Here is a 243,793-nt window from a genome sequence, read left to right on the forward strand (position 1 = left end):
ATTAGCAACTTAAAGTCCAGGAAAGCTCCCGGCTACGATAGCATCACCAATACGGTTCTCAAAGCTCTCCCAAGAACTTACATAGTCCTCATTACAAACATAGTCAATGCTTGTATGAGGCTCAATTACTTTCCGCAACAGTGGAAGCACGCGCAGATAATTACGTTTGTCAAGCCGGTGAAAAACCCAAAGGACTTAAACTCCTACCGTCCGATCAGCCTTCTCCCCAGTTTGGGAAAGATATTTGAGCGCGTGCTCCAAAAGAGATTAACTCAACATCTAGAGGATAAGAAAATTATATGTAAAGAGCAGTTTGGTTTTAGAGCCGGTCATAGTACCGTGCACCAACTACTGAACGTTACAGAATTTATTGCAGACTCCTTCGCAAAAAAGAACACAATCGCCAGCTGCTTTCTAGATCTAGAAAAAGCATTTGACAAGGTGTGGCATGAGGGTCTCCTCTACAAGCTGCACCTTGTTCATCTGCCCATCAGTTTTATTAAGCTCATGAAAAGCTATCTTAAAAACAGGACCTTTCAGGTAAAAATTAATGACTCTCTCTCTTCAAGAAAAAGAATTAAAAGCGGAGTGGCTCAAGGAAGCGTTCTGGGACCGCTTTTGTTTAATATCTACACGAATGATATGCCGGTTCCTTTGAATGCAAAAGTAGTGAAATATGCCGACGACACAGCAATTTTAACCAAGTCGCTAATACCTCAGCTCGCTGTAGATAAACTTGAAAGCGCAGTAAATATCATAGCACACTATTATGATTCATGGAAATTAAAAGTAAATCCGTCAAAGAGCCAAATTATCCTTTTCAGACGTCATCGGAAGTTCACTCCTGTGAATGTAAATATAAAAATTAATGATCAAGCCCTAGCAATTGTTTCAAGTACCAAGTATCTAGGAGTGGTCTTCGACTCACAGCTGTTATTCAAAGAACACACGGAATATGCCTTGCGCAAAGCCACCGCTGCTAAAATGTCTCTTTACCCTTTAATAAGAAGAAATGCTAAATTAAATATCAGTCTCAAGAAGAAGATCTATACCAGCTTAATAAGACCCACCCTACTTTATGCAGTGCCTATCTGGGCCACTGTGTACAAGACTTATAGACACAAACTACAGGTCTTTCAGAACAAAATACTCAGACAAATTGTTGACTCCCCATGGTTCGTACGTAACCTGCAGATACATAAAGAACTAAAAATAAGACCCATAGCTGATCAAATTCTCATCACGAGCCACAATTTCTATGCTAAAATAGAACTTTCTCAATATGAACATATCCGTAACCTGATAAATTATGATCCTACTATAGAAATTGCAGCAAAGCGCCCAAGAGGCATCTTCCATAACAGCAAATGGTGAAATGTGTATATATTGTACATAGTACTATTATCTTTATTTTATCTTCATTGTGTCATTTTACCAGTGTCTTTGAAACTTTATAGACTTATGGACATGATCCGTGTACCTGGATCTTCAAAGCACTGATCTTATATTTGTCATTTTCGTAATCTTCTTATTGTTATATCAGAGACTTTGTAATATTGTGGACTTATGGACATGATCCGTGTACCTGGGTCTTCAAAGCTCTGATTATTTATTGCTAGTGTAAAATGTTTTTCACCATTTGCTACTTCGCTCAAATACCGCCGTCCCTATATGTACATAGTGTATAGTTTCAGTAACTCATGTGCCTCAGTGTTGTACAAGAACTTTAGTGTTTAATTTCTCAGACCAAGACTTCACTGAATTGTGATATCTACTATTTCAAGATGCATTGGCTGTGGACAATTCACGGGAGGGTGACCCCCACGTGACTACCACTGTCCAATCTGTATTTTACAGCAAGGATGAATTTGAATATTTTGTTTAGCTAATCTGTTGCACTTAGTTGTGCCATTTGTCTTCATTTAGATCGCGATATTACCTTAATTATTCCAATCTGGATAACCTGTTTCAAAACTTGATAATTATTAATATATCCAATATTTCTCATTGCACGCGTAAGCTGCTTTGCTCGGAGTCTGAACTTGGGTGGGTGACCACCCACGTGATAGGCTCCTGCCAATCATCTCCCTCCACTACATTTCACAAATTCATTTCACTACATTCACTACATTTCACTACATCTCCCTCCACTACATTTCACAAAAATTTGACAAGTTTCGCCTAGTTAGCGCGGCGTAAATCGCCTTAATTAAAAACTTAAGTACCAACGCCTTAGGGCAATTTACCAACAGAGACGGTTAAAATAGCGGTTGGCTACTAATTGCCGCCTAGCCATTGACTCGATTTCGATTTCGATTTCAATTCAGTTAGTTACTTAGTTTGTTGTTGTTTTAAGAGTTTGTTTAGAAAACTGCTTTTGTTGATTGTAGCGAATTCGCGGATAAGCTTTCTTTAACTGTTTTGAATTAAGTTCTACTGAACGTTTGATTAGTTAAAAGATATCTACTGTGAGATATTGTAATACTGCACGATAATTTGAGGAAATTTAAGCATATTTGTTGTGATAATAATAAATTCTGTTCACTTTTCATCGGACTCGTGCATTTATTTTGTAACGAAGCCGTACGCACGCAACAATATGTAGAGATTAGTTGCGATCATCGAGGAGCCAGGAAATTTCATAAACTCTCGAAACACTACTAACCGAAAATCAAATCGCACATTAAATTAATCACGACGATGTCAAAATGATCGCAGAGGAAAATTTTAATTTTCGTTATTAATTCCTTAATATTTTAGTAATAGCGTTAGAGGAGAGGTCAGATTCAGAAACAGCTCATATTTTGTACTTCAGTTGCCTCACCAGTGGCCGAATAGTTAAGAACGCTGAATACTGGTAGTTCGCCCTAGCTTGGGTTCAAACCCAAGCAATACGCCTGGTTGCATAATTGTTTCCTGGGCTTTTTCACATGTGTAATGTGAATGCTAACCATAGAAAGTCTACCACGAAGGCATCATTCCTTAGCTCTCGTGGCTTTACAATATTGAAATAATATAACCTATAGGGATTGGTGAGAAGCTTAGGGGGAATCTCATTCGATGAAAAAACGAATCGTAGAGGGTTAGAGGCACTCCTGCCTGAATCGGACGGTAAGTTCATCGTAGAGGTGAATCTCCTAAGAGAGGACTCGCGGCTTTTTATTTGCGTAAATTTTTGCATGTATCTTTTCTTTATAACAAACAAAGGCACATTAAGGATTTCTTAAAACAGAATGGATTTTACGCTTTATCTCAAACTCTGCTCTATTTCCGTGTTTATTAAACAAAATTAAAATTTGTTAGAGAAACTGAAGGAGGATAGGCGATTGCGGCAGTTTTAAGCTTTTACCCCACCTCAGAAAAGTCCAAGATCCGGTGCTTTCTTTCTTTTCACCAACAGCGAGGCAGCCGATCCACTACGAGTGCTGGGGACGGTGCATCCACAACGTGAACAATAAATGAATACAGTGCAATATATGAGCAATTAACATAGTGACTGATAAAACAGCAAAAATAATATCTAAAATAAGGCAAAATACTAAATAACAATACTAAAAATAGTAAAAAGTAAAATACTAAAAAGTAAAATAATACATAAATAAAATAAAGCAAAACAATGAAAAATACATAAAACAGGACAAAAACATAATTCAAGATTCACAATTCAGGGTTTACAGTTCAAGGAGATAAGTATAAACAAAAAAAAAAAAAAAAAAAGATAAAATAAATTCACTACAAGTACAGAGCATACGGAGGCTGTGCTGGTGACTAGGATGGCAGCTCAGAATTACTCCAGCCTGTCTGAGATTTTGCGTGCAATATTTACGCAATCACATAAGCGTTTCAATGCATAGCGATTTTTAGAAGTAGCTTCGGCCCATGCATGGATGTTGTCTGCTACTGGCTGCCTAAGATGATGTTCGGCAGTCTCTCTGCAAACGAACACATCGGTCCGGATCTCCTGCCATCCCGCATGAGCAATGGTCGTTTTCGCGTCATCTGAAGCGATGCAGGTAAGCCATGAAGGGATCATGTTCTGTTAGAAACTGAGTGAAGTGAGGCGAGCCACTTTTTAGAAGCCGACAGACTTTTGGAAAAAATTTGTAAACTCTCCTGTCGGTGGTCTCTTTCTCCCACAGATGTTGCCAACACTTCAATAATTTTCTCTTGAGCTCAGCTTTTAAGAACGACCTCGGAAGAGGCATGTCAAGTGTGCGAACGTGGGGGGCAGTTGCTGCTCTTTTGGCTATTGCATCTGCAATTTCATTACCCAGTTTTCCGGTGCGGGCAGGTACCCACTGGAGTTCAAGCCTATAGTATTTTGGTGTTTTTATTAAGAGTTTTTGTATGGCCCTGACGAGTGGATTTTTTACTGCATGGGCCTTGGATTGCCTGAAGGCTAGGGGCTGAGTCTGAATAAATACTGAAATAGTTATTTTCCAGTGCATAGACAAGTGCAGCTTTTAATGCAATCAGTTCAGCCTGAAAAACTGAATTGTGCTGCTTAAGCTTAAGATTCTGTGCTGCTGAACACCTCACTAAGCTCATGGCATCCTACCTATGGAACAGAACATTTTCCATTAAAACTCAATATACACATTCCACAACACGTCTGATTGTTTCAGGAGTTCCACAGGGTCCAATTCTTTCCCCTTTACTTTACAGCATTTACACACAGGACATCCTTACAGATTCGACATTCACCCTCAGTCTTTTTGCAGATGATATTGCAATACCAACCCGCCTATTAGAAATCAGTTCTCCATCTGCAAAATTATTCCATCCCCTTTGAACATTGGTTTACGCTCCTGAAAGTTTCCACTAATCCATGAAATATTAATTCCATTAACCCACGATTCCATTAAATATCACCATTTTTCACCGAAGAATTCAAAAACTTTACTCCCCATCCCCCTTACTTTTGGTTGAAGGTTTATAATGCGTCACTCAGGTTATATATCTCCAAGTCACACTCGATAATCATCACTGCAACAATGAGACCCCATTTTGAAACAAGCTTATCCTGTATGAAATGATCCACCGCCCGGCATTATTTTATGAGTGTTCAGTTAGAGATATGCAATAAAACCTCACCTAAAAAGTCTTCAAATTTTTCAGAACAACATTCTTAGTTAACTATTAATTGTTCCTGATTTATTCCATGCATCACAGTTCATTCAGACCCTAACATTGACAGAAGCTGACCAGCGGCTGAGCCGTAAAATCACTGAACACTGGTAGCTGTTTGAAAATTTAAATCTCAGCGAACAGGCTGGTTGCAATGTGTAACGTGTATACGAACCAGTTTCCTTAGAAAGTCCTTCACAAAGGCATCGATTCCGTAAGGCACACAGCATTCGTGCGTTTTGCCATAATCAAACAAACCAAACTAAATATACCTTAACACAGGGCCGCCGCTAGGATGATGGCCGCCTATGTGTCCAGACAGTTTTCGCCGCCCTGTCCCTCCCCCTTTTCTAGAGTATAAAATGAAGATCGTTGGAATGGAATACAGTTCATGTAAATTTCTACCTTTTTCCAAAGAATAATTTTTCAGCAAATTTGTCTTAAAAATCAATTTTTTTTCAATTATAAAACGTAAAAAGTCAATGTCTTAACATAAAATAGACCTAATTTTTAACGAAATCGTTTTAAAAATAAAAAAAAAAAGTTAGTAAAATTGTGGTAACTAAATCAAACTGATTTAAAAAAAAACTTACATATAATGATGGAAAAAATAACCTGGAAGCTTTAAAACACTTCCCAAATTGTTTTTAGGATAAAAGTTAAAATTGCACTCTCCGAGATTTTGTTTCCAAAAATTTTTTGAACGCACTATTAAGGTCTATGGTACCGCACAATTCGTGTTCAATAGAAAGAGTTGCAAAGCCGATATTCTTTCCTGACTCATGGATGATCTAAGATAGTTTTTTATCAACTTGAGCTTGGAGAATGAACATTCTCCAGTTGCAACAGTGACCGGTAAGATCAAAAAAATTCTAATTAGTACGGTTAAATTGGGAAAAGATGACAAAAAATTATTTTCTAGTGTATATTCAAGAATTCCAATTGTATTCATATTAGTTTTAAGATGGGGTTGCATAGCTTTAATTTCTTCGAATAATTCCTCCCCGTTAATGTCGCTATGATCAGTGGCGTAGCTAGGGTGGGGTAAGGGGGGCATCTGTCCCCGGGCGCAGCATCCAAGGGGCGCCAAATTGATGCTACGAAATGTTCATAACGCCCATCTCAAGTAGTTATGCTAGCCCGGTGGTTTTATGTAAGAAAAATAATGATTATCCTTTGGAGCATCCAAAAAGGTGGAGATTCGCTATTGATTACCGTAAATTAAATTCCATAACGAAATATCCGGTATATCCGTTGCCGATCATAGAAGAAATTTTAAGAAACATAAAATCAACCAAATTTATGACGACTTTAGACTTAACGACTGGTTATTTTCAAATAGGGGTGAGGCCTGAGGACGTGCCTAAGACTGCTTTTATAACCAAGTCTGGCACTTATGCATTTTTGCGTATGCCGTTTGGCCTTTCAGGGGGCCCAGCAACATTTCAGCGATGCATGGACATTGTGTTAAGACCTGTTCTTGGAAAGTTCACATTTATCTATTTAGACGATATCATTATTACTAGTGATAATCTAGACCAACATGTACAGGATTTAAGACAGGTGTTTTCTTTATTAAATGAGGCCGGTCTAAAAGTTAATGTCGAAAAGTGCAAATTTCCAGCCCCTGAATTAAAATATTTAGGTTACAAAATATCGCAAAAAGGGATCGAGACAGATGAATCAAAAATAATCGCTGTACAAAAGTATCCGACTCCAAACACGGCAAAGAAGCTCTCTTCTTTTCTAGGACTTTGTTCATATTATAGGTCCTTTATAAAAGATTTTGCGGCTATCGCTGAGCCATTGTTAAAATTAAAAAGGAAAAAGGCAAGATTCTCGTGGACGGCCGAAGCCAATAGTGCTTTCGAAAATTTAAAACAAGCATTAACGCAAGCCCCTGTGTTAAAATTTCCTGAAAAGGATGAAAATTTAGAAATTTCAGCGGATGCTTCGGATTATGCGGTAGGAGCGGTACTTTCGCAAAATCAGCAGCCCGTGGCATTTTTTAGCCGAACTTTAAATCAAACACAAAGAAACTATTCCGCGACCGAGAGAGAGGCACTTGCAGTTCTGTTAGCAGTGCAAAAGTTCCGAGTCTATTTTGGAAAGGCGCCGATAACAGTATACTCTGATCATGCGGCGGTAACTAGATTGTACTCAGGGAAAAATTTATCCCCAAGGTTAATAAGATGAGCACTCAAGCTGCAAGAATATAATCTGGTAATCAAGCATACCCCCGGAAAGGAAAATATCGTAGCAGATGCCCTATCACGAATTAAATTAGACGGACAGGGTAATACCGTAAAAGTTGCAACGCTTACAGCGTGTACAATAAATTCCCGAGAAACTGTAATAACAGAACTGGGTAAGGATCCTGAGTTTGGAAGTATTTATGAGTATTTGAAGGATCCTGAAAATTTTAGCCACCAAGATATTGTGGCGATAAGAAATAGGGCGGCCCATTACGAACTAATAGATGGTCTATTATTCTACACAAAAACTACGAATTCCAACAACGAATTTCGACCTGTTATCCCAGCTAGTCTTAGATTAAATATCCTGCAGGAGCTCCATGACAGCCCTTTAGCTTCTCATGCTGGTATTCGAAAAACTATCCAACGCGTACGCGAGGCAGTCTACTTTCCTGAACTGCAAAAGTTAACAAGGGCGTATGTCCAGTCCTGCCCAACACGTCAAGCAGTTAATTATATTAATTTCCGCCCGGCCGGGTTTCTAAATAGTATTAAATTCGAATTTCCAAATGAAATAATTGGCATCGATTTATTGGGCCCTTTCCCAAAAAGTCAGTTAAATAAATGTCGCTATCTCCTTGTTATGGTTGATCATTTTAGTAAATGGACCGAAATTGTTCCCTTAAAACGAGCCTCCGCGAAATTAGTTACTGACTCTATTTTAAATAAATATATTTTAAAATACGGGGCGCCCCTAAAAGTTATATCGGATAATGGTCCTCAATTTGTAAGTAATATATTTGAAGACATGTGCCAAAAACTGGGCATACGTCATTTAAAAATGGTCCCGTATCGGCCGCAATCAAATATAGCGGAACGGGTCAACAGAAATATAGTGAAAATTATCCGTAGTTATGTTAAAAATTTTCATAAAAGCTGGGATAACTATGTCAATGAATTTGCTTTCGCCCTTAGGACCGCAAAACATGATACAACGGGCAAAACTCCTGCTGAGTTATTTCTAGGCAGAAAGATTATAACACCGTTAGATCAACTATTTTATGTGCAACAAAGAGCCCCAGAATTTAAAATGGGTGATATAGAAAAACTAATAAAAGAAGCAAAAAAGAATACGGAAGTAGCACAAAGAAAACAGAAATTATATTATGATTTGAAACGACGGGGAGTAACTTATAAAGTAGGGGATGAAGTTTTAAAAATTAAGCATTCACTTTCTTCAGCACCAGAAGATAAAACTGCCAAATGTTTTCCACGATTTGAAGGACCATATGTTATAGAAAAAATAACTCACGCTGTTGTAGTGTTAAAAGCCAGAAATGGTGAAACCTGTTCCGCAAACATTGATCAAATCAAGCCCTACTTCGATCGTAATAAAATGCAAATCTTTTCAGATCTTTTGCAGGATCCGGCACGGCAGACACCGCAGGTACAAGTTCCAGAGGTGAAACAACGACAAGTACAAGGGCAAGCCAATGAGAGACAGAAGCAAGTGAAAAGAAAATTGCCCCGCGGAAAAATGGAAGGTAACAAGAAAAAGAAGCAGTTCCACCGTCCAGAAAACAGAGTTCACGAACACCCCCAGAATGAAGAAGGGAGAAGGACGACGTATGTGAAGAGGACCAGGAGAAATGACGGCAACTATAACCCGGCTTTAAAACGGAAGATCTACTCATCCGACAGAACTCTCCGCAGCAAAAGTCGCCGAACTGCGGAAGGGCCATCAGCGGCGAAGGAAAAAGTACAAGAAAAATTGGAACGGCCAACAACGAGGTCCAAGCAGGATCACGACAGAAGTTTCCCGGTTCCGCCAAGACCAGCTGCCATCAAACGGCAAAGACCACAAGCAGAGGAGAAAAGGAAAGTATTCAAGGGTGGCCGTATTGGTGAAAAAAGGAAGCTTCCAGAGGAAAGCACTGAAGGGCGAGCCCGTACAAGAAGGAGGATAAACCAAGCTACTATCTGCAGTACCTTTAAAGACTGGGCCCAGAAAAGGATGTCCGAATATTACAAAGATAAGTAAAATTTTATGTTACTTTGCAAACTTAAGTTAATCTTTCATTCTTACTGCAAGTGGCAGATTTCAAGAAGTTTTACCTCATGCGAGGTCTACCTTTATCGCCAAAAGGGCGAGAAATGAGTTGTGACCGATTTTCGTATTATGTTTTTAAATTACTCGTGCGTAAAACTAAAGTTGATGTATAATAGCGTTGTGTAAAGACTTAAATATTGTAAAACGTTATTGTATAAATTTTATTTAAAACATTCTAGCAAGAAAGAAGTTTTAGTCTGAAAGACTTTTTGAAATGTAGTATTATTTCAATGTAGAAAGAATTGGCACTTGCTTTGAAAAGAATAGAAGTTAACAATGTACTACTAATGTATGTTTTCAAATGTGTAAAATTAACGGCATGTTGATATGTTCTTATATACATGTGAACTGTTATTTTAAATGTTAAGAAATACCGTGATATGGTAAAAGTGAAAGTAATGTTAAAAATTTGTTATTCGTGTGACTGTAAAGATTAAATCATGGCGAATATGTGGTAAAGGTTGAATGATGTAGTTAGGCTCTCTGACGCTACACTTTAGAGTTAGCCACTTTTAAAATAGTACCTCAGGGTTTAGAGTTGAAAGTAGGGTGTGTTAAGAGGTCTCGTTATGTTGAATTTTAACACGTTAGTGTTTTGATTGTAGGAGGAAGTGTGGCACACGTAGACAGAAACACATTCGTGTTTGGTGTTCTTTTACAACACATGTCAGAGAGCACGGAGAGAGATAATTAAAATAGTCATGAATGAAATAAGAATGTTAAGAGAAGTATATTCTATATGTTATTTGCAATGTCATTGTGTAACATTTCATTAAACTAGTTTTCCTTCCAGATCTCTGGAAGGAACCAGAATTGAATAAAAGCTCCTGGTTAGATGCAGTACAGATGAAAAAAGATTGTTGTATATCCTGGGAGCTGCTATTGTAACAAATTTCTTTCTTTTAAATTTTCTAGTTTCTAACGAAGTTATGTTTGTAAAAGGTTGGCCTCGCGTTAGATTCTAGAGCTAAAAGTTTTCAACAAGGTCGTTTTAGACCTCAGTTTCAAACTAATTAACTCTGGCGGGAAGTATGTAAGGATCTTAAGTTTTACTAACGTTTATTTTATTTTAAATCTTTACTATCACTTCTTATTTTCTACTTCCGGCCAGAATTATAAGCGTGAAGGATTTTATGCAAAGTTTGTCTGGCGAACGCCAAGTACTTAAGTTGTGGCTTTTTGCCAAGCGAAAGAGAGGGGAAGCAGTGAGTTCGAAGCAGGCCGCTTACCTTAGAAGTTACGCAGTTGCTATTTGCCTTCCAGGCCAGATGTTTTAATCCTCTTGATAAATTAAACGCATTGTAGTGTTCACAGTCTCTGTGCTACATACGCTTCCTGTTATTATAAGGCCAATCTTCCACGTGTATTATTCTAAAGTTAAATTAGAGTTTAGTTTTATTTTTTATACTTTTCCGTTAGACCCCGAGTGGCGGGTCATTGTATTCCGAAGTACGGAAGTTATTGTATATAGAGAAAAATAAAGGGTTTTGCATACCCTTCGTCTGTATCCTGTCTACTTACTACAATTAGTGAACATAGCTTTAGTAAGCTCTCTGTTCCTAGTCAGGTCCTTGTATGTTCCCGAAGAAGGTTAGAAGGAACATGGAACCTAATAGTGGCGCCCAACGAAGAAGAATAACCATGGCCGAGTTTCAAGAAGAACCTGTGCTGCCTGCAGAAACGGCTCAGAATCCAGAAATGCCAGCTGCCGCCCTGGAAGGATTCGGTTACATCGTCCAGACCATGCGCGCTTCGATGAAACCAGAAGCAACGTTTAACGGAAACTCACCGGTAACCAGTTTTTTGGAAAAATTGGATGACCACTTCATGCTCTACCCCGTGCACGAGTTTCAAAAAGTTACCTTAGCTACCAGCGCTTTGAGGGGCCAAGCGCTTAACTGGTTCAAATGTATAGGCAGAAGTCTCTTGGGTCAAGCAGGAAGTCCCACCTATACTTACGAAAATTTCAAGACTGCCCTACTAAAAGCCTTCCCTGTTGTAAGGGATCGTGCGAAATTAGAAACGGAACTTTTCAGTATATATCAACAAAGAATCGAAAACCTCTCGAGCTTTATTTTAAGAAAAATTCACGTTTTCATGCTCTGGTATGGAAACCGTCGGGATCCTGAAATAATTCAAGTGATTTTGCCGAGGTTACTGCCCCAAGTGCAAGACTTTATTGAATTAAGAAATCCGACTACACTGGAAAAGTTATTTGAGCTAGCAATCCAGTTTGAAAGTAGAAGAACGGCGGACGTCGAAAGAAGACGCCAATATCAACAGCGAAACCAATTTGGTACGCCAAGACTACAGCAAACTCAAGCATACGGCTACGGAGAAAAAGCGAATCAGTGGGCAAGGAAACCAGAGCATTCAAAAACAGCCGGCGAACGTCGACAGTTCAATAGCAACCCAGGAAAAAAGTCTCAAGGCCAGGGGAAAAAGAAGGAAAGCACGGAAAGGAAAAATAATTTAAACTAAAACGGATTTCTGCGGACGAGAGGGTGCGGAAATCCGAAGGCCACGAAAACCCCTCTTCCTACAAGTTAAATACAGTAATGGTGAAAAATTTGACTCTTCCGAAGATTGAAGTCTTGGTGAATAATATCCCGGCCACCGCTCTCCTGGATACCGGCGCGCAGTGTTCCTGTGAGGCAGAAGTCTTTTTTAGAAAGTATTTTCACAAATACCGCATATATAATGCGGATAATACGACAGTATTAGCGGCGCAAGGAGAACAATGTAAGTGCGTAGGTAAAGTACCTTTGTATATCCATATCAAGGACGAACAAGTAAAGGTGATGTTTTTTATAGTAAAGAATCTGCAAGCACATTTAATCTTAGGAATAGACTTTCTTTCAGACGCACAAGCTACACTGGATTTTAATGAAGCGTCCCTTAAGCTGACAATGAAACCAGTGCGTGTAAAAAAGGCTGAACCGCCAAGGTTAAATCTTGACCACCTGCCTAATGACGAGCAAGATAGAATCCGACAAGTGGTAAGTGAATTTGCTTCGTTATTTAGTCATATTCCAGGATTTACTCAGGTTACTAACCATAGTATTGACACCGGAGATGCATTCCCAGTTCGTCAAAAACCATACCGGTATGATAAGAATAAGGAAAAAATTATAGAATGGCATGTTACCGATATGCTACGTAAAAAGATCATAACGCCCTTCTCAAGTAGTTATGATAGCCCGGTGGTTTTATGTAAGAAAAATAATGATTATCCTTTGGAGCATCCAAAAAGGTGGAGATTCGCTATTGATTACCGTAAATTAAATTCCATAACGAAATATCCGGTATATCCGTTGCCGATCATAGAAGAAATTTTAAGAAACATAAAATCAACCAAATTTATGACGACTTTAGACTTAACGACTGGTTATTTTCAAATAGGGGTGAGGCCTGAGGACGTGCCTAAGACTGCTTTTATAACCAAGTCTGGCACTTATGCATTTTTGCGTATGCCGTTTGGCCTTTCAGGGGGCCCAGCAACATTTCAGCGATGCATGGACATTGTGTTAAGACCTGTTCTTGGAAAGTTCACATTTATCTATTTAGACGATATCATTATTACTAGTGATAATCTAGACCAACATGTACAGGATTTAAGACAGGTGTTTTCTTTATTAAATGAGGCCGGTCGAAAAGTTAATGTCGAAAAGTGCAAATTTCCAGCCCCTGAATTAAAATATTTAGGTTACAAAATATCGCAAAAAGGGATCGAGACAGATGAATCAAAAATAATCGCTGTAGAAAAGTATCCGACTCCAAACACGGCAAAGAAGCTCTCTTCTTTTCTAGGACTTTGTTCATATTATAGGTCCTTTATAAAAGATTTTGCGGCTATCGCTGAGCCATTGTTAAAATTAAAAAGGAAAAAGGCAAGATTCTCGTGGACGGCCGAAGCCAATAGTGCTTTCGAAAAATTAAAACAAGCATTAACGCAAGCCCCTGTGTTAAAATTTCCTGAAAAGGATGAAAATTTAGAAATTTCAGCGGATGCTTCGGATTATGCGGTAGGAGCGGTACTTTCGCAAAATCAGCAGCCCGTGGCATTTTTTAGCCGAACTTTAAATCAAACACAAAGAAACTATTCCGCGACCGAGAGAGAGGCACTTGCAGTTCTGTTAGCAGTGCAAAAGTTCCGAGTCTATTTTGGAAAGGCGCCGACAACAGTATACTCTGATCATGCGGCGGTAACTAGATTGTACTCAGGGAAAAATTTATCCCCAAGGTTAATAAGATGAGCACTCAAGCTGCAAGAATATAATCTGGTAATCAAGCATACCCCCGGAAAGGAAAATATCGTAGCAGATGCCCTATCACGAATTAAATTAGACGGACAGGGTAATACCGTAAAAGTTGCAACGCTTACAGCGTGTACAATAAATTCCCGAGAAACTGTAATAACAGAACTGGGTAAGGATCCTGAGTTTGGAAGTATTTATGAGTATTTGAAGGATCCTGAAAATTTTAGCCACCAAGATATTGTGGCGATAAGAAATAGGGCGGCCCATTACGAACTAATAGATGGTCTATTATTCTACACAAAAACTACGAATTCCAACAACGAATTTCGACCTGTTATCCCAGCTAGTCTTAGATTAAATATCCTGCAGGAGCTCCATGACAGCCCTTTAGCTTCTCATGCTGGTATTCGAAAAACTATCCAACGCGTACGCGAGGCAGTCTACTTTCCTGAACTGCAAAAGTTAACAAGGGCGTATGTCCAGTCCTGCCCAACACGTCAAGCAGTTAATTATATTAATTTCCGCCCGGCCGGGTTTCTAAATAGTATTAAATTCGAATTTCCAAATGAAATAATTGGCATCGATTTATTGGGCCCTTTCCCAAAAAGTCAGTTAAATAAATGTCGCTATCTCCTTGTTATGGTTGATCATTTTAGTAAATGGACCGAAATTGTTCCCTTAAAACGAGCCTCCGCGAAATTAGTTACTGACTCTATTTTAAATAAATATATTTTAAAATACGGGGCGCCCCTAAAAGTTATATCGGATAATGGTCCTCAATTTGTAAGTAATATATTTGAAGACATGTGCCAAAAACTGGGCATACGTCATTTAAAAATGGTCCCGTATCGGCCGCAATCAAATATAGCGGAACGGGTCAACAGAAATATAGTGAAAATTATCCGTAGTTATGTTAAAAATTTTCATAAAAGCTGGGATAACTATGTCAATGAATTTGCTTTCGCCCTTAGGACCGCAAAACATGATACAACGGGCAAAACTCCTGCTGAGTTATTTCTAGGCAGAAAGATTATAACACCGTTAGATCAACTATTTTATGTGCAACAAAGAGCCCCAGAATTTAAAATGGGTGATATAGAAAAACTAATAAAAGAAGCAAAAAAGAATACGGAAGTAGCACAAAGAAAACAGAAATTATATTATGATTTGAAACGACGGGGAGTAACTTATAAAGTAGGGGATGAAGTTTTAAAAATTAAGCATTCACTTTCTTCAGCACCAGAAGATAAAACTGCCAAATGTTTTCCACGATTTGAAGGACCATATGTTATAGAAAAAATAACTCACGCTGTTGTAGTGTTAAAAGCCAGAAATGGTGAAACCTGTTCCGCAAACATTGATCAAATCAAGCCCTACTTCGATCGTAATAAAATGCAAATCTTTTCAGATCTTTTGCAGGATCCGGCACGGCAGACACCGCAGGTACAAGTTCCAGAGGTGAAACAACGACAAGTACAAGGGCAAGCCAATGAGAGACAGAAGCAAGTGAAAAGAAAATTGCCCCGCGGAAAAATGGAAGGTAACAAGAAAAAGAAGCCGTTCCACCGTCCAGAAAACAGAGTTCACGAACACCCCCAGAATGAAGAAGGGAGAAGGACGACGTATGTGAAGAGGACCAGGAGAAATGACGGCAACTATAACCCGGCTTTAAAACGGAAGATCTACTCATCCGACAGAACTCTCCGCAGCAAAAGTCGCCGAACTGCGGAAGGGCCATCAGCGGCGAAGGAAAAAGTACAAGAAAAATTGGAACGGCCAACAACGAGGTCCAAGCAGGATCACGACAGAAGTTTCCCGGTTCCGCCAAGACCAGCTGCCATCAAACGGCAAAGACCACAAGCAGAGGAGAAAAGGAAAGTATTCAAGGGTGGCCGTATTGGTGAAAAAAGGAAGCTTCCAGAGGAAAGCACTGAAGGGCGAGCCCGTACAAGAAGGAGGATAAACCAAGCTACTATCTGCAGTACCTTTAAAGACTGGGCCCAGAAAAGGATGTCCGAATATTACAAAGATAAGTAAAATTTTATGTTACTTTGCAAACTTAAGTTAATCTTTCATTCTTACTGCAAGTGGCAGATTTCAAGAAGTTTTACCTCATGCGAGGTCTACCTTTATCGCCAAAAGGGCGAGAAATGAGTTGTGACCGATTTTCGTATTATGTTTTTAAATTACTCGTGCGTAAAACTAAAGTTGATGTATAATAGCGTTGTGTAAAGACTTAAATATTGTAAAACGTTATTGTATAAATTTTATTTAAAACATTCTAGCAAGAAAGAAGTTTTAGTCTGAAAGACTTTTTGAAATGTAGTATTATTTCAATGTAGAAAGAATTGGCACTTGCTTTGAAAAGAATAGAAGTTAATAATGTACTACTAATGTATGTTTTCAAATGTGTAAAATTAACGGCATGTTGATATGTTCTTATATACATGTGAACTGTTATTTTAAATGTTAAGAAATACCGTGATATGGTAAAAGTGAAAGTAATGTTAAAAATTTGTTATTCGTGTGACTGTAAAGATTAAATCATGGCGAATATGTGGTAAAGGTTGAATGATGTAGTTAGGCTCTCTGACGCTACACTTTAGAGTTAGCCACTTTTAGAATAGTACCTCAGGGTTTAGAGTTGAAAGTAGGGTGTGTTAAGAGGTCTCGTTATGTTGAATTTTAACACGTTAGTGTTTTGATTGTAGGAGGAAGTGTGGCACACGTAGACAGAAACACATTCGTGTTTGGTGTTCTTTTACAACACATGTCAGAGAGCACGGGGAGAGATAATTAAAATAGTCATGAATGAAATAAGAATATTAAGAGAAGTATATTCTATATGTTATTTGCAATGTCATTGTGTAACATTTCATTAAACTAGTTTTCCTTCCAGATCTCTGGAAGGAACCAGAATTGAATAAAAGCTCCTGGTTAGATGCAGTACAGATGAAAAAAAGATTGTTGTATATCCTGGGAGCTGCTATTGTAACAAATTTCTTTCTTTTAAATTTTCTAGTTTCTAACGAAGTTATGTTTGTAAAAGGTTGGCCTCGCGTTAGATTCTAGAGCTAAAAGTTTTCAACAAGGTCGTTTTAGACCTCAGTTTCAAACTAATTAACTCTGGCGGGAAGTATGTAAGGATCTTAAGTTTTACTAACGTTTATTTTATTTTAAATCTTTACTATCACTTCTTATTTTCTACTTCCGGCCAGAATTATAAGCGTGAAGGATTTTATGCAAAGTTTGTCTGGCGAACGCCAAGTACTTAAGTTGTGGCTTTTTGCCAAGCGAAAGAGAGGGGAAGCAGTGAGTTCGAAGCAGGCCGCTTACCTTAGAAGTTACGCAGTTGCTATTTGCCTTCCAGGCCAGAGGTTTTAATCCTCTTGATAAATTAAACGTATTGTAGTGTTCACAGTCTCTGTGCTACATACGCTTCCTGTTATTATAAGGCCAATCTTCCACGTGTATTATTCTAAAGTTAAATTAGAGTTTAGTTTTATTTTTTATACTTTTCCGTTAGACCTCGAGTGGCGGGTCACTGTATTCCGAAGTACGGAAGTTATTGTATATAGAGAAAAATAAAGGGTTTTGCATACCCTTCGTCTGTATCCTGTCTACTTACTACAATTAGTGAACATAGCTTTAGTAAGCTCTCTGTTCCTAGTCAGGTCCTTGTATGTTCCCGAAGAAGGTTAGAAGGAACATTGAACCTGATAGTGGCGCCCAACGAAGAAGAATAACCATGGCCGAGTTTCAAGAAGAACCTGTGCTGCCTACAGAAACGGCTCAGAATCCAGAAATGCCAGCTGCCGCCCTGGAAGGATTCGGTTACATCGTCCAGACCATGCGCGCTTCGATGAAACCAGAAGCAACGTTTAACGGAAACTCACCGGTAACCAGTTTTTGGAAAAATTGGATGACCACTTCATGCTCTACCCCGTGCACGAGTTTCAAAAAGTTACCTTAGCTACCAGCGCTTTGAGGGGCCAAGCGCTTAACTGGTTCAAATGTATAGGCAGAAGTCTCTTGGGTCAAGCAGGAAGTCCCACCTATACTTACGAAAATTTCAAGACTGCCCTACTAAAAGCCTTCCCTGTTGTAAGGGATCGTGCGAAATTAGAAACGGAACTTTTCAGTATATATCAACAAAGAATCTAAAACCTCTCGAGCTTTATTTTAAGAAAAATTCACGTTTTCAAGCTCTTGTATGGAAACCGTCCGGATCCTGAAATAATTCAAGTGATTTTGCCGAGGTTACTGCCCCAAGTGCAAGACTTTATTGAATTAAGAAATCCGACTACACTGGAAAAGTTATTTGAGCTAGCAATCCAGTTTGAAAGTAGAAGAACGGCGGACGTCGAAAGAAGACGCCAATATCAACAGCGAAACCAATTTGGTACGCCAAGACTACAGCAAACTCAAGCATACGGCTACGGAGAAAAAGCGAATCAGTGGGCAATGAAACCAGAGCATTCAAAAACAGCCGGCGAACGTCGACAGTTCAATAGCAACCCAGGAAAAAAGTCTCAAGGCCAGGGGAAAAAGAAGGAAAGCACGGAAAGGAAAAATAATTTAAACTAAAACGGATTTCTGCGGACGAGAGGGTGCGGAAATCCGAAGGCCACGAAAACCCCTCTTCCTACAAGTTAAATACAGTAATGGTGAAAAATTTGACTCTTCCGAAGATTGAAGTCTTGGTGAATAATATCCCGGCCACCGCACTCCTGGATACCGGCGCGCAGTGTTCCTGTGTGGCAGAAGTCTTTTTTAGAAAGTAGTTTCGCAAATACCGCATATATAATGCGGATAATATGACAGTATTAGCGGCGCAAGGAGAACAATGTAAGTGCGTAGGTAAAGTACCTTTGTATATCCGTATCAAGGACGAACAAGTAAAGGTGATGTTTTTTATAGTAAAGAATCTGCAAGCACATTTAATCTTAGGAATAGACTTTCTTTCAGACGCACAAGCTACACTGGATTTTAATGAAGCGTCCCTTAAGCTGACAATGAAACCAGTGCGTGTAAAAAAGGTTGAACCGCCAAGGTTAAATCTTGACCACCTGCCTAATGACGAGCAAGATAGAATCCGACAAGTGGTAAGTGAATTTGCTTCGTTATTTAGTCATATTCCAGGATTTACTCAGGTTACTAACCATAGTATTGACACCGGAGATGCATTGCCAGTTCGTCAAAAACCATACCGGTATGATAAGAATAAGGAAAAAATTATAGAATGGCATATTACCGATATGCTACGTAAAAAGATCATAACGCCCATCTCAAGTAGTTATGCTAGCCCGGTGGTTTTATGTAAGAAAAATAATGATTATCCTTTGGAGCATCCAAAAAGGTGGAGATTCGCTATTGATTACCGTAAATTAAATTCCATAACGAAATATCCGGTATATCCGTTGCCGATCATAGAAGAAATTTTAAGGAACATAAAATCAACCAAATTTATGACGACTTTAGACTTAACGACTGGTTATTTTCAAATAGGGGTGAGGCCTGAGGACGTGCCTAAGACTGCTTTTATAACCAAGTCTGGCACTTATGCATTTTTGCGTATGCCGTTTGGCCTTTCAGGGGCCCCAGCAACATTTCAGCGATGCATGGACATTGTGTTAAGACCTGTTCTTGGAAAGTCTACATTTATCTATTTAGACGATATCATTATTACTAGTGATAATCTAGACCAACATGTACAGGATTTAAGACAGGTGTTTTCTTTATTAAATGAGGCCGGTCTAAAAGTTAATGTCGAAAAGTGCAAATTTCCAGCCCCTGAATTAAAATGTTTAGGTTACAAAATATCGCAAAAAGGGATCGAGACAGATGAATCAAAAATAATCGCTGTAGAAAAGTATCCGACTCCAAACACGGCAAAGAAGCTCTCTTCTTTTCTAGGACTTTGTTCATATTATTGGTCCTTTATAAAAGATTTTGCGGCTATCGCTGAGCCATTGTTAAAATTAAAAAGGAAAAAGGCAAGATTCTCGTGGACGGCCGAAGCCAATAGTGCTTTCGAAAAATTAAAACAAGCATTAACGCAAGCCCCTGTGTTAAAATTTCCTGAAAAGGATGAAAATTTAGAAATTTCAGCGGATGCTTCGGATTATGCGGTAGGAGCGGTACTTTCGCAAAATCAGCAGCCCGTGGCATTTTTTAGCCGAACTTTAAATCAAACACAAAGAAACTATTCCGCGACCGAGAGAGAGGCACTTGCAGTTCTGTTAGCAGTGCAAAAGTTCCGAGTCTATTTTGGAAAGGCGCCGACAACAGTATACTCTGATCATGCGGCGGTAACTAGATTGTACTCAGGGAAAAATTTATCCCCAAGGTTAATAAGATGGGCACTCAAGCTGCAAGAATATAATCTGGTAATCAAGCATAACCCCGGAAAGGAAAATATCGTAGCAGATGCCCTATCACGAATTAAATTAGACGAACAGGGTAATACCGTAAAAGTTGCAATGCTTACAGCGTGTACAATAAATTCCCGAGAAACTGTAATAACAGAACTGGGTAAGGATCCTGAGTTTGGAAGTATTTATGAGTATTTGAAGGATCCTGAAAATTTTAGCCACCAAGATATTGTAGCGATAAGAAATAGGGCGGCCCATTACGAACTAATAGATGGTCTATTATTCTACACAAAAACTACGAATTCCAACAACGAATTTCGACCTGTTATCCCAGCTAGTCTTAGATTAAATATCCTGCAGGAGCTCCATGACAGCCCTTTAGCTTCTCATGCTGGTATTCGAAAAACTATCCAACGCGTACGTGAGGCAGTCTACTTTCCTGAACTGCAAAAGTTAACAAGGGCGTGTGTCCAGTCCTGCCCAACATGTCAAGCAGTTAATTATATTAATTTCCGCCCGGCCGGGTTTCTAAATAGTATTAAATCCGAATTTCCAAATGAAATAATTGGCATCGATTTATTGGGCCCTTTCCCAAAAAGTCAGTTAAATAAAAGTCGCTATCTCCTTGTTATGGTTGATCATTTTAGTAAATGGACCGAAATTGTTCCCTTAAAACGAGCCTCCGCGAAATTAGTTACTGACTCTATTTTAAATAAATATATTTTAAAATACGGGGCGCCCCTAAAAGTTATATCGGATAATGGTCCTCAATTTGTAAGTAATATATTTGAAGACATGTGCCAAAAACTGGGCATACGTCATTTAAAAATGGTCCCGTATCGGCCGCAATCAAATATAGCGGAACGGGTCAACAGAAATATAGTGAAAATTATCCGTAGTTATGTTAAAAATTTTCATAAAAGCTGGGATAACTATGTCAATGAATTTGCTTTCGCCCTTAGGACCGCAAAACATGATACAATGGGCAAAACTCCTGCTGAGTTATTTCTAGGCAGAAAGATTATAACACCGTTAGATCAACTATTTTATGTGCAACAAAGAGCCCCAGAATTTAAAATGGGTGATATAGAAAAACTAATAAAAGAAGCAAAAAAGAATACGGAAGTAGCACAAAGAAAACAGAAATTATATTATGATTTGAAACGACGGGGAGTAACTTATAAAGTAGGGGATGAAGTTTTAAAAATTAAGCATTCACTTTCTTCAGCACCAGAAGATAAAACTGCCAAATGTTTTCCACGATTTGAAGGACCATATGTTATAGAAAAAATAACTCACGCTGTTGTAGTGTTAAAAGCCAGAAATGGTGAAACCTGTTCCGCAAACATTGATCAAATCAAGCCCTACTTCGATCGTAATAAAATGCAAATCTTTTCAGATCTTTTGCAGGATCCGGCACGGCAGACACCGCAGGTACAAGTTCCAGGGGTGAAACAACGACAAGTACAAGGGCAAGCCAATGAGAGACAGAAGCAAGTGAAAAGAAAATTGCCCCGCGGAAAAATGGAAGGTAACAAGAAAAAGAAGCCGTTCCACCGTCCAGAAAACAGAGTTCACGAACACCCCCAGAATGAAGAAGGGAGAAGGACGACGTATGTGAAGAGGACCAGGAGAAATGACGGCAACTATAACCCGGCTTTAAAACGGAAGATCTACTCATCCGACAGAACTCTCCGCAGCAAAAGTCGCCGAACTGCGGAAGGGCCATCAGCGGCGAAGGAAAAAGTACAAGAAAAATTGGAACGGCCAACAACGAGGTCCAAGCAGGATCACGACAGAAGTTTCCCGGTTCCGCCAAGACCAGCTGCCATCAAACGGCAAAGACCACAAGCAGAGGAGAAAAGGAAAGTATTCAAGGGTGGCCATACTGGTGAAAAAAGGAAGCTTCCAGAGGAAAGCACTGAAGGGCGAGCCCGTACAAGAAGGAGGATAAACCAAGCTACTATCTGCAGGACCTTTAAAGACTGGGCCCAGAAAAGGATGTCCGAATATTACAAAGATAAGTAAAATTTTATGTTACTTTGCAAACTTAAGTTAATCTTTCATTCTTACTGCAAGTGGCAGATTTCAAGAAGTTTTACCTCATGCGAGGTCTACCTTTATCGCCAAAAGGGCGAGAAATGAGTTGTGACCGATTTTCGTATTATGTTTTTAAATTACTCGTGCGTAAAACTAAAGTTGATGTATAATAGCGTTGTGTAAAGACTTAAATATTGTAAAAAGTTATTGTATAAATTTTATTTAAAACATTCTAGCAAGAAAGAAGTTTTAGTCTGAAAGACTTTTTGAAATGTAGTATTATTTCAATGTAGAAAGAATTGGCACTTGCTTTGAAAAGAATAGAAGTTAACAATGTACTACTAATGTATGTTTTCAAATGTGTAAAATTAACGGCATGTTGATATGTTCTTATATACATGTGAACTGTTATTTTAAATGTTAAGAAATACCGTGATATGGTAAAAGTGAAAGTAATGTTAAAAATTTGTTATTCGTGTGACTGTAAAGATTAAATCATGGCGAATATGTGGTAAAGGTTGAATGATGTAGTTAGGCTCTCTGACGCTACACTTTAGAGTTAGCCACTTTTAGAATAGTACCTCAGGGTTTAGAGTTGAAAGTAGGGTGTGTTAAGAGGTCTCGTTATGTTGAATTTTAACACGTTAGTGTTTTGATTGTAGGAGGAAGTGTGGCACACGTAGACAGAAACACATTCGTGTTTGGTGTTCTTTTACAACACATGTCAGAGAGCACGGGGAGAGATAATTAAAATAGTCATGAATGAAATAAGAATATTAAGAGAAGTATATTCTATATGTTATTTGCAATGTCATTGTGTAACATTTCATTAAACTAGTTTTCCTTCCAGATCTCTGGAAGGAACCAGAATTGAATAAAAGCTCCTGGTTAGATGCAGTACAGATGAAAAAAAGATTGTTGTATATCCTGGGAGCTGCTATTGTAACAAATTTCTTTCTTTTAAATTTTCTAGTTTCTAACGAAGTTATGTTTGTAAAAGGTTGGCCTCGCGTTAGATTCTAGAGCTAAAAGTTTTCAACAAGGTCGTTTTAGACCTCAGTTTCAAACTAATTAACTCTGGCGGGAAGTATGTAAGGATCTTAAGTTTTACTAACGTTTATTTTATTTTAAATCTTTACTATCACTTCTTATTTTCTACTTCCGGCCAGAATTATAAGCGTGAAGGATTTTATGCAAAGTTTGTCTGGCGAACGCCAAGTACTTAAGTTGTGGCTTTTTGCCAAGCGAAAGAGAGGGGAAGCAGTGAGTTCGAAGCAGGCCGCTTACCTTAGAAGTTACGCAGTTGCTATTTGCCTTCCAGGCCAGAGGTTTTAATCCTCTTGATAAATTAAACGTATTGTAGTGTTCACAGTCTCTGTGCTACATACGCTTCCTGTTATTATAAGGCCAATCTTCCACGTGTATTATTCTAAAGTTAAATTAGAGTTTAGTTTTATTTTTTATACTTTTCCGTTAGACCTCGAGTGGCGGGTCACTGTATTCCGAAGTACGGAAGTTATTGTATATAGAGAAAAATAAAGGGTTTTGCATACCCTTCGTCTGTATCCTGTCTACTTACTACAATTAGTGAACATAGCTTTAGTAAGCTCTCTGTTCCTAGTCAGGTCCTTGTATGTTCCCGAAGAAGGTTAGAAGGAACATTGAACCTGATAGTGGCGCCCAACGAAGAAGAATAACCATGGCCGAGTTTCAAGAAGAACCTGTGCTGCCTACAGAAACGGCTCAGAATCCAGAAATGCCAGCTGCCGCCCTGGAAGGATTCGGTTACATCGTCCAGACCATGCGCGCTTCGATGAAACCAGAAGCAACGTTTAACGGAAACTCACCGGTAACCAGTTTTTGGAAAAATTGGATGACCACTTCATGCTCTACCCCGTGCACGAGTTTCAAAAAGTTACCTTAGCTACCAGCGCTTTGAGGGGCCAAGCGCTTAACTGGTTCAAATGTATAGGCAGAAGTCTCTTGGGTCAAGCAGGAAGTCCCACCTATACTTACGAAAATTTCAAGACTGCCCTACTAAAAGCCTTCCCTGTTGTAAGGGATCGTGCGAAATTAGAAACGGAACTTTTCAGTATATATCAACAAAGAATCTAAAACCTCTCGAGCTTTATTTTAAGAAAAATTCACGTTTTCAAGCTCTTGTATGGAAACCGTCCGGATCCTGAAATAATTCAAGTGATTTTGCCGAGGTTACTGCCCCAAGTGCAAGACTTTATTGAATTAAGAAATCCGACTACACTGGAAAAGTTATTTGAGCTAGCAATCCAGTTTGAAAGTAGAAGAACGGCGGACGTCGAAAGAAGACGCCAATATCAACAGCGAAACCAATTTGGTACGCCAAGACTACAGCAAACTCAAGCATACGGCTACGGAGAAAAAGCGAATCAGTGGGCAATGAAACCAGAGCATTCAAAAACAGCCGGCGAACGTCGACAGTTCAATAGCAACCCAGGAAAAAAGTCTCAAGGCCAGGGGAAAAAGAAGGAAAGCACGGAAAGGAAAAATAATTTAAACTAAAACGGATTTCTGCGGACGAGAGGGTGCGGAAATCCGAAGGCCACGAAAACCCCTCTTCCTACAAGTTAAATACAGTAATGGTGAAAAATTTGACTCTTCCGAAGATTGAAGTCTTGGTGAATAATATCCCGGCCACCGCACTCCTGGATACCGGCGCGCAGTGTTCCTGTGTGGCAGAAGTCTTTTTTAGAAAGTATTTTCGCAAATACCGCATATATAATGCGGATAATATGACAGTATTAGCGGCGCAAGGAGAACAATGTAAGTGCGTAGGTAAAGTACCTTTGTATATCCGTATCAAGGACGAACAAGTAAAGGTGATGTTTTTTATAGTAAAGAATCTGCAAGCACATTTAATCTTAGGAATAGACTTTCTTTCAGACGCACAAGCTACACTGGATTTTAATGAAGCGTCCCTTAAGCTGACAATGAAACCAGTGCGTGTAAAAAAGGTTGAACCGCCAAGGTTAAATCTTGACCACCTGCCTAATGACGAGCAAGATAGAATCCGACAAGTGGTAAGTGAATTTGCTTCGTTATTTAGTCATATTCCAGGATTTACTCAGGTTACTAACCATAGTATTGACACCGGAGATGCATTGCCAGTTCGTCAAAAACCATACCGGTATGATAAGAATAAGGAAAAAATTATAGAATGGCATATTACCGATATGCTACGTAAAAAGATCATAACGCCCATCTCAAGTAGTTATGCTAGCCCGGTGGTTTTATGTAAGAAAAATAATGATTATCCTTTGGAGCATCCAAAAAGGTGGAGATTCGCTATTGATTACCGTAAATTAAATTCCATAACGAAATATCCGGTATATCCGTTGCCGATCATAGAAGAAATTTTAAGGAACATAAAATCAACCAAATTTATGACGACTTTAGACTTAACGACTGGTTATTTTCAAATAGGGGTGAGGCCTGAGGACGTGCCTAAGACTGCTTTTATAACCAAGTCTGGCACTTATGCATTTTTGCGTATGCCGTTTGGCCTTTCAGGGGCCCCAGCAACATTTCAGCGATGCATGGACATTGTGTTAAGACCTGTTCTTGGAAAGTCTACATTTATCTATTTAGACGATATCATTATTACTAGTGATAATCTAGACCAACATGTACAGGATTTAAGACAGGTGTTTTCTTTATTAAATGAGGCCGGTCTAAAAGTTAATGTCGAAAAGTGCAAATTTCCAGCCCCTGAATTAAAATGTTTAGGTTACAAAATATCGCAAAAAGGGATCGAGACAGATGAATCAAAAATAATCGCTGTAGAAAAGTATCCGACTCCAAACACGGCAAAGAAGCTCTCTTCTTTTCTAGGACTTTGTTCATATTATTGGTCCTTTATAAAAGATTTTGCGGCTATCGCTGAGCCATTGTTAAAATTAAAAAGGAAAAAGGCAAGATTCTCGTGGACGGCCGAAGCCAATAGTGCTTTCGAAAAATTAAAACAAGCATTAACGCAAGCCCCTGTGTTAAAATTTCCTGAAAAGGATGAAAATTTAGAAATTTCAGCGGATGCTTCGGATTATGCGGTAGGAGCGGTACTTTCGCAAAATCAGCAGCCCGTGGCATTTTTTAGCCGAACTTTAAATCAAACACAAAGAAACTATTCCGCGACCGAGAGAGAGGCACTTGCAGTTCTGTTAGCAGTGCAAAAGTTCCGAGTCTATTTTGGAAAGGCGCCGACAACAGTATACTCTGATCATGCGGCGGTAACTAGATTGTACTCAGGGAAAAATTTATCCCCAAGGTTAATAAGATGGGCACTCAAGCTGCAAGAATATAATCTGGTAATCAAGCATAACCCCGGAAAGGAAAATATCGTAGCAGATGCCCTATCACGAATTAAATTAGACGAACAGGGTAATACCGTAAAAGTTGCAATGCTTACAGCGTGTACAATAAATTCCCGAGAAACTGTAATAACAGAACTGGGTAAGGATCCTGAGTTTGGAAGTATTTATGAGTATTTGAAGGATCCTGAAAATTTTAGCCACCAAGATATTGTGGCGATAAGAAATAGGGCGGCCCATTACGAACTAGTAGATGGTCTATTATTCTACACAAAAACTACGAATTCCAACAACGAATTTCGACCTGTTATCCCAGCTAGTCTTAGATTAAATATCCTGCAGGAGCTCCATGACAGCCCTTTAGCTTCTCATGCTGGTATTCGAAAAACTATCCAACGCGTACGTGAGGCAGTCTTCTTTCCTGAACTGCAAAAGTTAACAAGGGCGTATGTCCAGTCCTGCCCAACATGTCAAGCAGTTAATTATATTAATTTCCGCCCGGCCGGGTTTCTAAATGGTATTAAATCCGAATTTCCAAATGAAATAATTGGCATCGATTTATTGGGCCCTTTCCCAAAAAGTCAGTTAAATAAAAGTCGCTATCTCCTTGTTATGGTTGATCATTTTAGTAAATGGACCGAAATTGTTCCCTTAAAACGAGCCTCCGCGAAATTAGTTACTGACTCTATTTTAAATAAATATATTTTAAAATACGGGGCGCCCCTAAAAGTTATATCGGATAATGGTCCTCAATTTGTAAGTAATATATTTGAAGACATGTGCCAAAAACTGGGCATACGTCATTTAAAAATGGTCCCGTATCGGCCGCAATCAAATATAGCGGAACGGGTCAACAGAAATATAGTGAAAATTATCCGTAGTTATGTTAAAAATTTTCATAAAAGCTGGGATAACTATGTCAATGAATTTGCTTTCGCCCTTAGGACCGCAAAACATGATACAACGGGCAAAACTCCTGCTGAGTTATTTCTAGGCAGAAAGATTATAACACCGTTAGATCAACTATTTTATGTGCAACAAAGAGCCCCAGAATTTAAAATGGGTGATATAGAAAAACTAATAAAAGAAGCAAAAAAGAATACGGAAGTAGCACAAAGAAAACAGAAATTATATTATGATTTGAAACGACGGGGAGTAACTTATAAAGTAGGGGATGAAGTTTTAAAAATTAAGCATTCACTTTCTTCAGCACCAGAAGATAAAACTGCCAAATGTTTTCCACGATTTGAAGGACCATATGTTATAGAAAAAATAACTCACGCTGTTGTAGTGTTAAAAGCCAGAAATGGTGAAACCTGTTCCGCAAACATTGATCAAATCAAGCCCTACTTCGATCGTAATAAAATGCACATCTTTTCAGATCTTTTGCAGGATCCGGCACGGCAGACACCGCAGGTACAAGTTCCAGAGGTGAAACAACGACAAGTACAAGGGCAAGCCAATGAGAGACAGAAGCAAGTGAAAAGAAAATTGCCCCGCGGAAAAATGGAAGGTAACAAGAAAAAGAAGCCGTTCCACCGTCCAGAAAACAGAGTTCACGAACACCCCCAGAATGAAGAAGGGAGAAGGACGACGTATGTGAAGAGGACCAGGAGAAATGACGGCAACTATAACCCGGCTTTAAAACGGAAGATCTACTCATCCGACAGAACTCTCCGCAGCAAAAGTCGCCGAACTGCGGAAGGGCCATCAGCGGCGAAGGAAAAAGTACAAGAAAAATTGGAACGGCCAACAACGAGGTCCAAGCAGGATCACGACAGAAGTTTCCCGGTTCCGCCAAGACCAGCTGCCATCAAACGGCAAAGACCACAAGCAGAGGAGAAAAGGAAAGTATTCAACGGTGGCCGTACTGGTGAAAAAAGGAAGCTTCCAGAGGAAAGCACTGAAGGGCAAGCCCGTACAAGAAGGAGGATAAACCAAGCTACTATCTGCAGTACCTTTAAAGACTGGGCCCAGAAAAGGATGTCCGAATATTACAAAGATAAGTAAAATTTTATGTTACTTTGCAAACTTAAGTTAATCTTTCATTCTTACTGCAAGTGGCAGATTTCAAGAAGTTTTACCTCATGCGAGGTCTATCTTTATCGCCAAAAGGGCGAGAAATGAGTTGTGACCGATTTTCGTATTATGTTTTTAAATTACTCGTGCGTAAAACTAAAGTTGATGTATAATAGCGTTGTGTAAAGACTTAAATATTGTAAAAAGTTATTGTATAAATTTTATTTAAAACATTCTAGCAAGAAAGAAGTTTTAGTCTGAAAGACTTTTTGAAATGTAGTATTATTTCAATGTAGAAAGAATTGGCACTTGCTTTGAAAAGAATAGAAGTTAACAATGTACTACTAATGTATGTTTTCAAATGTGTAAATTTAACGGCATGTTGATATGTTCTTATATACATGTGAACTGTTATTTTAAATGTTAAGAAATACCGTGATATGGTAAAAGTGAAAGTAATGTTAAAAATTTGTTATTCGTGTGACTGTAAAGATTAAATCATGGCGAATATGTGGTAAAGGTTGAATGATGTAGTTAGGCTCTCTGACGCTACACTTTAGAGTTAGCCACTTTTAGAATAGTACCTCAGGGTTTAGAGTTGAAAGTAGGGTGTGTTAAGAGATCTCGTTATGTTGAATTTTAACACGTTAGTGTTTTGATTGTAGGAGGAAGTGTGGCACACGTAGACAGAAACACATTCGTGTTTGGTGTTCTTTTACAACACATGTCAGAGAGCACGGAGAGAGATAATTAAAATAGTCATGAATGAAATAAGAATGTTAAGAGAAGTATATTCTATATGTTATTTGCAATGTCATTGTGTAACATTTCATTAAACTAGTTTTCCTTCCAGATCTCTGGAAGGAACCAGAATTGAATAAAAGCTCCTGGTTAGATGCAGTACAGATGAAAAAAAGATTGTTGTATATCCTGGGAGCTGCTATTGTAACAAATTTCTTTCTTTTAAATTTTCTAGTTTCTAACGAAGTTATGTTTGTAAAAGGTTGGCCTCGCGTTAGATTCTAGAGCTAAAAGTTTTCAACAAGGTCGTTTTAGACCTCAGTTTCAAACTAATTAACTCTGGCGGGAAGTATGTAAGGATCTTAAGTTTTACTAACGTTTATTTTATTTTAAATCTTTACTATCACTTCTTATTTTCTACTTCCGGCCAGAATTATAAGCGTGAAGGATGTTATGCAAAGTTTGTCTGGCGAACGCCAAGTACTTCAGTTGTGGCTTTCTGCCAAGCGAAAGAGAGGGGAAGCAGTGAGTTCGAAGCAGATCGCTTACCTTAGAAGTTACGCAGTTGCTATTTGCCTTCCAGGCCAGAGGTTTTAATCCTCTTGATAAATTAAACGTATTGTAGTGTTCACAGTCTCTGTGCTACATACGCTTCCTATTATTATAAGGCCAATCTTCCACGTGTATTATTCTAAAGTTAAATTAGAGTTTAGTTTTATTTTTTATACTTTTCCGTTAGACCCCGAGTGGCGGGTCATTGTATTCCGAAGTACGGAAGTTATTGTATATAGAGAAAAATAAAGGGTTTTGCATACCCTTCGTCTGCATCCTGTCTACTTACTACAATTAGTGAACATAGCTTTAGTAAGCTCTCTGTTCCTAGTCAGGTCCTTGTATGTTCCCGAAGAAGGTTAGAAGGAACATTGAACCTGATAAACTTACCTCTCTTGATTGGCTTAATTCCCTAAATAATTTATCGTTAAAATTAAAACTTGAATTACTTACCATTAGGATATTAATTTTTTATTTTTTAATTTAATTTTTTCTAGATTTATTTTTTATATATTTTAATATTAATGTTTGTAAAAAATTTTTAATATAACAAAGATAGCAGCTTGGCACTCAACTTTACCTACATAAGCGCCACCTATATAATTAATTTGAAGAACACACTTACTTCTCTTTAAAAACACTTTTGCAGACCCCAACGCTCATTTAGTAAGTAAGTTAGAATTAAAACTTACTATTTACTTGCTTTAAGTATTTTTTAAAATTTTTTATGTAGTATTTAAGTATTTTCTAGATATGAAATTATATTTTTAAGTATATATTTGTTTTTTAAAAATTGTGAATTAGTTCTTTATGTTTCTTATTGGTTTATATGGATTATGCTTAGTTCTTTTTTAGTTTCTTTTTATTGATATGCATATTCGTGTCGGGGAGGTTTCTGTAGACAAGGGTTTCTAAAATACATTAGTATCTAGATTTTTTTATAAAATTTTTTTTTTAATTTAATTTTTAAAAAAAAGTTTAATTTAATACTTGACTTTACTTGCTTGTTTCTCAAAAGACTTCATTAGTATTTTCCTTTTAAAACTTTAATTCTTAAATGCTAATTTCTAAGGGTACCACTTTATTGGTATTTCTTTTTGAACATTCTTCACTTTTTACTTTTGGTTTTTGACTTTTACCCTTGCCTACATGAATGACGAAACAAGAATTGAATGATTGGAGAGTTAGGTTTGGAGGCAACTACGCCTTGATAAGTCTGTCTCCTGCCTGCTCAACAGTCATTCACTTACGCATTTTTAAAAAAATTGTTTGGATTATTTTAATTTGCTAAATTAGTGAATTTATTTTCATATATTGGTTTTACACTTGATTTGCTTATGCTTCTGAATTTAAATGATATTGTAGATTAGTTCGAGAATTAAATCTTTTAAATCTTTTATATGTTTACATATTTTTTTAAATATTTAAAAAAATTTTTTTTGGCTTTAAATTTGCTTTTTTTTAATTTTGGCTTTAAATTTACTTTTTTTACTTTTGTACGTGTTTGTTAAAATGTAAATTTAATTTGTTTAATGTATATATTTACATGTGTAGTTATTATGCAAGATCTACAGAAAATATCAAAAATTACCATGACATTAACCACACTGTGAGAACAGGCAAGACATTATAAAATAGAATAAAAAGTAAAGTTAAATTAAATTTAAATAATTCTCTTGCACCATTGCTGCAATGAATGAAATTTGAATTTAACAAATATTCTCTATTCATATAAAGCTAATTTAAAGTTAATTTAAATTTTAAATTATGAAATTTTATTTGCATACATATCAAAGATTAATTATTGCTGCGAACTAATTTACTATATCATTTAAATTCTGCATATGTAAATTAAGTGGCATATATATATATATCAAAGGCAGGCATATGCATAATTTCTGTTAGAGAAATAGTTTCTCCGAGATTACGTTTTAGAATAATTAAAACGCGAAATGATAAATTAATTGTGATATTATTACTAGATACCAAAATTCGCGGTAATTAACAATGCTGTTAAATCGTTAACGAAAAACGAAAAACCAAAAAGCACAAGCAATAAATACACAATGAAAGATAAGAAATCAGGCTTAAACTAACAATGGCGAGTGGGAGGAAGTGGACGTGTCAGTAAGACGAGACAGGGCGGTGGAGCGAGCACTGCAAAGGTGAGTAAGAAATCACTTATTCATCAGAGGGGAAGGTTCCGAGAAGGCCTGGGATATTTTTGCAATAAATAAGCACGATGTTTAGCAAATTGAACGTTTCGCTCAGTTTTGTGAACATTTTTATTTTCTTTGCTTTACGCTTGTAAAAAAGAAAAAAGAAAAAAAAAAAGAAAAAAAACTTTTTTGTGCGGCAGGCGCGGATAATCGGGAGTCTACTGTACAGCGGTGGCCAAAATTGTGGACACTTTTGGAAATTTTTATGTTTTTGAACTTTGTATGCTTATAGAAAAAACATTTTCTATTTCATCATTTAACGTTTCGCAAAATGCAAACTTGTATATATCATTTTAAAGAGAATTGATTACTGAATTCAATACAAAACACAAAATTCAATTATTTGCAATAAAAAAAAGTGATATATACTTTAATATAAATCAAAAACACAGTTATGAAGTGGTTTGTAATGTCTAGGTTTCCTGGCCAATCACTGTTCTTGTTCTGAGAACCAATCAAATGTTAGTAACTGCCCGTAGAAGCTGACATCATGTTTACACTTGAAAAAATTCATTATTTTGCTTTGTTCTGTAGAAGGAGGACCTGTTTCTTATACACTGCAATTACAAGTAGGAATTTTTGCAAAAATTTTTAATATTTAGTCAAGAAGCAATGACATCAAATAAAAGAGTAGATTGGACACCTAGAAAAAGATGTAATATTATTGTGTTACGAGAAAGTGGTCTTTCCTATGCTGAAATTGCAAGACAGGTGGGTGGTTCAGTGACTATATCTGGGGTCCGAAAGTTTTGTTTACGATATCAGGAGACAAATTCAATAAAAAACAAAGAAGGAAAATGCCGAAAAAGGTGCACCACATCTATTGATGACAGAAGAATAAAAAGACTATGTCTCCAAGATAGAAAAATGTCATCAGCGGCCATCAGAATTGATCTGAATGATGCTGGTGTTTCTGTCAGTTCAAGAACAATCAGGAGAAGATTAACAGATGTTGGATTGAGAGGTAGAATTCCATGAAAAAAGCCTTATCTTAATTTTCAGCAATTGAAAAAAAGACTACAGTGGGCAAAGGAACACATTAATTGGACAGATGATCAGTGGTCACAAGTTATATGGAGTGATGAAACTAAGATATCATTATTCAGTAGTGATGGGCGAAAATATGTAAGACGTAGAATATGAGAAGAGCTACATCCTGACTGCATTCAAGCAACTGTGAAGAACCCAGTTAGTGTTATGATTTGGTCATGCATGTCAGCAGATGGTATTAATCGCCTTCATGTCATCGATGGGACACTGAATGCCAGAAAATACATTGACACTATTCTAGAACCAAAACTTCTACCTTCCATCAGAGATCTCTTTCCCAACAATGCTTCCTTTATTTTTTCAGCAGGATTCTGCGCCTTGCCACACGGCCAAAATATCGAAAGAGTGGTTTCGTAGAAAGAACATTAAATTGTTGTCATGGCCAGGAAACAGTCCTGACCTCAATCCTATCGAAAATTTGTGGCATCGTTTGAAAACTCCTGTCCGAATGAGGCGCCCATCAAATAAAAGGGAACTAATTGAGGCTATAATTGTTTCCTGGCATCATGTAATAACGAAAGAAGAGCTTAAAACTCTTGTCAGCTCAATGAAACGTCAACATGAAGCTGTAATCAAAAATAAAGGGTACCTTACTAAGTACTGATAACTCACTGCAATCACCACTATCTAATGTATATCAATAACTATTATCGTTTAACTTTTTTGTATTGCAAATAATTGAATTTTGTGTTTTGTATTGAATTCAGTAATAAATTCTCTTTAAAATGATATACAGTCAAAAGTCGTTAATTCGGACACCCATAATCCGGAATTATCTATAATCCGGACCTCAAAGCTAAAAACTTTCTGCGCATGCGCCGCGTTGACGCATGCGCATAGGCGTTTAAGCGTGCGCGTAAGACCTTTACGCTGCGCATTTGCGTGTGCACAAGCGCAGAATACGTTTTCGCTGCGCGTTTAATGTATAACGGACGGTATAAGCTAAAATTATCTAATTGTCTATTTCAGTTAATGTTGATGATTGCGTTGTTCCTTAATCTTCGAATTGGATCCGGCTTATTATTTTTTGCTGACTGTAAGAGCAATTTTATAAAAGTAAGCTTGAACTTTCGATTATGTCAAATAGAATTTCCGATGCTGGAGCTCCCAAAGGATCTACGGAAACGAAAGTATGTTTCGATGTCCATCAAACAAAAAGTGGAATTGCTCAAGGCATATCCTTTGTTTATCTAACCGTTCCGAAATCCGAATCAATTTCACTCTGCTCTGCGCGGGGGGGGGAGGAGGAACTTGGCGGCGCGCAATGAACTGGAAGTTGATCTGTCAACACTATCGTTATCTTCAGGGCAGATGTTTTTATTTTATTCGGCTTATAATTCCTTATTAAATGTAGTATTTCATCTCGATGTACTTCGTCTTTGATATGATTTAAATCAAATTCCTCGTCATTATAAATATCACGAATACAAATCAAATAGTTTTCTTGTTGCAATTTTCTAATTTCGGCTATGCATAATGTATACTTTACGCATGCGCGCGTTGAAAGAAATGTTTAATAAAGTAAACAAATAAATATTAAGCTTTTTTTTTGTAAATTTTGCTACCCTTTAGATCATAATTGCTCATTATTTTATAAATTATAATTTCATATTTTTAATTTTATAATTTCTGCATGCCATCTTACCAGATTTAAACTGATGATCTATAATCCGGAAAAATCGATAATTCGGAATCACCGAAGTCCCGACGAGTCCGGATTAAAGACTTTTGACTGTATACAAGTTTGCATTTTGTGAAACGTAACGTTTTCTATAAGCATACCAAGTTGAAAAACATAAAAATTTCCAAAAGTGTCCACAATTTTGGCCACCATTGTATACCTTTCCCAGTATATATAATTTGTGACCATATATACCCTGAACTTGATCCACACAACAAATACGATTTTATTCCAAAATGGAATATCTTTTTTGGCATATGTGTTGCCCTCCTAAACAATCTTTGAAGAGCATGAGGCTTTCATCAATTACAATATCAAGTCCAAGAATTACAGCTCTTTGAAACAACTTATTCAGGTGCTCTAACACTAGCAAGATTTTATATAGCTTGGAATTTGGATGTGTGTTACAATCAAAAGTTTCATTATCTACAAAATGCTGAAACTTGTGTATTTCATAAAATCTATTACGCATAATGCTTCTGAAAAAAGGTCTTGAAACTGAAATGTTTTTTGCTCCAATACATTTTTGTTGTCTGGTTTTCTTACAATATCTCTTAAAATAACTATACTGAGGAATTTAAGAATTTCTTCCTTTGTGACAGGTATCCAAGGTTTTCTATTTTTGGATAGGTGGAATCCTGGAAAATTTTGGCTTTGTTCGATATATCTATTTATTTCCGAAACGATGAGATCCACTAAATTACCATTTACAAAATACTCAAAATATTGCAAGACACCAGAACTTGGATCAAAATTTATATTTACCTTTGGTGTTCATGAAAATTTAAAACGTGGGGGTGTATGATCTACTAAAGTAGATACAATTTTTGTCCATGCTTGTCCAGGCAACAGCACAGACCCAACATCACTGCTCTCAGATTCACTAACTGAACTTTCATAAAAATCAGTTACTTCAGAATCACTCTCAGATCCATTTATACTAAAATCAGAATCCAATTCACTGTCTGACTCTAACTTCATAATGTACAGAATATTAAAAAATAAATATATTTTATCACAAAACAGAAATCACATGTATTCACAAAGAGACTAACTAAGTAATTAGGCTAACTCCAAGATTACCAAATACACATAGTAAATATATGCTTGATTAGTGCTGAACTCTAGTTTAAAATAAACTATCTATCTCTAACTGCACAAAAAATATTATACTGGTACTGCCATCTGGTGTGTAAAATGAGAAATAAAACTGTTTCCGGGCAAAAGAAGTGAATAGGTTTTAATCTTTTTGGCATGTTGCTTTTGATCACAGGCACGAGCAATAGACGGGAAAACCTCACCCCGTCATTTTGATGGGAGCGAGAAGGAAGGGGTTAAACAGTTTCATTTTCTGTACAATATAACTAACCTTATTTAGCTGCATATAACAAACATTTTTTTGGTAAGCTTATATAGTAATATGTTATACAGACCTGTGGGATGAATTACTCTGGATCATCTTCAAAATATATCCTTACAAAATCCAATGTAAGCAGGAACTGAAACCAACCTCTGTTTTAAAAAATAACTGGCACATGCAGTTAAAATAAAGAGCCTTTAGGCTGATATGCTGGAACCACATTTTAACACAAATAATATTGAAAGTGTAGGAGCTTTCATAGATTACCTGCTTGCTTCAGCTGGAATGGATAGATTCATCATGTTCATTGTCTTTTATTGGTTTACAGATAAAAGACTGCTGTACTCAGATCTGAAATTCACATGTACAGAAAACTGAAAAGATTTCTGTTCCAACGCATCATAAAAAAAATCTCAAAATTAGAGATGTGTCTGAAATCATCACCAAACTGCATTGCAAAAGAGTCCTTCCTTTCAAATTTCCATATACATGGACTGCAATTCTGAGTACAGCAATCTTGTGAAAAATGATAAAAATTAAGAAAATAGTGAATCCATCCCTTCTAGCTCGAGCTGGCGAAGCAGATAGGTCATCAGTGAAAGCTTCGGTACTTTCCTTTTGTATTTAAATGTTGTTCCTGTCAGTTGACCTAAAATTTTACCTCATTTTTAATAACAACCTGTTTTGAGAAACATTATAAAATTGCAAATTTCACTTTTCAACAGATGGAAAACAATGGTGACTGAATGCCAAAAGTCCTGTGAACTGATGAGGCATATGTTTTGTTTAATGAAAGTGTAAATGCACACACCCGCCACATTTGGGCAGAAGAGAATCCACATGTGATAGTGAAAATTCCTTTACATCAACCAGACATAACATGTGGGTTCACTCTGTCATTCCTTATAGATTTCTGTTTCTTTGAGGAAATTCATTTTTTTTTTTAACCACAGTCCAGTATTATTTCCTTTTTGAGAGAGAGGCAAGAGTGCTTCATGTAGATGCAGCATCTCTGCACAGGTCCTGCTGTGACCGACATCTGATGCTGAATATGTTCTCAATCACTCTTTCTTGCATGAATGGTCATCAAGATCTTCACAGGATCACTACTTACAGGTGCATGGCAGTTCAAGCCATGTTGTTGGCCATATTGAAAAATGTTATTCATTATCATGTAACAGGAATTACAATTGAACATTCTTCGACACTGTGCAGAGCCTCATGTCATGTCTAACAGTAATTACACTGACCACTTCTAACAGCAGTAAACAGTGCTGAACAATAGTATAAAATTCTGACACAAATGAAGGACCACCTGTCAGTGAAAACTACAACTGGCTTGGCAATAAACGTTTTCATCACTTTTTAAGGGGGGAATCCTAATTTTCTTAACATTTTTGTGAAAACTGCTTTGCTGAACTGTTTATACTTTTCTTCAAATTACTAAACTTTTTCTTTTCTGTTACTTTTGAATGTGATGCTGTCTTTTTACACCTGTGAAGTTAGATCCTGAAACTGAATTTTAATTCATATTAACAAGAATACTCAAACATACTTATTTAGAAATAATAGAAAACAAAACCGATTTTAAAATGAAATTACAGAATTGAATCTACATAATTGTAATAACTGTGTTAATTTTTTTTTATTTATTTATTTTTCCTACAAAAAGCAATAACCTAGTTCGTAAGAAAATTTGTAGTAATCCAACTGAACTTTAAGCTCATATGTGTTGTACAGCTCAAGCAAAATTTCAGAAATGGCACATTCTTTCTTACCACATAAGATTTAATGTACAGAAAATGGCATCAGTGTAAAGTATGATTTTGAAAGTGGTGTATTCTCAGCAGGGCTGGCAAATCTTTTGCATAATGTGGAAAAGATGGCCAGAAATCAAACATCATTACAAAGGCTGTTCACACATTTTTTAGACGATGTATATTGCATTCACAAAACTAAATTACATAAAATTCTTGTGTTTTAAATGTTCTATTTGACATCCCTTATTCTGAAGTATCTTTTGACACCACAATTTCCAGGATAATAATGCCTTTTGAAGTGGCAGAAGAGATATTCTATCCCATTCCTCCTGAACAGCTTTCCAGAGTCCTGTAGGGTTTTGGGACAACATTTGGATAATGCAGTTTTTAAAAGTCCGAGAGCACACAAATCCATAGGTGACACATCGGGAGATTTAGTAGGGATATCAGTGAAGGGTATGGCCCTGATACCAGTTTTTTGTTTCATTTCTTTTAGGAAATTTACAGTGGATTTTGATGTGTGACTGCTAGCTTTGTCTTGATGGAGTCTCACAGATTGATGGCACTGTGGGTAAAGCGATGGTATTTCATTCAGAAAAATTGGTGATAAAATATGTTCCTGATAGTATTTGGAGTTAATCTTGACATTTTTTTGCACTCTCTTTATTTTTAACTTGCCATTATAAGAAAAACCAGCAACAATCATGAATCCCTTAGAAAAACTTTCTTTCGATTCTTTGAACCATGTACTTAAAATTTTTTTCTCCCCTTTTATAATAATAAATGGCTCTTTTTTTGTTACAATTATTTAAATACACGCATGCATCATCTATTGTGACAATTGTTTTCCATTTTTCTTTGGATAAGTGTTTCTCATATAGAATCCTGCAATGTGTCCTGCATTGAGCCATATGCTTTGGAAGAAGACGATGCACATTGCGTTTTTTCGCTTTCTTAAAATTTAAATCAACGTTTATCATTTTGTTTACAGTGAACACCAAGCATTTTAATGATTTTGCAACTGTCCTTTGACTAGGGGGATTTTCTTTTAACATTAAACAACGTACCTTTGCAATAGTCGAAGATGTTTGTTTTTCCCTTGGATACTTGTTTGGAATTTTTGTCCCACTTGAGGCTCCAATTTGACGTTTTTTTCCTTTCTTGTTGATGATATTACCTATCGACACTTTAGATATCACAAAACCATGACTCTCACATCGTTTTTGGATAATGGAGTATGCATATTTCTCTCCGGAAAGAGCGTAAATGTAGCCTTCGAACCACTGCTTTGTTAAATTCGCCAGTTTGAATAGAAACAAAACTTTCAAGCCACAGACGATAATTTTGACTTTTAAAAACATAGTACAATTGCAATTACTTCTTTTGCAGCAAACGATTTTTTATTACTGCTTAACAAAATCTTCTAAAAATGTGCGAACAGCCTCTGTATTACTATATTTATATTTTATGTATGTATATATACAGTACAAAGAACGAGATACACACATCTAATATCCGAAGTGATCTAAAATCTGAGCCTCAATGCCACCAATTTTTTGTTTTTTCATTTTTTGTATGCTTTACATATACACATTTGATTCCCCTTCCCTGCGCATAATAAAACACGTGGAGAGTCCCGACTTGTAATTTCACTTCAGCACTAAATAAAATGCATCGTTACTGAAGAAACAATAATTTTAGCATAAATTTGTATGATTGAGAATTTGGCTCCAATCCATATCTGCTTGGTATACATCTCAAACTGACACAGTCTACATAGATACATCATTGATTTTACACCTACTAATATTTATATTCCTAACACCCAACCTGGCAAATCATTATTTATTATATTTTGCTTTCATCACCACATGTTTATCAACACATGACAACTTAAGTAATGACTCATGGAGCGATGCCTAAGCAATTTTTTTATGTCAGTAATTGAATAATAAAGAGTATGGTAACCGTTTACATTGACATTATGCTTAGCGATGATTACAGTCAAAAGTCGTTAATCCGGACTCGTCGGGACTTCGGCGATTCCGGATTATAGATCATCAGTTTAAATTTCGTAAGATGGCATGCAGAAATTCTAAAATTAAAAATATGAAACCGTAATTTATGAAATAAAGAACAATTATGATTTAAAAGTTATCAAAATTTACAAAAAAAAAAAAAAAAAAAAAAAAGCTTCATATTTATTTGTTTACTTTATTAAACATTTTTTTCAATGTAAGTTGTTTAAGTTGCTTCATTTTATGTGATAATACTTTCTCTTTAATTCTATAAACAGACATAATTTCTTGTTCAGTTACAAAGTTCCGCTGTTCAAGTCCCGTTAATTGCTGTGCCGAGAATACAGACTAACTTGTCAATTGAAATTTTTTCGTTTTCACTAACCTCTCTGTCACATTCTTCATGTCTTTATCCATTTTTTGCAGCAATTCCACTTTTTGTTTGTTGGACATCGAAACATACTTTCGTTTTGTAGATCCTTTGGAAATTCCAGCATCGGAAATTCTATTTGACATAATCGAAAGTTCAAGTTTACTTTTATAAAATTGCTCTTACAGTCTGCAAAAAATAATAAGCGTGATCCAATTCGAAGATTAAGGAACAACGCAATCATTAACATTAACTGAAATAGATAATTAGATAATTTTAGCTTACACCGTCCGTTATACATTAAACGCGCAGGCGAAAACGTATTCTGCACTTGCGCACACGCATATGCGCAGTAGTCAAGGTCTTACGCGAACGCGTAAAACGCCTGTGCGCATGTGCCAACGCGGCGCATGCGCAGAAAGTTTTTAGCTTTGAGGTCCGGATTATAGATCATTCCGGATTATGGGTGTCCGAATTAACGACTTTTGACTATATATATTTAAGTTAAATGCACAATAAATGTTGATGAAGAAAAATATAACAAAAATTTATTTTCATATGCTATAAATAGAGTTTCTTAATGATACTCATAGGCCAAAAGATTACATTTAGTGCTATTTTAATTAAGAATAACTGATTTGCTATTCACAAAAACCCAGAACCAGCCCCAGGGCTTGTATGGCCGCACCGGGCGGCAACATTTAGGGAAGACAAAGGGAGGCACTAGGTAGCAGAATTTAGAGACTGCATCAGGTGATAAGCCATCTAGCACCAGCCCTCAATAAGCCTTAATATATGTGGGAATTTATTTATTCAGAACTCAGATTAGCCTTAAGCCCCATGGGCATGTGCAAGAAATAGACATAAGTATAATAAATAACCAATACAATTCAAGCTTAATTGTCTCAGAGAACGATAGAAGCAAGATAAAATTTAGCGGAGCAACTTGAATTTAGTTGCCAATCTCATGATACATAGCCAAATACGTATAGTGAATGATAGCTAAATTTTATGATCATAGCCGAGAATTTGAAAGGTTTTTGGATACCTCAAACCAAAGGTGAAATTTTCGAATTAAAGAATTTTGTAAAGAAATATGGAGAAGCGGTAATAAATGAAGATGATATAAAAGAAATTTTTCATTGTGATGACAATGCTCCTCAATCATCAATCAATGGATTGCAAATTCTGTAGTATGGTTCTAAATCTGGAAAATACAACTACCAACAGTGAAGAAAGTGACAGTTTACTGAAAATGAAAAAATTTCGATTGACAAGTTAGTCAGAATTCTCGACACAGCATTTATAGGGCTTCAGTAATGTAACTGAACAAGAAATTAAATCTGCAGAATTAAAGAGAAAGTATTTGCACAAAAAACTAAGCAACTTAAACAACTTACATTGAAAGAAATGTTTAATAAAGTAAACAAATATTAAGCTTTTTTTTGGTAAATTTTGATAATTTCTACATGGCATCTTACTAGATTTAAACTGATGATATGATATCTGGAAAAATCCCAAATCCAGAATCGCGGAAGTCCCGACGAGTCCGGATCATCGCCTTTTTACTGTATATGTATTTATCCTTGACTGTATGCCTGCAGTAACTTTCTTTGATAATAGGTATACATTTTGGGCATCTATGAGTTTGAATAAATTTTGAAACTGTATTTCAGTTCACAATGATTAAAAAAAAATTGGAATATTAATATATTTATTTAAAAAGAACAGAAAAAAAGAAAAACAATTGAGTTAATTATCAGAAAATTAAATCCACACCATCAGTAATGCAAGGTAACATACAGTAACAAAACGTTTCTCTGTTGTGCGCAGTGATATGTTCTGTAATTCCGAATGAATAAATTTCTGAAGAAGAAAAGATTTAATGTAATTATGACAGCTTAAAAATATCTCAACTGGTTCATGTGAAATTTTAGAAATTATATGCATTCCTTTTCATCACACAACACAAGTGGCAAATGGCATCATTAATGTAATGTTTTGGAAATGGTGCACTTTCTTTCATTGTATCACTATTTTTGGTTATTATCTTGTTACTTGCTACTTCTTGTTCAAAATTTCCTTTTTACACATCAGTATATAGATAAAAATTCTACCACACCTTTTCTGATTTTTTTTGGGGGGGGAGAATTACTTACTTATATTTTAGTGCAGAAATTTAAAAGCATTTGTTTGATCTGTGAAACTTTTTAATGGGTAAATTTACTAATAAGTTAAATGCTTATTAGTAAATTTACCCATTAAAAAGTTTCACAGATCCTTACTTGTTCATTTTTTCCAGTTTCTTCCTGAAGAAACCCTAATTAAGATTTAATTGACCAATGAGGTTGCACAGGTATATTGTGCAATCTAGTATGTTACTAATCAGCATGAAGCATACATTGGATTAACCAATTTTTGGAAAAAATGTGACCTCAAGTTCCAATACTAAATACACAAAATATTAAAATGAAAGTGAATAGATGTCTTTGCCTAATTAAGAGTATGGTTCTGATGTCAGCTATGAACATAAAAATAAAGCAAAGAAAAAGTATTTAAATATTTTAATATTAAATTTCTATGTATTAAAATTATGTAAAAATAATAAACATATTGTAATACGCATACATATGCTTCAGAACAATAATAATATTGTACATACATATACTATAGGGAACAAAAGTCTTTTGTTGCTTCTGTAAACCAAGATATATCTTCAGCAAATATTCTTAACATATCAAGTTCAAGTGGATGTAATTCACCACAAATTATAAGGGAATGAAGTGGGGCACCTAAATCTAATAAAGCCATTCTTCGAAGTGGAGCAGAAATTATTTTTTGATCCTCTGCTCCTATTCTTGAGAGCCCAACACATATTGTATCTTCTGAATAAGCTGAAATGAAAAGAATGAAAATTTTAGCTAACAAAAAATCTCATTACCCAAGAGAGATCTATAACGCATCACATTAATTACACCTCATAAAATAATTTATAAATATAAAAAAAAAAATATCATATTTCAGTATTATATATTGTAGAGTTCCCCACTTGTAAATGCTACATTACAGTTGAGCGTGAAGAATCTTAAGAACTGATAAACGAATAATCGCTTGAGTTCATGTGAGAAGAAACAACAAGATGGAAGGGTAAATAGCCCTTTATTATTCAAATAAGATTTAACAGAAAAGCCGACACTTGGGCTTTAACTTAAGAGGCTAAGAAGTAAACTAATCTAAACCAAAGAGATATAGATGAAGCTATCAAAGTTTTAATGGAGTTGGCCCCTTAAACATGAGATGACTGCGAAGCTATCAAGGGCCTGATACGGCCAAGTGTAATAACAGCTTTGAGAGAGAGTATCCAAAAAGGTGGATATGCGCTAATCAGAAAGTCTGATTCTCTCTCACTCAGTAAGTAGAACTTTGCAGTTAAATACCGCTCCTCCTCATTATGTATTCAGACGTGATTCTAAAACTACGCTCTGGCCGGAAGTAGCAAGTTAAGAATTTGATAGGAAAGAAATTTAACTCAAAATTTAACTGTTAATAAAATGAACATAATCCTTACAACATAATTTTAATATAACAGGATATATTAAAAAATGGTCACTTATAATTCATGGGATTCCTTTGGATTAAACTTAAGACAGGGTTTCTTCTAAAGTTAAATTTTCCTGATCTCCCATGACCAAACTAAGCAATTTTCTTTGATAAAATAATATGAATTAGTTACCAAATTTAAGTATCAGTCAGAATAATGCTATGCATTTATTACAAAATATAGTGAAGTAACTAAAAACATTACATACTTTTATATTGCAGAATTTACTTTCGAAAGGCAACTATATTTATAAAGTGAAAGGTGACTCAACAATTATATTTATTAAGATAATAATGATAGAGTTATTGCACTTCTAAAGAAAAAAACTCACAATTAAGTAGAGAAGACAACTGTAAATTGATAAAATTGTACTTTCTGCTAAAAAAACTCAAAATATTGCAAGAATTTTTTATTCACTTTTTTTTTTTTTTTTTTGTTTTGTTGCTGTTTATCAATTAATATTTAAAACATAAACCTTTAACCCTCTCAGAAGTACAGCTTTTTGAGCTGTACTCATGAGTACTGTTTTAAACAGCATTAATGTATTAAGAGTTATATAATTATTTATTTCACTCTTCCTTTTGATAATCTTCCATTCTTCAGAATGATAGATCATTAAAGTAAAGAAGAAAATAAAGTATTTTAAATAACAACATAACAAACATCCAGTGACGCCCCCATATCTAATAGTCACATAAAGGCAGTCATGCCACTTGGATAGTTATTGAATATACTCGCGCATAAGTCGACAATTTTAAGAAAAACATCAAACTTTGAAGTAGGGGGTTAACTTAGATGCGGAATCTTTAAAAAAAAAAAAAAAAAAAAAAGGGGGGGGGGAGAAGAAGATCAGCCTCTGCTGATCGCCGAACATGAATATTAAATATATCATTCATACAGAAAAAACACAAATTTTTTATTATTAGTTTTTTATTAAATTTATTTTCTGTTTATTAGAAAAGTCCTCTCTCCATTTCATTTTATTATCTGGCGTCACAGAGCAATTCAGTCAGTACAATATCTGTGAGGTGCTCTTTGATTAATATAGCCGTATTGAATCAGTAACTGTAATCATATCGAATGTCTGTCTATTTATCTTGATCATACAGGTGCTTTTTTACTTGTCCTGCTTTTCATAATGTTTGATTTAGCGGAAACTACAAAAAATGATTCTTTCACTTCTTTGCAATGAGTTGTGTAAAACAAAAGAGAATGTCTTGCACTGTGAAATTCAAGCTGAAAGTAGCTTCATTTGCAGAAAGTACAAACAAGTAAAGTGTAATTTTATCAAGTAAATCGGCATGCTGTTTCCTTGGCGGTGGTGGTGCCGCTCATGCAACAAATTTGTTTTTCCGAAAATTTTTCTCAGAAGTCAGGGGATCGACTTATACACAGGTATATATCGTAATCATTTGAGAGGACTAATCCATGCATTCTCCCCTGCCCTTGGCCTACTACAAAAAGTTCTAATTATGCCTGACTCTGTAAGTCACTGAAGGTTTTTGAAGCTCACATAATTATTGTCTTTAACCCCTTTGCGCCGACTGTCACGTCTACGTGCCAGCAACGAACACACTCACCTCCTGGCCGACACGCAGGCGTGACAGAGCATTTTCCCGTTTACTACCGACTGTCACGTATTTGTGCCAGTGTCCTAGATCGTTCTTCAAACTATAATTTCTGCCACAAGATGGCACTGTATGTCCATATGGTTTCAGGTACATGTACATTAGACCTTCTACTCGAAATGAGAGAAGCATGACTCACATACACGTGTTTTTGATTATATAAACAAACGGGGAACTAAATGTTTCCGAATGGCGCGATTTATTACGTCTCTTTAAATCGCACGAAGTAGTTGTTTATTGTAAGTACAAGTTTTATATGCGCTAAAGCGTTGAGTATTTCGGTTTGCAGTTCAGTTTTTAGAAAATAATTAGATCTTGTTAGACGTGAATTCTTTCTGTTTTTACTGTTGCAATGTCGAAGCGTCGAAAATGTTTAACAGAGCATGAAATAGCAGAAATGATGCAAAATATTTCAGATATTGATTCTGAAAGATTAACTGAAAGACATTTTCCAAAACTTTGTTCAGAAGAGACTAATGAGATGACGATGCTTCGTTTGTTCACATTCCCGGAAAAATCCTCCAAAACGGCAAATGAGTTATTACGAGTGCAAGGAATGTAACGTAGAACTGTGTGTAGATCCCTGTTTTCAAATTTTTCATACGAAAAGAGAATTTTAAGTACTGTATTTAGTTTTCAGATGTATAATGTTAAAAGTCATAAAATGGTGAGTAATTAAAATAAAATGTGTAAAATATGCATTTAAACAAGAAATAAGGTAATTAAAGTATATATATATAAATATCTATAAAGCATAAGTCGTTTAAATACTCTATAGAGCATTATTAAACAATGTGTTGATACTTCGGAAATTTTATGGATTTAGGCTTAGTAGCAAAAAAGCTCCCGGCCCTGGAGAGACGCTCGCGTAAGACACTGCCGGCCTCCGCGATAAGCGCACGTTTTTGCTACCCGGCTCGAAGGGGTCTTCATCTTTCAATATAAAAAAGCAGATTTTTAATAACCAGATCATAACATATTTATTAATGTTTATAGAATAAACAAGTAGCTTGCAGTAGTATGTAAAAGGTAACCCATATTCTTACATGCATATAACTTCATTAAAATGATATTAAGTAATACTGAAATAAAATTAATTTTTAAATTCAATCGATTAATCACAAAAGCTCAAAATCTATTTATACAATGATATAGTAAAACACAAATGGGATACAATGATATACATACAAGTTTACTAGGATACAACGATATATATACAAGTTTATTTTAATCACATTTTGTCAATTAAAGTCACAATTTAAGAATATCTTACAACTAATTAAAACATATGTCATACTTGATGCACTTTAAAATTTTTCAAAGATTAGATTCCAATGATTTTATGAGCATCACCTTCAATAGCAAGGTCAAAGCACTTCCAAATCACATTACAACATCTGAGATATAGGTATTTTCTCATGCATGGATATTCTCAAATTTCCCTGCAGCTCTGCAGACTATGGTTAACCAAGACAGGCTTGTTTTTTTGTCAAAGAACAAGCCAAGAATGAAAACTGCTCCTTGGCCAGTTATCTGATTGCCAAAGCAATCTATTCTATTCTACAGTAAATCCTTTCTTCTAATTGGGACATCCTATACAACAAAGGTTGTAGATACATTTGCTGAAACAACCCATGGTTTTTTGAGTGAAAATTTCATACACAGTGATGGTACATATCCACTGAGCATGGTTATGAATACCAGTCTTTTTAACAGGCACAGCTGCAGAAATTTTACAACCATGATATTTCTAACACATTGCTCACGCATTTTATACACTCTAAGGTTACAGCAGTTTCCTATCTTTGGCAAGAAACAGGTTTTTTAGATTTTCAAGCTTGTTTTCCGTCTTTTATGTTGATTTCTTGACATATGCTCTTTTTATCAAGCATATTTAGTAAATCCCTTTTTCCTTGCTTTTGTATTTTTTCAATAGTTAATATGTAGACTAATTATTTATTATTATTCTTTTATAAAATTTTTGGCAATTTATAGCCACTATAATTTCCACAAATTCTGTAAAGATTATTTGGCAAAATAAAAGACAGGAATAAAAAAAAATTCTGAAAATTGAAAGTGATTTTAGAGATAAAAATATTAAAAATAAATTATTTTAGCAGTAAGTCTGAGATATATAGTGTTGAAGACAAAATAGAAGAATGAGCAATAGGTAAGATGTTGTATACTGGAAAAGGTAAGACTAACAGAGGACTAAGAAAATTAATGTAAATAGTTAAAATAAATTAAAATTTAAATTAAAAAAAAAAAAGCTGAGCACAGTGATAAATCTTCTGTTCAAATAGCACCAAATACAAAAAAATATTAAATTCGTAAATTTTTAAAAGTAGGGCTGGTTCCAAGCATAGGAGGTTTACACATCCTATAAAAATCAGCCTAGGAGACTGATTTTTAGAAAATGCCTGCTAAGTTGCTCTTAAAAGTAACAAAATTTATGTTTTGCTTTGAATTATTAATACATTTAACTTATATGAGGTATTAAATGTACTGATTACCTAATACACTCAAATGCTGGAGCCAAAGCACAGATCTAAATATGCATATGCTTCATTAAAATTTGAAATGCCAAAACAAACATGAGTCAGCTAAGAGTGTGGAGTCATATGTTTATTTTAGTGCAGGAAACATGAAAAATAAATCATGCCTTTACTGGATCCGAACTCCAGATCTCATGATTAGCAGCTGTCCATTTTTCCAATTACATTAAGAAGGTACACAGGGAGGAAGAAGAAAATTTCCTCAGTCCCCATTTAAAAGATGACTAGGCAGAAAGGGGGCCAGTATCTTGATGGTGATGAATTATCATCCAACCCTTTTTAGTTTGAGTGTCATTTCTAGAGTATAGATTTTTTTTTTTTTTCCACGATTTGAAAACTAGACTTCTCATTTACACCATGAAGGCATACAATAAAGGAGAAAGTTTCTTACAATAGAAACATTAAAGTAAGCATGTTAGTTTGAATTTATATCATATGATTACACAAATGCTCTCTTCAAACCTCAAACAACATAAAAAAAAAAAAAAAAAGTTTACATACAATGACTATAAAATCTGGTACATCAAACACAATAAGCAAGAAATAGTATTTGCTCAAAATCACTGAATTCAAATTTAAAAAAAAAAAAAAAAAAAAAACAAGCCAGATATCTTAAATTGAATACATTTTAATACTCAACTAAAAATATTGAGAACATAATCTATAAATAAATGATGCTAAACAAATATATATCTTTGATGGGCTACAGAAGATTAAAAAAAAAAAGCATTATGTTTTCTTTCAGGTTTCTGAAGAATCAACTTTACCAAACATTCCATTAAAAATTCATAAATGCTCTAAGATTACTGGCTTCAAATCTACTGGATCTGAACTTTCAATATTTATCCAGTCCTCTTGAAAAAGTCCACCAGCAGCCAAATCGGTGAAATGTGATAGTTTGCTACAGGGTTCGAATCCTGGCAAATATGCTGGCTGCATGTGCATTTTCATTTTTTTCCCCATGTGTAATACGTATACAAAACAATGTCCCTTAGAAAATCCTCCACAAAAACATCCATCCTCTTAGACTGATAACCCTAGCATCCTTTGTCATAACCTAATACACCAAACTTCTTGAAAAGCTCTTTTCAAATGCTGGCTACTAATCCTCCCCATATAATCTCTGACAAAATTTTTTTGAATAATCTCTGATAAAAAATTTAATAATTTTGAAATAAAACTGAAATTAATAAAGTAATTCAATAAAAACTCCACGACTGTAGCTGTTCCAATGTGGTTAATTAACCCCTACACGCCGACTGTCATGTCTACGTGCCAGCAACGAACACATTCACTTCCCGGCCGACACGCCGGCGTGCCAAAGTGTTTTCCCGTTCAGTCCCGTATTTGTGCCAGTGTCCTGGAACGTTTTAAAAACTATAATTTCTGCCACAAGATGGCACAAGCGTCTAGCCCCTCAGATGCTATTTTCCTTCCGGTTCCTCCCTGAACATCTGCGCAGATTACTGCGCATGTCGTCATTTCCCTGAAGGCGCGTCGTATTTACTGTTATTTACTCTTACTCTTTGCACTGCTGTGTTAAAGTGTGATTGATGATACAGTTCTCTCTTTTTATTTTGCTTCGATTATTATATCTTCTGCATAAAATCAAGAAAAACTGCCCATTTCATGGCCAAGTACTTCTGTTTCCCCAGAAGGTATTTTTGATTCTGAATCGAATCAAAATCAGGAAGGTGTAATCCTGTGTAATAATTCTGATTGTGTTGTGAGTGATATGGTTCATTGTGCAAATGATTTTAGTATAGCTAAGAGTAATTTTGTTTTCTGTGATTGTTTAAATCTTTCAACTATAGATACAATTTGAAACACCATGCATATAAATTTCTGTACAAAAATACTACATTAATTGAGTCTCTGAAAACTAAGTTCTAATTGTATGGTTGATTGTGCAAATAATTTTAGTGTGGCTGAGAGTAATTTTGTATGTTCTGATTGCTTAAAAACGTACCATAATAAATGCAGTTTGAAATGCCATACCAACACATTACACTCTAATAATACTACATTAATGATTCTTTAAAAAGTGGTCAATCACCAAGCTACAAATTTGAGGACTGCCATCTGAAATTTAGTGACCTAAAAAATTGGAAATATCATCAAAATAAAATTCATACTTCTAACAGGTAATTATGTGTGTCCTGTATGTTATGCTAATTTTTAAAAGCGAGAAATAATATTTCATTTCAATAATGTTCATAATGTTGATTTGAATCATACTGAACTAGAATTTAATGATTTTTTGGCATGGAAGGCAGAAATTGAAAATAATACGAAGTCAAAATTTCTTATGGAGTAAGCATATTTAATATACATGGTGTAATGCCACTGTTCAGGAAATTTTATATCAGAAAGTAAAGGTTTGTGTCACTTAAAAATCCTTGGTAGCAATAAAATAAATACATATTGTGCAGCTGCATTAAAAGTAACAGAACATACAGATGGCAAATATGTAGTGTCATATCAGAAAATACATACTGGGCATCAGAATGATTTAGGTCACTTATTTTTAACAACAAATGAAATAAAAAATATTGCATCAAAGATAGCAGCAAAAATTTCTCTGGATAATATTTTAGATTAAATTAGAAATTCTCTATGAGATGCCCAGCTTAAGAGGTTTCCTTTACTTACAAAACAAGATTTACATAACATCAAAAAATCTTTCAATTTGTCTTTTAATTCTGTTAAACATGAAAATGATTAGGTTTGTGTAGATACATGGGTACCTGAAATGCAAAATTCTGAACATCAATGCATTTCATTTTATTAAACCCAGGGATCAACATATATTAATGAATATTGTACGCAATATTAATTTCTAAAAGGAAATGATTTTGTTTTGATAATGATGACAGAAGCACAAAGAGAGATAATGAAAAAAATTTAGTTCTGACTTGTATATGTATTGATGGTACACATGGGGTTAATGCATACAGATTTGAACTCATAACTTTACTTACAATAAATGATTTGCACCAAGGATTCCTGTGTGCATTTTTAATTTCTAATCGATGTGACCAACCTGTGCTATCAATTTTTTTTTTTCATGCATTAACCTTTTGAAGCCGGGCTTTGGTAGCAGTAAAAGCTACCAAAGGACAGGGAATCTTGAACCGAATGCTTTCCTTCTTTTAAGAAATCACCTCCTATTTGCAACAAAGAGTCTTGTATGCAGTTTAATGGATTCTCAGAGGGGTGCATAAAGGAAGACCTTTGAAAAAGGAAAAAAGAAGGAAGACCTTTGAAAAGAAGGAAAAGGAAGACCTTTGAAAGAGATAAGTGGTTAAAACCCCAGGGACGTCAAATTTGACATTTCACATCACATTTTAGCCTGGAAAATGGGGGAAAAAGACATAACCACTAAAGTTAACAACCCCGTCTTTTCAAAGAGAGGAAGCTATGGCCACTATAATGGACATCCCGTCTTCAAAAGGTTAAAGAAAAAGTTGGGCAAATACAACCACAAATATTTATGTCTGATATGGCTGAATCTTTTTTTAATGCTTGGAAGTCTGAAATGGGTTTACTACAGAAACATCTTTTTTGTGCATGGCATATTGATAGAACCTGGAGAAACAATTAAAAAAAAAATCAATGGTGCTGAAAAACAGGCAAAAACATATAAAATTATTACTGTATTTGATGGCATATAAGACGTATTATTATTTACACGGCCACACACAAGGAAAAAAAGTTTCAATAGCGTGGTTTCTTTTAGTTCTCACGTTTCATAAAAGCCAAATAAACAATTATTGAATGCAATTACCTTCACGTATAAGACGCAGGTAACTTTTTAGAGACCAAATTTAGGAAAAATAGTGTGTTTTATATGCCGTCAAATACGGTAGGTCTCACTTAGAAGAACAAGACATTCATACTTTTCATACACTGAAAGAAGCAGCAATAAAATTACTTAAAGAAGATCCGGACATTATTGAATTTGCAAATTACTTTGAAACATATTATTTACAAAATAGATCTAGCTGGGCATACTGTTATAGACTTCACAGTGGTGTTAACACAAACATGCACATCAAACGAATGCACAGAACATAAAAATATATTTACCTTCATGGAAAAAATGTTAAGAGATTGGATAACGCTATACATGGTATTATGAGATTTGTAAGAGATAAAATGATTAATCGCTTAATTACAGCAAATAAAGGTAAATTAACAAGTAAGATTTGGAATTTAAGAATTAAACATAAAACAAATGAAACACTGTTTATATGTAGTTGAGAATGGGTGGTCTGTTTCATCAACACATAATACAGAAATATACACTATACATGAAAGTAACAAAACTTGTACATGTCACATACAGTGCACTGATATGCATTCATTGATTAAGACACAACAACACGCCGAATAAATACTAATTCAGAACTCAAACAACAAAAATCAGCGTTATATTTACAAAATTTTCACAGGACTAGTTTCGATGGTTTTACCGAACCACCATTTTCAGCTGCAAAACCGCAAATGAACCAGATAGGAAATAATGATTAGATAAGATAACAAAACCTGGAAAAGAATAACCAAGTGGCGCCATCTGTTGGTGAAACCAGAACTAAAACATAATTTCTTTAAAGGCCGAAGGCAAATTTGGATTGGAATTAGGATCGTTAACTAGAACAGAAAGATTTTTATGAATGTGAAATGCCTCTAGAAAATCCAGTTCTCCAATGGAAGATGTTTTCTGAATAATTTTAGCAGCAGAAAAACTGAAAATGTGGTTTTCGGACCAAAAATGTTGAGCAACAGAAGACTTCTGTGTTTCCTTTTTTCTAACATATGCCTCATGTTCCTTGACGCGAAATTTTAAGGCTCTCTTAGTTTGGCCAATGTAAATTAAACCACACTGGCAAGGAATTCTATAAATACCCCAGGAATTCATATCCGGAATGGGGTCCTTGAGTATGGAACTCAGAATTTTATTGATGGGAGAATAAACAACCTGAAAGTTAAATTTCTGCAAAATATGTGCAACTTTATAGCTAATTGATGGAAAGAAGAGAATGAGAACAGAATTTTTATAATCTCCTAAAACAAGAGTGTGCCTTTTAGTGTGTTGAGATGAGAATTTTTTAACTGCTTGATTAATAATGTTGGGTGGAAAGCCCCTGTCAATAGCTATTGCTTTTAAATAATTTAGTTCTTCATCAAGGGCTAGTTTGGAGGAGCAAACTTGAAGAGCACGGAAAACATAGGAATAAAATGAAGCTAACTTTTGTTTAGTCGGATGACATGATTTAAAGTGTGATGGAAGGCAAATCGATGAAGGTTTACGGTAAACCGTAGTACTGAAGTTGGAAACATGTGACCAGAATGTCGAGAAACGGAAGAGAATTGCAAGTCTCAAGTTCAAAAGTGAACTGAATAGCAGGATCAATAGAATTCATTGTTAAAAGAACTTTATTTAAATCATCTTTATTACCTTCAAACAGAGTAAAAGTATCGTCTACGTAGCGGAACCATGCCGGGAAGTTTAAAGTTTCAAACAATTTTGATTCATAATAATGCATGTAGATATCAGCCAGGATGGGACTGAGGGGGCTTCCCATGGCTAATCCCTCAGTTTGCTTGTAATATTTATTTTGGAAAACAAAATGTGTTTGTTTCAAACAGAGTTGAGTGAGAGAAATTAGCTCATCAATTTCGATGCAAGAGAAATGAAATTCGCGAAGTCTGGTTTCTAGACATCTTAATGCACCCTCCACTGGGACATTGGTGAATAATGATTTTACATCAAAAGAAACCATGATTAAATTACTAGGAGAAATGTTTTTAACTTTTTTTACAAACTTTATTGAATTTTTTATGGATGGAATTTAACAGAATTCTTGAAACGCGACCTTCGAGTCGCGTTTCAAGAATTCTGTTAAATTGCAAGCTCGCCTTACTTCGGTCCGTCATAAGGGATACATGTCAACAATTGTCCGAAATTGAACATGAACTCTATAAGCTTCAACTGGAACTCGCTAAATCATATCCAAAATTCACTGCCCTTGAACAAAAGTCTTGGTCTAGAACGGAGAATGCAGTTAACCGTCATAAAAACACCCTTGCAGTTAAATTCGAAAAACTTCTTTTACAATATTCCAGTTCAAGTAGTTCAAAAAATCTTCCCATTGTAAACATCAAGCCAATAGTTAATATTTCTAATGTTAGTCTTTCAGAACAACAAGAGAGAATTCTAAAATATAATTTTAACTTCTCACAAACCTGTAAACCCTCGATTCCAAAGATTTTGGCTCCTATCGAAAAAGCTTTCAAGTTCAGTAAAGTTTCAGAGTCACAGAAAGAAATGATTAGGCATCTTATCGCTCATAATGTGAAATTCAATAATAAACCTTTGAAACCAAATCTAACTGCGAGAGAAAGAGCTACATTGCGTGAAATTCGTTCTAACCCGGATATTATTATTTCAAAGGCCGACAAAGGTGGCCAGATAGTCGTCATGGATAGGAACACTTACATCAATGGTGTCACTAAACTCTTAAACGAAGGACCATATAATCCGATCATTAAAGATCCTTCACCTTCGGATTTGTCAAAAATAAAAACTGCGATCAAATCTTCGCAAATCATTTCAGGCAACTTATTCACTTATCCCATCTGTTGCGAATTGTGCCAGATTATATGTTCTTCCCAAAATTCATAAAAGTGGTATTCCTTTCCGCCCTATTGTATCAAATTTAGGTACTGCCTCGTATCCATTAGCTAAATATTTAGTTTCTAGATTTTCAACTCTATTAGACAATAACATTTACACCATAAAAAAATTCAATAGAGTTTGTAAAAAAAGTTAAAAACATTTCTCCTAGTAATTTACTCATGGTTTCTTTTGATGTAAAATCATTATTCACCAATGTCCCAGTGGAGGGTGCATTAAGATGTCTAGAAACCAGACTTCGCGAATTTCATTTCTCTTGCATCGAAATTGATGAGCTAAGTTCTCTCACTCAACTCTGTTTGAAACAAACACATTTTGTTTTCCAAAATAAATATTACAAGCAAACTGAGGGATTAGCCATGGGAAGCCCCCTCAGTCCCATCCTGGCTGATATCTACATGCATTATTATGAATCAAAATTGTTTGAAATTTTAAACTTCCCGGCATGGTTCCGCTACGTAGACGATACTTTCACTCTGTTTGAAGGTAATAAAGATGATTTAAATAAAGTTCTTTCAACAATGAATTCTATTGATCCTGCTATTCAGTTCACTTTTGAACTTGAGACTTGCAATTCTCTTCCGTTTCTCGACATTCTGGTCACACGTAACACATCCAACTTCAGTACTACGATTTACCGTAAACCTTCATCGGTTTGCCTTCCACCACACTTTAAATCATGTCATCCGACTAAACAAAAGTTAGCTTCATTTTATTCCTATGTTTTCCGTGCTCTTCAAGTTTGCTCCTCCAAACTAGCCCTTGATGAAGAACTAAATTATTTAAAAGCAATAGCTATTGACAGGGGCTTTCCACCCAACATTATTAATCAAGCAGTTAAAAAATTCTCATCTCAACACACTAAATGGCACACTCTTGTTTTAGGAGATTATAAAAATTCTGTTCTCATTCTCTTCTTTCCATCAATTAGCTATAAAGTTGCACATATTTTGCAGAAATTTAACTTTCGGGTTGTTTATTCTCCCATCAATAAAATTCTGAGTTCCATACTCAAGGACCCCATTCCGGATATGAATTCCTGGGGTATTTATAGAATTCCTTGCCAGTGTGGTTTAATTTACATTGGCCAAACTAAGAGAGCCTTAAAATTTCGCGTCAAGGAACATGAGGCATATGTTAGAAAAAAGGAAACACAGAAGTCTTCTGTTGCTCAACATTTTTGGTCCGAAAACCACATTTTCAGTTTTTCTGCTGCTAAAATTATTCAGAAAACATCTTCCATTGGAGAACTGGATTTTCTAGAGGCATTTCACATTCATAAAAATCTTTCTGTTCTAGGTAACGATCCTAATTCCAATCCAAATTTGCCTTCGGCCTTTAAAGAAATTATGTTTTAGTTCTGGTTTCACCAACAGATGGCGCCACTTGGTTATTCTTTTCCAGGTTTTTTTATCTTATCTAATCATTATTTCCTATCTGGTTCATTTGCGGTTTTGCAGCTGAAGATGGTGGTTCGGTAAAACCATCGAAACTAGTCCTGTGAAAATTTTGTAAATATAACGCTGATTTTTGATGCATTCATTGATATATATGTAGCTGTATTGATTCATCAGTTTGTAGAGACATTAGGTATTTTTTTGGAAGCAGGCAAGGTGAAAAATAAGCAATGCCTTTGCCAGGAATCAAACCACGGACCTCTGGATACACATCACACCATGAAGCCATGCCGAGAAGGTGGGAGAAATACTTTATATACTCCTCCTTTTAAAGGGCGACTGAGGTTCTTAGGGGACCTAATCGCCAAATCCTGGGTGTGGAGAACAATCATCTAACACCCTTTTAGTTCGGGCGCCACTGTATACAGACATTCGAATTTTACATTGGAAGCAAGAGAGAATGAAAAATTAGCAATGCCTTCGCCGGGAATCGAAATGCGGACCTCTGGAATATGCGCCCAGTGTGCAGATCACCACTCCAAGATGGCAGGAGAAATACCTTATAAGTTATGTAGAGTATGTGCAAGCACACTAGAAATACTACTACTTGTTAAATACATTACCGACATCAGCTCACTAGAAATACTGCTACTTATACTACAACTACAATACATAATGAATTATCCACTTATTATAAATGATAAAAATGAATTTTGAATTAAGTACCCCCCCCCAAAAAAAAATCACAGACCCCCTCACTGGAACACAAAGAATGAACTAAATCAAACATGTTTAGAATAAGTAGATTCATTAAAATCTGACAAACAATGTGATGTGTTAGACAGGATTCTAAAATCAACACCACTACAACTAGATAATATATAATATGTTAAATGCACAAGAAATACAGGTAAAAGTATATTTTAGGGTGCCCCTCGGCGATTTTTGCTGGTACATGGATACCGATTTTGTGCAATTCTTTGACTCGTTAATTTTGACTTGCGAAGCGGCGATTTTTGCCGAAAATAACAAGACAAACAATTGTACAAACTCGGTATCCATGTACACATTGACTTATTTTCACTTAAAAAAAAATCCCTGAATTGCATAAAAATGGCATTGCGCACTCCACTCCTTTGACTTTATCCATATACATGTCGACCTATTTTCACTTAAAAAAAATTCCCCAAATTGCTCAAAAATGGCATTTCGCACTCTTTTAACTTTATCCATGTACACATCAACCTATTTTCACTTAATAAAAAATCCCAGAATTGCACAAACTTGCATTGCGCTCTCCCTTTACTTTGTCCATGTACACATCGATATATTTTCACTTAAAAAGTCAAAGGAGTACCAAATTCTACAATATAGGCAAACAAAAAAGACATAATCTCAATAAAATACATTTTAAACCAAACAATAAAATAACATAAAAAAGGAAAAACATGTTATACATTTAAGAACTACCAAAAGCAAATATTCACTTACCATGATTTCCGAATTCGCTTCGTACATCCAGAGCCACGTAAAAATCAAAATATCAATCATACTCAAATGACTTTTTTCAAACCAAGTACTCTTTCTGATCGAATGCTTCACATAGTGACCATCTGAACCTTTCTTCCTACAAACTCATTCACATCCATCTAAGCGGTGTTTACGTTCGACTAGACGCATATCCTTCCTACAGGGTGATCAGCAAATAAGCCCTGATTTCAAAATTAAATATCTCTACAACAAAGATCGATAGAATTATGCGGTAAACTGTACGTTTATTAGAAAAACTGTAAAAATGGTGTACAAAAGTTTATAAAATTTAGTTATGAAAATTGCTAACAGATGGTGCTGTAATCGCAATGACCTAACAATAGCCTTTAAAATGTGCTTCGAAGTCGAAAGTAATCAACAACGAAGTCGAAAGTACAACTGTTGGCTAGTGAAAAGAGGCTAGCGTAGAAAGTGAAATAATGTATTTCATTGAACAATGTGTATTTTGGTTCTGGAATTTCGCCGATTAGAACACAGTCCTATGGCAACACGTCGCAGATTTCAAAACCGATTCAATATTCCAGTTGGACCCGATGCGAACACCTTTCTCATCTCTTCACGAAATTCGAATGGACTGGCAGCATGGCTGATGATCGAAAGGGAAATGTTGGGCCTAAGCAAACTATAGTCACTTCTGAAAATGCAACCAAAACTTCTGGATTTGTTCAGCAAAATGCTAGGAAAAGCATCAGAGACAGGTTTGAATGGGCACACAAAAAAATATTTAAAAATAGCCTACGGCTGTTTCCATACAAAATCCAAAGTCATCAGGCCATACCCATGAAAGCTGTGCAACAAAGGGTTGACTTTGCGAATCAGATTCTAACAATGATCGACAACGACAGATTTGATGGGAGCTGCATCTGGTTCACAGATGAAGCACATTTTCATTTGAATGGAATCGTTAATAAACAAAACTGGAGCTTTTGGTGTACTGAAAATCCTCATTTGTGTGAAGAAAAAGCACTGCATTCGCCTAAAGTTATAACATGGGCTGCGGTATGCGCCAGAAGCATTATCGGACTCTTTTTCGTATGAGAAACGATAACTACTGAACATTAACTTACAATTTTAGAACAATTTGTCAGCACTCAACTAGTGTTGGAGGGTCGACCAGGTATCGACTGGTTCCTGCAAGATGGGGCTCGACCACATCGAACAAATAAAGTTTTTCACTTTCTTCATGAATACTTTGAGAATAGAGTAATTGCATTAGATTATCCTCAATTTACTGACACAGGAATAGCTTGGTTTCCATATTTTCCCGCGCTGTCTATCGAAACAATCCTGCTACTCTAGATGAGCTTGAATCGTTCATTAGTGTTGCATGTTATTCCATTTCCGTCGAGACATTGCAAGACGTGATGTCAAATTTCATTGTTCATTTATGCCACTTCATTGTTTCGAATGGTGAACATTTTGAAAAAATTGTATTTTGATTGCAAGGGCTGCTTTATTTTTTAATTATTTTTTTTGACTCCTTTCAGAAAGAATTTTGAGTGCAGAGCGCCATCTGTTAACAATTTTCATAACTAAATTTTCTAAACTTTCGAACACTATTTTTACAGTTTTTGTTTCATCTTTTTGGTAGATAGGTGGCGCTCTTGATGCGCGCCGATGAAAAATATAGCACTTGACGCTTTAACATGAAGAATGACGCATGTCATATTTATTTGATGCTTGATTATGTTTCATGGCCACTATAGGCGGAAGTAATATAAGTTTATCATTAATGAATGTTATTTCTATGTTCTGTGAACTCTTGAAATTTTGATTTGAAATTCTAATGCTCTCCCAACCTTGACTCCTGAAACGAAACGATCTTTGAATTTATGACTCATGAAGAGAGACACCACAACACTATACAGTTTTCTGGGGTCTGAAACCCGCGAAAAGGGGAATTACCTTTTGAAAGGTAAGAATTTAGATTTATTTGTTCTTGGTATCGATCTTTGAAAACGAAACATAATGGATGATTTAGCAAAAGAGAAAAAGAAACGTGCTATTGTACGTAGTAAAGTTACTACACTTCTAAATAAACTTGAGAAATTATTATCGGAAGAATTAAGTAAACATCTAGAAGATTTAAATTCATCATATGAATTGTTAATTGAATACCATGAGAAACTTAAAACTCTTGACTCAAAGATCGATGCTCTCATAATTGATGAAAAAGAATATGATAACGAACTACTTGTATGTGAAGAGTATGATGAAAAAATTATAACGTTTAAAGCTAAGATTGTTAGTAAAGTAAAGAAAATTAACAGTAATGAAGTTGTTGAAAGAAGTATAATTACAACTAGTAATGCTAGTAGTAGTACGCTGAATGGTAATAATGTTGTTACAAGTAGTGCTTCAGTAAAGTTACCTAAATTAAATATTGAAAAATTTGCTGGTGATCCCAGTAAATGGCTCGAATTCTTTAATTCGTATGATAATGCTATTCATTCTAATCCAAGTTCATCTAAAATAGATAAGTTTACATATTTGAAAAGTTTATTATCTGGTTCAGCATATAATTGTGTTTCTGGTTATGCTTTATCTGAAGAAAATTATGATCTATGCATTAAAAGTTTAGAAGAGAGGTTTGGTTGTAAAGATGTTATTATATCAAAATTCATGCAGATGTTGTTACAGTTAGAACCAGTTAAAAGTTCTTCAAATGTTTTTGAGTTAAGAAAGCTCTATGATCAGTTACAAATCTGTGTTAGAAATTTAAGTAGTTTAGATGTTACTAGCGGTTTCATACGGACAGTTATTGAACCCAATAATTCTTAAATTGTTACCTGAAGATTTAGCTCTTAAATTCCATAGAAAAAGAACATCTAACCAAAATATAGAAGTAAGTGAATTAATAGAGTTCATTAAAATAGAAACTGAATGCCGAGAAGCAAGTATTTTGATTAATAGCTCAAAAGGTAATAAATACACAGGGGTTAATCCTAAACAAGGGTTCAAAAATTATAAAGTCAAATCACAAGCTTCTGCTTTTAACACATCGGTAAAAATGTTTTGCATATTCTGCAAATCAAACGAACATACATCTGCCGGATGTTTGAAATTTTCCGACGAACAAAAACGAAACAAATTAAAACGGGAAGGTCGCTGTTACAGATGCTTTCTAAAACATTTGTCATCGAGCTGTCGGTCAAAAATACAACCATGCGAAAATTGTAACGAGAAAAATCATAATAAATTTTCTGCCGTTTGAAATCGAAAGAAAAGGAAGATGTTAAATCCGCAGACACGCAAAATAAAACTTTAGTATCTACTTCCCACTGTAACACTCTAAAACCTGAAAATAGTGTGCTTTTACAGACATGTTCTGTTATTGCTCAAAGCAAAAATAAATCGAGAATCGTAAGATTATTAATTGATTCCGGTAGTGAACGAAACTTCATCACCCACAAGTTAGCGCGCGATTTAGAATTGCAAGTCATTAGAAAAGAATTTCTAACAATTTATTCGTTTGGAAATCAGCGTGGTAAATCGCAAGAATTTGATGTATATAGTCTAAAAATAAAAAATAAAAACGATGATCGCTGCTTTGTTGTAGAAGCTATAGGGATAGAATTAATATCATCAATAGAATTCCAGGCCCCATCAACATGTCAAAACATTAAAGAATTTATGACTAAAAAGGGTTGGAACTTTCGGATACAAGTCCCGTTAATGAGAACATAAATATTCTGCTTGGCGCGGAGCATTTCTGGTATATACAAACAGGAAGTAATTCAATGATAAATGATGGTTTGTTTATAGTACCGACGATATTTGGATACACAGTGATGGGTAAAGTAAAAAATAATAATACTCGAATTAATGCGTTGTTTTTATCTACTGTTGAAGGAAACACATTTGATTTACAGCCATTTTGGAAATTGGATTCGATAGGAATTGAAAATGAAAACAAAACATTTTCGGAAACTGATTTGGATATTATTAAGCATTTTAACGACAGTTTAAAATTTAATAACGGCAGGTACGAAACAAAACTCTTTTGGAAGGACAATAAATCACAACTCGCTGATAATTTTTTCGTTGCTAAACAACAATTTCTAGGACTAAAGCATAAATTAAAGGGAAATGATTTCCTATATAATGAATATGATAATATAATTAGAGAACAAGTTGAAAGGGGGATTGTTGAACAATGTAAGTTTGTTGAAAATGAACCTAACTGTTATTATATGCCTCATACGCCCGTTATACGTGAAGGAAAAGTAACAACAAGAATAAGAATAGTTTATGATGCCTCTTCTAAGTCTGAAGGAGCTAAATCGTTAAATGAATGTTTGATATCAGGCCCTAATTTAAATCCTAACTTGTTGGATATAATTTTAAAATTTCGCATACATAAAGTTGCATTTTATGCAGACATAGAGAAGGCTTTTCACCAAATTCAAATTGATAGTGAAGATAGAAATACTTTAAGGTTCTAGTGGTTTGATCATTCTTACGACAATAGTGACAATAGTTTAGGCTTTAAGGTTTTCCGAATGTGCCGAGTGCCGTTTGGAATGACAACAAGTCCGTTTATTTTGTCCGCCACTATCAAACATCATATTAAGGGCTAAGAAAAGAAATATAGCAAAGCTGTTGACATGTTAAATAAGTCCCTATATGTTGATGACCTTATCCATGGAGCAGACTCCGTTGAAGAAGTTTTCTCATTATCAACTGATGCAGTTAAAATTCTTCAAGACGCTGGTATGAACTTAAGAAAATTTGAATCAAATTCCGTATCTTTAAAAAATCATTGGCAAGATATTGGTTTAATTAATAAGGAAGATAATTTGGATAAGAAAACGTTAAAGGTGCTGGGAATAATTTGGGATTTGGATGAGGACACATTGAAATTAGATGTACAAGAACTTTTACAACCAGTTGACTGGAAACACGTTACAAAGCGAAAGGTATTACAGATTGTGGCAAAAATTTATGACCCAGTTGGATTCGTTGCAGCCTTTGTTATCAGAATAAAATTCTTATTACAAGAGTTATGGGAATTGGGTATTGATTGGGACACAATTTTGCCCAGCTATTTGAGTGAAAAATTTAAAACTTGGTACTTTGAAATTGAAGTTATTCTCAACTTGTGTATTCCTAGAAAATACATATTAAATGATGAATGTGTAAATTTCGATAAAATAGAGCTTTTTGTCTTTTGTGACGCCAGCCTCAAGGGATATGGAGCTGTTGCATATTTTCGTGATCCTGATTCTTGCTGTGCGTCTTTTGTTCTTTCAAAGAGCCGTGTATCCCCACTTAAAAAATTAACCTTGCCTCGTTTAGAACTTATGGGAGCCATTAATGCCGCAAGAATAGTTAAATATTTAAGGAAATTATTTAATATCCAAGAAGATAATGTATTTTGTTTTAGTGACTCTAAAATTGTTCTTCACTGGATCAGGGGTACTGCTGATAAATGGAAACCCTTTGTTGCTAATCGTGTACGTGAAATACAAGATGTTGTATCACCTTCGCAATGGAAATACTGTAAGGGAAATGACAATCCGGCTGACATAGTTTCACGTGAATTAAGAGCTTCTGATCTAGTGGAAAATAAACTTTGGTTCAATGGACCAGTGTGGTTAAAAGAGAAAAATTTACCTTCATCATCTTTTGATCCTTTGATCGAGCCTAGGGTGGAAGAGGTACAGGTAGAACAGCGTCAAACTACTGTATGTTCTGTTATTAGCCAAGAGGCTGAATTTGAATTGACATCCAGGTTTTCATCGTGGAAAAAATTGAAACGCGTAACTGCATGGTGTTTAAGATTCTGCCACAATATTAAACCTACATCTTTAAAACTCAAGGGTTTTTTAACAGTTCAAGAATTGGATAAAGCAAGCAATTTGATTTTTAAAATCATGCAAAATTCCGAATTTAGAGAAGAAATTAGACTTTTGAAAGCAGGGAAGAAATTGAATCTCAGCAGTAAAATCCTGAAATTAAATCCTTTTCTTGATAGAGAAGAAATCCTTAGAGTCGGTGGTAGACTCTGTAACTCGAATCTTTCAGAAAATACAAAGTATCCAATCATTCTTCCCAAAAGTCACCAAGTTACTGAATTGATAGTCAAACACTTTCACGAAGTGAACCTTCACGGAGGAGCCACATTAACATTATCTGCTCTGCGACAGAAATATTGGATCGTTAATGGCCGAGAAATTGTAAGAAAAATAATTTGGAAATGTATAAAATGTTTTAAAAATCAAACAAGCACATCCAGTCAGATAATGGGCGACCTACCTGCTTCTCGCGTATTGCCGGATAGAACATTCTCGAATACAGGACTAGATTTTGCAGACCCCTTTTTAATTAAAGCTAGAAAAGGAAGAGGGGGAACAAGATATAAATGTTATGTTTGCCTTTACATATGCTTCACCACAAAGGCCATTCACCTAGAAGTGGTCAGTGATCTAACAACTGAAGCATTCCTAGCATCTCTGAAAAGATTTGTGTCACGCAGAGGAATACCCAAGAAAATCTTTTCAGATAGAGGAACCAACTTTGTTGGGGCTGATCGAGAATTAAGAAGATACATAGATACACTTTCCTCTGAGGAAGCATTTCAAAACTACCTGAGCGGTGAAAATATTCAATGGATCTTCAATCCTCCTGCTGCCACTCACTTTGGAGGCCTTTGGGAGGCTGGAGTGAAACAAATGAAGATTCACTTAAAGCGAACTATTGGGACCCAGGTTCTGACATACGAAGAATTTCACACTTTAATTACACAAATCGAGGCGTGTTTGAATTCAAGGCCAATAGTTTCCATCTCATTTGACCCTGAAGATTTTAATCCTTTAACACCTGGACATTTCCTGATTGGGACTACATTAACAGCAATTCCTGAACCTGATCTTAGAAATAATAAGCTAACCCCTGCTGAAAGATGGAAATTGACACAGCAAATTTTCCAGAGCTTTTGGAAACGTTGGTCTAGAGATTATCTTTCACAATTACAAGGGCGTTCCAAATGGTTGAGGGATAAACCAAATTTAGCCCTCAATGACTTAGTCTTGATAAAGGACGAAAATTTGCCTCCATTAAAGTGGCGACTTGGACGAGTAATTGAACTATATCCTGGTGCTGATGGAAAAGTTCGTGTTGTGAAACTAAAAACTTTATTGGGCGAAATGAAGCCTCCTATACATAAACTTTCCCGCTTACCATTGAGTGAATAAGACTCTAAAAAAAAAAAAAAAAAAAAATTAATTGTATATTTATAATTTGTGTCTTTATTATTATTATTAATTCAATTATGTTTCAGATTTAGAGAATGGACCACAATTGTGGATTATGGTAATTTAGCAGTTTCATTATTTTGTTTTCCTTCTAGAGATTGTAAGTATGTTTTATTTGTAAAATTTTGTGCTAAATTTAATGTTGTTATACAATTTAAATTTGTCATTATGCATTTTTATTTTATATGATATACTGTTGAACTTTTGGAAAACTTGTTTAAATCTAAAATTGAAGATCTTTATAATAATGTTGTAATGAACCAATGTTCATCGGGGCGGAGTATGTTCCGTCTTTTTGGTAGATAGGTGGCGCTCTTGATGCGCGCCGATGAAAAATATAGCACTTGACGCTTGAACATGAAGAATGACGCATGTCATATTTATTTGATGCTTGATTATGTTTCATGGCCGCTATAGGCGGAAATAGTATAAGTAATATAAGTTTATCGTTAATAAATGTTATTTCTATGTTCTGTGAACTCTTGAAATTTTGATTTGATATTCTAATGCTCTCCCAACCTTGACTCGAACGAAACCTTGACTTGAAACGAAACGATCTTTGAATTTATGACTCATGAAGAGAGACACCACATACAGTTTTGCTAATAAATGTATAGTTTACCACATAATTCTATCGATTTTTGTTGTAGAGATGTTTAATTTTGAAATCAGGGCTTATTCGCTGATCACCCTGTACATACAGGACACTTATAATGGCTACTAAGTAAACCTTCATTTACACACCAGTCAATTAAAGCTCTTTTCCCCTTTCGCTCCAAATCGTACAGAAACTTCAAATTAATCTTACTACATTTGGCCATTCTACCGTCTAAACACACACCACAAAAACGCTTACAAAACATCCCATGATTAAAAATTTCCCAGAATCATGCATGCACCCGATTACGTCACAATAGGGTTTCCATAACATTCAACTATTCAGGCTACCATAAATGAAACAACAACTTGGCGATAAATCAAACAACAACTTCGCCATAATACAAGGGGTACCTTAAAGTCTACTCTACCCGAAATACATTTCCCAACTGCTAATAAAGATATTCCACCTAATAAAAATATAATACCCAAAATATTCTCAAATACAAAACGAAAAGGAAACTGACAAAAACTTCTACAATAACTTCACAGAATGAAGACAATAATACAATTCTAAAAATTATTTTGGATCACAAAAATTTTACACATAATTCCACTGAAGAAACTTAACACATCTAGTGAAAAATATATATTTTAACAATAGTCATTAGTACCTATTCACAATTCCTTTTGTTCATTTTTATCATCTAAAACATCTTTCAACTGCATGTAAGTGTTTTATATGTGTCAGATGATATTTTTTTCTTAATACTATCTCTTTCTCATTCTTTAGAACTTCTCTTTAATAATAAGATAATTCCAACTCTAATCCTTAAAATGATCAGGAACAGATGTAGAAGGTCAGAACAGGGTTTTGAACCTTTATCTCAGGTCCTCGTGATAAGCTGATATATTCTGTGAACGAGTAAGTCTATTTTTGTTCATCCTCCTTGCATTACTGTCTTCCTTCCTCCCCCCAAGTCCAACAATACCAAATATTGTCCATACAATCAATCATTCATTGACTTTTATACTGTTCAGTCAATAGATTATTACTAAACATTTTAATGTAGATAAATATAGTTTGATGAAACTGAGTCGATCCCAAATTTGAACAGTAGGCAATATTTTCTACTATTCAATACTTGCTATTTAATATTTGTCAAGTTTTTTATTTTCTAATTATTTAACCCCATGTTCATTCACATGTTGTGCACTGGTCATTTTATTATGTGTAGAATTGTTTAAAACTAATTGAACATGGTAACAAACTCATAACAGTTTTGTGAATTGCCACATGCTGTTACATTTTTATTTTGGAGTTTTAATTATTAATAACATTAAATAATAGAAACCTTAAGTTTTTTTTAATACTAACTAGCTTTACATATCTGATGTGCACCTTTAATTAGGCTTACTTGTACATTATGTAAACTTGTATTTTATGCCAATCAGTCCCCCTCCTCACACATGTTGATGTCAGCATTTATTTGTATTCCTTACATTTTACAGCAATAATTCATAAGTGTGTCTTATGGATATCTGAGGTATGAATGAATATGTGAAGAACACGTCCCCCCCTTCGGGGCCAAATTTTGAAAACATTTGAAATTGGTATTTATGTATTCATATTCCATACATTTTAAAGCAAGAATCTTATGTACATCTGTTTCTTCCTTATATGAAAAAACATAAAAACATGTTTTGCACGCCGAATCTTAAAAAATCGCTTCTTAAATGACATCTTCGATACAAAAGTAATAAGCTCTTAAGTTTTGATATCTGTATCTCTAATAGCTTCGGGCGATGATCTGTATGTGAATAAATGAATAAATCAGGAATTCTTCCTTTATGTATAGATTTATAATAAAACATCTGAACAAATAAATATATATACCAATTAAAAAGAAAACTATTTCAGAAAAAATAACAAAATTAATTAATTTAAGTAATGCGCACCAAGTTTGTAACATTTTAAACGCGTGGCGTTTTAAAAAAATCGGCTTTGACCACGCCCAGCTCCTTGGAGTAAACACGCTGCGCGTGAATCTGCGCAAACGATCAGGGAGGAATCAGGAGGAAACTAGCATCTGAGGGGCTAGACGCTTGTCAAGATGGCACTGTATGTCCATATGGCTTCAGATACATGTACATTAGACCTTCTACTTGAAATAAGAGAAGCATGACTCACATACATGTGTTTTTGATTATATAAACAAAAGGGGAAATAAATGTTTCCGAATGGCGTGATTTATGATGTCTCTTTAAATTCGCACATGGTAGTTGTTTATTGTAAGTAGAGAAGTTTTGTTTTCGCTAAAGCGTTGGGTATTTTGATTTGCAGTTTTAGAAAATAATTAGATCTTGTTAGACGTGAATTCTTTCTGTTTTTACCGTTGCAATGTCGAAGCGTCGAAAATGTTTAACAGAGCATGAAATAGCAGAAATGATGCAAAATATTTCAGATATTGATTTTGAAACAGATTCTGATAGTAGTGATAGTGATACTATGATATATTCTGATCATAAAGAATCTGGCGAATCTAATGATGATGAGGACATTTTGGACATCTGTATGCCGAGTACGTCGAAAGCAAGTACTTCACCAAAGTCATCCACAATAGAAATTTTTTAAAAATCCTACAAAACGGCAAATGAGTTATTACGAGTGCAAGGAATGTAACGTAGGACTGTGCGTAGATCCCTGTTTTCAAATTTTTCATACGAAAAGAGAATTTTAAGTAATATATTTAGTTTTCAGATGTATACTGTTAAAAGTCATAAAATGGTGAGCAATGAAAATAAAATGTGTAAAATATGCATTTAAACAAGAAATAAGGTAATTAAAGTATATATATATATAAATATTTATAAAGCATAAGCCGTTTAAATACTCTATAGAGCATTATTAAACAATGCGTTGATACTTCGGAAATTTCATGGGTTTAGGCTTAATATTAAAAAAGCCCCCTGCCCTGGACAGACATTTGCGTAAGACACTGCCGGCCTCCGCGGTAAGCGCGCGTTTGCGCTACCTGGTGCGAAGGGGTTAATTACCTTAGATTTTATTTCAAAATTTGATTTTAAGAATTTTTATTCAGGCCTGAAATCAGAAATGTGGTTTTTGGTTACTTTTGGTTTTGGCCAGAAAGATATAAAATTGCATGGATTCTCCAGAAGTTCAATTTTCAAGTCATTTTCTCGTTCATCAATAATTCATGGTTGAATTTCTAAAAATTCTATTTCTGACATTAATTCTTGTGGAATTTATAGCATATTGTTTCAGTGTGGTTTGAGATATAATGGCCAAAACAAAACAGAGTTAAAGTTTGTTTCAAGCACTAAAAAAACACTGGCAAAGGTATTTGGATGATATATCTAATCTTCATCATCACTTTTTGAAGTGTGATCATACCTTCAGATTTTCAGTATACAATCTTAAAGGCATAATAAATATTACTGCTATGGCATTTCAAAATAAAATTGAAGAGCTAATATTTACACTAGACTGAAAAAATATTTAATTGATATAGCTATTTATCATAACATATAGTTGTACAAGGTTGTGACTTCTATATTACATTATTATTTTTGCAAAAATATGATGATGAAAAGTAAACACTACAAAAACAAATTTGATTTCACAACAGTTGTATAATGCACAGTGTTCCATTCTTACCACTAGATGGCATTAGATTCAAACTGCTCGGAGGAGCGTGAAGACAAAACTTCGGATTTCAAAACAAACTAAAATGTACTGTCATTAAAGTAATTATCAACTATCCTGTAAATACTGTAAAATAAAGATGAGTGAAAATAAAAAGTCATTAAGACTTAATTTGCAAAGTTGCAAATTGAATCGAATATAAATGCAGACATAGCTCTCCCAAATAGAATTTGGATTAGAAATAGCATTTTTACTGGTGCCTTCACCACGGGACTTTTGGATTAGAATTTCGAAGATTAGCAGATGGATTAAACTGTAAACAGGTAAGCAATTCCATTTTTCTTTGAAAATTTGGGGAAAAAAAAAACTGAGTTTCAAGATTGTGATTAGTCAATTTTAAACATGGAAGCTTTAGACAAACTGAAGCAGAAACGCATGACTGAACGCAGTAGAGTTACGAAATTAATTACAAAAATAGAATCTTTGTTATTAGAAAATATTGAAAACACAAACATCAAGGAATTGCTGGAGATGAATGAAACAATTCTCGAAAGACAAAACACATTGAAAATGTTGAATTCACAAATCGAAACTCGGTTAAAAGATGTTAAAGATATTTCTGCAAGTGACAAATATAACAAACAAATTATGTCTGCAAAGTTTAGAATTAAAATAAGCCTGAATAAATGTAATGAAAATTTGTCTGTGAAAAATGCTTCAGATGCAAATTCTTTGAACACATCTGTTTCTGAAATAAATGTATTGTCATCGGCTATGAAATTGCCAAAGTTAAATATTCCAAAATTTTCAGGACATGCAGGAAAATGGTTAGAATTTTTTAACAATTTTCAAGCTGCGATTGATCAGAATAAAGCATTAACCAAGATTGAAAAGTTCGTATACTTGATATCAGTATTGATATGGCAAGCATATAATGTTGTTGAAGGATTTCAGTTAACCGAACAATATTTCGATTCGTGCTTAGAACTTTTAAAAGAACGCTTTGGAAAACCAGAGAAAATTATAAAATCACATATGAATAATCTTTTGGATATAAAACCAGTTAAAAATTCTTCTAACTAATGCACTAAGAAGACTTTTTGATGCTTGTGAAATAAACATTCGAAGCTTAAGCAATTTAGGTGTAACTTTAGGTTCATACGGACACTTGTTAAATCCGATATTATTGAAATTATTGCCTCATGATTTAATTCTCGAATATCACTGAAAGCGTGATCCAAAAGAGGAATCTGATGTTACAGGTTTAATTGCTTTTTTGAAAAACGAAACTGAATGCCACGAACAAACGTACACAGTTAACAAACCGGTACCGAAATTCATTCCATTGAATGGAAAGAATAAACACTTCAACAAACACAAAAGTAATTTTAAATACACAAAAAATAAGTTTAACTCTAAAGTTAACCTCTCATCAGCGGCAGAATTATTAGCTCCCGTAAAAGAAGAAAATTGTATTTTTTCCAAAAATAATGCACATAATAGTGAAAAGTGTAATATGAGTGTATAAGAAAAATTAAATGTGTTGAGAATACAAGGTAGATGTTATGTTTATCTGACTCAAGGTTATAGATTGTCAGACAGCTCTGAGAAAAACTCTTGTGTATACTGCCACAAAAAACATAATGCAACCATCCGTTACAAAAATGAGAAAAAAATAGAAGCATCGCAATCAAGAGGCTTAGAAGATTCATCTTGCAATCACATTAGCATCGGTAGGAATAAAATATTTTTACAAACGGTGACAGTCGAACTTAAAAGTAGGTCACACAAAAAATTAGTTTGCTGTTTATTTGACAGCGCTAGTCAACGCTCGTATATTCAGAAACATCTGTCTAAACAACTCGGATTAAAAGTCATGGGAAGGAAAGAAATAATGATTCACACTTTCAGATCTCAAGTGCCTACCAAACAGAACTGTGCTCGAGTAGAAGTAAAAATCATAAACATTTTTGATAACCAGGAATTAATTATTCAGGTTTTAGAGACTGATGAGATATCAAATGCTGACCTAGATTATCCACGCGAAAATATTAAAGAGTTGTTAAAAGATAAGGGAATAATTTTAGTAGATGTTGATCATGAATCTTTACATAATAACAACGTATCTTTGCTCATTGGAGTTGATATTATTGGAAATAAGTAAAGGACAAAATTGAACATTTGAACTCAACATTATTTACAATGGAAAACAAAATGGGTTGGATTTTAATGGGAAAACTGTTTGATGATATGGAAGATAGGGAAAATGTGACTCATGCCGTCGCAGTGACTTCTTTATTAATTCACACATTGAATATTGAAAATTTGTGGAAATCAGATTTATTGGGTATTCGAGACCCTGATGAAACAAAATGCAGAAAGGAAATGAAAATTGCTGCATTGAATCATTGTAACGAAACTGTTAACTTTAAAGAGGGAAGATATGAAGTTCAGTTGCCTTGGGTGATAGAAAAGGACTGTTTAAGTCAAAATTTCGATATTGCTAGACAGCGTTTAAACAGTACGACACATCAGTTGATACAAAACGGCAAATTCGAGGATTATGAAAATGTTTTCACAGATTGGTTAAATGATGGAATTACAGAAGAAGTCCCTGAACATGAAATGACTAATCAGTGTCACTATTTACCACATAAAGGGGTATTCAAAGAAACTTCGACCATGAAACTGCGACCGGTATTTGATGCTTACTGTAAAGACAAAAATTCACGCTCACTTAAATGATTGCCTAGAAAAGGGTCCAAATTTGCTTGAACAAATTATTCCTATAATTTTAAGATTTCCCAAGAATAGAATAGGAGTTATTTCAGACATAGGAAAGGCTTTATGGCAAATATCAGTGAATAAGAATGATCGAGATTTCTTAGGATTTTTATGGTGGAAAGACTTTGACAAGGAGGAACTTAAAGTTTTTAGACATAAATGCGTTGTTTATGGATTGAATTGCAATCCTTTTTTATTGGCTGCTATATTAAGCCATCACATTGATCTAAATTCGTCTAAATATCCTGAAACAGCGGGAAATTTAAAAGAATCACTCCACATAGATAATTGCATCACATCTGTTCTGATGAAAAAATATGCGATTCATCGAGGAATCGAAACAAATATTAGATTCTGCATCATTCGATCTGACTAGGGTGGGAGCACACTTCTCTTTTGAAATCTGAAGACAGTATAGAACCTACTCCTGTATTGGGAATTTTGTGGGATAAGGAAGATGATAGCCTTTTCTGTGAGGTGAAGACTGATACTTACAAACCAGTGAATCTTACTAGAAGAAGTACGTGTTGTCAAAGTGAAAACTGCACTGGGTGGGCTCCTAAGACCTGTGAAATGTATTTATCCTTTTGAACTTGATAGACCTAACTTGTCTAGTGACTTGACCATAAACAGAAAGAACTCTGCTGGTGAATGTGACAATGATATGAACTATCAAACTAGATATGGACGTAAAACCTGTTCTTTAAATTGTTATACTAATTTTTGTTTCTATTTGAATGTTTTCATTGTAAAATTTACTAATTTTTGTTTCTTTTCAGTATTTTAGAAGTTTAATTGTCTTCACTGTAGTAAATTGGAATATGTTATCTGGATATGGTAAGAAAATGTTTAGATGTGTAACAGTCCTTTGTAAGTATTAATTTTTAGAAAATTAGTTAATTTTCATATTTGCAAACTTTTGTTTGATTATTGAAAAATTTTGTTTTGATTTTCCCATGTAAAATCAAAAGGTGGGAGGATGTTCCATTCTTGCCACTAGATGGCGGGCATTCTTCCTTTCTTTTTCGCTAATTGAGATCTTGGAACGAGATTAGATTTGAAACGCTCGGAGGAGTGTGAAGACAAAACTTCAGATTTCGAAACCAACTAAAATGTACTGGCATTAAAGTAATTATCAACTATCCTGTAAATACTGTAAAATAAAGATGTGTGAAAATAAAAAGATCATTAAGACTAAATTGAAGTTGTAAATTGAATCAAATATAAATGCAGACATAGCTCTCCCAAACAGAACTATGAAATAGAAATAACACAGGTAATTCTTTAATGTTACAATCTTTATCTAGTCTTGATTCTATTTTTATGGATGCATTTCCAAGAACAATGATAGAACAGTTACATTTTTAAAGAGATTGATGAACAATTTACAACCAGCTGGAAAGGAAAACTATGAATTGATTAAACAAATGTATCAGATTTGAGGCAAATAATATTCTGTGTATATAAAAACAAAAGATTACAATAACTCTTTTCTTTTTTTTTACATTGATTGCTTTATAAAAAATGAACTGTTTATTATTTGAGAATAGCGATGTGTACACATTTTAATATATTTCAATTTTTTAGGGGAAATAATTTGAGGAAAAAAAAAATGACTTTCCAGGTAAGGGGGAACTTTATGAAACAACTTGAACGGAAATCTCACCAACTAGAAACCATAACATAATTTGCATTTGGCAGATATGCAAATAATTTTTACATTCTTGTTTCCTATCTTTACTTAGTTTTCTGTAATTGTTGTACAATTTAAAGCAGATGAAAGTTTTTCTTCCCTAGAAATATACTGTTAACTTCTGTATTGTTATAACTATTTTCGAATCTATTATGATAAAAATTTTGCATCTCATTGAAATGCAGAAGATTTACAAACAATTTTTATGCTCCTTACATACTAATGATTGAAGAACTGCACAACACATATTTCTGGTAACAAATTATTTTTCATCTATACTTACAGAATATAAATTATAAAATTTATTAAGTCTATGAATAACAAAATATAAGATAACTCTAATGCAAAATTTAACTAATTTGGCTGAAATTTACCAGTATTATGATCTCCAAGTGAGTTTTTCTTCTGCACTATTTCTAATAGTTGTTGAGCTGCACAAGCCACAGTCATGAATCTAGGTGGCTCATAAACTTTTCTGCCCCTGAAACATTTTTTGCATGTTATAAAATTTTATAAACATATTATATGTAAAAGAAGAAACTGAATCATTTAGACATGGTAAACAAAATACTGTCGCCCAGATGGCAGCTTAGCTTAGCCCCCCCCCAAAAAAAAATTAAAATATAATATAACAGACTTAAAGAGGGCCCCATATCTCAAATAGCTTAGAGCCTTATCAAGTCTAAATACAGCTCTGCTCCCGGATCTCCTCCCAGGGTGCTCTCCCTCAAAATTGGGGGTGGAAAATAAAAGTCCAACCTCTCCTTCGAGTAGGCTTGGGCAACCATTGTTCCATGTAATATTGACAAGACAACAACAACAATAAAACACTGATTAGAAACATTCACAGCTACAGCATTTTTGGTTATACTTGTACCTTACTAAATAGTGCAGCTACTATAAGCTGTTCTATTACTTTTATTTAAAAAAGAAATATGCAGAAAGAAGGAGAATTATTCAGAAATCAAACTGATATTTAGGCAAATTTTAAACCACTGGGTTAGAAATATCCAGTTTGGATCATAAATATCTGTACATCAAAGAATCTCCAATATTATAGTGGGCTTAATTTCCCCCCCCCCACAATAAGCATTAGGTTAAACAAACTTTCAAAGAGAAAAAAACTTTATTTACATTTTAGGGATTTTTCTTTCATACCATACAAAATTTAGATTTATCATGAATAAGATATAGTCGACAATGACAAATCTATTAAAATATACGAAAACTGATTTCTCACTGCTTTCTGAAATTTCTGATACTTCACTCGATAGCCCAGAGTTTGTGATGAATTCTAACACAGATTGATGATTATGAGGGAGGGGGATTTACTGAAACTTTCTAGTTAAATACTGAGCATATGGTGTCAGAAACACCTTTTATTAATTATAATTATGAATTTCAATGTTGATAAAAATATCATTTAGATATACTATAAATTACACTGCTAGAAATAAATAAAAGATTTAAATTACTAAGAAGTGGAAGTTGTTGCTTTTAAATCATTCAGTTTGCTAAGCAATTAAGACTGAAAATCTGAAATATAAAGATCTAATATTTTGTCAAACGGCTGTTTATTTTAACACTAAGAATTAGCTAATTGTGTTCAAACACTAAGAATTAGCTAATTGTGAGGTCTAATAAAAGAGCTTATTTGGCAATATTTGCCACACTGTATGGATTACAAATGTCTAGAAGTGTAGCACAACAAAAGCAACAGTCCAAAAATTTTGAGACTAAATTACAAAATATTTTTTTTAAAAAGAAACTGATATTTATGCAAATGAAAAATAATGCATACCCCAGTCAACTACACGTTTAAAAAAATGCACTTATTTAGGAAACCACAAACATATTTTCAATACATGTACACTTAAGATACAATAACACGCTGAACAAATATTAATTTAGAAGTCAAACAACAAAAATCAGCATTAGTGCTTTTGCAGCTGAGGATGATGGTTTGGTAAAACCATCGAAACTAGTCCTGTGAAAATTTCAAAATATAACGCTGATTTTTGTTGTTTGACTTTTAAATCAATACATGTACACTTATTAAAGAATTAAATTCTGCAAATGTTACTCATATGCCTTTTATCTGTCATATTTTGCAATACAAAATTTTGACCTTAAAAAAGTGTAATAAAAAGTGCCAATGCTGTTTTCATATGTAAATTGATCAATGTGAACTTTTTTTTACATAAATAAGTATTGTATTTATTGACTGAATAGTATTTACACTCTAAAACAAATGTGTCATATTCTAAATCTAATTATTATAGAATTATTAAGTTATAAAAGGTGATCAAGTAGGGAATATTTTAGAATAGAAGATAATTATATAAACAATAAGCAAGTAATGCACAAATCTGGGAAGAAAAGGCAACAATAACATTCATTTCATGAAATATCTCATTCAACTTTCTCAAACATTAATCAGAATATTATATTTTTGCATCTTTTCAAGAAGATAATTTAAACATTTAGGATTAACATTAAATATAAGAGACAGCTTTGATATTACGCATTTAATACTCTAAATTCCCTTTTTTAAAAAACCCATCTGCTACACATCTGATGAATATACAGAATATTTTGAAGTATTGATCTGAAGTACATGAGGTGATTAACAAAATGCATTTTCATCAATAGTTTAATTATTCTCATTGCCGATTTGAAAAGGCATTCTCTATTATTATTATTATTATTTTTTAAGTATACATTAGGGACTTCACATGAACCATTCTCTTGGTAAGTTTAGCAAAACATATGGTGACAACTTCGGTCCCAATAACAAAACAGTACGAAAATATATAACATAATTCTATACATTTATTTAAATGTTTTTAATTAGATAGATTCTGAATTAAATGAATTTTTATTTAAATCAACCAGATTAAAATGTTAAAAAAATAAAATTTTTAAGAACTGTGTGTATTATTTTTAAATAGCGTAGTTTGTTAATTAGTAACAGACAGACTGAATTTGAAAGATACACACTTCACTGAACAGCAACAGACTTGAATGTATGGTAAAGCAGCCATTTACAGTGGACATCATAAAATCACGTTTTGAGACTAGTTTGGACTTTAAGAAGAGAGAGAGAAAGAAAAAGAGATGGCTCTAACATTAGATTCACTTTTCAAATAAAGAAAAGTGTAAATTTCAAATCTTGGAATTTATCAAATTAGAACTTATTATGCAGTGATACAGCTGCATAGCAGCCAATGAATCAAAGAAACATTTTTGCAGAAAATTGTTAGCAAGAAAGATAATCAATGACAAGAAGGCAGAATAAGTAACATATGCAAGGTGCTGACAGGTATCACACTGCTTTCAAGTACAGTCAAACCTTGTTCATTGAACACATCCCATAACGAGCAATTCACATAATGAGCTAAGCCCATTTTTTTTTTTAAAGACTCCCTTAACAGGTAACTTGCAGACATTGTGATGTCACATGTAGGATTCTGTCTGCACGTCGGCTATCATTTTGTGTTTAGCACTACTTCAGCTAGCAACTTATTGTTGCTTATGAAAGCTGTATTCAGACATGTTACTGTGTATTTTTTTAAAATGTAAAATTTAAGCATTTATCCTTAAAGAAATTGCTGCAAGAAGATAGATAAGAGAAGAAAAATCATGTAGAAGTCAAACACCAAATGACTGAGAAGGGAGAAAAAGGTGTGAGTATAAAATATTATATTAACTGTCAAGAATTTCAAGATATCTTGGTTCAAAAAACACTAATTCAATAACACATAACATCAAGATACATGAACACTACGAATCAGGTTTCTAAACTGCTAAGTTTATTCACGTCTAACACACATTCAACTGGCGGTGCCAGATCCAAGAACAAGAAGTATATATACATCATGAAAGATTTACGCCCTCTTTGGCGATTAAAATATATTTCCACATAAAATTTCTTACACACTGGGCCCGGCTGAACTGTAGTTCAGAACAATAAAGATTATCAGTGTTACATGAACATTTTCAAGAATTATTTTCAAGAATCATTATGCATTTCAATACAAATTCAAGTTTTGTAATCAAGAAATGTCACATAAATATCAAGAACATGTAAAACTTACCATACGTTTCAAGAATATCAAGTAAATTTCATCAAGAATTATTGTCATAACATTCCTGTTCAAGCATCAGGATTTAAATCAAGAATTTATATAACTCAAGATAATATTAAACAAATGATTTCAAAATCGAGATTATCATAATTCAACTAAAATACTAGAATTATTACAAGAAACCTGTCTTTTTTTTTCAGAATTAAATTAAAATTTTAAATACACTTATGCATCTCTACAACCTTAAAATTTTCTAATATATACATTTCTTTAAATATTAAATATACAGTACTTTAAATAGCAATTAAATAAAATAGATACAACATTAATACTCTTAGCATTCTAACTTAACCAATAATTGTAAAGGTCTCTTTATAATGCCTTTTTCAGTCTTTATTTCACAACTGCGAATTAGTCCATCTCTACCAGTAAATATTTTGAGAACCTTTCCTAATCTCCACATGTTACGTGGTAAATGTTCATCCTGTAAAATCATGAAATCGTTCACACTTAAGTCGTGTTTTGCACAGTGATTGTTCACACAATTTTCAGATTTCAGATTCAACAAATAATCTTTATAAAAGATTTTCCAAAAGTTATTTAACAATTTTTCACGATATAGATGCACTTTTAAAAGAATTTCTTTAGTACTGCACACTTCATGAGTGTATTTGACAGAAGGCAAATTAGCAAGTTTCTGCCCTAGCAGAAAATGAGCAGGTGACAGAACTTGGGCTCATTATCTTGGACGTAAGTCAAGGGTCAACGATTTATCACCGCCTCAATTTCAGTCAGTACAGTTTCCAATTCTTCAGGTAGCAGTGATGTTCTACCAAGAATTTTTCTTAATATTGTTTTGAGGGATCGCACAAGTCTCTCGTAAAATCCGCCCCACCAGGCTCCTCTTTCACTGATATACCTCCATTGAATGCCCTTTGCTGCATAATAATTCTTTACATTGGGATGGCTTAATACCTGCCACATCTTTCTGAGCTCTGCATCAGCTGCCTTAAATGTACGCGCGTTATCTGAGTATATTAAAGAGCACAACCCTCTTCTTGATATGAATCGACGAAAAGCAAGTAGGAAAGATTTAGTTGTGAGATCTTTTGTTAGTTCAAGATGAATGCCTCTAGTTACTGCGTAGGTAAATAATAGAATACAATACTTCGTATCTTCATTTTTCACGAAAAGTGGACCTGCATAATCCAGTCCTATAACATCAAAAGGATTTGCTTTTTAAATTCTAGATGGAGGTAATGGTGTTGTTGCATTGGTCGGGAGTTATAACGCTGACACAGTACACAGTTTCTTATAACACGTTTCACATTTTGTCTGGATCTAATTATCCAGTACTTTTCAGGAGAGGAACATGAGAGTACTAGTTACACCTGTATGAAGAACTCGTTCAATGTGCATCATGTACTAGAAGATCTGTAAAATGAGTTTTTGAAGGAATAATTATAGGATGCTTTTCATGAAAACTTAAAGTTGATTTTCGTAGTCTTCCTCCTACTAACAAAACTCTTTCCTCATTTAGAAAAGGATTTAGTTCATAAATGTTTGAGCTTTTTGAAATCAACTGTCCAGACTTTAAACTATTAATTTCATCAGAAAAATGTTCATATTGAACTTCTTTTATCAAATATAATTCTGCGGCTAAAAGTTCTTCTGCTATCAAGGGTCCGGTTTTCTTGTCAGTTTTATTTTTCAGATTGTGAATAAACCTAAATATCCATGCAGTTACTCTAATAGCTCTAATTAATTTACTATAATTTTCAAGATTCAACAGAGAATTAGATTTTTCTGCAACAGACGGTAGTATTATCGTATCATTTATACACTTTTCCCGCTCTAATTCAGCATCAGAAAACTCCGTTGTCATGATAAATTTACTAGGCCAAGCACTCACTGATTCAACTAACCAGTCTGGCCCAGGCTGCCATAATCTTGAAGACAACAAATATTTGGCTGAACATCCTTGAGATAAAATGTCTGCTAGATTGGACTTCCCATTACAATGTCTCCAGTTATTTGGGCAAGTTAAAGATTGTATTTCAGATACTCGATTTTTTACAAACATTTTCCATCATTCAGGAGCACTATCAATCCAGTGAACCATTATCATACTGTCAGTCTACAGATACATATTTTCTTCATGAATTGAAAACAGCTCTTTTAAATGTTTAGCAAGTCTTGCTGATGTTAATGCTCCTAGCAATTCTAACCTTGGAAGTGTGAGTTTTTGTTTTATTGGCGCAATTCTAGATTTTGCCATAATGAATGCTACCTGTCCTTCTTCAACTGACCTAAAATATGCAACTGAATCATAGGCTTTAATAGATGCATCACAAAATAAATGAAGTGTTATAGGACGTAATACAAATGGCGCCAAGAAACCTACTGGATCGAAAATAGTAGCAGTCACCTTTAATATATTTCTTTTTGTGGTTTTTCTACAACTATTTAATGTTTCACACAAGTTGTCCATGTTCAAGGAAATTACATCTTTACTCGTACACCAGTTAAGCCCTTATACTTTTAAAGAACTATTTAGTTCATTTTCTGATTTAATTATTCCACAATCATCCCAAAGTTTCTTTAGTTTCTCGGAATTTGTATTAAACTGACGCAAATTCATTCCGGCATCTTTAAGCACGCAATAGGCTCCAGTACTTAACTTAAAAGCCTGTTCCACAGAAACTGCACCATAGAAAACATCATCTACGTAGATCGAACAGTTCAACATTTCAAAAATATCTGAATTTTCTAACTCTATTTTCTTTATATGCTTTTTTATAGTGCACGCCAGAATGAAAGGGCTACGTTATACACCGAAAGGAACGCGAGTCATTCTATAATGTTTCAAATTGTAATTATTATCAAAGTATAAAAACCGTAATACCTCTCTATCAATTTCAGAGATTCCAATCTGGAGAAAGGCCTTTTCAATGTCTGCTGAGAACGCATGTTTGTATTGTCTGAACCGCAATATCAAGTCCAAAACAGAAGGATTCAAATTTGGGCCAGGCATCAAACAATTTTTCAGAGATACCCCATTATACTTCGAAGATGCGTCAAACACGATACGGACTTTAGTTTTTGATACAATTTTCTTACAACTGGAGCATGTGGCATGTAATACATTTTACTACTATCACAACTTTCAATTTCGCACTCTTCAATTATTTCATTTTTTAATTGTTCGTTTATTATGCTATCATAATTCGCCCTAAGCCAGTCATCACTTTTTAGTTTATTAACCAAAGATACTAGACGTCGCTTGGAATTTTCTAAATTATTACCCAAGTTTGCACGATGTGATTTCCATAACAAACGAGCTACATATCTACCATTAGTAAAATGCAATTCTTTTTCAAATTTCTCAACGATTGATTTTTATTGTCAGGATTCTCATTCTCCTCTAAACCCAAATGGTCCAGAATCCAAAATCTTCGCAAACAGTCATTAACTGAATTATTATCTTCCTTCAAGCAATGAGAAGCACCAGTTGTAAAAATACAGGCACTAGACTGATCACCTTCTAAATATCCAACAAAGGACCAACCAAATATAGAAGACACTGCAAATAATTTATTAGTTACTCTTTTCTTTTCGCCTGTTTGCACTTCCCAACATGAATCAGATCCTAACAATATTTTTATTTCAGCTGCTTCACCATTATCGGCTAATTTTAGATTTTCTGATTTTAATATTTCTAAAATGTTTTTGGAGGGAATTTTTATGATCGCTCCAGAAATTGTATCTGTAACAAGAGCTTCAATAATGATTGAGTCATTAGGGAAATGCATACTTTTCAGGGTAATTTCAACAATATTATATTCTATTAGTCTACCTTGGCTATACCCAAAAGAATAAATATATAATCTTTCTTTCCTTAAAGTCCTTAATTTTAATTCTTTAGCCAAATCAGATCTAATAAATGACCTCTGTGATCCACCATCAATTAAGATTTTTACTATTTGGCTTCTAGTATTATCTGTATCTGAAGCGTAAACAGTGCAAGTTTGTAAATATACACCTTTATCAGCAGTTTCAGAAACAGTCTCAGAGTTAAACGACAGGGATGCAACTACATTCTGCTTAGAATCTGATACTGTAACTATTTTCTGTTTAACATCTGAAACTGCTTCCACTTCAGGAAGAATATTTTTACAAAATAGCTTATTATGATTTAAACCATTACACAACTCACAAGATTGAAGTTTCATTTTACATCTGGAAGATACATGGCCTCTCTTAAAACTTCTGTAACAACGTCCATGGTATTTTAATATTGCTCTTTTTTGCTCATTAGTTTTCTCACATTTTCCTACATCATGTGTATTTTGATTACAATAGAAACAATACGGCTTAGTCACTGTAGCTAACGCCGATGCAGTAGGAACACTTGCCCCTTTTAAGTAATTATTTTTATTCTGCTTAACACCGTAATTTGTCCCCCTTTTCTTTGAGTTTATTATTAAATTAGAAGCTTCCCAACTCTCAACTTCCAATCTAATGAATTCGAGAAGTTCTGTTAGGCTATATTGCAGTTTAGAGTTTCTTTTTCTGTTAAACTCCAGATTCATATCGTCTGGTAAAAGCTTTAAAATAACGGTCCTAAAAGGGTTCCGTAAGCTTCCGACACAATATCTAATGAATTTAAGCTTCTTATATTGATTTCACAGGAATCGTATAGTGTTTTTAGTGCTTTCACATTGGACGAACTTCTAACTGTTTCAAGATTCAAGAGTTTATTCATGTGCGCAGATATTACCAAATCTGTTCATCCAAATCTTTCTTTAATTAGATTTATAGAAGCGTCATAATTTTCATTAGATAGTGCAAACCTGGATACTGCACTTAAAGCAGGTCCTGTGAGTAAGGATTTAAGATAGGTAAACTTCTCGACCTTTGTTAACTCATTATTATTACCAATAGAATTTTCAAAGGAATTATAAAATTCCAAAAATAAACTCGGATCACCATAATATTTAGGAATTGAAATTTTAGGTAATCGAATGTTAGTTTTGTTTTCGACCTTTACGGCAGCAGTATGGTTACCAGGCGATTCACTTTCAATGCTCCCTATCTGAGAATTTAAATTTTCTTTTTAGCCCTAAAAATACATAAACTTATTTTTTATCATACTCTAACACAGTATTACATTCTTTCTCAATTTCAGACTCATCCCCTTTAAAACAATACAATATTTTTTCATTAATTTCTTTTAACGCAGACTGTTTAGAAGTAAGTAAAGACACATTTTCTTCTACCATATTCTTATCCCAAATGTCTTTTTTAATTTCAGGTTCTACAACATTTATTATTTTAGAAATAGCTTGTCTCAGGACTTTTCTAGCAGATTTCAATTTAATAATATCGTCTGCCATAATAACAACAAAAGTAATTTTTATTCTCTTACCTGGTGTTGGCTTCAAATGGTTAATTCCTAATTTAATAGCTCACTTTCCTGGTGAAACACATTCACAAGTATTCTGAACGTTAATCCTGCCACGTTCAGTGCAAAGGAATAATTTTTCAGTAACACGAAAAACATCGCATTTTAAATAAAAAAAAAAAAAAAAAAATTGTTTGTGCGCAACTGTTGGGCGCCAAAAATTATAAAATATTATATTAACTGTCAAGAATTTCAAGATATCTTGGTTCAAAAAACACTAATTCAATCACACATAACATCAAGATACATGAACACTACGAATCAGGTTTCTAAACTGCCAAGTTTATTCACATCTAACAGACATTCAACTGGTGGTGCCAGATCCAAAAACAAGAAGTATAACATCATGAAAGATTTACGCCCTCTTTGGCAATTAAAATATATTTCCACATAAAATTTCTTACAGTGAGCATGGCTGACCTAGCATGCACATACAAGCACTACCTCCTCAGTTTCACTCTCATATAAACATGCTACCTTGATGATTTGCACTATCCTCAAACACAAGAATAAAATTGAGGATATTGATGCTCCAAAGAGTGTCACAAGACTTTCTATGCAACAACTACATTTTTTGATGAGGTTGAAACATAACTTCTCACATAGATCAGTGAGAAGCAAATGCAAGGAGATATAAATAATGAGAACATAATTTAAGAGAAGGTGAAACTAATTTTTGCTGATCTCATTAAAAGAGGTCAGGATCATCAAGGGATGAAAAGGAAGCATTTAAGGCAAACTGTTGGTGGTTTGATTAGTTAAAGAGGAGAAATGGCATCCACAGAGTTGTGAGGCATGGAGCAGGATCATTATGGGATGAAAATGAAGCATTTAAGGCAAACTGTTGGTGATTTGAAAAGGTAGAGAAGAACTGGCATCTACGGAGTTGTGATGCATGGAGATGCAGCAAGCTTAGATATAAAGGCAGCTGGAAACTTCACTGTCATATTCAAGTAGCTTGTGAATTCTGAGAGTTATCTGTCACAGCAGGTTTCTAATTTTGATGAGATGGGTCTTTTGAATGAAGATGGTGAAGCAAACTTACTTTTATAACAGAGGAGAAGGTCACAAGCCAATGAAAGACCTATCTCACACTATTGCTTTGTGCAAATGTAAGTGGTGATTTCAAAATTAATGCACTCACTTACCATCTGCACAATCCGTGAGCCTTCAAGATGTATAATTGAGAACAGCAAGCTAAATATTATGCGGCTATCCTGGCCGCTGGGGATATGTGATATGTGCCTTCAAGATGTATAATTGAGAACAGCAAGCTAAATATTATGCAGCTATCCAAGCCGCTGGGGATATGTGTGGGGATACAAGGCTGGGGGATATGTGATCTTTTTGCAGTATGGATGATTGAAGCGTTTGGCCAACTGGTAAAAAAATATTGAGCTGAGATTAATTTGCCATTCCATGACTTGCTTGCAGGTTAGGTACCAGAACTTGCATAACTGGTGCAGATGCACGGGGTGGCAAAGTGTTTAGATGCCCCCTAAGTGCCAAGGGCATTGAAGCTAGAGATACTATGGATTCAAGTGAATTTTCCTCACAGGAAATGATGCTGAAAATCTCTGATGGAATAGGAATCATCAAGTGAAGTATTGCACAGATGCTAGTTTCTAACAGTCTACATTGATAGCAGATTGTCTAGCACTGATTTGAAGGATGAAAGTTTTGTCATTATGATCAAACACAAGGTAATATTTTCTGTAAGGTGCTGGGGGGATTTCCCAACACCATCGTGATGCATGATAAAGAATTTAACAATTCAAAAGGCTGTATGCCAATTTTTCACCTAATGGCTTGATTTACCAGTACTTGATGATAAGCTTTATAGGGTTCATATACATTTCTGCACATGAAAATTAAGTACTTTTAAGTACCATTAATGAAAAAAATCAAGGACCTGTCAGCAAAAGGGAACTGAATAAATCCAATAAAATATATTATCTATGGCAAACTTAACTTTTGTAATACCAACCTAAGAATAAAAAAGATCCGTAAGTAGGATGAATTATCATTAAACACAGTTTAAGATTAAAATGAGAAGTGAAATCATAGTCAGCATGACTGGTAATAGAAGAGTGACTGTGGTTAATGCTGCTGCTTGCCGAGACAGAGACCTGCTGATCAGAACAGACCTGAAAGTCAGATGTAGGCACGTAGTAGTTAGATAGTCTTAGTCATTAAAAATTCACATGGCCACTATTAATTTTTTAAAAATATTTGTTAAAAAAAAGCACTATAAAAATCACAGTCTAATATTATTAGAGTAAAAAATTAAACTGAACAATGCCCCTCCCATGTATTCTAAGTTAAATATATTAAAATATTTTAGGAGCATTATTAAAAGGAAATATACCAATGTAAAAAAAAAAGTTTAAAAGTGTGATGCAATTCTAGAAAACTTACCTTCTGATGTGAAAGTAAATTTGTATGGAATCTAACTAATTTAAATGTTTATTTCTGACTGCATGAAAACAGGCAATATATCACCCCATCTAAACCATACGAGTGGCATAGCATTTTGAATCTGCTTATGAAGACCTGTGTTTAACCATTTCACAGTTTAAAATATATGTAATTTATGAAATTGATTCTTAAATGATATTAGGATAATTACACATTAAAAGTTACAAATAATTTATATTTTGTAGCAACAACACTCAACAAAATATTTATGTGCCTTTTTATTTGAAGCCTTCCCAGACCTTTTGGCTAATTTACATTAATTTTCTTCTCTATAAGCATCTTTTCTAACAATTGGAAATTTGTATCAATATGCAAATCAGTGTACCCCCTAGTTTCTGCATGCTTTGTCTCCTAAATTTTCAATCCCTCGATAATGTATCTAATGAGGTTTACTTTGATCTAGTAAAAGTTAAATAGTCCAAAACCTCTGACAGACATGAAACAAATTACCGTTATGTCTGAAAGTAACTGCACAGTCAGATAAAGGTTTAATAGTCTTTTATTTAAAAAGAACTTAGAAGATGTAGTGTATTTGGCTAGCATAAGAATCTGCCTTGAAAGAAATGAAACAATTTAAGGCAGATTCTTATGCTAGCCAAATACACTACAGCTCGTGGTGATGTAATTAAACAGGAACAGTCAAATTCAAGCTAAAAATGTCGACTAGTAGTCAAAGATTATACAATTTAATAAGTTGACTCAGTAACTCTATTGTAGTAACAAATTCAAATGTCAGCAGAGACAGAGCAAAGATGAATAATTACAAATTATCACAGTTGGCAGGAACTAATGCAGCATGCAAGTGGAGGCCAGAAGCACTGTCCTACAATCCAAAAACCTCAGTTTAAAAACTAAATAAATGATTTGCATTCTGGTGGGGAAAAGCAAAGAGGAAGTTAAAGTAAAGGCTCATTGTAAACAACTGGTTTATTTACATAATAATAACTATACATACTGTACTTGTAGAATAATTTCCTTTCTCTTTATGTATCAATTTTTTTCTTCAATGTTTCCTCCTCATTTTAGAATTTATGGATTTAATTAAAGATTTCTGTTCTTCTAAAAAGCTCAATGTATTTAGAAGGTACAGAAAAAGCTGCCGATTTTATTTCTTTAGTAATATGAACATTCAGAAAAAATATGAAATTATATATGGTATGGGCTGGTTACACAGCCAGTGTGGCAGAATTTTTCGAGCAACAAAAATCTAGAAATGGCAAAACTTTTAGAATTAAGGACAGGCACTGGGAGCAGAATTAAGGAAGGCACTAAGCAGCAGAGGGTCTAAAGAGACAGCATCAGGTTGGGAAAATGCCTAGTGTGGGCCCTATGTATGATGCATTGAGAATCTTTTAAATTCTTAGTTTTTAATTTCTTTATTACTACAAAAATTCCTTTCTACAAATACCTGTCCATGTGATAAGATTAGTATTTTTGATATTTTTAACACTTGAGCCTAGTGAAAAGGAGAGAAAATTAAGGCAAGATAAACATGTTCAAAAAATGACCTCTAGAATCAGAAGTAAAATATTTAAATATTATGGTTTCATTATTCTTAAAAAAATTCTCCAAAAAGTAAGAAATTCATCACAAATTTTCTGTTAAATATATCCATTACATGTTAATACTATGAAGACATTTTTCATTTGTCACATTTTTCTGGAGTCTTCTAGAATTATGGGTCCATAAATCTTAAAGACAAATTACCCCTACCAATTCTGAAACAGCAAAAAAACAGAAATGTTTTAGGGGAAAAATAAATAAGTAAATAATAATAAATCTGAAAGCTTTCAGGCCAAAGAAGCTTTTTTTTTCTTAACTGTTTTGTGTGCTACCTTTATTCATTAAATATCACATTCTTCGCCCTTAACCATAAAATTCAGTTCAACAGCAATATCACAAAATATTTAAAAACAGCATATCTTTAGAATTTGCGATACACAGTCTCACATGCTGGAGATAATAATGCTTTTTTTTTGTACAGTGTTGCTATTGCTCGTTTTGAAACGTTGAGTTTGTTAATAAAAAATGCATTAAAGTTTTACAAAATATGAAATAGATAATAAAACAAATTCCAAATTTGGGTTTCCAGATGCTCATATTCAAGTGGACGACTATGTTATTCAAAATTTGATATCTCCAGCCACTGTTGTTTTTTAACAATTGGAGATACAAACATACATTCATGCAGATTCTTCATTGTTTAATTTCTTAAATATAACGCACGGCTCTAATATTTGGTGGCAAAATTCTGAAAAGTGAAAACACTGTTTTAGAGTGAATGACGCAAAATGCTAAAGCGAAATTAACAGCCCTTCTGGGCAAATTGCCATTTTAGGCTAAATAAATAAATAAATAAAAATGGAGGGAAAAAGTTCAAAATAAATTTTATAGAGAATACTAATGTGCATTCTGAGATAATAATAAGAAAAATCTCTTACCATGAAAAAATGAAAAAGAAGACATTTTTAATTAATTACATAGCTATTTTGCTAAGAATTGTTTCATTTCTTTCATAAATTATGCTTTATAGCATTTATTGCCTTGTTCATTTTTCAGATTCAAAATACTGTATAATAAGTCATTAAAATCGAAAGCAATGTCACTTTATAATATTACAACAAAAAAATAAAAAAATTTTATTTTAATGCTATTTCTTAAATACAATTTCAATAAACTGCCATTATTTGAATGAAATCTATCAATGTTATATTGTTTAAAAAAATGTTAAAAATTCTGAGATCTTCGAATTAAAAATTTTCTAGAGAAAATGCTCTTAAAATCGCTAAACTTAGAATTGTTTAATGAAAGAATTCACATCCCGAAATGCAAAAAGTTGTTCACAAGCACTTCATTAGAAAAAATTAAATAATTTTGAAAAGCTTATGTTTCACTATATTATCATTAGTTTTATTAAATTATTAATATTATAATGTTCCAAAAAATCGTCAAAATGTTCACAAATCTCATAATTAAAAATTTTCTATAGAAACTGATCTTAAAATCGACAAAATGTTAATAAGTCACCAAATTTAGAACCGTTTAATAAAAGAATTCCCATTTCCAAAAGTGAAAAGCTCTTCAAGAACTGCTTAATATTATAATGTTCTAAAAAAATCGTTGAAAAATTCACAAATCATGTAGATAAAAATTTTCTATAGAAATTGTTCTTAAACTTGCTAAAAATGTTGATAAGTCGCCAAATTTAGAACTGTTTAATAAAAGAATTTACATCTGCAAAAGTGAAAAGTTGTTTAAGAGCTCTTCATTAGAAAAAATGAAATAATTTCAAAATGCTTAGAAACTCAAATATTGCACCGTTAATATTAGAAATAGGAACAAATTATAACCCATGAACCAATTCAAAAGATAACAATATTTGTCAATGAATCACCAAAAATATTCCTCCAAAATGCTTATTCACACTCAAAATGGCAGTTGTAAAAACAGATAGAAATTTCAGATGATTAAAATTAAAGACCTTTCATGATTTGGGGCAAAATTAAGGACTTTTAGGGGCTCTTAAAGACTGTACGAACCCTGCCTTAGTTAAATCAAGGGTGGAAAAAATTTAGGCTAATCTTTGGAATATGATAACAGGCAGTTTGGCGACATTTTGGTTGGCGATAAAGGTTACTACCTAGAACTTTGGCAATAACATGTGAAGTACTCAGTTCCAATTATGGATTATTTTGTCTGAGAGAAATGAGAGATCATGAGATATGTCATGCGACATTTATGGACGAATCACAGTTCTTTAATCGGAAAAGGGGGGAAATTTGCAAAAATATCTGCAGTACTTTATAGCATTTTGTATTTAGCTTCATTCTATGTTATGTGAAACAGTGTTGCTTAATATTTGGATCCCATGGCCCTATGTAAAGTAAATTCGAAATTTTTATTGCGTTTATGTGATAATCCAAAAGAGTTACTTGAATGGTGTATGAGTGTAGGATTAATTGCGGATAAGTATGAATGTCCAACATGCGGGAATGAAATGAGATTGTGTGAAAGGAAGGATATTACAGATAAGTTTGAATGGCAGTGCAAGAAATCTGGTGAAAATGGACATTTTGTGATCCGCCATGCACTCAAGATTATGTAGATTACGTAAGTTAGTATTTTTAATCATTTGAGGATATTATTTTTATGCATTTCTCTAAATATAAGGAATAAATAAATTAATTTGCTATTATTGGAAAATTTTTATTAGCAATAAATTAGTTTAAAGTAATTAAGATTTTAAGCTAATTTTTATTAAATTAATGTATGTGTTTATTTATATTTTAACTAGTATTTTTTAATTTAATTATATTTTAATTAAATGATAGTGATTTTGTAAATTATGTGTTTGTAGCATTTTGGAATACATTTCAGTAGAAGTAAACGTGCATGGAAATAAGTTACATATTTGACACTAAGTATTTGCAATTATTTTTAATGTTTGCCTTATAAATTCACAGGTGACGTTTATAATTTAGAGGGAAAAGTTTTTGGATATTTTATTTATTTTATACGTGCAAATGTTCATCCTTGGAAAGGGTATATACTTTTTTGCGATCAGGTATACATACTTCTTCTCGATCAGGTAATTTCATATATGTCCTTTTTACCGACTTTAAAGATTCACAAAATTTTCCTGTAAATTTTTCTAATTTATGAGAAAAAAGCAGTGTACATGGATCAAGAGTCAAGAGTGTGCGCAATGCCATTTTTGTGCAATTCTGGGATGTTTTTTTAAGTGAAAATAGGTTGACGTGTACATGGTTACCGTGTATGCAAAATTCTTAAAAACGCGGCAAGGAGTTTGCGATTCTGCACTTTCTCCCAATTTTGCACTTAATATTCGTCATGATTAAGCACTTCCATAAAATTTCTAGCATAAGCGTAATTCAGCTAGCAGATTGTTCGAAAAAATGTTGAGTAAATAAAAAAAAAAAAAAGAAACATGATGTCTTTACTTCGTGAAGACAAAATGGCGCTGAAAAAAAAACTGAGGTTGCTGTAGCAGGGTTGGTTGCCAAATTTTCGCAAAAAATCGCCAGGTTACCATAATCCAAAGATTAACCAAAATTTATTCATTATGTTGATTTTAGATGCAATTTCGACAACTATGGGTTACAGGTTAATAGTCCGGTACCACAACCGAGTTGAGACAACGGTAATCACCATAAGAATGAAATTTATTATTTGCTTATTTAACAACATGCAAGAGGCTTTAGATAGATGGATGATACCTTGAGATATAAGTTATGCAAAATCTTTATGGACTGCTTGAAGTCTATCAGATGCAAGCCATCGAGGTTTTGAGAAAACAGGCAGGACATTGGTTTTGATAAGGTGGTAGACATAATGTAGCTGTTAAAACATTAATAGGCCAAAGTCAGTTTACTGGTTTTTGATAATGGCTTAAAATTTTGTCAACCTGGTAATTGCCAGTAATATTTGATGTCAAAGTATCAATGTTAGGAGCATGAGTATTAGATAAACATTTAGTGTTGGCATTAACAACTCTATATTCTTACCATCTATGATTAAATTAAATGAACTGATCTAATTTTAAACTTAACCTGTCACCCTGTCATAAAAAAAAAATCAACATTTACTCTTTTCACACAAAAAAAGGCTTAATGAAAATTAGTCTGGAAGTGTTAAAAGAAGGTATAATACAAATTAATGTATGAATCATAAAATTCTTAGTAAACATAAGAAAGCATTTATTACATGAAGAACATAATTACTACTTTGTGATGAGAAAAATTAATGTAAAGTGTTGCCAATTCTTAAAAGACTCTTAGTGCAAAATTTCAGTATTCTCTTAGTTTGACCAATATATATTGAACTATACTGACAATGATTACTGTATATACCCCAGAGTTTGTATCTGGAACAAGGTCTTTAAATATGGAACTGGGAAAGAGGAAAAATAACATGAAAGCTAAATTTTCATAAGATGATGCAGTTTTAAAAATGCTTTTCATTATGTTGAGATTCCATCAATATTACTAAGTGAAAAATCTGTTAATTGCAACTATTCTTAACAAGGAACGCATGAAGTTGCCAATGAGCTGGGAACTTTTTGTAGGGGTGCTTGAAATCAGATGTACCATTACAATCTTCATGCTTCACTTATAACTATAAATGGGTGTATCAGAAAAATACTTTTTCTAGCATCACCATGAAACCATGGACCACCTCTGTATGAATTTTTTGCTTAATAAAGCATGCTAGAAGTTTTTAAACTTTGAGCATTACCAAATAATCTTAAATAATTTTATTTTACAATTTTGATAACAAAAATAATTTATAGTAATAATAATCATATTTGACCAAAATGTAAAAATACCTATAATGTCTGTTACGAATACTTTAATTACAATTCAGAAATATTTTAGCATTTGAATAATCTGAACAAAGCCACAAAAGGAATTATCCTGACAAACAGAAATAAAATTACTTAGTTTTTATAATTTATATTCTTAAAAATTGACAAGTTATTTCAAAATTTTGTAATAATTTTTTTTTTCCTTAACAGAATAATCATACACTTACTTTATTAAGTTTTCAATAGACTGCTCTTTTATCTTTATATCTGTAACAAAACAAAAAAAACAAAAAAAAAAAAAAAAAAAAAAAAACCAGCCTTTAAGAATATAACACCTATATGCATATTACTTTTAAAAAATTACTAAGTTTCATATAAATATCTAACTGTAAAGTGGATAACTAGCAAAAGCTTGCATAGTCAGAGTTTATATGGGAATTTCTTTTCTGATGTTTATCCAATGCTTTGCAGATATATATTTAAAAAAGCAATACCAAAAATTTATCTTATTTTTAAATTAGCAATTTTCCACGCTTTAAAAAATAATGTTAATAAAAAATACATGACCATGATATAGGTCAGTAACCTCATAAAATTCTTAATTAACCCATTGTGATTCTGATCAGGTAAATATGTCATCTAATGAATCTGAACAATGTTTCTGATTGTAGGCACTAATCTACTAAAAGAGTTCAATTACACAGTATGCTTTTGCTATTAGGATATATAAACTAACAACAATATAAAAATGCAAAGTTGTACCTATATATTTCTGGCAGGTCTCTGATTCTGCACAAAAAACAACATAAACTGGTGATATGATTTGTCATAATATTTCTGAAATGAAAAAACCCACTCTTCTGACAAATGACATTTCATGAATACTTGAAAAAATTTAGAAGTCAAACAACAAAAATCAGCATTATGTTTTGAAATTTTCACAGGACTATTTTCGATGGTTTTACTGAATCATCATCCTCAGTTGCAAAAGCTCAATTCTTTTTGCGCTGATTTTTGTTGTTTGACTTCTAAATTAATACTTGTTCGCTGTGTTACTGTATCTTAACTTGACAAAATGTTTACTATTACCTTCTTCTCTTTATCTGAAGACATAACTAAATAAATTCTGAAATTGTATCGAAATTCACAAATGAAAAAAAAAAAAAAAAATTGCACTCAGCCATCTAAGTTCTAAAGTAACGTTGACAATCACATCTTAAAACTATCTAGATTTTTTAGAGGGGGGGGGAGAAGTTAGGCAAACACAATGACTGTGCTACATATGAGACTTCTATGGCAGTTTTTCCTATACAACATAGCTTGATACGGCTGTTGGCTGCTACAACCGCTGCCTAATGATGTCTTCTAGTCTTAAAGGAAAACAGCAATCGTTAGAAGAGTTCATTACATTTATCGGTCAAAACGATGAAGCCAAGCCATGCTGAAAAAAGGCAGTCATAGTCAATTCACTATATTAAGATATTCAGTACTGTTGCAGCATCTAAGTAAGAATGATAGGCTTCCAGCCCACCAAACATCTTCTTGAGACATTTTTAGTACTATTTGAATATTCAGTAACTACTTTTTTCTAAATAGGAATAAGAAACAAATTTAACATATATTTTTTATTATCTCTTTATCTGCATATTCTGAACTGTAAATAATGCATTTATACATACATTTACATCTCTGTATAATTAAATTTGCATTAAATACACTTTTACTAAATTTCAATTTTTTCACTACACATTAATTCTATTTTCTGAAATACCTTTTATGATGGCAAAGCAATATATAGGAGTTTCTGATAAGAGATTGACACATTTACCTTGAGTCTAAAGGCAACTATGTAAATTATTGGCTGAGCACCAGTACATTTTTGATAGCAGAACTCCTAATTAGCTTTGTGATTACAGACGGTTGGAGCAGATTTAGTTCCTTTTTCTGAATATTATTATAGTTATTTTTAAAACTAATTCAGTTGCCATAAACTGCTTCTTATTGATGATCACATTTATACTATGCTTAAACTGAGCTGATTCTGATTTAGAAAGAATTTTTGATAGAAATACACTATTCATTAATGCAAATCTTTTTTCACTACACTTAAATAAAATGGCAAGCTGAAAACATGAGTAAATGCCTAAAATTACCTAATAAACATAAAGTGTGAAGACCACAATTTCTGTTAGATGCAATCTTATCATAAAAACTTTCTGGTTTCCAATCAGCAGTCCAGAATACTATAGAAACAGTTTCACCAAATCTGTACAGCTGAAATTAGAATCAGCGTTTTGAAATTAATGGCAGATGCATTTTATAAACACAAATGATAAATGATGGATAATTATGACACTAAGGACTGTATTTGCCTATGTTTCAAGCATAAAAAAAGGGAGGGAAAAGCATGGTTTATAATAAACTTGTCTTATTTGAATATGAGCTTTATTAATTGACTTGTTTCATTCAATATACCCAAAATTCATTCAACTACAGATTTTTCATGCAATAAGTTAACTTACCTCTTTCACTATTATCAACAAAAATTTATTAATTTTTTTAATCTCTAATTTTAATTAAAAAAATTAAGATACATTACCTGAAGAATCACAATAAAAGAACAAAAATAATTCAATAACTGATATGAAAATGTATTTTTAAAATGCAAAAATAACTTTCAAAAATTATAAATGGAATGTGCCTTGTCAAATTTTAAGATAAAATAATTACTCACTTGTAAGCCACAACATCCAACAGCGTTCATGATAGAAGCATTATGCACAACTTTATATGGCACATTTTTTTCAACAGCTCTTAAGACTATATCAGCATGTGTCGTAGCCCTAATAATAAAATTAAAAAAAAAATTAAAATAGTAACTTGCAATATTCTCTTAACTCTCCCTTTTAATTCGATTATTTTCTCTTTCTGTCCAAATAATAGTTAACTCCTTAAAATAAATACAATGTTTCATTTCAAAATTAATCTTTCTCACATGATTGTCATACTTCTCACATTATATACTAATGATACAAATACTTACATTACAGGTCAGCCGATAATAATTTCAATTTTGGGAACCAAAACTTCTAGCAAACAACAGCGATAAAAGCAGAACGAAAACTACACCATTCTGAACGAGGTATTCATCTTGGACACACAACATTCTTGCTCTTGCTTGCTTTCATGTCAATAAGTAGCAGATTACCCCTCTTTCATCAACTTAACTGTCATAATAATGAAAAAAAGGCACAAATGTGATCAAGAATGGGTGTACAGATGACTCATGAAATTGTGCTTCCCAAGATAAAAACGTGTTAAATGGCCTCTATGGCTGCTAACAACTTTATGCACCAACTTCTAAATTATTATAGATAAAAAATTCTATCTTTAAGTAACCCTTTCATCTACTTTTTGATTAGGAAACCTTTCCTTTCTGTATTTTAAAGAAAGAGAAGAGTTAACATAATTTTTAATGAGAGGTAATGATTAATTTTATATACAACTGATACTAAACAAATAGCTTTCTCATTTTAATCTATCAAATAATAATGTTATGTGCATATGGGTTCACAATATATTAAATGCACACAGCTCCGATGATAGGTTGGTGAAATTTATTTTATCAAAAGAAACACGAGATCTGGAACTTTCCATAAAAATAGTCGTACCATTCTTCATAACATCACAGCATACAATCAGTACTGAATGCTAAACGCAATGCAAGCAAAGCGCAGCTAAAGAGCAAAGCTACATTGGAGCTAATACTCAAAATACACCCTGAGCTAACAGCAATAACTGAAAGTAGATGCTTTCTCCGGAGTAGATGCTCTTATATAGTTTTCACCTGGCTGCCGAGGTATTACTAGTCCTTTCTGCTTCTCTAAATTAATGGAAGGCAATATGATGGTTGAATTACAGTTACAGCTAATACAGCGATCAATCACATTTATTCAGTTATAATACCTATTACAGAAATACATGGACCGGACCAAAATGTCCCCAAGTTTAGCGACTTGTGGTGATTTCTCACCAAACTTGGCGACAAAAATTAGTTGCCAAAACCGCTGCCAACTTGGCAATATCTCGCCAAATAACTGAGATACCTATTTACTCAATGCTAAATGCTCCTGTATTCTTATTTTTTCGGCATAGCTCGTCTCTAGGTTTTTCATGTTACATTATACAATAGAAATTCAACAATTTTAATCATAATTTCAGTAAAATTATCTAAACAAAATTCATACAAATATTAAAATTTAATTTTTAAAAAAATAAATGATATTACTGCAAAATAATGTCATTGATTGCTAGAGGTTTAATGGCTGCATATTGACTTTCCATCTGATTTCTGAAGCTCAGTAATCAATTACGATATGGCACTATCCAACATCTGATCCAATGACATGGTAGGTAGCTCTCAGGAAAAAAGACAACTTGAGCACAGCACTGATGACACTCCCTCATTCTTACTATTGGGTGTACAAATAAGTTTTGAGGGATTTACATAAGATGGCGTTACTAGTATTAAATCCTATCGGACAATCTTGTAACTATATTCATGTTAAAGCGCCAGCATTTCCATCTAAAATTCAGCCTGTTTCATTTCGCTGAAGTATAAATAAAAAACTTTCTTTGTGATCAACCCTTGTCAACCTTTTTACCAGCAAAACAAAATCTGCAGGAAACACTTTTTTTTTTCTTTTCTAATTTGATGAAAACTGCAGCTGATGAGCATCAATTGCTGTGTGAAGCATATGGGGAACATGACATGCTTTTTACAACTCTCAGGGCTACAATGTGCAGGTTAAAAATTTTAATAATCACAGCACGGATTATTAATATTAAATTTAATTATGGATATCACTCACAAGCGAAAACATTACATTACTCTAACTAGTACATACATATACTGAGTGAAAGAAGGGATTTCCCCGCTTAGTTCGCAGTTAAAGAAAAAACAAGAATATTAAAAAATAGTCAATCAAAAGCGGCTCTTCTGTCAAATCCGCCTAACCGTTACGTAATCATCTGTCTGAAGCAGCTGTCTCCTACATTCTCCCCCTCTTTGAGTCGACTTTAAGTTGGCTCCAAGACATACAGTACCTGGCCGAAGAGATCTAATTTCTGAGGCACCTTCATCACATGTCCAAATCTTGACACTTTAGCACCTTGCAGGATGTTACTAGAGTCATTTGAAGAGTAATTAGAATCTGAATACTCATCACTAGAAATAGAAGAAATAGGATAAGTAAAGGAGTTATCGTGTATGAGATCAGTGGGGGTGACCGTTAACTGCACTTCCAATGGAAAGACTCGCTGAATGAGACGAAGCAGCGTACCAGCTTGAGTCTTCAATTCTCTCACCTCTCCATCTTTCCCAGGAATTAGCCGAATGACCTTCGCTAAAGGCCAGTGCATCCGCTATTTCATATCATCTTCTATTAGGACAATTTCACCCAGCCGTAGCTCTGATTATGGACCCTTCTTTTTTTGGACCAGAAGGCCTAAATATTCTTTCCTAAATCTATGTCTTAAATCATTAAGTAGTTTTTGGCAATGTCTAGCCCTTTTTCAAAGACCTTTTGAATTGCAGAAATCAACATTGGGAACACCTAAGCTACAATTCTTGATATGAAACATGGCTGGGAAAAGTGGGATTAAATCATCCGAATTTTCGGACAGATAGGTAAGAGGTCTAGAGTTAATTATTGACTCGCAGTCGCACAATACTGTGCACAACTCCTCGGTAGTAAGAACAGCGTTACCAAGTGTCCTTCTCAACAGTTCCTTTACTACATAAACTAACCTCTCCCACCAGCTGCCCTACCAAGCTGCTGTAGGAGGATTAAACTTCCATATTATGCATTATATAGCCGTTTGCCTCAAAATGTTTTCCCAGTCGATGTTACTAAGTTCTCTTTGCGCTCCTCTAAAATTAGTTCCATTGTCGGGATAAATTTTTCTCGGCCTCTTCCTTCTGGCTACTAATCGTCTCAATTACAAAAAGAATGCGTCGGTAGACAATGAGGAAGTCAATTACGAATGAATAGCTCTATATATTGCAACATGTGAACAAAACAATCCAAACTTTTCCACCTCCTTTCACGTTACAAGAGTCCTGCCAAATCACCCCCTACCACCTCGAACACCGCAGAGTCATTGACACGATCGCCTGGTAGAAACACCGGCTCACAATCGGGAGACTTGGCCTTGTACCGATTGCATCTCACTACTTTCACGACCGCTGTTCTGCCCCTCACTATCCAAAATCGCTCCCTTAATATTCCGAGTAATATTTGGGTTCCAGCGTAACAATTTCGTAAATGATAATATTTGATCAGACGATGGGTGAAAATGCACTGGTCTGGTAAAATAATTGGACAAATAAATTCAGGGTCATCTGATCGCTCTGTTATGTGCATTTTCACCCTTTTTATACCCTCTCTGTCTGAAACGATACTCATATTGGGAATTGAGTCGGCGGAGGGAAAATACTTATTTTGTACAATTTTTATAAGAGTTTCTTCAGCATACTCCATCTCATGAACGGTTAAATCTCAAATCTCTCGAAATGCACATTTACTTTTTCTGTTTTCCACAAACCGCAATAGCCATGAGACTGATCGAATGATGAATTGAAAATCTGAAAACCTAAAGAGGTTATCACACATGGCTACAGTCCCTGCTAGACGGGACTTTCTGAGAAATGAGATTCTGGTAGCACTGGTTTAAATGGGAGGATTCCTAGGAAAAAGAGCCCCGCCTAGCTATGGACGCAATGTTGAGGCTATGCGGGATTTTTTGAAACCTCACTGAAAATGTCTCGACACCAATCAGAAGAACCAATCAGAAGAAACAACCAATCAGAAGAAAGTTCTGCTTCTGAAGGATCACGTGATCCCGATTTGAGCGATAATCGATTACTGTTTGGCGTTCAAGTCTTTGTAGTAAGTGAGAATTGTAACCTAGCTACGTGTGTTTCCTGGAATTGTGCGGATTCTGAGAATTGTCTTTTCGACATCAAGTCCCATGTAGCCAAAACATAATGTGTTTGGGACCTAATGACATACCAAGGTATTTTCCCTTCAACTGAATTAAGGTTACATAATCTGCCCTTCCTTTTTTCTCTTTCTACCGCAGAGGTCTTGTAAGCCAAACGGTCTAATGGCCAGTTGTTAATAGGTTCCAGGAACCAGAATGGACCCTTCCAACAAAGATAATTCGAAAATGAACAAGGGGAACTGCCTCTTGAAAGCATATTTGCCGGGTTTAAATCACCTAGTACATGGCACCAACACTGAGAAGGAATCAGATTGTTTATTTCTTTTACTCTATTCGCAACGAAAACTGACAAATCACCCAGTTCTTAACCCACCAGAGTGCTACCATAGAGTCACTACATGCAATAATTTTCAAATCAGGCAAATCCAAGGCAGCATATACTGAGTGAACCAGTCTCGCGCCAATGCAACAGGCCATCAATTCTAACTGGGGTATTGTCAGAGGTTTTAGTGGTGGAACCCTGGATTAGGCTATGAAAAAACCGAATTTTGACTCACGGGCGTTACAGTTCTAATGTAAACACATGCACCATAAGAGCTCTTACATGCATCAACGAATAGATACAACTCTGAATTCTCATATCATGGAATACTAATTTTCTCAAAATATTTAATTTCATCCTGCCACTTCTGAAAAGTTTTCTGACTGCTGTCTGGCAAGGGGTCATCCCATTTTAATGTCATAGTCCAAACCTGCTGTAATAATAACTTAGGTAACAAGGTACTTGTTGGACTCAAAAAACTCTGCAAATTAAAAATTTTATGTACTACAGCCAAAATATTGCATTTACTTTTTTCATTATCCATTGAATAATTAAGATTACATTTTAATGTATCATTATCAAAATCCCATTAGATTCCAAGCAGAGAAGTTACACCTGAACTACGGGTTCAGGAAATACAATGACCTGGACATTACTTTCCCAACCACGTAGGTTAAAACATCCCCGATCCATTACTTCTGTCGCCTTAACAATAAAATTTTCTTGCTGTTTGATATTGTGAACCCCAGTGATACAATTGTCAACATAAAACGAATGCTTTAATTTTTTAGTCACATCGTCAAACTCGGCAGGGGAATTATCCAAGATGCTCTATCAAGGCTGAGAGTTGGAACGGAGAAGAAGAAACACTGAACACCATTCTGCAGTGTCTGTAATTCATAGGTTCTTCAACAGTTGGAAGAAAAAACCTCAAATAATCTGTGTATTCCCGGATAACACTCAGCTGAAGAAACGCTTTCTCAATGTCCGATGATAAACCAACAGAATACAATCTAAACCTGTCAATTATATCAGGTATGAGTTCAATTAAGTTCGACCCTCTATTTAAAGAATCATTTAGGGACGGTTGATTTCTCTCTCGGGCTGAAGCATCAAACACAGTCTTACTTACTGTCTGGCTAGTATGCTTTATAACAGGTCTATAGGGGCAAATGATTACTCAAATTGTCAATTTCAGTTTCAGGAACCTTTTCTACTACTTTTAGGTTTCCCATTGCTTAAAAGCTACCTTATAGTCATCTAACTGATTTTTCTCATTAATTCATTGATGTTTTTTAAAGTCATAGACTTATTGCTAGGTAACAGAATTTCAGATTTAAAGGATAGTGGGAATTCATATCAGCCATCACACTTTAAATTGCTTAACAGTGTCAAAGTGAGCAAGTTTACGTTTAACATCTTCAGCTGGGTCTGTTATGCCTATGGCATCTAAACTCCAGAGTTCAGTTACGTTACGTTTAGCACAATGTAACATTATTTTCTAGTCATGCTGGAATAGTAGCTAAAGTAGGTTCTTCAGATAAGCTGTTTATTTTACCAATCACAGTGTATCCGAATTTAGTCTCAACTACAGTTACCTCCGAGTTCAGTTTCAGAGAGCTGCCAGTAATAATGTCCCCAATGGCATCTGCTCCTAAAAGCAATTCAATGCCATATACTTTAGCCTGCAAGTCAGACAAGGTAATATTTCTTTCTTTTAATACTTTTAGGGCATTGGGATCAACTGCTTTTGAAATACATCCACATATTTTGTTTTGAGAAAGTACTTCAAAGTTACAGTCACTCTCTCCCAAACAAACCGTGTATAATGGTTTGTTTTGATTTGGGACGCAGTTGCAAAAATGTGATGACCCTTTCCGAAAGATAAGATTTCTGTGAACCACTGTCAAAAATCGTACGAACTGTAAGTTTACCTTCATATACTATTTTTAAAACAAGTGTTTGCAAATATACATTTCATTAACAGTTGACTGATTAGGCAATACATTACTTGAAACAACAGTACTGTCAGTTTTATTTGGCTTCACATGTTCGCTATTAGAGCACATAACGGTACAGTGAAATTTGTCACAAGTTAAACATTTTACTTTATTTTTGCATGCCCGTGAACTATGTTCAACTCATAGGCAGCGGAAACAGGGGCGCTTTAGCACCAAAAACTTTCGTTTATCTTTTAAAGACATTTTGCGAGCATTCTCACAAAAGATACAACGTAAATTCGCCTACCTGTATTGTCTTGAAAATTTACCAAGGCAGCTGCTGTAGAGCAACCCGGATCATCAGAATGTGGATGCGAATGTGCCGAATGTGAAGCTCCCAACCCAATACGAGCGAGCTGAATCATTTCCTCACTTTGCACTTCATTTCGAAGAAATCACAAAAGTTTATCCAAAGAACGCACACTATCTTGCTGTGACGTAGTATCTTCCATCGAGTGGCTTCTTTCCCACGCACAAAGAATAGTCTCTGGTAAACTGGACTCAAAAAGTGGCTCCAAATTACAGCCAATTTTTCCTTCGAGTGACATAAGCTTATCCAACCAGCAGCATTTTTCATTACTATGGAAAGTAAATCCCGTACATAAATCCAAACCAAAAGTTCATCTCTCCCGAAGCGTTCTTTAAGTTGTGCAATTACCTTTGAATAATTTTCTTTAGTTGGCGGAAAACTTGTTACCAATCTTGCCGCTTTAGAATCTGCTACCACACATTGTAACAGATATTGAAATTTGTCTTCATCCACAATAGCATCATCTTCGTGAATTTTTTCAAACTGGGACAAGAAGTCAAGAAAGTCTTTCAGTTCTCCACTAAATTTCCTCAATTTCAGTTTTGGATGTATGAATTTCCTTTTTTGCTTGGTTGTTGTTCCTTCCATAACCAAATTTTTCTTTGCATTTTCTAACAGCGAACAAATCAAGCCGAACTTGTCTCGGTATTCTTCTGCTTTCAAAAAATCTTCGGAATATTTGTCTTGAAAGGCATTATCACTTAGCAAAAGATTCGAAAGTTCTTCTTGAGTTGTTTCTAAACGTGTAAATTTGTCCTGAATCTGTTAATCTGTTTAAACAACGTACTGACTTCATCACTTTTTAAACTTTTGTTTTCAATCTTCTGAGCTATATCATTGCAGCATACTGTAAATGCTGTTCTCAGCAACTTTTGTTTTGCTTTCAAAACTTTGATATCCATATTTCATGAAAAAAATAAAACAGCGGATGCCAGATTTACTATGTTGCAACTCTCAGGGCTACAACGTGCAGGTTACAAATTTAAATAATCTTAGCAGGGATTATTAATATCAAAATTTTAACATGGATACCTCACACAAATGGAAACATTACATTACTCTAACTAATACATACATATACTGAGTGAAAGAAAGGGATTTCCCCACTTAGTTCGCAGTTAAAAGAAAAAATAAGAATAATAAAAAATAGTCCAATCAAAAGTGGCGCTCCTTTTGTCGACTTCACCCAGCCATTACGCAATCGTCTGTCTGAAGCAGCCGTCTCCTACAATGCTAAAAACATGCGAGTACTGGTTTCAGCACTTTAAAAGTGGCAATTTTGATGCCAGCAACAAAGAACACGAAGGAAGGCCACTAAAGTTTGAAGATGCTGACTTGGAAAGTTACTGGACCAAGATTCATGTTCATCAGTGGGGAGCATTACAAACAACAGTTGACACAATTGAGCTGAGAACTGAAACTCAAACGTCCCCCCCCTCCAATATGCCAGAAGATATGACAAAGTGATTTTTTATCATGACAACACTGGCTCACATGCTACAACAGTCATCAAGGAAACTTTGAAGATGCTTCAATGGGATGTCCTACCCACCCACCGTATTCAGCAGACATTGCTCCTTCTGACTTCCACTTGTTCTGATCGATGACTCATGAGATGGCCGAGCAGCACTTCACTTCATACGAAGAAGCCAAAAATTGGGTCAGTTCTTGGATCGTCTCAAAAGACAAGGAATTTTTTAAACGTGGAATCCATAAACTACCTGAAAGATGGGGAAAAGTCGTACCTAACAATGGACAATACTTTGAATAAAATATATTCTTCTAATTTCTCTGAATAAAGCTTAACAACCCTCCTTCAAAACTTATTTGTACATCCAATATGATCTTAGAACTGTTAATTATTACCCAAATGATTCAGTACAGGCTGTTGTAAGCCTACGATTTAACTATATACATGTGAATTTATATAATGTAACCTAGCAATAATAAGTAAGAAGCCTCAAAGTTCATAAATTACATACATCAGATTTAATTTTCATATTTCACAGTATTTTAATGCAAACATTCATGGTGCAGAAAAAGACATTTCAAATTTTATTCACAACGGTTACAAATTTTTAAACTGATTCACAAAGGTTTACAAATGTTTCAATATCAAATGATTCCATGCTTTAAAATATTTCTCCTGAATTTTTTTTTTAAAGTTTGCACATTGTTTCCTAAATCGACACTCTAAACAGCATTTTCAAATTTTACATGTCATAAAGTATCTAAGATGCTTTTCATGCACTTTACGAACAACATGTAATACTGAAAAAACTTTCTTCCCATACTTTACCACTGATAAGCACAGAAATTTTCTGAAGAAAAACTGATGAAGATACTTGTTATTGCAATAATAACAAGTTAGTAAATTGACAAGTACTGACAGCATTTGCATTACAATAATAATTAGAAACCCAACACTATAGCCAAGTTTCTAAGCTTTTTTTACATACCACAGCATAATTTTTCAAGATTTTGCATCACATTTAAGATGTTTTTGGGGCAAACCAATGTGCATGCAAATTCTTTCTGCTGTATTGTGGGAAAAGCACTTCATTTTTTGTTTTTATTATTTAGTTTTTGATAAAAAGAGCACAACATGAATCCCTACATGTGCTAGATTTTTAAGTAAACATTTGATATTAATACTTCAAACTCTGAACTATTTTTTTCATTAGTTTATTTGTGGTTGCAGTCTTTAGATTATGTGGTTCTCAATCGACATTAATACCCTTCATTCACAACTTTGAAATGTTAATATCAAACAAAAACATATGTGCTCATATAAACCTGAAACATTAATGCAAATGCTTAAAAGAAAGTCTTATCATTTTGAAATAAGACATGTTACTCCTTCTGATTTCATGATAATTTAAATTAAGTATTTTCACTTAATAATGTAACTTAGTACTTTTACCACTTAAGTACTTCACTTAGGTCAGCAGTTCTTAGAAAATATCTTTAATTGGACTTTTACTAAATTTTAATGTAAAAGTTAACAGTAGCTGATTAAATATCTTGTTTCAAATTTTAAATGGCACTGATAATTTTTGGATGGAAGAAAAGTTTGCTTTTTTCTTATAGAATACATTATTATGATCTAAACTAAGTCATAACGTACTGGTATTACCAATTTCATTGGGAATACAAATAAGTCTCTGCCGTTTGACTAAAAATGGTGCCACTGGTTAGTTATAGTTATAGCTGAAACTGTCTGAAGTATCACAAGTTTGGACATCTGCTAACAACATGACCTTAAAATACTAGCGATTTTGCATCAGCATCTATATTTTTTCATGCAAAAATGTCGACTTTTAAGCCAAATGAGCGTCATTTGCGAGAACATTTGATTTACTTCTTTAATTTGAAGAAATCTGCAGCTGAGGCACATCGACTACTTGTAGAAGCATATGATGAGGCTGCCTTAAATGAGAGAAGTTGTCGTGAGTGGTTTCAAAAGTTTAAGAACGATTAATTTGATGTTGAACACAGAGAACATAGTAGAAGGGTGAAAGTGTACAAAGATGTGGAATTGGAAGCATAATTGGATAAAGATTTACACCAAACAGAAATAGATCTTGCACTTATATTAAAAGTGACTCAACAAACTATTTCACATCGTTTAAAGTCATTGGAAGCAAAGAGACTGGGTTCTATATGAACGGATGGTGAGAGATGTTGAAAGCTGATTTTTTACACATGAAACGCTGCTCAACAGGCATAAATGAAAGGTTTTTTTTTTGCATCATATAGTAAGTGGTGATGAAAAATGGATCCACTATGATAACCCAAAGAAGAAGAAATCTTGGGGACCACCTGGCAATGTTCCAATATTAACAGCCAATCCAAATATTCAAGGAAAAAAAATCATGTTGTGTATATGGTGGGATTAACTTGGTGTCACCTATTATGAATCGCTTAAACCAAATGAAACCATTACTGGGCTCTCTACCAAACACAACTGATAAAGCTGAACCAAGCACTCAAAAAAAGAAAACAGAAACTTAAGCTTTCAGATTTTATATTACGCCCAAAGGGGCACTTTTTTAATGTTTTATGTGCTACCTTTTATTTATTAAATATCATGTTCTTTGCACTTAAACCACAAAATTCAATTCAACAGCAATATCACAAAATATTTAAAAGAGCATATCTTTAGAATTTTCGATACACAGTCTTGTGTGCTGAAGATAAATTTTTTTTTTTTTTTTTTCTGTACAGTGTTGCCATTTCTCGTGTTTGAAATTGTTGAGTTTCTTATCAAAAGCTCATACATGCTTTACAAAATATGAAATAGATAATAAAACAAATTCCAAATTTGGGCTTCCAGAATATCAATAAATTGTATGCAACCATTATTCACAAATATAAAAAATATTTAGCAAAACTAAACAATTTAACTAAAAATAAAAGCTGAATTAACCATGCTGCATCATGACTTATTTTTGAAATATTCTTTCTCTATGCTTGTGCAACATATTTTATTTACTTTAATCTTCTGTTACAAGGAATATTTAAAACACACAAAAAAGCATTATCAAGAGAATTACACAAATTAGAAGCAAAATGTATGGAAGTATACCCAAATGGATCTCCAACAACTAATAAAGCAATGTCTTTCTCAACAGCATTTTCAAGAATGGAATCTAAATGATGGGGGGAAAACTCAGATTTATTTCAAATTGCATTTAGTTCAGTAATATTCCTTAATCTTTAAAACAGCATTTCATACCTGCATGTTGCTCTACCATCTCTCGATCAGCTATAATAATCTCTCTCTCATAAAATTCTTCCTAAAATTAAAAAGTTCAATTAGTCATATGAATAGACATTTAAAAATATGTCATGTTAAATAAAAGCATTCTAAATGTCGATTCTTGACAGACACAATTTCAGAATTTATTTAGAAAACACTTCATCTTGTTTTTAACATCTCAACAAAGTAGTAACAGAGAAGTTACCTGAATATACTTCACCGAGAAAAAGAGAGCTTGAAGTCCTATTCTTTAGATTTTAGCATAACTCTGAAAGCTGGCGGATTTAATGCTCTAGAACAAAACCTACTAGTCCATTAAAAAATCCTCTAAAATGAACTCTTCATTTTAATTTATGATTTGATCTCTTCATTTAAATTTCTGATTTGATCTCTTCATTTTTAATTTATAATTTTATGATTTGATGGTTTGACATTCATTACTATGATTATTACTTTTTTCTTTTTAATGCAAAACTGAAAATGTGAAAAGTTAAGAAAATTTTAAAACAGCCTTAAGTACTGCATAAGTATAAGCCCATTAAGCAATACTTTCTGAATATCCCCAAAAAGTATTCGTGAGGTAATGTGCTATGCCGCCAAAATGTATTTATCTAGTAAACCAGGTATGCACATGCAGCAGATGGCACTGCTTTCTACCTCCATATTCTATGGTCATTACAGATTTTCTTACACTGAATGGATTTTTTTTTTTTTCGCATGGAATCATAATGAGACCGTGGAGTTTGCTTGTTGATGACAAATAAAGTGTTGCATTTCAAATATTCGCATATCGTAAAGTTGTACCTTGTAACTAATTAAATTTTATAGATCAAAATTTGTAAGCCAGTGCTCAGTATCTGCAATTCTCTAATATTTTTCTTAAGTGAAAATAGATCATTGTATACACGAGAGAATGACGGTGTGTGCAGTGCCAAGTCATGTGAAATACCGAAATTTCTGCATTTCTCTGATATTTTTTGAAGCTAAAACAGATAGCTGCACACATTGGAAGAAAAGTGCCAAAAAATGTTTTATTACGGATGCTTCTCAATTTTTTAATTAGTTGCTGTTTTATGTAATTCTTAGTACACCACCATTTTTGTAAACAGCTGTTGCTTTTTGCAGTTTAGCTTGGTGCTGGATAATCATGAAGTACCTGTTCAGCATCTTGAATTTATGGCTGAAACGGAGTAAAAACAATTCAATGAGTAGACACTTTACAGTTAATGCAATTTAACACCTTTTTAATCAGCAAAAGATTGAATATTGCCAAATATTGCAGCAATTCATATAATTTGCTTTTTCTTCTTGCATTTACCGCACATAAAACCTTTTATGAGTATGACTGAAAAAAATTACATTTTTTGCTGTAATAATTTAAAACATTCAGGATTTAACTATATTCTATCACAGATAAATTTCAAGACAATTATGAAGATCTGGCATTTCCAAGTTTTTCCTTATATATTTCAAATACCTTAAAATCATACATACTTGTATATATATTTACTGCTTTTTACTTTTCAGAATATTTCTGTGTAATGCACTATGGGAGAAAAGATAGACTTCAATTGTAACTTGAAGTGAGAATATGAAATTGTAATTAACCTCTAACTGCTGTGAGCGGTCTCTCAGACCGTGCAACATTTTCCGTTAAATGCTTCCACCCCTTAGAATAATTAATGGGTATTGCCATTCTTAGTACCTTCCTAAACCAGTTGTCCAAGGTCACATACCAAGTTGCATTTGGCTAGCTTTATTTCTTCTCTTATTTTTTAAAATTTTCCCACCCTCAGCAGTCTGTGGGACCGATCACAGCAGATACGATTCAAATTTCGGCCGATTAAGTTCACTTTTTGTTGTTGTTACATATTCCACTTTTTTATAAATATTCTTGAAATGGCTTCAAATGTGTGCAGGAAACGTTCTATATATCTTACCCAAGACCAAATTGAATAAATAGTTTGAAATTGGTCTAATTTACAGTTCTCTGATGAAAGTTCCCATGATGAAATTATTGAGAGCAACCACGACACAAATTCAGAAATATCTGCCGATGAAAACGAAAATCCATGTTCTTCTTCTACAAGAGATTTTTTTTATTGGAAAAAATGAATTCAAATGGTCTATTCAAGAGCCCAACAAGGGTGTTCGAACTCGTAGTCACAATATTATTCTTCGTTCAATCTATTCAACTGTTCGTTGAACCCGACGTTGGCCTATGGCAATATTCTTCAGAAACTTTGATAAATGATAATGATTGATATCTGTGCAATAAATGCATTCGTATTATTTCAATCTTATCCCATTGGCTCCGAAAATGAAACGAAAAGATTTCATTAGCAATTCAGTTGGTGCAGTCTCATGTAAAACGGAGGATAATTTCATGGTTTTTACCTAAAGAACTCAAACTTACAATAAGAAGAGTTTTCGAAATAAATGATGATGAAGGAAACATTGCGATGGAAGACGATAAATTATATAAAAAAAGAACGTGCTATATTTGTCCACCGAGCAAAAAATGGAAAACAGCTTACAAATAGCATGCAAAGAACCAGTGTGTCTACAATGTAGTAGAAAAGTATGTTAAAAATGCAGCTCGAATTATAATTTTTAAAATAAAAATTAATTTTCTATATTCTTATTAAAGCATTCTTATCGCAAATTTTAATGTAAAATAAAAAAGTTGAATTTTAAAATTTACTTTTTCCATCCGGATACGTAAGCGAAGGAATTATTATCATAGTATATATTTTATTTTATAGACTTAATTTCAGGAAATAAGCCTAGAAATTATCTAATGCAACAGATTTTATTCTTATTTGTTCCTAATACTCTCAATAAAGATAATCATGCTTGCTTTTTTATGAATTCTTCGAAGAAACTTGCGCATAAATCAGTTACCCTGTTTATATATGTATAGGCTGCACTTTGTTGTCCTAAATTTTAATCAAATTAGGATGTAGCCTATAGTCAAAATAATGAATAATTTTAATACAATTTCTTGGCTTCAATCCTCTTTGTATGGTTTAGGACAAGCGTCTGCAAACATTTTTTAGAAAGTATAAGATTAAAAATTTTATGCTTGGCAGGGCAAGTTGCAAATATGAAGATATTAATGGGTAATTCTCATACAGCAAAAAAAAAAAAAAAAAAAAAAAAAAAAAAAAGGAAATTTTTTTTTTAAATTAGAAATTAGGAAGTGATATTTTTACACAATATTTATACATATTTTACAAACACTTACAAAGAAAAAGAATAAAAGATTTACATTACATACTAAAAAATTTTATTAATTAAATTACGATTTCTAATACAAAAATGTAATTGTTTTTTTCCGAGATATTATTTTATGATACTGGAGTTAAAAATAAGTACTTCCTACCATTAAAGTTGTTTGCATAAGATCATCTGTTAATAATGATATGAATTGCGTTTTTTAAATTCTTCATTTTCAAAAATGTCTTTTTGCATCAGAAGTACTTTCAAATATGAATATCCATTCTTATGCATATAATTTGAATTGAGCAAATTTATCTTTTGAAAGATATTCATAAAACCGAGTTAGATCCTTTCCTTTAAACATTATTTTTAACATCACATCATTTTGTAAATCAATCACTTCAGTTGAAGTCCGATGCAAACTGCTCAATTATACAGTCAAATGGATTTTAAAACATGGGAATATCTTTTGCACTTGCATTAAGACCCATAGGCATTGTTGTAACCCTAGTATAAGTTCATAAAATATATCTTGCCCGAATTTTTTTGGGAATAGGAATTTTATTATTTGATATTTTTTGCAAGATGGAAAATGGTCAAATTTATTTAATGTTATTTCTGTTTCATGTTCCACAATTTGAAATATTTTGCTTTGTCTTGTTATTGACTCATGATGCGGCTCTCAAAGTCTTCTGACAGTTGTTCTCACCAAAAGACTAACAGATTGAAACATATGTATTTTTTGGGGCAAATTTCTTCTGCAGCAAGCAAACATAATTTATTTAATTCATCATCGGTAAATGATTTTCTTTTTGTGACTCATACAGTTAGCTGATTGTAGTTACTGCATCATTAGCATATTTTATTTTTATGAATAAATTGCATTGTCATGACACTATGCTTTAACTTTTCAGTTTTAATGATCATTCATTTTCTGCGAGGTCTGAACACAGTGTCACATGTTTAGTTTGACTATGTATATTGCATCCTCTTTGCACAGCTATTATGACACTACATATTAAATATAAAACTTTGTCATTTAATTCTAGGACAAAATAATTGGCACTCCATTCTGCTTTCAAGGCATGACACTCAAAGTCTAATTTTCTCCTCTTATTTGATTCCAAGAGCGCCATGGCAATGGGCTAATGAATAAATAAAATAAAAAGAATAATATATCACAGAGTACCTTGACAGACGATACCATGCACACTGCTATGGCAAAGCTGTCAACATGCTTACACAGCACACAACGGACAAACATTCGCCAGATGGGAGTGCTTTTAAAAACAACAACAAATGAGAGAACTATGAGAGTAACACCACTTGCAGTCATTATTCATAACCTTTCAGCTCAATTATAAGCCCTTGCAAAATAGCTTGTAGCTTGATTTATTTTTCATGTTAAAAACAATATCATCCCACAGGCCGGATTAAAAACAAGCGGTGGAACACACTTGACCCGCAGGCAGTAATTTGTCGAGCCCTGCTATAGGATAGTAAAAACTGTAATCAATGTCTTTATCAATCCTATTTTGTTCATTGTCATTGCCAATCTCAGGTCCATTAAATTAAAAATAAATATAACTTTGAAATTTTTGCACAGCATTTCTTCTGATATTAGTTTTCATTAAGCCAAATTCATACATATAAGACAAAAAGGTGGTATTCTTAGCTGCCCAACTAGTACTGTCTCTGTAGTACCACACCCCCAGTCACAGTAGAAACATCACCAGATTAGCTGATGGACATTCATTATGTCGATGGGTGTGTCAGGGCATGACAACTTCCAGGTGAACAGTGGCTCCCCCACTGTACAGCAGGCCGCACACAGGCAGGTGGTGATGATAATATGCTTTGGGGGATTTTCTCATGAGTGGTTCTGGAACCCTTAGTTGTGGTAGAACAGACCATGAAAGCTACGGACTCTCTGAACATAACTGCAGATCAGTTGCATCCTTATATGGCATCTGTCTTTCCAACTGAAAATGGAATCTTCCAGCAGGACAATGCCCCATGTCACAAGGCTTGAATTGTGTTCAAGTGGTTCAAAGAGCATAAGGATGAACTCCAATTAATGTCCTGGCCACCTAGCTTGGCAGATCTTAACCCAATATAGCATATTTGGGACGTCATGGAGCTGCAGCTATCCCCCTGTCAGAATATCTTGACTTTGCACAGCCACTGCTTAGACATTTGGTACAACCTGTCTGCAGTCATCTACCAAGAACTTGCGACATCCATGCCAAGGTGAGTTGCAGCTGTTTTGCAGGTAAAAGGTAGCACAATGCATTTTTGAATAGATTGTCATAAAGTTTTGGCTCTTCAGTGTAAAGTTCTGCCATGCAGCCTTGTTCTTGACAGACATTCTAGAAAGAAGTTAATCTTTCATAAGATGTATAAATGCTTGGCAGATTTTAGGGTTAATCTTTACATTATGGTAACTTGGCGATTTTTTGGCGAAAATTTGGCGACCAACTCTTCTACAGCAACCCTCTATTTTTTTTTTCCCGCCGCCATTTTGTCTTCACGAAGTAAAGACATGTTTCTTTTCTTTTTATCTACTGAACACTTCTTCCAACAATCTACTAGCCGAATTACACTTATGCTAGAAATTTTATCTAACAAAACTGCTTAATCATGACAAATATTCACTGCAAAATTGGGAAAAAGTGCACAATACCATACTCCTTACGCGTTTTTCAAAATAACATGAACCATGTACACGTCGACTTATTTTTACTTCAAAAAACATCCCAGAATTGCACAAAAATGGCATTGCGCACACTGTTCACTATATCCATGTACACTGCTTTTTTCTCATAAATTAGAAAAATTTCACGAAAATGCATAACAATTTTCTGAATCTTTAAACCCGGTAAAAAGAACATATATGAAATTACCTGATCGCGAAAAAGTATTTACCCTTTACAAATATGAACATTTCCACATACGTGTCCGATAAACTTTTCTTATTTCTGTTTCAGGATCTTTAAAATCATACTTATAGTTCACAGCAAGGTACCAGGTAAAATAAATAACTTAATAAAACATCTTTACTTCTATCTCGCACAACCTTAAAGAAACACTTATTACTACCCCTTTCAATTCCACTAAATACCCATTTCGAATTCACTTTAGTTAGGGCCATGGGATCCAAAAATTAATGAACACTGTTTCACACAACACAGAATAAAGCCAAATACAAAATTTCCAGATTTTTTCCCGATTTCCCCCCTTTTCCGATTAAAGAACTGTAATTCGTCCATTAATATCACATGACATATCCCATGATCTCTCATTTCCCTCACACAAAATAATGCGTAATCAGAACTGAGTACTGCTCACATTATTACCAAAGTCCCAGGTAGTAACCTTTATCGCCTCCAAAATGTCGCCAAACTACCAGTTACCATATTCTAAAGAGCAGCCAATTTTAGTTAAAAAGAAATCAAACAGAATTCATGTTTTGGATTTTAGAAAGAATATGCACTTATTCAGAATAAAGTAAATGTCAGGAAAGGAATACAATCTACGATTAGATCATTTATACATGAAGCATTCAAATATTACTTATTTATGGAAAAGAATATCTTTCATGCTGGGCTTTATAAAGAAAATGCTTTTATTTATATAACGAAGAAGACATGAAAGACCCGTACAGCATTACAACATAATTATTGAACTTTTAAAGTTGCATTTTGGCACTAAATTATCCATTATTGATATCTCTGATTTACATCTGTGTTCAGGATTAGATTAACTATTAAGTGATATAAGCACATGCTTGGGGCATCAAGGGAAGGGGGGGGGCACAGAAAAATTTCCCATTGTGGATTTCACCACAGAAAGCATGACGTAGCTAAACCACAACTAAAGACAGAAAGAGTAGGAACGATGAAAAACTGGCCTAAAGCAGTTTTTGAATAACCTGCCTTTGGCGACTCGTGCTTGAACACCATTAAGCCAGGCTACCGACCCGAACAATGTGCTGCTAACACATGAGGCTGCTGTAGAACCATGAGTGACTCTAGTGTAGAATTGGGTGCCCCTTCGATTAGCGACAAATTTTGGTGATGAAACCTCATTTCTGGTTACCATGACAGTTTTAACTTTGCTTTAGCTTTCTGATTATTTTAAAATGAAAATAGATTGATGTGTACAAAGTTAAGGCAGTGCACTGTGCCTAGTTTGTGCAATTCTGTGATTTTAAGTGAAAATAGATTGATGCGTAAATGAATACAGAGTTTGTGCAATTCTTTGACTTCTTAACTAAAGGTACTTGATAAGAATCTACGGAAAACGGAAGCACTTCCGCAGAGAACCCGGTAAATGTAAACATCGCCAACTTTGGCGATAATAGTTCAAACCCATTGGGTTTAATCTATTCGCTTGTTTTAAGTTTGAAACCATTCCTCTTGCGTTCATTTTGTTGAATTATCACTGTCGTTGTTCGCATTTGCAGATTTATATTATTCTTCTCTTATTTATTATTATTTTTGCTGAATTTTTTTAACAACGAATAGATAGAAATATTTTTGTAGATAGATGCCGGTTCTTGGTTCGGGATGAAAGGAAAAAAACATGGCGGGATTAAAATTATGAGAATAAATCAATTTTATTATCTGTGAATTTTTACTACCATATGCTTAATATATTGTTTTGTCTGCTAACTTGAATTTACATGCACTAAAAATCGCGTTTACGGCTCGGCTCATCGTCGATGAACCGCGAGCTTGGTGAGTAAAAATGCAACGCTGCCAACAGGTTCTCTGCGGATGAAAACCCCAGAAAACTACTTAAGATGCACATGGATGGCTTAAACAATTCATTTTTTATTATAATTTTACAAAGAAGACATTACTTTGAAAAATTGCCTTGCAAAGAAAAAAAGCACTACTATTATATTCTATGTTTCAGACAGCGGCTCTAGTGTAGAATCGGGTGCCCTTTCCATTAGCGACATTTTTTTTTTTTTTTTTAAATTTTGGCGATGAAACCTCACTTCTGGTTACCATGATAGTTTTAACTTTTTTAGCTTCCTGATTTTATTTAAATGAAAATAGATTGATGTGTACATGGTCAAATTTAAGGCAGTGCGCAATGCCTAGTTTGTGCAATTCTAGGATTTTTTTTAAGTGAAAATAGATCGATGTGTACATGGACATAGTTTGTGCAATGCTTTGACTTCTTATTTTGGTTTTGTGTAGCGGCCATCTTGAAATTGTGCCTTCCTGGCTCCGATCTTGGCGTCAAAAAAGAATCACCAACAAACAAGGGGCACCCAATAGTAAACTTTTACCCAGGCAGCATTAAGAAACGCAAGAAGACACCGGAAAAATTCTAAAATATGCAAGTTTATACGCACCAGTTTTTCTTTCCCAACCGTAAGGATGGATGTATAAGCCTCTAAATAAACCCTTTCTGCTTTGCGCACTATTTCCAGTCCCTTCACTGTAATATCTTTCGCGTCCCCTAATCCTAAACCTATTAAATAAAACATTATTCTGAAGATAATATATGGAACTAATATATTAATGGTCGTGTAATACAATAAATATTAAACGCACGCAAAGACATAAATTTTATGACAACATATTCGCGCGTAGCACCACAATTACGTTGCCAATATAGAAACATGCTTTTCTACAACACGTTTATTTTCGCACATTAATTAATTTCAATTTTAATTCTGAGATTAAAATTTTTGTGTGAATGTTTTAATTCTGAGATTAAAATTTGATTTATGCGTGCTGAAATAGCTTAATAACACCATATTCATTAAGCTATTTAATTTGAATTTAAAAAGATTAAGGACTATATGCAGAAGTCACCTAATATATTTTGCTTATTTATAATCAGGGAGTATAATACTCAGTGTTTATAATTGAACTAGAAGAACAAAATAAGGAAAAGTTCATTACAAACCTTGCTTTTTATGGAACTCCAATTTTATACGTATTATCATGTTATTATAATTATGGCAAGTGAGATCTTAAATCTCCTGTGATCTCCTTAATCCTACTTCGCCGCATTTAATATTCGTTCGCCTTATATTATGGATGTGTGTCCTATGTTTACTTAAAGAATTTCTTGTACAAAATTGTTTTGTACAATACATACACGAAAATAGTGCCACTTTATTATTAAAAATGGTATATTCTTTGTGCATACGTTTCTCATGTGCTTTCAAATATCTTTTCGCATAAAAGGACGCACTGCAAAATTTGTATTTAAATATATCCATTTCGATACTAAAAGAAAGCAAGCGATATTAAAGCGAAGTGCAAGTTCTTTGATTTAAACCAAAGAACGTGTATGTGCATACATATTTTTTGATTTAAACCAGGGTTTCTTAAACTTTTTCCATTCACGACCACTTTTTATAACTGATTTTTCGCGATCCTCCAGGACCCCATAGTATTTACAAACATTTTATGGGAAGTATTGCGCAAATCTGACACACGCGTGAGTGACACGGTTAATTTTTTACTGTAATATATTATTGCAGCTTTAGGTCAATAACTTTAATTTCTAATTTTAAAACATAGAACAATGTGAATATTTTAAATAAGCAACAGACGAAATGACAGCGTAACGTGCAAAGCAAGAAAAATGAACATTTACATTATAAAAAGAATGCGTCTAAACGTTTACGTTGTTTTCTTTGTCTGTGTTTTCTTATCTTTATCTATTTTCAGATATATTGTTTAAAAATAGTTGGTAATTATAAAATTATTATAATAAGTTAAAGAAATTTCAAAACTGCTAAAAGTTTTGGCGACCCACGGTTTAAGAAACCGCTAACAATTGGCGAGAAACACAATTGATGAAGTGAAGATAAGCATTGAGTCTCTTGTTTTGGCGAAGAATATGTATTCTTTTTGCATAACCAAAGCTGCTTGAATGTCTTTAAGCTGTCGTTAAACATTCGAGTGGAAAGTCCAGCAGCAGCATACTTTAGAAATCTTTACCTGGAAATATGGTTTGCATTCCATGTATAGTAGCTCCTGTATTGCTTTTTATATGGTATAGATTTATACAGCCTGTAGTTTTGAAAATATGGAATCCTTGGGCTCCTAAAAAGTGTGTAGAGGGTCCGTCAGATGCATCACGTGGAGCTGAAGATGAAGCAAAAAGTTTTTGTCCTTTTACAAAAAAATCTGAGGCAAGTCGCTGATTTAATCAATGTTTTTATTATATATTTATGTAAAGTTTTTGTATGTGATGGTTTGTATGTGAGTTACATAACTAATTAAAATGAAACGATGCGATTGTTTGTTTTGCTTTATAGTTTCAAATGAGAAAATTTTACGTAATACAATATTATTAATTTAAAGTTTACTTTATGACATTTTCCTGGTATTCCATATTTAAAGTAATTTAGCTGCGTTTCTCTGATCGGCGTTCTAATAAGACTAATAATAAGCATTACCCTGTTTTTAAAAGCAGATGTTTAATTTTGAAATTTAATTTCCGAAAATTCATTTATCTTTTTTAAAATTCATATAGCTATCAGTCTAGCTTAATTAGTTAATGGGAAACATATACCATATTTCATTGTGCATATTTTTATTTTTAGCACCAGGTTCTGAGACTTAAGAAAATATTTCCATAATTTTTCCTTTCTTCAGTGCTTTCAGAGAATGAGTTTTTCTAAATTCTAAAATAGATTTCACCATATAGTGATTGTCTTTGTCTTATTAACATACCCTCTGAAATTATCCGTGAAGGTCACTCTGAATCTTTCCCCTTTTAACTATTGAACTTTATGCCAGCCTAATATGAGAACCAGCCACCACAGTTTACTAAACATGAACCGACATTCAGTTTGCGATTTCTTTGAGTCAGCTGCATGTTTACCTTCTCTAATCATTTATGGATGATGTGAGGGTTTATGAGTGTCAGAGACAAGAATAAGAAGGGGTGAGATTCAAGTTACAGGGAAACAGAAATGAAGATGTCTTATAAGGTATTGGAATGCTAATATTAGCATGTATTCTTATTGGAATGTAGGTTTCCTTTGTTATGTTTTTACTTCAATCAAAATTAAATTATTCTTATAATTTTTCCCTTTCAATTTTCAAATGGTGAAATCAGTAAAAAAGAAGGGAAAAATATGCAAGGAAATATGGTACTGAGATTTATCTTAGAGCTTATAATTTTGTTTCCTTTGCAGGTTATGATAATTTAAGAAAGAAATTTCAGGGAAAGTGCAGAATTGCCCACTGCTTGGCACGTTTTTAAGAATTGCATATACTTGGTATCCATGTACACATCGACCTATTTTCACTTAAAAAAAAATCATCCCAGAATTGCACAAAAATGGCAATGCACACTCCCTTGACTTTATCCATGTACACATCGACTTATTTTCACTTAGAAAGTCAAAGAAAATTGACAAAAATCCAATTCTTCTTACTCTTGTAAAAAGCGCCAAACAAATAAGTGGGTGATTCTGCTTTTTAGCTGAAATTTCTTTATATAAAATGATTTGTTAAAATTTCCTTTGTAAAAACTAATTTCACAATAGCATTTGTTTAAATATTCTGAATATTGTAAATAAATATCTGTTGTATATTTCACTGAGCGTAATGCTGATGAAAATCAAGTAAAATAAGATAGGGACAGATAATGGCTACTAAAAGCAATCCTTGTCTTTGCAGCCAGAATATTTATTTTACATTCGCCTTCAAGTTCTTCCCATGAATAAATCACTACTGCATATGCCAGTTCTAAAGCATCATGAAACGTGTGTAATTGCATCTTCTCTGCATGGATATGCCTAGAAATTTCAATAGACTCAACACCTGGAAATTCCATCTCAATCTGTTTTCCTGCAACACCATTAGGAAATAGATCATCTCACTTGGTATCAGAAATCTAAATTTCAGACACATGATCTTCACTCCTCTCATAGCTGGTGATAGTAAATCAAGAGGGCTAAAATGTTTGTTGACTCTGATAACATTTTGCATTTTGTGAACTTTTAAATACAATATCATCCAACACTGAGATCATCAAGCATTAGTTCCAGATCAGCCAAAACCTATTGCATGATTCAACAAATATTGGCTTAAAGACATCTGATTCACAATTTCCTTAACTTGATGATATTGTTAAAGATGGCATTAGAAGTTTACCTATTTGATTACTGAGCTCTGCCCTTCTAGATATGTGAATATGTGGAAATTGAGGATTAATTCAATCTTCTTTATTTTTAAAATTCAAATTGCAGTATATTAGAAATATTCAATGGAACTATCAAGTTCCTGCATTTTAAGCTCTGTAATTGGATCTAGGTTTTTATCCTGCCTTAACTATATACCGTCAAAAGTCTTTAATCCAGACTCATCAGGACTTCAGTGATTCCGGATTATCGGCTTTTCCGGATTATAGATCATCAGTTTAAATCTGGTAAGATGCCATGCAGAAATTATAAAATTTAAAATATGAAACCATAATTTATGAAATAAAGAGCAATTATGATCTAAAGGGTATCAAAATTTACAAAAAAAAAGCTTAATATTTATTTCTTTACTGTATTAAACATTTCTTTCAACACACACATGCCTAAAGCATACATTATGCATAGTCAAAATTAGAAAATTGCAACTAGAAAACTATTTGATGTGTATTCGTGATATTTATAATGACGAGGAATTTGATTTAAATCATATCAGAGATGGAGTACATTGAGATGAAATATGTACTACATTTAGTAAGGAATTGTAAGCCGAATAAAATAAAAACATCTGCCTTGAAGATAAGGATAGTGCTGACAGATCAACTTCCAGTTCATTGTGCGCCGAGATGTCCCCCCCCCCTCCTCGCTGAGCAGCGTGAAATTGATAAACAGGTTTCGGAGTGGTTAGAAAAACAAAGGATATGCATTTATCCATTTTTTGCAGCAATTCCACTTTTTGTTGATGGACATCGAAACATGCTTTCGCTTTGTAGATCCTTTGGCAGCTCTAGAATCGGAAATTCTTTTTGACATAATCGAAAGTTCAAGCTTACTTTTATAAAATGCCTCTAACAGTCTGCAAAAAATAATAAGCCGGATCGAATTAGAAGATTAAGGAACAACACAATCTGCAACATTAACTGAATTAGATAATTTTAGCCTAGCTTATACTGTCCGTTATACATTAAACACGCATGCGTAAACGTATTATGCGAAATAAGTTTGTATCTTTGAGGTCCAGATTATAGATCATTCTGCATTAAAGACTTTTGACTGTATAAGTAAAATAAAAAATATGTAAATCAGCTTTATATCTCTTTTTTTAACTTGGGTAGTTCTTCTTTATTATAAATAATAATCATAATATTTCTGGACTGCATCATTTCCTGATCAATCTATCTTACATGGCTTATGTAATGCTATGATATACACTGAAGTGACAAAAGTCACGGGATACCTCCTAATATTTTGTCGGTTCTCCTTTTGCCCGGTGAAGTACAGCAACTCGATGTGGCATGGACTCAACAAGTCGTTGGAAGTGCCCTGCAGGAATATTGAGCCATGCTGCCTCTATAGACGTCCATAATTGTGAAAGTGTTGACGGTGCAGAGTTTTGGGCACGAACTGACCTCTCGATGATGTCCCATAAATGTTTGATGGGATTCATGTCGGGCTATCTAGGTGGCCAGATCATTTGCTGGAATTGTCCAGAATGTTCTTCTAACCAATCGTGAACAATTGTGGCCCGGTGACATGGCGCATTGTCATCCATAAAAATCCCATCGTTGTTTGAGTACATGAAGTCCATGAATGGCTGTAAGTGATCTCCAAGTAGCTGAAGGTATCTATTTCCAGTCAATGATCGGTTCAGTTGCACCAGAGGACCGAGTCCATGCCATGTAAAAACAGCCCATACCATTATGGAACCACCACCAGCTTGAACAGTGCCTTGTTGACAACTTGGGTCCATGACTTTGTGGGGTCTGCGCCACACTCGAACCCTACCATCAGCTCTTACCAACTGAAATCGTGACTCATCTGACCAAGCCACGGTTTTCCATTCGTTTAGGCACCAACTGATATGCTCACAAGCCCATTGGAGTCGCTGCAGGCGATGTCGTGCTGTCGGTAAAGGCACTCGAGTCGGTCTTCTGCTGGCATAGCCCAAGGAAGACAAATTTCACCGCACTGTCCTATCGGACACGTCCCTTGTACGTCCCACATTGATTTCTGCGGTTATTTGACACAGTGTTGCTTGTTTGTGAACATTGACAATTCTACGCAGACGACGCTGGTCTCGGTCGTTAAGTGCAGGTGGTTGGCCACTGCGCTGTCCATGGTGGGATGTTATGCCTGAAATTAGATACTCTCGGCACACTCTTGACACTGTGGATCTCGGAATGTTGAATTCCCTAACGATATCCGAAATGGAATGACTCATGCGTCTAGCTCCAACTACCATTCCGCGTTCAAAGTCTGTTAATTCTTGTTGTGCGGCCATAATCACTTCAAAGCCTCTTCACATGAATAACTTGAACACAAATAAAAGCCCTGCCAAAGCACTTCATTTATACATTTTCTACGCTATACTACTGCTATCTGTATATTTGCATATTGCTATCCCATGACTTTTGTCACTTCAGTGTATATGATTCAGAACCTGAATTCCAAATTTTGAAAGATAGTCTAGCCCATTGCTGAACTGGCTGTGCTGGGTCAAACGATACATCGTTACTTTGTTGGCAAACAAGATCCCATCTTACCTTTGTGATTTTTTTCTACGGGATTTTGTTAGTCTCCATTTCCCCTGGATAGCAACTGAAGTAACAGATAACTGAAGGGCTTAAATCATCAACAAAGGATATTCTATCATGAGTGTGGCAGGAACTGGAATATTTGCTATGTCACAGAGGGCCACACATAGAACATCTATAGAAACTTGGATAACTGTAGTTTTACTGTAAATTTCACTTATCAAAATAATTATAGCATTTGCAGGTGTGTTTTCTTTTTTGTCCCATTCAATATGAAATATTCTATATGTATAGATGATGTGATTGGAAGTCGATAGACAATCAATGAAGCCTTAAAATCAGTTCAACAAAAGAGCAATATTGCACAGTATAAAGTGAACATGAAAATGAAATATTTTGTGTGTTATAAGTATCGCAAAAATTTACTACTTCTTTTCTTATTGATTACAAGCTAAAAATGGTAACATTTTGGAGAGGGAATGGGGAAGAAATATTGAACTGATGATATCACATGAACAACAATATAATCAAAATGGTCTGAAAACCAAATATGTTGTACGTTAAAAATTGTGCTATTAAATTTGCCAATTTTGATGCCTAATCTTTCAATTTTGTCTGCAGTTGCATAGTGTAAAAAACAAAGCATTTTTTTGCTATTGCATGCAATAATTTATTTTGAATTTTTATTGAATGAATTCAAAAGAGAAAATTTGCTTTTATCTTCCTGAACTTCAGTCTAAATTAAATTACATGTAAACTGCACAATTTCAGAAATGACACTTTATTTCTACCATATAAGATATAGCAAACTGCATCAGGGTATCGTGAGATTTTTAAGCATAGTGTATTCTCAGCTGGCAAGTTTCACCCATAAAGGAGAAAACTCGTGGGAAGAAACTGATTTTTTCATTACTTCATACTATTATATTATTATACTTTATTATATAAAATATAAATATATACAGTACAAAGTCTAAGATTTGGACTCGCAGTGACATCGGCAGTTCCGGATTTGGTATTTTTCCGAATATCAGATTGTCAATTTAAAACTAGTAAGATGGCATATGAAAATTATAAAATTAAAAAATTAAAAATATGAAACAATGAAGCGTATATGATCTATAGGGTAACAAAATTTACAATAAAAAGGGCCTAATATTTATTTTCTGTACTTTGTTAAACATTTCTTTCAATGTTAGTTGTTTAAGTTTCTTTTTTGTGCTAATATTTTCTTTTGAATTCTGTAGACAGACATAATTTCTTATTCCGTTACAAAGTTCCATTGTTCAAGTTTTGTAATTGCTTTTTCATTTTCAATAAGCTCTCTGTCACTTTCTTCACTATCAGCAGGAGTCTTTTTTTGGATCTAGAACCATACTACAGATTTTGCCATCCGTTAACTGATTGATGATTGGGGCATTGTCATCGCAATGAAAATCTTCTGTTATGTCATTTTAATTTATTACCGCTTCTCCACATTTCTTTACAAAATTCATTAAATGGAAAAGTTTACCTTTGGTTTATGATATCCGAAAACCTTCACATTCACGGCTTTCAAATTCATCATCCTCACCGTGGAATATGGTAGCTGGCTAAATTATGCCAAACATTTTTTTAGTATCTGGAGACATAGCTTCTCAGGATCTTGCAATGCTCACAAATTTGACTTTATATTTGCATTTCACTTTGCTCACTATTTCGATAGCCATCAGCTGAATGGAAAAGATAATACAGATACATTATCTTTCACTAAAACTTTAAGTGAAGTATGAGCCAAACAGTTGTTTACAGTGAGGGCAATTTTTTGCATTATCAGGTAAACCAAATGAATTCTGCCGAGCTTCGGGTATGAAATGATTTTCAAACCAATCATTCATTAACACTTGTGTCATCCGTACTCTTTTATTTGCTTGATGTATAATGGGGAAAATCTTTACTACTTTAAATGTTTGAGGTTGTGTTTTTTTTTTTTTTTTTCGATTACAAAAAGTTTACACTTGTGTGTTCCTGCAGCATTTGTACATGCTAAAATTGTTAGTCTCGCTTTTGAATGTTTGACACCAGTTGGAGCCTTTTTTTCATAGAGGTTGCCAAGGTATTTTGTGGCACGTATTGCCAGAAAAGACGGATTTCATCAGTGTTGTAAATTTGTTCTGGAGATGACTTTTTATTATTAATGAGTTTAATGAATTCATTTGCAAATAGTTCAGCAGCTTCAGTATCAGCTAAAGCTTTTTCTTAAATTTCTTGCTTTCCTGAAATTCTTAATTGCCTAATGCCATGGCAATTTTTTAATTTGGTTAACCAACCTGCCGAATATGTACACTCAATTATTAAGTTCATTTCTTCGTGAAATATTTTAGTTTGAGCCATTAGCATTGAACCCATCAATGGCACGCCCTTGCTGTGATGCTGTCTGATCCATTCACTCATCATTTTGTCATGATCACTTTTAGCTTAATAATTTTTTTGTTATTCATTGAGAGTAGGGTGTGGAATCCATAAAAAAATCCAAAAAAGTTCCTTTTTATGCTTTGTCTTATGCAGTTGACTTCACAATGCCATACTTCTTGCATAATTTTGAGTTGGATATACCTTTTTCCATTTTTTTTTTTTTTTTTTTTTTTTTTTTTTTTTTTTGTTTTTGTTTTTGTTTTGTTTGATGGACAGACTTTAATTTTCATAAAATTTCTGTTATAAAAACAGTCTGCAAAAAATAAGCTGGATCAAATCAGAAAGTTAAGGAACAATGCATTCTTCTATGTTAACTGAAATTCCTTGGGAATCAGTATAATTTGGGAATCGGTGTAATTTTAGCCCAGCATAATAGTGACAGCTATACATTATTGGCTATGTATCATGAGATTGGCAATGAAAGACAAATTGTTCTGCTAAATTTTGTCTTGCTTCTATCGTACACTGAGACAATTAAGCCTGAATTGTATTAATTTAGTTATTTATTATACTTATTGTCTATTTCTCACACATCCTTATGGCTTATCTGAGTCCTGATTAATTAAATCCCACATATGCCTAAGTCTTATCGAGGGCTGGTGCTAGGTATGTTACCATCAGATGCAGCCTCTCCGGGTCTTTAATTCTGCTACCAAGTGCCTCCTTATGTTCTAAATTTTGAATCACAGTGCTTTCCCTGAATTCTAAAAAAATTTTTCATTCCTCAATTTTATTGCTCGATACTTTTCTAGATTCCAAAAATTTTGTCTTCCCTAAATTCTGCCGCTCTGTGTGGCCATATGAGCTCTGGTGCTGGTTCTGTGAGAAAAACAAATCAGTTAATCTTAATTCAAATAGCCCTAAATGTAATCTTTCGGCCTATGAGTATCATTAAAAAAATATATTTTTAGTATATGGAAAGAGATTTTTGTAAAATTTTTCCTTGACAAGATTTTATAGCACATTTAACTTAAATCTGGTGTTCCCTAAAGTTATTTCGTTTTTGCTTTATTAGTATGAATGATTTCTGACTTGATGTAAGAGCATATGGTTGCTCGCTCTTAGCTAAGTTACATAGGTAACTAACTATAAGCACATGCATGTGCTAGTATTCAATAATGTTGTTTTTGTTAAAATAAATTTGTTATTGTTAATATTACAGTCCACTTACTGAAGTTAAGTATCATTAAATAAGTTCGAGCTATCTTCGGCAAGAACAGTTTGGTCTCACGTTAGCCGGAGAAAAATATGGCTACTAATATTATTTCATTGAATCGCCGACGCGGCGTAGTGAAAACGAAACTCGGAGCTTTGATAAAATTCATTGATGAGTATAAAATGGAGGAGAATAAACTCAACCATGATGTTATTATGAAGACTAAATTTGATTCTTTGTTGGAATTAAAATCTCAGGTTAAACAACTCATAGTGGAATACACCAATTTGCCAGAGGAAATTGACTTGAAGGATAATCTAAGCATTACACAAGAATTGGAAGAAAGCATCGAAGAGTTCGAAGTAAGATTTAGAATTTTTCTTTCTAATTGTGAAACAAATAATAAAGATAAATTTGAAACCAAAACTGTTTCTAAATCAAATTTTAAACTGCCTGATTTACCTTTTCCTCAATTTTATGGTAAATATGAAGATTTTTAAAATTTTAAAGTGCAATTTATGTCTATGATTGGTAATAATAATAATTTAAATGATACTGAGAAACTGTTTTATTTGAAAGCATCACTTAAAGGTGAAGAAAAATGTTAGAATCATGTCAGGATACATTTGAGTCGCTATTTTCTGCACTTGAAAGCAGATATGAAAACAAAAGAGCAGTAGTTGATGCCTTTATCAATAATTTGTTGAACTTTGAAAAAATAAATGACTCACCTTCTCGGTTGATATCACTGGTAAATAATGTTAAAAGATGTTTGAGATCTTTAAGTGTATTAGAATTTGATAGAAATAATTTATCTGATGTTTTGATATTAAATATTTTATTGCATAAATTAGATAGAGAATCTAGAAAAGCATTTGAACTAAAGGTAAAATCAAATGAAATTCCCAAATTTGATGAATTTTTAGAATTTCTCAAAGAAAGAATTCACATTCTTGAAGAAATAAACAAAGTTAGTTTTCCTAAGCAGAGCTATGCTACTAAAGTATCAAATCAATTAAGTCGCTCTAGAAATTCAAAATCCTTGGTAACTAAAACAAACCCTTTTCGAAAGTGTATTATGTGTAAAAGAACCACACCCAATATATCATTGTTCGAAATTTAAGAGTATTTCTGTTTCTGAGCGGTATGATTTTGTTAAAGAATATAAATTATGCATTAAATGCCTTTCTCCATCACACGTATTATCACAGTGTAAGGCTAAATTTAGCTGTTATGTCTGTAAGAAAGACGCACATCATTGCACATCATTCGCTGTTACATAAAATTGACGAAAAACAAAATGAATCATCGAAAGAAAAAGAATTGACCTTGAACCTTTCGTCAGTGAATGGGAAAGAGGGCTGTCCCTCTCCCCCCCCACAACTTTGATGGCAGCTGCAAATAAATCTAAATTTGTGTTAATAAATACAGCGTTTGTTTATTTTCGTGATGTTTACGATGAACGAATTCCTTTTAGAGCCGTGCTTGATTCAGCTTCGACTTCTAATTTTTGTACTGTAGGTGTTATGAACTCATTAGGAATAAAAAAAGAAGGAGCATTTATTCCAGTTAGTGGAATAGGCAACACTACTTTGAATGTTAAATCGCAAATAAAGACGCGTTTATCGAACTTAGAAAAGGAAAATGAATGGGAAATAGAGTTATTAGTTGTTCCCAAAATAACTGACATGACACCATCGAAATCTATTGATATTTCGAAATTAAATATTCCGAAAGGAATAAAGTTAGCTGATGATGAATTTTTCAAGGCAAAAAAGGTAGATTTATTATTAGGTGCGGAATTATTTTTTGAATTTTTAAAAACAGATAAAATACGTTTAGAAGATAATGAGTTACTTCTTCAAAACAGCTGCTTCGGCTTTTTAGTTTCTGGAAGCGTTAGAATTCCACATGTAAAAAATTATGACTTAAATTATTGTTTTTTGTCAACAGAGATTAATTCGTTAAATAACTTAGTAAAGTCATTCTGGGAAGTTGAAGAAGTAAATGAAACTAAATCTACAGTTAATTCTGAATTAAATTATTGCAACGAACTTTTTAAAAACTCATTTTACCGGCATGCGGATGGAAGATATGTGGTTAAAATGCCGTTCAAGCCAGATATTGGTGAAAACATACAATTAGGGGATTCAAAGGAAATCGCTGAAAAAAAGATTGAATCAATTGTGGAAACGTTTGTCGAGTGATTCTGTAATGAAAGAACTTTATGATTCATTTTTAAGGGAATATGAATCATTAAATCATATGGAGAGGATGGAAGACTATTCTGAAACTAAAGGAGGATATTTTCTTCCTCATCATGACGTGCTGAAACCTGATAGTAAAACAACAAAGTTACGCGTTGTGTTCGACGCGAGTGCCAAAACTACTAACGGTTGTTCATTGAACGACATATTATGTAAAGGTGGAATGATTCAAGAGGAACTTTTCTCCATCATGATACGGTTTAGAAAGCATATTTATGCATTTACTGCCGATATTGAGAAGATGTTTCGACAAATTGAAATATTGCCATCGCAGACCAAATATCAGAAAATACTTTGGAAGGAAGATGAAGATAAGCCTATAGAAATATACAGACTCAAAACGGTAACTTATGGCACAGCATGCGCTCCATATTTGGCACAAAGGACTCTTCAACAGTTAGCGAAGGATGAAGAAAAGGATTTTCCTGTAGCATCGAAAGTGGTCTTGGAAGATTTCTGTGTAGACAACTGTCTTACTGGACCTTTGAATTTGAAGGAATGCATTCAGCTCCAGAAAGATTTGACAGAATTGCTCCAAAGAGGAGGAATGAAGCTACACAAGTGATGTACTAGTTTTGATTCTCAGAACTCTGATTTACAGAATTTTTCATTTGATCGTAATAGTAATACAACTGTGAAGATGTTAGGTATGTTGTGGAATAATAAGAAGGATACATTGCAATATAAAGTTACTGTTAATGAAAAGCCTGATGTTACGAAAAGAGATGTTTTATCTCAAATAGTGAGATTATATGATCCTTTAGGCCTACTCGGTCCTATTATTAGCAAGGCAAAGATATTCATGCAAGCACTTTGGTTGCTTAAGTTAGACTGGGCGGAACAGTTACCACCATCTCTTGCCAATGAATGGAATGTGCTTATTAAAACTCTTCAGAGTATAGAAAATATACAAGTACCTCGTTGCATTTTAAAAGAGACCTTTTCAATGCTCATTTTACAGGGATTTGCTGATGCCTCCGAGAAGGCATTTGGGGCAGTGATATATCTTCAAAGCATTACAAGCCCTGGTGAATATTGTAGTAAACTTCTTTGCAGCAAATCTCGTGTAGCACCAATCAAGACGACGACTATTCCTAGATTAGAACTATCAGCATGTCTACTCCTGTCCAAACTTATGCAAAAGGTTTTAGAAGCTTTAAAACTCAAAATTGATGACGTTAAGCTCTGGTCAGATTCAAGCATTGCTTTAGCCTGGATCAATACATCACCACATCTTTTGAAAACCTTTGTGAGTAATAGAGTCTCACAAATTCAACAACTTACTTCTAAACTATCAGTGGGGACATGTGTCTTCAGAAATGAACCCAGCCGACATCATTTCCAGAGGATCAGATGCTACAACTCTTGGATCTAACAAGCTGTGGTGGAAAGGTCCTGATTTTTTAAACAAGGACAATTTTCAAGATAAAAATGGACTTAGTGATGAGCTTTATTCTTCAGAACTGAAACCAGTTACGACTTCCTTGTTGACTTTAAAAACTGATTCATTCTTTGATGACTTCCTAAAATAACTAATGATTTCTTGAAACTAATGCGAATTCTTAGTTTACTTTTCAGATTTATCTACAACTGTAGGAACACAAGTGAGAAACGAACAGGTAGTATTAGTATAGATGAAATGGAGCTGTCAAAGGATACACTCCTTAAATATATCCAAGGTAGGTATTTTGCAGAAGAAATTTCTTTGTTGCAGAAAGGTCTACAAATAACATCAAGGAATAAGTTAAAATATTTTGATCCCTTCTTAGATGAAAAAGGTCTGTTAAGGGTAGGTGGTAGGATAAAGAATTTTAATTTAAGTTATAGTCAAAGACATCTCATTATTTTGCCTGCCAAGAATAAGTTAACTGAACTTATATTTATTTATTTTCATGAAAAGGATTTTCATCATGGTCCACAATCACTATTAAATTCTATTAGACAAATTTATTGGCCCATTAATGGCAGGAATATAGCTAGTACGAACAGTAGGAAATTCAGTATTAACCTACAAAGAATTTTTGACAGTAACAGTTCAAGTAGAGGGAATCTTAAATTCTCGCCCTCTTACACCGTTAACTTCTAATATTGATGATTTAAATGTTTTGACCCATGGTCATTTCCTTATAGGTCGACTGATCAATTCAATAATTGAACCCAATTTAACAGAAGTAGATAATAACAGACTTAGTTTATGGCAAAAAATTACAAAAATGGTACAAAATATATGGAAGAACTGGACTAATAATTACTTAAGCACTTTGATTCAAAGAAATAAATGGATGATTGCTAAACAAAATATTAAAATAGGGGATGTGGTAGTGATTAAGGAAGAAAATCTTCCTACCTGCAAATGGTTGTTAGGGAGAATTGTAGATGTGTTTTATGGGAAGGACAACTTTGTGCGAGTTGTCTCTGTCAAAACCAAAAATGGTATTTATAAACGAGCAGTTACTAAAATTGCTGTACTGCCAATTGAAAAATAATGTACGAATTTTTATGTTTATTTGAAGGTTTGAATTGTAATCCATCATATTTGTTCTTTTCACAGTGTAATTATTTGTATTATAATTTGTGTATTAATTTACATTGTATCATTTTGTATTGTATGAACATTTATTACTTTTTTGAATTTTACTTATTGTATTGAAATTAATATTTCAATGCCGGGCGGGATGTTCGGTGTCTGAAAGAGTATTGCTTGGCAGCATTGTTTTACACCAAGCAGAGTTTGGCTTTAGTGTAACCCTAAAGTTATTTCGTTTTTGCTTTATTAGTATGAATGATTTCTGACTTGATGTAAGAGCATATGGTTGCTCGCTCTTAGCTAAGTTACATAGGTAACTATAAGCACATGCGTGTGCTAGTATTCAATAATGTTGTTTTTGTTAAAATAAATTTGTTATTGTTAATATTACAGTCCACTTACTGAAGTTAAGTATCATTAAATAAGTTCGAGCTATCTTCCGCAAGAACATCTGGAATCATTGTCAAGCCTAATGTCAACATAAAAAGGTTACCAAACTCTTTTTTATTAAATTTCTAATATAAGAAAATTGTGCATTGCTGCATGAGTCATCACTCAAGTTGTTATGTGTTGATAAACGTAAAATTATGATTTGTCAGGTTGGTGTTAGGGCTATAAAATATTAGTAGGCATAGAATCAGAATGCTTCAGCTTAAGATGTATGCCAAGTAGATACGCAGGTAGGTACGGAGCCAAATTATTGATCAAAAATTTATACTAAATTATTGTTTCTTCAATAATGAGGTATTTATTTAGTGCTGAAGTGAAATTAAGCATCAGAACTCTCCACGTTTTATTATGGGGAGAGGATCAAATGCACATGCGTAAAGCATACAAAGAAAAAAGGTTGGTGGTGGTTTTTAGGTCAGTATTTTAGATCATTCTGGATATTGGACGTCTGGATCTCAGACTTTGTAGTATTATATATATAATCATTTTATACTTTATAGAATATATAATTTATATTATGATCATTATACTTTATTTTATTCATATTTAACACAATATTTTGTCATTTTTGGTTGTATATTATATAGGGTTGGCAATGCATTACAGTCAAAAGTTGGTAATTCGGACACCCATAATCCGGATCTCAAACTACAAACTTTCTGCGCATGCGCGCAAGACCTTTACGGCTGCGAATATGCGTGTACGCATGCTCGTTTAATGTATAACCTAAGCTAAAATTATCTAATTCAGTTAATGTTGCAGATTGCTTAGTTCCTTAATCCTTGATTTGCGGGGGGGGGGACGACGCAGCGCACAATGGATTGGCAGTTGATCTGTCAGCACTATCCTTATCTTCAGCGCAGATGTTTTTATTTTATTTGGCTTATAATTCCTTACTAAATGTAGTATTTCATCTCGATGTACTCCATCTTTGATATGATTTAAATCAAATTCCTCGTCACTATAATTCGCTTCCGACAGTGAAGAAAGTGACACAGAGGTTATTGAAAATGAAAAAATTTCGATTGATAAATTAGTCGGTATTCTCGACGCAGCAATTATAGGACTTGAACAGCGGAACTTTGTAACTGAAGAAGAAAAATTAAAGAGAAAGTATTATCACATAAAACAAAGTAACTGAAGAAGAAAAATTAAAGAGAAAGTATTATCACATAAAACAAAGTAACTGAAGAAGAAAAAGAGAAAGTATTATCACATAAAACAAAGTAACTTAAACAACTTACATTGAAAGAAATGTTTAATAAAGAAAACAAATAAATATTAAGCTTTTTTTTTTTTTGTAAATTTTGATACCCTTTAGATCATAATTGTTTTTTACTTCATAAATTACAGTTTCATATTTTTAATTTTATAATTTCTGCATGCCATCTTACCAGATTTAAATTGATGATCTATAATCCGGAATCGCCGAAGTCCTGATGAGTCCGGATTAACAACTTTTGACTGTATTAGTTTTTGTGTGATTAAAAAAGGAAGCCAGATTTAACAGCTGCCAGCTGTCTTGGTTTTTCATTGCATCTTCTGGTAAATGATCTAATCCCTCAACTTTTAGACTTCATTAAAGAAAATATTTCTCAACAATAAATGAAAATCATTAAATTATTGAAACTTAAATTGTGCAAATTCCATTCTCCCATCCCTAGTGATTTTCCTTATTACATTTGATTTGATTTGATTTGTATTCTCTTAATATATTGCAGTCATTCGTAGAACAATTTATGAAGATTCAGGCAATGTTTAATTGTTTAATTTAACTTTGTGTTACATCAATAAATGGTCCATTGCTAAGTTTGCTCACGCAATTATGCACACACATATATAAATAATTTTTTTTGCACCATGCCTTAATAAACAAAAGCATTTCTTCATTACTCAGAATTTTTCTTAATGTAAGCTTATGAAAATTACAAAATGAAATTAGCCAAGAACATAAAATTTAGAATTTGGACTTTTGAAATGGCATCACCACATGGCATGAAAACTGCCTGGTTTTCCACATTTCAAGAACATGTCTTAATACAGTTTCTGCATTTCTTTTCTTCATCGAATACAGTTATGTTCAGTCTTGCTGAGTCATATATAAAAGTTTTTTTTTATACCTTGTGAAGCATAACTAATAATTTTAAATATTAAAATATTTGATATTTTGAAATAATGATGTATTTTCTTTTCTACATTAGAATATAATTTTAAATAATTTCCAATTTAATGATGTTATATCTGTTATGCTGATTTTTCTGAAGAATCTTATGTTTTAAAAATGTCACTTTCTCTTATCCCTCATAATTCTTATTTTTTTTTGGCTGTTTTTTACAGTGTACATGTATTCAGTAACAGTACATTAGATCTACTTAAGTGTCTGCATTTTAGTGCATTAGATCTATAGTGTTATGAAATTCCTCCCTTTTAATTGCAGAAGTATCTTTTGAATTTAAACAATATATATTAATCATTACCCTACAATGACAGTGTAAGTTCAGTATTTTTCCAGTGCTAGTCTTTTCCTAAAGGTATTTTTTTTTTAATGTGGACATTGTTTATAAATTATCCTGAACAATATTTTCATCAAAAATTTTTGGCAAATTTAGTCACGAAATGCTTTTTATATGCAGCTAGATTTATATTGATGCATACAGAAAGCCAGAACTGATGATTGTTATTTAACCTTTTGGCTGGTGTCCCACCTTTTTTATCTACCAGATGAAAGCTGCAAAGTTCCATTTAAAATACATACAGTTATGCCTTTTAGTTCTCTAAATGTATAAGAGATGGAACCACTAGTATTGATTCATGGAAATAATGTAAAATAAAAATTCTTTGCAGGTCTAATTTTGAAGCAGTTCTTATTTCTAATACAATTTAAATTGTCTGCACAACAATTTTTGGTGTTAGAATGAATATTTTTATATGAAAGTTTTCTTTTCTAATAAAATTATTATTTGAATTCATATATATTAATTAAGAATGGTTGAAATTAAAAGGTGGGACCAAATACGTCCAAATACATCACCGCACATGTAGGAATTGCTGTTACTAGATGGCAGCACCATTCAAATATTTTTAAATTCAAGTATCATTTTTGTTTTATATGTTGATAATGTAAATTTATATTTTTAATAAATTGCAATAATGTTAAAACTTGAAAAAAATATTTAGTATTTTTCCCAAAAGAAATGAAAATAGAACTCTGTAACATGAAATGTCATTGATTGCTGAATGGATATGTGAGTGTGATTCATCATAGAAAAATATCCTAAGCAGAGAAAAGAGAGGTGAAATGTAAATAAACGTCTAAATATCTTTCTTTTCAAACGTGTAGCAAATAAAGTACTGGTGCGAAAATCTTCTCTGTTTCAAATCTACTATGAAATCATTAAAAAATATCTAAAAAGTCGCACAGAAAGCAATTTTTTAAAAATTATGTATTTTTTTATTTTGCGAATATGATCAGTATTTTCTAGATAATTATTCAAAAACATTTTTTATATCTTGCATTTTCATTTGGTTGCTAAAACTAGCACTTTAGATAAGCATGTTAGGAGAACTTACGCTGAGGCAAAGATGCCATTTCACTGCTCTAGATGTGCGATGGGACAACTGGTATCCCACCACATTGTGAATTGCCTTAAAGGTTTATCTTCCTTTTTTTTTTTTTCTTGCATGAAATAACTTTGTTTTAGAGGCTAATTATGTATGTTTAAAGTTATTAAAAAAATTATGCATTGAACCTCAAAGAGTTAAAACAAGTTTTTAACTTTAATTACAAATTAATTGAATTAGTAGAAATTAATTACAGATTTTCTTTCAGATTTCAGATGACCAGTGTAAAAGGGAAGCACTCGAAAAGAAATCAGATTGATGTTTGAAGACAATCATCCCTTATGAAATGGATCAATTTTTTCATATTTATTGTTGAATCTTATTTATATTTTTTGTTGTTTTAGTGCTGTGGAATATAAATTATATTTCATGTAAATCATTCTATTATAATATTTGTTATATTAATTTAGAGGTATTTCAAAATAAAAATCACACTTTGATGCCAAATGTCGTTTATACTAAGTTTACATACATTTTATGCAAAATAATTTAAAAGTCATACATTGCACTTTGTTGAATAATATCCTTATTTTCTCTTCGCTTACGTGTTACAGCACTAGCTTCACCTTTAGCTATCATTTTCTTTTGTTGTTCCTTAAATTTCTGTTTTTTCTTCTCTTTTTGACGTTCTCTCTGTAATCGCTTTTTCATTTCTTCAAGTATTGCAGAACGAATTTCAGTTTTCTTAAGAGTTAATTCTTTTACAGAAGAGGTTTCTTCATCAGAATTCTGCATAGCACCTGTTAATTCAACAGTAAAATTTGTACACTCTGGACATTCATCAGAATGAATTTCTGGGATATTTTGAGAGTCATCTGATTGAAAATTCAGTATTTCTACAGAATTAACCAAGTATCTTTCCAATAGACCATTTGTTCCACTTTCTGATTTTAAGCCTTCCACATCACAGTCTTGTACAGAATTAGTATCTTCATTGTCAGAATTCGTATCTTTTGTAATTAAGTCTACAGCCTGAAAACACACAAGAAAAAACAAATTAAAACATAAAATACTGTTGAATTTTAACTAGATAGAAGCTAGTTAACATATGGTTATAACATATATAATAGAAGATTTTGGTCCCCTATGGTGGTTTTAAATGGGCTCAAGATGATGTTTAATATTGATATCTGTTTGTTTTAATAGAAAGCATTGCACATTTATTTTATGCGCAATTTTTAAAAGATGACTTCTGTAGGAGATGATCATCATGAGAAATATAGTTTGTCAACATTTGAACAATCTACACCTTTCTCATTTTTTATTAGCTTTTATGAAAGTGGTCTACAGCAGCGCCATAACAAGATACTTTTTCCTCTGAGACAAAAAGGAAAATGTATGCCCATATCAAAATAGCTATATTTATATTAAACAAAACTAAATGTATTAAATCAAAATATTATAATTCTTATAGTATTTTCTAATTGTAGCTTTATAAATTCAGAAAAATATAGCCAATTATTTATAACTTTCAAATGAAAATATTAAAATTTTTTTTGATAAATAAGAAATAACATTGAAATGCACATTGCATTAATTTCCAGATTTTCTTGCAGTTCTTCCTATCGTTTTATTAAGTTTGCTGAAGTTTATTTTCCCTAATAACTGACAAATTAAAAAAAAAAATTAAGTTCTTTTCGAATTTGTATGGCCAATTTGGCACCTCTTCTAGTGATTCACTTGAGGCAAGTGCCTCACTCTTGTCCTGGCTCTGGTCCACAGGTTATATTAGACACAGGGTTTGTACAGTCCTTAAGTTTTTTTGAATCTATTTTTGGTCCTTAATTTCAGCCAAAATCGTCAGAAGGTCCTTAATTTTTAATCATCTGAAATTTCTGTTTTTACGACTGCCATTTTGAGTGTGAATTAGCATTTTGGAGGAATATTTTTGGTAATTCTCTGACAAATATCGTTATTTTTTGAATGGGTTCATGGGTTTTAATTTGTTCCTATTTCTATAAAGGGTGGGATAGAGTTTCTGAGGAAGTGTGAAACATAAAGCATTCGAATTTATTTCATTTTTTCTAGTGAAAAGCTCTTAAACAACTTTTTGCTTTTGGGGATGTGAATTCTTTTATTAAATTGCTCTAAATTTAGTGACGTATCAACACTGGCAATTTTAAGATCAGTTTCTATAGAAAATATTTAATTCCAAGATCTGGGAATTTTTCGACGATTGTTTTTAAAACAATGTAACATTGATAAGTTTCATTATAATAATGGTAATATATTGTAATTACATTTAAGAAATAACATTAAAATAAAGGATTTTTATTTTTTGCTGTCGTATTATAAAGTTCCATTTTGGCCAATTTTTATACAATATTTTGAATCTGAAAAATAAGCAAGGTATAATGCTATAAAGCACAATTTACGAAACAATTCTTAGCAAAAGCAAAATAGCTATGTAATTAAAATTTTCTTTTTAGTTTTTTCCTGGTAAGAGTTTCGTCATGTAATTGTCTCAGAATATGCGTCAGTTTTCTCTATAAAATTAATTTTATACATTTTTTATCTGAATTTTTAAAAAATATTTCTGGCTTTTTGCTGTTACTGAATTGGCAGGGGTAATTTTTCTTTAGGATTTTAGACATTGCAGCTTGGAAAGTTTAGAAAGATTTGAAGGCAAGATTTATAGACTCACTATTCTGGAAGATTCCAGAAAAATGTAGCAAAGTGAAAAATGACTTCATGGTATTAATACATAATTTCTTACTTTTTGGAGAACATCCGGAAGAGCAATTAAAAACATAATAGTTGAATGTTTTAGTTCTGACACTAAAATCTTTTTCTTAACATTTTTATCTTCCCTTTATTTTCTTTATTTTTCATTTGACACAAGCATAAAATATCAAAAATGCTTCTAATCTTATCATATGGACAGGCAAAAATAATAGAAAATAATTTTTTTATTAATAAAGAAATTGAAAACTGACAATTTAAACGATTCATCTAATATGTCTTAACGCATCATACACACTAAATTGTGCTGCTTGGTGCCTTTGTAAATTTTGCTTCCAATGCCTGTTCTAAATTCTAAAAGTTTTGACATTTCTAGATTTTGTTGCTCGATGTGTGAATAAATTAAAAAAATTCTGCCACACCAGCTCTGTAACCGGACCTTACCATATATATTTCATATTTCTTCTGAATGTTCCTATTACTATAAAATTAGCAGCTTTCTCTATATATTCTAAATGCATTTAATATTTTTAGAATAACAGAAATCTTTAATTAAATCCAAAAACTCTAAAATGAAAAGGAAACGTGGAAGAAAAAACAATACATTAAGAGAAAGGAAAATTATTCTTCAAAGATATGTACAGATATTATTATGTAAATTACCCAGTTGTTTACAATTTCAGCCTTTACTATAATTTCCCATTTCTATTTTCTCACCAGAATGCAAATCACTTAAACAGTTTTTAAACTGAGGTTTTTGGAGTGTAAGACAAGAATTTGTTTCTGACCTCCACTTGCTCCCTGCATTAGTTCCTGCCAGCCCTGGTAATTTGCAATTACCATATTTGAAGGCATATAAGACATAAATATAAATATTTTATATTATTAAATAATAAATATAAATATAAATAGACATAAATATATATAGACATAAATATAAATATTTTATATTATTAAATAATAAATATAAATATTTTGTAGCTTTTAATGTGTAATTATCCTAATATCATTTAAGAATCAATGCCATAAATTACATGTATTTTAAACTGTGAAATTTTATTAGATTGGGATTTAATAAAAATTATGTTATGAATAATTTAATAGGCTTTTTTAACAAATAAAAAATAAATAAAATTTAATAGTGGCCATGTAAATCTATAATGACTAAGGTTATCTAATACCCAATTTAATTACTTATAACTAACTGGTTACCTTTAAAGATTATCTCTGCATTTTAAAGCGAGTTATTGCCTTTCATTACCCTTATCGTCGTCACAAGATAAAACACAAAAATGTAAAAATTCATGTAAAACCTATTCTTCGCATCTAGTGAGGCTTAAAATAATGCAAAACAACTTGTCACCTCTGGTGCTTTAGTGGATTATTAGGACCTTAATCTATATTAACTGAGTTACAATCCCTGTAACTCTACAAGAAGCTACGACACTAACTGTGTCAGACAGACCTCAGCTAACTTTCAAAATTGCAAACCATGCTTACATCAGGCCTTAAGGTTTGTTCTGATCATCAGGTCTCTCCTAGGCAAGCAGGAGTGGCCACAACAGCCAGTCTTTTGTTTTGAATCATGCTGATTGTGATTTTACTTCTCACTTTTACCTATGCCATTTGACATAAAATCTACTTATTATTTACTAAACTCATAGAGGGAGCAAGTATGTGACAAAATAAGACATAAAAAAAAAAAAAAAAAAAAAATTAAAGCTAACTGTTAGTGAAACTTAAAAAAATGTCACTTATCTTCTTTCAAATATGTCTAGTTAGTATGAGTGTAAAATATTTAATGATAAATTTCATAAACTTTATTTTATTCTCAAACTTACTAATAATTATATTTAATACTAATGCATCCATCCTACTTATGGATCTATTTTATTTTTAGAATGGTATTACAAAAGTGAAGTTCAGCATAGATAATATTTTTAATTGAATTTATTGAGTTCCCATTTGCATCAGGTCCTTAATTTTTTCATGAATGGTCCTTAAAAGTACTTAATTTCCGTGTGCAGAAATGTGTACGAAACCTGTAGACAGAAGCAGACGTCCCACTAATGTGCCTGGGTTGACAAGTAACATTGTCAACTAAGCCTACAGTGGGCCTGGGAACATCAAGACTGGACCATGGATAATTGCAAAAGATAGGCTAACAAAACATGGCTGGCACTGTGAATGAGCAGAGCAAGGATAAGTAATTGAGAAATGATGGTACTCCCAAGTTAGTGGCTGTATTATCGACCTGACTGGGAGGTATTAGATAATGCATAGAGAGCGTGTAGGTTAAGCAGCTGCTGGATTTGCATTCTTTGTGTGTGGTTTTGCTTTGGATAGAATTAGAATGAGAGAACTTTGGTAAAGTAGGGGAACTGAACAGCCCAACTAATAGAACAAAATAAAATGCACACCCATAAAATTGATGTTATTTTGACTTAAAATCTTTAAGTAATTATTTGACTTTAAAGCACTCAGCAAGAGAGAAAACTGTGCTATGAAAATGAATGGGCAGTAGAAAGGTGAAATATACTGTTAGAATGGTCAACATGGAAAATGTGGGGAAAGAAACCCTCTTTTAGCAGTGACAAAGGAAGAATTTGTTAAAGCTCAAGATAAGTGATAATTGATCTTTGAAAGCAGGAACAGGAGGATCAAAAGACCGCTGGAAATCAGGAGTTTGTCCAAGAACACAGCTTGCTATTTAGGATTTTGGAAGACCACAGTGAAAATAAAATAAAAAGTTGATTGTTCCTAAAAGCTTGTGGGAATAAGTAAAAGCTTTCTGCCCTAGCCGCAACACACTTAGGAGTTAACGAAAACAAAAGATAAGTTTCTGAGGTGTTTTCATTAGTCAGGTTGCTTCAAAGATAAAAATATGTTTGCACATCTGTCCTGTGTAAAAAGAATGGGAAATCTAGAGAAAGACATCTATAAATTTAGTGCTCATTATAACAGATTTTTTGCCAAACCAATATCGATGCTTGTGAAGCTCTATCAGTCACTCAGAGTGAGAATAAATATATAATAACTGCCATCTATATGTCTTCAAAATACCTGTTCTGCTATGGTAATGGATGTGATGATAAAGATTTTCAGTACAATGGAGTACCTTAAAAAAATTCAATGTGATCAAGGAACTTCCTTTATGAGTAATTTAACAACACAGTTTAAAAAATACAAGATCAGAGTGATTCACAGATCTGTTTATTACCCCCACTTGACATCACAGAGAGATTTCACCATATGATCATAAGACTTTTGTGAGTGTTGCATTTAGAAGCTGGATCAGACTGGGAGAAACATTTCCTGTCTGCCTTGCTAGCATTGTGTACACGAAAATAAGGAATTCCAGTCCTGAATTAGTCCACAGCAAGAATTTGAGGACACCAGAAACACTATTGTATGAACACTGGGTTGAGCCCCAAGAGGAGAATGCTTTTGTTAGAGTATGTTTTCTCATTAAATAAATAGACTGAAATGTGCCAAGAACTAGCATTTAAAAAACTAGGAGAATTTCAGGGAAAATGTAAGTCATGGTACGATAAGAAAGCAATTAAAAGACAGCTTAAAGAAGGATACTCTGTGGCAGTCATCACCCTCTTAAATAGAAACAAATTGTCCATTCAATGGTTCAGCCCTGGTATTTAAAGAGTCAACTCTTGGAAACTAACTAGGCAGTGAAATTATCGGGAAAAAGACAGTGGTCTCAGACATATCAACATACTAAACCTGTATTAGCAACAGCCAAAGACAATAAACCTATTAATGCAGAAGGGTGATGATAAAGGCTTATAGCAGGAAGCAGATATTCCATATATCACCACTTACCTAAACGTAGACTTTGAAGAAATAACATGAGAAGAATAAAACTAGTAGAAATGTTAATTACTGAACAAATAACTCAGTCACAGACTTTGCTAGATAAACATATGTCAGTTTACTTCAATGAGTGTGGAATAACTGTATTAGTGGTTCATAACTTTGAATTCATCAGTTATCAGTCCAGGAGATTGAAGCCACACTGAATGTCTCCTCAAAGCAACATCATCTCAAAATCAGAAGTCTTGAGATTGCTGGATATGAAAGTAATCAAAACTGGCAACTTGGATTACACCTTCCCTACGGTTTTTGTGGAAGCACCAAACATAGATCCTCAGCCAGGTGTTTAAATCAAATAATTAGGACTGAGTCTTTTTGCTTACCAAATCCTGAAGAAAAGGTTAAGACTGTAGTTTTGGCCAAATACAGTACTATATCAGATTTAACCAAAGGTTATTGGCTAATTTCATTAAGCCCTAAGCACTGTGATTTGTCACCTTTGTAAGTTCCTTTGGCACTTCTCATCCATAATGCCATCTCATCCATAAAGGATGCCATTCAGGTTTAAATATGCTCCATATTTGTTCAGAAAATTAATGGCACAGATACTTGAAGGCTGTGAAATGTATGCAATCCCATAACTGGATTGACATAGCCATATTCTCTAATGACTAATCATTTAAATTACCTAGGTTGCATGCTGCAAAGAATATCACAAGCCAATTCTAAAATTAAAATGTCAAAATGCAAGTTTGCCCAAAATCATATCAAATACTGAGGGTATATGGTAAGAAATCAGAGGCACTTCTAAAATAACCCCAACCCACAACAAAGACTCAGTTGACTGCATATCTTGGATTAAAGAGATATTGTGGGCATTATATCCCCAAGTATTCTGTGATTAACACCACCTCTCACAAATGAATTGAAGGGGAAAACCAAGGAAGGAAGTGTTAATTGGATTGAAGAGTGCAGATGAGCATTCTAAGAGTTAAAAAAAATATTAACCAAGAAACCAATGTTATTCATACCTGACTTTATAAAGGAATTCATCTGAAATCAGTGTAGGAGTTATTGTTTCACAACACGGTGATCAAAATGAAAGACATCGATTTTGTATTTAAGCAAAAAGTTCTCTGAGGCTGAACAAAAATACAGCATCACTGAAAAGAAGTATGCAGGTAATAATTTTTTTGCCATTAAAAAAAAAAAAAAAAAAAAAAAGAGCATCATTATACAGACAGACAAAACTTCAAAATCAAAACTCAACCCCCTGGTATGTCTAAATAAGAATGTGAGTTCAAATCTGAGACTGATGAGGTGGTCTCTAGTGCTGCAGCCTTACAACTTTGAAGTTATCTACCGCTCAAGTAAGCTGAATAAAAATGCCGATGGGATGAGTCATCTCAAGAGGGGCAAAACACTACGTGTTAGAATGCGATTGTTCCCACTACTTTATTAAGCACGTACTGTGATGTATATATGTATATAACAGAACTTTTCCAAGTTCTTGCCTCTAAAGGAAGGCTTGAGAATTAGTTATCTGTAATTTTAGAAATAAAAAGGGTAATTGTTCATTATAAATGGTGTATTTTCTTTAATAACTTTGTTAAAATGTGTTTTATTAATTAAACAATAAAAAGTATGTAAATTATTAATAAAGATTTACACTTGAATGAAAGTATTTTCATATTCATAAACTAAATACTGAACAGCTAAGCAAAAGGTTGATCACAATTCTCACTGAAAGTATGAAATCCTCCCCCCCCCAGTTGAGAACCCATGTCTTAGACAGCGAAAATTTCTCCTGACCTTTCAAACAATCTGGCTATCTTTTTTCTCAGTGTTGGAATTTTTTTCCCCAGAGTTTCTAAGATATCTATTGATATTCAGATTCAGTCAGAAAGATTTGGAAAAGATTGGAGAGATTTACACATCTTGAAAATAAACTAGTATTTAAAAAGCACACTTATTCTTTCACATAAAACTTTCCCATCAGATTAAACAGAATGCAAGTTTAAAACAAATCTCAAGTACCCAGGTATATGCTGAAATTTTTCATCTCCCAACAGTTAAAAATACTTGCCTTCTGTGGTAAACTTTTAAAAATATCCATATATTCAATGAACTTCCAATGACTAAGTTTAATGCGGAAGAACATATTAAAAAAAATTGGATCCAAGATAGTCTGATTTCTTTTCTCTAAGTAATATGCAGATATTCACCAAAATTCAATTTTCCACTCCAATGCTGTATCTGTCATTAACCTCTTCCCTTACAAATTTTTTTGAAAAAAATTGCAAAAAATCATCACATTTTTAAAAAAAAAATTATTATTAAATACAATGAAACAAAACGAATCAAAATATGTAGGTTTTAAGTTGAATTTTTAATTTTTTGAACATGTAAAAGTATTTAGATTTAATATTAGTTTACTATCCCGAGTTATCTTGGGCAAACGAGAAAAAAGTTAAATATTAGTCTTTGTATAATAGTTTTCGAAACAAGGGACAACACAAAGTGATACCAGACATTTTACACTGGTATCTGGTCTCTTTTCTTACTGGCTTACCACTGCAGCCATTATTGTACTGTTTTTCAATGCATGTATCCTTCTTTATACATTACTAATCCACAAACCGACATATACTATACAATAGGGAAACACATGACCAGACCCTCCAAAAGAAACGTGCAACCAACAAAATTTGGCAAACTGCCAATCAAAGCTGAATATTTCCTTTCATTTCCTCCAAGCCGAGTAAAACCGTGATAAAAAAAATCGTACTAACAAATTCTGCTTCGCCTGAATTTTCATGGGATAATAATTAATTGCATTATAAATGAACCCGAGATAACTCGGGATAATCAGGCAAGCAGTTAACGTTTGTTCACATTATCTGATTGCTTCTTTTTCACTAGGTAATTCCTACACATCTGCAGACTTAACAGATAAAAACTGAACATCATTCAGTTTCATTTGTTTGTAGAGTAAACAGACAATAAACAAAAATTTCCTTGCTGATTGGAAAATCCCATTAAGTCTTGCATCTGCTTGCTGTGTTTATTTGTATAAATTATAAGCTGTAAAATGTTTGTTATTTACTTACATCTTCTAAATCTTTTTGAACATCTTTTGAGAAACCACTGGCATAAGTCATGACATCCAACATACCTTCTCTTCTGTTGATAAAAAAAAAGAAAAAGTATTAATATATTAAATGGCTAAGAAATGAAATGACCTACCAGTAGCCAAGTCAAGACATCTGAACACTGGTAGCTCAACCTAAGCTTGAATTCCACTGAAAGTTTTGGTTGAATGGTTGTTATGTGACCATGAGTTGGTTTTCCATAGAAAGTCATTCATCTAAGTGTCCCTAGTCTTAGGAAGATAACTCTGATGTGTTTTGCCATATACACTGCTAGACAGTAAAATTGCTACACCAGGAAAGAAAGAAAACAGCAAAATCATATTTATTTTACATATACAATATTGTGTGAGGAACATATAATTAAGTTTGTAGGTGATTTGAGGCACACAGCATGCAGAATTCAGTACACAGAGCCATCACCTCCAGCAACAACAACAGCCATAGTCCAGCAGGGCATAAGCTTCGAACTAAGCTTGGATGACCGACTCTATGTTAGAGTTCATCAATAGTAATGGCTGGCAAGTAGTGGAATGCCAATGACCAGGATATTCTCAATGGGTGAGAGATCTAGAAAATGGGTTGGTCAGGGTAACAGTCGAAAACTCTTTGTATCAAAGAAAGCCAGAACAGCGCAAAAGGCAAATGCAATCATGCATTATGTTGAAAGATGGTATCAGACAATCTTTGATGACAAGCATGGCCACGAGCCTTAGAACATAAGAAATGTAATGCCAATTGTTCACATTACTTGTTATGTGAACAAGAGGTGACTGGGATGTGTACCCAATAGCACCTCATACTAGCACACCAGTTGCTGGGCCTGTAGGATGAAGATATGCAAGCTAGCAACTTTAATTTTTCTTGGAGCATTCACACACGGATACATCCATCATGATGCTGTACACAGAATGGGTGTTCATCTAAAAAACAATGTAGTGTCATTTTCTGTGTCTACTGTCATTTGTTGCACCACTATAGATGTGCCTGTCTCTACTGCAGCATCAAGAGGAGCTGCAACATGCTGACCTCATACTTTCCATGCAGATACTTGTTGTCCTGCCTACTAATCCCAACTTAGATTTATGTGACATGGCAGTAGGATCTCACAAGTTTGAGAGGACAACATTTCTGGGTCACTGAGCTACTGCATGGCATTCAGTATGGCCCATCTAGACTCAATTACTCCATATTCACCTAATAGTCATAGGATCCCAACCAACACAAGCATCAATGTCATGGAACAATAAAGCACAGTCCTAATAGGTCATGATCCTGCCATAATCTAATTCCAACATGCACTGGTAGGCATGATATGATGTTTACACAACCAACATTCAAATGTGATTTCCATGTCAAAAACCTGCTCTGCAACTTTCTCGTTTACACATAATGTAGATGGCATTACTCATACTTGCTTTGTGCAGATGTGCTGGCATACTGATCATCTGCTATACTAGCATGCAAATTTAACATTAGTTGCATGCTGCGTTCATGGTGCAGCAATTTTAATAGCCAGCAATGCATAAACCAATGAAAGACAGGCATAAAGCATTTCAACACAAATAAATTTTTCGTATTCATTATAAAAAGATATATATAATGAATTTTAATGAAACTTTGTAAAGACTGAATGATAAATTAATATTAAACATTATCATAGATTTTATTTATAATATTGTACATACATTTAAAATATTATATGTAAAGATACTCTTATTAATTTGCATTTCTAAAATGTCAAGATTTTCCTTCCAGAATTCCAGGTTTTTATTAGTTTCTGACTTCTGGAAATTGCAATATTTTCTCATTAAATTATCTTTATTTGTTAAATAATAAAATAAAAAATTTTTTGAAGAACAAAAATTAGGCAAGATTTTAAATTTGTAGCTAGGGTAAATGAAGCTCATCAAAAAAACTGATTTGATAACAGATTTTTAAATACATACTAAGAAATGAGTAATTGTTAAACATGGAAAGTTTCAATTCTGTTTTAGCAAAATATTTCTATTTTATAGCATATACAGTACAAAGTCCATAATCCGGACTCATCGGGACTTCGATTCCGGATTATAGATCATCAATTTAAATCTGGTAAGATAGCATGCAGAAATTGTACAATTAAAAATATGAAACCATAATTTATGAAATAAAGAGCAATTATGATCTAAAGGGTATCAAATTTTACAAAAAAAAAAAAAAAAAAAAGCTTAATATTTATTTGTTTACTTTATATAACATTTCTTTCAACGCGCCCATGTGTAAAGCATACATTATGCATGTGCATTCTTTATACGCATGTGTAATGTACATGCACTCTCTATGCGCATGCGTAAAGCTTGTGGCTTTGAGGTCTGGATTATAGATCATTCCGGATAATGGATGTCCGGATTACAGACTTTGTACTGTATTTAAAAATGCAGTTGTTAGAAATCATGGGATTATGTTTGGGGGGGATAATACCTTATATTAATAAGCATGTCATATTAAAGCACAAATCATTTATCACATTTTAAGGACAGAATTATACAATGTGTGAAAACATCAGCACAGCTAAATTATATTCTATGATAGAGAATGCCACCCTGCTAAGTCAAGTTTTGATTGAACATGACGGTTTTGATTCTCTGGTGAGTTATTTGAAGACAAACTTATATTCCTTCAGCTTCAAAAACATACATACGTTCTTTACTTATACAACTATTTCACCAAAGGTGAATTTTGAAACTTTTTAGTTCCTTGTACGAAGTAAAAAGGAAGTACTGTAATCGTGAAAAATTCCAGGTACCATATTTCAATGAAAACATCCATTTTGACCGCTATCGAATGCAAGTTAACAATGTTTTTGCATGACATCTGTACGTAAGGGCAGAATAAAAGACACTTTACCCCCAAAAAATTATACAACTGATTTAAAATAAATTCTAAAGAGAATTTTTCATGGCGTCTGTGCATCTCATAACTCAAAAACGAGTAGCATCAGAAATTTTGTATATAGGACTGCTATAACATGTAGACGTGCACCTCGTATTTTGGTTGCTATCTGCCACACCAAAAGTATTATCCACTCTGTTACTCGGCTCAGTAAGCTCAGTTTCTTTATTCCTATGTTTGTAAATTGTGCATTTTTTGCTTTAAAAATGATTGAATTATGTTGTTCTGGTTATGGTTTTTATGCCTTTAGTTAACCTGCATGCAACAATTGTAGAATTAACAATAATTTAAAAGCTTTATAACTGCGGCTAAGCCTAATTTTTTATTACCATTGCAGCCATGTTTGTTTACATTCGAAACTTAGCAGAATAGTGGATTTGTTGCCAATCTAGAGAAAATAAGCTTCGTAGCAACAAAGTATTGCCTTTTTTATTATTGCGAATTAAATTATGCTTATTTCATTCTGGAATTATCATTTATGTTATTAGCTTCTTTTTTGCATAGAAATTGTAATTTTTTAAAAATTGTTTTAACTGTACTTGATGTTTTATGTTTTTCTATAACTTTCAAATTTTAATGAAAATATTTTGAATTTTTATGTATTTTTCCCTTGATGTGAAGTGAGAACTGAATTAATTAGTACTGCATGCGCATAAGGTAAGCGGCGCTGAATTGTCTGTGAAAAACTGTTTCTTTTTTATTTGTTTAATTTCTTTTATACATCCTTTTAGATTTATTATAGTATTTGAATAGAACTTGTGGTAACTCTTCAAATGACATAATTTTTGTGCACTTTGAGTTATAAAATGAATGAGATGTTAAAAGAACCTACTGCCAAAGTGTCCCTATGGTAAACAAATATAGTGAACTTTAAAAAGTGCATTTTTTCTATAGTGGTTTATGTGCTATACACGAAGTAGATTTAATTCAAAATTTGTTAACTGTTAATTCAACATGTTTTAATGAAATGTAGGAAAATTGTGTATAATTTAAAATTCCGTACAAGGAAGTCGTGAAGTATGCATCAGATTTTTTTTACAGTAGAAATGCTTATTAAATTGTCTAAATTCTATTGTATGCTTACTGACTTTGATAACATTTGAGATAATGCTTAGAATATTTAAATTTGATCGGATGGTAGTGGTAGTGGATATTTTGGCACATAAGCTGAAAGGTTATATGATGCGGCAAATAAAATTTACAGATAAAAACAAATATATTGTTACGAAATGTACAGGCGCGGTGAAATGGCTTCCCCGCAAAGCAGTTTTAGGATTGCCATAAAATGGCAAGGTAAGGCAGAGTTGCCACATTTGGCAAGAAATTGCCCATTTGGTGACAAAATTGGCGATATGCCATGGACGGATGGAGAACATTCTTGAATGAATTCTTACCGGTTTAGCTCAGAATGTTCTTGAACACCAGCCGAAAGCTATATAAACCCTGCTGGTCCGCAGTCAGTTAGAGTGCCTCGTCGAGCGGGCGAGTCAGAGTGTGTATGCCTCGCCTAGCAAGCTGATAGAATGTGCCTTGTCTAGAGTGCGAGTTAGTCAGTATCAAGTTGGTGTCTCGTCTAGCGAGTCAATCGAGTTGACAGCCGGGCAGCGAGTGCACCGAAAGAGTCTCGTAGTGTATCGTGGTTAGTGCATCGTTGAGAGAGCGTGTTGAGCTCCGGGAACGACTGAACTGAAGAGTCGGCAGCCATGATCTGTGTGTCGTCGAGTGCATCGCAAGTTGTAGCGTGGAGGGTCTCAAGAGTACGTGGAATTCCGAGAACGACCCAGCAGAGTCGGGAGCTGTACTCTAATGCTTGAAGTGAAGCTGTCTGCACCGTGATAGCTTGATAACTTGAAAGCTGTGCTGATGGTGTCAGCGTGTTTATAGTAAGTAGATCTTCGACGACTGTAAAAAAAGTGACTTTGGAGCTGTCCTGACAATACCGGCCAATAAAGTGTGTTTCGATATTTCATCAAGTAGTGTCATCGTTATTCATTCCAAATCCATACGAACCCCGTACGTACATGAAGGAAGAAAATAACGTAACAACTGGTGTCAAACCACAAATAATGAATATAATAAAATACAAAGTGTTAAAATACCAATACATTACATAAAAAAATAAAACTGAATAATAAACCCTCATCTCTTTCAGATATTGAAATAAATTTGTATTGACCTTTTTCCAATTATTTGGTTAAGATGTATCTCACAATCACTAAAATACTTCCTTCTAAGTCTGTTAAAAAAAGCCACTTAATTAAAAAATGATGTACGAGAGAAATATATTACATATACCTCTCATGGAAATATATTACATACTTCTCTCATGGAACATACTGGTTCACTCTCTCCTCAGAAAAAATCCATGAGTGAATCTGGAATGACCAATTCTAAGTTGGATTAGTATGATTTCCTCTTTCCGGTTCCTAGTAGTATCCCAGCATTCGACTCGAGTTTTCACACTTCTTAGCTTTTTAGGAAGCAGATCATCTCAGAGTTTCTGCCATTTATCTAAGATTTTCTCTTTGATGAACCTACTGATATCATTAGAAGGGACAAGCTGACTGGACAAATGGATTGCAGACTTTGCTGTGGCATATGCTAGCTCATTACTTCTCATGCCCACATGTCCAGGTATCCAGCAATACAAGATCATCCTACCCAAGGTTCCTTAATTTTAAATCGAGAATAAGGGTATCTACTATGACAGGGTTCTGAGTATCAGAAAATGATTCTAAAGCCCCGTTCACAAGAGCAGATTCGACCGGTAGCGAAAACCGATTCTTCCAATGTGTCCCGTTCACATGGCGAACAAGCATTAACTGCCTCACCGAATTGAAGGTAGAAACTTGGTAGAATGTTCCTACCTCTCCACAGCAGGGCAAATGGGAAGATTTCACATACTGCATTGCACGGTTCACTTAATTTTAGCAAACAACATGGCTGACGTGCAACTGACTGCTCGCTGGACGGTCAGCTAAACAATCGCGTTGACAGATATCTGGGGATATGATATCATCTAAGAAAATTAGATGGAACCGGACGAAATATAGAAATTTGTAAACTAGTATAGACAAGCTTATCTGACGCTGGATATTCCAGAAATACCATTCAAGTTAAAACTAAAAACAAGCATATTGTCTTCAACGAGACAAGGGGACTCGGTACCTTTTGAATGTTTTTTTTTTTTTTTTTTTAATTTAAAAACTTTTATCTACTTTAAAAAAAAAAAAAAAAAAATATTATTATATAGTTTTGTAAGACAAGATAGTTTTAAGCTGAAAGAAAATTTTTAGTCCAAAGGGACAATTTGCCCTGAAAGACCTTTATTTTGTTTTGGCATTTTGCGTTGAAAACTAAACGGTGAATCACGTTTTAAGTTGTTGCCACCAAATATTATCACCCTGTATTATATTTAAATTAATTAAATAATGAAGAATCTGCATAAATGTATTTATATTTTTTGCATTGTGATAAAACAACTATACCTAAAGCCATCAAACTTTGAATAACGTAATCCTCCACCGAATATGGGCATCTGGAAGCCCACATTTGGAATTTGTTTTATTAACTGTTTCATATTTTGTAAAACTTTCAGGAATTTTTTTATTAACAAACTCAACGATTTCAAAGCGAGTAATGGCAAAACATCACTAGGGAAAAAAAATATTCTTTATCTCCTGCGCACCAGACTCTATATCAGAAATTCTAAAGATGTGCTCATTTTAAAATTATTTTGTGATACTGCTGTTGAACTTAATTTTATGGTTTGAGTACGTAGAACATGATATTTAATAAATAAAGGTAACACACAAGACGTTAAAAGCCTCTTTGGGCGCAATTTAAAATCTGAAAACCTTTCAAATTTTTTTAATACTTTTTTGGGCAGTAATTTTTTTTAAATTTAAATTTTTTGAAGAAAGATTTAACAATTAAAATGTCATTCTTCTCCCACAGTTTTCAATGTTTTTCCCAAATTTTCTTATTGTATTTATTAGAGAGTTCTTAATAACTTTAATGATCAATTTTGCAAATAATGAATTAGTTTCTAAGAAAAATAAAAGCATATTTGCAAAGCATGTCAAAACTTTGAAACAAATATCTCATTCACATTTTCACTTCAAATAAATTTTCTTTTCAGTACAGTCAAAAGTCGTTAATTCGGACACCCATAATTCGGAATGATCTATAATCCGGACCTCAAAACTAAAAACTTTCTGCGCATGCGCCGCGTTGACACATGCGCATAGGCGTTTACGCGTGCACGTAAGACCTTTTACGACTGCGCATATGAGTGTGCGCAAGTGCAGAATACGTTTTCGTGTGCGCGTTTTATGTATAGTGGACGTATAAGCTAAAATTATCTAATTATCTATTTTAGTTAATGTTGATGATTGCATTGTTCCTTAATTTTCGAATTGGATCCGGCTTATTTTTTGCAGACTGTAAGAGCAATTTTATAAAAGTAAGCTTAAACTTTCGATTATATCAAATAGAATTTCCGATATATATTTGTTAATATGTAAAGGATCTAAAGCGAAAGTATGTTTTGAAATCCGAAATCTGTTTATCAATTTCACGCTGCTCGGCGGGGTGAACGCCGCAGCGGGCGCGTAATGAATTGGAAGTTGATCTGTCAGCACTATCCTTATCTTCAGGGCAGATGTTTTTATTTTATTTGGCTTATAATTCCTTACCAAATTAGTATTTCATCTCGATGTGCTCCGTCTTTGATATGATTTAAAACAAGTTCCTCGTCATTATAATTCGCTTCCGATAGCGAAGAAAGTGACAGAGGTTAGTGAAAACAAAAAAATTTCGATTGACAAATTAGTCGGTGTTATCGACACAGGAATTATAGGACTTGAACAGCGGAACTTTGTAACTGAACAAGAAATTATGTCTGTTTAATAGAATTAAAGAGAAAGTATTATCACATGAAACGAAGCAAAACTTAAACAACTTACATTGAAAGAAATGTTTAATAAAGAAAACAAATAAATATTAAGCTTTTTCTTTTTGCAAATTTTGATACCCTTTAGATCATAATTGTTCTTTATTTCATAAATTACGGTTTCATATTTTTAATTTTAGAATTTCTGCATGCCATCTTACGAGATTTAAACTGATTATCTATAATCCGGAATCGCCGAAGTCCCAACGAGTCCGGATTAACGACTTTTGATTGTTTTTTGCAAAACCCATCCTTGTTTCTATGAAGTACATAATTTTAAACAAGCGGTAAAAATATAAAATAATTTAGGCCATACCTATATAAGTTTTAGGACATTAAATAAAAGGATTTATCGAAAAAATGCAAACTGAGAGAAAGCACTTTAAAAAATATAAACGACCTAAATCGTCATTAAATCATTGCAAATTCTTAAAAATGTTATTACTGAATTTCAATACATATATATATATATATAAAATAAAACCTAGTGCTATTCAGTTGGTTAATATAAACATAAAAACATAAATTACAAGCTTTTATTTAAAATCTTCGTAAAACAGGTTCAAAACAATTTTAATGCATGAATTAATTATATTTTCTAAAACGTAATCAATATTAAAACATTTATAATTAATGTAAATAATATTAATTTGTCATTTTATTCATTTTTTCAAAAAGCAAAGTTTGAAATTTTAACAGCCAGAAAACATTTTATTTAAAACCGTTCAGCAATATACGTGATTTCTTTTCTTCTTTTAACCATTTTGTCTCATATATAAATTGCATTTAAAATTAATTTAGGTGTATTTTAGTTAATTAAAGAGTTAAACTCTGATGGCTTTCGATAGCAATAGTAAACAATGCCAGAAAAGGTGAGCAAACGTTAGAAATCTGCCAATCCGATCCGCATTTGTGACATCATTCATTGCTTGCAGTGGCTTACGGGTTGATGGATGGAAGACGACGTGCATCTGAACCGATCCTGAAGCCCTGAACGGGCCTTAACACTTTTAATGCGCTAAATGAGTCAGTATATATTATAAACGTTTTCTGGCTTAACAATGATATGAATGATAGTGCGCTATATATAGCAGTTAATTCTGATATGAGGGCAAACATCTGCCTACCCTGTGCTCTCCAATAATGAATGACATACCAACATGTCCATCTGCTTTCAATTCATCAGTAAATCCAGAAACATAACTACTGCAGTTTTGCCAATGCTCAAGAAAAAGTTGCCTATACACCAACTCATACGTATCTCTTTTGCTAAGATGTTGGAAAATATTGAGCATTAAGCAGATGCTCACATATATCACCTAACAGAACCAGCTTACAAGTATGATAAGTTTGTGAAAATATTTAAAAATAATAGTAAGAGACAACTGCCTTAAATATTGAACATCTGGAAGGAAAGTCAGTTTTTGGTCCAATACCAATCCTAAAAATTGTATTTTAGATACAACTGGAATTTGTGAACTTTTAAGATGAAGTGCCGGCTCAGCATGAACACCTCCCTTTCTATAGAACTGCAGACAAGCGGTCTTTTGTTCTGAAAATACAAATCCATGTTTCTTAGACCATGTCTGAATCCTGTCAAGAGCAATCTGCAATAGTCTCTCCACATACCATGTAAGTACTCCTTGGCAACTTATCTGGAGATTGTCAGCATATTATGAACTTAAGAAACAGTTGGAGGAAGTTCTTTTAGAACAGTTTATTTTTAAATTTAAAAGTGTAACACTCAGAATGCAGTCTTGAGGTACATCCTCTTCTTGTACAAAGTCTCTAATAAAACTGAGCCAATTCTTACTTGAGAAATCTTAGCTTTCAAGAAATTCTGAAGGAAAATAGGCAGGTTACCACACAAGCCACTACCATGAATACCATGAAAAATATCGTATCTCTACGCCTTATCATAAGCTTTTTCTATATCAAAGAAAATTGAAATGAGGTAGTTTCTTTTGAAAAAAACTTTCTGAATAGAAGTTTCTAAAAGCAACATATTGTCGATGGTTGTTCTACCTTTATGGAAACTACTCTGATATGGCAAGATTATGTTGTTCTTTTCAAAGAATACTAGGCAGTGGTTTACTATATTCTCAAGCAACCTCCAAACAAAACTGGCAAGGGCTATCTGCCAGTAGTTGGAAGGATTCTTTAGGTCTTTTCTTGGCTTAGCTAGGGGAATGACTATAGCTTTTTTCCAAGCACTAGGAAAAGTGTGCTTCTTTCACACCCGATAGTGCGAGAAATGCAACCAGTGATTTAAATGAAAGATGCTTCAGCATTTCATAACTGACATCCTCTTGACACAGACTAGATCTTTGTGATTAGGACAAAGTTGTCTTAGTTCAAGCATGATGAAATAACCATTATAGGATTCTGAGTTAGAAGAACTGAATGGAATGGGAAATTTCTTGAAGTGATGCTTAAAGAAAGAAATGTTGGTGGGTAATTGCTGCCATTTGCAATGACAGCAAAGGTTTCAACAACGACATTTACAATTCCCCATGTTGCTAATTATCCAGCCGTCTTTTTCCAGAAAGAAAAGTGAGTAGTCTCTATATATTCCCCACCCTTTTCTAATTCTTTCCCATACTCTTTTACTTGGCATAGAAGATATTATTCACAACACATAGGTGATCCAGGAATCCTCCTGGCTCTGCCATCTTACTTTTCTTGCATTTGTTGGGGTTTCTTGGAGGCAATCAGATTTTGTAATGTGGGGTATCTATGAAACACTTCCCAAGCTTTTTTCTTTTGCCTCAGTGTTTCTTGGTAATCATGGTTTCACCATGGTTCTGAGTACTTATGAAGATGTGTTGATGTGAGAGGTATAGACTTCGTAGCTGCCTGAATGATTGTACATGTAATTTTCTCCGCTGTTCCATCAATGAACACACTGTTCACTGTTAGCTCACTGATGAGAAATTGATAAAAGAGTCCCCCGTCAGCTCTTCTTAAAATGGAACGTGCAGGTCTAGATGGAGAGAAGCAGATTAATCTCCAAGCCCTGTAAATGAGACACTGATTGGAAAGTATTTGCTATCATAGGGATCATGTCTGACACTAAATGAACAAAGTGGCAAACGTGAAGAGAAACAGATGGCTGGATCAATGGCGTGAAAGGTTCTAGTAAGCTGATGGAAGTAATTAGGTTGACCATTACTTAGCAAGCATACTGAATGATCCTGAATTAACTTTTCAATTTGTCTACCTTATGAATTTAGATCTTCACTTCCCCAGAGAGGGCTGTGAGCATTAAAATCTCCTACAAGGATAAATGGGTCATGTAGCTGCTCTGTGAAATTATCCAAATCTCGTTAATTGATGCGGTCATTTGGGGCATACAGACTGAACAGGCTAAAACCAAAATACAGTATATAATAATAAATATATAATAATAGTTGATTTGTATAGCAACAGCTTGGAGGCATGTTGTCAAATGGAGAGTATCTGACAGATAGTCAAGTGAGGCGAGGAGATCAACACCTCCAATGTTAAGGTCCTCCAATGATACCTCCAATGTTAAGGTCACCTACTGGATTATCTCTTCTAGTGAGAAAATACATTCGAAGCTTGTTATATAAAATTATATATTATACTTTTCTTTGTAGTGCACAAGGAAATATACTTTTTTCTAAAAAAAAAAAATAAATAAATAAATAAATTAAAAAAAAAAAAAAAAAAAAAAAAAAACAGGCCTAGCTTGTTGCAAAAGTTTTAGCGTAGTTTCTAGTTTCTTCTAATATCAGGCACAAGATGAACAAGAATTATATGTTTGATATTATCAAGGTTATAGTGGAAGATGTGAAAGTTGTATGAGATGAGAATTGATTAGAATTGATGAGAATTGTATGAGATGATCATTATCTTTGATGTTTCCTTTTTCGGTGCTGTTTTTAATTTTGCTTTGGAAGGAGGTAATTCAGGATATCTAACCTCTCTTCATATCTATATTATCTGAACTGAGGGAATCAAATATCATGTCCTTCATTGGACTATTACTAGAAATCCTACTTTCATTTACTATTTTTTGTTTTGTTTTCTACTCCTTTTTTTTTCTGTATTAAGTGTGTTTTCTTACTTTTATTATTCCTTACAGGTCCTTCGTTTTTGATGAGATTAAGATCATTAGCACTGGTGACGGACATATTTGTTCATGGCTGTGAACCTTTACCTTCTTTCTGGTCTTCTATATATGATATATTCTCTGTCACTCAGGTTGCCTAAATTTTCCTCCCTGACTTAGCATGACTGTGAAAATGCTGCATGTTTACCCTTGCAATTAAAGCACAATGGCTCAGTGGTACAACTGCCACAAGATATCCTGCCTTAATATTCTTCGGCATATCAGGCAAGTTGAAAGTCAAGATCACATGTTTTGTACTGATCAACTGACTTTCCTCCTGTACCTGTAGTGATCAACTGACATCTTGATCCACCAAGCTGTACAAAATTTTTTTTCGGCTAGCTTAGAAACGAACTCTTCTTCAGAAACAAACAGAAAGTCGACTTTGGAGATCATGCCTCAACAAAATTTTTAAGATTTTATGACTAACAGACTGCCCAAGTTTGGTTAGTTGCAGAAGGGAAGTTGACTGGATGGCTGAAACTGTACCAGTACGCAAGTCTCCAGAACAGAGATGCTTGATGTTTCTTGTCGCACTAGCAGATGAATGGATGTAGACAAGAATGATCAAGAATGGAGGCATCTCCAGATTGCCAGATTAAAGGCTAGACGCAATAAGGAAGCGAGGACAGTATTTATGTCAAATTGCATTTACAGTGGTACATATTCTCTTTGCAGTAACTGTATCGATAGCTTCAACTGCCATAGGATGGACTTGATCCATTTCTGTTTTCAGTTCATCTGTTAGTTGTTTTATTATACAATTGATCATTTTGAATTAGCCATATTTAAAACAGAAAAGATTTGACTTCAACTGCTTCAACTACCATGGAGAGCAACAAGGGAACACAAACTCCCGAGTTAGGGTTAGCCAGACTTATATACAAACTGAAGCCTTACAGTCGGCTTTTATGAAAGTAGGTATTTTCGAAAGCTTATCCCCAAGCCGCTAACACAAAGGTTGGGAGACCAGCTGATAGATGTCAGTGAGGACAACAGAGTGCTTCACATTTAGCTGAAGCAGAGGCCAAAGAAGTGTGTTTGAGACAGTACCTCAGCCCTCAACTACAAGGACTCTCCTTTCCAGCGAGATGAGTCTCCATGCAAGGCAGTTTCTCATCACTTGACGCTAGATAGAAGAGCTATAATAACATTTAATGACAAAACTCAACCTCTAAAGAGGGAAACCAAAAGGGATAAAGTAAAGTTGAAAGTAGTTGAGAAGAGAAGGGCAACAGGAAAAAGGGGAAAGATCACTGAGGCTCCAGGATCATGACACCCGTATCACCAAGCTGATGACCCCTAAAGGGCTATGGTACAATGGGATTGCCACACCTGTACTCACAGAGTTAGCACTTGAGAGCTTATTTTAATTTGAAATATTCTGTAAGTGCTTTTATCCATTTGGATACTGATGGATTCCTTTTTGAAACAACATATAAAGTTATACAATGGAGATAAAAATAGACTTAAAAATCCAAAAATATTATTAGAAAACCGATTTGTATAACTGAAATCTGGTTAAAACATAAGCTTTGATAACTATTGCCTAAAACTTGAAAAATACAGTATGAATAATCACATTTGTTTACAATATGAATAAGCTGATATTAGTTTAGATTGCTTATTGATACTTAACATTACTTGTTTACATAGTCCAAAACATATTAAAACTACTGCATCAGTTACAATGCCCTCCCTTAAAATTTTTTTCTATCTAATAAAAGAAGTAAAAGATATACAAGGTTTTATTAGTTTTAGCATACAAGAAAAATAATAGAAATGTTCAAAAGTAAAAAACTGGAATCTAACACTTACCTGAATCTCAGAATTCTGCAAAATTATCTGTACCAAAGCAATCAACATCTTCAAGTTTAAAGTACATCAAGGAGCTCAAAGTTTTTTATGAGATAAGAGAAAAATAGGAAAACACAATTTTCAAACATTCTACAATAAAATGACAATTCTGCACTTACAAGATCTTAAGTAATTTGCTTAAAGTGCTTAAGCATGTTATGTTGATAGAGCCGTTAGTTTCTCACACTAATCTTGTATATTTTGCAGTACACTCAAATCCCATTTTAATGACCTTCTGGACCAGCAATAAAAATCAATAATTTCAGAAGCCCAAAAACTTATTCACAAATATGAAATAAAATTTTGAAAAAAATCTTGAAAGTTTTTCAGATTTTATATTATGCCTAAAGGGGCTATTTTTTTTTTTTTTTTTTTTTTTGAATGTTTTGAGTGTTACCTTCGTTTGTTAAATATCATATTCTTTGTACTTAAGCCATAAAATGCAACAGCAATATCACAACATAATTTAAAAAGAGCATATCTTTAGAATTTCTGGTACACAGTCTTGCATGCTGGAGATCAAAATGTGTGTGTGTTTTTTTCCCCCGTACAGTGTTGCCATTGCTCGCTTTGAAATCATTGAGTTTCTTAATATCAAAAACTCATGAATGCTTTACAAAATATGAAATAGATGGTAATACAAATTAAAAATTTGGGCTCATATTCGGGTGGAGATGCACGTTATTCAAAATTTGATGGCTCTAGGTACCGTTGTTTCATCACAATGGAAGAAACGTACGTACATTTACGCGGATTCTTAATTATTTAATTTCTTCAAATATAATGCAGGGTTCTGACATATGGTAGCAACAATTTGAAAAGTGAACGGACATTTATAGCGAACTGATGCAAAATGCCAAAATGAAATTAATACCCTTCTAGGCAAATTGCCCCTTTGGGCTAAACATAATACATAAAATTCCTTATGAAGCTTTCATTGTGGAAATGGCAGCACAAGAATAAATGAAAGGTATTTCATATAAAATGTATAATGGAGTTTTAAAATTTTGTTTTATGTAATAAATAATAACTTCAAAATGTGATATTTAACTCTCTAATTGTTTCAAAGACTTCATTATCCATCCATTTTTTTAAAATTATTCAATTATATCATTTACTATTTCAGGCTTAATTAAATTTTTTTTTTTACATTTTCTATCATTACAGAATGTTTATGAGAGTGATTTGTCGTATTTCTTCCTGACTGTCACCATCCTTTCAACTTCTTACTTTATTATTACTGCATTAATATCCTAAAGCATGATAAAGTAGATACAAAAAGACCCAAAATTAGTAGCTATATGAAATTTTATTCTCACATTATGTTCTTCAATTTTACTACTCTCACTGCCCTTTTAACAGTTGTTTAAGATAGAGAAAGCATTAAAAATTTGATGTAAAGAGCATATGACCTTCTAGGAATTCCACATTTTAAATGGTAACAAGCTTTAAATAAAGTATCACTTCTGGCTGCTCATTTGTAAATATCTAAATTGTTGTTCCAATAAGTAGAAAAGTCTGTAAAACAAAACTTTGGATTAAATTTTATTTTATTAGGTATAATTGGCCATGTATAAAAACTGATTTTTCAAAATCTATACCAACATAATCAGATGTTTGTCCCTTTATTTATTTTAAATTGAGTAAATAAAATTGAATTTTATTGGGAAGTTGAAAAACATATAATTAAACTCATTTTTAATTACAGAAAATTATGAAAATAAAAATATATTTAAAATAAATACTTAGGATTGAATACCATAATTTATTTTTTTCCAATGTTATTTCTATAGTATCAAGAAATTTAAATTAATTTTCATCTGCATGTACATCCTTGCAATATTTAAGTATCAGTAAATAATGCTTTTTCAACTGCAACAATGTGCTATGTTGACTGCTGCAAAATGTTATAAGCTTCAAGTATCACTTCCTGTAGTCCACTAGACACTACTGCCACTTCTAGTTGTCCAATTTTACCCAAAAACTAATCAATTCCTTATAGGAATGCAGAAAGCTTAAATACAGAAAACACAAGATTTTTGCAAATTTCATGGGAGTTAGACGAAAAAATTGTTATACATACACAGACATCACTGTAAAAACGTGTTTTGGGGACCATAGTTTAGAGCTTACTTACTGAAGACTCAAAATCAGACTACTGGACTGAAAACATCACTTCCCTTACATGTGTATATAGGCTGGCAAAAGGTAAAAACAATTCTACTTTTCGAAAATGATTTCATATGTGTTCAATGTCACTTTATCAAATGAATTTTGAATAAAATGTATCAAACTGTCCAACATTCCCTAAAATTGTTTCCTAAGGCTCAAAATGGAAAAATCTGGAAATTTTGACTAGTAATTACATAAAGATAGCATATTTATTAAATTAGTATATTTTGCTTAACTTTTGCTGGGGAAACAGAAAAATGCCTTCAACTGGAATTTCACTGCATATGTTTTAAAATGCTGAAATTTTATTAGATTATTTTAAAAATTTATTCAGTATATAATCCACCACAATAATTTTTTTTTACTTACGAAATATCAGCAAAAGTTGGAAATGATTCACTTTCATATCCAAATCTCTTCTGGAAAAATGTTTTTATACAAGTAACATCCCTTTCAAAATATCTATGTAAAAATAAACTCAAATTTATTTCCATATTTCACATCAAATATGACATTTATTTACATAAAATAAAAAATTTGAAAGATTTGTTTCAAAACATTTATTTTAATAAATAATGAAATTAAGATGAATTGTTTAAGGCTAAAAGGAAAATTATTCTAATATATCATCATAAACAGGTAAATGTTATATCTGACTTTCTATTTTAAAGCTAAAAGAAATGAATGATAATTTTATTCTAAAAACAAAACATAACCATTAACCATATTTATACAGAATTTATTGGGCAAAAAATTATCTTTTTCCTGCAATAAAACCAAAGGGGTGGGGGACATTTAAATATAAATACACAAATTAATATCTTTCCAGAAGGTTTCACATTTTGTTTCAAACCTCATTAAAATAAAGGATGAGAAACCACAAAAGTTATCCTCCCTGATACAAATAATGGATAAAAAGAAATACAAAGGTGAATTGATTATTAAATCTATTTTTATACCAGTATAAAAGTCAGAAGTATAACTGTCAGAATATTTTTCACAGATTATACTGAAATAGACATTTTGCATTTTTATCAATAATGATTAAAAAAAACTGTCTTATAATGCCAATTCATGAAATATTAAGAATTAATAGAAGGCAACACATAGCTAGCTATAGATCTGTACAATAAATTATTCAACTATGCACAATATAATCTTACTAAAAAATGAGAATGCGTTAAAAAACTATAAGTTGTAGAATTTACCATTGAGGAATATTATTCAAAATACAAAATATGCTGCATTAATATAAACAAAGGCATCATCAAAAATGAAAGAAAAGTTTATAGAGGTTTGCTTTTGGTATGTCTCTTAATCACAAATAGGTTCTTTGGGTTTCTTCAAATTTAAAAAAAAAAAAAAAAAAAATTCTTTGAAAGGCAATTTTAGTTCTGAGTAGACAAAGTAATGTCAAGAATATGAATCTGCAGAATGGGGTAGATTTATTCACACACATTTATTTTAAAGACAAAGATTGCCATATTGGATACTAACTGGTGTGAACATGCTGTCATGCAGCATAATGGTTTTTAACTGAATGATGTAGACTATAACATTAAAAATCACTTGCTTAATTCTCTAAGCTCCTCTCTTGCTAAGTTCTCATTTGCTTAGTGATGCCAGACGATATATTACTTTTTGCAATTTCTGGCAATCAATGTAGGATTTAAAAAAAAAAAAAAAAAAAAAAAAAAAAAAAAAAAACGTTCTCATTATTACTTAGTAACCACAGCTGTATTTATTGACAGGGATATATTCATTCTTCATGCCATAAGAAAGAAAACTGTTCTTAAAAGACATATAACAAAAGACATATAAAATGTTAAAATTTACAATAGTGTAAAAAAATAAATAAATAAAATCATTATATCTAAACTTAAAACTCATATTGCATTGGATCATTAAGGCATAAAGCATTTTCAAATGATTCAATGTGCTGCAAACTTTTAAATAAAGAATGTGGAATAGAAACTTTGCCCAAGTAGCAGAAAACAAAATTAGCCCAATTAGTGATGAAAGTGAATACCAATGAATAATTCTGAGAAAAATTAAATACAGCCTTGACTAAAATTTAGCAAAGAGCTTGCTTTCTCAAGCTGAGGCGACTCACAATTTCTACTTCTTTGATACAAATACAGTAAGCTGACTGTCCTACTGGAACCTGGAAAAATGTGACTTGACCATCTTATTTAAAATAACATGATGTATAATGTAATAACTATTACCTTGGAAAAACAAGACTGTAGAAAGTCATTTTATTAACGCATTATTAATTATATTTAAAAATAAGTGTTATATTAAAAAATGCATCAAAAATGGAAAATTTTCCCCCCTGCTTAATTTTGTACATTATACCAATAAAGAGGTTAGAAAACAGTTACGTTTTTTAAAAAGTGCATGAAATAACTACTATATTTAATATTTTGAAACATATATGACAAAATAATGGATTATAGTAATACGTCATTCAAAATTTTTGAATTATAGCAGAATAAATATAGTTATCAGGGGCGTAGCTAGAGGGGGGGCAAAGGGGGGCATCTGTCCCCGGGTGCAGAATCCAAGGGGCGCCAAACTGATGTTATGTCATTTTAGAATTAAATGTTTTCCATCCTTGGCAACCAGTAGGGGGCGCGAAATCTTCAGTTGTTCCTGGGCGCTGAAAACCCTAGCTACGACTCTGATAGTTATAAAATGGCATATTAATCATAAAACCAAATATAATAAATTAATGCTAATTTTATACAAAATTTGTCTGCCATTGCTTTACATAAATTCTCCAGCAGAAATGTTACATTCTCAGCCTGAAGAACCAAAAAAAGTACTTTTCATCACTGGCTGAATCAGACATTTCAAGCACTAAATTCTGAAAAAATAGCTTCGAGAGACACAAATGGATAATTCCCTGGATGTGCACTAAATTTTGTACCTTTGATATATTCTTTCTTCCTGCTTTTATACACATAAACGTTTTTTTTTTGTTATTACAGTCCATGGAGTTTTTAATTGAATTCATTTTTAACTATTGTTTCACTACCACTACATATGTCCACTAATATTTACTGACAAAAAAGATTTCAGTTATGAGGGTAGCCAACAAAGAAAATATTACATTCTAAACTAAAATTACTTCAATCTGTTTTGAAATATTTTCCTTACCAATTACTTAATTATATTTTAAAGAGACATTTTCAGAACAAAAAATTGAAATCAAATGTTTGGTACTTTTTCTTTACAAGAAATACCTTTCAACCATGAACTCTTCAATTTTTCTAAAAAGAATATATATCAATCAACTCATTTAGAAATAAACAAGGGGAAAAAAGTGTTATTATTGTACAGATAAAATTTGGAAAGTTGCCAAACTGGTGAATTCATAGAACAAAAATATAAAATAAATGAAGACAGAAAAAGTAAAAGACATATAGTTTGGCAGTTAAGGGGCTGCGTTCAAACGGGGGCATAAAGGGCATATAAATGGTTAACGCCAAGCTCCATTGCCAAGGCAACCAGTGCGTGCTACGTCACAAAATCTGGTTTAGGGCTTGTTGCGTAAGGTTCTAAGTTTTCAACTTTATGCCGAGTTTAGGATAAGCATTGACCAATCAGAGTGAAGCTAAAATGAAGCGGCTTTCTGCAAACGATTTCGCTGTCACATTGAAGGAGACTTTTTTAACCCTCTCAGCGGCCAGGGTTTTGCTAAGAAAGCACAAATTTCCCAAAACTACTATATGAACAAATTATTTTTTTGATTTTAATGTGAAAACTCTCCTGGTATTTCATACCTGGATTTGTGTACTTTTGATATATTGTCTTAATTCCTTTGACATATTTTATTATGCATGTATATATACATTTTTACAGATATCACAAAAATATTCTAGGCTATATATATACGGCCTTGCCGCCTAGAGGGTTAACATGGAGCACGTTGTATTTGAATGAGATGTAATCATATCCGAACGAAATAATGAGTTGATCTCGCAAGAAATCTACGATGATGACATGCATTTTTTACTTTAAAAAAAAAGAAAAAATTATTTTCACATACTTAAGAATAATCACAATAGTCAATTGAATGGTGTAAGCTTTGTATAAGCAATAAAAAAATAATCTTCTGAGAAAATGCTCTTATGAAGTCCAAGAAGGAAAAAATGTAGTGAAATATTCTTAAAACAACAGTCAACAGTCTAGACAGATTTGTCTCCTGTTGATCTCTGTTTTTTAATTACATTCTTCAGGAAAAGAATTTACTTTTAATGAAACTGAATAGCACACATAATTCATAACATGGATTATAATTTAATGAATAGTATTTGTTATTATTATCAATTCTTTATTAATATCATTTGAATGGAATTTTGATCATTAAATTCATGCTTTTTCTCTGGTAGAAATTCTTGGATAAGGTATGAATGTTTATAATTTTGTTGTATTTGAAGATTTGGGCACCTAATATTTGTCAATGTTAAATTACTTTTGACATATGTTGAAATTAAACTCTTTTTGGTGCTTTAATATGCATGTCTTCCAGTGAGTGAAGAATTGTCATAATCTGTTAGCAAATTAAAAATCATTACAAGTAATTACTTCTGACAATAGACCTGGATGAAACTTACATCTATGACATCTCAAAGCAGAGCCAAGTTTAATTTGAATCACTCATGTGATATAAACATACCAGTTTGCAGAATTATCCACAAAAACTCCTGAAAGTTAGTGTTTACTTTGTACTGTATTCTCTCAAGTGTAACCTCCCTTTTTTCAGAAAAAGCATATGAAATTCAGGGGTGCGGCTTATACATGCAAATGATTAGAAATAGATGCATACTAACAGCTGGTAACACAGCAAAATGTATTTAATGATTGAGCATAAAATACATTGTTGGGTGAACATTTCATAGTATTGTACAAGTTTAGTTGTGGTTGCTGGTCATGGTGCCCAGCTGTAGGATACTAGTATTAGTAATAATTGATACTGGTAGTGCAGCACATGCACTACAAGTATCAATTATTACTACTGTACTATTATAACTACTGTAGTGATCGTCAGTGTCAGTGTCAGTGAATAAGGAGTGGTAAGCACAGAAACATGTTTCTTTTGATTGAAAATTAAAAAAAATAATAATAATTAATGTATGGTTTCCGCTTAATGCTTTCACACCTGCAAAATGGAAAAATATTATATACAGGCTATCTGTTGCTTATCCTCAAGAATTTTTTTAAAAATTAGGCATATTTAGAATATCGTATTTCTCCTAAGAGAAATTACGTATAAAAATTGAAGAATGTTTTATATATATAAATATGCATATGCATGTTTATAGTATAGAGAGTACTAAAGTTCAATGCAGAAATATTCCATACTGCTTTGCACAGAAATTTCTGCCAACCAAATATTGGTCTTTCCAAAAAATTATCTCTAGACCATTTTGTTCTTTCTCTTTTTTTACCTTCTTCCGTTGCCTCTTGGCTAATAAGAAGAGCAGATAAAAGAACATTCTGTTGAGCCAGTAAAACATTGTGGTGAGCTGAAAAAGTCATGACACAAAATAATGAAAACAAGCACAACAAACGCGGGAAAACAGCACGGGAAAGGTGTAGACACATCCACGCATGCGCAAATTTAGAATCTCTCATTGGCCACAGCTTAGACCCCATCTCGCAGGTGTTAACGGAACTCCCTTATTTTATAATGACTATGCCTCTATGCCCTTTATGCCGCCGTCTGAATGCAGCTTAATACACAGTAATCTAAATAACTTCATAAAATCTAATAATCTTTTGAAAATTAGGTCAGAAATTTTTCCTCTGTCAAAAAGATGATGCATGTCATAGTCATTTTTATGCAATACACGCAGTACACCCCAAATGATGATAATAATGATAAAAATGCTTGATATAGATTGAATGTATAGCACAGATTAGGTACAGTAAACAAATATGAAGGTGATAATGTGGTTCACAACATTTGCCATTAAAGAATTGAATTGAATTACAAAACTTTCAGAAATGCAAGGTCACTAGCAGCTGACCAGTAAAACAGCTGAACATAGGTAGTTTGAATGTATTAGCTACATGGGAGTTTTTATGGTTTTTGCCTGGAGTAAAATGAATGCGTGTGTGTGTGTGTGAGTATGGCAAAGCCTCGAGGGCTATCTGCCTAAGAGGAGGGATGCCTTCGTGGAGGACTTTCTAAGGGAAACTGGCTCGTATACACGTTACACATGGGGAAAACCACAAAAACGCCCATGCAGCCAGCCCGTTTGCGGGATTCGAACCTCGGACCGAACTACCAGTGTTCAGCGACTTTACCGCTCGGCCGCTGGTGGGCTCTGTAAAATGAATGCAAGCATTTTCCTTTGAAAAATTCTGTTTCTTTTATATTTTTTTCTGCCATCACCAGATTTTTTATCTTTTCTTAAATGCTGCAAGTATTTTACTTGCCTAAATTTATTTTGAACAAATTTCAAGTTAAATATTTTTTTTCGTCCTATAATATGCCAGAATTTTGCAGCTTTTTCTCTTTTAATTCTGCAATATAAAAGTGAGACTTAGGTTTTTTAGATCCAGTCTCTTCAAATGATGATGAAGTTTTTTTTAATTACTAATTTAAATAATTTCCTTAGAAATTTCATATTTAATTAAAATACCAGACATCAAATTTTTCAATTTTACACCCTCTTGCATGCAGCCTGTTAATTTCAAATGTTTCTAGTATATGCTTGAAACAACATCCAGACAACACTGTATATATTTATATGTCCAAATAAAATATCTACAAAAACACAGTGTTTAAAGTTTAATTTATTGTTTCCTTAATTTTTACACTTTTGAAGTCGAGTAAAAATAAATTTATTTGCAGCTTGCACTTAAATTATATAAAATGTAACATATATAATTTGATTATAATTAACTTTATATCACAGATTTCAATGTTTAGCAAGCTGAAATTTCGTATGAATATTTTCTTTACCTGAGGTTATCACAAGAAAATAATTCTTAGGAAGTCCTAAGATAAAGTTTACCTCTGTTGCCTAAAAAAGGTACTTTCTGATTATCTACAAAAAAATGCTGCAATTTTGTTAGCTGGTAAAAAATACTTTTTGATTATCTATATGACTCACAGGGACTATTCCATTTATAAGTGATAAAGAACATTTTGAGAAAAATTAAGATGTATATAGTCAATATTTATATTTTAAAATCTGGCGAATACTGTTGAGTGAAATGACCATTGATCATAAAGTGTTTATTAAAACTTACATGTGGTACATACATGCATGGCTTATTTATTGTTGCATGTGCACATATCAAAAAAAGATAATTTTACCAAAAATTAAAACTGGGAATATGGATAAATAGAAGATTCAATGATTTGAACCATGTTCCTTTATGAAAATTTTTTGTTGCAATAATGTTGTACTACTACTGATGGCCATTTCCAAAGATTCCACGATTTTTCATGCAAAAAGCATTAATAGGGGGAAAAAAAGAAAAATGCCTCCCCCTTTTTTTAAAAAAAATAGTACAGTTTGTTCCTCCACTGTAAAAAAGTTTCAAATTTTACCATAGTTACGTGTATTGGAATTCTAGTAAAATAATCAAGTGCTGATCGATAGAAATTTGCGTAGAAAATGGCAGGAAATGGGAAATGGTTGCAATGACAATGATGGCTACAAAAAAATATTTGATCCATACCCTTGCACTGGCAAAACACAAAATTTTCAAACAAGATTAAATTACAATTTATCTAGTTAGGATTTTCATTTACACAAAGAAGTTATGATAGTGCTATGAATTTTGTTCATAGTTGTTTAGTTCAGCGTTCGTTCAGCATGTTGTGTTGCGTTTTTGCTTAATTTTAAATATTGCAACTGTATAAATCAGTAATTCCAGGCAACTAGTAGAACAATATATATCATGATCAAATTTCAGAATGAAAATAAGATAGCTGTCAACTTTAAAAATGAGAAAAACCTGGAAGGTTCTCACCGAAAATCGAAAAGTTTCTGGGAGATTTTTAAGCTGCATGATGCCGCCATTTCAAAAGAACTCACAACTAATTAATATTCACTTCATAATGGATGGTTCAGGTTTCTGGACTATAAGCCTGATGTAAAATATATTGTTATATATTCTAAATTTTAGGATCTTTTGCTAATTTCATTTTGTAATTTTCTTAGACTTTTATATGAGCAAATCTTGAACAGGGAAAGAAAAGCTTTTATATATGAAGTGTTTTTAAATACAATAGAATTAAACTAGTAATTAATGTATATTCTAATATGTGGATAAACTTGACAATACACCATATGTTGATGTAAAACAAAATTAAATACAACTATTAACCGATTAAATACTGGCTGATCGTCAATTTGAACAAATATCTACAGTAGATTAAGACAATTCATATCAAACAAAATTTAAGATAAAAAAAAAATATTCTGAAAATCATTAGAGAAAGAGGAACAGAATTTGCACAGTTTAAATTACATTTATTGGTGGGAAACCGTTTCCTTGGTAAAAGTTATAAATTAAAATTTGGGAAATTTTACAATCTTATACAAGACTGGGAAATGTGGTGAAAAATTAGTAGAGCTGGCACCATTAATCTGTACAGTTTCAGAACAAAATGCATTAGTATAAAAAACATTTCAATAATGTGAAAATTACTTAATTAAGATGAATAAATACTACTACATTAAATACCAATAATATAACAAAATTGTTACTATTTATCAATTTCTAAAATAAGAATAATCACATTTTAATCACCATTTAATATTATTAACTGAAAAAACTTACCCTTCAGCATTTGGATGAGAAGTTGATACCATCTGTGGAAAATCTATTAGGGTTGGTTGATCATCCTCATCAAGTATAATATTAAACTCGTTGAAATCACAATGAATTAGCCCATAATTTGCAAGTCTAACAATGATATTCATTAATTCATCATATAATGCAGGCACATCTTCAACTTCATGAATCTGGTATCTTTAAAAAAAAAAAAAAAAAAAAATATTTGAAGGAAAAAAAATATTATACTACAAATTTTTTCTATTAAAATATATAGATGTTATTTATACTTTATATCAAAGCAAGTATTACAGAATTTATACATTATTTGAACTTTTAATTTTTGCCAACATCTGAATTTTAAAATTTCCAGTAAATAAATTAAAGAATACATGAAACACATACATCATTTCTAAATGGAACATAATACAAAGATTGGTTAGATAAAAAAGAAAGTTAAATATTTATCCTGTAATTCTCATAACTACAATTTTAAAATTTAAAATATATGGCTACATAACTTATTCTTATAACTCAAATCTCTCTTTCTTCTTAATTTTTTTTTAAATTTAAGATTAATTAGTACAAAAACACAAAATATATAATAAGCACTACACACAAATAACAATATACATATTTTGCAAACAAACACCAAGGGGGGATTTATGAAAATATCTTCATGATACATGAATTGTATGTTGGTGAATTAAAAATAATCATTTAAAGAAAGCTATATTATGATTTATACGTAGGAAGTCATTCTTTTTCAGTTCCCCTTATTGTAATGTCATTAAAAAACCACATTAAATATATTAATGCATTATGCATACTCAACTTACAGTGGATATCCTTTCACAACCTCCATAACAACAGCATGTCTATTGAAGTCAACAGGTTTTGGAACTGGAAATTCACAGTCATATAAAGCCTAATGATATGTTTAATAAATTAATATATGCAAATCTAGTGCAAAACGGAATATGTCATAAAATAATTTATTACAAATATACAGGTTTAGCTTCATTTATTTACATATATTCAAAGAACATTATTTTAAATATTATTTTAACAGCAATGGTCCTTTTGCAGTTCAGAAACTATTGCCAATGGTGCTATCATCTGAAATGATTCATTTCAGATGAATTCAATCACCAATTTACAGACTAATGAAAAAGAAAAGCACTGAACCATATTATGTACATATAACAGAATCTCAGCTACCTAAGGTAACTGGAATTTCAATCACCTTGGATATGACAATGTTTTCTGAAAATGCTTATTTGAAATTTTGAAAACAAGTACGCAAATGTCAACATTTTAACAAACCCTTTTTTCATTACATAAAAGCAATTTCTCCAGTTAAATAAACAATCCATGCAAGATTTTACTTTCTGACAAAAATATTCATGAAATAACATAAATACACAAACTCCATCAAAATTCAAGCAATTTGAGAAATTATGTAAAATTTCCTATACATACTTTTATAAAATATTTTCTTTTTATAATAAAAGTAATTTATACTTTGTTGTGGCAGTTCTAAAATTCTATCAGCTGCCACAAGATCACGTCAGTTTACAATATCAAAAGATCCATACAGCATCAAAATGTTGCTTTATTTGATGTTTGCTTGAGACCTCAGTACCCACCATTGGCTCTGAGATAAAAGTGTCAGGCACTAGTAGTTTGACCCAGGTTTAAATCCTGCAATGGGAATAAGAGTTTTCATGGTTTTTAAAATATGAGACATGAAGACAATGCAATTTCCCTTAAAATGTCATTCATGAAGGTATTCCTCCCTACAGGCAAATAGCCCTCAAGTGGTCTGCTATCATCAAGATTAAACTAAGACTTCATGGCTAATTTTCACAATGTCTGTGTTCATTTCATTAGAATCTTATCACTGCAATTCTGACTATTTTCCATATCTATACCATGATTGATTTCTTTATCTTCCAAAACTTGGAAACTTCTTTTCTGCATTTTTCCATTTTTAAACATAATGAGTGATTGTCTTCATATCCTTTTACCCTTTGAAGTACATCTATGAGTCAATATCAGGTTATTGTTACTTTCATATTTAGCACACATAAACCACATCTTTGAACTATAATGCACAATAGGAAAACTGGTAAATGATCCATCAGTGATAAGAAAGGCTAAATGACCAACCACTGGTAAGCAAATTCATGAATGCTACTGATTTTCAATGCATTTTTTCGAATGTTTTCTCATTAATCCAATAATTTTGTTAAATTGGTTATTGGGTTGGTGAACAGAGATTCAACTGTGTGTATATATGTAAAATATAAAAAGTAGGATGGCTTTGCTCTATGCAAACAAGCAACCTCTAATTAACTTTCTGCAATTTCAGGAGCTTTTCCCTAGACCAGTACTTTCCAGAACATTTAAGCCTATTACATAACTGCTTCTATAAATAGAGAACTCGCACCATTTTATGTCAGAGAGACCGTTTTCTCCCAATGCTATTAAGATCTATGCTGCTGGTCGCTCTTCTGCCTTTCTTTGTTAGAATACTATGACACAGTGAATGTAATCTTATTTAGTAAAGAGTGATAATATACCTTTTGACTTGAATAAAGATATGGAGCTATAAAATTAAATTCTTCTGTGTCGTCCTTGGATTGCAAAGCTTAACTCATGTGCCTGGCTGCCAAAATATTGCAGCTTATTAATTAGTTGGTAGGATTTATTCTGCGTGGAAAAAGTTCCTTTGGATTTATTTTCTAAATTCATTGTCTACCGTAAAGTGGGTCAAAGACATCATATAGTGTCAATCATCATCTCCCTGTGTTTTGCTTTTTTTTGTCGGCTACGAAATGTGGTGCTTCAAGTCTGAGTCTTGTGCAAACTGAATATCGGTGCTTCAAAAATGGAGACAAGAGCTAAAGCCGTGATGTCAATAAATACACAAGAATCAATAGTCAGTATCGACTAAACAAAATTCCAATTTGCTATTTTTGATGAATCCAAAAGTAATATTCCTGTGGATAATTACATTCTGCTATTTAAACAAAAATGCAACATAAAAAATATTCAAGATAAGGACAAACTGCTACCATTCTCTGAGTGCCTGAAAGGAGAAGCACTTGCAAACTTCTTTTGCGAGTATTTAGACAAAGATTGGGAAGCAGTAAAAGAAAAATTCAGTACATATTTTTCCAGTGCAGAGGTAGTGACAGTTAATGACTTTATATCTGTCACATACAAAAAATTTAATAATACTGACCTCTATTTTCGTAATAAATTAAGGTAGTCTCAAATTAAATGACTCTACAATGGTTGAAGAACCTCAATCAGGGTCTTCCAGAAGCACAACGGATGCTGCTCAGTATCCAGAAAATAAATACACCAAAAGAATGGATTGAAATAGCTCGAAAACGTTTCCCAATTCCAGTGCCACTGGATGGAGTAGAAAGTGCAAGAAGTGATTACAGATTTGCTGCTCCGAGACAAGCTCTACCTAGATATTCTGCTAGGCCATTTCAGCCAAATCAGTATAGGCCTCGACCTTTCCATTATCCATACAGGCCGCTTAATTATCAACCAGTACTTTCTTTAAACTATCATAACACAGTGCCTAAACATGAACAGAAAAGGTGAGTATATTTTAAAGTTAATGTCCGAATTGGACAGCAAAGTGTACCATCCATTATAGACACAAGTTCTCAGGTAAACATTCTTTTTTACAATGTTTTTAAGGGTATTGGTAAAAACTTTGAACAAGTTGAAGATAAATCTAATAGCAAATTATTTTCTTTATCTAATCAGATTCATGTAGAAAGCATTATTAAAATATCATGTAAAATAGGTAAACTCATTATATTAAAATATCATGTAAAATAGGTAAACTCATTAATGATGTAATTATTATGTGGTAAATTCTAATTTAAATTATTTATTATTATCTTCATCCCGTGTTTCACTGTTCAAATTATAATTGAATTTTTATAATTATCAAGTTTATCAGTTTAGAAAACAGGTGAGTAAAAATGTTAAATTAGATAAATTTTTTCAAAATAATTTTGTACGTAAAAATTATATCAATGCTAAACAATCTGGTAAATATTTAGAAAAAAGCGAAAATTTTGTATGTAAAAGTGATATTGGTACAAAAAAGTCTAGTAACTATTTTTGAAATAGTAAAAATTTTGACAGTAAATTACAAAAATTGTTGAATAGCTATAATCATATGTTTGCTAAGAGTAAATATGATGTTGGTTGTATAAAGATTGAACCCCTCCCCAGAGTTGTATTAACTTCTGAATTACCAATAGCCTATAGACCATATTGAGCATCTCCTAAAGATAATAGTGAAATTAAGACGCAAACAGACGAGTTGTTAAATACTGGACTTATTAAACCTTCTTACAGTCCTTATGCTGCTCCTGTAACTTTAGCTTATAAACATAATGAACAGGCAAAAACTACATTGTGTATTGATTACAGAAAGCTTAATCAAATTACAAAAACTGATTCTGAGCCCATTCCTAGAACTGATGCTGTATTAAATCAATTAACAAATGCAAAAATTTTCTCTACATTGGATTTAGCATCACACTATTGGCATAAAAAATTAAATGAAAAAGACACTGAAAAATTAGCATTTACTACAAATGTTGGACTTTATGAGTTTAAACTAGACTACCTTTTGGTTGGAAGAATTCCCCAGCTGTTTTTCAAAGAGCTCTTAGACAAATTTTAAACAAATATCAGATTCAATTTGCTTTAAATTATTTTGATGATATAATAGTATTTTCTCCAAATTTTAATGAACATTTAAACCATCTTAAAATAATATTTGATATATGTGAAAAAGAAAATATAGAATTAAAACAATCTAAATGTAATTTTGCTAAAGAAAAAATATATTTTCTAGGATATGAAATTCAAGCAGGGAAATACCAGCCCAGTAATAGAGGTTATTAAGAAATTGCAACCCCCTAAAAATGTCAAAGAGTTGCAAAGATTTTTAGGAAGTATTAATGTATATCATAAAAGTTATTCAAAATTATGCTGAAATTAGAGCTCCTCTAACAAATTTACTTAAATTCATCAGTCCATTTATAGGGAGAAAGATACTCCCTATAAATGGACTGATGAATGCCAAATAGCTTTTCAAAAATTAAAAGATGCATTAATTTCTAGGCCTATTTTAACTTTGTTTAATCCTAAATATCTTTGTCATGTATTTGTTGATTCCTCTGAAGAAGCTGTTGGTGCTGTTTTAAAACAACATCCTGATGGTAATTTATATCCAATTGCTTTTCATTCTAGAAAATTAAGATCTTATGAGCAAAATTATGCAATTACTGAGCTGGAATGTTTATCTGTTATCGATGCAATTCATACATTTTATTATTATTTACATGGTAATCATTTTACTGTACATACTGATCATGCTGCTATAGTCTGGCTTAAAAATATAAAACATCCTACAGGTTGCTTATTTAGATGGTCTTTAAAATTACCTATGTATGATTTTGATATAAAGTATAAAAAGGGATACACTAACGTTGAAGCTGACATGCTATCTAGAAATCCTATTTGTCAGCATTTAAGATTGCAAGTGAACTTATTATTAGAAGAAGAAATAAAAGAATATCAAAATTTAGACAATGTTTGCAATCCTAAATATAAGAAAATGAATGATTATTTATTATTAAAAGACAAGGACTGTATAAAATTGTAATTCCAATGTCTCTTCGTACTAAGTTACTTGAAAAAGCACATCTACAATTTGATCATATTGGCGTGTCTTCGACGTTAAACTTATTATCTCCTCAATATTATTCGCCAGGAATTTTTCAAGATGTTAGAAATTATTGCAAGCATTGTGAAGTATGTCAGTTTTATAAAAAAGTAAATAAAAGAAATTTGATTAAATGCAAAACTTACCATCAGTCAGTGAACCTTTTTAAATATTGTCTATTGATACTGTTGGTAGTTTAAATTATTATAATTCTACTAAAAAGCATATTCACATAATTATTGATCATGCAACCAGGCATATTTGGACTTTTGCTTCTAAACATGTAACTACTGATACTTATATAAATTGCTTAAGACAAATTTTTCAAATTCAGGTACCAAAGAAAATTTTAATTGATAGGAATGCTGCTTTTACATTTTCAAAATTTAAGCACTTTTTAAGAAATCATAATGTAAAACAGTCATTAACTACTGCAAATAGACCCCAAAATAACTGTAAAACTGAACGTGTTAATCAAACAATTCTAAATAGATTAAAATGTAAGCTAAATTCTTATCAAGGTAATATTGCGTGGACAAAATTATTACCTCAAGTAACTGAAGATTATAATAACACCCCTCATTCTAAAAAAAAATTCCCACCATCATACTTAATGTACGGAAAATTACCTTATGATTCCTTACTTCAAAATCAAGAATTATATCCACCAGTAGAAGAAGCTAGAAAAATAGCTCAAAAAAGATCTGATGATTATTATAATGTAAATAAAGAAAGATATGATACTCATTATAAACCTAGTAATTTTGAAATAGGCAATTTAGGAATGTATGAAGAATTTCAATATCATAATACACGTAAACTTTCTCCTCCATTTTCTACAACAATAATATTGTTGTAGATAAAATTCTACAACAATATTCTTAAGTTAATTATGAAATTGATAAACCTAATCCTCTAACTAGAAAGAAATCAGAAATTGTTCATTCACCTAGACTAAGACCTTTTAATCCAGCAAGTGAATTTAAATTAATTGTTAGAACTAGTAGCATTCCTATCTCTGTCCAAATTTAATTTAATTTTCAAAATTCTCTATTAAAATTTTCTCTTATTATGACCTTTTATTACTTGATTTAGACCTAAACCCTAATTATGACAAATTATTTTCCCAATCTTAACCCCTTTTATATTTTTCACATAATTTTAGAAAACCAAGCATTTTCTTTCTTATATTATTTTGTAACAATTTTTTCCGCCGCCAAAAACCAGTAACCTTTTAATAGGCAACGGAGGTTTTTTGATATTTTGTACCTAGCAACCCCCAACCATCAGCAAACTATTCACACTGATCTGTTGGAGAGGACATGCAAGGTTTCATTCAAGGTGTTATTGTCTTATGAGATATTACATCACATTATTAGAGATTTATATTGAATTGTTTTCTTAAGGTATTATATCATAATGTTTTGTATTGAATTTTTAAATTACATTAAAACATGTCAATGTATTGTTGATACAATGAGAAGAATGAAGGCACATCATGAATAAATAGTATATTTTCTAAATTTTATATGCAAAAATGTTCCCTGCAAATTTTTTAAACATCTTCTATTCAAAACTTATTATGGAGCCATATTCATTAAAAAAAAGTGCATAATGTTTGTGAGCTTATTTTTATCTTGTGAACTTATTGGCATCAAGAGACTTCAACCAGTATCTTCGTTCGATGAAAAGGACTTTACAACAAAATTTTACTTTTCAATGGACATTTTGAGAAAAATTGAGGACTTTTATGATTGTAGTTTATTATTTATTATTATTCTTCCATATATTATTGTCTTTAGTTATAGATTATAGGTTTATTTACAAATTATAGTTATGCAATTAAAAAAATTCTAATTATGTGAGAAAGATCATGATTTATGATAGGGCATAGTTAAAGCCTGTATGTTATGTCCTGGATGTTTTTCCTCATACTTCTTGCTTCACTAATGTACTAATGCTTTGCTTGCCCGGCCTCTCGTTTTGAGGGGAGGGAAGATGTAAAATATAAAAAATAGGACGGCTTTAGATTAGAGAAGCAACCTCTAATTAACTTTCCACAATTTCAGGAGCTTTCCCCTAGACCAGTACTTTCCAGAACATTCCAGCATATTACATAACCACTTCTATAAATAGAGAACTCACGCCATTTTGCGTCAGAGAGACTGTTTTCTTCCAATGCTGTTAAGACCGTTTTCTCCCAATGCTGCTGCTTGCTCTTCTGCCTTTCTTTGTTAGATTACTATGATGTAGTGAATGTAATCTTATTTAGTAAAGAGTGATAATATGTCTTTTGACTTGAATAAAGATATGGAGCTATAAAGTTAAATTTTTCTGTGTCGTTCTAGGATTGCAAAGCTTGACTCATGTGCCCGACTGTCAAAATATTACACACACACACACACACACATATATATATATATATAATAAGGATAAATTGAAAATAGATGTAAATGGGTAATGAAGAAAAAACTTGCAGTCAAGATAGATTTAACCATTTGCCTGATTATCCCGAGTTATATTGGGTTCATATATAATTTAATTATTAGCAGTTAATTATTAACCCGAGAAAACTCAGGTAAAGCAGAATTTGTCACTACGATTTGTTTTATCATGGTTTTACTCGGCCTGGAGGAAATGAAAAGAAATATTTAGCTTTGATAGGCAGTTTACCAAGTTTTGTTGGTTTCGCGGTTCTTTTGGCGGGATTGGTCACGTGTTTTCTCTATTGTATAGTATATGTCGACTTGTGGATTAGTAATGTATAAAGAAGAATAGTTGCATTGAAAAAAGTAATATAGTGGCGATGATGCAAGATAGTGTTTATGAAGAGATAGATATTTTCTAAATATAAAGTCCATCGATAAATCAAATCCAATGAGACCGTGTACTCAGTGCTCCTGTAAAAGAGATTCCAGAGGTAAGCCAGTAAGAAAAGAGACAGGTACTGGTGTACAGAATGTCAGGTATCACTTTTTGTTGTCCCTTGTTCCAAAAACTATCATACAAGGACTAATATTTAACTTTTTTTCATTTGCCCGAGATAACTCAGTATAGTAAACTAATATTAAAACTAATTGCTTTTACACCTGTCCCAAAAATTAAAAATTCGACTTAAAGCCTACATATTATGTTTTGTTTCGTGTCCTTGTATTTAATAATAAAATTAAAAAATTGATGATTTTTTACAATTTTTTTTCAAAAAAAGTTGTAAGGGAAACTCTATTCTTTTCTGTTTAGTCAATCAAGCATTTCAATACAGCAACATAAATAAATTGGGTGCCATATTGCCCGTTTCTGGAGAATTAAATCAGTACCATTATATTAAAAAAATATACCTTTGAAGACAACAAGTATTAGCAGGTATTGGTAGCAAATGAAGCAAAAGTGAGATGCGATATATTTGAAACTAAGTCTTGATTCAGAATGAGTTACTTTTGATTTCAATATAATTTTGATTGGCCAAAACATAACTTTCTAAAATTATTATTAGCTGGTTAAGTTTCAATTTGCAAAACCATTTATGTCACCGGCATTAAGTAAAAGTCACATGCAGAAGGTTATTAATTTTGAAATGATTCAATTCAAAGGCGTTTATTTTAAGCAATTGCTATTTTTGGAATGGAACAGCAAAATACCCAAATTAAAATGAAGAGTTAAGGGATTATTGCAAATTAAAATTCGAATTTTGATTTATATATTGTGTGAATGCTCACCCATATATACTGGGGTTGTAAATTAAATAGTGGCAACTTAACCTTGAAACTTACAGAAGGGTGGGCATGTGCAAATAGGATATGGTAGCAGTGAGGTGGCGCTGTTGTCGATGTGTAAAGTGCAAAAAACAGATCTGCTTAGAAGGGTAATTGTTGCGTGGCGTTAAAGTGAGGAGTTTCGTTCCCATCGCTCTAAAGCATGTTTTGAAAATGTGATCATCGGTCGTGGCTTAAAATCGAGGTTGCCCTTGGCAAAAATGCAACAGAATGCTATCCAGGATTAGTGGAAGCCTGTGGCACAAATGCTTTACTGTATAGGACAGTAGCATGATGGGTTCAAGCCTTTTGTTCGGGTCGGAATGGGACTGCGGATTTGCAACGCGCAGGTCAGCCCTCCATTCCTCAAGAGCAGATTGACATCCTGATCGGTCTCCTTACCATAGACCGCTGATGGACTGTCCGAGAATTATCCTTAGAGGTTGGTCCGAGTCATCAAACGGTGTGGTGCATAATGAAGAATGCACACCTGCTGGGTTCCACATCAACTAACCGAAGTACAGAAATGGCACCAGTATGCACTGGCTGGCACCCACTTGGTGAAATACCACAATGAAGGAGACGCATTTCTGCAGCGTATTGTCGCCATTGATGAGACATGGGCACGAGCCTATGAACCTGAATTAAAGTGTCAATCAAATGAATGGCATCACCAAGGTTTGCCACTTCCACAGAAATTTTGACAGGAACCCAATCAGGTGAAGGTTATGCTGATTATGGCACATGACTGGGATGGTGTGATTCTTACACATGCTGTACCTGAAGGGCAAACTGTCAATGCAGATTACTATTGCCAATTTCTACAGCACCATCTGCGTCCGCTTATGCAGCGCAAATGTCCACGTTTATTGCACAACAATCTCCCAATCGTATTGCATGACAACGCTTGTTGCCATGTCGCAAACAATGTCACTCTCTTTTTGCGACGGTGGCAGTGGAAAATCCTGGAACAACCTCCCTACTCACCCGACATCAGTCCTTGTGACTTCAACCTGCTTACAAAGTTGAAGGAACACCTCCGAGATCACCGATTTAATGACATTTCATCTGTACTCCACGCAGTAGGGCGCTCGGTCACTCACATCAACAATCAATACCTTGCCACTGGTCTACAACGGCTTCCCGACATTTGGCAAAAGGTTATAAGCTTTGTTGGTGATTACATAGAAGGAATGTAATGCAATTGTACTTGTAAGTTCATTAAAAACTGATTTATACCTATGTTGCCCTTACTTAATTTACAGCCCTCGTATATAATGCAAAATAAATAAAAAAATAATATGTTTAAAATCCACCTCATATGCAGTTCAGAAAAAATATACGTAAAAATCAAATAAAATATTAATTTAATTAATAAAATATAGTAGCAAACGGCAGCAGATGGATTACGGAATCGCGAAAACAACAGTGCGTGACATTCTAAAGCAAAAAGACAAACTGGTTAACTTCGCATCAATGTCGGACAGTGCTTCCGCAAAGAAAACGCAAATAACTATGAAGGGTTCTTACCTTTGATGAGCTAGACAGGGCATAGACAGAGTGGTTAGCTCAAGTTCGAAAAGAGGGTACTCCTGTAAATGGTCCTATCATTGCGGAGAAGGCAAAAACCTTTTTTAAGTTGTTAGGCATGAAAGGAAATTTTGATGCGTCTTCTGGCTGGTTGACTCGTTTTAAGCAGCGACATGGAATTCAAGAAATTCGACTTCATGGGGAGAAACTTAGTGGTGACCAACAAGCAGCCGACAATTTCCACCATGAATTTGTTTTAACAGAAGAGCTATCTTATGAACAAATTTACAATGCCGACAAATCGGGACTTTTGTGGAAATGTCTTTTCACTTGCACTTTAGCATTTGAAAGTTAAAGTAAAGCAGCGGGTCATAAAAGCAGCAAGGAAAGGATCACTATCATGTCTTGCAGTAACGTTAAAGGTGGACATAAACTTAGACTTGTTGTCATTGGAAAGTTAAAAAAAAAAAAAAAAAGAGATCTTTCAAAGGTACAAGGATAGAAAATTTGCCCGTTGATTACTTTAACCCCGACCCCCCCCCAAAAAAAAGAGGAGGGATAAACCAAAATATTCTTCAAGAACGGTTCGAAAAAATCTTTGTTCAAGTGCGTAAACATCTTAAATCGAAAAACCTGCCTAAAAAACTGTGCTATTGATCGACAACGCACCTTCTCACCCAGCAACAAGTGTGCTAAAGTCTTCTGATGGAAAAATTTTTGCAAAGTTTCTCCCTCCAAACATTACTGCGCTAATCCAACCCATGGACCAAGGAGTCATTGCAACAATGAAGAGAACATACCGAACCAAGCTGCTAATGACCAAAATTGAAGAAGGTAATGATCTGAAAGAGTTTTGGAAACACTACACAATCTTGGACAGCATCTACAATATTGCATCTGCATGGGACTCCGTGAAACCTTCAACCCTCATAAAATCATGGAGAAAACTCATGCCTAATGTTGAAGCCAACAACAACCTAACCCCTTTGAGTTGTGAAGAAGAGAATGAAGATGTAGACACGCCCACGGCAACTCTTGCCGATATGGTGAAAACAGTTACGGGTGGTGAAAACGTCAATGCTGAAAACATTAACGGGTGGTTAGAGTGTGACGTCAACGAACCTGGCTTCGAATGCTTGACAGATGACGAAATTGTGAAGAAAGCAAGGGCAAAGACTGAAAATGAAGGAGAGCAAAGTGAAGGCAAAGAAGAGCCCACTGTGCAGATGCGGAAGGCTCACGAAGCGACTTTGCAACAAGCCGACGGACTGCTGAGCTATTTGGAAGAACAAGACGATGCAGAGTTGGCCGAGAAACTTATGCTACGAAAAATGCTATCTCGGATCATGAGAAAATGCTTCCAAAGCAAGAAGCAAACACAAATGACTGATTTCTTCAAAAAAGTGTAGTTTTACAGTTATGCTTTTGTAATTACATAATACACTACAGTATTAAAACAGTACATATGTATCCTTGACGCCTCTCGTAAGTACAAAGCCCTTTTCGGTTTTCATTAACAAAATGCATTTTAGGTTAGTTTTGAGTCATATACTAAAATATTAAGTGTTAATTAAACATTTTCTGCTGTTTATTTTACGTTTTATTGTACATAAAATGATTTTTCAAAGTTGGAATGACTGTGTTCTCTTTTGCTATACCCGTTTTTAGCTTTTTTTGGATTATCCGTGATGTTTGTTATCCACGGCGGCCGCGCCGCCCAATTCCGCGAATAATCGGGAGTGTACTGTACATGGGTTTTAAGGTAAAGAACAATAGAACATAGCAACACAGAGGTTTTGCATGGCAGGAGAAGTTAAGAAGAAGAAATGACATAATTGCTCGTGAAGCAGTATTTATACTAGGCAGGTGCATACTTACGGCTAAGCTGCAAGTGGTTAATTTTAGGTTTTAGTTCTCTTTGCAAGCAGCTTTATGTAACTTGAAAAGATCCTGAATTTGGGAGAAAAGATGAACATGGGAGAACATCAAATTTGGAATAGTCAATTTTGAGGTTGCCGAATTTTTCTTAGCATAGCCATCGTACTTTATAATATCTTATACATACATACATATATATAGTATATACACAATACAAAGTCAGAGATCGAGAACTATCGGGACTTTAGCAATTCTGGATTTTGGAAATTTCCTGATTTTAAACCATCAGTTTAAATCTAGTAAGATGATATTTAGAAATTATTAAATTAAAAATATGAAATAGTTGTTTATACAAGAGTCATTAGGCATTTTTGATGCTGGAGAAGTGTCACTGGGACTTAAACCTGGACCTCATAAATATGCGCTGTATACTACCGTTGCCCCACAAAGGCACACTGGAAAGAGGGAGAAAATACCTTATAAAATAATAAAGCATTTATGATCCTAAGGGAATAAAAATGAACAGAAAAGTTACTATTTATTTGCTTTATTACATATGATTTTCAATGCAAGTTCTTTCATTTTTTATGCTTATACTTTCTTTTTAATTTTATAGACAGATAATTTCCTTTTCAGTTACTTTCACTAATATGACAAAAAAATCTCAAGCCAATAACATCATTAAAGGCTTTAGCGGCAGCTGAAGTGTTCTGCAATGTATAGTATCTTAAAAATAGAATGTATAGTATTCTAAATGTTAAAAATATTTTTATTGATATTGAAAACGACTGATTAAATCATTCTGGATACATGGTCACTTTGACACTCATGGTAATGAACTGGCCAACTCATTTGTGATATCTGAAACATTTTTAAAATTCTTGTAACCCCCTTTCCAGAAAAAATCCTCAAAAGTTTGGTTAGGAAAAAATGGGGAGAAGCATGGGACAATGGAGATATAAGAAGGTGTATAAGATTAGTTGTATAATGTGTTAATACTAATTTCGGTATCTCTTTTATGGTCAGATTTTCACTTGATTTAGGCTACAACAGGACAAGAAAAGTTTTCACAATATGCAAACTATTTCTTCAAAGTGAATGTATGATATAACAAGGAAAACTATATTTGGAAATGTTAAATTACATTAGCATTTAAAACTAAATTTTTCAGCAAAAGCTCTTCTAATGACATTAAAGTATCATTTACAACCCTAAAATATTGCATAAGTACAAATACTAGTGGAGAACAGATCTAAGGCAGATGGTATTATTACTAATAAGTAATGATGAGGGATATTAATTTCTAGCCTATTTTGATGCACAAACAATGTTTTACAGAATGCAGTGTCTTATAAGTTATAGATTGCTATGTTATGCACTTTTTATTGCAAAGTTTATTCTTTTTTGTGTACTGATGCTGTACACACATGCACATATATATATATATTTACAGTGGTAAGATTAATAGTAAATATTGCTATCTTCTACGTTACACAGGGTAAGTAGCCACATTTTAGTTAAAAAAATAAGCACCTATAAGCACTTTTAAAGCACATTTTAAGGGGGAAAAAAAAGCACCTGTCTAATTACATTATACACAACTGCATAACCTTAAAAGAAAAATTAGACTTGTAATTTAAAATATGAGCAATGCAATATTTATTAAGAGAATGAGCATTACCTCAACCATGGAAAACAATTAACCCTTTTTTTTTAATTTTAAATGACAGTTCAATTTACAGAATTACTTTACAATGAGAGAAAAAAAAAACTATGCAGAACTAAACTATATTACAAGATTTGATGATGAAATTTCAGTTCAAAAGATAGAAAATAAATAATAATAAGTCATATTAATTGTATTTGTTTGGCACCTAATAATAAATGCAATTTATTTTCCCACTCATATTAATATTTAAATAATTTAACTTAAATCAAAATTCTGAACATTTTCTAAATTTTCATTGCATAACAGTTTTAAATTTAACATATTCCAAGCAAAGTAATTTAAGTAAAAAAGAGGCACATTTCTGAAATCAGAAGACAGGAAATTGCTTCATACAATCATCCTTTAACAGTAAAAGCTGAACTAACTCACATACTTGGAAATTGCCGAATTTTCCGGATAGTAACTGGAAAAAGAGGAGTAGGGGAGATTGTAGCCGTTCTTTAGATTTCTTGGCTAAATAAATGATTTTGACATTTCCATATGTGCATCATATAAAAATAGACCAACAGAACTGAGAAATATTCTGCTTAGAAAGCACAGTAAAACTCTTTTAAGTGTTCATAAACAAATCTCAGACTGAACATCAAAATTAATTATCTCTGCAAAATACCGCAAACGGTATTGCGCAATACGTGTGGCGTATTGCGCAATACCGTTTGCAGTATTTCTAATAATTCTTCCACATGTGATATTACGCAATCGGAATCAACAGCTGCTGGTATTCGAAGAATAAAGAACTAAATAAAGGAAAAGAAAGAGACTTACTAATCTGGGGTGTTTCTGATTCTAATTTTCAACAGACTGCGTTAAATTTCCGGAACAGAATCAATCTTTGCAAAAACCGTTGGGTAGACCACAAAAACTTTTAGTCCTATTCAATCCAGATTGGACAGTGACCAAAAAAAAAGTCCGCTGCTTCAATATTAGAGATTTTGTGGAGAAAGGGGAGAATCTCCCAACCTCCGTACTGTATAATGTATTGGAAAAAAAAAAAAAAAAAAAAAGAAATTATTTTGACTATGCGATTACGTTCCTTTTATTTAAGCCATTCCAAATATTATTCCTCAGAAAGCTAATCTGTGTAAAAACACATCCATTTTTGGAAGTTTATCTATACTTCAGCAGTTACTGCAACTATATTATTATAAATATTCATGCATATGCTCATAATATAAGCATAAAGATCATAATAAACACGACTATGAACTGACCACGCGGAACAAGAATGCAAATTAGTAAAACCTTGATAGAAATTCAAACATGTGTTTATGTTTATTATTTGGGTGGGAGGAAATAAATATAGTATTTGGGTGGGAGGAAAAGAATACTGAATGTACCAGAATTTTCTACCGGTTTCGCAATTCTTTGACCAATAGAACGACGTGCACATGTCTACTCTCGTGCACACCATAGGTTACGTTAATGCAGGAAAAAATGCGCGTTCATTATAAAAATAGGATTAAAAAAAAAAAGCACTAAAAGCAAAAAATAAGCACTGAAAACAAACAAACAAAAAAAAAAAAAAAAAAATAAGGGCTTTAAAGAAAAAGTAAGCATCTATAAGGGCCCTTATATTTTATTTTCAAATATAAGGACTTATAAGCACTTGTAAGGACCGCTACGAACCCTGTTACAAAAGTCTTGATTTGGCAGTTTACTGATGTCAATGCTTTTTTCTCCCAAAAAGACAAATTTTGTTCCGATTTTTTCATAGATTGTTAATTACTATACTGTACATCGAACAAAAACTGACTGCAAAACAGATTATGAAAACAATGATTCACTAATGAGAAAAATAACATTATAAGGTATTTCTCCTGCCTTCCTAGCATGCCTTCGTGGTGTAGTGGTTCTGCATGCTGGACCGGTATTCCAGAGACTCATGGTTCAATTCCCGGCGAAAGCAATTGCTCATTTTTCATCTCTCCGGCTTTTCCAAAAAATCATAATGTCTCTACAACATTTAAGAATGTTAAAAAAGTTTTAAAATATAAACACAATGTTTCAACTCACTTTCCTATATATGCCATTTCAATATTTTGTAGCACTGCTGGTGTGCATTTAGAAAAGCAGCGAACTCCCACTGTGACCACAAAAACCTCTGGCTAGACTACTGACAATAAACCTATACTTCAAGAAAATTACCATGGGATATTTGTATCTAAAAGCATACTAATGCCTTCCCAAATACATGATTTTTAAACTATATGAAACAAAATATTTACAATGGGTCATTTTAAAAAGCATAAAACTTGGATTGAAAACTAACATTAAAACAAATAAATGCAATAGTGTGTGTGTGTGTGATTATAGCAAAGCCTCGAGGGCTATCTGTCTAAGAGGATGGATGCCTTCGTGGAGGACTTTCTAAGGGAAACTGGCTCGTATACACGTTACACATGGGGAAAACCATGAAAACGCCCATGCAGCCAGCCTGTCCACGGGATTCGAACCTCAGACCGAACAACCAGTGTTTACTGCTCGGCCGCTGGAGGACTAAATGCAATAGTTTTATGAAACTAAATTTTAAAAAAAGTAAAGGGAGGAAAATGGGGAAATTATATGATATATATATATATATTAAAAAGGAGAAAGAATACAAATACACACATTATTGAAAATCAAATTTGAAAATATTGTTAGATTTAGGAAGAAGAAAACAAAAGAGGGAATAATACACAAAATAAATACGTATGGTTTATTTTACCTTCATGAAGGCAAATTCTTTCACAGCAGCTAGTCTTGATAAATACAACCATGATGTACTGTTTCTATGTTTATGATAATCTCTCTTTTCTTTAATCTTCCTGAATGATACTCTTCCTAATCTAGAAAAATTTCAAGAAACAGTTTAACAAAACAACTAGCCATAGCGTAAACTATGTAAACACATGTAAGTTTTTCATGTAAACTCTCAGGTGGATTACATAACATTTTTAGAACAAAAGAAATATTTTGAAGTAGCTGTCCCTTAAAAATGCTATAACAATTCAATATTTACCATCTCTATTTTGATAGTTACATCAATAATATTACAAAAACTCAGAAAATTTAATATGCAAAAAATGTATGTAATATTGAAGGAATGTTTAAATTACAAACATTTCACTCAATATACAGACTCTTTGAATCCAGAGATAAAATAACATATTTATGAAACAGTTGGGTAATATTCTTTTTAAGAATTAAAGAGGGAAAATATGGAAATCATATGAAACTAAAAGAAAAAAAAAAAAAAAAAAATCTGTTTTCAGGCAAATGAATTTAGTTTCACATAGAAGATAGATTAAAAAAATTTTAATTAAATGCAAATATAATAATTCAAGTTAAGAAGCAAAAATTCAAGCTATCTGTGCATCTGTACCTCACATTAACCTGTTTAGTGCCGTGTTTTAACTCGGTAAGCCCGAGTTAAGAGCGGCACTGAACAGGTTAAGATACAATGATCTTTCTAAGAATACACAAATAAGTAAAATAAAATAAATGTATGCATAAAAGCATACTGTTATTTAAAACAGTAGAGAAATAGAGGATTAAAAATTCAACTTAACTCAGGACTTAGGCTCTGATGATTTTGGCTTAAAGAAGACAAAATAAATTTTAAAATTAAAAAAGCACATTAATGAAAATAATTTTTACTTGAAATTTTTATGCAACATATTATTATTATTACAATGTATTATGATATACACAGATATAATTATTTTTTCCATCTTTATATAGGCAGTGAAATGTATATCCCCTCAATACCACTATCCCTCTCTGAGGGTATAGATAAGTGATTCCTCTATATTTTTCATCTTTACTTCTCTTTTGGCAACAGTGCAAGGAAAAAAGACTTTAGTGCTGCAAAGAGGACACTTCCAATATGTTAAACTTCGGTGCTAAAAGCAGTATGTTAAACTGTAATATTAAAACTGAATTTCTATGTCAATCATGAAATTTAATAAAACTGTCCCACACATAATAAAATTGTAAGCATAATATTATCATATATTTAATTAATTTTTACTTGAGTATAAATATTAGAACAAAGAAGTGACATAACTTTTGTGAAATTGTAACTTCCCATCACATGTTAAAATTTTACTCAAAAATAATGATGAAAAGCAGATATATTTTTTTCTATTTGAATTTTTTAAACAATTGTTTTACAGGTTTGTTTTCAAACTTTAGGATATTCTAGACTGAATTCACTCTTTTCCAAATAATATTACATCATTACCTCCTGGTTGATTACACAGTTTTGTAAATGTAAGTTCTTTTTTTGGGGGGGGACTACTACTTGCAGGAAAATCATGAATTTATTTAGAATTTACAATATGATATAAGAGCGTATTATTTCTAGTTCTGCTCAAAATAAAAATTAGAAAATCCACCTATTGCAATCTTTGCTTGATTACATATGGACAACATTGGATTAATATTCAGTTGGGTTACAAGTTTGATGGCCTTTGGCAAATATTAATTCAGCAGTAATTATTACGAAAGCAATAACTAAAAAAATAGTAGCTTGTTTCAATACTGAATACGGAAACCAGCCACTAATATGTTGAAATGTTGCAAAATTGCCAAAACTACCTAAGTATACAAGATGTTGTGTTAATTAGCTAGTTATTATGAACTGAACGTCTACTTTCACTTCTTCTTTCTGTACTCCTCACAAGAATGCAAATTAGTTGCTGTACATTTAATATGAGGGTTTGAATGTTTTAAAGTTACAGCTTCTGGCAGCTTCACCTTCCAGTTACAAACTACCTGGAATAACTGCACAAGAGAGATCAGACCAAAGATCACTTTTCAGAATTACAGGAAATAAGCATTATATAAGAAAAGTTATTGCTTTGCTACTTTTATAATGAAGAGGGCAGAATGCTCAAATTTTGCTATTATAGAAAGGTAGATATCTTATTTTTACATATCCCCATTACAAGAAGAAAAAAAGCTTTTCTAGAGACAATGCGCTAAAGCATTAGCAAATGAAGAAAAACAATTTGAAAAATACAAATAGTAAAATGTGAGCAAAATAATTGTTTTAGATAATTAAAAAATACAAACTTTCATAATATTTTAGTCCTGTTAAAAGTTACTGAGTCCTGTTAAAATTTTCAGTCCAAAAATATTATAACCTATATTTTAACATCATAAATTTTATAACAGTATTACTGAAATTATGGTTTTCATTGTTATTATTACTTTTTTTACTTTACAAAACTGGAAGATGTTACAGTTTTCTCCAAATGCAAGCATATCCATCTATTAGGAAAATCCACTTAAATTGATTGAACTATTAATTCATTCGTGGTTAAGGACTGCTCTACTATTACTCATAAAAGTCTTTATGAACTACACTCATCATTCCATCATACATTAAAAAACAATAATAATAATACGGCACACAGTCTGAAATCCAAACATCCAAATATCCTGAATGATCTAAAATCTGGACCTTAAAACCACCAACAACATTTTTCTCGTAGGCTTTACGCATGAGCATTTGATTCCTCCCACCACGCATAATATAACATCTGGAGAGTCCTGATTCTTAATTTCACTTCAACACTAAAATAAATACCTTGTTATTGAAGTAACAATAATTTTAGAATAAATCTGTACGATCAATAATTTGGCTCCCTTACTGCATATCTGCTTGGCACACATCTCAAACCAAAACATTCCATATAGATACATCGTTGATCTGATGGCAAACCTGGTGAATCATTATTTACTATACTTTCCTTTCATCACCACATGCTTATCAACACATGACAACTTGAGTAATGATTCATTGTAACGATGAATAAATAATTTTTTATGTTAGTAATTGAATAATAAAGGAGTATGGTAACCTTTTATGCTGACATTACATTTGGCGACGATTACAGATTTAAGTTAAATGTGCTAAAACATGTTGGGGAGGAAATATTTACCAAAAATTTATTTCCATATGCTAAAAAGTAGATTTTGTTGATGATATTCATAGACCAAAGATTACATTTAGGGCTATTTGAATTAAGAATAACTGATTTTTCACAAAAATCCAGAACCAGCACCAGGGTTCCTATGTGCTGTTGGCTTTAGTTTTTCCATATGCAAATTTTGGTTGGAGGTAAGCTAACATGGTTGCTGCTGATTGGCCGAAGACGTCAAGATCAGCAGGTTGGCTGAGTATTATACATATGTACGACGGTATCGGCGGATGTGTTATTATGAGTTAGCATAATGCTAGTATTCTTTCACTCAAATGATTTTAAATGTAAAGGCTACAGTGTTAGCTTATTTTATTTTAATTTACGGAATAAAGCATGAATTTTATTTAGATTAGTCTTAGCTTTATTTAAGGAGAGCAAAATATGTTTTGCCTTTATTGCCACTACCAACAGGGTTATGGGACCAGGGCCAACAGCTAACCTGTTACCCAGTTCAACTCAGCATTGAAAGAATGTAGGTGAAGAGGGCCGTTATCCACGAAAAGAAGCTGACCTGTCTTAGAAGTTTGTTCAGGTTGTTGTGCATCATTTAATTGAAGATGTCATTACCACCTGAAGGTTTTGAGCTGTTAAACCATGATAACTGGGATCGATGGAAAGTTGATATGAAAATGCTGTTACTGGATAGAAATTGTTGGAGCTTCATAGAGGACAAAGAAGAAGGATTAGATAAAAGTGAAACAAGATGTGAAAAGCAGGAATTCACATTGAGAGAGAATAGAACCTTCACTACATTATATTATGGAATTAAAACTGAGTTCAGGCTGCTGATACATGAATGCTCAAGTGGTAAAGAAGCATGGGAAGTTCTACAGAAGCAATTCGAACCCAAAACAAGAGCAAGGATAATTCAGTTACTGGATGAATTTTTTAGTATTAGATATACCCCAAATGAAGAAATAGGATTATTCATCGCGAGGATAAGAATGACTGCAAAGAAGTTGGCTGAAGCTGGACATAACTTGGCAGATCTTTTTAAAAGATTTCAGGCAATAAGGAGATTACCCCAGGAATACTACGGCATTGTACAGTTGATCTATAGGTGGAAGGACGAAGATTTTACGCTGGAAAGAATTGCTGAAGACCTGGTAAGGGAGTAAGGGAAGAAAGCCGACTTCGCCAGGTAAATGCCGATTTAGAAGACAGCAAAGTAAGCGTGTTTAATACCATTAGTTCAAATGCAGGGAAAGATAGAGTTGAAAATAAAACTAAATCTAAGAAAAAAAAATGAGGAATATGAGAATAGGACCTTGTTTCAGATGTCATAAATTTGGGCACTTTATCGCTCAACGTAAAGAAAATGTAAGTAAAAATCAGAAGTTTAAAAAAGACGATAAAAATGGACATTTTAAAGATAAAGAATTAATGTTAGTAGAAAATTATGTAACAACTACAGATAAAGAAAGTAATGCAGATAAATTTAATTGGGTCGTAGATACTGCAGCTACAACTCATTTCTGTAACAACAGAAATTTAATGACAAATTTTGAAGAAATAAACGATATACGTATGTCTTAACGATATGAAGAAATAAACGATATGCATGCTGTAGGAAATTGTGAAAGTAAAGTACTAGGAAAGTGTACCGTCAAATTTGCAGTAAAAGTAGGCAATCAAATAAATTGGATTGAGTTAGATAATGTGTTATATAATGAAAATCTAAGAAGAAATTTACTATCAGGAGCAAGGTTAGAAAAGGCAGGTGCTCATTTTGTGATTTCAAAAGGGAAGATATGGATATACTTTAATAATTGGGATAGATTATGCTACGCTAAATGATATGACGGACTTCATCATGTAAAACCATTTAGATATGCAACAGATAAAAGGGAAGTTGGTTGCGCTACAGAAATTGGAAAGTTAAATAAAGTAGACGATGCAATGCTAGCATCGGAGATTTAGCCACGTAAATTTTGATTTTATTAAGAATACTAGTAAGAATCAAAGCGTGAAAGGGTTACCAGAAATTGAAAAACCAATGGAGAGGTGTAAACAGTGTATTATTGCTAAATCTAGTAGAATAACATTTAAAACTGTTCCGAAGAGATAAGATAAACCATTGCAGCTGGTTTATTTAGACGTTTGTGGCCCACTCCCAGTTCCATCTAAGGGTGGGAGTAAATATTTCCACGCTATTGTGGATTATTATAGTAGATAAGTAACAGTGTATTGTATGAAAAATAAAAATGAATTGTTCTACAACTTTAATAATTATCATAGGCAAATGGAAAGACTGACAAACAGAAAATTAATAAGTATACGCACCGATAACGGTGGGGAATTCTGTAACAGGCAATTCGAAGGGTACTTAGCCGAAAATGGAATTAGTGTTGAACACACAAACATGTACTGCCCAGAAGAGAACGGTGTGTGTGAACGTTTTAACCAAATAGCATTAGACGCAGTTAAAGCTATGCTTAATGATGGTAAAATAGGAAAAGAATGGCGGACAGAAGCTCTTGGCTGTTTCGTACATACGTGGAACAGAGTATGTCATAAAAGCAACCAAACCCCTTATGAAATGTTCCTAAATAGAAAACCCAGTGTTATTTTAAAATATTTGGTTATAAAGCCTATGTTGCCGTGCCAAAACAGATTAGAAATAAATTACAAATGAGGTGCAAAGAAGGAATCATGGTAGGATATGGGAAGGAAACTAGGGGTTATAGGATATGGCTACCAGAAGAACGCAGATTAATAGAAACCTGTAATGTGAAGTTCGATGAAAAACTGAATGCAGCAAATGGCATCCTGGACCAGAAATCAAAAGCTAAGTTTAAAAGACTAGAGCAATCTGAGCTATTAGCAGAATCAGATGAAGAACAGGAAACTTCTACAGAAGAAATAAAGTTGTCAGATGACAAATCTACTCCAAAAGAAGTATCAGATTTAAAGAAAAGCAGTTAAAAGGCCAGACAGAACACGTACAGATATATATTATTATGTAGAGGGAACGAACACCTGTTTTAGATCCTATAATGATATTGAAAAGTGTTGTGAGGCAAGAAATATTAAATTTGAAAAAGATAAGTTTGATTTTAGTGGAAAAAACGAATACTCGGAGAAAGTTAATTTTGTAGAACAGGAGACTAGCTTTGTGTCTGAAGAGGTAAATTCCGTAGAAATTGTTATCCCACAAGATTTTACAGAAGCACGAAAATCAGTAAATGCCGAAGAACGGGATAAGGCAATGAAAGAAAAATTGACACAATGAAGAAAAGAAAGGTTTGGGAATTAGTCGAAAAGTCAGAAACTAAAACTATGATAGGAAACAAATGGGTCTATACGCTAAAAAGAAATGAAAAGAAGCAAGCGGTTAGATACAAAGCACGTTTAGTAGCACAGGGATTCAGGCAGAAAAGAGGTGAAGATTTTGATGATGTTTAAAGTCCTGTAGGAAATTTTTCAATCATAAGAATATTTTTCACTGGTATGTTTATATGGATGGACTAATTGTCAGTTAGATGTAAAGAACACATATTTATATGCAAACCTAAATGAAAAAATATATATGACCCAACCAGAGGGATTTATTGAAGAGGAAAATAAAATGTTTATTACACAAGGCCATTTACAGTCTACATCAAAGCTGCCGTGAATGGTTTCGTGAATTTGAAAGTACTTTAGAAAATCTACATTTTAAGAAAATATAATGGTGTAATTGTGTTTATAAGAGTTCAAATGTAATTCTTTTGTTATATGTAGATGATATTGTGATTTTTAGTAAAGATCAATATAGTATAGATAAAGTAATTTCACAGCTGAGTAAGTTTTTTGATCTTAAAGTATTAGGCAAAACTAAAACATTACTTGGAATTGAATTCTTAGAGAATGAGAATGGGGTTTTTATACATCAGCAAAAATATATCGAAGAAATTTTTGAAAAATTTAAACATTTCCACATACCAATAATTTTACTTGACATAGCTAAAGGCACTATTCTTACAAAATTAGATTGTCCATCAACAAGTGCAGAAATTGCGGAAATGCATACATTACCCTTTAGAAATCTGTTGGGATGTTTAGTTTTTGTAGCTAACAGGACAAGGCCTGATATTACATATGCAGTGAATATCTTATCACATGGAATTAGACATTGGAAAGCATTGTTGAAATTGCTTGGTTATCTCAATAGTACTAAATTATATAAGTTAAACTTATCGAAGATTAAATATCTAAATTTATATTGTTATTCAGATGCTGATTTTGCAAGTAATAGGGTTGACTGCGTGTCCATGGGAGGATTTATATTATATTTAGATGAAGTACTGGTAATCTGGAAAACTGTTAAACAAAAATGTGTACGTGTATCAACCATGGAAGCAAAGTATATCGCCTTATCTGAAGCAGCGAAGGAATTAATAGGGACGAAAAATGTTTTACAAGATGAAATTTTAAAGTTTAATTTAAGAGAATGTAAACCATTTTGAGATAACAAGTCTGCCATTGATTTTTCTAGATAGCCAATAGAAAATTGCCAAACTAAGCACATAGACATAAAATATCACTTTATTAGAAGACTAGTAAATGATGGAGTGTTTGATCTTGATTTTATCACCAGGAAATTAAATACCGTGGACTTATTTCTAAAAGCGGAGACTGCTGTTAATTTAAGAAAGTTTTGTTTAGATGTTTACAGTGTTTAAAGACAATAAGTGTTTTCGTATAATAGAACTGAACTATGAACTCCTGTAATTCTGTGTAAGTTTTGTTTTTGTCTTTGCATGAAGAAAAGAGGGCTGTTTGTTGGCGTTGGCTTTAGTTTTTCTTATGCAAATTTCGGTCGAAGGTCAATCGGCGGTAAGCTAACGTGGTTGCCGCTGATTGGCTGGTGACGTCAAGATTGGCGGGTTGGCTGAATATTACATATATGTACGCCAGTATCGCCGAATGTATTATTATGAGTTAGCATAATGCTAGTATTCATTCACTCAAATGATTTTAAATGTAAAGGCTACAGTGTTAGCTTATTTTATTATAATTTACGGAATAAAGCATGAATTTTATTTAGATTAGTCTTAGCTTTAGTTAAGGGAAGCAAAATATGTTTTGCCTTTATCGCCACTGCCAACACTATGGCCACAGAATTTAGGGCCCACAGAGACTGCATCAGATGGTAAGATATCTAGCACCGGCCCTCAATAAGGCTTAAGTATATGTGTGAATTTATTTATTCAGAACACTGATAAGCCTTAAGCAAGTGCAAGAAATAGACATAAGTATAATAAATAACTAAACTAATACAATTCAGGCTTAACTGTCTCAGTGTGCGATAGAAGCAAGATAAAATGTAATGGAACAACTTGTAGTTAGTCACCAAGCTCATGATGCATAGCCAAATACGTATAGTAAAGGATAACTAAATTTGATGAAGATAGCCGGTAATTTCAAAGGTTTTCGGATATCGCAAAGCAAAGGTGAAATTTTCCAATTAACTGATTTTGTAAAGAAATGTGGAGAAGAGGTAATAAATAAAGATGACATAAAAGTTTTTCATTGTGACGACAATGTTTCTCAATCATGGATCAATTAATGAATGGCGAAATCTGTAGTATGGTTCTAGATCCAGAAAATACCGCTGCCAATAGTGAAGAAAGTGACAGAGAAGTTACTGAAAACGAAAAAATTTCGATTGCCAAGTTAGTCGGAATTCTCGATACAGCAGTTAAAGGACTTAATGTAATTGAACAAGAGATTATGTCTGTCTACAGAATTAAAGAGAAAGTATAAGCACAAAAAATAAAGCAACTTAAAACAATTTACATTGAATGAAATGTTTAATAAGGTAAACAAATAAATATTAAGCTTTTTTATTGTAAATTTTGATACCCTTTAGATCATAAATACTTCATGATTTTATAAATCACAATTTCATATTTTTAATTTTATAATTTCTACATGCCATCTTACTAGATTTAAATTGATGGTGTAATATCCGGAAAAATCCCAAATACGGAATTGCCGAAGTCCCGACGAGTCTGGATTTCAGAATTTGTACTGTAATAATAATAATAAAACCACACTCCATTCTATATGAAAAAACAAACTAGAATAATAATTATATATTAAAAATTACAATGTGGGAGCTTTTTAAGTTTATATTGTATGAGAAGGAAGAAATTAACAGAGGTAAAGACACAGCCTCTGTTTTGAACCAGTACTCCCTCAACATGGCCAGTTACTATAGTTAAGAATCATCCACAAATTTTCAACATTGATTAATTACAAATTACTTAGCTGCATTAATTTTACTTATTTTTTATATTCACTACATTCTCAGAATAATTATAAAACTCTTAACATTAAATATGAACATTTTAAAATAACTCAAAAATAAAATGATTAATAACATTACAATTTAATAATCTTTCTCGAAAAAAATTCTTTAATTAATTCAAAAAAAGTTATTTAAATTTATATTTTTAATACCATAAAAATTTTAATCTTTCATTTTCATAAAACAAAGAAGCAATATTATGTGTAAATTTCAAAATAACAGTAATTAATTAATTATTTCATTATTACAAAAAATTAAACATACCTTATTCTTACATGCAATTATTCATTTTTTAAATTTTTAGTACTTTTATATTCATTATAACAATAGTTATTATTCGAAACATTACATATTTTCTATATTATACTCAAAACATAATTTTTATATTCATTATCTGTACTAACAAAAATTTAAATAATAATCTCCTTTTTTAAATAATTCCAAAATCATAATTATCAATCACTTTAAAGTTTATTAACCTACACTTAAATAAAGTTAAAAAAATTATTTTTTTTTTACTTTATTTATTAGACCAAATGACTAAAATTAAAATGTCCGATAATGTCAAATTTTAGTCTGATATCTTCATAAAACTGAGCAAAATTTTTAAAATTCAATATGATAAGAAAAACAGAATATCTAAATTTCAAAGTAATTTATATCATTCACACTTTTTATTCGATGATTATTTTTAACTGCATTAATTAATGAATAAATTAAATGGCAGAATCAGAATTGTAGAATTTTGAAACAGAAGCACTAAATTAAAAAAAAAAAAAAAAAAATTCACATACTTATTTGACTGAGTAAGTAATTTTTTTCACTGAGCACCTATATGAATTTTTTTACTTTCAGTTCACTTATAAGGAATAATTGGCACTCATGATTTATGATCTCAGCTCATGCTCGATATTAAAACTGAAGCGTACGAAAATAGTTCACATATGGCAATTGAAAACATTTTTTGTAAACACAAATTAATTACTGTAATGAAGCCTTTAAATTGCAGATGAGCACATTTTATTTTAAACTCTTAGATACTGTACACAGCACAAATGAGGATTTGATTATGAATGCAGGAAATAAAATAAACAGGCACAACATAGACTTGCATTAAAATTTTCAGTGAAACAGGACTTTCCCCTAAGGTGATCCACTGTTGACTAATTGTAATAACCTGGAAGAAGCTTGTTATAACAACTTGGCATGGTAGATGAATGCAAAACCAAAAACGTTCAATGTGGCTGCTGTTTTGAACACACAATTTTATTTTCATACTACAACAAGCCTTGAAGGGTGAGCAAACAGAATAGGAGGAGATGGCCTTGGTATAAAAAGTGAAGCCTTTACAAGAATGTTTAAATGAAGCAAAATAAATTTCAGATATACAATAGATTAATATTTCATGCTAGTTAAGATTTCATTCCACAAATAACTAAGCAAAAGAGATCAGATGACCGATCACTTTTCAGAATTACAGGAAGTAAAGATTATAGTATTAAAAAAGTCACTGTTTCCTACTTTTAGAATGAAGAAAATTTTGCTATTATTAATTTATAATTAAAAAGGTAGATATTTTACATTTTACACGAGTCAAACATTCACATATCACATTTACTCAAGTACACTCCAGTATTTTTTCTTCGGGAAGGGGGGGTGTTAATACTTCAAGATTTAAAATAAAAAAATATTATTTTATGTTTGATTTATTTGAAAGAAATAGATAGGCATAATTACCTATGAAGTTTCAATATCATTTCCTCGTTATCTTCATCAGCCACCAGATAGACATCTGAATAAAAATAACTGGCTCTATATAATAGTCACATTATTATACAAAGAGTTCACTTTAAAAACTATAATAATGAAATAGAACAGTTCATCTCCTTGCAGACAAATATCATAATTATGTTTTTCATGATATAAAAGGTTCGAAATATACCATAAATGCAAGGTTTATATTTTAGTTTGAAAGCATGTATAAAGTCTACTGCATGCCAAATTAGCATTTACTATCACAACTAAAAATAATAACAGAGTAGGTTTAGAATGATAATTATTAACCTCTGTATGTCTTTGTACATCAAAGTTCATTATCCAGCTTTTATAAATATATAAAACCAATGCTAAAATATTGATAATGCATGATTTTCTTATATGTGTGTTTAAGTTCTATTCAACATTAATTAACATGTTCATAATTAAAAAATTGCAACTTTAAGCAGGTTATAAAATTAAAAAGAAACACAATACTTGTTAGCAGTAATGAAGCACATAAAACAATTAAAATCTGATTTGATAATACATGACTATCTTGTATGGTCTATTAAATTATAAACATTTTTTGCTGCATTTCATTTAAACTTAATTCCTTGAATTTTATTACAGATATATTTCTCATTCAATCAATTCTGTTCTCACTTTGCAGCAAGGCAAAAATTAGTAAAAACTGGGGGGGGGGACATTAAAAATTTCAAAATACTTGGAAGACATGCGAATGCACGAAAAAATATCTGACCGTTGTGATATGTGAAAAGTTAATACACATAAAAAATAGATTGACAGAAAAAATATAAATAAAAAGTTAATACACATAATAAATAGATTGACGGAAAAAAAAAATATACCAAAACATAAAATGCAAGAAGACCATTGAAGCTCTTGTTTGATGCGCATCAGACAAGAGCTTCAATGGTCTCTTTCGGCGAAACGCGTAATGGTATTTGGCCTAGTTCGTACATTCAGTCATTTTTCCCTTGAAAAGCTTGGCAGAGGGTACGAGTGGGTTAATTTACCATTTTCCGCTTTGAAATTATTGTATTTTTGTATTTTAGCAATTTATGTTTTCATTATAATTTTTGCATTTTATGTTTTGGTATATTTTTTTTCTGTCAATCTATTTTTTATGTGTATTAACTTTTCACATATCACAACGGTCAGATATTTTTTCGTGCATTCGCATGTCTTCCAACATTAATTTTAACGGTTTTTTTCACGTGTTTACAGTTTTTTTTCAAGTTTTTCCAGATAAGTTTTTTTAAAAAAATTATTCTTAGTTCATATTTTAGTAATACAGCGTTGAACTATTTCGTCGAGCTACAGCTCCTGGTAACTTTTTAGCAAGATCGCTGCAATGTTTCTACCTACTATTATTTCATATCTTTTTGCAGCATTATGCGCAAAAATTTTTTGAGACCAAATAGGTCTTATATGTCTTACGTCTCATTACTAGTTAGCTTTACAACTTCTATTTCAATTATATATATATATATATATATTTCCTAAACAGTATTGATTAATTGATTATATTATCTCCTAAGTTTAATTAAAGTAGAATTATTTTAAAAGTGTGCATCCATACTGGTAAGTTATATTTTGAAAGATGTTTTGAAGTAGTTTGAAAGCAAAATGTTAATAATGTTTTAACGGGGATTGGAGTTAAATCATCACGAAGAATAATATTACAATTGTAAAAGTAAAAATTAAAACATGTAATTATTGTCATTGATCGGAAATTAGTTGACTTTTCAAGGGGAACAAACCAACTCCCGTTCAATGATCAATAATTGATAGAAATACGTAAATATGAAAGTGTTTCGTCTTTACTCGAGTTATAAGTTAAAGCCAAACCGGCAATTCTAGTCAGGCCAAATATTTCCGCGAATAGTTGTTACTCAAAGAACTGATTCTCATGAAGCATTTTAGTCAATTCAATTTGGAGTAAAAATCAATTACTGTAGAGAAATCTTGTAAAACTCGAGTAATCGTCCCCGACACTATCATCTTTATGTATTTGAGTACTATATTATTTGTAGAAATTAAACATTGGAAATTGTCATTATGAAATCGAAATCAAAGTAAAGTTGAAATAAACATAGAAGATTATAAAAAAGATAAATAATGCAAACTTTGCAAAAACAAATCAAAGAGAACATAAAATAATATAAAAATAAAATAAAATAGAAAATAATATAAATAAGATCAGTGAATGTACATGAAGATATAAAGGCCAGAAAGGTATTAAGTAACTTACATTCTTTCTAGTGGGGGAGTTGGCAGTGTGTTCTCTTCGTGTCTGACTCAGAAGTGTAGGGTGTCCGAAAATTCTTAGCGGCAGTAGGGGCTTTGAATTATATCAGTCGGTAAGACTTGGGTGAAGAAATTTATGGTAGTGGGTGGGACTTGGAATTCTTGAGGGATGTATTTTGTGGAGTTCTTATCTGAGACTGTCTGTTAAGATTTTTTTAAAAATACTAGTGAATGGAAATTAATTAATTTCTGGCTAATTGTCGTGGCGCAATGATAAAGAATTTAAGAAAGGAAAAAGGCATTTTCGCTATCCAAGAGCTAGTAGACAGTCTAAAGGCAGGAAATAGGCCCATTTTTTTAGTAACAGTATATGTCTGAAGACAATTAGCTTTTTACAATATATACAATTGAGTAATTACACTATATACAAATCTTTCAACTGACAGTCATCCAACTTATACCGCCTTCTCAGGTTTAGGAATAAATTATCATATCCCTATCAGTTAAATGATTTAGAGTGAGTATTTAACGCCTGCTCTTTTAAGGCAATGGTTGATAAATTGAAAGGGAATTAGATTATTTTTGAGAATTTTGATAAGGATCAAAATTTCGCGTTGTAAATCTATTGTATCTGTGCATATAGTTTTAATTCGTTGTATTTGATTAATTATAGTATTGTTAATTACTTTTTTGGATATGTTGGAGTTCCAATTTATTAATTTGTTAGTATTGAAATTGAAGTTTCTTGTTTTGTCAAAAAGTAAAATTTTTTTGTAGTTAATGATTTGAAGATCTAGAAAGTCTATGCTATTTTGTGAATTATTAGTTTTATTAAGTTTAAGACAATTCGGATAAATGTCGGAGTTTTCAATTTTACCAAAATTATTAATTGCAATAAGGTCATCAATAAATCTGTAGGTGTGTTTGTAGTAATTTAACTCTTGTGGTTGTAGATTTTTTTGGAAGTTAAATTCTTTGACAAATAAAAAGATATTACAGATCGAGGTGCTGGAATGTAAGCCCATTGGCAATCCTCTGACTTGTTTAAAAAGTTGATTTTGAAACTTGATGTAGTTATGAAAAAGTGTGCATTTTAGGTAGGTTTTCCATTTGTCAAGAGTCATGATATTGAGTATATTAGGGAAAAGTTTTGGTAGATCAAGTAGCCTGGTATATATTTCTTCTAGAGGAAGTGAGGTATGTAAGTTTTCAAAATCATAGCAGTTAATGTTTTGGATGTTAATGGTATGAATGGTTTTAATGACAGGAGTGTTATTATGAATGATCCAGCAATAGTTATGATTAGTGTTACAATCATTGAAAATAAATTTACAGATTTTATTAAGTTGAATTGAAAAATAATAGTCTATATTTTTCTTGTAATTATTAGTTCCATTAGCTATAAATCTAAATTTTAATGGTGTTTTATGGAATTTGGGAATCGCATAAAGATTAGTAAATCTGTTGTAGTTTGCATTGAAAGTAATATTGAGTTTCTTATGAAAAGTTTTAATCCTGTTTATTATAGATGTTTCTGTAAGGTTGGCTGATTGATAAGTAGTTGCGTTGAGAAGTTCTTTATGAATAATCTCAGTGTAGAATTGTTTTCATATAATGCTAAAGTTATTAGTTGCTTTATCTATTTTTGTAATAGTAAAAAGCTGTTTTAATTTACTAATATCAGATGTAAGTTGCGACCAGTTCAGTGTACTTTTAAATTTGAGGTGACTGATTTCTGTGGATATGCGTTGAAGAATTTTAGCTTTCCATTTTAAGAAGGTATCAATGGGAAAATTCAGTTGATAGCTTGCTTTAACTATAAATTCGTTGATGTTGTTTTCGAAAGTCTTGTAACAGTAATTTGTAGTCATGTTTCTGACTGGTCTAAATTTTGTACCATAACTCATTAGTGTTTTTAGTTGATGGTTTTGTATGATATTCAGGTTGCCAGTAATTATGTGCTGGTGATGAGAATCTACGTAATTGCTGTAAATTGGTGTCTTACAATGTCATTCTGCAGTTTCATCTATTTCATGGTGGTTAGTAAGCAAGTTGCTTAAGGTCCTTTGATATTTAAATGCAATCATTGGTATAGTGTCAACTGCGGGGAAGTAATCTTTACAATCTCTGATGATTCTTGAGAAATGAATATTGTCAAACTGCGGATGCAGAAAATTGACTTTAAAATAAATTTTGCGTTGAGTGAGACTATTAGAGAGTCTGAAAAGACTAAAATCAAGAATCATGTCTTTAATGATTTGTATGTCGTCGTAGCTTTCTTGAATGAATTTTTTTAGTTTGATAAGGAATTTATTAGTACAGGAGTGTAACCAGTTGAGAAGTTTCTTGGGAAAACAGTCTGAGTCAAAAAAACATTTCAATTGTTTTTTCAATGCAAGTGTATCCAATAAATGATATTGTAGATTAGTTCGAAAATTAAATCTTTTATTTGTTTGCACATTATTTTAACTTTAAATTTGCTTTTTTACATATATACATGTTTGTTATATATATAAACTGCTCACAGAGCTGGGTAACAGAGTGGGTATATATACGAGGGCTATCCAGAAAGTAGATTACGTTTTGGAATAAAAAAATAAACAAAGTATAGGAAACAAATTTTATTATATACAGATGAAAGCCACACTCAAATACTACTTTTCTACATAGTCACCATACAAATTAAGGCATTTATCGTAGCGATGTACGAGCTTGGAAATTCCTTCGTCGAAAAATTCGGCCGCCTGCGCCTTCAACCACTTCGTTACCTCTTCTTGCCTTCCATCTTGCAGAAAACTTGTGGTAACCAAGCTTTTCGCTGATGATTTCGTGCAACAAACTTCGCGAAATTTGTGGAAAACTCAAAGAAAGTTCCGTTATTGTGAAATTTCGATTTTCACGGACTTTAGCATCGACTTTTTCGAGAAGTTCGGCGGTCACTATGCTGGGTCTCCCACTTCGATCTTCGTCGTGAACATTGGTTCGGCCATTTTGAAATCTTATGACCCACTGACGCACTCCACCTTCAGTGATAATGTTGTCCCCATACACTTCACGAAGCTGCCGATAGATTTCTATCGGTTTACAGTTTTTTGCAGTCAGAAACCTTATTACTGAGCGCACCTCGCAGCTCGCGGGATTTTCAATTAACGCAGACATTTCAAACCGTCACAGTATCTGAACGGAGCACAGCACGAACCTCTCACTAGCATGGCTAGATGCAGACTGAGCTGCGCAACGCTCTGACCCCAAGATGGCCGCGCTAGCCCCGCCCCTAGCGGACACAGACGGAAACGTAATCTACTTCCTGGATGGCCCTCGTATATACTTTTGGTGTGGCTGATTGCAACCAAAAAGGGAAGTGTACAACTACATGTTATAGCAGTCTCATATACATAATGCCAATATTCTCAGGCTATTCATTTTTGAGTTATGCAAGATACATACATATGTACAGATGTTACAAAAATATTTCTTCTGAATCCATTTTTGGAAAAAGCGTTCTTTAGTGTATCTGTACGTACATATGTTACATAAAACATTGTTCAAATAGATTCAAGAGTGGTCAAAATGGTTATTTTTGTTAAAATATGATACACGAAATTTTTGATGATTGCAATACTTCCTTTGCTTTGTACAAGGATGTAAAAATTAAAGGGAAACAGATGCCCTAAAATCTGTGTAACCATACAATTTTCAACAGCCACTTTTATATGAGGTTATGTAGGACCTGCTGTTTGGAACTATACAGATGCAATAAACTGATTCTCAGCTACTTGCAACATATCAGCTATCAGTCTAATTTCACATTTCCTTGATTTGGTAACCTATTATTATATTCCACTCATATGCCAGTCATTCAAGAATGTGATATATATTATGTGTTATAAGATCAATTTCTAAAAATGCTTTTGTTGGCAGTTTCCAGAAGCTTTATGAGTGTTGCTAAAATTATCTTGCAAGAGATAAAGTTTATTTTGTTAAGCTAATAAACATGATTTGTTTGTGTCTCCTGTTTTGCTTGTTTTCTAATTCCAACTTCTTAGAGACATCCCTCATATACATGCATAATATAGACTAGAAGAGAAACATGCTAATGTGACAATCAAAATCGTAAAAGCAACCTTGCATTTAGCGTAGGTATAATGAAACACTCAATCAATTTCGAGGGCAGCTAAAGGTCCCTCGTCATCAGGAGAAAGAAATACCTAGAAAGAAGAAAATAAAGGAGAAGGAGTCACAGAAACACGTGGTCCTTATCAGAACTGCACGTGGTTATAACTAGATTTTTAATCAGAGTTGCACTGGCCGCCTACTTTTACTGAGCCAGGTTATCTGATTCAGCATGAAAAATTAGCGAAGTTAAAATAGGGAGCGAGGGGCAAATGCACCTTACGCTCAAAATCTGAACTTCAAATAATGGAAAGACCACTGAACGGATTTTTATACCCTCTGGTAGTACCAAACGCGAGGAGGTAATGCCATCTATCGGCATAAATAACTGAATTAAGATAGTAGAATTTTAAAGGCATTAGGAAGGACTGGATTGACTTTAAATCATTAACTAAACCTGCTAAATCTTTGTGAATGTGAAAAGCCTCAAGAAAATCCAATTCACCTATTCATGTTCCTTGAAGGAACATGAATCTTATGTCAGAAAAAGCGAAATTAACAAGTCTTCAATAGCATATCATAGTTGGACTTTTAACCATAATTTTGATTTTGGATCTGCAAAAATTATCCAAAAGGCTTCTTCCATAGGTGAATTGGATTTTCTTGAGGCTTTTCACATTCACAAAGATTTAGCAGGTTTAGTTAATGATTTGAAGTCCAATCCAGTCCTTCCTAATGCCTTTAAAATTCTACTATCTTAATTCAGTTATTTATGCCAATAGATGGCGTTACCTCCTCGCGTTTGGTACTACCAGAGGGTATAAAAATCCATTCAGTAGTTGCTTTCCATTATTTGAAGTTCAGATTTTGAGCGTAAGGTGCATTTGCCCCTCGCTCCCTATTTTAACTTTGCTAATTTTTCATGCTCGATTAGATAGCCTGGCTCAGTAAAAGTAGGCGGCCAGTGCAACTCTGATTAAAAATCTAGTTATAACCACGTGCAGTTCTGATAAGGACCCCGTGTTTCTGTGACTCCTTCTCCTTTATTTTCTTCTTTCTAGGTATTTCTTTCTCCTGATGAGGAGGGACCTTTAGCTGCCCTCGAAATCGATTGAGTGTTTCATTATACCTACGCTAAATACAAGGTTGTTTTTACGATTTTGAATGCATAATATACTTTTGGAAGATTCTGACTGAGTTCACAGAGATTAAATTACTCAAATTAAAGATCAAGTATTAACTTTCATTATGAATCAAGTGAAAGGATTTTTAATTGAAATTCCGATAATTAAGAACCACTTAGCTTACAAATACTAGCAATCTGTGATGCGCACACATATACAAATGAATTTTTAGTAAGATTTAAATTATATTTGTGACATATTTTGATTAAAGAAGTTTTTTATTTAATTATCAAAGTTATTTAACTCTTTCTTACATAACTCTCTTTTTGTAGTAATAAAAGAATCAGGAATGTTTAAACTTGTCATTTTAGAAAAGTATTATTTTTGAATGTTTCTGTTGCCTTTTAATATTGCGTTCATGCACTTAAAATGCAAAAAGGATTTATTTATCTGTATTTTCTAGATACTGAATTTCAATTGAGATGCACCTCATGAACCAGTTTATTTACTTCTGAGCAAAACTTGATTACACTGCCAGCAAATAAATATAGAATGTTAAAAATTCAACTCTTGATAAAGCTTAAGGATTAATCTGGCATTAAAAATCAAAAACATGGTAACTGTGGTATAAAAAATTAAATTTTCTTTTAATATAGCCAATGTTCCTATTGTAGCATTTCTTATAAGCTCCAAGTGATGCTGTTAATGCAAAAGCATATGCAGAGCACATAATCACAGGTTTAGCATAGGAATTTAATTTAAGGAAAATCATATTGCTGAATTCTTTGGCACACAGTGTATTTATTTATTTACCTATTTTTTTCTTCTCATTTAAAAGTGTAAAAGTTACTTTTAAAGCAATTTTGTTGGTGGACATATTGTTTCTTTTTATTATATTCGGCCTAAATGAAAGTTCTGTTCGTTTCTGACAACAATTTTCGACATGTAAGCACATGTTTATTTGGCGCTTGTTCGGCTGTCTATTTTTATTGCTTAATGTTTACATACTGATGTAGCAAATTAACTAACACAAAGTTGATTCATGTTAGTCTTAAGTGTGAAGTGATAGTGTACCTAGTAAGTGATAGTAGAAGCATATAGAAATTTATTGAAAGTGTTTGGTAAAGGTACAGTTTCTGATAGGACATGCAGAAGATGGTTTGAAAAATTTGAAATGGGTGACTTCAACCTTTCTGATATGCCTCGTTTTGGGCAACCATCTTTGAACAACGACGATGGTGTTAAGACCATGTTGAAGTAAAATCCTTTACTGACAACATCGGAGATCGCAGAAAGGCTTAATTCAGCTCAGCAAACCATTTCAGACCATATTCGAAAGCTAGGATTGGTGTGGAAATATTCAAGATGGGTGCCACATAAGTCAGAAGAATTTGGATGATCGAGTCGTCATATGCATATCTCTGCTTACTCGGAACAAAATCGACCCCTTCTTGAATTGGATGATAACTGAGGATGAAAAGTAGATTATCTACGAAAACATTGTAAAGAAAAAGGAATCCAGAAAACCTATCCCTTTTACCCCTAAAACAAATTGGACTCTGAATAAGAGAATGTTGTGCATATGGTGGGAAATTTGAGGACCAATACATTATGAGCTTTTAACCGCTTCCCTTACAATTTTTTTTGAAAAAAATTGCAAAAAACATCACATTTTTTTATTTTATTATTAAATAAAAAAAAAAAAAAAAAAAAAGAAACAAATCAAAATATGTAGGTTTTAAGTTGAATTTTTAATTTTTTGAAGGTGTAAAAGCATTTATTTTGAATATTAGTTTACTATCCCGAGTTATCTCGGGCAAACGAAAAAAAGTTAAATATTAATCTTTGTATGATAGTTTTTGAAATAAGGGACAACACAGAGTGATACCTGACTTTCTACACTGGTATATGGTCTCTTTTCTTACTGGCTTACCGCTGGAATCTCTTTCACGGGAGCACAGAGTACACTGTCTCGTTGGATTTTTTTTATTATTATTATTATTTTTTTTTAATTTTTTTCACCACGTTTTCATAATCACTATTTGAAAAATCATCGCTTTCGCTATCTTCCATCATCACCATTATTTTATTTTTTTTCCAATGCATGCATCCTTCTTTATACATTACTAATCCACGAGTCAACGTATACTATACAATAGCGAAACACGTGACCAGTCCCTCCAAAAGAACCGCGCAACCAACAAAATTTGACAAACTGCCAATCAAAGCTAAATATTTCCTTTCATTTCCTCCAGACCGAGTAGAACCGTGATAAAAGAAATCGTACTAACAAATTCTGCTTCGCCCAAGTTTTCTCGAGATAATAATTAACTGCAATATATATACGAACCCGAGATAACTCGGGATAATCAGGCAAGAGGTTAAAACCGAATGAAAAGCTCAAATCGGAAAAGTATTGTCAGCAACTAGATAATAAGACAGCAGTCAAAGAAAAGAGGCCGGCAATGTTCATAGGAAAGAAATCAGACTGCATCACGATAATGTCAGGCCACTTGCCGCTTTGGAGACTCGTCAAAAAATTGCAGAACTAGGCTAGGAAGTTCTGTCACATCCACGATATTCTTCGGACTTAGCACCCTCCGCTTACCACTTGTTTTTGTCCTTACAAAATTTGTGAAGGGAATTTTTCGCACCAAAAGATACAACATTTTTCCAAAATGGGATATACAAATTGTCCTCACACTGGCAAAAATTTATTAATAATAATGGCAATCATACTTTACTAAAAAGTATTAAATTACTTTATTAAAAAGTTTATTAACAGTAAAGAAAATTGTATTTTGTTTTACTCCAAAAATGGATAGAACTTTACGGTAGACTGAATATAAAATATTTTGCTGCACATTTACAAAAAAGTTCTTCACTTCCTCAAAAAAAAAAAAAAAAAAAATCGCCATTTTTTTTTAAGCCCCTCTACACAATTTTTTTTGTCTTTTCCTGAAAATTTCTTTGTATATAAATTTGTTAAAAAAAAGTTCTGTATTTAATACATACTGAACATACTGATTCAATCATTCTGAAAGTATAATTTGGTTAGTTATTAGTATGCAAACAAAAATTTAATATAAAAACTGAAATGGAAAAACAAACAAAACTCAGAAAGGCATGAACTATAATCTACAAAATTCACTAATCTGCATAATACTTGATACCATGGCATGTGGATTACAGAAATTCTACTATATGTATGTCTGATGTTCAACCTTTCTCTTCACTTGTCTTATTAGACCTATTATAACAACCAAAACACTTATGCAGAATATATGGGCACCAAAATTTAAATGGAACAAATAATTTTCAAATTTGACAACAGAGGAGGCACATTTTTGTACCTACATTCACTGACACTGAAGAGATACATACAAGTACTTCCCAACTTGCATTAGGGAGAATGCAAATTCAAGGATTAACTTTGATGCAGAAAATTATATTCATTCTTATCAAATGATATTGTGCACACAACATTAAAGTGCAGTGAATCATACATTGCAACAATCATGTCTTTTACAATACCACATTTTTAGACTATTTGCTGCAATCTATTACTACATCAGTTGGATATAGAGTAACAAAATCCTAAACAACAGGAAAATAACTGTATAGCCTTTTAGACAAATTTTGTAATTGTTTACTGTTTAGTTCAGTCACACCTCATCAACTTAATGAATTTATCAGTAACTGAGTGAAAAATATCAGAGGAACTTTGTCATCAGGTAAGAATATTTATTGGTTGTATTCCACATGGACTGAATATTAAATGTATTCAAAATATATGCGATAGAGTACATCTGAATTTCTGCCTCCTCCCATAAGAAAATATTGAGAAATTTAGGTATTAAAGTAGTGATAATTAATTTTTATTTGAATGCAGTGAAGCTACTAAAGGCTGTTTTAATAACATTTAGAGCAGCATTTTTCTACTCTTGGATCTAAAATTAAAATTCTACTCTTGGATCTAAACTACATATTATAACAATTTAGATATAAATTGTTATAATATGTAGGTTGATCCAAAAAACAAGTTTACAAGCACAAGCATTGGAAACATAATAATTGTGGAGCGAATATTTCCACCCAGGGTGGTTGACAGATGGCACTAGTTGTCCTACAGCAGTTGTATGAGTAAGTAAAGTCAGTACGCAGGCACTTAAGAGCGACAGTAATGGCACAACATCTAGAAAAGTGGTCTCGCATAGAGGTGCGAGCCGTAATTCAATTCTTATGGGCCAAGAATGTGGCCGCATCCCAAATTCACAGGCAAATCGTTGAGGTATACGGGGACAAAGCAATGAGTAGACAACAAGTAGCGAAATGGTGTCGTTCTTATCAAGCGGGCAGGGAGCATATGGAAAACTGCAATATGAAAGCGAGCAGCCATCCTAGTTCTTCAAGGACGGATATCAACACGGCACATGTTGAAGAAATCATCAAAGGGATCGACGAGTAGCCATGCGTGAGATTGCCTCAGAGTTGGACCTGAGTTATGGTAACGTTCAGTGTATCGTAACCGATGAGTTGCAATATTCCAAGGTTTGTGCCCATTGGGTTCCACGTGCATTGTCCGTGGAGCATAAGGCCACTCGAATAATGTGCAGCCTCACATTTCTTCAGCGATACCATTCAGACGGCCAACACTTCATTGATCGCATAGTTACCGGTGATGAAACATGGCTTCATCACTTCACCCCCCACATCCAAAAGAGCTATGATAGAGTGGAAACACGCTGAATCACTGACAAGGAAGAAGTTTAAGGTCACAAGTTTAAGGTCTGCCGGTAAAGTGATGGCAACCGTTTTCTGGGATACGACTGGTGTTATCCTAATCGAGTATTTGGAGCGTGGCTGTACCATTAAGGCCGATCGTTATTGTGCCACCTTAATGAAATTGCGTAAAGCCATCTGACGCAAACGGCCTGGATTACTGAGCAAAGGCGTCATTCTTCTGCATGACAATGCCAGGCCCCATACAGCTCGCCAGGTTCAGGAATTGCTGCAAAGGTTCAAGTGGGAAGTCTAGAATCACGCCCCATACAGCCCCGATTTGACTCCAAGTGACTATCTCATTTTTCCGGCGTTGAAGCGATACTTATGCAGATCACGATTCACCTCAGACGATGCAGTGAAAACAGCTGCCGAGAAATGGCTCAATGAGCAGGGACCTGATTACTATCAAGACGGGATAAACAAGTTGGTCAAACGTTCTGACAAATGCCTAAACATGTTTGGCGACTATGTGGAAAAGTGAAGGCCAGATGTGTCTCTTGATTCCCATTTGTATCTTGTTTCTATTGTTAATAAATACTTTTTCGTTTGCCTTGTAAACTTTTTTTGGATCACCCCTCGTATATTCATTATATACACTGCTGGCCATTAAAATTGCAACACTAGGAAGGAATTATCTGACAAAATTCAACATCATATGAAAGAAAGGAAGAAGAGGTTGGGATATGCAAATGATTAGTATTTTAGCGCATTTAAATGATGCAGGAGGGAGAAACAATGTCTGAAGCACCCCACAAAAGAAAAGTTGTGTAGTGAATTTCTCACTCAGAAAGCGCTTTGCAAGGCCAGAGTTTGCTCAGAATATTGTGTTATGCCTCAAATAAGAAGAAATGCTTACCAGCAAGTGTCGGAATTTGATAGAGGCAGCATCGTTGCCTATCGAGAGTGTGGATTATCACTCCATGATATCGCCAATCACACTGGTCAACATCCAACCACTGTCATGTGAATATCAAATCAATGGGTTGCTGAGGGTCATACTGAACAGCTTGCAAGGTCTCAAAGCCCTCCCATGCCTGATGCTCGAGAGGAGAGACATATTGTTAGGTCAGCCCTCCAAACCATACAACCACATCATGGTCCATTAGTCAGGAAATGGACATGTTTGCAGCACACTCAGTATCTGCTCATAGGGTGCATCAACGCTTGTAGCAATGTGACTATCAGCACGGCGACCATTACATTGGCTTCGCTTGACAATGAAGCCTAGAGAGAGACAGTGACTCTGGTGCACAGAACGACAAAGCTGGATACATGAGTGGCACAATATTGTCTTTTAAAACTTTAATATCAATAATACTGTAATCATCCTCAATTTTATTTCAGTTTTCTCTTCTGTTTATTTTGTATTGTGTTTCATACTTCCTTCTGTAAGCCCCATGTGATACTATGTGGTACATGGGGAACTTATTGTTCTTCTTTAAAAAAAATGTCTTTTCAGATGAATCTTGGTTCTGTGTGCAGTCGTGTAGTTGTGTCCAAGGAGATTGCACATTGCCTACTTGCATTTGATATCGGCATAGAGACCCTGTACCTGGTGTGATGGTTTGCACAGCCATTGGGAGCATAACATGCACATCTTTAGTTTGGATCAAAGGTAATTTGAACAGAGATCAGTACATTTCTGACATCTTACGTCCAATGGTTGTGCTTTATCTTCAAGGCCTGCCAAACACCATCTTTCAACAAGATAATGCACGACCACATGTTGCACATTGTGTTTTGACCTTCCTTCATAAACAGGGTTTTCCATTGCTGCCCTAGCCTGCATGGTTTCCTGATCTGTCACCTACTGAAAACATCTAGTCTTGGGTTGCTGAGAAACTGGCCTGCCACCTCTCTCTAACTAGTACGGTCAATAAAGTGTGATACAGACTTGAAGCAGAATGGAATGAGTTGCCCGTTTCTGCCATCCAAGCCCAGTTTGACTTCATGCCCAACTGGCTAAGGGCCATTTTTAGTTGCCAGATGTTTCTACTAATTTCACACCCTGTAAACCCCCAGACTGCTTACAAATTTGATCATTTTGCCTTCATGCCATACTGCATATGCATAATAAATATATTTTTTTGTACTTGCTTTCTTTCATGATGTTGCAATTCTAATGGCCAGTAGTGTATATACCGTGGAAATGCACATCGAAACGGACAGTGAAGAATTGTGCATTCTTTATACCTTTCACAAAGAAGCTTTTATTTTTATCAAAAGATACTCCATAAAGCAAAACACACACACACACACTAATGGAAGATGTAAAAATTATTAATTCACTTTCTCTCTTTCTCAGTTGCTGTAAAATAAAAAGTATCATTACTTAATTGTGTTAAAATATTTTGTCTTCAGATCACCATGAGAAAGGTAAGTGGTTTAACTCTAATCCTATTTTTGTTTACAGCTTTTAAATAATAAAAAAATTCACCATGCGTCTTCTACATATATACGGATATTTTAGAATTCATTATTGCATAATGTTCAACAATGAGAAAACTTTTGGGCTTAATGCCATAATTTCTTTTACTTATATTTCTTGGTATGTTATCTGTCCCACATGAAAAATATATAGGATTACTGAACTTCTTACAAGGTTTGTACACATTTCTGCACATGGAAATTAAGTACTTTTAAGGATCATTAATGAAAAAAATCAAGGAACTATCAATAAATGAGAGTTATATAAATTCAGTTAAAGATATTATCTATGCCTGAACATCACTTTTGCAATACCATTATTATTAAACATAATTATGAAACAATTTTGAGAATAAAATCAACTTTGTAAATTTTTTCAAGCAGATTTAAATATTTATACATTTATAATAGTTTGATATATTTTAAAGAAGACTAGAGGCATTTCATTTACATTTTAATAACAGTTAGCTTTATGTAGATTTTTTTTTTTATGTCTTGTCATGTCAGTCTAGACTAGTAAACAGCAAGAAGATTTTTTGTCAAATGGTATAGGTTTATTTGAAAAGCAAAATTATAATTAGCATGATAAGTTTAGCTGTTGCCACTACTGTTGCTAGCCTAGACAGAGATCTGTTGATAAGAACAGACCTGAATGCCTGATATCAGAATAGATAGTAAGCGCTGAAAGTTAGTAATGCTCTTTCTGATGCAGTTAATGTCGTAGCTTCATGCAGAATTGCTGCAGTTATAAACCAACTAATATACTTTAAGGTTCCAATAAGCCACTAAAGCACCAGAGATGATAAGTTTGTTTTGTAATGTCTTAAGTCTTTTTGTAAGGAATAAAGTTTCCCATTAACTTTTAATTATTTTATTGTATCTTGTGATTATAATTATTTTGTATTGTATTTGGTGATCATAGCAAGGAGTAATGAAAGACAGTAATTCGAGTTAACATTCACAGATAACTTTTAAGAGCGAGCAGTTATTTAAAAATACTTACCATATTTAATATTAAAATTTTTAGGTATATTCACCGTATAACATGCACCCAATCTTTATGATGAAACCTAAAAGATACATGTGCAATGCTCTTATCTCTTGAGGTTACTTATTTGAACATTTGTCACAGACTTTCGAACAATGATAAACCACAGTGACAAGCGATAAGGGGAACAATATGTGTGGATTAAATGCTTGAGAGAGTAAATATTCCGGCAAAGCGGGTGGATTTATTCAATGCAGCTGACCAAAAGAATGTTATAACAGGGCACTTCCAACCTGAATGAATTCGGGGAATTATAAGTTAGATGTTTTCTCTTTCTGTAATCATTTGAAGCTGACACTTTGAAGTGAAAATCGAAGTATTTAGTAAACTGCATTTGCTTTAGTTGAAACACAGTTGATCTAGTGCCCCTTTTAGTAGTAAATATGGCTTCCAAGAAAAGAAAAAACACAGTGCTGGTTTCAAATGTAAAGTCATTCATTTTATGAAAGAAAATGGAAATTGTGCTGCAGCAAGGATGTTTGTTGGTGAAAGATGTATTGGAATATTATTATAATGGATGAAAATAACAATGATGGTGAAGATGACACAAAATTCGATGATACGCATAAAGATGTTAGCAGATAATAAAAATGTTTAAATTTCATACAGTATGCCATTTCCTTTAAATAAGCAGCATTTTGGTGCATGTAAAAAATCTAATGTTTTTCTTTATTTTTAAGCTATCATTTTTATATCCGGCATATAACGTGCATCCATAAATTTTGGTTATATTAAAAGTGCACATTATACACCGGAATATACAGGGCATTAGGCAGTTAGATACCCTTAGTCTTTATAGATTTACATAACCACTATTAAATTTTATCTATTTTTGAAAATATTTAAAAAAAAAAAAAGTACTATTAAAATCACAATCTAAGAAGATTTTACAGTTTAAAACATACAGAATTTATGACATTAATGATATCAGAATAATTGCACATTAAAAGTTACAAAATATTTATGTTTTGTAGTAACAATACATAACAAAATATTTGCATCTTTTTAATTTGAAAACTTCCCAAGCATTATGACTAATTTATATCAATTTCCTCCTATTTAAGCATCTTTTTTTAATATAAAGAAATTTGTTTCAGTAAGCAAACCAATGTTCCCACCAGTTTCTACTTCAACTCCTAACTTGCCAATATCTCAACAATACACCTTTGAAGAATAATCTTTCTCTTTATGTAATCAGTTCATCCTCAATATGTTTCCTCTTCATTTTAGAATTTTTGCATTTAATTAAAGATTTCTGTTATTCTAAAAAATCTTCATGTATTTAGAATGCATAGATAAACTGTTAATTTTATTTCTTTAGTAATATGAACACTGACAATGAATATGAGATAATATATAGTCACAGGTAGTACCAGAGCTAGTGTAGCAGAATTTTTAGAATTTAGTGAAGCACTGAGTAACAAAATCTAGGGATTACAAAAATTTTATAATTTAGGGTAGGCATTGGGCAGAAGAATTTAAGGGTGGGAAAAATTTTAGAATTTAGAGAGGCACTAGGCAGCAGAATTTAAAACCCAAAATTGCAGATGGAAAAATGCATAGCACCAGCTCTCTGTATGCATAAAAAAAAAATTTTGGGGGAAAAAATAACTTTATACATAATTAGCCCCTAACACAATGTTATTGCATGGGGGGGGGGAGATAAACCTTTAAGGTAATTCATGACATGATGGAATACTGCTTGTCCCACCATGCATCTAGAGCAATAAAATGGCATCTTTGCCTGAGTGTAAATTCTCCTAACAGGCTTACAAAATGCAAGCTTTAGCAACAAAATGAAAATGCAAGATATAAAAAAGTTTTTGAATAATTATCTAGAAAATATTGATCCTATTCGCAATATATATATATATATATTTAAAATTATATAATTTTAAAAAAATTGCTCCCTGTACGACTTTTTAGATATTTTTTAACGATTTCATAATATATTTTGGAACAGAAAAGATCGCTCCAGTACTTTATTTGCTACAGCATATTTGGAAGGCCGTCATGTTTATTTACATTTCACTTATTTTTCTATGGTGAAGCACACTCGCATATCCATTCAGTATTCAATGACATTTCATGTTACAGGGTTTTATTTTTATTTCTTTCAGAAAATACTAAATCTTTTTCAAGTTTTAACATTACTGCAATTTACTAAAAAATATAAATTTGCATTGTCTATATATGAAATGACCATGATACTTGAATTAAAAAAAAATTGAACAGTGCTGCCAACGTATTTGTCCCATCTTTTAATTTCAACATTATGTAAGGTATAAGAAAATATGATAGCTGCTTTAAAAATAATTGGCGACCTTAAAATTAACGATTCTAGATTTGGTGCTCTCACGAATTTGAGATCTTTCCACGTTATATAACGCTACTGAAAAGGGCAACTAAAACTAAAACTAACCAATCATAGCTTTTCTCTAGAATCACACCTATTCTGGTATAAATGCCTCTAGCGAGCTTAATTATGTCATTATTTTGCGAGCTTCTATATTGCTAATATCTCCCCGCTTCGCTTCTTTAAAAATGGCTGTGTCATTTCCTTGTTGAAAACCAATGTACAGAGAAATTTATCATATTTAATTATGATTGAATAAGTGTCTGCCCAAGTAACTGGAGATGTGTGAAAATAAAGACTGGCGATTTGTCAAAATTCAGTTTTGTTGTCTTTATCTGTATGCCTTAACCACAGCCATGACGGATATCAAATGCTGTTAAGAGTTCCAGGCTTTGACTGTGCATTCCAAATCATTACATATATGAATTCCAATAATAATTTTTATTAGAAAACAAAACTTTCAAAAATTCATTCTAATACTAAAAGTTGTTCAGACCATTTAAATTGCATAAGAAATTAAGAGGAAAAAAATTCTTCAAAATTAGTGCTGCCATCTGTTTACATATTTAGAAAACTAAAAGGTGTAATTTTTTGTATTTTAAATGGAATTTTGCAGCTTTCGTCTTGGAAATACAAACTGATAAAAAAAAAAGGTGGGACGCCTGGTATCTCACTGCCCGTCAAAGGGTTAAACTGTCATTTTTTAGTTTCTTTATAAACAGAAAAATTCCTTTCTGTAGATGCTTGTCCATATGGCAAGATTAGAAGCATTTTTAATATTTTCCATGCTTGTGTCTGATGAAAAGGAGAGAAAATAAAGGGAAGATAAACGTATTAAAAAGTAGACTTTTATGATCCGAAGAAAAAAATTCAAATAATTATGCCTTCATGGTTCTTTCAAAATTTCGTCAAGTTAGAAATTTATCACAAATTTCCTATACAATACATCCATTACATGTTAATAGCTTGAAGACATTTTTCTTTCTTTTTTTTTTTTTTTTTTTGTGATATTTTTCTGCAATCATCTGAAATCACAGGTCTATAAATCTTGCCTTCAAATCCTTCTAAAACCTTCTGAGGTGCAATGTTTAAAATATGAAAGAAAAATTATCCCTACCAATTCTGTAATAGCAAAATGCTAGATATTTTCTGAAAAACAAATTCAGAGAAGAAAAATGTAAAATGAATTTTATAAAGAAAACTGACACAGATTATGAGATAGTTACATGGGGAAAAACTCTTACCTTGAAAAAATATAAAAGAAGACATTTTAAAACAACTACAACAGCTACATGGTTTTTTCTAAGAAGTTCTATGGAAATTGTGCTATACAGCATTTATTATCTTATTTATTTTCCAGATTCAAAACATTCGAATAACAAGTCGTCCAAACAGAAAGTAATGTCACTTTATAATATTTTATTTTAATGTTATTTCTTAAATATAATTTTAATATACTATTCTTATTTTAATGAAATTTATCAATATTATAATGCTTTAAAAAAATCTTTCAAAAACTCACAAATCTCCAAATTGAATCTTATTGTCTCCATATTAAATTGATCTTAAAATCACCAAAATGTTGATAATTTACCAAATTTAGAGCCAGTTACTAAAAGAATTCGCATCCCACCAGCAGCCGAGTGGTAAAATGATCAACACTGGTAATTCAGTCTGGAGTTTGAATCCCAGCAAACGGACTAACTACATGGGTGTTTACGAGGTATTCCGTATGTTTAACGTGTATACAACCAAGTTTCCCTTAGAAAGTCCTCCACTGAGGCTTTCCTTCCCTCAGGCAGATAACCCTTGTGTGCTTTTCCAAAATTAAATAAACCAAACACACACACACACACAAAAGATATCACATCCCCAAAAGTTTATAAGGTATTTCGCCCATCTTCCTAGCGTGCCTTCCACGTCAGCACACTGAGCCGGTATTTCAGAGGTCTGTGGTTCAATTCCCAGCAAAGGCGGTTGCTCATTTTTCATTTCCTTTGCTTCCAAAAATACCTAATGTCTCTACAGTGGCGCCCGAACTAAAAAGGGTGTTGGATGATGATTCTCCTCACCCAGGATTTGTCGATTGGGTTCCCTAAAAACCTCTATTCGCCCTTTAAACAGGGGAGGATATAAGGTATTTCTCCCGCCTTCCTAGGAGGCCTTCGTGATGTAAGTGGTTCTGCATGCTAAGCCGGTATTCCAGATGTCCCTGGTTCGATTCCCGGTGAAGGCTATTGCTCATTTTTCATCCTGCCTGCTTCTAAAAATATACCTAATGTCTCTACAAGTTGAATAAGTTGATAAGTTGTGTATAAGCTGTTCATTAGCAAAAAAGAAATAATTTGAAAATGCTTATGTTTCACTTCTTGCCCAGAAACTCAAGCACCACACCTTTATGGTTTGGTTTGGTTTATTTAATTATGGCAAAGCACAGTAGGGCTATGTGCCTATGGGAAGAAATGCCTCCGTGGAGGACTTTCTAAGGGAAACTGACTCGTATGCACGTTACACATGGGGAAAACCATGAAAACGCCCATGCAGCCAGCCCGTTCGCAGGATTCGAACCTCGGACCGAACTACCAGTATTCAGCGACTTTACAGCTCGGCTGCTGGTGGGCACCACACCCTTTATATTTCAGTAGGAACAACTTCAAATGATTCATTCAAATAAGCCATTAAGTTTGTCAGTGAACTGAAAAGAAATATTCCTTCAAAATGCTAATTCACACAGATGGCAGTCATGAAAAACAGACAAAAATTTCAGATGATTAAAATTAAGGACTTTTAAGAACCAATAATCATTTTCATAAAGCCTAAGGACTTCATGACAAAAGACGAACCCTGTTCTTCGCTTTCATCTTTCTGGCAGGCACTCACTCATAGTTTTCATACACTAATTCCCTGTATCACATTTTTTGGATGCTACTGCATGAATCTTTTTTATTGCGAATAAAATTTACAAAATTCTAAAAGTGTTGCTAATGTGTAGACTAACAGTCTAAAAGCTGTAAACTAACAGTGTGAAAGTGTGTTCTAAGAGTGAAAAAGCATAATATTGAATTTAGGTACCACTAGCCCCCATTACAATGATAACTGCTAAAATTGCTATGGCTCTGTGATGATAAAGTGGTACTTATTACATGAAATAAACTTTCAGTATAAGAAAATCAAATGCATGGAAGATAATATGGACTAACTTGGATATGAACAATGTTTAAAGACAGAAAAATATCTTCTTCTTCTTTTTTTTTTTTTTTTTTTTAGTTAAAGGCTAAATTTTAGATAAAACAAAGCCACTGCATTTATATATATTTTCTATTTCTAATCATGTTGAATTTCAAGGTATATTTATTATGCTTTAAATTTGCAAATACTGGATGTCTTTAGTTTGATATATACAACGTAAAAGTTGTTAGCTCATGCAATAAAATTTAAGCGTTATTTTAATGTTTACTCATTCTTAACTGACTTCTCAAATAGACAAGCTTGCCTATATTCTAAAAAAGCCATACATATAACAATTACCAATGAATACACAATTTTAAAAGTTAATGAAACCATTCAGAAGCCATGCTAGATGTTTAAAACTTGTAAACAGAAAATATCTAGAAAATATATAAACCACACATAATAATGTTATAACTATATAATCTCTTAACACCTTCAATATTATAATATTATTGACAGTATTTCAATGAAAAATGAAAAGTGATAAGAAAACTCACTAGAATAAAATTATATTTACCTGATTCTTTTCCAGTTCCCACTTGATTTCCAACAGATGCCATAATATTTCTCGAAGTCAAAGCTTTCAGAGCTAAATAATCATAGCCACCATATGTAAGTCTATATCCCTCAACTATATTAAAGAAAAAAATTAAAATTTGTTTCATTAACCTTTTTTATAGTATTAAAATAATTGTTTTTTCACAATGTGAGAAACATACATTTCATTATTTAGTTTCTTTAAATAGAACACAGGGCAATAATATTTGGTAGCAATAATTTGAAAAGTGTTTCAGACATTTACTGGGCTGATGCCCATTTGGGCCCCCCCCCCAAAAAAAGAGCATTACATTACAAAATTGAATCTGCATTATCATAAAAACAATGTAGTTAAATAGATTTCCATGTCTTTGCAAGCAGTAACTTATTTTGCAATGTTGAATTAATATACAATGGCAAGACTATTCAAGACTTTTTGAAATTTTTTAGCATAAAATCTGTGTGGAGCATCGCAAGATCTGCTGTGTGGATCATACAAGAGAGTAGAGAATTTGCTGCAATCCTGCTGAACTTTAATATCAATTACATGCAAAAATTTCTTTAGGTTGAAAGGAATGTGTTACACAGTAATATACTACAAACAGCTTCAAGGTAAAGTAAGATTTTGGTAATGGTGTGTTCTCAGCATGGTTAGCAAGTTTCTTGTATGATGAATTAAATTGTTTGGAAGGAATCAATTTTTTTAGTTATTTCATATTATTACATTTATATTTTATTTATGCAAAATAATATATATTATTAAACAATTTAAATACTTTCATTATATACATATTTAGCTTTGTTTATATGTCTGCAAAAGTCTCTTTCAGTAATATTTACATGCATATACATTTTCGTAATTGCTATGAGATTTACTTTCATATCTGAGTTTTGATGGATTTTTAAACTGAATATTAGTTCATAATAGCAATAAAAATTGGAATATAGATAACTTATTCAGAAAAAAAAAAGAAAATTAATTTCAATTAATTATTAAAAAACTGAATATATATTACAGTACAAAGCCCGTAATGCGAACTCATCGGGACTTCGGCAATTCCAGATTAGAGGTTTTTCCAGATTATAGATCATCAATTTAAATCTGGTAAGATGGCATGCAAAAATTATACAATTAAAAATATGAAACCGTAATTTATGAAATAAAGAGCAATTATGATCTACAGGGTATCAAAATTAAAAAAAAAAAAAAAAAAAAAACTTAATATTTATTTGTTTACTTTATTAAACATTTCTTTCAATGTAAGTTGTTTCGTTTTTTGTGCTAATACTTTATCTTCAATTCTATAAACAGACATAATTTCTTGTTTAGTTACAAAGTTCCACTTTTCAAGTCCTGTAATTGCTGTGTCAAGAATACCAACTAACTTGTCAATCGAAATTTTTTCATTTTCACTAACCTCTCTGTCACTTTCATCACTATCGGAAGCGGTATTTTCTGGATCTAGAACCATACTACAGATTTCACTATCCGTTAATTGATTGATGATTGGGGCATTGTCGTCACAATGAAAAACATCTGTTATGTCATCTTCATTTATTACCGCTTCTCCACATTTCTTTACAAAATCCAATAACTGTAAAATTTCACCTTTAGTTTGTGATGTCCAAAAACCTTCAACTTCGCAGCTATCACCTTCATCAGCATGAAATATGGTAGCTGGCCATAAATTATGCCAAGCATTTTTTAATGTATCTCGAGATACATCCTCCCACAATCTTGCGATGCTCCACACAGCAGATTTTATGATAAAAAATTTCAAAAAGTCTTGAATACTCTTGCCATTGTTCAAGAAATTTAACATAGATTTTAAAAATGCTGCTTTATATTTGCATTTCAGCGTTTGCACTATTCCCATATCCATAGCCTGAATGATAGACATACAATTTGGAGAGAAGAATAATATGGATATACAGTCAAAGTCTTTAATGTAAATAGTAATCTTTTCCAAGGAATAAAAATTAAGTTTTCCGTCGGAACACTCGCGTTTTTGTAAATGTTTAGAATTTACATTTGTAACAACCGCATTGTCCTTCGGTTTAGTTGAAGTGTTAACTTTCGGTTTGACTGAGAAATTATCGTTCTGTTTATTGGACCTCAAAATTTATTTCGCCTGTTCGGGCAATCCTTAGCCAAATGTAAACTGCTACTACGCACGTAACATTCTTGCGGTTTGAACGAATGTTTGTTTATTTACCACTGAATCTTTTCTTAGTGCTGGTGAAATATATTTAGTTTTTGTTGCATGAATCATGAAAATTAGTGCGTTTTTCACATCTTATGGCATCAAAAGATTTACCTTTTGCGATGAAAAAAGTGTCGCATTCCTTCGCTAGTTCTTCTGGACGTAGCCAACTTTCACCTTGTCGAACTGCAACATGGCACGCTAAATCACTATCCAATGTTTGAATAAAGATATTATTAAGTTAATTAAAGACTCAAAATCATTGACGTTTCTACTTTTACAATAATGGATCCAACACGATCTTAAACGAGAGGTGAACTGCAAATGAGTTTCCCCCATCAACCTTTGAGCTTGGCGAAACTTTTCTAAACATATAATTGGCGATGGTTCATATTCCTTAAGGATTAAAGATTTAATTTTTTCATAATCTTTCAAATCATCATCTTTAATATATACTAGAATATTAGAAGATTTATCACCTATCAGTTTAAGTAAAATTTCAGGCTTAAACTCATTTGGTACATTCTTATGCTTAAAAGCCCTTTCTATTGAATCGAAAAATAAGTTCCACGCTTCACCCTTTTTAGGTACAGAAATTTATAATGCCTGTACAGCCTTCAAAAGCTTATCTAATGAAAGTGTATTTTCTACATTGTTACCAGATTCGTTGCTACTTTCAATTTGCCTCAAACGCAGTTTCACAATTTCTTCTGACTTTTTCCTTTCTTCAACCGTAGTATTAAGGAATTCAATAACAAAATCTTTATCTTTCAAATATTCTTTAGCTTATCTTTAATAAAAGCTTATCTTTTAATTCTACAACTTTTAAACTAGAATCGGCTTCTTCATCGAGTTCCTTCAACATCGAAATCAAATCACTTTTAACTACTCCCTTAAACATATTGAGAAGAAATTTTCCTTAAAATTACAACAAATATTTCTCACCTTTTCTCAAAATCCAGTCACCCTCGTTCGCTCTGGTTCTCGAAAGAGAGTGTGTTGTAATGACCTTACGGATGAATAAGGCACCATAAGGAAAACGAAACAAACATTTATTAAAAATTAACGTTCAAAGAGTAATGGTAAAAAAAATAATGTTCAAAGAATAATGGTAAACTCGGAGCACTACCTCGCTCCTACAACATAGTTAATCTACCACCTGCCTCCTCTGAGGCTAACATGCAACTGTCGTCTCTCTCACTTGCTGGGCTCTGCCAGGCAGCTGATTGGCTCACTGCAGCCAGATACATGACATGAAGTATGCGCCGAACAATTGTCAACAATCAAGACTATTTTTGAGTCATCAGGTAAACCAACCGAATTCAAATTTCGTATCGGGTATAAAATGATTTTCAAACAAATCATTCATCAATGCTTGTGTAATCCATGCACTTTTATTTGCGCGATATATAACGGGGAAAATCGTTACTCCTTTAAATGCTCGAGGTCGTGCATGTTTTCTGATTACGAAAAGTTTGCATTTGTGCGTTCCTGCAGCATTTGCGCAAACTTTGACACCAGTTCTGTAGAGGTTGCCAAGGTATTTCGCAGTACATATTACCAGAAAAGACCAGTTTCATCAGTGTTGTAAATTTGTTCTGGAGATAATTATTCACTAGTAATGAGTTCAATAAATTCATCTGCAAATTGTTCAGCAGCTTCATTATCAACTGAAGCCTTTTTCACCTGAAATTTTTAATTGTCTTATACCATGGCGATTTTTAAATTTGGTTAACCAACCTGTCGAATATGTGCACTCAGTGTTTAAGTTCATTTTTTCACGAAATATTTCAGCTTGAGCCATTAGCATTGGACACATCATTGGCACGCCCTCGCTGCGATGCTGTCATCACTTTGTCATGATCATCACTTTTAGCATAACGAACCCTTTTTCTGTTATTCATTGCAAATAGGATAACAGAAACTACAAAAAATTCAAAAAGTTCCTTTTCTTTTTGCTTATGTCATATACAGTTGACATTCCAATATCATACTACTCGCATAATTTTGAGACGGATATGCCTTTATCAATTTTTTTGCAGCAATTCCACTTTTTGTTTGATGGACATCGAAACATGCTTTTGCTTTGTAGATCCTTTGGCAGCTCCAGAATTGGAAACTCTTTTTGACATAATCGAAAGTTCAAGCTTAATTTTTATAAAATTGCTCTAACAGTCTGCAAAATATAATAAGCCAGATCCAATTACAATATTAAGGAACAGCTCAATCTGCAACATTAACTGAAATGCCTTAGAATCGGCAAAAATAATTTTAGCCTAGCTTATACCATCCATTACCCATTAAACGCACATGCATACTTGCCAACCTATGACACTCAAAAATCAGGAGATTCTTTTAAGAAATCAGGAGATTTTTCACAATGTTAAAAAGACTTTTTGAATGATAAAAATATTGTTTTTAATAATGATTTAACTCAGGGCTGTTTGTGGGATCCCAAAAAATCCCCTGAAACTTTTACGGACTTACTACCAACATTTTGGAGTTTCGAGAAGGGGGGGGGGAGAGAAATGAAAAATTACAATTATGAAGTATTGAATGACCTCATTATAAAAGTTCAATGAATTACTTTTTTTTGCAAAATTAATAACCATAAATTTTCAAACATATAAACTACTACATTTTATGTAAATATTTTAAATTACCTGAATTAATTCTTTAAAAAAATTATTTAATTTCTGCTGCTTTTTTTTATTTTCTGATATTTGTGGGCTTGTCTTTCTTTTGTGGTTAACTTCATAATTGCAGGAAGGTTGACTTTTATTTTCCTCATTTACAGTTGAAGAAATTTCCTCAAGAACTGCACATGCAGAGGTAGAAGCAGTTTGCTTTTCTGCTAATGTAGAAGGTTTTACAGAGACTTTTATATGTGACTCATCTGAAATACATGTTTTTAAGTCCTCTTGATATGTTTTCCAACTTCTGTTCATATTCAGTAAGAGATCTTTGTGAATTGGATCAGTCATTGGATTTTTTGAGCCATATTTTTCACATGAGGTTTCTTTAGAAGCCATTAAATCATATTTAATAGTCTGCACTGCATCTAGGGAATCAATCTTAAGAGAGGTTCTATAGTCAGTGACAAGTGTATCCATTAAGTTGAATGCACTTTTCACTAATGGGCCACCAATATTTATCAATTGTACACTTGACTTGATTTCCACTTTCATCAGATGTGTAGAGCATTTCTTTGGTGATATCAATATCACTCTGGTATAACCTTATTTCAGCTTCTACTTTTGACTTTTCATTATCACTAAAAATATGGGACATAAAAGATGATAATTTTTCAAAAGCTAATATTGTACTGGTTTTACCTCTTAGCTCTGGATCTAATGCTGTAAAACTAATTAGATATGAATTTTTAAGGGGTAATTTCTGTTTCATATGCTGTGCTGTATTAGTATAAGCTTTCATCAGAGAAATTCGGAATTCTTTTGCTATTGGATGATTTTTTGATAATTTCTTCAGGAGAGCGGAAGCTTCTGCACCAGTAAATATTACTTTGCTAGGTAGATGGAATTCTGGATTTGTGACATCAACCTTTAATAAATTATTATAAGATGTGCACTCTATATTTTCTGGCTTCATAAAAAAAGAGGAAAATTTTGCCATCAGTTTATAAATACTGGAATGTATTAAATGAAGCATTGTTTTTTTTTTTTTTTTTTTTTTTTTTTTTTTTTTTGTTTTGTTTTGTTTCAAATAATATAATATATGTGTTGAACTCTGGTAATACTGCTGAATATATTGCCATATGCAATAAAGTTTTGTTTTGCATAACAAATAACCCATTTAGTATTCTTTTTTTCCGAGCTAAAGCATCCTTTGCGAGTTGTTGGGAATGCAAGCAAGAATACACCCCTTCAACAATTTTTTTCTGAGCTGCAGAAATATTTCTTTTATTGTATATTCAACATAAGAAAAATAATCCCCTTTATCAGTTTTATCCAAGAAGTGAAAATAAAATGCAATAAGAGCATCCCACAGATCTTTGATTCTTTCTAAAACACATAAAATCTACACCCACCTATGGTCTGGTCTCTTCAAGGGCTTAAGTTTTTTAATGGCAAGAAATTCACAGATTTTGAAAAAATTTTCTCTTTTACTGCAGCTTTTCATATCAAAATAGATGTCATCAAACAAATCTTCTAAATATCTATCAAAACATGAAGCAAATTTTTTTGCACAGTTATTAGCTGTGTGACATGTGTCACCATCAATATCTAATAAGTGGGGTGCTTTGTTTGATTGTAGTCTGGTTTCAACACCCTTTTTTTTTTCCACACATGGTGTTACATGAGTCCATTAATACACTAATTAAGTTTGCCCATGGAATATCTACAACTTCATTTTGACTGTTGTCATAAAACTGCACCAATATTGCCAGTATACTTTCTTGAGCATTGCTAGTACTTTCATCCAAATTTAGAGAAAATGGAGTCTCCTTTAAAGTTTTAATGATATTTTCCTTAATAGTTTTTGTGAGCCCATATTTCATCTTATAACATGCAGTAGTCCTGGACATTTCCAACGAGTTTAGTGCCGTCTGATCGCGGCTCAATTAAATTGCAGAGTTCAATTAAATTGGGAGCTACATTGAAAGAAAGAGAATTCTCGGCGATAAACGAAGTTATTAATACCTCTTGGCATGCTTTTCTTGTCACTATATCCAACGGCCAAGCATCTGTCTCCAGTAAGTCATCAGTATTTTTTGAATTAGCATAATTACTTAAAGTCCTTGAATGTCTAATGCACTTTGAATATTTTATGTGCGTCACAGTTTTAGAATGATTTGTGAAAGCCTTGAATTCTTCCCCACCATACTTCAGCAGTGAGTTACAAAAAACACAATATGCTTGTCCAGCAACATTTATTTTCTTGCACCATGTGCCGATGGTATCCCCATTACCATCTCTCCGTTCAATCCAATTCCACCTCAATGCATTCCGGACACCTTCTTCTAATTGTATAATATCACTATTTATATCAAGAAATTTCATAGTGAAATTCCCTTGCGTACATAAATAAAAAAATATTTCAATAAACGAAACGAAAAATTTACACGTGCATCAATAAATGAAATGAAAATTTTACACAGCGGAGGGAAAAAAGTTGAGAAGCGATCAATGACAAATAGCTAATACGGCGAAAAATCCCCCTTCTCTACTTATTGGCACAACGCCAGGAGAGATAAGGCCTTTGAACCCAGAGTCACGTGATCGCACATCTGGTCGAACGAAGTCTCTCGCTTTTTTTTCTGCCGCGCGTACTTGCCGAAAAGAATCCAGAAGAGAATGTCCGAGAACCAGGGGAATGAGTCATAACTCGCAATAAGGAAAGAACAAAAAAGAAGTTTTTTCCCCCTTTTCACGCATTATCACTGCCTTTGGAGAAAGAAAGGAAAAGTTTTCACCACACACACTGACCTTGCGTTTTCTGCTTTCAAAAGAAACAAAATTACCAGATCAAAATAAATAATTCATTATTATTCCTACTTCCTTTTGAACGACGATCCCCGGAATTTCCGGGTATCTAAGTTCAAAATCCCCGGAATTCCGGGGTTTCCCCGGAGCACAAACACCCCTGTTTAACTTTAAATAGTTACTAATTCTTAAATCCAAGCAACACAAAAATACCTTACACATAAAAAAAAATTTTATTACTTGCATCGTTTAAAAAAACAAAAACAAAATAAAACAAAAAAGGACACTTTAATCAGTTTTCGTACAAATGTTATGAACAGTGGCAGATTTTGCTTTCGTTAAGAAAGAAACTTCATAATTTTGTTAATAGTAATTGCCACGTAGGCCTGCTTTCGCTACTAAAAGTTTTTCTAATGTGTTATCGCTAATATTAGATCTAAATTTAGTCCTCGTTTTTGCAACAACACTGAAAATCCTCTCACACTCTGCATTACTATGGGGAACTGTCAAGATGGCCAACATAATTATAGACAGTTCACTGTATTTTAAAATTCCATCAGCATCTTTTAGTTTTCCACTGGGTATCAATCCTAGCTGATTTTATAACTTCATCCAAGTTTTCTAATTGTAAACTGCAAAATTGCGACTGCAATATATCAGTGGCAACATCAATATCATCATCTTTCATGACTAAAGGAAGTAACACAGGAAATCTGTTCAAAAAGTACCTTATATAAAAAGATGCATTTGCTAGAGCAGAAACATCAGCAACTTTAGCATGCAAAATCACTTCATCGTTGACTGCCAATTTATGCAGTATGTAATCACATATTCGACAGAAGTAACTTCTAACATGAAGATAAAACTTATTTTTGTCTTCTTCTGAAAGTTCTTCCACTACTTTTGTAGTTGCAGCTCCTATTATTAAATCTTTATCTTTCTTCTCTTTTTCACCATAAATCACATCATATATAGAATTACAAAACAAAACGCAGACTGGTTTTACAAACTTTGATAAAATGTTTTAAAACAGATCATAAATCATTGATTGCAAAACATGAATTAATGGAATTCTTCACAAGATAAACTTACAGTAATTGGAAAATGCTTTGTGTGTTGAGCAATTTTTTCATTTTGAGAGAAATTTGTATCAGCTTTATGCTTATATTTTGCAGTATTATTTTGAAAACTGCCAGTTGAATTGCGGAATGGTGCAGAAATTACTTTATTTTTCTCAAACTTAGTTTTAACAATCGAAGTAGTAACTACATCTCCATTTACTTTAGGTATTTCATAACTTTCAACAGAGCCTTTTATCTTAACTCTCAAAGCATTTACTTCTTCAAAAAATGCAAGAAGTGGGTTCCATTGATCGAGGACTCTAGATAAGCATTTCTTTAAAGACAGCCAGCATGTACACACATTTCAAAAATTTTCTCATTTCAGTGTTATACAGCTGTTGGAACTGTTTCAATTTTTTCTTCCTTTTAGAACTCCTTTCAAGATAATAATAAATATCAGCAATGTGTTCATCCACATTTATTGGTAAAGAAGCTGCCCCTTTTCAGCTGCTAAATTTAAGAGGTGATAGGTGCACCTCATAATCTGCAAATCTGAATTTTCCTTTCTTAAAATGCTTACAACACCAGTCTTCAAGCCTACCATTAATGGTGCATTATCGGCACCAAGTGTTAAGCAATTATCCAGAGGGACTGCATTTTCTTTTAAAGTTAAGTTTTAATAATTAGCTGTGCTATATTAAAGCCTGTCGAATGTCCTTCTAAAGTGGGAACAGAACGTAAACTGCACTCAATTTCTGAAGACTCGGGATTAAAAAAAGAAAAAACAATTGGATACAGTTTTGAATCGGTAATGTTGCTTCCATCCGTAGATGGAGCTGTTTTAATGCAATCAATAACTGAAGATTTATTTTTCAAATCCATTTCTTTAACAATTGCACCTGTTTTGGTCCTTGCACTTGAGTATTTCTTAGCGATTTCACTATCGGGAAACATTTTTCTAAATAAAGCTGCAGCGTGATCCGATGCATTCAGTGGCATGTTGTGCTCCAGTAAAAAGGCAGAGAACAGACATTCTGCATTAATAACTTTTTGGTCTTTTGTTTCCGAAGAAAAATTTAATTTTTCGTTTCTTTCAAAACAACTCATGTTGTTTTTGTGTTTTTGTGTATGCACATGTTTCAGAACATCCGCCCTTCCACCATGCAAAATCAAAAAATCGCAACGACAGATGGTACGCATCGTAAATTTATTACATTTCCTTGAGGAAATAATGGAAGGAATGTCAACTGTGTACGATTTTTGAATGTACACGAGTATTTCACCATGAAAGAAATAACTAAAGAACATCCGAATAACAGCCAAAGAACATATTCTTTGTAACAGCCTTGAATTTGCTGTGTGCTCATTGGATAATATATGCCAGATGAAACGCAGTGGAGCTCAATGCCCATTGAAGAACTGGAGAACGACGTTTCTGTATACGTACGCTCGTATACAGAATGTTATATATGTTGTGAGAGCGTACGTATACAATATGTTTCTGTATACGTACGCTCTCACTCACACAGCAGAAATTCTCATCTGATTCGCAAGATTTTGATTTAGATATAATCTAGAGAAAATTCAATTGTTTTCAGATGTCCAAAATCACTTTTTTTTTTTTTTTTTTTTTGTTCATATAATGAAGTATTAAGCCAAGTTTCATAAAAATCATGTGAAATTTTAAGAATAAGAAAAAGTTGGGAGAAATATATTGTAAATCGGGTTAGTGGGAGAGCAGTTGAAAATCGGGAGAGTTGGCAACTCTGTACATGCGTAAAGCATACAAAAAAAAAGTTTGTGGCTTTGAGGTCTGGATTATAGATCCTTCTGGATAGTGGACGTTCGGATTACAGACTTTGTACTGTACCAAAACAATATATCATCATACAACAAAACAAAACTTTTTTGGGTCTAATTTCAAGCAATAGTTTGTTAAGAAATTATTTAATAAATCTGCATTTTATTACAGAAATATTAAAACATTTTTTAAATGTTTTTTAAAATGTTAAATTAACCCTATTAATAATTGAAGTGAAAGAGAAACACTCCAATACAAAGTTTAAAACCACGCAAGAAATCTATACTAAATTAAGGTTGCTTTCTTGCCTAATTTTAAATATTGTTCACAAATTTATCTCCTTACGCAACTCATGAATGTATCATTGTTTATTTTTTCCACTGTCTGCTAGAAAGCTGATCTGAGATAGTATCTTCTCACTTGCTATGCCATAAGTTGTGAATCATGCAACAAAAGCCTACATTGAACTTCAGCAACTTCAACAATATGAACCTCAGATTCAGTTCTCTTCTTTATTTCTAAATGATACATGTTAGGTACTTGCAATACAACATTCCAAAATACATATCACTGTCAATATAATTAATCATTTATTATGATGATATATCCAACAGCAGAATCAAATAAATATTAAAAAATGCTGCCACTTTCTAAAAATGCTTTTGTCGTTTATCATGATCAAAGCATAAAACAATTTCACTTGATATTTTCCAAGACAGATGATTACACGGTAAGTTCAAAAGGCCAAATCAAAGGATGTATGTAGGAGGCTATATCGTCATATTCGTACAAAAAAGTATCTTTAAAAATTTACCTTTAATATTAAAAGTAAATATATATATATATATATATATAATAAAATTAATTGCCATTAGCTTATTCACTTGAGTGCACCAATCAGATAAGCTTATTAGTTAAACTAGTGAATGACAGTTGACCATCAATCTGGATTGAAGATAACTATTAGATAGTAATGTGCAACATTTCTGTTAGATAATCACTCTAAATATTTCTACAAAACACCCAAATCACCTATGATATGGAAAGTTATCTTAGAGAGGTTTTCTAGCATAAATTTTTCAGTTTGAGATTAGAACAAAAGTTTTGTTTTGAGGCAGCTTTAAAATAGTTATTTAAAAATAAAGCTTACATTTTTACTGCATATAATGTCTGCACCCTACTGTTCATAAAAGATTTCAAAATGTACTATTTTTAATAGTTATTTTTGGGTACAAAGTTTATAACTAATAATTTATATCTATCAACCATAGCTACTACAATTCATATCCAAAATTTATAACTAATTCATATCAAAGCAAACAGTAATATTAAATAATGTAAATAGTAACAAGAAAGCACAATTCAATCTTTTGTAAATATACATCTAGTTCAAAACCGCGTATTCAAATAAAAAAAAAAGGCTTTTAAACATATAATAAAATACAATCCAAGAATATATTGTAACGCACATCTTTTTCCTCTTTCATAGGAAGCATATCCATAACTTGTCAAGTCTTTTAGTATCTTATGACATCCACCATGTCTCAAACTAGCAATAGATGCTATTAAAGGTCCTGGAACAAATTCATGGTTTCTCATGCCTGTTTCAATCTACAAAATAAGAGAAATCACACAAACAGAGATGATGATAAATTTGCATATAGATTACACTAATGTAAGAAATAGGTACTTACATATTAACATAACCACTTGGTGATATTTTACACATAAAAAAGGAATGCTGATGGAAGTCATCATTCAGTTCAGTTGGAAAAATTCACTTATTACACACATAAATATTAATACATATATGTTTTACATTCTAATTATATATTTATCCTGAAAATAAAAAAATAAATCTACTTACAAGCTTATTTTTATTATTTATTTATTTATTTATTGTTTTTGTTCTGATGGAAATATGCTTTCACAGATTCAAAACAATTGTTTCCTTTAACAATATGGCAAAATACCGTATTCCTGCAGAAATGTTGCTGCATTTCCTTTCATTGATTAATTCTAGAACAACATGCTTTACAATCAAGTTTAAGGTAAAATAATATCACAATCTGCCAATAAAAGCCAATTAACTTGGAATACAACAAAAAGAATGTGGACGAAATGGCAGTGTTTCTTGATAGGAGACATGCCTTGAGCCATGGTTATCTAAAGGATTGTTATATGCAGTATTGTTAAAATTTATCTCTTTTTGAAAATTTGTCAACTTCTACTAAGGTGGTTGCACTAACATGCAAGTATCAAGAACTATATATAAAAAATAAATAAAATAAATAGAACAATACATCAATCAAGAGCATTAAACTACCCAACAAGAAAGCTCAAATTAAAAACAACACAATTGGAAAAAAGACCTGATATAAAAGTAATTTATTAAAAAAAATTAAGAAAAAGTTGATAATTCCTTTCTCTTTTTTAAGGAGCAACCAAAAGAATTATCAACAGAATTATGTCTCTGAATCATATCTGGATAAATTCAAAAAAAAAAAAAAAAAAAAAAACACCTGTTTAATGAAATTGTCTTTTAAATTTAAAAAAAAATCAAATGAGAATAAATTTACACACACAAAAAGCATTTATCGAGATACAAACCTGCCCAGATGTGACTTGAAAGAAAATGCATACTAATGCAAACAAAAATCATGATTTAACAAATTTAAATACAAAGAAAATAATGGTAAAGACAATAAATCTAAATTCTGAAACAAAAGATCATCAAACAATACATACATATATATACAGTCAAAAGTCGTTAACTCGGACACCCATAATCCGGACCTCAAAGCTACAAACTTTCTGCGCATGCGTCGCGTTCACGCATGCGCACAGGCGTTTACGAGAGCACGTAAGACCTTTACGGCTGCAAGTATGTTCGTGAGCATGCGCGTTTATGTGTAACGGAGGTATAAGCTGAGCTAAAATTATATAATTCAGTTAATGTTGCAGATTGCGTTGTTCCTTAATCTTCGAATTGGATCCTGCTTATTATTTTTTGCAGACTGTTAGAGCAATTTCATAAAAGTAAGCTTGAACTTTCGATTATGTCAAATTTCCTTCTACTGCTGTAAGACCTTTGCTGCTGCTCTTCCCATCTGTCTTCCTTTGTTTGAACAATATGATGCAGTAAATTTAAAGTTTTATTTATTTAAATTTCTATTTAGTTCTATTTAGTTTTCCTATTTAGTTTAAATTTCTATCGCATACGTAATCTTGGAGAATCTAAAAGAATAATGATTTGCCATTTCAATTGAATAAAGACGTGGAATCAAAACAGCTAACTTCTTTTCTGTCGTCATTAGGACACTACCTTACACTCCCAGCCACGATGAATGCAAACTGATTACTCTTCTATGTTCCCGGAAATATTACACATATATGTATATAAATATACACATACACCTATATCTGGCATATTAATGTTACATGAAAAATTATGAAAAACCTGATATTCAGTTGTCAATTACAAATTACTGGCGAACTAAAAGAATTCCATAACTTTAGCCATTCAACCACAGGCTGACCAGATGAATGCAAGAATGTGATAATATAGAATAATAAAAATTCAAAAATTAAATTATTGACTAGTAGGAGGAGAACATTGTTTTAACAATTTTATTGGCTACTTGTTGTGTATATATTATTATTATTATTATTATTATTATTGAGAGCCTGATACTCATTTATCTGTTTACAAACATCTCTAAAAACAATTAGAAAACTATCACACAGAAAAAAAATTGATATTGCAACCAAGATCAAAAGGATCTGGCCCAACATAAAGAAGTTAAATACCTCTTATATGGAGGCATAGTGTGGCTATAGAATCTCACAACTATCAGATGCCGGGGGAAAAACTGTACAATATAGTTAAAATTTCTACAGACAGTGAATAGTCAAGCAGCATCTTTTTTAACTTTCCTCCTGAAATGCATAAATTAATGAATCGGTACTTCTACTAAGAAGATATAGACAAAGTATGATGGCAGAAGCAGCCAGGAGATGGAGGAAGTTATATATTTAGGAGTAAAATTTGACAGAAAGCTCTCTTGGTGAAGATATATTGATAATGCGATTGATACAGCTCGAAAAAGGCTTACGGTGATTGTTTGTTCACAAGGTAAAATGGGGTTGTGGAAAAGAAATAAAACATATAATTTATACATAAAACCATTAATCTGCTATTGTTGTGAGGCTCTGATTATCTGTAGCAATATAATTTAAAAACTTCAAACTCTTTCAAAATGAGGCCCTTAGTCTTGAAATTGGAGCTGTGAAAAACACACTCCAATACAGGCAGCAATAAACCATGGGAGGAAATTATTCAGGACAGAGCTTTAATACTATAAAAAGAAACTAATCAGATTACCATCAACAAAGTCACAGAGAAATTATGATATCTCTATACCTAAAAGATTGAAGAATCAGGATGGATTTTTGCAGAAAGTTTTAAAACTGAAATTAGATTACTCCCTCCTGAACATTCCCACAGAACTATTGAAAGCAACAAGTCTTTAAGATCTATTAGATTTGAATGTTATTTGATGAATGCTAAAACAAAGTCATCACCAATCGATAAGTGAACTAAAAGCAGCTGCCGTGGAGACAATTTACTCCAGGTATCAATGAATAATCGGCTTCACATACATACTGATGAATCAAAAATGCTTGACAAAGTTGCAGCGGGTGTATATTCAGATTTTTTTGCATTCTATTGTTACCTTGGCCCATTTCAGACCAATTTAAATACAGAACTGGCGGCAATTACAATTGCAACTGAACAAATTTTTGTTAGAACAATCCAACTAAAAAAATGTTATTTTTTCAGACTAGCTTTCACCTATTCAAGTGATTTCTGCACACAGTGTCACAGAATAAAAATTTATTGAATTCTGCAGAACTCTTTACCTTCTAGCCTCAAAGGGATGACTGTTGTCTTACAGTGGATCCTGCCTCACATTAGAATTACTGGTAATAAATGAGCTGATAAAATAGTTAAAAAAGGAACTGAAATTTTACAATCAAATACTAGTGGGGTACCATTTACATCAATTAAAAGAACAGTAAAAAGTGCCATGAGGAAAAATTTTTATGTTAAATTACTTGAAGAAATTAAGAATAAGAAGTGGAGGGATTCGATTTAATATCTCAGACTGTCCCAGACCCATCGTAGTTGTGGCACTTTGTTTGGAGAACAGACATGGTTGTCTCACTAAACATCTGCACCACACTGGTATATTACAGTCCCTTGTATACTTGATGAAACCAAAATTTTGAGATGGACTCTACTCAAATGTTCCTTACTGAAGGAAGAAAACATATACAGTCAATATTGGTGGGTTAGAGAGCTGATGCATTTGACATCCAGAAACTAATTCATTATCATTATTATTATTAATGCTTAATGTAGTCATTTGTTATTTCATTTTCCAGTTTTGATGTAGTTAATGTTATTGTAATAATATTAATTACTGTTTTGTCTTTTTGTAATTCTATTCATGCATACTTTTGTCATACTCCAACCTCATGCATCTTTGATGCATGGGGATCAATTGTATCATCAAGTGCCTAAGCAATAACAATAACCTCCTATGAAGAAAACCACCATAATAGAAATCATTAAACTTTGGCAACCATGTGCATAACAATTCTTCAAATAGCTAACATCACCACATTCACATATGCTGTTCTGGTTGTATTACAAGCTGTATCACAATATTTTTCAGTCTTGCACCTAATTTTAAAATATGTGCTTATGGGATTTGCCTGCAATGTAGGAAAGTGCAGCAAAATTTCTACAGGAATGCAACATTTTGCTGCAAAATTGAAAATATTCAGATTCACATTTGGTAACGTTGTATTTCAGAAAACAATCTTTTTGGAAATGTAATATAAAAAATTGTAATGAACATGTTTGGGTTTGAACCAGAATTCGTTAGATAATTGTCATTTGCCTTTCACTACAGCAGCCAAATTTATGTAGTGCTGCAGTAAACAATTAACCAGTATTAGATTTCGCTATGAAGAGTTAGAAATGGCTGACAAAATTGTTATAAACTGAAATGCATTTGAGAAATCTGTGTTCTTGATAAAGAGGATAAAAAAAAAAAAAAAAAAAAACTCGTAGAAAAACTTTAATCGTTGAAACAGATAAAAGTATGTTTATACATTGAAAGCACAATGCTGGATGCATTTTGCTACTCCATGGATTTTTAACAGAATGTGTTAGTACACAAAAAAAAAAACTAGGTTGATCTTTACATTATGGTAACTTGGCGTTTTTTTGGCGAAAATTTGGCGACCAACTCTCCTACAGTAACCCTCTATTTTTTTTTCCCGCCGCCATTTTGTCTTCACGAAGTAAAGACATGTTTCTTTTCTTTTTATCTACTGAACACTTCTTCCAACAATCTACTAGCCGAATTATACTTATGCTAGAAATTTTATCTAACAAAACTGCTTAATCATGACGAATATTCACTGCAAAATTGGGAAAAAGTGCACAATACCATACTCCTTACGCGTTTTTCAAAATAACATATACACATAAACCATGTACACGCCGACTTATTTTTACTTAAAAAAAAATCCCAGAATTGCACAAAAATGGCATTGCGCACACTCTTCACTATATCCATGTACACTGCTTTTTTCTCATAAATTAGAAAAATTTCACGAAAATACATGACAATTTTCTCAATCTTTAAACCCGGTAAAAAGAACATATATGAAATTACCTGATCGCGAAAAAGTATTTACCCTTTGCAAATATGAACATTTCCACATATAAAATAAATAAAATATCCAAAAACTTTTACCTCTAAATCATCTATTACATTATACATGTCACCAACGAATTCATACCACAAGCATTACAAATACTTAGTATCAAATATTTAAATTATTTCCATGCACGTTTACTTCAACTTAAACGTGTACCAAATTCCTAAAAACATAAAATTCACAAAATAACTATCATTTAATTAAAATATCACTAAACCATGTACACGTCGACTTATTTTTACTTAAAAAAACATCCCAGAATTGCACAAAAATGGCATTGCGCACACTCTTCACTATATCCATGTACACTGTTTTTTTCTCATAAATTAGAAAAATTTCACAAAAATACATGACAATTTTCTCAATCTTTAAACCCGGTAAAAAGAACATATATGAAATTACCTGATCGCGAAAAAGTATTTACCCTTTGCAAATATGAACATTTCCACATATAAAATAAATAAAATATCCAAAAACTTTTACCTCTAAATCATCTATTACATTATACACGTCACCAACGAATTCATACCGCAAGCATTACAAATACTTAGTATCAAATATTTAAATTATTTCCATGAACGTTTACTTCAACTTAAACGTACACCAAATTCCTACAAACATAAAATTCACAAAATAACTATAATTTAATTAAAATATAATTAAATTCAAAAACACTGCTTAAAATATAAATGAACACATACATTAAATTAATACATACATAAATACCCATTTCGAATTCACTTTAGTTACAGCCATGGGATCCAAAAATTCACGATCACTGTTTCACACAACACAGAATAAAGCCAAATACAAAATTTTCAGATTTTTTCCCGATTTCCCCCCTTTTCCGATTAAAGAACCGTAATTCGTCCATTAATATCACATGACATATCCCATGATCTCTCATTTCCCTCACACAAAATAATGCGTAATCGGAACTGAGTACTGCTCACATTATTACCAAAGTGCCATTATTACCTTTATCGCCTCCAAAATGTTGCCAAACTACCAGTTACCATATTGTAAAGATCAACGAAAAACTATTATAGTTAAATTCCTAACAGAAGTGCAGCTACATTAATGCAGAAAATAAATGAATCCAATTCTGACTATTGGTCTAGATATAAAACTGAAGAACTAAAAGAAGCTTACATATGAGCTGATTGAACTTTGTTGATTTCAGAACTGGCATATGTATATTTCATGGAATATACCAAGGAATAATCTTCATGGAATAATATATATCACATACCAAGCATATGTGAACAACCAGTTACCACCTCAAATCACAGTTAGCAGAATTTATAAGGCAAGCAGAGGCTGCTAAAGGAAACAATGGTTTTGAATATATTCTTAACACAAACTGCTACATAACTGTCACCATAGTTAAAGGACCATGTTTGCAAGCAATTTTATTGCTTGTTTTTCAGGACAAATACTGAATTATAACTAAAACATGCACACAAAAACATACATGCAAGAAATAAATATTTTTTTGTAATATAAGTCATCATACTCTTTCTGTTGTAAAAAACTGGTAAATGCATCAAGGTGGTTACACTAATATGTAAGCACGGCACGTTTTGCATAGTCGGCCCTTGGCTAAATTTGGCGATTTTTTGGACGCCATTGCGCAAAATTGTTATCCCCGTTCGAGGGAACTCGGAGAGGGGAAACAATTCTGAACTACCCAAACATGCAACATGCAAAAAGCAAGAAATAATAATAGTACAGTCAAAAGTCTTTAATCTGGACTCGTCGGGACTTTGGCGATTCCAGATTATAGATCATCAGTTTAAATATGGCAAGATGGCATGCAGAAATTACAAAATTAAAAATATGAAACTGTAATTTATGAAATAAAGAACAATTATGATCTAAAGGGTATCAAAAGTTACAAAAAGAAAAAGCTTAATATTTATTTGTTTACTTTATTAAACATTTCTTTCATTTGTAAGTTGTTTAAGTTGCTTCGTTTCATGTGATAATACTTTCTCTTTAATTCTATTAAACAGACATAATTTCTTGTTTAGTTACAAAGTTCCGCTGTTCAAGTCCTATAATTGCTGTGTCGAGAATACCGACTAATTTGTCAATCGAAATTTTTTCATTTTCAATAACCTCTGTGACACTTTCTTCACTATCGGAAGCGAATTATAATGACAAGGAACTTGATTTAAACCATATCAAAGACGGAGTACATCGATATGAAATACTACATTTAATAAGGAATTATAAGCCAAATAAAATAAAAACATCTGCCCTGAAGATAAGGATAGTGCTGACAGATCAACTTCCAATTCATTGCATGCCGCGGTGCTGCATATGCACTGTAAGTTTGTTCCTTATTAAAGCACACAGAGCATTATAATATTTAATAGTTACATGTTACAAATTTGGCAATTCTATCAGCTTATTTTGTTATGGTGGCCACTTTTATATACAAGTATCACCTGTATATATTCTAATATATTTTAGGAGCATTAAGCTTAAATAAAAAGTTGCATTTTACCGCTCTGGTCCTTCGTCCCTACATAAAATTAGCCATTGAGGTAAGAAACGTCATGCAGGTATTTTATTTTACAAAAGGTAGAATAAATATAACAGAGCTTTATTTTTCATTTGCAATTAATTCTTGATAATGATTTGCGAAAATATGAACTAATTATGATTTGCAATTTTTTTTTTGTCATGCAGCTATCTTATTTTACAAAAGGTAGAAATAAATAGACTAGGAAAGGTAGAATAAATAGAATAGAACTTAATTTTTTCAATTGAAATGAACTCCGGATAACGATTTGTGAAACAAACTAATTATGACTTGCGATTTTCCAACTTTTATTTTGTCTTACCATAATGTTCTGTAAATCTATGTAAACAGAAAATATCTCTTTTAGTTCTTCAGGAAAATTCCCTGTGTGAGTTGCAGGATTGCAACGCTTGTCAGGGTTACCATAATCTGGCGCACATGCACTCTTTTCTGATATGTCAACAAATCGCCAAGAGCCGGTTATCCAAAAACTGCCATAAGCACTATCAATATTTGCTAGAAACAGATCCGCTCTATTCAGAAGCACTATCAAAATGTTATCAGCTATCTACTTAACTGAAATGGTTATTTTTTCCCTTAAGATCTTTGTAATATATTATCATTCTTCAAGTATTGTCTCTAGGGCAGAATTGCAGTTTCAGCTACCATAAAAACGACAATCTTTTAAGATATGACAGCTTTTCTGAGGAAAAATAAAATGTAAACAGAAGTCTGTTTTCACTAAAAAACTTAAGAAAAATTAAAAAACTCAACATCATGTACAAGCTTGACACGGTGCACTGGCCGCAATCTTGATCATGATTGTTCAAGAATTGTAGAAACACATCAATGAAACACTTCAATGCAATGAAAATTGAAAATCACAAACTCCACAGTACCATTACACTTTGTTATGACAAAAGCAATCATACTGAACACAAAATGAATCAGAAAAATGATCATTGAATTTCAAAAGTGCATACCTGGGTCACCACATAAATATTTTTTGGCAACACAGAGCACTGCCTCAGTAATACTTTTTTTGCAGATAAGTATAAATAAATACAAATAGAAAAAACATTAGTTTTGTTTTAACTTTTTTTTTTTATTATATTTAAAAACAATAAAAGTTTGCAATTGGGTAACCCTTGTTTTTTGGTGATTCTTTTTTGACGGCAAGATCAGCGCCAGGAAGGCATCATTTCAAGATGGCCGCTACACAAAAACAAAACAAGAAGTCAAAGAATTGCACTAACTCTGTGTCCATGCATCACAGAATTGCACAAACTAGGCACTGCCTTAAATTTGCCCATGTACACATCAATCTATTTTTATTTTTTAAAAATATCAGGAAGCTAAAACAAAGTTAAAACTATCATGGTAACCAGAAATGAGGTTTCATCACTAAAATTTAGCAAAATTTGTCGTTAATCGAAGGGGCACTAAATTCTACACTAGAGCCTTAAAAACTAATAGTATTTGTTTTACAATTGCACACAGCTTTTATCAAAATAGTTTTGAATACAGGTGAATATACATAATTTTCCAGTCTTGATTTCTAACAGCTAACTCTAACATCAAAAGAGGAAAAAAATACATGGTAAACATGGTAATTTGAATATTGGCTGATCTCTGAAACTTCATTCTAGCATTCAATATCTTTTTTTTTTTTTTCCTTTTTACACTTCTGTGCAACAGTCAAATTGCTATACTTTATAATAAAATTCAAAAGAAATTCCTGACTGCATTTGATATCACTCATTCCATAAATTTTGGTCAGATTCATTGCATGAAAAACATTTAAATATGTTGTAATACTTTTCCTTTAAAGCCATATCACATGGGTGCTTTTTTTTTTTTTTTTTTTTTTTTTCCATATTTTCTCAGGACAAGCACACATTTTTCATCTAAACAGTTAATTATTCTTTTTAACACCGCAATGCATTTAGTAACTTAAGCTTTAATCAGAGATGAACATGCTGCTATCTTTTTTATCCTAGAAAGAGTTATTCTTCACAGAAAAAGATTGTGTTCAAATAACTATCTCAGTAAATAAAAATGACGAAGCTGAAATGCAATGCAGCCTTCCTTCCTGCTGGGAAGAAGGTGTCCAAACACAAACATGTTTTGTTGGATTATGCATTCCTTTCATTACTACGGATTCATTTACTTATGCTGTAAACATCTATTTAGTTTTGTGAAAAAAAATCTTGCTTCAAATGTATCACAACATAAGTTACCCAAACAGTAAACGAGTAGTGACATTGATTACTGTACCAACGAACCTGGACTCAGATCCCAGGAAAAGCATGGATGCTTGTTAGTGTATACTGTCTGTGCAGCAAGGGGAGATTCAAAATATATAGTGAGCCTAAAGTAATTTTGAGCTGTTGGTGGCAGGTAAAGAGAGATGGGAGATTCCTGTACCACTCCAGGGATGTTCTCTCTCAAAACTGTACTGAAATTGCTCAGTTAGTATGGTGGAGCAATACCTGTACAAGCTATGGTAAAATTATGGTGTCTTGTCAACTTACACCTGTACTTATATCACAAGATTTAATTAAAATAATTACATCAATGCTAGTTCCTTTTTATCTTGTATTAACGCTAAAATCGATGGAAGCTATGGAGAAAAATTACGGAAAACGGGGATACTCAGGTAACCGACACTTAATTACACTTGTAATTAGAAAAAGGTAATTTTATTTTTATACGAGAAAATTACAAAATATGCTCCTTTTCTGTACTTATGGCTCACATTATCCCATGTTACATATAATTAATTTCTAAATAAATTAATTTAAAATTGGTAAAAGTTTACAATTGGTAGCCCCTTGTTTATTGGTGATTCTTTTTTGAGGCCAAGATCGGCGCCAGATAGGCACAATTTCAAGATGGCTGCTGCACAAAACCAAAATAAGAAGTCAAAGAATTGCACATCTGTGTCCATGTACACATCGATCTGTTTTTACTTAAAAAAACATCCTAGAATTGCACAAACTAGGCATTACGCACTGCCACAAATATGTCCATGTACACATGAATCTATTTTCATTTAAATAAAATCCGGAATCTAAAACAAAGCTAAAACTATCGTGGTAATAAAAAGTGAGATTTTATCGCCAAAATCTTAAAACAATTGTCGCCAATCGAAGGGGCACCCAATTCTACACTAGAGCCTTAAAATTTTTAATTATAGATTTAAATAAATTAATTACACTTCTAATCAGAAGAAAATGATTTTATTTTTATAGAATAAAATATGCTCTTTTTCTAACTTATTGCTTGTATGTCCTGGAATTTTTTTAATTATCTATTTAATACTTAAATATATGGGAGTCTGGCCTTAACAAACAGGAATCTAAATAAATTAATTATACTTCTAATACGAATATATATATATACAATAATAATATCTAATACGAATATATAAATTACAGGGCTATGAAGATATCGAAACTTAATTTTAAAAAAAACTGTGCAGATAAACTTGTATAATTTAAGCTCAATGAAAATTTCAAGTTACTAAATTATCAACAATTAAAATTTAAAGAATATAGATAAAAACAAAAACAAAAAACTTACTGCTTCAAGAGCTCTAAAATGTTCCTTTGAAAGGTACCGAAAACGACTTACATCTAATTTCACCATTTTAAGGAAATGTAAGTTACAGTGATTAAAATATTCAAGTTTTGGATCAAAACATTGAAGCACCCCTCCGAAGGAATTCGTTGTTGACAGGTTATCTTCACGAGAAAAAAGGGGGAAAAAATGGGAGGAGTTACGAGATTCTCTGGGTTGCATGAAGATCTACTAATAACTTTCTCGCCAAGTAATTTGGCGTCATCGGCTCATTATTATTTCTGGAACTGTGGTTGAAGAGTGGTCTGTTTTTGATCCGTAAGTATGCTAAAATTCTACCATAAATTTTTAATACCTTGTTTTCCAAATTTACACATTTTGCTTGGAAGCACTTTCGCAGAGAACCCGGAAAATGTAAACATCGTCAACTTTGGCGATAATAGTTCAAACCTGGTAACCTAGCTAATTCATCCTATTTGCTTGTGCGAAGGTTGTCGTTGTTCGCATTTGGAGATTTATATTATTTTCTGTTATTTTTCTGAATTTTTTAACAACGAATAGATAGAAATATATTCGCATAATTAAAGAAGTTATCGTCGAAAGATGGCGGGTCTCGGCTCGTTATTTTGGGATCAAAGGAAAAAAATATGGCGGGAGGGGTGAATGCTAATTTGTAACATGGCTGTTCGCGTTATGTTCTTAATTATTAACAGCTGTAAGCACGCAGAACCATGAGGTTTCCAACCCCTATAATAATTTTAAAATGTATAAAGTTCTAGTTTTATTAACAATGTTACTGAAGAAAATTTGATTACTGTTGAAGGTTATTTGTATTGTGAAATATATTATGAAAAAGGACAGGTATTTGTTTCAACGTAAAATGCTTTAAGCTGTACGCAAGCAATAACTGAAAACTATGCAAAAACTGGAAACTGGAAAAAAAAAAAAAAAATCTGAAATGTTTTAGATTTTAAATTACGTCCAAAGGGGCGTTTTTTAACATTTTGTGTGTTTCCTTTCTTTATTAAATATCATGTTCCTCGCACTTAAACCATAAGATCCAGTGCAACAGCAATATCGCAAAATAGTTTTAAAACGAGCATATCTTTAGAATTTCCGATACAGACTCACGCGCTGGAGATAAAAATATTTTTTCTGTTTACAACGTTGCCATTGCTCGCTTTGAAATCCTTGAGTTTGTTAATCAAAAATTCGTCAAAGTTTTAAAAAATAGGAAATCGATCATAAAACAAATTTCAAATTTGGTTTTCCACATGCTCATATTCATTGGAGGATTACGTTATTCAAAATTCGATGACTCTATGTACTGTTATTTTATGACAATGTGAGAAATATACATACATTTACGCAGATTTTCATTATTTAATTTCTTCAAATATAATGCAGGACTGTATGGCAACAGTTTGAAAAGTGAACCCAAGGAGGCGCTCTTTTATTT

The 243,793-nt window shown here is 33.0% G+C and overlaps 3 protein-coding genes across 4 annotated transcripts; 1 reads left to right on the plus strand and 2 right to left on the minus strand.

Moving 5' to 3' along the window:
- Positions 1-42,765: 42,765 nt before the first annotated feature.
- Dph5 (diphthine methyl ester synthase) lies at positions 42,766-115,989 on the minus strand. Of its 2 annotated transcripts, none has more exons than XM_085815432.1 (8): positions 115,552-115,989; positions 106,378-106,438; positions 106,228-106,291; positions 94,737-94,845; positions 94,156-94,276; positions 92,230-92,269; positions 74,022-74,128; positions 42,766-43,112 (listed from the first exon to the last, which is right to left on the minus strand). In XM_085815432.1, exons 2-8 carry the CDS (start codon positions 106,394-106,396, stop codon positions 42,886-42,888), a joined length of 687 nt encoding a protein of 228 aa, XP_085671558.1. In that variant the 5' UTR covers positions 106,397-106,438; positions 115,552-115,989; the 3' UTR covers positions 42,766-42,885. The 2 variants fall into 2 exon arrangements, with proteins under 2 accessions (XP_085671558.1, XP_085671557.1); XM_085815431.1 differs by lacking the exon at positions 115,552-115,989 and adding an exon at positions 114,992-115,256.
- Positions 115,990-116,450: 461 nt separating this feature from the next.
- LOC146997680 (UPF0729 protein C18orf32 homolog) lies at positions 116,451-134,266 on the plus strand. Its single transcript, XM_085815433.1, has 2 exons — positions 116,451-116,791; positions 134,028-134,266. Exons 1-2 carry the CDS (start codon positions 116,606-116,608, stop codon positions 134,076-134,078), a joined length of 237 nt encoding a protein of 78 aa, XP_085671559.1. The 5' UTR covers positions 116,451-116,605; the 3' UTR covers positions 134,079-134,266.
- RIOK2 (RIO kinase 2) lies at positions 134,255-242,935 on the minus strand. The gene is made up of 10 exons (XM_085815430.1): positions 242,338-242,935; positions 230,894-231,035; positions 218,895-219,008; positions 197,002-197,056; positions 185,705-185,825; positions 169,175-169,263; positions 168,342-168,533; positions 159,900-159,992; positions 143,440-143,512; positions 134,255-134,791 (listed from the first exon to the last, which is right to left on the minus strand). The coding sequence occupies exons 1-10, from the start codon at positions 242,554-242,556 to the stop codon at positions 134,309-134,311; spliced, it is 1,581 nt and encodes a 526-aa protein (XP_085671556.1). The 5' UTR covers positions 242,557-242,935; the 3' UTR covers positions 134,255-134,308.
- Between the last annotated feature and the right edge of the window lie 858 nt (positions 242,936-243,793).

The sequence above is a fragment of the Stegodyphus dumicola genome, chromosome 4 (assembly GCF_044657685.1).
Source record: "Stegodyphus dumicola isolate Sdum_Otavi_A_Nest chromosome 4, ASM4465768v1".
NCBI classification, from domain to species: Eukaryota; Metazoa; Arthropoda; class Arachnida; order Araneae; family Eresidae; genus Stegodyphus; species Stegodyphus dumicola.

Coding starts and splice junctions, on each gene's coding strand:
- RIOK2 (XM_085815430.1), bottom strand. CDS start 242,556: ATGCAACCCAGAGAATCTCGTAACTCCTCCCATTTTTTCCCCCTTTTT. Junction 219,009..230,893: donor CTATGAAAGAGGAAAAAGAT/GTGCGTTACAAT, acceptor TCTTTAATATAG/TTGAGGGATATAGACTTACA. Junction 143,513..159,899: donor CCAACTTTTGCTGATATTTC/GTAAGTAAAAAA, acceptor TTTTATCAACAG/AAGAGAAGGTATGTTGGATG.
- Dph5 (XM_085815431.1), bottom strand. CDS start 115,126: ATGTTTTATTTAATAGGTTTAGGATTAGGGGACGCGAAAGATATTACA. Junction 106,439..114,991: donor CGGTTGGGAAAGAAAAACTG/GTGCGTATAAAC, acceptor TTTTAATTTTAG/GAAGAATTTTATGAGAGAGA. Junction 74,129..92,229: donor TCTATTGAAAACTTAATAAA/GTAAGTGTATGA, acceptor AAAATGTTTCAG/GGGCAGAAAAGTTTATGAGC.
- LOC146997680 (XM_085815433.1), top strand. CDS start 116,606: ATGGTTTGCATTCCATGTATAGTAGCTCCTGTATTGCTTTTTATATGG. Junction 116,792..134,027: donor CTTTTACAAAAAAATCTGAG/GCAAGTCGCTGA, acceptor ATTTTCTTTCAG/ATTTCAGATGACCAGTGTAA.